The sequence below is a fragment of the Amblyomma americanum genome, chromosome 3 (genome assembly GCF_052857255.1).
Source record: "Amblyomma americanum isolate KBUSLIRL-KWMA chromosome 3, ASM5285725v1, whole genome shotgun sequence".
NCBI lineage: Eukaryota > Metazoa > Arthropoda > Arachnida > Ixodida > Ixodidae > Amblyomma > Amblyomma americanum.
In genome coordinates this window covers 176,737,283-177,005,106 of record NC_135499.1, presented here as the reverse complement: position 1 = coordinate 177,005,106, position 267,824 = coordinate 176,737,283, and the positions used below count along the sequence as shown (strand labels likewise).

The 267,824-nt window shown below is 45.9% G+C and overlaps 3 protein-coding genes and 1 long non-coding RNA gene across 14 annotated transcripts; 2 read left to right on the top strand and 2 right to left on the bottom strand.

The window, feature by feature from the left end:
* Positions 1–34,924: 34,924 nt before the first annotated feature.
* Positions 34,925–110,959, bottom strand: PolA1 (DNA polymerase alpha catalytic subunit). The gene is made up of 37 exons (XM_077658947.1): positions 110,809–110,959; positions 110,641–110,750; positions 110,440–110,536; positions 110,135–110,215; positions 109,940–110,052; positions 108,456–108,595; positions 107,772–108,010; positions 105,936–106,095; positions 103,407–103,558; positions 102,484–102,596; positions 100,033–100,131; positions 98,398–98,472; positions 98,171–98,309; positions 94,866–94,903; positions 92,034–92,150; positions 91,330–91,414; positions 89,283–89,437; positions 88,622–88,735; positions 87,912–88,081; positions 82,175–82,304; positions 81,255–81,368; positions 77,758–77,866; positions 75,148–75,263; positions 74,911–75,054; positions 73,583–73,705; positions 73,458–73,490; positions 71,498–71,590; positions 69,211–69,416; positions 67,914–68,046; positions 66,419–66,550; positions 65,426–65,501; positions 65,238–65,336; positions 64,345–64,523; positions 63,249–63,374; positions 61,577–61,693; positions 61,033–61,126; positions 34,925–36,079 (listed from the first exon to the last, which is right to left on the bottom strand). The coding sequence occupies exons 1-37, from the start codon at positions 110,822–110,824 to the stop codon at positions 35,898–35,900; spliced, it is 4,419 nt and encodes a 1,472-aa protein (XP_077515073.1). The 5' UTR covers positions 110,825–110,959; the 3' UTR covers positions 34,925–35,897.
* Positions 110,960–111,131: 172 nt separating this feature from the next.
* LOC144125504 (choline-phosphate cytidylyltransferase A-like) lies at positions 111,132–141,454 on the top strand. 11 transcript variants are annotated; one of them, XM_077658959.1, is made up of 9 exons: positions 111,169–111,294; positions 111,503–111,558; positions 112,627–112,727; positions 114,715–114,823; positions 116,940–117,056; positions 118,778–118,929; positions 122,481–122,702; positions 129,480–129,647; positions 140,057–141,454. In XM_077658959.1, the coding sequence occupies exons 3-9, from the start codon at positions 112,653–112,655 to the stop codon at positions 140,294–140,296; spliced, it is 1,083 nt and encodes a 360-aa protein (XP_077515085.1). In that variant the 5' UTR covers positions 111,169–111,294; positions 111,503–111,558; positions 112,627–112,652; the 3' UTR covers positions 140,297–141,454. The 11 variants fall into 11 exon arrangements, with proteins under 11 accessions (XP_077515084.1, XP_077515077.1, XP_077515085.1 ...); XM_077658952.1 differs by lacking the exon at positions 140,057–141,454 and adding an exon at positions 131,298–133,275; XM_077658958.1 differs by lacking the exon at positions 111,503–111,558 and having other exon boundaries at positions 111,132–111,294.
* Positions 141,455–145,690: 4,236 nt separating this feature from the next.
* tim (timeless) lies at positions 145,691–171,199 on the bottom strand. The gene is made up of 18 exons (XM_077656311.1): positions 171,023–171,199; positions 166,313–166,345; positions 164,653–164,819; positions 164,484–164,544; positions 163,719–163,772; positions 162,126–162,262; positions 161,831–162,080; positions 160,760–161,079; positions 156,696–156,765; positions 155,139–155,368; positions 154,459–154,559; positions 153,810–153,993; positions 153,268–153,330; positions 152,905–153,040; positions 149,843–150,142; positions 149,485–149,559; positions 149,244–149,412; positions 145,691–146,303 (listed from the first exon to the last, which is right to left on the bottom strand). The coding sequence occupies exons 1-18, from the start codon at positions 171,161–171,163 to the stop codon at positions 145,957–145,959; spliced, it is 2,838 nt and encodes a 945-aa protein (XP_077512437.1). The 5' UTR covers positions 171,164–171,199; the 3' UTR covers positions 145,691–145,956.
* Positions 150,079–245,283, top strand: LOC144123494 (uncharacterized). The gene is made up of 3 exons (XR_013313105.1): positions 150,079–150,103; positions 244,066–244,254; positions 245,158–245,283. It is a non-coding gene; the product is annotated as an uncharacterized LOC144123494 (long non-coding RNA).
* The last annotated feature ends 22,541 nt before the right edge of the window (positions 245,284–267,824 follow it).

Here is a 267,824-nt window from a genome sequence, read left to right as displayed (position 1 = left end):
GGGGGGGGGAGTGCACAAAATCCTTGCGTCGTTGGGCTTAAAAACTGGCCACCATTATATTTCCTGCGCCACAGCAGGATGTCAAGACAATTTCTCCAATAACGTAATAAAATAATTATATAGACGATCAGTGCGACTAATGGTGCAGAGTATGCGTTGGCATTAGAGTTAGCAGCAGCCGCCGCTGAGGGATTCAGACCAAGCGAGCGGGGCGTGATCCACTCCCTCAGTCACCATGTGACTAGCCTGCCCCGACTCCACTCTCCCGTTCCAATCCAGCAATCAAAGTGTGACACGCCACATCCACTCTCCACCCCCCGCCGCCTCCCACCCTTTCTTCCCCTTCCCTCTTTCTATGCTCACAAAATGAAGACGGGGATTTCCCTCCCGGATCAAACCTGATCGCGGCGGCTGCGTTTTTATGGAGGCAAAACGCTAAGGCGCCCGTGTGCTGTGCGATGTCAGTGCACGTTAAAGATCCCCAGGTGGTCGAAATTATTCCGGAGGCCTCCACTACGGCACCTCTTCTTCCTTTCTTCTTTCACTCCCTCCTTTATCCCTTCCCTTACGGCGCGGTTCAGGTGTCCAACGATATATGAGACAGATACTGCGCCATTTCCTTTCCCCCCAAAACCAATTATTATTTCCCTCTCTCCACCTCACCGCCTGCCAAACCTAGGCTTCGGACGGACAGATTTTCCCGAGAGGGGTTCTAATGCTACCACATTAAAATGCGATGTGATGTGACAGAGCTGCGTTAGCACTGTTACATATCCAAGAGGGGCCTGATAGGTCCAGACCACCACCACCCCCCAAAAACGGGCTCACCTCCCCCCCCCCCCCCCCCCCAGCACTGTTAGAAATTTCTTTTTGAACATGCCCCGCTAAGATCCCCCCCCCCCCCCCCCCCCTCCGTGCAAAAAAAATGTCTTGGGCCCCTCTCGAAAAAATTTCTGGCTACGTGCCTAGTTAGCAGTATTACATTTCGCTTTCACATTGATCGCCTTCCCATTGCGTCTTTGAATTTGATTTCGCCGTGGACTTCTAGTGGGTGGAGGATGGTGGTTGGAGCTCGTTGATCGGAGATGCATTTTAGTGCGCTAGCACTTATAGTGGCCGTTCCCCGCATTTAGCGGTTGTGTGTTTGTATGAGGCTTGTTTTGCGGCAGGCTGCCGACCAGGTTATGCGAAACCTGCCCAGGTGTGTGTGTGCGTGCGCGTGTGTGTGTGTGTGTGTGTGTGTGTGTGTGTGTGTGTGTGTGTGTGTGTGTGTGTGTGTGTGTGTGTGTGTGTGTGTGTGTGTGTGTGTGTGTGTGTGTGTGTGTGTGTGTGTGTGTGTGCGTGCGTGCGTGCGTGCGTGCGTGCTGGTAGGTTGTGATGATGTCACAAGGTCGCGTAACCTAGGTGGCAGGTGGACGACCAACAGCTCAAAACGATGGCCACACAGCGCTATAGCGTACCTAATTCGAATTTGGCCCAACTATGCAAATCGAACGTCATCTTTTCAACGATACTCTGGAGGGTGCCCAGAGGGAGCTCCCTCCGGGCCCGGAAGATGAAGAGAAGGGGAGGGTGCCCGGAAGGTACCCGCCTCTATCCTCTCCGATCCGCTGCGGGCGCTTTGGGGTATACAGGCTTCGGACACACACACAGACCATGGCTTTTTCGCCTAAGGAGCAGTACGCTGCTAACGCAGTAAAAAATTATCGCCACACCAAGAGATTAAAATTGAACACGCACCCTTGAAATGATCCATCGAAACCATCTGAGGCGAATATTGTGTATACTGAGAAAAATTTGAACTGGGAATGACATTAATGCAGCAAAATTAAAGGCGCGGCATCTAAGGCGATCGCGTGCTCGTTAAATAATTCCATTCCGAATGAATACGAAATTCTCTTGCGGTAAAGCATTCTAAATCCCCTTGTGCCAAGAGCACGAGGTTCCAAAAAACACGCGCTTTAATCTGGCCGAACCACCCAGCACAGATCGTGTGCCCTGGTTGTAAAAGGCCGTGTTCGTATATACTAACGAGGGTGCGCTCAGAATCATTATGGCGGATCATTAATCTCGATGCCTCTTAGAAGTTTCGGCGCCATGTGCGAACGGGCGTTCATATTCGGGCCCCCCTCCGCTTGACTTCACTTTTTCACGAAATTACCCCCCCGCTATAAAATCAACAACAACCACACGGAAGAGGCGGCTGCGGGACACGATTAATCTTCCGCCTAGTTAAAGGAACCTTAATACGCTTCCCTGCTCGATCGCATGCTTTTCCTAATTGCTTTAAAAAGTAGCAGCCAGCCAGGCTGAAAAAAAAAAAAAAATGAGACCGCCTCATTTTCTGACCGTCGTGTTTGCTTGAAAAAAAGAAAAAGAAGGAAAGCGCTTATCTCAGCCTCTAGGAATCCCTTAAAAAGTATATTTAATGCAATGACCTATGACGTCAAAGCACGCAATGATTTTAGTAGAAAGAGCGAATTCACGAGAATAATGTCGAATTTGCCGATAAAGATATGGGGTGGGTGGGGGTCCTTTGCTTTCCTCAATCAATCACGGCTTCGGTAAAAGACCTGATTCGTGCGGTCGTGTTCCCCGGCAGATCAGCCCTCCGTATATCCGCACTGCGGCTGCAACAGGTGCCAACTGCCGTCATCTTCGCGTGTAACAATGGAGATTGATTGATCAGCGACAGCTGCGCTTCGGGTAGCAAAATTGAGCGAAAAGTAGACTGCGGCGCGAACATTCAGGCTAGTGAACTCTGTGTATAGAGCTCCAGGGGCGTGCACTCAAGGCAAAATAACAGGAAGCTCGGGAGGCGCCCTGTGAGCGCGGGCAGCGTAAACGTATAGATTGAGTGCACGTAAGAATACATAACGAAGTTGTCATGAACTGATTGTGCATTGAGTTAGTTGTGTGGAATTCTTCAGTTATTTACGTGTATAACACTCAAAACAATTTTAATGGGAAAATGTTTTCTCCTGTGAAATTATCATAATGAGTCAGTGCATTCCGTTATCGTGTTTCGCTGGTCCCGTAAGTGCGTCGTCCGGCAAGAAGTAGTCTTTTTTGGCTTATGGGGGTTTAACGTCCCAAAGCAACTCAGGCTATGAGAGACGCCGCAGTGAAGGGCTCCGGAAATTTCGACCTCCTGGGGTTCTTCAACGTGCACTGTAATCGCACAGCACACGGGCCTCTAGAATTTCGCCTCCATCGAAATTCGACCGCTGCGGCCGGGATCGAACACGCGTCTTTCGGGCCAGCAGCCGAGCGCCATAACAACTCGGCCACCGCGGCGGCTACAGTAGTCTTTTTGAGGTAAGAATTAGACCAAGTTTTGAAAAATCATTGCAGTTGCACCGAAGCTCGCAAAATGCAACAAAGCTCTGCCTGGACGAACGTAATAACCATTCGAGGCACTTGGAGCAATGCTTCCTTTCACACGTACAATTGCTGCATTTTCAGCACCGATACCTGTCCAGTGTGTGAAAGAAAATTTTGTAGTTCACGCATATTACTTCCTAAACGCTTTGTCACGAAGAAATATTTCCTTGTTATCTCTACGATGCGGTCACTGTATAGTGCACCAGTACGCACCAAAACCAAGCGATCTTTGCTCAGCTCCGCTCGTATTATGCCATACTCCGCCAGCACGGCCATGCTGCACGTGTCAATAGACAGTTTTGGCGTAGCCGGACGTCAAATACGGTAACGCGTTGTCGTGGCTACCGTTGCCAGGCTTGCCCAAGCCACATTTGCCGTACGGTAGCAGTTATCGTAGTTACCGTGTTTACCCTGCGGTGGGGTTAGAACTTTCTAATATCTTCATGGTGGCATCTCGTAGAGCTCACTATATGTCTGGTTGTTTCGCTTCATTTGTTTGCGCAAGCCTTGCTTTACTTCTTTAACTTCTCTGTAACAGGAGAACCCGTTGCATGCATCTTGAAGGATGTGAATGTCTCAAGGCTTGGTTTTGATGTGCGTGCAAAATTAAGCGCCTTCTCCGAGGCCGCCGTCAGTGCAAACCGGACGGCACATCGCAACCGAGGCTCACATGTAAAAAAAATGACGTCACGAAAGACAAAACAGAAATTGGTCTGAAGCAGATTGATCTATCCTTGTAGTTTGTTTATATATACGCCGGGGTAGACCATAAGTGTAATTAGGCGGATCGAAATCGAGACGCAGCTTTGGTGTCTCCTTTACAAGCCTACTTTTCGGCACGCCATCACGTTTGCCGCACGAAGAGACATGAGCCAAGGGCACAAAGCGGCCGCACGGCGGTCGAAACCAACAGAGAGAGCCTAACCGTCGTGTGCACACATGCAGGCAGAGCTTCGAGCACGGCGCGCCGCGCTGCGGCCACAGACGGAAACACCTCGCGCACGAAACACCATCCTTGTTAATGAGTGATTAAAACCAAATGGCGTTGCCAGCGCCAGAGCCAAGCCGCTCTCACACATCCGGGACACGGCCTTCATCTCTTATTTTTAGCGCTAAACGGCCAGTGCTGGCTGGGGGCTGCGCGCGGCGCCGATGGGCGGGCGGTCGGCCCTGTTTGTAGATTAAACTTTTTCCCGTTCCCGTCAGAGGGCTCGCGCGCAGCCCTATGCGTACACGACGGAGGGGCAGGCAGCTTTCATGCTTGGCAGAGTTTAAACTTGCCAAAAGGGGGCCCGCCAATAGACACGCCTCCGCGGAAAGAAGCCAGCACGAAAACAATGCCACGCCGGCACGGAGACTGGCGGTGACTAGAAAAAGAGAAGAAAAAAGAATGGAACCACGATCTCGAGAGAAAAAAAAAAAGTAGCGAAGGAAAGGGGGCAGGAAGAGAAGAGGTGCCGCGCGGCATCGTCCAGGTGTCGATGCTATCTGTACGCCGAATCTGCAGCTCTTTCTCTCGCGAGCCATAGCTACATAGCTGCACTGCGTGAAAAAGGAGGCGAACTGACTTATCAGCGCATCATGCCGCCTCGCGCACACGCGGGCCTAGGCCGCCGCACCGCCCTCTCGTTACTGCATGAGAAGAAGGTGTTTTAATGCTTGATGCCTCGGCACGATCGCGAGCGGCGGCGCTTAGGCCTCTTAATGCGAGCCCCCTAATCAACTGCAAGCTGCCGCCGCCGCGCGCTCACTGCTCGCTCGCTGTAGCTGCCGCTTCCGGCGCCTTGGATATACCCACTGCCCCCTCCTCTCGCCCAGTGTGGGTATTGGGTGTATTCGGTGCCAGCAGGGGTTCAGCCGCCCGCGAGCGGGCGTGAAGCCTCGTTAATCGCACGGTTGCCGGTGACGGAGGTGTCCTCCGAAAATGGCGCGCGCCTCATGCGCGCGCATGCGTCATCATACGTCAGCTCCGAGTTTTATTGGGTTCGTCAGCCTTCGCGGCGCGCGTCCCGGCCCGTATTAGGCTGTCAGATATGCCTGCCCCGCGAGGTGTTGCTCTTCGTGTAGCGCTTCGCGTAGCTCATGCTGCAGGAGGTTAGTGCATTGTCGTGCGAACGGGCACGTCGCGTTAACATCTTGAAGGATCACGTGCAAAGAACTTCCCGCTAACCCCGATCGTTATAATATGCCGCGTCAAGTGCGTAGCAGTAACTCCCTTGCATCGCCTATAACTGCGCGCGTGCAACGCGCCCACGTATACCTCTCTGTCGACCTGGCCCAGGAAACAAGCAAGCACTGCAAGGACCTCTTCAGTCATGCCGGCTCCTTCGCATGGCGCGAGCGACTGCTGAGATTTCTTCAAAGGATTGACCAAGCCTCTCATTATCGCCGAGTGGAACGGACCGAAAAAAGGAGTCAAAGGCGAGAAAAGTAGTTGTGAGGCTCATTACGGAGAGAGCGCGCTCACAGAGGTGGTTATGGCGTCTAATTAAAACCGCACGTTCGAGGCTTCATCAAGCGCCGGCTTCCTCTTTGCTCCGCTGAGTTCACAGCCTGCAGGGTAAGGCAGCGATCGGTCAGGAATAATGACCCCGTTGGTGGAGACGAATGTGAGCGATGTGTGAGGAACGGCTGGTGCGGTTGCGGGCTTGGAATAATGACCCCGACGGAAGGGCGGAAATGTGACCGATGCGCGCGATGCACCGCAGCACAGGATATATGCGCGGGGTAGTGACACGCATAGCTCGGGCGGTGCTGCTTGTGTTGCTTACACCGGTCGACACGATAGACAGGCTCGCGGACACAACGTGGTGTCGGAAACGCGACGAAAAGTGCTGCACGTGAGCTCGGCAGTTGCTGTACACCCATGACGTGATGTCTGCACAAAGCTGCAGAAACGGCTCACTTGAGCGGCGTGATTCAGTTGTGATACAACACTGACAACCGCGTTTATTTATTCATTTAATTTTTTTTTTTGCTGTTGAAAGAACCTAGATCTCAATCTTTTGCAACTAGACGCAGTTGCCAGCAAAGCCACTCTGTAACGACACTATAGGAAAAATAACGTTTGCGATCATTATACAAAACAAAGACCACTCCCAATGATATCCAATTAGACCTTTCCTGCGTCACCCGTGCATGGGCAGACTGCGCCAGCGAATTCCCTTATTGCATTGGCGCACCTGACTTTGTGCCGGTGCTGGCTATGCTTCCCTTCTGTTGGAACCCCAATAGACCATCGGTTACATTCTTCTCATTAGATGTTCCGCTCAAGCATTTTCCCGGCTCTTAATTTCTGCTAACTTATCACTAGCACCAGTTTTTGATCTCTAATCCGCACTGCTCACTCCCTTTCCTTTCCTTAGCTAGCTGCTGCCTCCTGAGTTTAAGTTGAAGCCTTTATTTATCATCCAGGTTTCAGTCGCATATAGGTAAGTACTGGCAGGGCACAACTGCTATATGCTTTGTTCTTGAGGGATATCGGTAAATAACTGTTCATAACTTCCGTATGAGTTACAATCTGATCTTGATCCGCGCATAATTCCTTTTTCATTGACCGGATCTGCAGTCGCTACTTGGACGGGCGTTATTCCATCGTTCAACCGCACGATCTCGGCCTGCTGCCTTGCCGACTTGGCTGTTAGCTATTGATTGCTGTCATTCGCTCGGAAGAAATAGTTCTTTGCGCATCGTAAGGGAGATGAATTGTCAGACACTGCAGCGAGAAATACGACAATTGCAATGAGTGAAGAAGAAAAAATCTTGATTATGAACCAAGTTTTAGCGCAGGCTTTCAGTATAATATTTAAAATCACCGATTTGGGGCAGAAAGGTAGTTATAGTTATCCGTGATAAGAAAGGATTGAAGCCTCCACCCTACAAAGGATCCACCAACCACCCACCTCCCCGCGCCGCCTCCACCCTCCAGAAGCCATGAGAGGAGCCCACTATACCCATACAACCACCTCACCCTCAGAAGCCTCCACCCGCCAGAGAAGCCCACGCAGCAGCGGAACGGAGCAGTTACGGCGAAATCGAATTCAAAGGTGCGATGGGAAAGCGATAAATTAAACAAAAACAGAAGCCCCCCCCCCCCCCCCACACGCGCACACACACACACACACACACACACACACACACACACACACACACACACACACACACACACACACACACACACACACACACACACACACACACCACACACACACACACACACGCACACACACTTCTGTCGGAGCTTCGTCGCATCAGTTCTATGATCGTCCGACCCGTGTCGCAGAAATGCCGGCCTCGTCGTTGACCGTGAGTGAAAAATCGACGGAAAATCCAGAGAGGAGCAACGTATAGGAGGAAGGTAGGCCACTTAGATCACGTGACATTGTGGCGTCATAATAACCTGCCCACCGGAGTGTGAGCAAACTGGCCATCGCGGCAAGTGGCAGTTATAATAATGTGTGCTATAGTGCTTTTTCCAAACCGAATTAAATAAGAATAATGCAGCTTCGCTTCCGAATCGAATACGAATAGAATAGTGATGGGACCAAATCGAATACGAATCAAATATTAGTAATAATATTCGCAGCTTGGTGCGAATATTCGCGCAAAACGAGCAGTCGTACGAAACACTCAAGTGCCAGTGGTGGCACTGCCTCTACGTTCCTATAGGTTTAAAACTCACGAAGTGAATGCTAGCTATAGCTGCTAAAAGACGCAACACGAAGTCATCAGAATAATCCCAAGTTGTAGGTATAGAAAAATTATCCTTTGTCCCTTTGATCAAGCATTTCACGCCAAAGAAGCCGAGCACGAGGCTTGAGGAAACCTTGCAGCCATTAGGAAATCAGTGGTACCTGGCGGCACTACAGCCACATCGCAGGGAATCGGACTGGTGGCACCTATACGTGTGAGCCTTTGGGATCAAGCATCAAGGCAGTGTTTTGCTGAATTCGCCTTAGTCCTGCCGCATCATCCAGTACAAGCAATATGAACGCCGCCACACAAATGGACCACGTCGTGGCGCTGAACCATTCATCCGGGTCACACTTTTCGCGAAGGATCGTGCGCGTTATTGGTTTGTTCCGTTTTTGGAACAGTCGCCGAAGAACAGTAGACAGTAGACAGTTTTAGCTGTGCGTACGCAAGTGCTTGCGTACGCAAAGAGCTACGGCGCTGCGTGCGTTACGCTGTCCGCTCCGAAGTATAGTTTTAGCTGACCGTGCCGTAGCGTCCTCAGGCGCACGTGGCGCCATCTAGTGACAAGAAGTCAAACCACATCAACGCTCGGTTGAAGAAAATTTCATCCGTGATTACTGATAACTACTGTGAGTGCATTGGGAGCCTTTTTTGTTCCAAGAAGAAAAACTTTGCAAACCGAAGAATATGCAAGATCTGGCTAAAAGTTAGAAAACTGCTTCGCCAGGTGTCGTTGCTACGAGGAAAACACACTGAATATAGTTAGGCCTAGGAGCTTGAAAATCGCCAATTATCTGAAAAACAGGGGCTAGTTATCGCTTATACCGCTACGTGTGGGCAAGATTAGGCGAAATAAAGGCGAACCGCTACCATTTTAGCGAGCTATTGCGTCGGAGAATCCAGCGGCGACATGTATTTATTCCGAAGCGGGCGAGCAGGGCGCCGCCATCTTGTCAAAGTTAGCGTACGCAAGCCACGCAAGCGCCGCAACGCAAACTCCGCTGGCTAGCGTACGCAAGGCTAGCGTACGCAAGACGCAAAGCTTGCGCTTGCGTTCTGCGCATGCGCACTACCGTCCCCGCAAACTCCTCGCGTACGCTAACTCTTTGCGTACGCACAGCTAAAACTAGACAGCTAAAACTAGACAGTTTTAGCTGTGCGTACGCAAAGAGTTAGCGTACGCGAGGAGTTTGCGGGGACGGTAGTGCGCATGCGCAGAACGCAAGCGCAAGCTTTGCGTCTAGTTTTAGCTGTGCGTACGCAAAGAGTTAGCGTACGCGAGGAGTTTGCGGGGACGGTAGTGCGCATGCGCAGAACGCAAGCGCAAGCTTTGCGTCTTGCGTACGCTAGCCTTGCGTACGCTAGCCAGCGGAGTTTGCGTTGCGGCGCTTGCGTGGCTTGCGTACGCTAACTTTGACAAGATGGCGGCGCCCTGCTCGCCCGCTTCGGAATAAATACATGTCGCCGCTGGATTCTCCGACGCAATAGCTCGCTAAAATGGTAGCGGTTCGCCTTTATTTCGCCTAATCTTGCCCACACGTAGCGGTATAAGCGATAACTAGCCCCTGTTTTTCAGATAATTTGGCGATTTTCAAGCTCCTAGGCCTAACTATATTCAGTGTGTTTTCCTCGTAGCAACGACACCTGGCGAAGCAGTTTTCTAACTTTTAGCCAGATCTTGCATTTTCTTCGGTTTGCATAGTTTTTCTTCTTGGAACAAAAAAGGCTCCCAATGCACTCACAGTAGTTATCAGTAATCACGGATGAAATTTTCTTCAACCGAGCGTTGATGTGGTTTGACTTCTTGTCACTAGATGGCGCCACGTGCGCCTGAGGGACGCTACGGCACGGTCAGCTAAAACCATACTTCGGAGCGGACAGCGTAACGCACGCAGCGCCGTAGCTCTTTGCGTACGCGAGCACTTGCGTACGCACAGCCTAAACTGTCTAGTAAGGCGGCCTTATTCGAACCTCCTGCCGATCATTCGAAAACTATTAGAAAAGGTTAGAAGATGTTCGATTCGTTTGGAATAATTTTGAAAACACACTATATATTTGATTCGTTCGAATAATCGAATAGGAGGATATTAGTCAGGCAGGTTCCTTCCTCCCTCCTCTATTTTGTTTTCCTCTCCTCCCGATTCAGCCAGACCACACCGAACATTCAGGTTACACAGTGCCTAATTTATTCACATCTATTCACAACTGCGGTGACACGACTCTGCCGTCGGATGCGGCCTCTCCTCTCGGCATCCACCACCCGTCTGTCCCGTTCTTCTCGTTCCTCTCTCCCCGGTCCTTCTTTCCAGCTTGCCCTCTCTCGTCCTTGCTTCCCTGCTGCTCCCTTCGGTCGGCTCGCTGGGAAGGCGGCGCGCTGACCTTGGTCTTATCGGATGATGCCCCCGTAACTGCTGTCCGGTAGGGGGGGGGGTCTCTAGTCCGTCATAGAAACACAAAGCGCCGGCTGTTTCTTGGGTACGCCGAGTCGCCCGCGCGTACACGCACATAACCGCGGCGGCCGTTTCTTCCGGCTACGTTCGGATGCGATGAGGCCGCGCGCCTGACAATATTCGATTCGCTATTCGAAATTTTCGAACACCTAATAATTGGTTGCGAGTGGCTGCTTAGAAAGAGCAACTTGGGTCTCACAAACCTCACCGATGGCAGCACCTGCCATCGAAGCGAGTGGCGAATCACTTAACCGCTTAACTTAACACACACCGGAGGAAAACTTGCCAGTTTGAAGAAAGCATGCTTTCTCCAGTGAGAAAGTTGTTCCTTTACGCGATTTTGCTTCACGAGAGCTCTCGCTTGCTGCAAGATCATATATGTTATCATATATGTTGTGACCGTGACTGCCGCCTGATTATCTCTGCTCTGTGTGGGAAAAGGTTAATAATCTTGCTGCGAAAGACAGGCGTGGGGAGCGGGGAGAGAAGGTGCTGCGGTATCGTAAAACATTTGGGCGTTTTTTTTTCTGCGGCCCGTTTATGTACCTATAGGATCAGAGTCGAATTTCGACAGTTCGAATCACACTCGAGTTCGAATCAAAGGAACGCAAAAACCGCTCGTGCAATTTGCGACGTCAGTGCGCGTTAAAGAACGCTGCAGGTGATCGAAATTACTCCGGGGCTGTCCACCGCGCATGCCTCTTCCTCTCTTCCTTCTTTCACTCCCGCCTTCCTCCCATCCTACACGACAGAGTTGAGTCTGCCCTTGCCTATAAAGAGCATGAGTTTCTGCATCTTTCCTTTCCTCAAAACTGAAAAATTAATTTCTTATGTGCATGGTCACTATTGCAAGCAAAGTGCGTTTCACTCAGTGGTACCTTCCTGCCCGCATTTGAAAATAGTCCCGGAGAGGGAAGTCCCCTATAAGTACCGCGGACGTCCCGATGTTCGTTTTCGGATGTATTTCGTTTCTGCCACGGATATCCGGAATTCCGGATCCGGCTTAGGTCTTAATCGGACGTCCGCCAGACATTGCTGGCTGCGTGGGCCGCTACAGGTTATGCTAACACTCTGCAGTGCCATCCTGTGCTTCCAAGAATCACGTGATCCGGAAATATTGTTACCAGGTAGTACGCCCTGCATTTTGCCCGCAGAGTAATTAACGGCTGGCTGTCAACAGGCGCTACCATATAATGGCGGATCTAGAGCCAGTGTATTAAATATATGGCTGCCGCGGTCGTTTATCCACCATAGGGACACTCTTAATCTGGTTCGACAGAGGTTGCAGTTAGTAACTGGACATAGTACAAATTCAGATTAAAAGGCAGAAATCAGCAAAATATGTGGAACAACGTCCTAGTCAAAATCACAAGTTTTATGTGACATACGCATAACTGGAACATCGTTCCGGCTTTATTATGAATATTATTATTACTACACGGAAGCGGGCTCCAGGTAACGCCTGCTTGTAGGGGTTGACCCTGCTTGTATGGGTTTACCGCTTGTAGCGGGCCCTCACAAAAATAGCCTGGTACCGCAGCTCTGCAGACATTTTCAACTTCTCTTGCAGCTTACTGTTTTTGCGCCGTGTTTGGGAAGTTCTGGGCACTGACGATTCAGTAATATTGTGGGGGGCTCTGTCAGCGAGAGACGCTTTCCCATGTTCTGACATCGAATAGCAGCGCCTCTAAATGACAATACACATGGTTTCCATTCTTTACGGCAAAGTCATTATACATGTGATAACACCGGCAAGCTGCAAAATATAATTGTGCTGCCCTTGACCCAAGCGCTGGCGTCTACTGGCGTCGACTCTCGGCCCCGACAAGAGAGGGCGACAAAACAGATGAGCGCGTACGAGCTGCACCCTCTCCCGGCGCAGGCATGAGGACATCGTGGATTCTCGGAGGATTATCTCCTGGGCGTTGCTAAGCCATTTATTCAGCCGACGACGCGAACCATTGTATGTTGCGTGCGCAGTGGGGAAGGACGACTGGCGCGTGGAGAGCAGCGTCGCTTCTGATTTCACCGAAGTGGACCGTATTCCTCTGGGGAGCACAACAGAGCAGATTAATCCGCAAAAGTATCTTGAGATGCGCTACAGCTCGATAACGAAGGAGGATACACTTTCGACTCACATAAGCGGGAACTTTGAACTGGGCGTGCACTTGTGCGTGTCGTAAGTGTATTCTTCTTTGTCCTTTTCGCGCAGTAGAAACCTTACGCCAAAAGGAACCAACTATAGCCCGACAAGTTTCACTGATTTTAATCCGTAAGTCGCTGCCGATGCGTGGTTTTGTCATTGGCGGTTATTGGTCTCCATTTGCGAGACATAACCGGTGCCTACGCTGCGATTTGAAATCGCCATGTTTCTGCGTCCCCGAACGTCGTCTCGCTCCGAGCTTCGGAATTTTGCATCCGGCGACGTCGGTGGCCGAGGCGCTGTGGCGACGCCGGAGAAGCGCTGATTTGAGGTTAGACATTTAAGCGCATGCTCACGCGTTCTAATTTTCAGAATCTTCCTCAAATACAAGCGATATTGACGGAACCAAAACTTCACTTCGAGTAAACCGGAGGTTCGAATTGAGCGAGTTTGAAACAACGAGATTCAATTGCATTTGATTCGGCATGTGCCACGCACGCTTGTCCTCCTGGGGGAATTTTCTACATGGAGCATGCCCATTCAAATCCAGTCCTTGCCATCTATACTGTGTTGATTTCGTTATGATTCGGCATGTGCCACGCACGCTTGTCCTCCTGGGGGAATTTTCTACATGGAGCATGCCAATTCAAATCCAGTCCTTGCCATCTATACTGTGTTGATTTCGTTATGTCCCGTACAACGTGTATACGACTGGAATGCAAAGAAGGGATACCATTTTCAGTTGTCCCTCAAAAACCACGTCCGAGAGAAAAATGCTTTTCTTCGGTTCAGGGCGAGGTTTGTCTCAAGGCGACGCCTATACAAATAGTACACCGCTGAGCTTCTAGCCAGGATCAGCAGCGCAGCAGTATTCGCAGAGGCGAGGCGCACTGCTGTTAACCCTGGTGTAATCTCGGCAACGTATACGGTTCGCGTGAGGCTGGCGTGCCTCTATGCACTGCCACGGGACGAGTGCACTCAGATAAGCCGTACCCGAGAGCGGGAGCCGATGCGCGCCAGGCGTGTGATGGCCGATAATCCTCGCGGCGGCGGCAGCTCCTCCGATCTCTCCCCTTGATGCTCTCGTGTTGCGCCGCAGACGCTCGCCTTCCCCTGCCCCGTCCCAGCTTCCGCGAGACAATAAGGCACACAAGAGGCCGCCACTCGCCGTGGACCGAGACCGTGTGCGCGCGCAGGCGCGCACTGCAGCGCTGCTAACGCGAAACCTGTTGCGTTATATACACTCCCACACCGCGCGGCGCACGGCCCCCCGTGAGCGTCCGTGTTTGTCTGTGTGTGTGTGTTCGAGGCAGGAAATTGCGGCGCCATAACTCATTGCGTACTGATTGTACTCGCGGACACACTGAGAGAGGTACAGGATTGGAAGGAACGGGGCAAGTGGGAGAGGTGGGTTTGCGAGTAGTGGAGGGAGGGCGTGCGTATACGCGGCTAATTTGGGCTACTCTCGAGATATCTCAGGCTCTGCAGCGTCGTGGACCGAGGGAAGACAGACGGCGGTGCCGACAGCCTCTTGCCTTATTGCGTGGATGCAGTATATACACGTATGCCGCGCGAGAGCGTGCGTGTTTTGCTGTTTACGCGACGAGGGCGACTCCGTGGAGAAATTGGTCCGGCTCTTTGGGCGTGCCTCGGAGAGCCGAGCGATTAACGACATAATCTGCCTTCTCTCGCGCAACGCGCGCTGTGGTTGCGGAGATGCGTTCGTGTGTGCGCGCGTACGCGGTCGAGCTGCGTTCGTGTGTGCCCCCTGCGTGCAAGGGCGCTTCTTATCGATAGCGTGCCTTATTTTACGCGTTATCGTGCTGATGAACTCGCGTCTGTGCATAAGCGCGCCTTCGCGAAGCTTGGACCATTTTGTCCCGGTCGAAGGGCCCGACATTAAATCACGTTTAACCACCAACGATGCCGTGGATAAGGTTACAAAGTCAATAAACGCGGTTTGGCATCATCAGGTGCGCACATACGCTGTGCCGGATATATAAATACTACCAATCGGGGCTCGCCTTGAACTACAGAGGTTATATTATCAGGCACACGGCAGTTAATCAAGTTGTCTGCTCTGTGGGCTCTTCTGAATTGTCTTAACCTTTCATTTAGATTTTTCTTGTAGGGGTATAGTTAACTTGATCACCCAGCTTGCTTCAGTCGTCTGGCGTTTTTGCACAGCACTCATGCTTTAGTAAGCATAGTACAGGCAGTTTTTTATTTATTTATTTAGTCCTCAAATGCCGCTTGGACAGGGGTTTTACATGAGGGGTGAATGATAGTGCATGATAGGGCATGCATGATAGGGCGCAATTATCTGGAGCAAATATTATTATCTTTCTTCTTTGTTTCCACCCCGTTGAACTATTTCGTGTGTATACGCTTTTGCACCAATCATCCCATAAATTTCCTCTCCGTGATTATTTTAATGTATCGACCCTTCAGAAGCTTCACTGGAAATATTTGGTCACTGTCTGTATCGAAGTGTTCAGTCCCGCTTGACGCCGCATTCACAAAACTTTTTTTTTTTATGTGCGAGCTTTATTCTGCGTCTTGCCGGCGCGCGAGCATTATCCATACAGGACAGCCGGCTGACACGAACAGCCGAGATGCCGCCGAAACATAAGTCGTAATTTTAAATATATATAACGCGGTTTGTTGATTTTGCCCCTTATAAATTCTCATGGGTGGTGTATCGCCCTTCTCACGCTATCTGTGCTTCGCTGCGAAGCAAAGCCTTATGTGAGTGCACTCATATGTTTTTAACACTTCGCTTCCAGCTGCTACAGTATGATTTTGTATGCGCAGTATAGCGCGTAAACATTAGCTTAACAGCGAGAGCTGTTATAGTGCCTCAAGTCCCGACGTCGTATATTCTCGGCGTCGGCGTACACAGGGAGGAGGATTGCGGCTAGGAAGAGGGAGAAAGTGGTGAGGAGGGAGGGGGGAAGGCGCTTACCGTTGGTTGGCGCCAGTTACCTGCGAGCCCCATTGCTGGCTTACCCACGTATAGTAAAGATTAGTAGCGCCACTGGAGGGTCCGAAGCAGGGTGCCTCAGCCAGGCGTCAGTTGACACCCCGCTTCGCAACCAGTGTGGTAACAAGTAGCTTGGGACGGGTGATGAGTCAGTCATCATCGCTTTTCTGGTTGCCCTTCTATGAGGCAGCATACCCGGACACTGCCTTGTTGCCTGTACAAGGATGTCACAAAAAAGAGCCCGCCGAGTGACCTGTGCTAGCACAGGTGGTATGCTTCTTGGCTGCTCGGCTTCGGTTTGGAAAACCGAGCTGAATTACGCTTTTTTAGAATTAAAAATCGGACATGGCTATTACTAAAGGCCTTGTTGAAGGTGGGGACCCGGACACTGCCTTGTTGCCTGTACAAGGATGTCACAAAAAGGAGCCCGCCGAGTGACCTGTGCTAGCACAGGTGGTATGCTTCTTGGCTGCTTGGCTTCGGTTTGGAAAACCGAGCTGAATTACGCTTTTTTAGAATTAAAAATCGGACATGGCTATTACTAAAGGCCTTGTTGAAGCTGGGGATCGGGGTCGCTGCTCGGCGCGCTACCGCGGTCAAGACGACGCCCGCTCCGACCAGGACAGGAGTGCCGCTGAGTGAAGGGGTTCGTTAGTGGAGAAAGAAGACTTGATTTTAATTACATATTTCCAAGCGTCAGAGATCAAAAGTGAGCTGGTTCAACTGCACCCGCCGTCGAGTTTTATATCCTTCTTCTTCACTAAATTCCCCAGGTTGAGGACGCCCTCGCCTGGGTGGGAGTGGCCTGAAACATTCACTCGCTCGCACAAACTGACACCTCCGCACATATGGACACGCTCCGGTCACACGTTGAGCCCGAGAGAGAGGGTCATGCCGACCGCGGTAGGTGACGTCAGCTGGCCAGCCAAAGGTTCCCACGGGCTGCGACCTCTGTTCTTCATTAGAGGAAACGGACGCGCAAGGCCGGAACACAAGGTCGGGAAGAGAAGCCGAAAGTGGTCGTGTGTCTTTAGAGATGCCGGCGAAGGTTGGGGATGATAACGGCCGCTTGCTGGCTGCGGCGGCGTCGGAGACTTCAGAAAGGGGTTGTTCTCAAACTTCAGCTCTCCGCTCTTTCGGGTCCCGCACCACGACCGGGCGAAGCTCGGTAATTGCAACCAGCTGACCCCTGGGTCCTCTCGGTCGGGTCCTTGACGGCCGGCCTGGGAGCGGTCATCAAGTTTCTCGGAGCCGCAGAGTAGAAACAGATGTGCTTGCTTCCAACAGGCGAGGCTTGCTGTCTGCGTTGCTAATAGCGGGACCTGTTGTCGACGTTCCTAATAGCCTACTATGAGGTAAATGACTGCGTCTTATTGGCAGTGAGGACGTATACATATGAGCGACTTAATTTTCGCCAAGACCCAATTTTTCCTCATTTTGCGAATCGTATTGAACACGCGAAAAATTGGCCCCGCGAATAATTTATGCTGCATAATTTCTTCTGAGATTGGTGCGTTGTCGTGGTTTCCACGGGAGTGTTCGTTTTCTAAGCAGCATGCGCTGTCGCCTCTAGCTCTGATCGTTCATCATGGCTGGCTCGTTCGGTATAAATGCGCAATGGGAAGCGATACATCGTTCCACCGACCGCCAGAGTTGTATATTGTCGTTTTTTTTTCAGTTTATTTCCCTTGTTATAGTCGAGCTCCTCCTCGGGAAATGTCTGGAACCCAGCGAAGAGTACAAAAGCCGTCAGAACTTTTAACTCTGCAGTCTGATTGCGCATTGAGCGCGGTGAGTTTTCGAAGAACGGGGATATTTGGGTCCTGCGCGGCTGAAGCTGCGGAACTCAGATTACTTCCGAAAATGATCGTTTTTTTCTGGAACAGTTCTCATTATAGCGCGCGTTCCCTCCATCCTGCAGATGCCTTCATTCCACGGTCGTGGCTGCTGCAAAGTGGAGAAAAACATGCTGCTGAGCCATCCACAGCACTTGAAAGTTCGCCCAACAACGGGAAAGATTTATTTCTCGTTCGCGAAATTTAGTGCTCACGAAATATTTTGAAAAATCGACTTCAGTCGAATTCGCGACATACTGAGCTCGCGAAAAATACCTGGCCTACGTGTCTATGGCTCCTCTATACGCAGCCAGCGCCTTGTAATTGACGTAGTGATTTAGTGGCATCGCATTCCCTTTGCAGACGGAACTTTTGCTCCGACCGTGCTCGTTAATTCGATTTCCTTACTATTTTCTCGCATTTCGAGGTGTTTTCAGTAATCAAAGTGCTCATGTAGCAACGGTTGCGACACTTCAAAGCACTGCGCGTACTTTATCATGGTGTTGGTCGCGTTGTGAGACATTAAAGTCTATTTTATCGGCTCTACATTCGTTTTGATACGCTGGCAGCGCAGCTCTAGCTTACGCTTCAGTATCAACAAATTGCAAGACAATGCACTGCGATTTTTTAAGGTCCTGGTTCTCTCATATATTAATTAAATCTGGCAAAATGTTTAGGGGAATCTCCCAAGGCGGAGTAGATTTTTATAATAAGGGAGTAGTTACTCACTGGCATCCACTCAACCGCAGCCATACGGCTGCAGACGAAAGCTAAACAGCGTCCAAAGAAACTTCGTAGTTACAGAAAACGTTGTACGTCCTGGTCCGGGATTCGAACCCGGGACGACCGCTTCACCGGAGCAGTCGTTCTACCAACTGAGTTAACCGGGACCGTGGCTAGCTACAGAGCTTTCACTCTGTAACCGTAAGGCTATACGCTTGAGAGGATGCAATGAGTAATCACTCCCTTATTACAGTATTTAAAGCTATGCTACAGCTTCATTCGTCAAGAACGAATTGTGCACACATGTCGAAAAGAACTCTGATTCACGAGTTATCCTCATTCGGTGTAATAATGTGTCCAATGAAAATGGAAGCCTGATTTATAACGCCGCGTACACATCGTATGGCTGTCGCATTGTGTACGCAAGGAACAAAGAAGTGTTGCAGCAAACACCGATTAGCGGGCATCCATTATCCTGCCCCAGTGGAAACAGTTCCTTGGTGCGGAAGTTGTCCATGCTATGCAGCTGTGTGAACCAGAGTGCTTCTAATGCTCTTCTCGCTTGCCGCTTTAAAATTGCCAGGCAGTCCCTTCGATAAGCAGCAACAACAGTGTAGATGCATGCTACAGCAGTTGTTGGAGCCGCCTCCCTCCATGCATGCATGCACAGGAACTTCCGCGCCGCCGCAGCCCATACATCGCTGACCCACAGAGTGCTCATTATCTTCCCGGCAGTCACTGCGCGCCGCGGCAGAAGCCTTCAGCCGGGCATGCCCTATCGCGGCTCTTTAGCACGCCCGCTGTCCATCATCATTCGAGGGTGCGGCGAGCGAGTCAAGCGGTCTATCAAGGGCTCGCACCTGCATGGGGCGGCCGGCAAGGATTATTTTATGCTCGCTTTCGTCTCTCGCTGCAGAGTCGTTTCTCTCCTTCTGTATATATATTTTGTTTCTGCATTACGAAGGCTAACAGGTCTCACTTTTAATTAGGCTTGCCTTCGATATTTTTGCATATGCACCGCGGCGGCTAAATTGAGCAATTAAAAATCTAATTACCCCGTCTTTCGCTCTCTCGCGCGCTAATTGGAATTCCCCGGCTCTCCGATGATATTGATATTGGACGAAACCAGTACGCAACACAACCAAGCATGCAAAACTAATGAGGTTTCGCTTCTTTATCCTGCAAACTTGATGCAGTGGAAAATCTTGCCGCCTTTACGCCGTAAAGCTTTCCCAGGTATTTGCACAACAGGAAATGGTATTGGTTTTGATTGCTTGCCAGCAATCACGGGTCTAAACATAGTTTACGAGCCTCGTCGCGAACTGCTACCCTCGCGTTGTTCACCCATTCGTGTCGCACTGGTGGAAAGAAGTAGGTACGCGCGGCTCTCAAGACGACAAGAAACAAAAGCACGGCCGGGCCGCGGCCTCTTCGTACGCACTGATGCGGCTAAAACGCGCAACTCCGAGCGCATCCCGCTCGGAGGCGCCTCGGCAGCCGAACGAACCGTTTATGGAGACGCGTCGCTTATGGTCCCCGTCGTCGACAGCTCGCAAACGGTTTTTTTCCTCAAATTGCGGGTTCACTGGAGCCAGGCGAACGCCTGTCCCGCTTTGAGCAGTCAGGGCTGGCGCCATTAAGGCATAAGGGCAAACGACGTTCATTGGCGAACTGTGTAGACGGCTGCTGCACCTGCGCGCAGGGGGAGGACGGGTGCTCTGGAAGCAGCTCAAAGGCCGGAGCCATTTAAGCGAGACAAAAAGGCCATTTAAGGGGAGTAGGCATGCGCGCTCTCGGTTGATCTCTCGCGCGACGCAGCGTCCGCACGGTGAAGCCGGATCATTAGATTGAACCATTTGTTCCGAGCTCCTGAACCGCGCTTGCACCGAAGCGCGGCACAGCCAGTGCGGTACTCTCCAAGCTAGCTACAGAGCCTTCGCTGCGACGAGTACAGGAATAAAAAAAAGAAAAGAATCCCCCCTTCTGCTTGTCTTAGGTGCAGAGAAGTGTACTGTCCGAAAGGGCGGCACTGGCTGGCTCGTCGACACACTCTTCGATACGCAAGCTTGGAGACAAAGCAACCGAGACAGCGAACAATGATCTGTCGGGCAATTTGCCCATTTCGCGCGCGCCGTGCTCGTCCGACAATAGCCGCCGGTGCGGCGCTTTTGTTCGCGGCCCAACGAGCTCGCGCGGAGGAAAAGGAACGCCATTGGTCGACGGCCGCATGGCTGCCGCCACCGCCGCTGCCCATTCCCGATTTCCTGGCGCCGCGGGGCAGAGCGAACGGGCGAAGCGCCCCCCCCCCCCCCCCCCCCCCCTCCCCGCATTTCCTCAAGCCCCGCTTGCCGCTTCTCTGCGCGCTTCTGTTTCGTCAGCACGACGCTGTGCGACTCTCTCGAAAGCGATTTTCCCGCCCCCGACCGCACAGACGCACGCAGCGAGCGACGAGCTGCTGTGGATGGACCAAGAGTTGATTGTCGCTCGGCTACTGCGGGCGTTTGAGCTTGACGACGACCTCCCGCGTGACCTGCGGCCGCGCTGTGGACGAGGCCATTTAAGAAGCGGGACGTCTCTGCTTGACCAGCAGCAGGCTGTGCTGTGCGAACAAAAGGCTGCTGCGCTCTCTACGCGGGTTTGCTTCGTGAGCCGGAGACAAAACCAGGAGGCTGAGGAAGAAGTAAAGGTGACTCAGGAGCTGAATATATATACACTTGTGGCGTTCACGTAGATAGGATAGATTGGATGGCGAAGGCTAGCTGTGTTTTTTTTTAAATTTTTCTCCTCCCATCATTTTCTTCCTCATTCAAAGTTCAGGTTATGGTTCGTGGGTTTAACGTCCCAAAGCGACTAAGGCTATGAGGGATGCCATTGTAACGAAGCGTACGTCGGGACGGAACGGTCGCTCCGCCGCCTCGAAGAAGTTGACCAGCAGGTGCAGATGGGTAGCATGAATTAACTTTATTTATTTAAAATGGGTCCAAAACATTATTTAAACTGAACGAACTGATCCAAGAGGTCTAAGAGTAAATAATAACGCCGTCAGTCATACCAAGGGGCGCGCAACATCTTCCGAGCAGAGGTCCCGAGCAGCAGGACCGCAGCCGTTCCTCCCTCTTCTTCGCGCCAAAACCCCCTCTTAAATACGTTTGCCCGGGATCCTGGGGACACTTTTAGTAACCAATCGGAAATGCTGTTGTCGAAGCCAATGAGAACGATTTCTTTAAAACGAAAGCAGCCAATAGCACGCCGGTGCCCACGAGGTTGTTTACTCGAGAGCACCGCGTAAATTCCACGAAGACGCGCGCATTTCCGCTTGGCACACAGATACAAACACACAAAACAACACCCGAAACACAGGGAACGCAAACCTCCCAGTCGGTGCACCACGCGACCCGCCGTCCGCGCTCTCAGCCCTCGCGGCTCGTCTCCGACGCATCTGGTCGGCCGGGCAGTGTGCTGCCCGAAGCAATCACTTCGCGCGACTCTCCCGGAAACCACGGGGGGTCCGCGCGCCCGCTCTGGTGTCTCGGACACGGCCTTGGGAGACATTGTCCCCCTGCAGGCAGCTAACCGTGCTTCTCAGTGCGTTTTACTCTAACTAAGCATTCGAACAAAGCCGGGGAGGGGGCCGCACAACGCCTGCTCACAAAGAGAGAAAACGGCTCTGCCAAATGTCGGGGTGTGAGCCCCTCTAATGGCTCCCTGCATAGAAGCGAGCACAAAGACAGCAACAGTCGCACCGCGGGGAGAAGAACACATTCAGCTTGTTGGAAAAACTGGCGCACGAAACTTGCGGAGCTCGCTACGCGACACCATAGTGAAAGGCTCTGGAAATTTCGACCACCTGGGGTTCTTTAAGCTGCACTGACACCGCACAGCAAACGGACCTCCAGAATTTTGCCTCCATCGAAATTCGATCGCAGCAGCCGGGATCGAACCCGCGTCTTTCGGGTCAGCAGCCGAGCGCCTTATAACCAATGAGCCACCGCGGCGGTAAAGTTCAGGTTATGTTCTTTTTTTTTAACTAAGGAAATAGATGTTCCTTTTGTTATTGTTTTTTCTCTGCTTAAATTCTGCGTAGTAACATCAAACTTTGATTTCTTCTTTGTGTGGCTGGCCGATCCCTTTCGTGGGTATATATAGACATGCTAATCTTCAATGGCACAACAACAACATAGCTCAAGCTACTTCAAATGGCCTGCCCGATCTAAGCACGCTAGCTTGGCAATGTATGGGACTTGGAAAGCATATGCGTTTTTAATGAGGGCAACATAACAAATCTGAGGTAAGCAAACAAGCTTTCGGCGTGCTATTTCCTGGTATCGATGCTCACCGACGTGACATAGTACACACCGCGGTTTGGGAACAAATTGTGTTACTTTGCACAATTTCGAGCGTGTATTATCAGCAGTGCCGCGACAACCTAACCATCGCCCCACTCATGTATTGTCTACTGTATTAAAACATACCCAAAACAGCGGCCTGCCGCAGCGCAGTTTTAACAGGCTGTGAATTAGCTTAATAATGCTATAGCGCTCAGTGGACGATATCGGAGGTCGACCCAATCGGCTGAAAGCACCAGAATCGATGCTAAAATCAGTCCCGAATGAAAACGATGACTGCAAGAGCAACGAATTGCGCGTAAAGATCGTACGGGACAACAAATAACCCGACAGCGGCCAGAGCAGAGGCTCCAATGGTAAAGGTCTTGTGATGCCGCTCGTCAAAGACTCGCTGGCGGAAAATAGGAGTCTTGCTGTTCGAGCGCATATCTCCCTTGTTATACAAAAATTATGCTAAGATTGAACCAAGGAAAAGCAGACGGCTAAGATAAGACATAGAACTAAGGAGAGGCAGATGTTGAGAACCAGACTTTGCGCGACGCCAGAACGTTCCCGCGGCCGAAGTTTTTGCAAATATGACCTCTCAATGCTTATTTACCAGATAAGAGGAGCAGGCGGCTGCGCCGCGCACGGGCGCCAGCTGTAGTTATGCTACAGTCGGATACAATTCAAGAACGCAGCGGCTTTTCCCCGTCAAAGGACCCCCCTTCCAACCAATGGCGTCAGCCGATTCTCATGACCCTGCTAGCGTCACAATGCAAGTAAAATTGGCGTGACAGTGCAGGGAAGGGTCTGTCCTCTTTCACTGGCCGCTCCCTGCATTGTCGCGCTAGCAGACTTACGAGAATCGGCCGGCGCCGTTCTCCTTTGACTGGTAAAAGCTGCTTCGTTCTCGACTTGTATCCGACTGTAACGCTATTATGGCCGCAGAAGAATCTCTCGCTCAGCAGCGTGAAAGTCGTCGACCCAGAGAAGCTCCTGCCCTGCGCGAAAGCAATATTTTCTGCTAATTCCAAAAAGATAGTCAAAGCTTGTCTTGTGAATGTACGTTCTTAGTATTCTGTTTTGATGCTATGATTTTACATGTTCTTTGTTTTCTCTCCGTTTGTGTGTATTTTGCGTCCGCTCTTTTCCAATCCATTATACTTCTCTCTTCCCCCCCTTTTTTTGTTTGGCAACTTGTCTGCTCGGTGCATGAATTATATGCTGTCTGCTGCCGGGCACTGCCACTCAAGCCTTCTAAGGCTTTGGCAGGCCCGCATTTGTACTCGAATGAGGAAATAAAAGTTTTATTATTTATTTAATCAAGCAGAGGATGAAGTCCAAAAATATAATCTGTCTTTGCTGTACGTACACTTAGCGTGCATATGTTTACCATATATGGTAAAAGCTGCTATGCGCCACATGCGAGCGAAAAGGCAGTAAATCGCCTCTCGCCGGAAATTTATGCGCTAAGCAGCAAAGCTTAGCACTGCTGGTTTCGAGATATATATATATATATATATATATATATATATATATATATATATATATATATATATATATATCCCTGAAGAAGCCGGGCGCCGGGCCGGGGGTGGCTTGTACCTATCTTTACCGGTGTGGGTGTCCGGTGGTGGGTTTCGAACCAACCGCCTCCCGCAGCCGAAGCGGACGCATAGACCACTAAAACAGATTGCAAAAACAGACGGGACAGGGTGCTCTGTCGAATAACAGTCCACTGTATTTGACAAGTTATAAACGGGTCCAGGAAGAGCAACAGAAGGATTCCAACAGCACTTCCTAACTAAGGACTGTCGCCCGCAAACATCCGTAGAGGCGTAAAGTGGCAAAAAAAAGCAAACATGTAATGCAAGCATTAAGCAGCAAATTGGTAGGAAAAGCAGGTTGCTCGGCAACTCGTGCCGTTAATGAGCCGTAAACGAACTTAAACGAACGCGACGCGTGTGTGCACTTAAATGAAAAATAGCGGTGGCTGATCACGCAATCAGAACTTATGATTCGCTCTCTTTATTCGCACTCCATCTCTTAAATACCTGAGAGCACCCAAACTTGAGTCTGCGAAATAAGCTGGATCCAGTCGTCCGACCCAGCGCGATGCCTAAAGCAGCAGATTAAAACTTTAATGGGCAAACTGACGTTAATTGTAAGCGACGCCGGCATAGTTTGGATAGTTCTGAGTCATCTTGGATGCTAATAAACCGATAGCGGTAGTAAAAAACTAAAATTACCCATGCGCAAAAACACTTATAACTTTAATCTCGCCGAACGCGCCAATGTCAGCCTGAAAGACGCCGCAACCAGACGGAACTTCGTGGCGAGAGAGAAGGGGAGAGAAGAATCAGAAGCCTTTGCTACGCAAAAATAAAGGACCTAACGCCAAGCGCTTGCGAGGGACGAAATCTTTGTTATATATGCTACTGCACTTCGCGACGTGTTTTCAAAAAAAAAAAAAAATTGGCAGTGGCTTAACTTGGCTAACCCTGCAATACAGCGAAAAGCAAGTACGCTTGCTAAGCGTCTGAGGCTCTTCCATGGCAGCTTCGCTACACGCTCGCGACAGCCGTTCTATACACCCACACGACCACGTGGCTATGACGTGGTATTCCATGGGCTTACGACACCCCACCGGATGTTATCACGTGGCTCCACATCACCCCATTCGGATGTTCTTAAGGTCAGAGGTCAATCCACAGGTCACCCAATGTCAAAGGTCAAGTAAAGGTCATGGGTCAAGGTCAGGGGTCAAGGGTTCGACACCATAACTGTACCACATATGGTCATACAGGGCTAACGTGGTTGGTCGTTCAAGGTCATTCTCCGGCCTACGCGACGACTGCTTTACCTAGCGTAGTGAAGCTTTTCGCTTCAAAATAAAGCGACCGCTGCTATGCGCGCCATCTTGAGCAGGCACAATAAGAGCAAGGCTAACTTAGACAACTGCGCTTTATTTCTTGCATCGCGCACAACGGCGCCACAGGTGGTTGCAGGCTGTAAGCACACGTGAACGGTATATACGATCAATCGTTGAAAGACCGCATGAAGGCTGTCGTCCGCAAATGCAACGTACAGTAGCTGTCATTATAAGCTTGTACAAGTATAGTCAAGACTTACAAGCCAGCTTCTCTGAAATTTCCAGCTACGCTCTAAACACGATTACGCCCATATGGGAGTAAAAAGGTAGTAGAGTGTCCTCTATCACACCCCCTTTCATTAAAGAAAGGGCGCTAGAGGACAGCTTACTCACTTTTTACTCCTTTCGCGTTTAGAGTGTATAGCAGGCTTCGCAGGAGAGAGGTGCATTTGCTTTTCAGCCTATACAGTAGCGCAATACCGCCGAAGGGGGAAAAATTGCTTGTGATCTGCGTTCAGCAGCACTCTGTGAATGCCCAAACCAAGCGACAAAGGCGGGCGGGTATACGTAGAGAGAGGAGGAATGACACATGGAAAGCAACCGCCACACTATATGGGGACTTTTAGGCTATACCGACTTTGAACCCCAATCTTCAATCTTCTTTTAGAGGCCAACTGAAGAGATTTTAGAATTTGACGAGCTTCAATGCCTCGAATGTGTGAAACTTGCAGGTTAATCATGCCAAGTTTTTTTTGGGCTATATAATTAGAAATGACGACTTAATTGCCGATCAAACCGCGCCAGCGTTCAGGCTTCTCCGCAGCGCACAGCGCTATTTTGGGGCGCATGATGACGTCATCTACGGTGCCGGTACAGTTACAGCTCAGAAACGCTTTTTTTAAGACAGAAAACGAACGCCATCGCATGCAAAGCTCAAGGAGTGGCGTTTGGAGGCATCCGACGATACACGGCTATAAATGTAGGCGAATGCAGCGGAAATTTGAAACCTCCCTATCCCTGACGTCACCACAGAGCTTCTCCGCGCTCCTCCGCTGCTGTGAGGAGAAGCCCAAAATTTAATCATCAATTACATAACATTTTAAATGCTACCGTGAAAAGCATCCCATGCTTTACCCGTAGCCTATAAAGATTTAAATCCTTGAAAATTGTGTAATTGTAAGAAAACTTGAGGCCTTCTATACCCCCGTTACACTGGAAGCTGAATCGAGGGCCTCGGTTCTGGCACTCTTTATGTCATAGGTAGGACAAGACAGCCATAGCTCAGTTTCCGCCCTCACCTTTCCACCACTTTCCACGTGACACTCGCTGTAAGACGGTAAGTACTACGTCCGCTGCTATGGATGAGGGTGGCGCTGGCGAAATCTCTCAAGGTTAGGTCACACTACATACAAATATCCCCGAAAGCAGAAGATTGGACAGACGTCGCCGTAACTCAGTTGGTAGAGCACCGGACGTGAAATTCGGTGGTCGTAGATTCGAATCCCATCGATGGCATGTGGGTATTTTTTTACTCTGCTTTCTAATCAATTATCTTTAAAAAACAATACTTGCCCAGTTAATCTCTCATTGATGCACACCACAAATAAAAAAAAAACATCCCCTATGCTCCTTGGTTTCCGCGACTGTTGGCTTCCGTCATGTATGCCATAACGAATCCCCCTTTTCCCTTCCCTTGTCTGCTTATTGAGTGCGAGGGCATACCATGGCGCCATCTCTCGGCAACGACCGCGTGATGCTCGAAGTATTACGCGCGTCGCTCTGCAGCTTTGCGAAGCATCTCAGGTAGTTTAATTTCGGCGTTTATGGCGTTGTGGTGCGGCCCTGCATTTGAGGCCTTCAATCGGCTCCTGCTTAAAAGCGCCTCACCGAAACCGAGTGAGAATAACTCGGATAGTTTCACCCGCCGCTACAACGGTGCTGCGACCAACATTCCCCAGCCGTAATTAAGCGCATATGTTGCCGGCGTTATAGAAGCTTCTACGCTATACCATTCAGCGATACGTGGTCACTGAATGCAGGCGAAACGATAATTTCTACATGGCAGGCGCGGAGCTGTGCAGAACGTTAATACATATAAGAGAGTACAGAAATCTAATGCAGGACAATCTATTTTATTTCCATATCTTGTATTTGTACATAGTGTTTATTGCTGTTCTACCACTATCCTTTCTTACTATTGCTCCCGCTTTCTTTCTATCTACATGTCCTTTTATTCCCGCTAGCCGCAGCTCAGGTGCTTTAGCCTTCGATGGCAGATGCCGCGGCTAAAACTGTAAGCGCTTGTTGTGCGTGGAGGGAATCGCCGGAAATACCCTCCTCCTCACAAAAAAAATAGACACCGAGTACGCTAGCTCCTGGCGTCAGGTCCAAACAAACACTTTCCCGCATCTCCACAAACATCACCTCATACACCTAGCACTATGCCCTGACACATGCCCATGGTGCCAGCCCCGCCCAACACTCTTCCACATTTCGTGGGGATGCGGTGCGAAACCGAACCACCTGCAGACGCAGTGAACATCATTTGAGCTGTGGTTGTGGTGGCGAAAACATTTATTGGCTATATAAGGGACATATTCTAGAAAGGGCTTATAAAAAAAAAATAAAACTGCCACAGAAGGTATGCTCGAGACCTCAGTGGCTGCCGCCCAGGCGCGCCCAACTAGGGCTGGCTTGTTGGGCCTGTAAATCGTGGCACCCGAGCAGGATGGTCTCCGTGTCCTCCCAGGTTGTGTTGGGGATGAGGGGAATAGCCGGGTTGGAGGGGCAGGCCCACACCATGTGATAGGTGTCAGAAGACACCGCTCTGCAGTGCGGGCAGCTGCCGTTAAAGGAGGCGTCAAAACGTTTTAGGGCTGCCGGGCACAGCAATGTATTGGTGAGAAGGCGGCCTTCTTGAGGCCTTTACATGGGCGAGGGTAAAGGCGATAACTATCTTGATAGTAGTTTGTAACATCTTTGAAGGTGTAGACCGGATTAAAATCGTGTTCCTGATCGGGTGGGGAGGAGGCTAGGAGTCGCTCAAATCGCGTCACTCCGTAGCGCACGTGTCACGTGACTATCTCCTCCCCTATCCGCGCATTCACGTGTTACTGTTCCGCGGAATGTCGATATTTGAAGGACGTCGCTTTGGGCTCCCCGCAGGCGCACGGCTTTCGAATGGCGCGAGAAATGGCCTAAATTTGTTCAGCTACAGAGGCGAAGGTAATCGCGCTTTCGAAATTATAAAAACTGATATGGCTATTACTAACGGCCGGCTACAAATCTCTAATTGCAATCAGGCGCCTATCGGCAATAGCTAAAAAGTTGGTTATTATAATTTATTTCATCACTTTACTAATCAACATGATTCGCCTGTTTATTGACGCCCGCCAAAACAGGCATAACTGTGCCGAAAAAAGCGTCTCTTTGCCTCAAAACAGCAGCTTGAGCTTGCTGGTTTTCCGTCCTGAAGTTAACAGCGCAGAAAGTAGACGACACACAACGAACGAAGCACACACAACCTCAAAAACCCTATTTTTAAAAATTAGTGGCGGTCTTCCCGGAAACATATGGTATATTCACGCGAAGCGCATGTATGCAGCGTGGTACTAAAAAGCGCCTCACTATATAGTGTTACGAAAATACGAGATTCGATGTACCGTTCAAGACACGAGTGGTTTCTTGAATTGCTTACGAAATAACGTGCCCTGTTCAGGAAAGGATAAATGACATCCGACTTTTTTTTTTTTAATGCAAACGTCGGAGTAGTACACCAAGAAAACTTGGACATATCCGCGAGCATTAAAGCGTAGCGAATTCCGCCTCTTCTCTCGATCTTCCTTTACCAATCTTCTCACGTTTCATTAGTCTTCTTTTTTTTTTTTTCTAGGCCTCTGTAGCCGCTCTTAGATAACGCATTCAGCCGCTCACTGCTATAACCTTCTGGCCGAAACCTATTTCTACATTGTTCTCAATTTTGCCTAAATGACCTCATTTCGTACGCACGAGTGCCGCGACGTGGTTATAAAAAGATCGCAAAATAGGGCCAGACGCGGCATCCCTATTTTGTTTTTTCCTTCCTCCGCATATTCCGTATTCACGCGACTCTTTCTCGCCTCACCTTTCTATCTCTTTTTCTGGCTTTTTTTCTCAACGTGTAGCGCCGCCGTGGCTGCCTTGCAGATAACTTCTCGTGGATAAGACGAAGAAAACCACGGTGTGTCAGCCAGAGTACGAAAACAGATTAATGTCCTACTGTTGTCCCCTTGAGGCTTCGCTCTCCGAAACTTCTCTAACCGCCCCCTTATGCGCACAGTCAGCGCTAATTGGAAGCGAATTACTCTCCGCGAACGTATAGGAGGTGCCGCTTACAGCAAACTCGAAGAGATAGCATTTAGGTCACGAGACCACTCCCTCTATCTTGCCCCCCCCCCCCCTCCACCCAGGCCCAACGTTTCTTTTTTTTTTCTTTTCTATGCGCGCTCGCACGCGTTGTCGGGACACAGTGGAAGGCACAATCGGCCGCAATCTGCCCCGTTCATGCCTGGCTTGTTTCCAGTGAACGATTGGCCGATCGCGGACAGAATACCCGGATTTGCGATACACGTGTTCGTGAGCATTTTCTGCGCCGTGCAGGTATACGTATTGTAAGGGCTATAAAGGAACATGTGTCTGAATTAAACGTGGGTTTATCTGTTGAATACCGCGCGAACCTTTCGCCGGCCTGCAGCGCAAGAAAACGCACTAGACGTAATCGGTCCGCCTGTCACCTCATTTTGTTCGCCGAGACCTTTTTTTTTTATGTGATGTCATCGAGAACAAAGACAGTTAAGGTCACATACAGATGAAATCAATGTAGAAGTGAACACCTCATTCACATAAAATCCACGGTGCTTATTATCCAAACATATGTGGGAAGTATGTTTTTGTTAGTTGCTCTTTTTATAAGTTTGATTTGGCTTTATGGGGTTTAAAGTCCCAACACGACCAACGTGCGGTATGAGGGACGCCATAGTGGAGGACTCCAAATAATTCCGACCACCATACCCGGGCCTCTACCTTTTCGCCTCAATCGAAATGCGACCGCCACGGCCGGGATCGAACCCGCGTCTTTCGGGTGAGCAGTCGAGAACCATAACCGCCGAGCCGCCGCGGCGGCTCTTTTTACAAGCATGGGATTACTTTGATACATTTTCATGTTTTATACGCAAGTAAAAAAAAAATTGAATCTTGGTCACGGTGTGCTCGCGCAGTCGCTCACCGAGCCAGTGCCCCGTCTGACCGACATCCGTTCTTCCACACGGTGAGTGGTATCTCATACACCCGACCTAAATGCCATCCGACTTAGCGGTGCCATTTTTTCTCTCGTGACGGGCTCTTGGTTTTTTTTTTTTTGCAATTCACTCTTCGGCAAAGACCGCTGAGCTTGTTCGGCGCAGGCCTTATACGTTACGCTATTAGCCGGATACAACTCAAGAACGAAGCGTCTTTTCGCCGTCAGAGGTCCCCCTTCCAGCCAATGGCGTCGGCCGATTCTCATGACCTTGCTAGCGTGATATTGCAGGCAGTGGCAGATGAAAGGGTACAGTCCCCTCCGTGCATTGCTGCGCCGCTCCCTGCATTGTCATGCTATAGTAGGGTCACGAAAATCGGCCGACGCCATTGGCTGGAAGCGGGTCTTTCGACGGGGAAAAGACGCTTTGTACTTGAGTTGTACCCAACTGTAGTGTCTAGATAGCTACTTAGGACACACACGACACGAAGCGAGGAAACAGACGGGGACAGGGATAGTTGAAATAGAAGTCAGTCTGCCAGGCAGCCTAGTTGCCTGCTAGAGTCGCTTCTGCTAGAACTACGCCACGAGAATGCAAGGCATGAGAGTGAACAGCATTCGAAGGCGAAAATTTCTTGATTCCTCAGTGTCCATTCCGTGTCCCATCGGCTGAAGAAGGCTGCAATCCTCGCCGGCATCCGGGTTGTTTTCTTGAGACTGAACAGGCTGGCCAGTCTTTTCAAACAGTGAACAGCTAATAAATGCAGAAAGACAGTTACGGACTGGGTACAGTAATAAAAGTAGTCGCCCCAAAGGTAGCCATAAAAGCACTCGACGACACTGGTGTCAATGTTATATGACTTCAGCGTGTATAGATCATTTACAGAGGGCAGTTCATTGTAAGCATAACAGGCAGTAGTAGTAGTAGTGGCAGTAGCAGTGGTTTAATAATGAATACGGAAATGAAGGAAAAGACGTTGCCAGCCGCGCCAGTTGCTATCTAATATCTTAAGCACCCGAGCTGCGGCCACAGAAATGAAAGGGACAGGGAGAGGATAGCGAGAAGTACAGGGAGAAGCGATAGCGAGAAAGGACAGGAGAGAGCTGTGCACCCTATTTATTCAAAAACAAAAAGTAAACAAGTTTGCGCCGCTCGCACGCGAGTGTCCAGACACTGTCCAAGATATAACTGTGCGTCCATATTTGGCGCTACTAGGACTGCCATCATTTTAGGCCTTCTGAGCCGCCGTCCGCTGCTTGTGTCGCGTGCATGCGTTTTACATAGGTAGCTCTTAATGTAAGGTGTTCGGTGATCACGTTGTGCGTTGTTCACATTAGGGGTGCGGCGCAAGGTTGGGGTCTGGCTCGGCACGTGACAGAGGCTCATGGTCCTGGAATCGAATGAAGAATCGCTGGGGTTCAGCCCGGCTGAACCTAGTTATGCTGAGCGAAAGCTGGGTGGGTGTGGACCACAAGCTGGGTGCGGCAGCAGCGAGGCGATCGGCGAGTCACGTGGTACAGTCGTCCGGTGAGGCGAATGGTCGGCGCGGGGGGGGGGGGGGGGGGGGGGGCGAAGCGAGCAGCATGACGTCAGGCCGGCGAACTTCCAGTTTAGAGGTCCAATCTCGGAATCATTTGGCCTTCAGCTTTGGCATAGAAGTAGAGCTTTCGCTCTAAAAAACAAAAAAGAAGGCCTTGCTGGGGGCACGGCAGTGCGTGGCATAAAAAAAAAAGCCTAAAATTAAATATAACCTCTCGCTCGAAGCATAGCAGAAGCTCGTGCTCTTGTAGCGTCTCCAAAAAAGTTACTGTGTTAAATCTGGACTTGCAGACCATTAACGAGTTCTAGCGACGCTTTACAGCGTCGTCGTAAACGTAATCGAAAACATAAGCACAAACTTCGTCAAGGTCCTGAAGTATATGCACTCACGAAGCTCAACCAAGTAGCCTATAGACGAAACACGAACAGACCGCGGCGGCTGCGTTTTTATGGAGGAAAAACGCTAAGGTGCCCGTGTGCTGTGCGATGTCAGTGCACGTTAAAGATCCCCAGGTGGTCGAAATTATTCCGGAGCCCTCCACTACGGCACCTCTCTCTTCCTTTCTTCTTTCACTCCCTCCTTTATTCCTTCCCTTACGGCGCGGTTCAGGTGTCCAACGACATATGAGACAGATACTGCGCCATTTCCTTTCCCCAAAAACCAATTATTATTAAACACGAACAGCGACGCGATCCTGTGTTTCATTTTCGAGAAGCAGAAGCTTCCAGGCATAGATGACAAACGGCTCATGAAGACCGCGCATGCATTCGTGTCAGTACACAGACCTTTTGGCTTTCGCATGTGCCTTTTGGGACAGCCTTCGGGTTATGAAAGGCTGTTCCTTGTGTACTGTAAGAGAGATAACATGTCTATTATAATCATTAGCAAGGAATGGATAACTAACATATTCGCCGTTAAAGTTTGCAGCTTCAAGGAATTGTCGCGCGTGATCTTTTTTTTTACCTTTGCTTGCGTACGGATTCCAAGTCTCTTCTTAAAGCAATGCGCAGTGAAGCAGAGCTCACTGTTGCTGAGGTCGTATCGGCGGAAATTGTGACAAAGCTGCATACGGATGTGGACCTTCGATCTACAAGTGTCTGTACCAAAAAAATTCCAGAAATAAAATAAACCCCAAACGCCGATTGAATTCATTGATGGCAGTAGCTGCGAGGAGGAGGTCGTAATCTCCAGAGCGGCAATAAATTGCTAGTCGCGCCGAAGCATTGCTGCACTGTTAAAAAAAAATGGCTGGCGGTTTAGCATTGCTAAGCACGAAATATTGCGCGAAAGCGCAATATCTCACTTACGTGAAAGCGCGATTGAGGTGTCCGCTGGCTGAGGGAGGCAGTTACGCGCGTCTTCAACTTTTTCATTATCCATGCCAATTTCCCCAAAGTACGTCGGCGGCCTATGCTCCAGTGCCGCGTTTCTGCACCAGTGTTGTCAACGCCAACCCGTATGTCTCTAGTGGCGTGTTTATGGTATAACGTTGTTCACCCCAGCGCATGCAGCGCACATCTCCCTGTCACTACCGCCACATAGTTCAAAATGCAATTAGTTTAATAGTAGTATAAGTTAATCAGGAAGACGATGTGCAGTGAACAGCGCGAGATTGTGTTGCAGTTTAATAAGATACGCGATCGGCTGCGGCGACAGCCTGGTGCTCTCACGTAGTGGCCAGCGAAGCTGATCTGTTCGCGCTGCCGCGGGTTGGAATCGCAGTAGCGGATATTTATTTATTTATGGTTTGCCCAAGGTCACCCTCAAGGTCAAGCTTCACACAAACTGATGAGCCGGTTTGACGTCTTGAAGCAGTGCTTTCGCACGAAAGATATCTCTGTGAGACCAATGATGCGAAAGCCTTTATAACGAAGTGATCATATGGAGCAGGTTGGCCACAGTCGTCTTCCCCTAACCTTGGTTGCCGGCGCAATTTGAATGGCTCAGACCACATATAAAAAATGACGCCGTGAGAACGTCGCTTATGGAATTGTTCCCGCTTATGGACAGCTACGTAATTTCGCATGAGGGGATTTTGTACACTTCAGCTGATTGCGGACGATTACCTCTGCGGCACTTGTACTCCAGCGTAGTTTTATCTAACTTTGATCGGAGCCTACCCGGACGCCTGAGAACACCGGCTTCCGAGTAACTTGCATTCTCAACCTTTGGAAGCTCGAACGTTAACTGAAGATAAAATAATTTAAGGGCAGCAAGTGGGGGATCACACGCACATCAAGCTGTAAATTTTGCACAGCGGTAAGTGCGGAGAAAGTTCAAGGTCTGTTCACTTTTCGCCTTGCGACCGAAATACCGAGCGCAGGAAAGGAACCTCTCACACTATGCTGCACTTATAATTCACGCAGCTCGCAAAAATAATTCATTATTCTACCACGAGCGCCAGTTAAGGAACGAAAAAAAAGGGAAAGTAAAGTCAGTAGCGCTGTACTGCCTATAAGTACATTCAGGTCGATCCGGACAGTGTGAAGGAAATGAGTAAATTATGTGCCTAAATCAAACATTCCGTAGCACTAACACACATCCTGCGTCTCCGTGCCACCCGCCAGTTCGCTATAAACTACGGGAGCTGATGCAGCGCCCCGTCAGGCAGCCGCCGAAACCATCAGGATAATAACGTCACCAACTATGGCGGCACACATGCGCTCGCGCTGTAAATCATCTATAGGAACGCAGTTGGGAGAATAAAATTTCCTTTATTCGGACGACAAGAGTGACTGACGGCATGGGCAAAGAGCAGGTTACAAGACAATGACACCAACCAACATTCTATTGACATTTAAATTGTAAAAAAAATACAGTATAAAACACTCGTCAATAAAGTTATATAGTTTACAATACCTTAATGAAAATAAAGACTAAAACACATTAAAGAGAAAGAATACATTACAGCATGCACTTGCCAAACGAGCAAACGCAGCTACGCACAGGCATGGCGAATAACAGTCAGGTATAAAAAACGGCCACATCACATTATATAGACAACAAAGAGGTCAATGCAACACTACAACACTCCATGTGGGCCCAGAAAAAAACTGCGTTCTGTATAAGCTATAAGTGATTTTAACAGCAACCCGCAGGGCGCTGCCATCATAAAGATTTGTTGCCAGCACGGAAAACATCTGTCAGCGCACCGCGTGATGAGAGCTGCTTACAGTCAATCTCGGAGATAAAGAAATTAGACGGGAACACCACCTGTACGTCCAGCGAGCATCTGTTGAAGTCATCTATCTATACGGTAGGAAGTTTTAGCTCGAAGTCCAAACGTTACAGTCACCCTATTATACATCGTCATGCTAAAGTGTAACCAGCAACCTCAGTGATAGCGGTGACACCCAGTGAAGGTTTTCTCAAACCAAAACTTGCCCGAACAGATACGGCGCGGTGGAAATGTTCGCAAAAAGAAACCGGTGTGGATGGCCAAGTTTTTCACGCCAGGATGTGGACACGGAACAGCAGGCAATCCGCAACTACCGTTTGAACTTAGCTTGATTAAAAACAACTCAGTGAGAGTACCATTTGCGTTACGCCTTTTAGCTGCTGTTCGGCATGACGGTAATAATGTATATGTAAAGCTTGGGTTCCCATCTGGCAGCACCGTGAAGAGGCAGACGATGCCCCATAACCAGGACCGGCCACAGTCTGATAGGCTAGTCGAGGAGGGCGCTTTCCTGGGCAGCGCCGGGCCGCAGGTCGAACGGCCGGAAGGCATCCCGGAAGAAGTCCCGCATGCAGACGAGGCTGAAGGCGCTGCGCGACAGGTACCGCTTGGCCACCTGCTGCAGGTGCCGACAGGTCCGCTCCGTCTCGGCACACGTCACGCACGGCATCCCTGCAGGCACCACACACTAGAGATGACGTCACCGCGACGAAAAGAACAACTTTTCGCCGCAAAGAGCGTAGCGCACCACGACCACATCTGAGCCGGCATTGATTAGACGATGGCACGCGTGTCGAACGAAAATGTTTTTTTTTTTCGCTCGTTACCCAAGCTTGACAGCAAAACGCAGCTCATATTCTTGTGCGGTGAGACCTGCTAGAAGAAACACCGCGCAAACGGTGAAACGCAAAGTGACGTACGGTAATAAACACATAACAAACATTTTCCTGAAATGATTAACACCCAGCACCTTCGGTATATAGACAACCATAGACGGGAGACGTTATCGCACCTCCTCATTTAATCTATAATAAAAAAGCAATAATCAATCTAAAATCTGTGGGTAGGACTATGCACAGGATTAAATGGGTGGTAGCAGAAGCGGCTGCAAAAAGCCAAGCGCAACAGTTTTTCAAGCACGCTTATCATCGCTCCAGCATGAACACGGCTGCACCCTATTAAGAACCACACAGGCAAACGCCAACGCCCACACCATTAACAAAAAACAGGAAAGAAGCTCAGAGTAGGAAATGCTCAAGCTATCAGCCGCGCTCTCGCAAGGCAACTGCAACGCCGCAACGGCAGCCAAAGGCGATTACAGAGCACAAACAAAACGCCACAAGAGCGCGCACAGAGCCGGTAGGAGAAATCGGAGTCACTCTCGACACAAAGGGACCGAAGGAGACAACCCGCCGCGACGCTTGACGGCCAGTCGAACATTCGAAGGGCGAACAGGCACGCAACAAGAGCCAGCGCGTGGCGTGACGGAATTCAATTAACGGCCGAAAGGACTTAAGGAAAGTGTCATTAACGACAGCAGCCACAGCGCAGCCGCTGTTGGCAACTTGGGTGGAACAAAAGGGAACCGGAGAGCTTGCAAAACACACACACACACACACATATATAAAGTGAGAGAGAGATAGAGCGCAGGCGAGAGGTCGGCGAGAACCTTTACCCTCGTTCCTCGGCACATCTTTTTCCCTCTCCCTCGAGGCCCATCCGGCGCGGGATTATCCGAATCGGTCATCGGTCCCTAATAGAAACGAAGCGGGGATTCGTTCCGGCTCGGGAGCTAGTGACCAAACCCTAATTGCCGTGAGCGCGGCTTTCACAGCGACCGCCACACACAGCCGAACGAAAACAAAACGAAAAGAAAATGCCGCGCTAAGAAAGGGGGGAGGGGGAAGGGACGGACAGGCCCACAGCGTTCGTGGCCGAATCCATCACGCTAAGGACAACCGCCAACAAAGATCGCATTAAAAGGAAGCCGGAGATGGATTGTCCGCCGCGCGGCTGCCCGGGCGCTCCGATCGCGTCGAGGAAACGCACCAGGGCCGCCGCCAGCCAGTCTGCTCTTGCACGCAGCCTCGCCGCGTTGCGTGCGAACGCGCGTCGGCGTAGTACGTACACCAACCACTCGCTCGTTCGCTCCCTGGTCACCGGCGCGCGGCTCGGATAGATCAGAAGGCGCGATCGCTACACGCCCATGCGGCGGACAAAAGGGGGGCTCGTTCTCTCGAGGTCTTCTACTAAGTGACCGCGCGGCGTGCCAACTTCATCGCAGCCCCTCATTTGACGCCGCCTGTGTGCGTGCACGTAGGTATGAATATGCGCGCGCTAAACGACCGCGGCCGGGCCTCCTCACAGCCTTGTCCCGTGGCGTTAATTGCCTTTTGTTATTGAGCTTCTTCAATCACGCGTGTAAGTAATATGTCCCGCGCTAAATTATCGACATCTCTCTCTTTTCTCATGCGTGCGTGCATGCACACGCGTTGTGGGTGAACCTATATTATCCAGGCGTACTCGTTACTCTTAACGCGACCTAAGGTAAACATGAAGCTTGGAGAACCTGCAAGGTTCGGTTTCACCGTGGAACCGCGGAAACGACTGCTTGGAAGCAGAATATTCTCGACAACAGCTACGGTCCTTCCACGTGTTCTGTCAACGAGTGTAAACGCGAGAGGAGAGAGTGATTTCCCTCGCCCCAGTCTGCCACCAACGTGGCAGGTCGCAGCTGGCTTTTCCGTGTACCACCCGTGGCAGGTGGTACACCCGTTTTCCACCCCTCTAGGTGGCAAAGTGACACTGGCGGTGGGTGCAGGGAGGCGGGGTCTTATGCCACCGCATAAAACATGCGAACGAACTGACACTCTCTGCGTTTCCAGCGGCTTATATAGTTCGAGTGCCGCTAACACTGCCTACCTCGCGATGAAAGCTCAGTGATCCCTTTCTCTCAGAGCTTTAGACAGAACAGTTTGACGCAAAGACAGAGGTCGGGAAGAGCTACGGTGCTCTGGCCTGTTACTCTGCATTTGGGTACGCGGAAAAGGGGCACAAAGAGGCTATGATGGGTGACGTCGAATATACACAACACATAGCCAGAACGCCTGATCACAGCTGCCAGTCAAGACCCGTGTGACGAGCAGGAAACCAAGTAACACCCGTAATGCCCGGACTGTTTTTCATGCTTCCGTCAGAGGTCCTGCGACAATGGCCTGCTGTATACAACCACGCCAAAGAGGAGGCCGACGACAGCATTCCAAGGACAGAAAGGAAAACCGCTATTAATAGCTGTGGAGTCTGCACGTACACTGACATGTAGCGGTGCGCAGAAACCACGCCGACCTTCAGTGTACGCGCTGAATGATACGCGACTGTCGAATACATCATGGTAATCCTATATTGTCTCGCAGTCGCACAGCACAAACGCAAGGGGTGTTCCGTACGTCCCCGCTGATGGCATTCTTTGCAATTGCTGGTTTATGGGGGTTTAACGTCCCAAAGCGACTCAGGCTATGAGAGACGCCGTAGTGAAGGGCTCCGGAAATTTCGACCACCTGGGGTTCTTTAACGTTCACTGACATCGCATAGTACACGGGCCTCTAGAATTTCGCCTCCATCGAAATTCGACCGCCGCGGCGGGGATCGAACCCGCGTCTTTCGGGTCAGTTGCCGAGTGCCATAGTCACTGAGCCACCACGGCGGCTCTTTGCATTTGCATCACCACAGTCACTCCCATGCTGTCCGGCTATTGGCTATTGGCTAAGACGAGGGAGAAGCGTGGACAGCAGGGATTTATTGGAGCCTCAAAGAGGAGGAGGAGGAAGAAAAGAAACCCATGTATTTTAACCAATGGTAGAATGGCAGTTGGTCGCCATCCTCTTCGGACGGTGTCCTTAGTCCAGCACTCCATTGGCTGTCGCAATCCTGCGTGCCCGCTCGATCAGCCGTTGCTGGTCTTGTGGGTCCGTGCTGTACACAGTAGCCCCCCAAGAGGAGAAAGTGGGGTGGAGGATGGGTGGTTGGTGCGTCAGTGGGTTGAGGCGTTCCCATAAGGAATGGAAGAGTTGGGGAAGAAGAGGCGTATGAGGCAGAGGTTTGGGCAAGTGTGCACCAGAAGTTGACGTCAAGGTATGGTGTCCACTCAGTTGGGAGAGTTGTGTGTGTGTTTCTCCGGTGTCTATAGCCTTCAAAGATGTGTGTGTATGTTAAAGGTTCTGTGGGCGCCGATGGTGTTACGTTGTTCTCATCGTCTGCAATTCCCCAGCCAGATGTCCTGGCCCCTCCCACTGGTGACCGGCGGTTCAGGTCACGGGCAAGCGCGCGGGCGCGCTCGTTGCCAGGCAGGGATGCGTGGCCTATTGTCCAGACGATTCGAATGAGGAGAAATGTGTCCGTGGAACACTGCTAGAGCCCCGCCGCGGTGGCTCAGTGGTTAGGGCGCTCGACTACTGATCCGGAGTTCCCGGGTTCGAACCCGACCGCGGCGGCTGCGTTTTTATGCAGGAAAAACGCTAAGGCGCCCGCGTGCTGTGCGTTGTCAGTGCACGTTAGAGATCCCCAGATGGTCGAAATTATTCCGGAGCCCTCCACTACGGCACCTCTTTCTTCCTTTCTTCGTTCACTCCCTCCTTTATCCCTTCACTTACGACGCGGTTCAGGTGTCCAACGATATATGAGACAGATACTGCGCCATTTCCTTTCCCAAAAAAACCAATTATTATTATTAACACTGCTAGAGGATGTGTTATATCTATTTTGATAACGGGCCAGAGGCGCACGTCCGACATGCCGCTTGTGAGTCGGTTATGACAGTCCGGATTGAGGTCCTAGCTCATACTCGGGATAAGAGATGCAGCTGAATGCAAGGACAACAGTTGCCTCTTTTGTTGTTTTCCTCGAGCGTGTGCATATTGAACCTGAGATTTGTTTGACACCGGTCCGGTTCGTGGTTGCTATGCTCATGGCTTCTGGGTTGTCTGTGTAGCTTGCGGCATAAGTGTAAATGACATATGGATTTTCCCCGAATTGTCGCTCGAGCGCCCCACCTCGGGCTTTCCTCCTTCCCGCATAGTGTTCGGAGTGCATGTTTCTTGCTATTGGCACAACCTGGACTCTCGCTCGGATCGTAGGGTCCAGGGCTGCCAGTTCCGATGGTAAGCGTGTGTTTGTTGGCGGGTACTGCAGCTTTTCAAGGAGGGCTCTCTCGGTGCGCGTGTTTCGGAGCCTGACTAGTTGACCTGCTAGTTGGGCGTCGATAAGATCTTTCACGGTGTTGTGAACATCTATCTGAAGAAGGTGTTGTGTGAACACGTGTGGAGGGAGTCCCATCGCCCTCTTGACTGCCGCGCGTAATAAGATGTTCGCGTAGCAAGATGTACAGAAACGCAAAAGCCGCCCGTGTTCTGTGCGATGTCTGCGCACGGTAAAGATCCCAGTGTGATAGAATTATTCTGGAGACCTCCACTACGACACCGCTTTCTCTCTTCTTTCACTGCCACCTTTATCCCTTCCTTTGGCGCGGTTGAGGTATCCACCGAGAAGTGAGACAGCCAGTGCGCCATTTCCTTTCATAAAAAACCACTATAATGAGCGCACTATAAAAAAACTAATGTACTCCAGGCGTCCCCATTAAATATTTTAAGGGAAGCTAGTGCACGCTCTGGAAACACACAAATAGCAATTCGCATGACGACGTAGTAAGGGCACAGTATATATCCAGAAAGGCAAACTTACTTCAGTATAGCGGATGCACCACTAGTACAATCGGGGTCATTTTTCTTTGCGGAAACGCTTACATGAAAAGCAAAAGGGCAACGATAACAAACGTTCGGTAGAATACCGCCACCGGGGGACCGCGGCGGCTGCGTTTTTATGGAGGCAAAACGCCAAAACGTTTTTATGGAGGAGGCGCCCGTGTGCTGTGCGATGTCAGTGGACGTTAAAGATCCCCAGGTGGTCGAAATTATTCCGGAGCCCTCCACTACGGCACCTTTCTTCCTTTCTTTTTTCGCTCCCTCCTTTATTCCCTTACGGCGCGGTTCGGGTGTCCTACTATGTATGAGACAGATACCGCGCCATTTCCTTTCCCCAAAAATGAATTATTATTATTATTAGGTGGACAGAAGAGGTGCAGCTTTGTTGGTGCGGCTAATAATAATAATAATAATTGTTTTTTTTTGGGGAAAGGAAAATGGCGCAGTATCTGTCTCATATATCGTTGGACACCTGAACCGCGCCGTAAGGGAAGGGATAAGAGAGGGAGTGAAAGAAGAAAGGAAGAATTAGGTGCCGTAGTGGAGGGCTCCGGAATAATTTCGACCACCTGGGGATCTTTAACGTGCACTGACATCGCACAGCACACGGGCGCCTGAGCGTTTTTCCTCCATAAAAACGCAGCCGCCGCGGTCGGGTTCGAACCCGGGAACTCCGGATCAGTTGTTGGTGCGGCTACAATTCTGAATTCGCACAGTTTAATTTTATTTTTTTGGGTAGTTTGCATTCAGCGCAGCGGACAACATAATAGGCGACTGCACTCTTACTTGCCGTGGTGGACACGCCAGATTCTAAGGTAAATGTGGACAAATAAGACTATAACTGCACCACTCAGTCCACGTGAGGAACGGTTAGTGGGCGGGGAGACCACCTCCAGTTAATGTATCTCTCTGCAATTAGTCTCTAGGAAAGTCATAGTTGGTCATTAGGGGACTAATCGCTGCGGTAACACGGTTAGTACACAAAAGGGCTAACCTCTACTGCACTGTTAGTCCTATCTGGCTTGGAGCGTACAACACCCACAACTCAGGCGGTCAAGATTCAGTGCAAGCATTGGTCCACCTACTACTCACTACCTGGCGGCCTCAATCATAGCCAGGCCCACACAGGCGACGAGAGTTCGCGGCCATTAAACGAGGGGGCGCATATATACACCAAACAGTGTCTACTTTCGCTGCACAATGTTCACTATACGGTCAGAAGTACAACAGCAAAAGCATGCCAGGCATACAGTACCTCCGCCCAATGAGAGAAAGCTCTGCCTGCCGGCCCCCCATCCCCACTCACACACAGGAAAAATCTCCAAAGGCCCGCAGCAGCAGCAGGAGCAACAAAGCAGGAAGCGAGAAACAAAGGACGCCCACCCTCGAGAGCAATCTGCGTGCTTCGCGCTCGGCCAGGCATCGGCAGGAGTGGCCTCTGCGGTCCAAGGAAGACGCGCAGAGAAAGAGAGAAAGGGAGCACTGCAGTGCGGTCTGTTGGTGGCCTGCGCCGACTTGACACTCGCGCGGCGGCGGCACGCACGCCTCGCTAGGCCCGTGGCCGAGCGGGCGCCAGATCTACGGCGACTGGCGGCGGCCCACGGCGCTACAGCCGCCGAAGCCGCCGCCGCGGCGAAGGAGGTATGGCTATACGGGTCTACGCGGGGCCGGCTGGCCGCACGGTCGGACAAAGCTGGCACCACGCAGTCGCTCCTCCTATGTGTGCGCAGGCCGTGCCTTCCTTACCTGTGCAGCACCGTGTGCGTCCGCATCTAACCCTCGCCTGCCTTTTCTCGTGTTTTGTCTTTCACTCCCCCCTTCTTCCGGCGTAGATCCACGCGCACCGGAGAGCACTGCGATCCATCATGGGCGCCCCATAGAAATTAGACGGACCCGGTTTATTCATTAAAACGCGCCAACTTTCGGGCCGAGCGTTGCGCACACGCGGATGAAGTGGAGGCAGCATCGCGACGAAGGAACAACAACAGCAAGAAAGAAGATAGCAGAACGGAGGGACACGGAGGGCGGTGGGCGACCGCTCGAGTCAAGCTTTTAATTGCCCGCCTGACGGCACCCGTCGCAACGAGACGAGGAGGTTGGAGCGGAGCGCCCCTGGAGGCAAGCTGAAGCAGCAACGGCAGCAAGCAGCGCGGGAACGATGCGGCGGCAAACGCGCGCAGGACGGATGCGACGCCGGGCGTGAGAGCCCTGATCGCGCTTAATTCCTGCCACATTAGCGACGCCGCGAAACGAGAAGGCTCGACAGCGTCCCCACAGATCGCCGTGGCTGTCGTTGAGGTGTTTTAAAACAGAGTCAGACGTGGATGCGAATGCAAAAAAAAAAAAGAAAATCTGGACTAGCACGGCGCTAACTGAACTAAGTGGTTGAGCGGACTTGTCCTTCGCGCTCTTTTGAAACCATATGCAGATAGGAAAGAACCAACCGACTCACGTCTGTACACTTTTAAACGTCCAGGTGGTCGGAAAAAGCGCAGGTTTGCTTGTCGAAGCTTAATGAGCAAATTCGACGGGGAGAAAGCGTAAAGTTACCTGTGCGCGATTGTGCATACGCGAGTCCTAAAATAGTAGAGGGCGCAGCCCGCGCGCGCGAAAATACGTAAATTTATTCATTTTGGCGCTCGGTAATGTAAAAATATCCCCCAGCAGCCAGACTGGTGTCTGTGTCCCACTACCAAGCGGTACAAGTGAGGTGAGGATGTAAGAGAAGAGCGGGTATGCAGTCCCGTAACCGCCGCACAAACTGGAGGGAAGAGCGCGGGCGGAGGGAATGGCTAGGAAGAGTGTGTTGTTTAATACTGCGGGCATTTCTAAGTTGGACTAGATCAACATGATACCGCGCTCTAAAGACAATGAGCCTAGCTTTACTTTTTGAGAAACAGGTTTTGTAGCGATAGCTACATTACGGTAGCATTTCGAGCCTTCAGCGAGGCGGCGCCGCCATGCTGTCACGTGGTGCGGAGCAGCTGCCGGCGGTGCTGTGCCGTGGCTGATCACGTGACCGAGTTCCAGTCGGACAGCTGTAGCTATCGCGTCACTCCAGGTTTAACCAGAGCTAAACCACCGCCAATTTTGTTAGTAGAGAAGGCCAGAAAAAGGAATACAGGTATCGCCGCTACCGGCCGTTCTCGCAAACAAATGACGGCGACGTCGAGAGAGTCTTTAGAGCGGGGATTCCTGAGGCTATATAGTGAACACCACTATTCGCTTCTTAACGATGACCATGGAGTTCCTGCCGGGCTTGATGTGACGAAAAAAAAAAAACGTTTTTGCGTGTTTTTCTGGCTAACAAATATCAACATATCCAGGAAGATCCGTACAACGAATTTTTATCGCGAACTAAAATTGCGCAACGCAAGCTCTTAAGTTATATCCAAGAAAACAAAAGGAACTGCTTTTAGGCACTGTAAACTACTTTCCTCGTAATCACACACGTGGCAACGACATCGACGACATGCTTGGCACGCGGTGGTCCAATCCGGACGTCGCTGCAGGAACACGCGAAGCGCAGCCGGGAGTTTTGATTCCAAAGCCTAAACAATGCGCGGAGGAAAATGAGCGATTTTTCGTTATCCTTAGCTCTATATATATAAAATAAAAACGCGCATTATAGCATCTTGTCAACGCTGCACCTTGTAGGGTACCATGTATCCGGATATGCGGGGAGGGGGACCAAAGACCTGTAACTTCCGGTTTCACACAGACAAAAAAAAACCTTCAAGAGACAAAGAAAACGAAGAGCCTACTTATAAAAAATAAGGAGGTCACAATCTCGCTGTTTGTTCAAGCCTTGAACAAGCCACAGAGTACATGGAACCCTTCCTCCACGTTTAGTGTTTAGCCGAGAGCCCCCTGAATTTCCGGCCTAATCTCATCTCTTTTCTGAACAGATCTTCGCACTCAAGCAGCGGTCGCACCGAAAAGAAGCCCACGCATGGACACACACACAAAGAGAGCCAACCTTGTTAAAGCGTTTCCCGGAGGAGTAGGTAATGAACGAGACTTGCAGAACCGCAGACATAAGCGAGTGCCCACAGTATAATGCTCGTCCCCAATCTTGTCCAATCTCTGGGAGGCAAATAAGAAACGCGAAGCAGGAATGAATTGAAAAAGAAAAGCGGATCCGAAGAAGAAGGACGGAAAGGTAATCGCATGTTTTTCTATCCGGCCCAAAATGTACACACACACACACACACGCAGCCTTGGCGGTGGCTTAACGAGGTTTCGCCTCCCCTCTTCGTCCCCTATAGTGCGCAAAGTATTATAATGGCGCGCGCGCGCGCGAGTCGTCCCACGGCTGCTGCATGCAGCGCCTCCATACCAGCGACCGCCGAGTTCCATTAGGCGCACATTGTCCGCGTCGCATTAATTACGCTGTAAATTACGGCCGCCGAGGGGACACGTACGGCAGCGCCATAGCTCATGTCCCAGACGACCCGCTCGTTTAATTGGATTACGCTGCCCGCAGCCACGATGGGACGCGCGATGAAAAGCGCCAGCGCGACCCGCTGAGGACCTCCGCACCTCGCTGCGCTGCCGGCAGTGCGCGCTCTCTCCGCAGCTGTGCTCTGCAGTTGCGCACCAAGCGACCAGGACTCGAGATTCAGCAACGGTTTTGTCGCGCCGGCCGCGTTAAAAAAAAGTAAAGTGCAACGAATAGCACAAGGGAAGGCAGAGACATCACAAGCGTAGCCATTGTGGTGCGTCTTAGTTCGCCTTCTGTTGACCTGTCCTCTGCGCTTGGGCGCCTAGGCCTTCTGTTGTCCTGTCCTCTTTGGCGTATGTTCGTCCTGTTGTCCTGTACATCGAGCTGCTCTTCGCTCTCTCGGCCTTCTGTTGCCTTCTGCTGTCCTGCAAATCGCGCTGTGCTTTGCTGTCTGTCGCCCTGTCCAACGCGTTATGGCTTAGTGTTTATGCCTTACCTGTTGCCTTGTCCGTCGCGCTGCGTTTCGCTGTCCACTCCGCTTTGGCGTTTTGCCTTCTGTAGAGGCCTGTTTGTTGCGATGTAGTGTCTGTCCCTCCTGCTGTGCTTTGCTGTATTGGCATTCTGTCGCCCTGTACAACGCGTTGCGGCTTGGTGTGTCTGCCTTCTATCCTTCTGTCCACTGAGCTTTGGCGTTCAGCCTTCTGTTCTGCGCTGAGGTGCCCGTGCTTTCTCTTGTCCTTCATATATCGCGCTGCACGTCCTTTGCATTTTACTGCCCTGTCCAACGAGTTGCGGTTTGGTGTCTGCCCTGTCCATCACGCTGGGCTTTGGTGTCTCGGCCTTCTGTTTCGTCCACTGAACTTTGGCGTTCTGCCTTCTGCTGTCCTTCACGTTGCACTGTGCTGTGCTGTGTTTTCACTCTGTCGCCTTGGCCAAAGCGTTGCGACTTGGTGTCTTTGCCTCATCTGCTGCCTCGTCTATCGCGCTGCGGTTTGGTGTCTCGGCCTTCTATCCTTGCAGCTACTGCGCTTCGGTGTTCTGCCATCTGTTGTCCTGTCCGTTGCGCTAATGTCTGCGCATTCTGTTAACCTGTAAGTCAAGATTTAGATACTTTGCGACTTCTGTCGCCCTGAAGGTCGTGCCGATTAGGTGTGTTTTCCTTCCATTGTATGGCTAAGTTTAACGTCCCGAAGCGACACACGGGCTACGAGGGACGCGTTAGCGGACGGCTGCGGATGAATTTAGACCACCGAGGATCTTTAACGTGAGCTGAAATCACACAGCACACAGGCGCTTTTGCATTTCTCTTGCATCATCGACACATGCTCGCTGCGCCCTTGGGATCAGCAGCCGAACGCCAAATGCACTGCGCAGGTCCTACTGTTGCACCGTCCGTATATAGTGTTCTGTTGTAATGCATTTACATCCCAAGGCTACACTGGGCTATTAGGGACGCCGGAGTGGAAAGCTTCGGATTACTTGCAATTACCTGGGGCTTTTTACGCCGCAATACAACCTCTGCGAGCGATCGTACTGATCTCCCCCCTTCTAGTCACCTGTACGCCGCGGCCAGGTATCGAACTTGCGAGCTCGTCGTGACCAGCAGAAGTGCGCCGAGCCCACTGAGGAACCGCCGTTGTGACCCGAAGCCGTAACTCGACACACTCACCAACAGAAAGGACGCAAACGAAAACGACCAAAGGAACAAACAGCAAGAGGAGCATTGCTGACTAAGCACTAGAAAGAAAAGAAGAGCCACACATGCCCACCGTAAAAAAAAAAAAAAATAGTTCAAAGGGGCGAAGAATCATAAATTGTACTCGGTGTTCCGAACTGCCATAAATCACCCACGCACGAAAGACGCAGTTACGCTGTCGTACAGAACAGCAGCTGGGCCAATTACCCTGTTACATACAGCGCTCTCCGTGAAGCCGCTACGTGCCATCTGTAACAACGCGTTTTTAATACTACTGGCATACCTCCGGGCCTGGTCCGCGCAACGTTCGAGCAATATTAAAGAGAAAAACAGGACAGTGCATAACGGGGCCGTACGCGAGTTCAATTTCTCGGATCACACAGTGCCCGGGTGAAAAGGCGCTCAACTCTCAAGCACTGCCTTCTCAAACTACGAGACCGCGAGAAAAAAAAAAAAAAAACTTGACACGAACGAGTTGGGAGCGTTTGTATACGAACTCGGCCAATCATCGCGTCAAGCGAGCGACGCGACGAAACGCGCTGGACTATTGGCCCGAATCTGAGCCGGCCCTCCCCTGCAATTATACACGAGGGCAGAGGAACAATGGGCCGCGCACGGCGAGCCGGAGATCGCATCGACCACACAAGGTTCACACACCGCCGCCGAGCTGGTTGGTGTGTGTGGCAGTACACATACTGCCACACACACACGCATGTTCGTAAACCTCATCCGTGCGATGCGCGTAGCTGCGATGGGGTTTACGAACACGCGTGCATTTCCCGCGTGCAACCCGCGCACACAGGGCAACAAGCAGCAGCGAGAGGCAGTCTTCTCAATGGAAGTCCGCGCGCGCTTCATCACGAGGCCGCCGCAGACTGGCACGGAGGTCCGGAGAGAGACGCTGCTCAATAGGCAGAGAGGCCGCCGCGGATCGGCCCCCAGAAATCCCCATCGATCACGCGGCCGGGCTAATTAACCTCGCGGCCGGAAAGTGCGACTCTCCCCCCGGACCGGATTATATATCACCGCTCCCACTTCGGAGCCCTACGGCAGGCGCGCGCTTGTGAGTGTGCGCGCGCGAGTGCAGTACGTGCGTGCCCAATACACGAGACGGACCGAGCGTTATGCCTAACGAGTAGAATAAAACAACACCGCGGAGCACAGCTACCTCAGCTCACGCACACACCCTTCTCTCTCTCTATCGCTATCTCTGCGCACGCTAAGAAGCGTTTCTATTGTTTCAAGCATACGAGAAAGTACAGGTAGGAAGAAAAAACGCACCTATACGGTGGACTTCACGCGATAAGCAGTGAGACGTGTCGCTGGCGCGGCCCTGTCAATCAGCAGGCACATTAAATGGGCGCCAAATATAATGTACACGAATGGCGTGTACGTGCGCCGCCCGCTGATTAATCAAAACCAGGGGCACGCGGCAGCATACAAGTACGCCAGCCCTATTATGCGGCGCACGCATAAACACACAGCCCTCGCATGTATATACGTGTAAGCGCTGTACACACACAGCCCTGAAAGAACGCGGCAGCTGAGTCACGCGCTATCGGCAGAGCGACAATTGTATGTGCGCCACACTCTTTCTCTCAGCGCCTGGCGCAGCACAGACAGCTATAGGCAAGAGAACGCCGAGCTTAGCAAAATTTCTGTACGAGTGAAGGGTGCCGCAGTAGGCGATGCGGCGCCAGATACCCAACCGACGAAACTGCGTCACGCTGAGTAGCCTTACAGTAACTGGACAGCGTCAACTCCAAAGCAACGCCAAGAATTCGCGTTTACAGCGGGGAAATTTGCACGACCTGCCTCTGTATCGAAGACAGAATTAAGACATTGTATGATTAGGCACGTATACTCTTTTTCAAAAGTTTACAGCCCAGGGGGCTTTGCTTCTGGTCCATGCCGCGTGGCCCGTTTACGCATCCCTCTTATCTTACGTTGAAGATAAGAGGAACTCTGCCTCCGAAGGTTAGGACTTCCACGAAAGGTGAAAGAACCCCGCTAGACGGCCGGGAGGAAAATCCTCACGCGAGCTCGAAACGTCTGCCGAAGGCTGTGTATACTAGGGCACACACCGTGCAGCATTTAGCAACGGTACAGTGCGGCGTACAATGGAATCGTTTATGGCTCTACTTCCGCCTAACGTACGTGAGTGGTTCACAAGTCAGCAACGACGACTATGCCACATGTGGTCCTCACCATAACCATAATTTTGCCCTTCACTCTGCTGCTCAAGTTCGGGGATGAGTCCATCCTCTTTTGAGCACCCAGAAGCTCGGGTAAGCCCAGATGCTTTGAGCCACACTATACGACGGCAGCAGTATAGGCGCGCGGGAAACGTGCCTGTACTCAACCTAGTTTGATGGGCGTTGAGGCGGTTGTATACACAAGCAGCCGTATTCCGGAGCCCTCCACTACGGCACTTCTTTCTTCTTTCACTCCCTCCTTTATTCCTTTCCTTACGGCGCGGTTCAAGTGTCCAAAGATATACGAGACAGATACTGCGCCATTTCCTTTCCCCTAAGAACCAATTATCATTAACTTCCAAGCCAGCTTTTACAAAACCGGCGGCTGGTGCCATGAAAGTGTCCCATAAGTAAACAGCGTCAATTTCTCCGGCGATCGACCACAGGAGCATTGGCCCTACTTTCTTGTACGTTGCTTTAGAAATACTTTCCGTCCGTACCCAGCGGATGTCTAAGAGCTCACTCCACAGTGATCCGCTTCGGAGCGGATCGCACAGCACACTGATGCTGTTAACGGCGGTTCCGAAGGCCAGAAATGACGGCCATCCAAGTGCCGCCACCTGTTGCGCATGGTGCGAACTGCTCCATGTACGACAAAGTTTCTCCAATCCAATCTAGCACAGTGCTGCAAACTGTCTAAAGGCGGGCATACTTGTCGAGATCTCTTTGTAAGCGCCTAACTGAGAGACTAAAAGAACGAAAAGTCGTCATGCTTTCACGAAACGTTAACGTCCATAAGCTTACATGTGAAGCCATGGCACTACGACAAACAAAGAAAAAAAAAAGTGCGCGTTTCTTCGCGCCACTGCCGCATGACAATACACTCCCATAGCAAAGTTCTCAGTGCTGTGCCTCCTTTTCCACAACCAGAAAACCAGTGACTCGAACGTGTTGCTCCGCACGAAAAAAACAGCAGAAAAATGACCGGAATAAAACAACACGGCGTATAAGTGCTCAATTCGCGCAGCACGCTTGCCGACTTCAAGCTGAGCAATACTAGTTGGCGCACACGCCTGTGCACACGTTGCGTCAGACGCGGAGGACAAAAACCAGCACGTAACTCCGTGGGCGGGCAGAGCGCGAATTGGCCTCCCTCGGCTGTTATAACGTATTTCTTCTTTCTTTTTAGACTGCGCGAACGTAACCGAACGAGCGTTCCGCTGAGCCCCGTTTCATTAGGACCCCCTCTCGGTCCCCGTCGAGTAGGGTGGTCGCTCCGTTAATTACCGAAAAATTGAGGATGGGTGTGATCGACCGACCGCGTGGTCGTTGCGCAATTTCCCGCCGTCCCGCGAAAGAATCCGCACCACGTGACACCGCCGGTACGCACAGCAGCTCTCGCATAGAGAGAGAAAGAAGGCACTTAGTCCTGCCGTCAAATTAACCTGGTGCGCTGCTGCGGGCGCCACGCACGTATGAAAGGAAGCGGGAGAGGGGACGCACGCAGACGTGGTCGCAAGAGCAGGCATGCTGCTGCCTCCTCGCCGCGTTGCGTCTATACCGCTGCTTCTCCCACGGCAGCGCGGTAATTAAACGGGCGCCACAATTACCCATCGGGCACCGCTGCGAACCAGCCACAACGCTGGCGGGGGTTAAACGGAGCAACATAGCTGCGCGTGCGCAAGCTTTATGGCTTTTCCGGGCGGAAGCACCGCCCCCAAAATTGCATTACAGCTAATATGGCCGCTCTAACTCATTCGATTACGGGGATGACGTGTGGGCCCCGGAACGTGGAAGGTTGGGGAGGATTCGGGAGGAGGTGGGGGTGGAAGATGAGCATGGGTGTGGGTAAGTGTAAGCGCGCGCGTGCCTACGTCAGTCTGCTCCTCAGCGGAGATGGGAGCAGCCGAGAGCATACCCCCCCCCCCCCCCCCCCCTTTTTTTTTTCCAGCGGCTTGACCAGTTCCTTTACAACAGCCTTCGGCTTATAGTCTTGGCGGCGTGCCACTCTCAATACCTGCAACAACCATGCACTATTAAGCTGCAGCAGCTACGCGTTTTGCGTGATCATTAACCGGGACTGTAGGCCTAAGGCCAATGCTCGGTAAGGACATACTAGCGGCTAACGAACAGGGTCAGAAATGACGCTGTCGGTTCGAATCTTACCTGTGGTGGGAGAGGTATTCTTTTTTTTTTTTAAATGAAAACTAGATACGTTAGCCCGGTAATATATGCCTGGCAGGCTACTCCGATTCAGAATGACATGATCCCATTTGCGAGAACCCCAAGGAAACTAGCCGGTTGCAATCGAGGCACACGCATTCGGTATTCAAATGAAATTATTTAGGTACTTGAACGAACTGAGTACACCGCTTCTTTCTAGGTGCCGAAGAAGTCGTGGGCGTCGATGTGCGTTCCAGGGGCGGATTTAAGGTAGGAGGAAGGGGTATTGTGACCCCTGTTCTGTGCCCCCAACCACCCCCTCGAATAGTGGCCGATAATATGCGCCCCTGGTGTATTGTAAAGATTTTACGCGCAAATTTCCTGTATTATTTGCTAACGGCTAGCGAGCAGTCTCACGTAGCCAGTAGCCCGCCAGTAACGCGGTCCTTCTGTTATCTTGTCGAAGTTGAATTCAGTCAGAAACGCTATAGGTGTTCCTTGTTTATACGGGGTTCCGCTGGCGCGATTCCCCTCGCGTTGTGTGCGCGCACTGGCGTTCGTTTCTTTCACGACACGAATGTGCTTCCGCAGCTAAACGCCGCCTACCACCTTAGGCATGTTTCACATGCTGCCATTTGCGTCGGTCTGACACAAGAGATCGTCGGTCTATAGCCGCAGACGGCTTGCGACGGGTTTCCGCCCGGTTGGTAATACAGTCGGAGCGCCAGTGTGCTCGTTCCGCGACTGACCAACGGGGAGCGCCGTGGTATCGTGCAATGTGCGGCCACGTGGGAGGGGTTATACCACAACGAAGGAAAATCGTTTATTCTAATTAAAACATACGCAATATTGCCTTACATCTAAAATTACGTTGATTATAACAACGTCTCTGCAAACATAAAAGAATCCTGCGTGGCGCTAAAACCTTCGCGTCGCTCCGACCGAATTCGCTGGGTACGCGTTGCATGTGATAGCACTGAGCGAAAACTGTACTGTGACATCAGCGACTGCGCCGAATACTTCCGGTCTATAGCCGCAGCATGTGAAATGGGCCTCAGGGTTGGAATGGCGCTCAAATAGGGATGACCGATTATGACAGACTAAAGACGGAGGGGACGCGCACTTGCTGGCGTGCTCTGATGTGCGATAACTTTTTCTGCGAGAAACTCGTGAAAAACATCCTGCGCTAAAAGCGATGGCATGCACTACACGTCTCCGCCACGGAGATAGCGTTTAAGTATACCGTTCAAATGCTATGAAAACCGTATGGAAATCGACAGTTTCTGGCAAGTCTCACTTGATTTCTGGACGCCGCTCCTCACGCTTATTCTTTCAGTCCAGGTCACGCACTTGCAGAGGTGAGGGTGAGACGGCGGCTGACTAAGAAGCCACAGAAATAGTCAGCTTGCTCTTCATCGCAGCTCGATGGTGGTACGCTATTAGTACACGGGCTTTTAACACCCAGAATATGCTTGTGGGCTATGAGTGACGATGCAGTGGAAGGCTAATTAATTTCGACCACCTGGTGTTCATTAAAGCATACTGACATCGCACCGCGCACGGGAAGGTTTGGTGGTGGTTATGTTCAGTAAAGATCTTTGTGGCCTTCGAACTAGGAGGGGCCCTTACCCAGTGAACATTAAATCCCTCATATACGTCTTGCGGACATCCATGAGAGCTCCAGTACCCACGGGTAGTCCAGGGCTCCTGCGGCCTTAGCTGTTTGCTGTGCCCGCTGAACCATGTCTATGTTCCTCTAGGCTTGAGCTGTACAGCATGGCCTCCCACTGCTCAGGTTGTGGGTTTGGGATTTTAGGGGCAGCCTGCATGCTTTAGCAGGCCCATGTAGTGTGATACAGTGTGGGGTGCTCCCCACATAGCGGGCATGTGTTTGTGTATATAATGAGGGGTGTGTGTGTGATGTAAGAGGCTGATGTGTGGGTATGTGGTCGTCTGTATACCTGCCTCCAAGCTACGGCTCCTTCCCGCGCCAGCTTCTTGTGCGGTGGAGGGTAGATATGCCGATTTATCTTGCGGTCACCGCATCCCACAACCACAAAAATGCGGCCGCTGGAGCCAGGATTAATCCATCCTCACGACCACAGGCTCTGCAGCCGAACGCCATAGCCACAAGTCACCGATGTACGCACATTGATAGACGGTGAGCTAATGCACGGACGTACGCGAATCATTAAAACAGAACGAAAAAAAGGCAGAATGAAAGGACCACTTAAAAGTGCTTCCACTTGTACGCACCTCCGTGAGCACCGACAAACTGAGTCGGATCAGGGTGACCGGCGCGTCCGCGACCGAAATTCCACAGAAATATCACGCGAAAAAAAAAAAAAAACGCCGGCAAAAGCTTTGTGCTGCAAAGTAGGCAGCAGACAACTCGGCAAAGCCTCAGCGTGCGAAGATTTCAAGGTTCGGCGGCAGACGCATCAGCGAAGGCAATAATAAAGGGGTCCATTTTCCACTTTTCCTGTCGAACGCGGTGGCGACCGGCGGTGGTGCGCGGAAGGCGGAGGCACGGGAAAACGAGCCAACGGCATCGGAATTCGCGGCGGTCGCACCAGTGCGTGGTGTGTATACACTCCGCTCAGCGCAGCCAACCGCAACAAATCAAGGGCAAAGAAGAGGACAAACCCATTAGAAAAGAAAAAAAAAACTTGCCCGTCGCTTACGCTGTCTCACGCGCACTGGCACACTGCCTTGTCCGCTCTCTCGCCCGTCCCGCCGACCGCATACAGACGAACGCCTCGCAGAAGCTCTACACACGCTCGGCACGGACGGACCTCACATGGCGCTCGTCCTCTACGGGTAAGGCGGAGACGAGGGGACACTTCGCGCAAGGCGAAATGTTTAAACGAGTTCAAGGACAAGAAGGAGAAGAAAGCACGGCGGAAACGCCGCGACAAACTACTCGCTCAGCCTATTCACAGCACATAGAAGAACGCCCTTCCCTCCCTTCCGACCACCTCGTCTTCCCGGCCAAACGACATCTCGGCGTTGCCAGCGCAACATCAACGAAATAAACAAATAAACAAAACAGCGAAAACTTGCGCGTACACTCAAACGTATGCACACGCGAGACACTGCAAAGCTGCTTTGCGCGGCTGCCGCGGTCGCGCCAGCTGAAAAGACCTCCCCGTCATTTCTGTGCTTCTAGAGAAAAAAAAAAGCAACAGAAACAGCGAGAGCGCACGGCGCCGCCACAGCCCACCACCACCGAGAACTCACAGCCCCACTCAAAAGAGCCGGGGGGAGGGAGGGGTGAACGAGCCGACGCGACGGCGATATGTGCAAGGCTGTTATCATCGAACTCGGAGCAGTGCGCGACCGCTGCCGCTGTTGCTGCTAAATGCAGGCCACCAGAAGGGCAATAAGGAGGGCGGGTCGAGGCTAAGGTTGCAATCTTCGCTCCTGCAGCCACTCGGTCCTTATATATAACCCCCCTTTTCCCGTCCCTTTCGTACTCAAATTCGTGTTTTCTTTCTTTTTACTTCGCCGCTTCTTCGTTCCCTCGCTGTCACTCAAGCGCGACCGATATAATTAGGCCGGTTCAGAGCGAAATGCTCGGGTGCGACCGAGGAAGAAAACGAAACTAAAGAGAAACGAGCCAGGCCGGCAAGCCGCAAAAGCAGAGAGATCTCAAATGTCGCTCAAACGAGCGTCGGTTCGAACGAAATCTCTCGTCGAGCAAACGATCGCCCCCGGCTCCACATCCTCGACGCGCACAGACCGCGTGACAGTGAGCGGCCCTTCAACAACCTCAGTGCGTTGAGCCAGTCAGTCGCCCCAACTGTCCTTGCCACACACGACCGGCAGAGGTCGCGATCCAAGCGTAGCTTACTACACACTCTAAACAGGAAGGCGTAAAAAGAGATGCCGCCACCGTCTTCCAGACGTTGAAGTAACGAGTGTTAGCGGTTTGGTTTACTAGAATTGATATGAATGAGGTACACCAATGGAAATGCGAATCTGACATCTTTGATCTATTTGACATCTTGGATTTATAAGTGACGTCACCAATTGGATATATCAGTGACGTAACCAATCAATCACCAATTAGATATACTGATGACGTCACCAATCAATAACCAATTGGGTTGCTATATCGATTTACTATGGGGGCCGCCATCTTGAATTCCCCGGACTTAGAAAATTTCACGCTGAAGAGAGGTGGTAGCAGACCCCCAAGAAATCGAGAAACGTGATGAATAAGAGCTGTCCTCTAGCACACATGTTCAGCTTCTTTGCCGAAATGGAGGCACCCTACACTCTAAAGAGGAATACGCCTACATGGGAGTAAACTGCCCTCTAGCTCACTCACCCACAAAGGGAGGGCGCTAGAGGACAGTTTACTCCCTTTTTACACCCATACAAGCATATTCCTGCATAGAGTGTAGGGCGCCTCCATGCTCACCTTCTTTGTCTGCATGGAAGCACCCCATAGTGCCTACCACAGCAGGTAACAACGCACGCACAGGACTGCCGGAAGCGCCAGATCATTACACATACTGACGTTATTACCAAGTCTACACGTTGAGCCCCAAACTTTGGACGCAGAGGTAAAAGAAACAACAGCGAAAGTTATCAACAGTTCATTACCGGACGTTGTCTTAAAGCGACGTCCGGTGCTCTCATGGTTGGTAGAGTACCGGGCGCGAAATTCGGAGGTTGTGGGTTCAATCCCACCGGCGGCATGTGGTTTTTTATTCTGCTTTCTACTCAGTTGTATTTAATAATTATCCTATTGATCACCCACTGATGAACACTACAAAAAAATGGTAAGACGCTCTTTGTTTTCTTGGCGCCAACCGTGCGGCTGCTGTGCCTTTCTGCAACTCGGGCATCGAGCAGCTTCAACACAACAGCTGACACGTGAGGAGACTCTTCAGGACAGCGCAGGGAAGGAATCAGCCCAAGATCACAGAGGCGCGACAAGTCGAAGGGTCCCTGCAAAAGCGCGCAGCGACATTGCTCCGATTCTCTTCCTCCTCTTCTGGGCAGCGTCGACCCCTCGACGTCCCGTCTGCGGCGGCAGACCCCGTAATAACGGCCGAAGCGACTTTGACAGATGCGCGCGCGACAGATTACCGTCTCTCAACGTCACCGCTTTCTCAAGAGAGCTGCGGCGACGCTAAACGAGGGCCTGTTTCACGAGCGACGCTAATATGCGAATCTCGCCTCCTCCTCCTCCTCCGAGGGAAGGAGAGGTGGCGCAGGCTTCTCAGAGCAGCCGCGCGCTCGGACCGGGCGAAGAACTTGTCATTACGCAGCTATTCGTGCATCGGCGCCCCGCTACTGTTCACACCGCAGGCTTCGGGGAGGATGGCGCCAGAGATAGGGACGAGAGCCGTCTCGCTTGGCAAAAGAGCGCAGAAGGCGACAAGGAGGGAAGACCGCGCCCCCGCCGTCAAGTCTCCGAGACCTCCTCGTTGTTTACTCTAATTGCTGTGTTTGAAACGCGGAAAAGGGCGCCAACGAGGCCTAACCACTACATACAGGCGGCGGGCTGCCGCCGCACCTCGCACCTACTGTATCATTCCGGACGAAAGGTAACGCAGCAGCACAACATTGATTTCCCCGCGCTAAAACGTAACGAACCGTGGAAACTAGGCCTAGCGAATTCTTCACACGCACACTACGACGCGTGGCTAAAGGATTTTAGCGTGATAAGGCAACATGAAGCTGACAGTAGTGCGGGGTTCTGGATCAATTTCGACACCGTGGGGGTTCTTCAACCTGCGCCAAAATCTCAGCACAGTAAGCGAGCATATTTGCGAAACGCGGCCGGGTTCGGACACGTGACCTCGTGCCGTGCAACACGCGGAGGAAGGATGAGAGGCTGTTACGTCCCATTTTTTGAAGCCAGCTCCCGCATTCATGCCCCCCCCCCCCCCCACTTAGCCGCCGTCTCAGAGCTCTTGCGCACGCATGCGCAGCAGACAATGCAACAGACGACGCCGATGCGCCCGGCGTTACTATTCGCTGCGCCGGCGACCAGACTCCCAGTAGTCCTTGCGAAGGCGCGTGACTTCCGGCACACTTTCTGGCGTGCAGCTCGGATAGCGGCGGTATAGTGTACCAGACAGCGACGGCCTCTCCTCAGTTTTCCTTCCTCCGTGTATGCAACCGAACGTCGTAGACACTGAGCCTACATGGAGGATCACCACGACGTTGTAAAAAATTAAAAAAATTTTTTAATACGACAGCATTAGACGGTTCATCGACACGAAAACCCGGCACCGCCCAATAAGTGGCAGCGTCACAAAATTCGAGATTGGCCGGAGCGGTGTGACGTCATCAAAGACGGAAAAACTCGAAATGTTAACCAGTAAAAATCAGTGCTAGTACTTACAACTACACCAACTACAAAGGAACGGAATATAATTAGGAGTTTAGGATAGACTTAGAATGGAATTGGAATAGAATGCGTCATCGCACGGAAGTTCGTCAAGTGCCCCGGGTAGGTTTTTTTTTTGTTCGCTGTTTCTGGAAACAGCGCTGCGTCTGCTGGGCGAGCAACAAGGGCATGACCGCGAGTGCTGTATACACGCCTCAATAGCGACCCCCTCCGTCCGCGTTTCTCATAAACTTTGATACACCCCTAAGTACGGTGCAAGTCTTTCTGTTCCGGAAGCTAACGTTTACGTTAGCTGCAGGCAAGCTGTTGCAGAATGCTTTTTACCGGCAATTCTTTTTCAGATGCTTTCCCTTAGATGTTGCAGACAAAACCAGGAACCCAAAACAATGCATGCATTCTTAGTAGCGGTGGTCCGGTGAAATCGCGCTAATTCGAACTCGTTTAATTCGAATCCCCGGATAGTTGGAATAGACGCCTATAGGTACCGTAAAAATGCCACGTTATTTCCCAGTGAGAAAACACCTGACATTGCACAGCACACGAGACTCTATAGCGTTTCGCCTCCATTGAAATGCGACCGCCACGGCCGGGATCGCACCCGCGTCTTTTTGGTCATCAGTCGAGCACCACTACTGAGCCACCGCGGCGGCTCTAACTCCGACTTCATTGTTTTTCCTTTTGAAATGCATGGCTTTTTGCAACTATGTGAGCAGACCAGCGTTCGTGTACACTCTATTGTCTCCGTTTCACCGCACGCTTAATGGACGCATAAACACGTCTGTGTGCACAGTTCCGTTGTTGAGTTTAATGCGGTTTTCGCATATTTTGCAAAGACCTTTTACGTACTTGCTTCACACGTAATATCTCGTCATATCTGTTACATTAGCCGGCACTAGTGCTCCTTACATGTGTTCCAGCTTCTCATTATTTGCCTTAGACCACTACTGCCCCCATACAGCTAAATAGACTGTTTTAAGCTTAATTCACAAAGAGTTAAGTTGCCTTCCAGCGAGCCTTATATTAACCAAGACAAAAACACACGGTTACACTGCCTACGTTGCTCGCAGCGGCAGCAGAGCCGGCGCACGACGGACCATCAGATGCGCGAACGCCGTTTATCTTAAGTATCGATCACTTTCGCTTCGCGAATAATTCCCTCCCCAAATCAAAACGCGGGTACGATTGGCCACCGCGGACACCGCAGCGCCACCACCGTCGACGGGACCGGCCGGCCGCAGCGAATGTGGAAACCGGGGCACTGCCCCTCCACGCCAGGGCTAAGCGGCACGAGTCCAGCGGCTCCCGCCTCCGGGCCCGCCGCAGCTCCGCCCTCGGGCACGTCGGCGTCGTCGGCGCTAGCCGGCGCTGTCGGCGCACGCGCGCTCTTCGAGCTGTTTTCGGCCCTGGCCCCGCCCCGGAAGAGCGGTGAAAACGGCCGCAATTTGGGAAACGTACGATCACGGCAGTGACTTTGTAGGCGCTGACGCACCAGTGGTGAAGAGAGGTGTGTGCGCGCGAAACGGAGGGGGGGGAGGGGGGGTTCACTTTGCCGGTTTCCAACCTTATGATACTGTATTTGCTTTCCTTCCCGCGGCTTATTCACGGCTGTAGCTTATTTTTGTTCTTTATCCTCATCGGCCCCTCCACAAAGCGAACTCTAAGACAAATTTCGCCCATTAGATAAGAGAGAGAGAGAGAGAGGGCTTCTGGGTTGGTGGGCTAAATAATAAGTGGCTAGCAGCAAATAGACGCGTTTTCCTTTTTCTGCCGCGCCGGCTGAAACCGCTTTTGTGTGTGCTCGGGGCACTATAGAAAAGCCAGAAATCGTTGACTCGCTTGGTCCACAGCAATCATTGGGAAATTTTTCGGAGCAGCGAGAACTTGGGCAGGTGCTGAAGATTCAATGTGCGCTAGACAAAGAGAAGAAAACGCTTGTCCACGATGAGATAACTTCACTCCTCATTCGAAGGAAAACATGAACACTACTAAGCTGAAAAATATCAGCAGCATCCTAATAGCTTACTTTTTGTAACATACAAACAGCACATCTTATTGAAAAGCTACAAAATATGTGCACAACTGACAAAGCTTTAGGGTGCACTCAGACATGCAGAGATAGCATGCAGCCAGTATTACCCAGTGGAGAATGAATGATGAGCCACAAACATGATCTCCGAAATGTTGCAAATTTTGGGGAGAGATTCGCCAATAAATGATGTTTGGTTGATGCCTGAGACCTGAACAATGGTTGCGGTGATCCTCATCAGGGCAAATTAGGTAGTACATAATGTACATCACACAATGAGAAACAGCTGCAAACTTTATGTAGCAGTGAGATGCATGTGTGACAAACATCTATGCTTGCAGTACTTCACATGCATGCCTTGCACTAAGCAGCTCAACTGTATTTTGTTTGGGCTTTAGAGGCCCATACTATGACAATCTTATGAAGGCTTATGGCAATCTTAGCATTACTTTTTGCATCACAGCAATTTTAACCTCTGCAGGCAACTGGGAATTGCCGATTAAATTATGCAAATCATCAAAGGACCATCTAATGCCCCATTTTATCATGAGCAGCTGTCATTAAAAAGATTTCACATTCGTTTCTTTTGTGGACATTTAACTTGTTTTTAAGTGCTGTTTCCATCCTCCCATTACTGTACTTACCTGCACAGTGACACACTCGCATAATATAAATGCATCCGCCATGTTAGCTCTTAAAATCTGGAAACTTATAACTGACCAGGGGCAAATTTTACTTGTGTTGTGTAACAAGTGCAACTTCCCGGTAAGCCCCAATCTTTTTTTTTTTCAACAAGAAATGCATTCACTACGCAAGCAAATACGGTACTTACAGGGGCCTGACGTTTCTACAGCCGGTACAACCGTGATACTCCTACAACTAGAACAACAGGTTACTAGGAGATATATGCTCATCACACTTTCAGATGTTACTGAGCATATCAAAGCGTTGCGGCAGCTAAATCGCAGGACTTACTCTTCTCAATCTCTGACAACGTTGCCTGTGCCCTGGAGAAGTCAAACAGCTTGCTGAAGTAGGTCAGCTGCCTATACAGGTCGGACACTTTGTACTGGAAACAAACCCACAGACACAACAGACATACATATGTGCCCAATGAGAAAAAATGTGAAATGCCCTGCCCTCTTAAGCAATAAAGCAATATAACTTGATTTTTCTCTTAAGCACAGCACTAAAGACAAACAGCTCCAAAAAGCAATTGCAGTCAGTAATGGCTCACATTCATGAGCATTTTTGTAGTGCTACAGTCCCTAAAAACAAATTAAGTTACTAACAGCAATTAGTAACAGGGTATGGAAGTGATCAGCATTAGTGAAATGAATGCTGTACTCAGCAAGGATGATGACTAAGCAAGTTGGCACCAATTCATTTTAAAACCAGCCTCTGTCCTGTTTTCTTTTCTTTTCCTGTGTTGTGTGTTTTGGGTGGTTTTAATATGGATGGTGTACTGTTTGTAATAACATGCAAAAAGCCAAATGGAGTGAAAGCATGCACTGCTTACCTCTGGAAACATGGCAGATCGCCGACATGCTGCACAGATAGGGCCAGATTTTCCAAAGCGCAAAGACACTTGCCTTGTTCTGTGCCCACAGCCAGAGTCTTCACAGACAAGCCACCCCTGGCAGAAAATGAAAAAACAAAAGAATCAGTTACCAATTCTTGATAGCCCTACCAAGTACTCTGAAGCCCATTACTATATGACTGAACACTTCTTTGAAATGGTCAGACGTTTAGCGGAATCCCCCAAGGTGGAGTAGATTCGTAATAAGGGATTAATTACTGCCATCTACCGAAGCACAGCCATACAGCTATGAAGGAAAGCTACACAGCTTCCAAAGAAACTACAAAGTTTATGTGGAAGCTGTATAGCTTTCCTTTGTAGCCATAAGGCTGTGCTTGGGCGGACGCAAGTAGTAATTACTTCCTTACTACTTCTTTGAAATGACTCTAATCAAGTCACATCACAGTCTACACCAACATTATGGCAGTCATTCCAATGATTAAAAAAGTAACAAAGTGCTTTTAAAGAGACCGACAACTGAATTACAAGAATACAATTTTTTTTTGCAGCACCTGAAAATTTGTTTTCTAAAAGTCCTTTTTGGTTCAAAGCAAACCATATTTTTTGCAAATGATTTCGAAAACTTCTGACACATAAGAGAGGATGAACAGCACAACAGGCATCTTTAAAATCATGTATTTTTCGAACACACAAGGCCATTACATGAAAGATAGAGAGAGCACATTTAAGCGTTGTCAACTTTCAGCAAAAATGGCCATCGAAAATTGGGGGAGTAAACCTATATGTGCAGAGTCAATGTGTAGGTGGGGTGCGGGACCTATCTTTGGGATGCCAGACTGCTGGTCTTAATTAATTGCACTTGTGTCGTTGCACAGCTATTGCTTTTAAACGGCGACTCCATGGGAACCTGCTAGGCCTACGCACCGTGCACCTGTGCACCTGTGCACCCAGCACCAGCCAGCGTCAGGTGTGGAAAGGGGCACCATCTCCATGTGCCTCGTGCTAGCTCCCTTCTGTGCTCGCACAGTTGCACTAATTAGTAAATTTCAAGCGAAGAGCAGCTGCAGTTAGATAAGCCTTGTCTCGCGGAAGTCAAGGGAGCCGTGCGTCCTCTGGCTGATGCATGCTGCCGTGCCATTCCCAGCACCCGTGCACTGCGAGTTGTGCAGGTGCAGACACTTGGCTGGTCTGGGCGCAACGCTTGAGCCTGCTCGTGCATGCTGCTGCACATGTGTACAAACTTGCTCCAGCGCGCTGCGGTACCATTCCAAAGGAGGCTGCTGAACTGAAATCACACGCAGTAAGCATTCCGGAAGCGTTCTTAGCTCAAGACGATTACTTCCGAGATTTCGAATACGAAACATCCGGTGAATCGAATATCAAAAACTTTACTATTCGACCGGATATTTGAAATAACTGAACATTCGCACAGGTCCATTGTTGATAGCGTAATGATGACCAGCCTGTTTATTTCTTTCGCTACACTGATGTCCTACTCAAAACATTCTCTATATCAGAACTCCCAAACATGGTCTGCAGTAAAAAAGAGGCTTGGTGCAATGAAAGGCTGAAAGCTACGACAGATTTAACAGAACTGCAGGGCATTAAAAGAGTATACACAGACAAGCCTTCCACACTAGGTTGTACTCACCAAGTAAAACTTTTGGATGAACGATCGAATGACCAAAGTCATCTGATTGCAAAGAGCATTGAGATAACCAGACAGGTCTGCTTTACAACCAGGACATGATTCCAGACTAAATTTAAGATTCTTTCCCTGAAAAGAAAAAGACCATTTCTTAACCTTAGCTAATACACACACAAAAAAAAGCAATTTCTTTAAATTGTCAAGCAGCCAGTTAAAAAAATTAGACTGTTACAGTAAGTGATGGGGCTATTAATATAGACACACTTATTGAATGGTGGAACTGCGGGCAGAAGCTGCAAGAGGCCAGGCATATTTGAGTGACGTTGCCTATGAATCAAAGCTGCATGCAGTGAAACCCTGATAAGCATTAATACTTATTCAGTGAAAGCCTCAAATCCTACATTGAGCTAGTCTGTACCATTACTTAGTAAAATGAAACCTTCACCTCTAATTAAAACGTGTTCTTTGCTTCCTTATGCCTATTTTTTCACAAACAAGCAAACAAAAATAAATGTGAGTAAACCATTTCATATTGCTTCTTTCACTTACAAAACATTGCTAACTCGTGCCTTGCAAGACTTGCAAAACCACTTGTATTATACTAAAGTACAAACACTGCACGAAGAAACAACCTTTCTGTCACATACATACACTCATTTTGCAAACAAGTTATACTTGAACACCCATTACTTCATTAAAATCACATTCATTTGACATAGAAAACCATAACCTAAATTATTCATACCTCTCAAATTTATTCATGTCAGGTTGGTTATCAAAGCTAGTTAGCACAAAGTGGCAAGCACTTGAATGTCTTCCAGGGGATTGCCCAAAGCAGTTCATGAGATCCTAATTATCCTGAGTTGGGTCAACATACTGCACAGCTTCTCTGCAAAAACATTAGAGGTTTCACTATAGAAATTCGCTTTGGCTTCAGCAGTGAACACAAATGTACTGCGTCTATCATTAGTATTACAACAGCTTTCTGCAACATCTGTTCTTTTGTTTCTTTGCTGAAATGTGTCAAACTGCTTTCAGTGAAACAGTGTCCCACTAGGCAGACGTTTTTGAATTTACACAGGAACCAGTTGATGCTTACAGTTCCTTCAAAAAGATGTTCAACTTTGATTGTTGATGTGCAGTTGTCAGAAGGACAGTGAAAACTCATTCTTTCACAGTCCTTGTAGTCATTCAGGTTAAGTGTCTTGGCCATGCTCAGTTTGGCAGCAGCATCTTCATCTCTGTTGCTGTAATTTCGGTACTGGTGAGGGTCCAAGCCTTCATAGAAAACAAAAACAATATGATTTGTTGGTTAGTACCTTTGTCATTTCCTTAACTTTCCCCCTTTCCATTCTCATGATTGTTTGTCAAGCATGAAAGAGTACTGTGTTCCTAGATCCAACTGTCTGCAGTTTTGCCCGTGAACTTTACTGAAACTCATAGAACATTCCAGAGTTTTACCTATAGGTGTCCACAAAACACTTCACAATACTGTCTATAGATTAAGTGACTCAACCTTTTTGAACTTATTTTCACAAAAACTTTTCCATCATAAAATCAGATCTTAGTCATACTGATGTCAGGTTCATCACGAAGCCATATTTTTTGACACCCATTACTTAGATCTAAACGTAAAACTGCACTGGTTGCTTTAGCAATGAGAAATACAGGAAGCATGGTTGAGACTTTCAATGTGGATGAATAGCAAATTGTTTTGAAACATGCAATACTAACGACGTGCTTAAAAGGCTTATATATGCTTATTAGTTAGATATTAGTACTTTAGGATACTGCGTACGGCAAGCAAACCCTCACACACTAAGCTGACAAAAATATTCATTTAGTATTCCACATTGTAGTCAAAAAGGTATCTGACAACTGCGTCTCTCAAGAAAATACCTAGCAAATTTCATAAGCCAAATTTTTGCATTTTAATGAAGCAGCTCCTGCAGCTGTAAACCAGTCAGCACAAGACAGGATAGCAAGACTCACCAAGGACTTCAGCAATCATGGCAGCATCCGTTCCCTCGATTGGGGCACATATCCGAGCGACGACAGGGTGGACTTGTTGAGACAGGTAGTAGTGCTTGTCTGGAAACAGCGTTGATCATTTTTCACATTTTTAGTGCACACCCATCACACTTCAAGGGTGATTTAAAGAGAGGAGTTTTGAGACATACCAATGGAAAGGTTTTCGTTTGTCTTCATTTCGTCTGGGTGATAAGCCCTCTGTGAAGCAGGCAATTGGGTACCGTCCTGCATGTAAACAGCAGGTATGATCAATACACCTCAAACAAAGCTGTACTAATGTTTATCTCATCATCGCTATCTGCATTTGTGCAGATAGTGATCATGATAGTGACAAATGCACAGCAGCCCTTCCCTGCAAACTGTCAACCTCTGCTAAGTTAGTCTGCCCTTGAAATCCACTTTGTAACTCTGAATGACCGTTAGCTACCCACTCCCGGCACTACATGCCTTGTTTATGCCCTTTTCCTCTTCTGGATATTAGCTAGGATTTTTTAAACTCATGTTTGTTCTCTAAACTGTTCTGCTATCTTACCGTCCTTAATATCATCCCTATTATTTTCCTTTCCATTAGCTTACTCCACTGTTTTAATGCTATAGCATTTAAGCTGTCATCTCACAAAAAATTTACAGCTGCCATCGCAGGGTAGTGGTGCATCGCTTAACCACTGCGCCAGTAGCGGCATGAGCACTCTCCGTGATCCACAAATCAAGTGAAAACGCTCGCAATTTCTGTTGCTGCGGCGCAAGATACTGTGACGGCTCGAGTGGCCAGAGTGACGAGGTTCCACAAGTTGGAAATTCTTCGCTGCGCTGCTCAATCACTCAACTCGCTCAGTCGCTTACATGTGAATCAGCCTTTAGACACTCATTGTAGACACCATAGAAGGAAGCTTAAATGCTATCGTATTTTTTTTCTTTGAGAATGTGGTTAAGAAGGCCTCCTCCCAAGTTTTTGAACTTAATTCACGCGTTTTTAGCCTGCAAGTTACAGCCTCATTGGTGTGCACTGGCAAGATACAATTACTATTACATATTTTCCACTCAAAGGACACCAGAAAGCTGCTACTGATGACAAAAACCTGCATACCAAGCGCACTCCACCCAATTCTTATTCCTCTAGCTTGAAGGATGTGTATACGCACGTTGCATATGACGTAAGTGACAGTGTCACCATGGCGGAGCTTCTTGCCACCTTTGCTGTTTAGCCGCAAGGCAACTTGGACGTGGCACAGATTCTTTTTGTCTGGGTAGTCCTCGGGGTTTTTGGTGAGTTGCTAATGAAGAAAAGAAGAAAAGGTACAAGGTTAGTTTTCTCAGTAGTAGTAGTGGTTTATTAAACAATACAAAAAGGAAGAAAACGAGGTTGACGAGACAGGAAGAGGATAGCGAGGAGCGCAAAGAAGAGTGACAGCGGGGAAGGGCAGGAGGGAGCCATGTCCACTACTTACAAAGCATAAAAAGTAAATAAGTCTGCACCGCCCGCACAATCTTCAATTCTCACTTTTCATGTTCTCACTTCATGCAAAAAAATTTCTTGCTCCTTATGAACCATTTTGTAGAATGTTACAACTATAAAGTATGCACCTGTGTCTTCTCTTAAGCCAAATAGGCCAAAAGTAGTTAGTCATTAATAGCAACACTTAAAGTGCATCCCATGAAAGTGCTGAAAGAAACTTCAAATGAGTTATAAACTTATTATGAACAGAAAAAAAAAGAAGCTTGCATTCAGGCTGCAGTACTGTGTCCAATTCTTTAGTCTTTCGGCATAGAAGGAATAGAGAACTCGTAAGACTAACACAAAGATAAGAAAAAGACTAGATTTTTGCTTGGTCGAAATTTCCAATCCTCAGCAGTGATTGAATACCGCGCCGATAAGTCCGACTGCGGCAAAGCCACAATATCTGGGCAAATTATCTGAAGACCGAGTTTAAAATGTAAAAAAAAAAAAAAACAGCACCGATCACATTTAAACGCCAACAAGCATGAACCTTGTGCGAAATTCTCCATGCAGGCTTTTCCACATGTCGTATGTGATGAGAACAAGATGACACATCAGCTTCGAACAATCACAACACAAAAGCATGTGTTTTTTTGTTTGATCCTTCCATAATATGCTAAACAGCTAATGCACGCACATGGCACTTGTCTTGCTGCCTTCACAACTCCTCTAGTGCGAACTGTGACACACCGCATTGGTAAACTGTAAAATGTAGGAAAGCCCCTTGTGGAATTTCACATGGTGGTTGACTGGTGGTTTAAATGCCGACTTTTTATAGTTTTTTTGGGGTCGACACGTTGTCTTGGAAAAGGTGGCGGCCGTGTCATGAAATCTAGAAATCGCTCTTCGGTCTCTACACTGGTGGGAAGCGATCGTTTTTCGACTGCGGGCCCGAATTCCCGACGCCTCCTCGTTCGCTCTACGTTCGCTCTAACCGATTTGTGCAGTTAAGGTCGCTCGTTGTACCTGAGATGGAGCGCCATTGCTCTAATACGTATTTTGACAGTCACATATCACCAATGCTCGTAATCAGCGGGCGTTCGTTATACTAACTGCAGCCGTTATAAATGGGCTCGACTGTAATATGTGTGCATGAACGCCACCGGCAAACAGTTGCATGAAAGTTGAATAAAACCTGCCTTTGTAATGCAGTAATCGGAGAGTGGAAGCAAGTTGTCTTGAATCTTGACAGCAAGCTGCATTAAGAAGGTGTTGATCTTGTCCACTATTTCTTCTCGCAAGCTGTCTGATAATATTTGGTCAATGACAAACCTAGGAAAAACAACAAGCATTTCAAAGGGTTCAGCACGTGGTCAAAGAAGACTTTATAAGCCCATGCAAATGTCTAGTGACCATTACCAAACACTGCCTGTATAATCTTCATCACATGCAACAAAAGGCACCATGTGAGCAAATTAAGAAAGCAACCTTTTGCAAAGTACATACACACACCAAGACAGACTTAAGAAGTCTGCAACTTCTTTCCATTCAAATCTAGTGGATGTCCATGCATACTGCTCACTCCATAAGCCTAAAGCTGCTCTAGTTCATGAACAATTTGAGAACAAAGAGGACTGCATATCACATCAAAGGATTTCACATAGAAAGTGGAGAACAGTAGTATGAAAGAAACAACAGCATATAAACAGAACAGACATCCTAGAATGGAAGGAAGAATAAGGAAAAATCTAAGTGTGTACATTAAATTTAAGGATTTAGATAAAGGCATCAAGGGCTTGATCAGCTATATGTATAAGGGTTATGATACGCAAGCGTGACAGTAACACAGACAAAACACCACATGCAACTATGCTGAACCATTTCCTGACTGATCATACCACAAGCATCTGGATTAAGCCTGCGTAATTCTTAATGTCTTTTGATCAAGTCTGAAAACCATGTCTGGACTTAGGCCTGAATCACATGTGCACAAAATAAGGCACTAAGTTACAGATGGCCACTGCATATATGTAAATTGGTCACAATTGATTGTATGTTTGGTGGCGTTTTAGCTACTGCAGCCACTATTTTTCCCCCAGGAAGAGTGAGAAGTATCAGTTATTTCTTCCTATTTGTTTTGTTTTGTGACAGACAAGTAAGAAAACTCCTTCTTCAGCATAAGAATTCACATAGCTGGGCTTTATACATATAACAGGAAGGGCCCTATTTACATCTTTCAAGTTCTTCTCCAGTAAAGTAAAGCTGCATTTTTACTGGAACACACCACTGCAGCATTCTGCCTGTTTAGATTGACCGGTTTCATGCTTTTGATACATCTCCAACATTGGTAACTAAGCAGATTTCTGCATTTCGCTATCACACAGCCATCACACCTGAGAGTCGAAATACAGGTTGGAAAAAACGCTCTCCATTAATTGTAGCCACAATAATTGTAAATGGGAGTTACTATGTACAAAATCAGGAGGGTGCACTTACTGGCCAGTCTTCCTGGCAACCTCTGACCAATCCCGTCGAACGATGTCCAACCCCTTGAGCTGCCTGCTGAGATTCACTTGGTTGTTGGGGCCCATTGTGATGCAGACTGCCGCATACTTCTTCTTCTTCAAGAGCAACATGGACTTGAAGATGCCATCAATGTCAATCTCCAGTTGCTTGTAGAACCGGTTGATCTCTGCCTTGATCTGTTTTCCCAATGTGCAAGACAAATGAAGTTGTACAACTAGTATGTACATATAACATTTTGCAACAACGATAAGCTTCAGAGGGCCAAAGAATGACATACACCGAAGTGCACGGGCCAACACCTGCCGACACAGTGAGTAGCCTAGTAATTTTGTGCACATGGATACTAAAAGCTTTTCACTGATGCAAAATTACAGTCAATTACTTAGTTGATGGTTGTGAATGCCAATCTAGGAGTTCTTTCTTAAAGCAGTAAATGTTTTCTGCCCAAAACTCAAGGAATATGTCTTTACAATGAGTAAACTATGTCAGTACAGCAATCTTACAAATTGCAAAAAGAAAGCAGAATGATAGCATCATAAATTGTAATCAAGTATTAAATGTAATGGTTACAAAAAAATAACAAAGTTAATACTACTCTTTCAGAGAATCTGAGAAGCGGGATAAAAAAGGATGAAAATGGGTATGTGGGCACCCTGCAAGCACGAAAGGAATAGGCCTAGTGAGTGCTTCACCAAGATGCTAGGACTACAGAGTTCAGCAAATGATTCCGCTAGCCACTCGCAAAGAGCCATCTCCCACAGCTTTTGTATGCATAAGTAAAGAAATAAATAAGCAATAAAACTATCCTCAAACAATGTTTTATTATTCCCGAGCACCTTGTTGAGAATAACGACAACGCTATACAATGCAAATGTCACGCTGAACTGAAACTGCAATAAATCATTTGCCAAATCAGGGACAAAAAATGATGTGCAGCCATTATGTAATAAGCATTACTCAAAAATATGATAAAATTCTATTAAACTACAGCACAGCCCGGTAGATAATAGGTTCCCTTCTACATGATGCTTCCACTATGCAATATAATCTCGACATATTGAACTTGGATCATGAAATTCACTTCTTTTCCCAATGATTCAAACCTCAAACTGTATACTCGGCACGACTAAACAATAGACAGGTAACATATAAAATTTTAAAAACAAAGGCATGCCATTTGCTGGACCAGCTCTGCCTAATGCGATCAGCACCAAAAATGCTGGCCTTAGAAACAAAACAATTTTAAAGAAAAGAAGAGAGGTATCTGAAACTTTTGCTTTTTGCAAACAGCGCAAGGACACGGACAGAGTGGAAGAAAATACAGGACAAGCGCTGACTCACAACTGAAATTTATTTAAGGAAAGCAGTACATTTTATAGACAAAGTGGCCAACTTATCAGCTAGTATCTAGACAAAACCCAAGTTTCTACGTGGCATCGAGGTATGCAACCTCACTGTCATATAATGAAATAGATGGCTTACTGACACATAACCTTGTTTTTTCCTCATGTGATATGCTTCCATAATCTCTCGTGTTAATCGGGACGGGTGTTTGTAGAGGATATCACAGTAAGGCAATGAAGGAAAACAAAATTGGCAGTCTCGAACATGGTCAACTAGATGATTAGATTTGTTACCTTCCAGATTATTTGCATGCTCTTTCAAACGTGTATTGATGCAACGCCCCGTCTGCCCGATATATATTTGTCCGCAAAAAACAAGGTTATGTGTCAGTAAGCCATCTATTTCATTATATGACAGTGAGGTTGCATACCTTGATGCCATGTAGAAACTTGGGTTTTGTCTAGATACTAGCTGATACCAATATGTACCACCAACTCGCCCGTTTGGCTATTGTGCTGTTTTGCTTTTTGCCTGTTAGGAATTAGTGGAGTAAGTACTTTGATGTTACAGCTGTACCTTACAATGTAATCAGTTCATGCAATATGTTTCACCTGTGCCAGGAAATGCCTCTCATTTACGTGACGAAGCCTTCCTTCTCTCATCATTCAACAAAAGAGAAAAGCGAAAGGAAGCAAAAGAAAACTAATCTTTATTTTGAATCTTTTGACCCAAACACTAGCATGGACTGGAACTACTGTCCCACTTACGTCATGTCCATCACTGCACCCGAAGCCTTGAGGTCTGCTAAATCTGAGCACACACATATATAGTATTTAGTTTTTCACCCACTCCTCTCCGTAACACCAATTGGCCTAGAAGGTTCATTAATGAAATGAAATAAAATGAAATTCACCTTATTTCCCAGTTTTGAGACTTCTTTCAAGTCTCTAGAGTTGGTGTTGATCATGATAGAGTCAGTGTCTCCATAGATTACTTCAAAACCCATCTGTAACAAAGTTGTCATACATTTCAGATAGGTGCAGTAAGATTTCGCCATCAGTATGAGGAAATTGCAGGAAAAAAAAGGACCACTGGACGTACTGGCACGATACAGTTTAACAGTGTCAGGTGAAATATATAATGTACAGCAGGCCTGTGATGCAAGTTAAACTTGAATACTATTTCAAACACATGATTAGTTCTATGAAATGCTGAAGGTACTGATGACTAAGTTTTTAGTGCAATATCCTGAAGCCACATTTTGGGTCAGCTACCTCTTCATGTTTTATTTGATGTGATTTCTATGCATAGGTATCCATTCACTAAATAATAGCTATCCAATGCTACTCGAAGTATTCAAAATTATTTCCCCACAACAAAAAATGATGGCCTGCTGCGCCAAGAGTTCATAAAGTGACGCTACCATATGAGTCAATGCATGACTTCTAGCAAAGCAACTGTTTGCAAAAAAGCAAAAAGCCTAACAGAATATGCTATAAAACCCCATTGTTAAAAAACAATAAGGTAAAAAGCTCGCAAGCCTTTGCTTGCCGTCAGTTTGAAAAAAGGTGAAAATGAACTGTCAGATGTTATTGCAGCTGCACTCTAAATTTAGGGGTGTGCGAATATTCAATAGTTTTGAATATTTGGTCAAATATTAAAGTGTTCAATATTCGATCGATCTGAATGTCTGGTATTTGAAATCTTGAAGTATTCATTTCTAGTGAGTAACGTTTCCGGAATGCTTGCTTTGTGTGGCTTGTTCAACGTAAGTCCTCCAGGATGGCACTTCATCGTGCGTGCAGCCAATGCCATGATTCCATGGACACCTGCCAAGTGTACATGCCGAGCGCCCACGTGCGACTGAGCAAGTGTGTGATTGAGCAGGAGTGAGATGTGAGCAGGCGCAAGCGTAGCATCTAGATGTGCACCTCCCAGGTGTCTGCGTCCGCATTACCGACGGTTTGCACACACCGGAACCAACATGGCAGCATGCACCGTTTGGAGGAGGTGCAGTTCTGTTGACTTTCAGGGAACAAGCCTGCGCTGACTGCAGCTGCCGCAGCCACTCTTCTCCATGTGAAATTCGCTAATCAAGCGTGACGATGCGAGCACCAAAGAAAGCTAGTACGAGAAACACGAAGATGGGTGCCCCCTTTCCGATGCCTGACGCATGGTGGTGCTGGGTACTTGGCATGCATAAAGGCTTTAGGCACATGGTGCATGCACCTAGCAGACGTCCATAAAGTCGCTGTTGAAAAGCCACAGGTGCACAATGATGCAATCGCAATTACGTCGGCGCTGCATATAGGTGGGCCGATGGCCATTTCTGCAGGAAGTCAACACAGCTTCAATGAGTTTGACAGAGTTTCAATGCATTTTCTTTTTTCATGTAATGGCCTCGTGTGCTAGAAAAAAACATGCTCTTGAAAATGCTTATTGCGTCATTCAACCTTTTTTTTGTTTGTCAGAAGTATTCGAAATATTGGCTTCGAACCAAAAAGCAACTATTCACACACCCCTATCTTAATTAGTTGCCGACAACGGCCAGTGTCAATCACAGGCACTAAAATAATGAATGCCCACTGCTAACATATTGCATACAGCTACAAGTTCAAACCTGCAATAGATCACCAAGGCCAACTGGAAGATGAAGAAATGTGGTTATCGTCACTCCTCTTTATCTACTTCTAAATGTACATGTGTGACAAGTTATTGATTTCAGATTTGTCACTTACATAATACATCTGAAATACTGCACTAGTACTTACAAGAACCATGCAATGTTTATGTGCTGCAAAGTTCCTACACATGTGTGGTATGCACATGGCAGTAGATGGACTAAAATAAGGAAAGGTAAAAAAAAAAGAAACCTTTTCGACAAGCTCCTTGGATTGCATCAGAATCTGGAAAGGAACACATAACTTGTAATTAGCACTCTTCATAAACAGTCTGTATAATGCAGAAGAAAAATGTGCAATCCCTCAGCAGGACTAACCTCTCGGCCTCTGCTTGTGATAAGTGCTGCCAAGGGCTTTGCATAAAAGCGAGAACTTGCGAATCCCAAACAGCCATACATACTGTTGGCTGTCAGCTTCAATGCCTTTTGTCTGATATCATACTGCAAGAGAGTGAGTGAACTTGATTTAAACCCTCAGCAAAAGGATATCACAGCCCCTTGTGTTTTGGCACAACTAGTGCAAGAAAACTCGCGCAGTAGGAATGCGCAGATGTGTTCAGCAGCTCTTCCCCATGGGCCAGCAGTGTGCATACTTTACTAGTTAATTTAACATGGAACGAATCAAGCATGTTCTGCAGGCAGCCTTAACGATACACAGGACACTAATTTGCCGCAGCACATTTATCAGCAAGAAAAGGAGCGCAAAGAAAAAAAAAATAGCAAAACAATTCCCTTTTTTGTTACCACTGACCAAAGAAAAGAAGGGTAACTCATACAGAGTTGTGTGTACATTGCAAGTTAGGACAGAAGCGTGCAATAAAGTGCCATGGTATATATGATTAAATCTGATCATGTATTAATGAACCATAAGTAAGGGCTCTTGTTTTGCACGATTCTGCAAAAAATCACGGATCAGCGAATTTTTCATGGAATTGTGTGTTAGTGGCCACATTTTTTATGTATTGCTGCTCCAGATATATAAGTAGAAAGGACAGAATGATGAAAATGTGAATAATGTAATCATCTGAACTCCCTTTAAAATGTGGTAATGAACAAAGTTCTGCTGATGCCTTGACAAGTTTGCTTCCCGATCTGCTTGAGTAAGCTAGCTCATAAAATATGGCTGTTCAGGTGAATTTTTCACTCTTTTAAGGGGACAGTTATGATACTGGCATGTTTTGAAAGCAACATTAATAGAGTAGTGGCAAAAAATTTCTAATTTCAAGAGCACTTAGCATCCATCCTGGGGCCTTTATCTTGTTACAGCATTAGGCCATAAAAGTGAGCGACAAATGGGTGCCAGACTTTTGTAGGGCTGTGTATTGCTTGAAAGCACAATCACAACAGCTAATGCAGGATTGCACATCAAGGCATCATTGGAGATAATTCAGCCCCTGAGGGGCATTGCCAAACACGCATCACTCTTCAAATGAAGAAAATACTAAGCATTACCTGACATTGAATTGTAACCATCACATTCTATTTTAATGAAAATAGATATGAAATATGCGAAGCATGTTTTAAAAATAAAGTTATTTATTTTACTTGTGTTATGTTTCCCACAGAGTACTACAAATTTTTTGCTATGACTCTGCAGAATTCAAATTATCCGCTGCAGAAAATTAGAGGATTTAGCCATCACTCACCTGCTGGTATAACTCAGGGTCTCCCTCAGCACCTTTCATCAGAGACTTGACTTGTTTTCTCCTTTCAACAAGTTTTCGAATCTCAGAAGGAAGAACACCCTGTTCCAAGGTGGGACTGGGCAACTTGGGAATGTAGTCTTCGTCCTGTAATAATCATCAGTCAAGAACTTATAAGAGGTCATCAGATGCTTCGGTGTCTTCTTTTTTTTTCTTAAACAAACAGCCGATGCCACATACCTTTGCTTCATCGCTGCTGGAGAAGCTGACAGTAGTGAAGCAGATGTTGTACTCTTGAATGATGGAGGGGTACAAGCTGTTAAAGTCCATCAGCAGAATGTAGGAGTCATAAAAACCTGCACAGTGCACAACTGCTTGAAACAGTTCTGCTTGGCATGGCAATCACTCCACTGCATTGAAGAAACATAGCACAGCCCTGAAACACTTAAGCTCCTCCTTTGAATCCCTTGACACCTTTCATTACACCTATCACATTAGGAAGGCTTCTGTTGCACTAGCCACAACTAGCCAGTGTGTTTGCAAGACAAGCCAGGAGAGCATATTCGAAGGTATAGTGACAGAAAAGAAGTTAAAGGCAGCCAAGCATAATTTTCCATGCACCACACTGGGCTCCTTGGCTGCCCTTGTATGACTTAGCATGCAAGTAATGCCAACCACAGCTTTGATAAAAGGTGAAGATGATAAAAGGCTCCTCTGGCTCCTAGTTTTGGGAGTTCTTAGTCATTCGTGTTATTTGGTGCTCATGTTTGAAACAATCTGCACAGGCTGTTTGGCTTGCCAAAGACAAGTCATCATATGGTTCTTCTAAGCATAAGTTTCCATAAGCTGCCCTCAGAAAAAAAAATTGTAGTAAAAGACCCTTAATTTCGTAATGCATAAGGATTGCAATGCAGTTCAACTTAAATAAAGCTCAGTTCGTACTAATGAAAGCGAACAGAAAATGCAGTACACTGTGATCAGGAAACATCCAGGTAGTGTAGTTACCACATTCTTGTTCTAAAATGCTGTGTTACCCCCTCCGCTTTTTTTTTCTCCTGGAAGACAACAGCCAACATCTTCTGTTTTAAAGCCTGAACATAACGGAAGGCCTCCTCTTTGCCTTCAAAACTTAAGAAGAAGTGAGCAGTGTTCACGGTGTCCCAATTTGCGCAGCGGAGTGGGTAAGGGCATGCGACCGACAGTAAACATGGTCGCACGCTGGAAAGCTAGCTCTGTGCAACCGTCCCATGTCTGCCACTTTTTTCGACCAAAGCGGTCACTTAACTCCTGCAAATACAAAATTTTCACTTTGCAAGCCGCGGAGACTGTACCATCGTTTAGGTTGAAAAGCGAGTGTTGCCAGGACGAACACATGCTGCCCGATGTTTTAGAACTCCAACCCAGAGTCTCAAACTGCTTAATGAATGAGCTTGCTTTTTGCAATGTCTTGATAACGGACTGATGTCAACTTTATGCATGGCCTTAATCTTTAATTGAACCATTTTGCTATGGTAATTACTGCAAAAGGATGGCATTTCTTATTTGCTATACCATGGCACGCTCGTAGGCTTGAGATGATCGCTGCAACCAATTGCATGAAACGTGATGCAGAGGGCACCAGAAAACTGAGAAAAAGACGTGCAGTGAAAGCTCTGATTTGTTTATTTCGTGCGCATCGCGGTTTCGTGTACATCGTGGTTTCATGCACGATCGATCGTGGTTTCGGGGATGCCGGCAACAGTACGACACCTGATGCACTGTACCTTGGCGCTGGTCGTGTCATCCATCACTCAACAACAAATGCTAACACAGCAAGCTACCAAAGCCTTCACGATGAGTGGTGATAAGCAACAGTCTCGTATGAATCTCAGAGATCATACAGCTAGTTGCTGTCACTAACACAGAGAGAAGCTCTCCAGCCCAGCACACCGTTTTTACACTCTTCACATCTCCTCTGAAGAGGTGGCACAGCCTTGCGGGAGTGTTACTATTATTGGTCATGCAACTGATTCCCAATTGAATTAATGGGCTGTTTTATATGCAGACTTCAACAGAACGTGGACGGGCCAAGTTGTACAGTTCAAATTATCCAAAATTATCCACAAGTACAAAATAACAAGCTTTCTGCTACCTTTTTATTAGAACAGATAAATCTCCAAACACTGCGGAAATTATCGCATATAGCGTGTAAATTACAGCATAAGCAAGCTGTAACAATCTGTGTTATTTCCTACTCCGTCTTTTGCTCCCACAAACTTCCAGGCGTTTTTATCTGATAATCATATGAACTCTTCCAAATGTCGACTTTACACAGACTGAGTGCATTTTTTTTGTTTGTCTTCTGCTGACTGTTTTGTCATCAAATAGCTTTGAAAGCATATCATTAAACCTTGTTTCCACATCACAGATCTGCCTTTCTCAACTAATGGCCTTCAACTTTGGTGGTGGCAGCGTTACATAAGGCTCTTTTGTAACCGTAATCAGGAAATCACTCTGAATACAGTGCAGAGCCATCAAGTGCACAGCATGCAACACTGGCAGTACAAGATAAACACAGAAACGTACTGAACAATCTTTATACATACATAAAAAAATTCTGTCATGAGAAAAAACAGCAATGTGCATCTCATAGCAATTTCTGCTGAAAGGTGTCCCGTGCAGGTTACTAGTTTAGATTCTTGACTAGCGATCAAGTGGCAAAATTGTGAGCAAGCCTGTGAAGCCAAGCAAGTATGTTCAAAACTCAGATTGGCATTCATTAGAATCCCACAGACTGAACAGAATGTTTATGAGCGTGCTCACAATTAAGTCAATGTGTTCCAGCGGAGGCAACCAATGCACAAACAGTACCTTTCTTTGGTTCCAGGACCAGACCACCGGCATAGGAAGGACCCTTTTTTGTCTTTTTGTTGGTGGTTGATTGCTGGGCTTCATCGTCATCTTCTTCAACGGGTTGTGCCTTAAAGCGACATTCGTAGAGCATGAGTAAGTACCAGTACCAGCAGAAATGGTATTTACGGATGATGCCATCACGCCTCCGTAGTTTGCAAGCTGTAACACTTTAAATGACAGCACTAAACAACATGCATTATGCAAGCAATATTATGATGAAAGCAAGATACTTGGGCTAAGAGTAAACGTCAATGCAAATTCCTTATTTTGGAAACAACATAAAGAAGGCAAAGTCTAAAGAAAAAACAAATGCATGAGAAAATACGAAATATTTTTTTCTAAAGACCTGCTGCACAGCTTTGCCAACAATTAGAAGCAGTTATTGACTACCGTTGTAACTAAAGATATACAAATACTTCTTATGCTAACATCTGTTTACGGCTATAAAATTCTATGTAAAATTGCGCAAGGGCCACACTTAAACAAAAAACTTGGGCGTAAATTTTGAAGGTGTGGCCCACACACGAATTAAAAGAAGTATAACCGTATCTTTTCTTAATTATCTCAATTATCGCACCCTGGCATGGGATGCAGCCCATGCCCGCAGCCCATGCGGTGCGGCCCTTACACGAGAATTTACGATACAGTCAACAACCGATTTTTCGGACCCTCTAGGGACCGTGAAGACGACTGAAAAATCAGACAGTCTGGAAAATCAAATTTCACTGAAAAAATTACGAACTTATTTCATATATGCTGGAGGAAGGGGTCAGTTGTATTGTACACATCTAAAGCTCCTAATAACTAAATTTTGCCACGCAACACGTGCACAAATGACAGGCGACGACCGCTTTCACAAGCTCGGCCTGGCTGCGCTGCCCTCAATCGGCATGTCGCCGATGAACACAAGGATTGGGACACAGTGTAGACAAGAGAGTGAACACGCTGCTGCGGGAACTACGCTGCGCGCGCAGTACGATGGGCCCGGAACAAGAATGCGAAGATGGCGAAACAATAAGAACTGAGAAACAGCCGAAGCAAGCACTCTGTTGACGTCGGCCTTCATCATTAGGCCTAATGACTAGAGCCAAAATCGACATTGTATCCGGCGATATGCACTCTGCAGTGGCTTGCGTATAATGAGAGGCGTCTTGCCTGTCATCGAAACGCCAGTTGTTTACGGTTTTACAGTAGGAGAGCCAGGGTTGCGGTGTGTTTTTCCATGGTTACACTGACCTCTCGTTGAAGTGCACCACCATTTCCTCCCGCGCCGTCTCCGTGAGGCCGTACGCCTTCCACGCGCTTTGCTCGTCCCGTATTGGGGACGAAAGACTCGGCTCAGATGAGTTCCGCAAACTCTGACCACTGTTCAAGTTCGTACGTCGGAAGATATTCAAAAACAGTACGAATTCGAAACCCCGCATGTGCAATGTGCCGACTCAAGCAGAATTCCAGCATCGCTAGTTAAGAGGCTCCCTTCAAGCTTGAATTTAGTTTTGTTTGATCAAGTTTTCGATCTCTCCTGCAGTTCTAATGAAATGAATGAGGTTCCACTGTACACGTTGCATGGCGGCTTGAATACTGGTGGCCAGTGCGAACGAGGTCCGAAAAATCGAGCAGTCAGTTGCGGTGCGTCCGATATTTCAGGCGCTCTTATACATTGGCTCTATGGGCCACGTCGCGGTGCCGCGTAAAAGTCCGAATAATCAAGCATGTCCGGAAAATCAGCCGTCCGAATTTTCGGTCGTCGAATGTATATGTTGAGAGTAAAAAGAACACTGACCAAAGCTTGTTGTTAAAACTGCTAGATATTTCAGCTTCTGTACAGAAGCCTTGTTCACTGAACGGAAAGCCTGAAGCAAAGTATGTGAAGGAATAAAGTGCAAGGTGCTCATTACTACTAGAAAGTGCAGAAGTATTACTTTATGTGACTGTATAGCGTACCACTAATACAGGTAACATTGCAATAACCAACAAAAACAGCCAAGTGAAGCAAAGTTCCACTGCCATGTACTTATGTTAACACATTGTCACTTTAGGGTGCAGCCTTTCAAAACAGGTACCCTGGACAGGAATAATTATTCAACATGGTAACGTGTAGTAAGTGAGCACATTTTAAAAAGAGATGTGCCCTATATAAGTTGAGAAGCATGCCCAAATGCAGCTAATCTGCGTGGCCGTGTTGCCATGTGCCGCTGTGAATGGTGAGGGGACGAAGTGCAAGCCGTTTAACAGGCTCGCTCGAGCTGGACATTACTGTCCTAGATTAACAGTTGTGAAAAGAAACTTCCAGTGGCCTCCAGCACACGCCGGAGTCCAAAACTACCAAACCATTTACCGTTTGGTTTGCCACTATTCAAATGGGCCGCACAGGAGAGCATCGTTTTAGTGCATCTTATATCTCCATTTGCTTCTGAATGCTAGCTTTGCGATCATATCGTTCGATGCGCATTTATTGCTCTGAGCTGCGCATGCGCCATCATGCCATCCTGTGGGGAACTGCATAACATGGGGCAGGGTGGGAGGGGTCTTATATGAAGTCTTGTATTTTTTTTTTTTTTTGGCCAGCGAGGGGTTCGAGTCAAAGCATAAGCGGCAATATACAGTATATATTGTGTTATGACCTTTGCAGAGTTTTTTAGGAGATGTTCGTAAAATTTTCGTATAATGTGTGCACCCCCTTTTTGATGCCTTAATTTAATGAAAAAGAAAGTGCAAATTATGCACGTAACAATGGTATGTCGCTCACCTCTTGTTATTCGTCACGTTTATTTGCACTCAACTAGGAAGGTACATGTCGCAGACTCCCATTTCCAATGTTCATGGGCTCACTGTTAATTGGATGTTATCTTGTAACATTTCCTACTAAAATTTCCAACCTTTAGCTCGAAAATGTGTGGCATTCAAAATATTAGGTCAGTGATATTCATGACGTTAATACAACATGCTTTGGTGCCTGATGGCTGAACAAACATGCAAGTAGGTGAAAATTAAACTCTTTTGGGTAACTCCCACTACTGCTTAAAGTTTAAGTTTTAATGCGACAGCGTTAGAAGCCTCATCGGGAAAGAAGAGCAGTGTCACATAATTCCCAGGTGGCAGGTGGTGTATAGGAGGAGAAACTTGGGTCTCACAAGCCCCACCAGTCACATCTGACAAAGGTATCAAAAGCTTCAAATGTCACCACATTGCCAACACATAACGTAATTACTATTTATGCGTCCCTGTAAAATTTCTTATGTTTCTGCTGAACTGGCATCAAAGAGCTTCAACTACTACAGTTACCTTTAAAACTTGTTTTCCAAAATTATCACAACAGCACACATTAGCAAGACTCCATTTTACCTGCTATCATGCAAAGCTGACAGCTCAGGCTACAGGTAAAATTTAAAGGTATAAACAAAATTTGCTAGAAAGATCGAGAAGCAGGGGATGTTATGTTTCAAGTTACGTACCTTAGGACCATGTTTCTTGAAAACTTTATCAGGGCAGATGTAGTTGCGATCACTGAATGCATGCAGCAGGAGGTATTCGTTCCTCTGTGATCTGCCTCCCAGCAGTGTTTTGGACTGTGGGCAAGAATAAGTAAGACAGAGGTGGGGAAACTTATTCTGTCTTTTGTTTCTGCTAAAGACACTCAAGCTGCACACAAAAGTAAAACCACTAAATGCAGAAGGCAGGGCTTACGCATTGCCAAAAGCAACTCAAGCTGCAGTTTGCATACTGAAGATACACCATGTTTTTGCAAGCCGGTCACAAAACACACACCACAAGGTTCGTAGAGTCAACGCCAAAATTGATTTCCTTCTTAACTATAAAAGCCAACTTGTCGCCTGTACTCAGATGAGCAATGTATGCTTAGTCGAAAAAATTAAAAAGCTAAACAAATTTTCATCCCTGCTGAGGTGCTGACTGTGCACACCCACCACTGTGGTACTGCTACTATATGCTCTTTGGCTGAGTGTCCTGAGGACCACCAAACAGATAGCAAACAGCAAGTTACAATAAAAAGAAAGAGAAAGGAAGAGGACAGGGGAGGTGGCAGGCATGGCAGGGAGATAAGGAAATGTGGGCAGCTTCATAGTCAAATTTTCCACTTGCTCTCTAGCTGAAGCTACCTTGAATCATGTTCATAAATCAAGAAAGAATAAAACCTGAGGGTAGCCATGCATTTTTAATCAAGGTGTCTCAGCCATGGTAGCTGCATTTTGAAGGAGCAAATATGCCCATGCGATGTGCGATGGCAATCCACATAAATCAATCCAAGTGGTTGAAATATTACTGCAGCCTGCCACAATGACAACTTATTCTCTCCCTCCGTTCTTTGCCCTCAGAGACTTGCCTTATTAAAATAAAGAACAAGCTTTCTGCTTACCATTAGATTACCAGCAATATTTGTTATTTGCAGTGCCAACGGAAGTGCATTCAGCTCGCTAACGACACGTAGGCAGTATTCAGCATCCATCATGGTTAGCTCCACCAGCTGTAAGAGCTGGCGAGAATCTCTGCAGACAGAAAAAAACGACAACGAAAGTTTGAAACAGGACTGCACTTGTGCAGGCTATGCATAAGCATGACAGGCAGGTCGAACATGCGCTAACCCACCAAACAACAAATGATAATAGCAACATCACCACAAAGCGTAAGAAATAGAATAAAAAAAAAACATGTCTAATACCTGAGCCACACGGGCAAATTTAATGCCATTAAGTGCTTACTGCCTGAAGTTTTAATGGTATTCGTGCGGTGCCATATGCATAAATTAAATGGCATTAGCATTACTGCCATACGCGACCTACTAGTTTGTCACAACTCATTCGCCCGGGCAACGCATACTCGCGTCCCCATTCCACACAGAGAAAAGCACGCAACTTAGTAACAACTTCCTGACCAGTAGTAAATGGTTAATTCATAACAGTTCAATCAGATGAGGCATCTATACTGCATTTTTGATGCGAAGGGTGTCATTTTAACGTGCACTTCTGACAGATACTCTCGGCTTGTGTGCTGACACAACGGCTACTTTTTCGAACTGTCAAGCAAGAGCAGCGGTATTTTCTGTGAAATAATTTTTATATTGCATTTTAATAGCATTCCCAAGATACTGTGCTCATTAGCACCGTTTATATTTAGGTGAAATTTTTCACTGCCTTGAAAGCATTATCATCATCATGACTTTTGTATAATGAGATTAAATGTAGACGTGTAGCACTAACTCCGAAAATAATGGCATTTACAAACCCGAGGCCTTAACCATTTACTGCCATTTCTTGTGCACGTGTGGCATGGGTACAACGTCCATGTACGGGTGCCCATAAAAGTTTTCGGAACACTGAAACTATAAAATGACTTAACTGCTTGGCAGTTTAAGTATGCGCTTAAGAAATGAAGGGTGTGCACTGCACTTCCCTTCATAACCTACGCATGACAAGCCTCAATGCTTGGCTGTGCCTCCAGGGACTGAAATCCAGCTTTTATTGTGGCTTGCATGCTCCAAAAACATCTGCAGGAAACTGTACATGCTAGATGTTTAAGTTCACTCCTTACAATGATATAACAGTAATAGCTTAAACCAATCAGAAGGAAAGCATTTGAAAGGACAATCAGTAAGACTAAATGTCATATTGTAGCTTTAAGCTACCAGTAATAAGCCTAACAAGTGCAGAATGACATTTTAGCCATTGAATTACTAAAGCACAGAGTTCAAGCAAAGTAATGCCAAGACATACAAAGGATTTTAGTAGAAGTGTGTGAATATTCGGTCTTGATAGTATTGATATCGATTGATATTTGGTACTTGATATTGGATTCGCTCTGAATGCTTAGTAACTGAAATTTCGGGGTACAGATGAAGGGGCCCGACGATTACTTCGTTATAGCCTGAGTTGAACGAGTTTCCAAGGAGAATCATCTTTCCTTCGTTATATCCATTATTTTGTTATAAACCGCTGCATTATAACGAGGTTTAACTACATTCGTCTTGAGCGAATAATGTTTTTGAAATGCTTGCTTCGTGTTGTTTCGATTCAGCATACCTTCTCCAGCATGGAACTGCAGCGCGCGCACAGCCAAAGCCCAGGCTCTATGGACACTTCCTAGGCATGCGTGTCACATGCCTGCGCACCCGAACATATACCGGAGCCGGTATGTGCAGTCACGTGGCAGCAGACGTGAGCAGGCATAAGCGCTGTGCCCAGATTTGCACCTTCTGATGCTTGCACCCGTGCTCCCGTGGAATGAGTCTGAGCTTACTACAGCTACCACAGCCTCTCTTCTGCGTGTGAAATTCGCTAATCAAGCGTTATGGCACAAGCACCAAGGGAGCTTGTATGAGACACATAAAGATGGGTGCCGCTTTCCGAGTGGCTGCTGCAAGGTGGTGCTAGGTGCGTGGTGCATATGCCTAGCAGCTGTCATGGAGTGACTGTTTAAAAGCAAGAGCTATGCAACGATGCAATCGCATTTAAACAAATAATGCACTTGCGCAAAGAACACAGGACACAACAAAGTAACACATACGACAAGAACAGAGCGCATTCCAACTAGTTTATTAAGAGCAGGCAACTTGAATATATACCAGTGTTAACCAACAGAAAGATTACAAAACCAAAAGAAAGATAAACCACGTGCCCAGTTCATACCAGCAAGCCACCGCAAAGGGTACAACCAGATATCATTCTGTCAAACTGATATGATACTCCAAACATAACAATCAAAACATAAAACCAAGAAAGAGAAACTGAAGAATCATGAGGTGAACAATGAACGCGGGGAATATGACATATCTTAGCAAAGCAGTGTCAAAAAAGCCATAACAAAAGCAGTCAAACATAAAAGTGATACCTGTCAACGGGTAACTAGGTATCCTCGTTGCAAAAGCAGTGTCAATAAAGCGAGTGTGAAACGCTAAACACATTAAGCCACAGAGATAACAGCACAGAGTTTCACCGACGTAAAACAACCTAGAGGAGATCGAATTTACACATGTCCATCTAAGAATGTTATCTCTGTCGAGCAGAACAACTGAAGCAGTACTAACGCATTCGTCACCGGTGTTAGCAATATGAAAAGCCTCAATTATTTCTCTCCGAAGTTTGGTCTTAGCATGGGCCAGAATCGTGGTATTGGTAAAGATGGGCTTGCATCCATGATCCACAGTATGCTCTGGTAGGCGGCGGCTTTCACTGTTTTTTATTGTCCTCTCGTGTTCCCGCAGTCTCTCGTTGACGCACTCTCCCGTTTGATATATACGCAACCACAGGTTAACGGAATTCGATACACGACGCTGGTGGCGCACTGGACGTAATGATAATCGTGCTTCTTTTCACATGACTCTCGCTTCTTAGACAGGACAGTACAAATACTAGAAAGCTAGAAAGAACCTTTACGTCATATCTATGGCCTATCTTCTTCAAGTTGTGGGAAATTCTATGGATATATGGTATGACCTTCATGCTCTGTCTTGGGATTGGGGGGCTCGAAGTCTTCTTGTTGCCTTCTTTTACCTTCTGTAGAAGACTGACTGTGACACTGCTGATGACGTCAGTGAGGTACCCTGCTTTCTCGAGACGGGCAATTTGGTTTCCAAAACTGTCTTCCATAAAGTGTGGGCAGCTTTTGTTGAGCGCTGCTTGAAGAAGTGTTCCTACAATCCCACGTTTTATCAATTTAGAATGGGCGCTTTCATAAGGAAGCAGACTTTTTCTCGTACGTGGGTTGTACTTGTAACACAGATTGCAATCAGGTTGACCAAAGTTGATCTGCAGATCTAAAAACTGGATACAGTTGCCTTGAGGGAATTCCCAGGTGAACTTCAAGCCTCTAGACTCAGTGGTGAACAGCTTAACAATCTCTGGCACCAAACCTTCAATACTGCCTTCTGACGGAGCGTTCAGTATGACCAGGTAATCGTCCACATACATACCTCATAATTTTGAGTATGGCCGTCCCTGTCAGGTTTTTCTGGATACGGTTGTCCACGGCAGATAGGTATATGTCACAGAGCACCGGTGCGACTGCAGAGCCTATGCAAATGCCATCTTTCTGCACATAATATTTATCTTCGAAGGATATGGCGGTCGATTGCAGGTAGAATTGCGCTCTGTTCTTGTCGTATGTGTTACTTTGTTGTGTCCTGTGTTCTTTGTGCAAGTGCATTATTTGTTAGAAATGAACCAACTCGCCCAGACAAGAGTGTTAATTCAACATACTTCCGCATTGCATTTAAGAGCAGCAGTCAGAGGTCCCACAGATAGGTAGGCAGGTATTACACCCCACAAATACGTAAGCACCGTGTGTAGGTCAACTCCTCCTATTTCCGATGGCAATTTTTGCATGTCGACACAGATTTAGTACGTTTGACAAAGCTTCATATCCTTTTCATGTAATGGCCTTGTGTGTTGGAAAAACACATGATCCTGAAAATGATTATTGTCCGTTCTACCTTTTTGTATGCCAGAAATTTTCGAAATATTCGGTTTGAAATTGTTCGAAGAAAGTTGCTTTTCAAACCGAAAAAAATCGCTGTTCACACAGCCCTAGATTTTAGTTATTAATGGTATTTCAAAGCTCATAAAAAACATTTAATGTATTACTAGAGGAATGTCCAAGGATTTCAAAAGGATCAGAAGGCAAAGCTTAACAAAGATTAAATAAAGATTTAGAGGTCATTGACAGGACTATGAGCTCCTTTTTGGTGAGAATTTCTTGTTCAATAGCAGCTGTACTGCGTATCTGCTTCTTTTCTTCCTGCGGTTCAGCACGATGCTTTGACTAAAAGCATCAAATCATTCATTATCTCAGCTTCTCTTGAGAAGCAGCTCAAGAAGCAGAGATCTCTTTTTGAATTTTGCATCACAACTGTCAGTGGCTCAGTTCGCTGTAGTTCACCCAATGAGATAGCAAAACTTGGCCATTCGATGGCATTAAAACACCTTTCTTAATTGAACTGTATTTTGTGATTCAGATAAGCCCATGCACAGTAACAAGTGACAGTGCTCCCACGGAGCAAACACGCAGGCTTTCCACTATTCCACGGGGTGAAAAAAATGACTGCAATGGCTACGTGAAAAAATGATGGCAATGGCTGCGTTTAAGTCGAGCAGGCTAGAAGTTGCACCTTCCGCCTAACATTCAAAATTTCAGCCTCATATGAATCTGTCTTACGCGTGCTGACATTTGAGGCAAATGAACAAAGCAAGAAATTTGATGGAACCTGGTGTAGTAAAGGCTGCAATGCAACAAGACGTTATTAGAAGGGCACAGGATGGTTTGAAGCAAAAATAGAAGGATACAGTGCTAGCCCCTCACTAAATTTACCTATTACAACTGCCTCCTGAGTGTTGAACAAGCCCACTTAAAAAAATTACAAGAAACTCTTGACTTGAACTCAAAGAAGGGAAAAACTTGGAATTATGCAGAGTTCGAATTATAAGAAACCATTTTGACCTCTACAGGACCAAAGCATTAGTTTCAATGAACCAGAAGTTCAGCATGGGGCATACTGTATCAATGCAGAAAGAAACCAAGAGTGAACGACACAGAAATGAGACAGGTAACGGTGTGTACGAGAATGTGGCATACATCATTTCCTGTTTCATTATGTGCCATTCCCTGTTTGCCCACTTGTGCACCAGTGCAGCATGCCTCAAATCTTCTCAATGTACATAGACTTACTAATGCTGATGTTCAAATTAAGCTAGTTCAAAAACGTTCACTTCATGCCTTCTCCGGTGACCAGACAGTCACACACAGGCTAAAAGAATGCTACTGCCACTGCAGTATGCATCCCCTTCAGTGTGCATTTTATTTATGCTGCATTACCTAGTTGTCAACATGCAGCCATGACCTAAGCTCCTGCACAAAATTCCTGTGTGTGGCTTTTCCTAGTATCATGATTCACAGAAACATGTAATTTACTTCCAACTTTCAAGGAACACAAGTAGTGCTTCTGCTTTTGAGATGGTTTAAAGGTCCTTGTAGCACATTTACAGAAGTCCTGCATATTCGAGGTTTTTAAGAGGCTGCATGAAGACTGCTGCATTTACAAAAGTGTTTCCCAAGAAAAAGGAGGACACACTCTCACCTCTCTGTGTCACTAATAGCACACCCACCTGTACATATCCAGGACCTGTTCTGGTGTGATGGGTATGCGCTCTTTCTGCAGCAATGTCTTGACCAGCTCGGTCAAATCGTAACTCTTGCACTGCACCAACTCTCTTGCAGACACCTTTGCGTCACACACTAGTCGACCAGGCGTGATCTGCTTGTCTGCCGTTTTGCCCTGAACAAAATTGACAAACATGCTTGCCCTCCTGTTTCATCGCATAGTTCCTGCTACAGGTGCAAAGCCTACCTCTTAGGTAATGACAGAGCAGCAGGTCCAAAGGCAACAGAGCCATGCACTGCAGCATTGCATTATGGTGTGCCCTTCGCTACATGCTCGACCAGTATGCAGTGTAATGCTTTTTTTCCAATATGAACTAAGCAAGTAGGAGTTACCCCAACCACGCACCATTAAAGCTCAAGGATGCAATGCAAGATGGGTCTTGTGCAAAAATGTTAATCATTCACTAGCCAGTGAATAATGGCTTGCTGTGATCAACACGCTTTAAGGTAACACCACTTGTCTGCAAATAAAATGCTCCTCATCGTCCTTGATGCTCAGCTCTCAGAGCATCTTTCCACTTAACTGTTTTAGCAGTGTGGAGGTACTATGAGCTAAGTTGTACCACCAATGTCAAGGTTGAAGCTGTTATACCATCGAAGCAGTTTTCTGTGAAAAAAAAAAAAAAGGCAAACTAAAACCATCTCCAGAACTCACCAGAGCCCCTGCATTTCCACGTTTTAGCCGGCCCAGCCGGGACCAATTGGGAATTTTGTGCGTCACCATGCGGTGAAGCAGTACATCCAGGTCAAAGCTTTGGATGTCGTGACCCTACAATAATGGGAAAGAGAATAATAATAAAAAAAGAAGCCCCCTTAAAACAACAAAAGCGCTCACACAAAGGCGGGCTAGCAAAAATTCTAGTTTCAATGCAAGCAGCAACCTAAATTCACAACTCAGCAAAGGATCTCGATGCCACACATTCAACACCAAGTGCAAGATGATTAGCCTTACTCTGTTGTGAAACACAATAAGCACATGCGCTCTCAAATTCATAAAAACAGTTATTACTACCTTGTTACTGACTCGGTTAAATTATGACTTCATGCCAGTTTTTCAGTCTTCTTTATGATTTGACAAGAAAGCTGCCTTGAATGCTAGAATGCTAGACTTGAAATTGCCAGCGAGGACAGAAACTGAACAGTGCAAGCGTTGTCATATTAATTGGTTAGATCCTCTTGGCTTTTATTCCTGTTACAATAATAACTGACAATGCTGCATATACGCAAACTATGAAGTAAGGTCTGATAATTCTGATAGCAAGGCTCGGAAGCAAAACCAACTTCAGATGTAAGAGCTGTGAGATCCTGGTACATACAATAAGGATGTCGGGGTCCAACCTCTGAAGCTTTGCAATGAAAAAGGTCAGCAGAGAGCGCTCAGAGTCCATCACTTCCAATGAGGTGCTCTTGAAATGAGCCACATCATTCGTAAACCGGCATGGGAACAGTGTGCCAGATGGCTTGGTGAGTGCTGTAATGGAAGCAGAGCTGTGGGCTTAGCTCAGTCCTCCATACAACAAGAGAGCAAACAAATATGGAGAAACGTGCCAAGTTAGAAACTGGCGTACTGAACAACAGTCGGGTGGGCAAAGCTCATTCAAGGTGAGAATATATGTATGAGGTGTCCCAACTAAATGTAACCATGCTTTTAAAAAAGATGGAGTGTCCTAGCCCATGAAACCAACTGAGGATTTTTCAAAGTCCCATTGCCTAGCTTGCAGTATTTTTTCCATTCTGCAAAGTTAATTAGTAAAGACTAGTTAGCAAATTTTTTAAATACTGGCTAGAGGAACAAAGCATCAACAGAGAAGTTGTAGATTGCCCCAAAAAACAGCCAGCAGAGCTGTTTCCATCAAGGTGCGATTAACATAGCTTTGTCTATTGACCTTCAAAGAAAGCTATCACGTGACCAAACAACTGATGGCTCGCATATCTGCCCCAGTGCGCACGCAAGGCCCTGTCGGGGAGAGCACTCCAGTAAAATGTGGATTTTGTTCTCGGAGACAAATCTTGGTATGTTGAAGAGGCACTGTTGCCATGTGGATGCTTTTCTTTTATTGTGTTAGTTACAGTTTAATGCTGGTAAAAAACTACTTTACATAAAAAGTAGCTTGGTGCAAACATTCAACTGTTTTCCAAGATGATCTACAACTTCTGTACTGACCTTTTATCGGATGCCAATAATGAAAAAGTTAACTAATTGATCTTTAATAATTAATAAACTTTAGTGAACAAAAAAAAAAATACTGCAGACTAGGCGAGGTGGTTCTCAACAGATCTAAGTTGGTATCACTGGGCTAGGACAACTCCGTGTTTTTAAAAGTTTGGTTACATTGATTTGAGGCACCTGGTATACAAATATATTGAAGGTAATGATACCACTTGAAATGTTTCATACCAGTACGGTGGAAGAAAAAGTTCACTTTGCATAACCACTTAGGCCTTATTAATGCCATTTTGGCTTAAATTCTGCAATGTGCATATAATGAATGCTTGTCCCCAGATGTGATTGGCCTGCAAAATACAACATGCACAAAGAGTGCACTGGGAGGACTCGACCCATTGGATAAAAGAAGACATACCAAGAGAGTTAGCTGGGCAAGCTGGTCAAAGTTCATAATTTATGGCAGCATGAAAGGACAAGAACTCAAAACATACAAAACACAAGCAGTAGCTTTTTGATTAACTTTATTCACTCGCACAAGAAGTGTTTTATAATATTTTAAGAGGGGTGGGTAAAATTCAGTTGAAAGTTGGCCCTTCTGTTGTTCCTTTTATGTTTATACTTGTCTTTCCACAAACTCATAAATTACAGACATGCCAATTTCCATACATTCAGTCATTCAAGAGCTTTCATCATCTTCAGTTCTGTGCTTGTGCCTGCCTGATGCAAGTTTCATCTACTACAGCTCTGTATGACAAATTAAGGTTTGCAACAGTGCCAGTGACAAGTATCCAAGCAACAGCACTCTGCAAAGAATAAATGAGATTGTGTTGCCTCTGAGGCAGTGTTACTACTTGGCGACAAAGTTATTGGAGGAACTCTTACACGCAAAATACTAAAATGTTAATTTAGAAGTAGTGAGTTCAACAATACAGTAGCAGGAGCAAAATCTTAAGCAGTGATATGCTGGTCAAACAATACCTCAAGATTATTTCAAGGACTTGCGCATATCCCATGTAGTAGCGTAAGAACAATGTTTGTCAGAAAACAAACAAAAGAAAAACACATGCTGCTACTATCAATCTTTGGTACCACTACACCCAAGACAAGCTCAGTGTGCAATAGCACAGCTGCACAACTATAGGTTTGCTTTCATTAGAAAATGAAGGTAGCATTAAAATTTTAAGCTCAAAGCTTACCACAAAAATGGGTCTGATAAGGAGGCTGAGGTGCCCGCCTATCGATGGGAAAAGCATGGTGAGCCAAGACAGACACAGCAACAATCTGAAATAAGAAAATGCTCGGTTTCTAGAACACACTGAAATCTGAGCTATAGTACAGATGCCACTTCTACCTTTTATCATTGTCATCTTGCTTTTTACTTTTTATGCTGGATGAATGCTACACCTCACATGCAACATATGACATGGCATTTGGATCTGAGTGTTTATTTTCTCTACAGAGCTGTGAAGCTGACAACGACTCGAGTATGTGCATGCAACGCAGTATGAAAAGAAGAGCATAGCCTCAATTGCCAAGTGCTTAATGTCTACAATCAGTATTAGTGATATGGACTAACTGATCCTCGCAGGCAGACAAGTTGGTAATTTAGTTATGACTGAACACCCCATGACCGTTACCAATTCCCAAGCACAACAGTATAAAATGTAGAGGATCCATAGAGAGTAGTCAAGGTTTTCCCACAGCTACACACAGAAATATGCAAAGCAGCTGCATGGCTTGTACTATTCTATAGCTCTCCTGAGGATGTACACAAATGAACGCCCAACTTGTCCATCATAGTAGTTAATTCGATCAGCTCAAAAACTCAACATTTCAGCTGTCGTGCTTAAAAATTTTCAACTTCTGAGAAAAAGAAGTAAGAGATGTGCAAAGAACCAACCTCGTTTTGACTCGCAATAGGATTGTGGACAGTTCGCACACTCAGTGTTGCTACAACAAGGGGAGGTGGGGCCTCCGACTTTGCAACCACAACATCCTCAGGCCTGCTCAGCACAACCTGAAATAAAAGCAGGAAAGGGAAAACATAGGATTCTAAATCCTGCAATCTCAGCTAGGCAAAAGATGCCAAGACCGACTTGAACTGACACGACCAAAGTCAGTGTGACCACATATAAAAACAAAAAACAAAAAAAAAGAGAAGTGGAGACTAAAAGGGGCCAGTGGACTGGAAATATCGAATGACAAACCCACTAATGTGGAAGCCTTGCTGCTGGGCTGCAGACTTGGAACAAGAGATGGAAACACTGAACCAGTGTCTAGCGAGCTACTCTTCTCAATTTCCCCGACTTTTCCCATTTTCCCTGACAATCTCAGGCAAAATAGAGGAAGTAATTTAATGAAAGGAAAGGAGGAAAGGCAAAGTTCCCTTTCCACTGAAGACTTGGAGAAACAGTGGCTGATGGTAAAGCACAGTACACACAAACCATTCGAAGTAAAAAAAACTGCATTGAAACTGTAAAAATCGCACTGAAAATAAATTTGCTGCACCTCTTTAGCTGAGCTTATTTTTTCTCCTGAAGGAAGAATGGCTTCAAGCTGTGACTTATGAAGCAACCGCTGCATCTTTTCTTCCAGCTCTTTAATTAAGGGTCACTGAAGCCAAGCTGAAGTTTACTGTCTTTGAATGACAAAGAGGCTACTTACGCTGAAAATGAAACTTGTGTAAGGTAGTAAATGTCAAAAATGAAACACAGGTGATATGGCCACCAGCCACTTTCACAGGCAAGCTGTGATGGGTCAAGACAGTTTTTACCCTGAGGCTAGATAGGCTACACTGCCATTCACTTCCAGGTGGTTATCACGAGGTCCTTTTCAGCTTCGACGTTCGGAGCTTGAATAAAGTGGGAGAAAATAATGCTCAGTTTTTCAATCCAATTTTCTCAGTACCAAACAAGTCTGCTGCTGCCAAGAAAAACAAACAACTCCGTAGCAGAGCCAGAGAATCGATTTCCAAAGAGAGAAAAAATTAGATGAAGCTGTTCTCAGCATCCCTTTCATAAGGGTGGCTGCCTTTTATCACTTCTGAGCATCTGGTGTTTGCAGTAAAGATGTAAAACTGAAAGTTAATTCTGCTCCCTAGTGGTTTCGGCTTCTTCTGCAGACATTTTGATATATAAGCAGCCAACTGTGAGGAACTGAACAGTGACCAAGTAGGCATATACCTTACTGAAAAAAAAAACAAAAAAACATGCAAGCAGGACAGTGCACAGGTCCTTGTCCGTTTCTAGCATCCTGTTTCGCACGTTTTGTTTCAGGAACTTAGAAGTGCGACAACCAGCGCAGAAAAAACCAGCATACGCAGTGCTCGCTTAGTGGACGAGAAAAGGACAGATGAAATCAAACTAGGTAGACAAGACGTCATGCCTTATATGTGTGTGAGGCAAGATGTCATGCAAAAATGTGTGCGGACCCCATGCTGGGCACTCCCTGTACCGTTGAAAATCACTGCAGACCACCATGTTAATCTCAGTCCCTCCTTTTCCTGACTTGGCAAATTTTTTGATGCTATCCCTGACAATTCCTTTTTTTCTCTAAGTGCACAAAGTTTCCCTGAAAATTGCAGGTTTTTCCGGTTGCTAGACACCTTTTGAAGACAATTTCATGCATCAGTTACCATATTTACTGGTGTAATTTGCACACCCCTAATTTATTACTCGGGTTTATAAAAGATTGCACATGTTATGTTCCCAGCTGCGCCACATCATCAGCATGCATGCGGGTGTGTGCAAGGCAGGATTGGGAAGGAGTATTTGTCTCCAGCAAGAGAAGTTCACAGCCTCTACACCATTTTTAATACGCACATTTATGTCTAGACACACCGTTTAATGAAAAGCATGCCTTCAATACAGCTGTTGTAGTTCCCACACTAACATGCTGGCAACATCATCCCTGACATCATCCTTGACGGTCAAGTTATCTGTGCTTTTTAATCACAGCCATTCCTTTGGCTCAGCCTGGTAGTGCTGGTTTAGCGAACTCATGGGGCATTAATGACATGCTTAGCTAACACGATGTAATGACAAGTGATATATCATTACGCACGACGAGTTCTCAATATTTCTGATGAACCTGTCAGCTGTTTTCTCTGTGTGTTCTAAAAGCAATACAGAGCTCCAAAAAACAAGCATATGGTCAGGTAAATCACTTTACTGAAGAGCACTAGACTAGTTCATTATGTTTTTCCTCATTGTGTATGTGCATGTGTTGCCTGCATGTGCACAGTAAAACCAACTGTAACTGAACAAAATGTTTCAGTTTAGGCCCCATTCCTAAACAAGAAAACATGCCAAGTTTTTACACAAGTGTCACTTCTTAAAAACCAATAAATTAGCAGCACTGTGCATATGTAATCATTTATTGCGACTAGTATTAGTTGATTTAATGTAACCTGCAAGCATCCAGCGACATCAATGATGAATGACTTAAGTGTAAGCCACAAGAGAGAGGTGCCATTGCTTCAACCGACTGGGGATACAAATGGCTAGGTCAAACTGTTTCGTATTAGCAGCTGCAGTAAGTTACCCAGTTTTTAGTGATGCCATGTGCTTGCAATCGCTCAGTGAAGAGAATGCTGCACAGAAACTAATTATAAATTGATGACCAAAGCATCTGTAGCATTGTGGTTGCTTACATAATGTGCACATTGACTTAGCACTAAACAAGATGGAGTTTACCTATTAACGCTTGTTTAAGTACAATGTTTGTGACTCACCTCCACTTTGCACCAGCTGACTGGCACACTTGGAGAAGCTGAATGTTGCCAGAGAGAGAGAAAAAAAAAAAACAGCAGTAGCATCATGAGTAGCAGAAATAGTGGGAAATATGTAAACAAAACACTCTTAACATTGCCATGCTACAATAGAGATATGGTCTTCGTAATCAAATGACTGCTTTTGAAAAAAAAAAAAAACACGACAAGAAAATTGCTGCACCAACAGTTTGTCCAAAACATTGGCATTTTCAAATTTCCCTCTCTTCTTATCCTTGCTCTCTTGAATTTTCCAGATTTCTCAGGACTCTTTTGTAGGCATGTGTGAATGGTGGATTTTTGGTTTGAAGCAAATTCAAAGCGAATAGTAATTTTCTTTGAATAATTTCGAAGCGAATATTTCGAATACTTCTTTCACACAAAAAAGGTTTTGAAAAGCACAATAGGCATTTTCAAAATCAGGTATTTTTTGAACACGTAAGCCATTACACGAAAGAAAGTGAGAATGCATCGAAGCTTTGTTAACTTTCTGCAAAAATGGCCATAAAAAACTTGGTGAAGCCGACCTACATGCGGTGCTGACGTATCTGTCAGGTGTGAGACTGCTCTTCAATTGCGATTGCGTCGTCGTGCAGCTGCTGCTTTTAAGTGGCGACTCCATGACACCTGCTAGGTGTATGCGCTGTACGCCCAGCACCACCCCACTTCAGGTGTCGGAAAGGGGCATTATCTCCATGCGCCTCGTGCTCACACCGTCTAGCTTTGTTAGAGAATTTCATGCGGAGAAAAGTGGCTGCAGCACTCGCAGTCAGCTCAGACTCATTCCACGGAAGTCAAGGGAGCCACGCGTCCTCGGATTAGAGAGATTTAGCCCAGTGCAATCCACTTCCATGGGAAGCCACTGCACATGCGCAGATCGCCTCGAGGACGCCACAAGGCGCCAGGTGCTGGCTAGCTGTTTGCATGCCTGCCTTGTTGGGACCAATCTGTGTGTGCACGCTGCCGGACCGCGGAAGCAGATTGTGCTATGCTAAATCTCTCTACTGATGCGCAAGCACCGTATGCACATCATGGGTAGCACGGCCACAGACACCTGGCAGGTACAGGTCTGGGTACCGCACTTAAGCCAGCTCGTAGTTCTTGCCGCGAGCTTGCGCAGATCAGCTCTGGTGTACGTGCAGAAGCGTAGGCATGTGGCACTGAGTCGAGGCTTTGGTTGTGTGCGTGCCACGGTGCCATCCCTGAGGAAGTACGCTGAATCGCAACCACATGCAGCGAGAGTAACAGAAACATTATTTGCTTGAGACGAATACTTCAAAATTTTGAGTACCAAACATTCGGTATTGAATACTGAATACTTACTATTCGATTAATGTTCGAAATTATAGAATATTCGCACATGCCTATGCCTTTTGATCAAGATTTCATGCTGCATTTACAACATAAAGTACATGGCACAAGGCATATTATAGCAACTTAGTATGGTAGCAGTAAAGCTTAGTATGGCAACGAATGCCAGCTGTGTTATTCTTCGCTGACTTGAATTCAACCTGCATTGAATAGAAACATGTGACTTGCTTTGAGGTCAAGAAAATGTGCTCTTTACGCCCAAGGAAATTAAATTATTTACTCTGCCTGCCGTCCAACCTTACACCCTGGCGATGAATAATTCCTGCTGGCTTGCAGTGGTTGGCTGATGTAGCAGACTAGTGAGGTGCCAAGTCGAAATAATAAGTGACCAGTTCTCTTCAACAGCAGTGAGGAGAGCAATATGTGTATAGTATTACTACTAAGCTGGCTCAGTGCTTGCTTATGGCCTTCGATACCACATGAAAAGCAATAGCCATTTTCAACCTTGGATATTTTAACCCTGGCATTGCTAAAGGAAAAAATGCTGATTATTTTTGTGTATTAAAGCGAAAATGTATTGATGTATTCAATCAGAAGGTTTCACAGTGCATCATGCCTATAATTCGAAAGTGACTTGTACAGCTGCAACACACTCCAGCCCTCCAATGCAATGGGAGATGCACGAAAACTGTGTGGCTGTACCTTTCGATACAACTAAGTTGGCACAACCACTTCTGCTGCTTCAGCTAATAAGTGTGCGCTGCTGGAGGTTAATCCTTGCAGGAATTGAAGCCCGAATATGGGCCTTAGTGTTAGCTATACGAGGTAAAATAACCGCCTTATCCGCAGAGAATTGTAAGCAAATTCACACCTCGATGTAACAAACATGGATATTATGCATTACTGGCTATATGAAACTATACCAAACACATGCAATTTTTGCTTTATAATACTGTATACTGAACCCGGTTGGCCCCAGCCCCTAGCAGTGCCCACTTGTACGTCAGGAGGCAGACTTTGCCATACTGCACAAGTGACTGGTGGTGGTGCGGAAAGTGTTTGCGCCAAGGTTCGCACTTTTATCGTGTTATATCGCACTCTCTGACAGCGCCATGGAACACGCAGCGACGCGGAGGGTTGGAAGCCTGGTGGTCAGCATGCGTTCATGCCTATCGCACCTATCGAAAGCGCCCTGGAAGCATTGGTGTGAACAGTTGCAGCCTTGCAGCTTTCGCTCTGACATACCAACTTCCACGCGACACGGCTATAAGGCGGGGAAGCCACCATAACTGATGCTTGGCTTGCTGCAGTTGCGTGCTGGCGGTGCTGTGTGTGGAAAACAGCCTGACGCGCTTGGTTTTTTGTGGCCTCCAAAATTACTGCGAACACCTTCGAAATGGTGCTGAATCTTTGGAAAAGATCTCCCCGTTCTCCTAGCAAGAATCGCCTGAGTTGCCGTCCCTTCACTGGCTAAACTGTGCTGCTCTTGCATGGGTTGCTGATGAAATTTTCTATAACGAATTTCAGCTATACCAAACCATTTTTACGATTTTTTTACCTACTCACTATAACAAGGCTTCAGTTTAGTATTAAGCAAGTTTAATCTGTCCTATAGAAAAGTGCGCCAGTAACTGTGTAGCAGCTTCTTGCACTTTATAAATGCATTTTATAACACAAGAACAACTTTTGTTGCGTAGGCTGTAAGGTTAGACAATGTAGGGGATCAACATTTGATTTTGTAGTCTAGGTATTTTTTTTTTTAGCAGAGTGATTCCCATTACAGCAGTCTTTGTTTACTATCTTCGCGCCGCTACAACATGGACTTACAACTGAACTTTAAGTATGACTCCCAACGCTTACTCAGTATAAAAGTAATTCTAAGATGGAACGAAAACATTTTCCGTCATTAAAAAGCTTTAGAGCCACAGACGTACATAAATAACAAAAACACTGCTCACTTGGGTTCTTTAGCTCAAGCCAGCAGGGTCCCTTGAGCTTCTGGTTGATCAAAAGAGCTTCCAGACTTGATGTGTTCATCCCAAAGGCAGCACTGAAGGTTTTTCCACTGAGGTCGCTGGGCAGAGCAGGGAAGCGTGCCTTGACATGAAAGAGAGAGAGAGTGAGAGCAAGCAAAAACAAGATAACTCACGTCCAGGGTCCATTGCAGGTATAAATCAACACTTACAGGATAAAGGATCTCTAGGTATCTGGCTTCTGCTGGCACTCCTTCTTTACCAAAAGCATAGAGTTTTGTGGTAACCTGCAGAAAAGGAATTGTGAGGGGCGCAGAAAAATGAACACTCAAATTTGGGACAGAGGTTTTCTATAATTCAAAGATAAAAATGTCCACCAAACAGAGAATTCCTCGTTGGTTTACTTTAAAGCAACAGCGTTAAAACTCCCATTTTGAAAAAAATCTGGCGGCGGTGGCATCATCACCAGCGTTGCAAGCGAAAAATCTCCAGAAAAGCAACCTAGGTGGGCCACTTATGTCATATGACCTTGTGTTGTCATTACAGCATGTCCACCAGATTGTGAGCAAACTGACCACTGTGGCAGGTGGTAGTTAAACTAATGATTGGTTGCGAGAGATTGCTTAAAGAGAGCAACCCGGGTCGCACAAGCCCCACGGTGGCAGTACCTGCCATCGAAGGGCAGTGACGCATCATTTAACCGTTGCACCACTGCGCCACGTGTCGTACGAAGATTGACCTGCGAAGGTAAAGTCAAGAGTGACCGATTCCGCATGTGTGGAAATTACCGAATTAACACTATCGTGTTATGCCCTTAAGCAGACTTTAGTGTTCCCCTCAATTTTGCTTAGACACCAGCGCATGTGCAGAGGGCCTTCAAAGATGATACTTCCCTCGACGCACTCATTTTTTTTAATGAAAAAAAAAAAAAAAGCGGGAGACAAAAGTAAGCCCCTGTTAGAGCCCTCGATCATAATGCCTTATTCGCAGGTTTTCATGCCTTAAAATTAATGCAGTCAAAAAAGATGAATTATGAGCTATGAACAAGTCTACAAGCTTTGGAGCGTTATTTATGATGATAATGATCACCGCACAAAAACAAAAAGGAAGAAGGAGCATAAATGCATTAACGTCAAGGGTGTGTAAATATATTCGAAAAACCAAATAAAAATCAATTATATCTGTTACTAGGTTCATGTAAGAAAATTCTCGAACATTCATTGTCGACTTTCATTAATCCAACAGTGGCACAACCACAAAATCTGGACCAATTATCCAAAAATAAGTTTAAAGTGTCAATGTAACAGCACAAAAGATGCAGTATTTGCTTTCCTTTTTGTCGTTTATTGCGTGGCGCACTCACATTCAGATGCTGCTAGGCTTGGACCTCGTATGAAATTCCGCAGGTGGGCTTTCCCACATATTGAACGAGAAAACAAGGTGACGAACTACCCGCTTTGAACAATTGCAGTGCAAAAGTGCACAGTTTCTTGCTTTACCCTTCAATAATGGTTCTCATACTTCCATAATGCTTCTCATAATAATGTGCTTGTTTTTTTCCATCCATCCTAGTTTCCTGCATTCTAGTAATTACCACTGCCATGAAAAATGCCGTTATACATCTCTTTGAGGGTACTGCATGAGTTCACACCAGATGTTCTGTATCTATGCTCACTGCCACTCATATCAAAGGAAGAAAGCAACAGATGACCTTCAGTCTTGCAAGAAAAGGGCATTCAATAATAGCCTTGCGTGTCCAAATATGAAAGCTGAGGATTCCGGTAGTACCAGAAACATAGAGCAAACAATAAAAACAGCCTTCATTAACAAAAAGCATTCGCAAATACCTTTGTCTTGAACTCTTCAATTCGATGCTTCTCAGCAATTTGTGTGAATTCATTGTACACCGTCTTCATGATGGCCATTTCTTCTGCCTCATCAGAAGCCTTGAAACAAGAAACAGCAGCAAATATAAAGAACAAAAAAAAAAAACTCTGGCAAATTTGTGACGTGAGCTCAGAAAAATGAACAAGTATATGTAAAAAATTCTGCATGCTACACAAAATTGTAGCCTTAGTTTGCATACAGTTTGCATACAATTTTCCAATGTCCTATAAGAAATTGAGATGATGAACTATTTAAAGGCTACATCGTAATGATGAATTTTTACAAACAGAAAAGAGTGGGTGGGACGTGAAGTTGTAAACCATGCGTGTGCAGTGCTGTGATAAATATTGCTATGAGCCATAATGATGGCACTTTAAATAGTAATTACTCAGGACAGAACATGAAGGTAGGAAAAAAAATTACAGACGACCAACGCTATTGATGTGACAGAGTAAATGTTAGCATCAATTTTCCCCTCGGATGGAGCAGCCACTACCCCATCCATCAGACACCTTATGACATGCCGTACCCGTCTCCACTCTCTACCACCTGCCACCCTCTGTTTGTCTTTCCTCTTGCTTGAAAGTGTAGAGGTGATTTTTTACTCTCCACTTTGCTACTAGTCATCTTCCACCCTCCGTTCATCTTCCATCTCCCTTGCCTCTCCTCTAAAATTGGAGAGGGGGACTTCCCTCTCATTTTCCCCACCTCTGAGTTGAATGGAATCGAAGCTTCAGATGGATGGACAGATAGATTTTTCCAAAACGGGAGTTCTAATGTTAACACATTAAAAGGAAGTTTTGGGAAGGATGGCGGCAACAAGTAGAAAAAATTTGTTTACTCAACATGCTATTACTTTTTCAAAAATTATATAAAGCGCACTTATGACAACAGACAAGGGAGACCAAACAACACAAGCGCTACTCGCAACTGCGCGTTTATTCGAGAAACACACAAAAGGAAGAATAATCACAAACAAAACAAAATCCATCGCGCAGGCGTGACAGGAAAAGTGCTCATACAGGTGCGTCAAGATAAGAAAACTCTCTTTCATGCAAAACCACCATAGGGTCAGCAACACACGTGTGCTGATTCTTACGGATGTGATAGGCCTCTGAAATCTCTCTGGTTAGCTGATTAGGGTGTCGGAACAAGATTTTAGTTTGGTCAAGCAAAGGCTTGCAGCCCCTGCATTTTGAACAGTGCTTAGCGAGATTAGATGAAGGCGACTTATTCAATGACAAAAAATGCTCTTGCAAGCGCACATTAAGGCAGCGGCCCGTTTGACCGATATAGGTCCGGCCACAAGAAAAGGGAATGTGATACACCACTCCTTTTGAACATCTGACATAGCGGTTCTTGTGATTCACAGTGCAGCACCGCTTTCGTTTATCACATACACCGCTGCTAGAGCGCGCAGCAACCTTCGCACAAACACTACTAACTTTCTGAGGGGCAGAGAAGAGAACATGCTATTACTCCTGCAGCAAAGTAGGCCAAGAGGAACATAAAATTAGGTTCAGCTGAAAAACAAAGCCCATTCAAGAACCCTGATTCAAAAAGGATTAAATTTCTTGAAACATTCTGAAGTGGGATCAGCAAGGGGGAACAGGATTAGCTATCACATTTTGAAATTTGCACGTAGGTGCAAAAATTAGAGTGAACATGCGACATGATACGCCATGTAAGGTCACAAATTAAAATAAGAGTGGTCCTTTATCAAGAATGTTGGGGAGCTTCCAAAACACCAGTGAAGGTGATTGAGATCCATGGTGGAACAGAAGCACATTACTAATGAAAGATGTGTTTCTAATGACAAAAGTTGCTTACACAACTAACAACAAGGGGATTTGTTTTATGCGTGTGAATAAAATAACAAACTGATGAAATGGTTGCAGTAATTGTCAACTCCAGTGGAAGAAACCCGTGGCAGGTGTGCTTTCAATATTGTGAGATGCACAACAGCTTCTGTGTGCACTGCATGTGGTGTTTTATAACAAGCATGCAGCTGAATTCAGTTAAGTTCAATAAATTCAGTTGGATTTAGTTGAACAAAAATTTTTATGCATATAAACTAGGCCTGTGTGGATATTCAATAATTTCGAATGTTCGGTCGCATAGTAAAGTATTCGATATTCGATTCGATCCGAATGTTTGGTATTAGAAATCTCAATGTATTCAAGCTGAGCAAATAACATTTCTTTGCAGTTAAAGTTAACCATACCTCCGGGATGGCATCGCGGGAGGTGTGCAGCCAAAGCCCCTACTCTGCACTGTGTGCCTGCGCTCCTGCGCTTATGCCGGAGTATATGCACGGGAGCAACAATTCATATTCAGTAAAGTAACATTTTTCTGCTGTTTTAATTATTGGTACCCAACTCAGCCCTGTACATGAGAACAAGGGTACTTACAGACTCCCTAGGCAGCAAGAACAATCGTCTGGGAATGTTGCGAACCGTTACACAGCAACTAACATGAGCTTCAGAATTTGGAATCTTCACTTTTCCAAACATGTGAACTGTGCCTGCAAAAAGAAAGGGTTTTATTACGTAACATAACAAGAAAAGGAATGCAGGAATCCCATTACATGCCTACGCATGTGAAGGGTCTGTCATTAAAGTGCCTTCTATAGCAGCCAGACAATTCCTCCTGCCATAATGTAACATAGCAGTGTACACCCTCAGTGACTTCTCTTTGTCAAAAAAAAAAAAAAAAAAAAAAAAAACTAAATAAAAAATAAAAGCAATGGAAGAGAAAAAAGTGAAGGGCAGAATAAAATCTGTGCCACTGATTTGCTAGCCTTATCGTTCTTAAGCAATGACGTCCCTATTCCAGCACCTATTCCGACCGCAGAGAGAATGCAGGGAGCAGTTCTGATGCACAATGGGCAGCTGTAGCAAAATATTTGTAAACCGAGAGGGAAGCCCACGGAGGCTGTTTAAATACCCTAGTCATATTACTCACTAAATGTCTCCTCTATGAGGTTCAACAAATTCTATTCTAATCAGTGCAGCCATGCACCTGGACAACAGTAGCGAAGCTTAAGCTTGCTCATGGTACTTAATTAAAAAAAAAAGCGTGAATAAAGCTAAAGACAAAACAAAATACAATAAAAACAAAGTCGCAATCTTAGACCTATAAGCACGCAAAAACTAGGGCCATTAAAGCTTTATTATAGAAACTCTAAAAATAATATGACAGCACAGATTCAATGGAAGTGCACAATCAGTTTTAAAACCTGCAATCTGTAAAGCACCACAGTCTCAATACAAAGCTATGGCAACAATAACAGCGTGTGCCATGTGCCAATTGTAAATTGTTTTAATTGGCATACCCGGATTTTTGAAGTAGTCCTCGAAGGCATCCAGCCAGAAAAATTTGATCACACTTTCACCGTCTTCATTTTGCACTGTTGGTAGATCATCTAAGGAAATGTCAGCAGTTGGCACAGCTTCCTCCACACACACACCATTCCACTGAGGGAAGCTGAAAACAAGGTAGGCAGAATTAGCTTCACGCATTTTCAGTCGATCATCACATTTTGTTATACAAATCTCCCCCTCTCTCTTCTGGTACTTGTTTTTCTATATATGCTCAGTAAAACAGCAAAATACATACAGAGAATAAAAACTGCGCTGTGTGACAAAGGAAATGATTTGTGTGGCGTGGCAGTGACATCGCAACCACTACTACCAATACTTTAGCGTGCACCTTGAATGGCTAAACTACCAGTCATAGAGCAATGACTGAAAACAAGCCTGATATTTTTTTTCATACACCGAAAGCAGAGCAAGTAACAGTGGGTGGGGAATTTTTGTAACGTAGCAAACAGTGCCTAGTGAAATCATGCTAACTGTGGTTCCCAAATGGGCAACTTTGAAAGTGATGTGTGCGGAAATGAACTGCTGTATGGCTATGAAATTCAGCATAAATGACCAAGACAAAGGCAAGAAGCTAGAGTAAAGGTGTCGTGCACTTTGTACCATTATCCCTTGTATACTCAGTGCATTTAAAAAAGTTGCATAAAAATTGTAGGGCGGGGGCAGGTGTTGCAAATAATTATGGCATTAAGTATGATAAAAAATTTATACTCACACAAACAAAATTACATGTGTGCTCATTATAGTGGAAGTGTGTCCATCATGCTTTAGTAAGCACAGTACAGTAGAATCTCAATGATATTAATTTCACAGTCACGAATATTCCTGTCATCCGAAATTCTTATCATCCAAAACAAACAAAATCTGTACCCAGAAGCATGGGAAATGCATTTACTCAGAACTGTTTAGGGCTAACAAGATTTATTTACAGTCGCAGGTTGCCACTCACTGCTTGAGGGTGCGATCATGGCCCATGCGTCTGTATCATCTGCAGTGGTGCAGAAAAGTGTTCGCAATACCCGAAGTTCTGCCAATTGTACATATAGGGCCCTTGGTTTTTGGGTAAAAGTTGATTTTTCTTTAAAAATGAGTCTTTTAGAAGATGTTGATTTTCCAGTTCACAAAGCTGAAGACACCGGCAGAAAATCTGTGGACATCCGGTGCTTATTCCACAGGGGTGTACGCAGTCAACTAGGGATCTTAAACAGTTCTTAAAGCTCGTTTTAATGAGGCAGATCAAATTGAAGATAATGTCAAAAAGGGCGACTCAAGTGTGTGAGGCCAAAACATGGCTACTCATAAAATGTTTTATCGGAGTCACTGTGCCACCCATGCTGATGACACCCTGATCCTGGAACCTTGAGCATTTAATACCGTCGCTGTGATGTTGAATGTTTTTGTACTGTACAAATCAAGGCACGCAAATCTTGCTCAGATGTGGGACTGCTCCGCAGGAGATTGGTAACATATGCAATGAAATATTTTTAACAGATTAGAAAAAAAAAAAACTTAATTGGTTAAAAATCTTTTAGTGCAACTCGCAATTTCTATGTTGTTTGTGAAATAATAAGCAAAAATGGTGCATTTTATGTCTTGGCAGAAAACGAAACTAGTATAGTAAACTGCCTCGTGCTGCAAAAATGACCCCCCCCCCCCCCCCACCAAAAAAAAAAAAAAAACACACACCGAAACATGAGAATTTCACCCTGAATAACCCGATTCTCACCCGAATTTGAGCTCCAAAAATACTGTTCGATTTTTGCCCCCCCGAATTCCGGAAAAAATAAAACCTGAAAACAAAGGTCTCTATGTACACAGTGTACATCAGCCAGGGAAGTTTACGAGCCCGTATCATCTTGAAATTCTTTTCAATTGTGGTTGCTTCATTGAGAATCTGCTGAACTAGTTTTTCTGCTGTGCCATTTATTGCGATGCTTCATTTTAAAGGAGAGAAAGGCTGACACCATAAAAAATTGCATGAACAAAATTGCAATGTACCTAATTTGTTTTCTGAAATGCAAAGCAGTTTTGCAAGAGTGCCGCAGTTTAGGATACCTTTGCTGAAGGCCAGGACACTAAAGCCAGCATGAGTAAAAATCAACTAGCCAGTGAGAATTCATGCTTTCACATTCTTTTCTAGCATATAATAATGTGGCACATTAAACTTCACAAACTCTGCTGAAAGATATCAAAAGGTAAAAAAGCTAATTTACTTCGATGTTTTCAACTCTGTTTATGAAACAAAGACATTTTTTTTGCAGCTGATGCATTCAAGACTACACAGTGAAGCATGCACTTTGCAGTTTCTAGAGGGATTCTTAAAACGAAGACAGAGAGAGCAATAGGCAGCCCTTGCTGAAGGCATGAAACAAAGTCACCGTTCTTCTTAATACTATTAGAATTTCTTCTTAATACTATTAGAATCACTGGCATTAATAATGAAAAATGCAAGTGGCAATATAGATAAAAAAATTAATAGTCACCCATTCTCCTCTTTCTTCACATCGTGCTTGAGGTTAGCTTTTGAGTCTTCCTTGATGGTTACTTTGGACTCGGTCTTTACGGGTTCATTTTCAAACTCTGCCCTGAAGTCATCATCATCTTCATCAGCAAGGCATAACAAGTCTTCATCTGTTGGACAGCCTGGAGGAGAAGTTGCACAAAGCTAAGTGCAAGCAATAGTTTAGCACATAATTCACAAAGGCCTGGCAGTTTTTAGGATTCATAAGGGACTTATGAAGGACTCATTAAGAGGGGATTCGCTTCCCTTGACAAGCTTTCTTATTTTAAGGCAGATTTAGATGAATTTTTTATGGCATGTTTACAATGCTGCTAGGGGAAACAACAGAGGAGACCAATGGCGATACAGGACAGTCACGAGGTGAGACCTTTAAACTTGTGCTCAATGCATGTTTGCTTCTGTGCATAGAATAGAGCTGAGATGCCAGGCTTGAAGACAAAGAAACAAACTTTCCGCAGCACCCAAGATAGAGCCACTCGGTTGTGATGCCTCGGAGATACAGGGTGTTCAAAAAATGGTGATCCTTCTATTGTTTCAGCACTGCCGTCATTGATAAAACAATTTTCTTGGAGTACTTCCTAGTAGATCTCAGCAATGAAACTTAAAGACATCACAGAAACTAGTCATATGAGCAAATACGTTGATTTTTGGAAACCAAATTTTTTACCACTTACTTAAAGACATCACAGAAACTAGTCATATGAGCAAATACGTTGATTTTTGGAAACCAAATTTTTTACCACTTTTCGTGTTTTGAAATTTTAGTAGCAGTCAAAGCTCTATGCTCAAGTAAGCAAATTGTCTCAGTTCTGAGTAGTCCGCAGTAAGTCCGCTTTGTATTTAAACCACTGTACTAATTGGTTATGTACTATGCATAGTAACGGGGCACACTCAACAACAGAAACACGCGGTAGCAATGAAATTTTAACCATTCATATCTTATATGTAACTATGTGCCAGTGTATTTTAAATAAACTGGTCACTAAAAACTCAACACCCGAGTGCATTCACGACGAACTGCCCAACCCTGGAAAAACGTTAAAGGGACATTGAGCACAACTCCATCCCATTATTGATTTCAGAAAAAACTGACTCTCTGGCTCTTCCTGGCCATGCTGCTGCTTGTCTGGCAGCAAAAGATGCATTTATCGGCGAGAAAACTTGTATTTAAAAATCTTCCCTAAAGTCGATTCAATCATGATTCACTACTGCTCAGTGCTTACTGGCAGTACAGCATGACAGGTGATTGCGGAATTGGGGATTTGTGGGGTGTGCACCATCGCTCGGAGCTTGTGCTGAGCACTGCATGACTGGCAATCTCTGCATAAAACTGGCTGACGAGCGCAGCACAGCGCTTAATGAGCATGGGTGCGATCGCAGTCCCAGTCCCACAGTGGCGCACAAGAGTAGTCAGAACACCTGAGCAAAATGGACTTTAGCCAGAGAATTTTAAGAATTCGTATCATGCCAAAATTCGTACCATCCAAGATTGTGTTGTATTATCAAGATTCAACAGTATATCTATAATGTGCACCAAAAATGCCATTAAGCTTTTGTATCTTCTTTTTGTCTCTGTTTAACTTTTGCTGCAAAAATAAATGCTGGAAATCCAACAAGTCCAGCAAGCAACTATTACTGAATTGTGGTGGGTTTATAAAGAAAACTGCAAATTGCTGACAATGTTTTGAGGTCTTTTTAACATACTGAACAACATAACTGATCTTATGACTGAGCAGCTCTTATGTGAAAAATAATGCATTACGAAACAAAATGGCCCAACCTGGGACGACTCATTTACCTTCATGCTTAACTGCAGCATCAGCAGGGGAAGCCTCGTCAATGTCTGGGCTGTCGTGCATGATGTCTTCAGTACTGAACTCATCTATGTCCACCGGCTCTTCTTTGACCTGTGGTCGAGGCCTCAGTTCAGTGTAACTGGGGCCGTCTACACGATCGTAATTGATGGTACGAGGCTTCATGATTTCTCTCGCGGGCTGGCTCTTAAAGCTCTTCTTGGCAAATGGATTCAGCGGGGACCTGTGCAGTGGCACAGTTGTAGATAAAATGAGTGAAGGACGTTTGGTCACCATAATGAAATGCACACAAAGAGTAACTCATTCATCTTTGATTTGGCATAAAAACTAGTGCTCCTAGTGAAAAGATACAAGCATTAAGTTTACTGAGCAAAAAAAAAAACACTTGCCAAGAATGGTTATTTTTACCATCTGGCCAAACCAAATATGTGCATATTAAAACCCAATACCATTAGAGCTGACAATAAGTGCATTCTATGAAAATAAAATCTACTTGCTTTCTCTTCATTTCAAACCAAATATACTATTTATTGAGCTTCAATAATTGCCAGCAGAAAGAGGAAAAAAGTACGAGAAAACAGTGGCCTGCAGGGAGCAAATGGAAGCTCTGGCCCATCACCGATACAGCCTCATGATCTTATTTCTCAGTAAGGACAGCAAACTTTTACCTTGAAGACGACACTTCTTGAACAGCCCTGTCTATTGGCCTGAAGGAATGTGCTGCAAGTGAAGTTTCTGCTCTGCTTGTGCTTGTCACGGAGTTAAAAATGCTGTTGATCAGCTCATCATCATTCACGGTAACATCCTTCTGAAAATGAATGGCCAGTGAAAAAGTACGATGCCACAACGCTACAGCAACCAAATTAATTTTTGGGACACAACAAGCAGTTTTGCAAGCAGCTAACTTCATCTGTTGAAACGGATATCATGGTCACGGTTGTGGCCACGAACCCAATCCAGCATATATCCCACACCAACGGACAAAGAAGCAATATCCAAAAAATTTGTTTACCAACATGAAAGTTTTCTAGCTTATTCTTGAACTGATCAGTGCATGTGCTGTGCAGATTGTCCAATGTGCCAGAAACTATGATTCGACAATATGATTACCCATGCCATGTGCATAAGAAATTATGCTTCTTTCAATCCTCCTCATAGCAGCATTTACACGTACAGATCAAAATGGAGTAGTTGGACTTTGCTAGTGAACTCTACGATCAAGAGAGGTAGATGGAATTGGGGACTGAATATTGGAAGCTGGTTGTTCATGCCCAGCTACAAAGCAAGCACACAAGATGCACCAAAAGCTAATTAGTGCAGCTGTTGGTAAGTGCAGCAGCATTACATCTACCCACCGCTTAGTGCGTAATATTCTAATCAGGTGTACATGACGTGTTAAAATCCTGCAAGGCTTTTATAGCTTATATTAAAAAGTGGCAATAAGAAATAATGAAATTTAAGAAACAGTGGAAGAAATAGGACAACAAAGAAACACAGAGGCAACATGACTAGTGATGAACTGCCGGGGCTACTAATTTAACTATAGGCATGCATAGATCTTTACATAACGGAGAATCAAAGTCACCTATTCGTTTCTTCTGCGTAGTAGGGAACAATACAGGACAAAATATGCCCCCCTTTTCCCCATGCCTATTAGGGAAGGCCACTACTCTCCACCTTGTGTGCCACCTATGAGTTAAATGCAAGTCCTGTCGTCTCTGTACTTCCTTGTATTTCTTAGGCTGCTTAGATTTGACAATGATAAATCAGCTAGCCCACACTAAAAATTTAATTGACAATAAAAAAAAACACATTCACAAGCTACATTAGACTTCCTTGATGCAACATTACCTTAGATGCTGCAGAGATGCACAATTGCAACATTAAGTTGCATAATTAACTTCTTTGGATGCAGAACTTCATTTGGTCTTAATTCCAAAATATTATCAAAATATAGTAATTCGCCACAATTTGCACACTGGGGTTATCTCGAAGCCTAATAAATCCAGGTTGTAAGAATAAGGTTTCATTCATATTAGACAAATTATTTTGTCTCTGGAGTTTGATCCGTGCTATGCGGGACCTGTTACATGGTAAGCACCGCAACAAGTCATCAGTTTCTACTGAAAGAAGAAGAAAAAGCAATGAATACCTCTGATTTTTTCTTTGGCTGCTGCGCACTAAACATAGCCGCAATAGTGCCAGCTTTTTCCCCAGGCTTCTTTGCGTTGGGGGGCCTGAAAGGGTTCTTGGTGGCAGTTTTCGCTGCATGATTAAAAAGGAAAGCAGTAATTTTTCATCATTCTAATTCAGCAGCATAGTGAAGGAGCTTTGCAAGCAGTATTACCTTTCTTGGGTGCCTCGAATTCCTCTTCTCCAATGTCATCATCAAAAATTTCTCTTCCATCTTCCACATAACCAGTTCCATCTGTATAGGAAATCAAGACGAGTTCATGCCGGCTGACAGCTGACAATTGATCTTGTTTCCTGAGGTGCTATATTGCACTTCGCCCGATTCAATTACCGATCGCCGTTTTGGTGGTTGAATTCAATTAAATTGTGCGGTTATCACATATACACCCTTACAATGCGATTGTGAACGATATGCAGGGTGCTTTCGCAGCACGGAGAACAATGAGGAAAATAAGTTACCGTCATCAACGATCCAGTCTTTCTCTTGACGCTCCTGCACAAGACGCGAGTACTCGTTCTCGTCCACTTCTTCATACACTGAAGTTTCTTCTTTTAACTGCAACAGGAGGAAGAAAAAAAAGTTCGCGGTAGAAAGATGCCAGACTGAACACTGCTGAAAGATGAACAATTAACATTCTGATTACATAGCAAAGATCATACCTCGTATTTGCTGCGAGTTCCTTGCTTGACTTGCTTGAGCCTCTCGAGGGCAGCAAACCTACCGGCTTTATCGGGTCTATTCCGTTTAGCTCTATTTTTGACAAATGAGCCTGGAACAAGAGGATGCTTGTACTTCGCGCACATAATGTATGATAACTGGTTACTCACCCGAGTCATCGTCCATGGCTTCGGCAGAACTTGCGCAGATCAGTACGAAGTCCGCCCGCGTGAACGAGTAAAATTTGGCGCGAAACAATGTAAACAGGAACTCAGTACTCGTCGACCCTATGTCAGCTGCATGGTCAGCGGCATCAGCTTCAAGTGCACACACACACAGACACACTGTAGCCTTGTAACAATTCATTCCTTATTAAATAAAAAGTTTAAAACACACAAATAGTATCGTTTCCAAATAAAACTGTTTTGTTACTTTGAAGTACTTGTAGTTTTGGTGGCGCCATTATGCATAAAACATTTAGAAATAAAGGAGCATTTCTGTTCGACGACGAAGGGCGAAGACGGTCACGTGACAAATTTGTTTGGAACGTCTGCGCCAGCCGTTTTTTTTTCTGCTCCGGTATTTTTACTTGAGCGTAAAATAATCACGCGTTTGCGTCTTGGCGCACTCCCCATGTTGCTCGCGTAGCCAATTTCGTAAGTTTAATCACATTATCTTTATGAACCTCCTTTGCTGTTGCCTGTGTTACCGGTGATGCATTGGTAATCGCTCTGCTGCTTGCCAGCGTCCTGCACTCGGCTGTGCTTTATTTACTCAGTTTAGAGGCATCTATACAGTATCGGAGAGTTGGGAGAGGCCGCATATTTCAATTCACTAGAGCTCACGACGTTGACCTTGGTGTAGCGATGCATTCCTGGCGGTGAGTCACCGGCTTCTATCGGCGTCGAAAGAAGGACGAGGTCAGTACAAGTAGCCGTCTCTGAATGAATGAAAGGTTTCTGTGGAGTTCGGACATTGCTTCGTCGCACGTTACTTGATATCGCATTCGCGAGGTGTTGATGTGTGTGTGTCCCGTTCCACCGTCGCGGAGCAACCGGACCCTGCAATAAATCGCGACGCCCGGCGTGCCCTGCGTGCGGATTGCACAGCTTTTTCAGGGGCGCGATTCGTCAGACGGCTTAATGCGCGCCGTTGGCTGCTGCAGCTGACAGCCGTGGCTGAGGAACATCTGTCAATTGCCCGAATGCCCGTTCGCCGACTTTGCTCCTGCAGTGTGTGTGGTGGTTTTGTGCGGACGTGGGCCGTTGCGCAATCCCAAGGTCCGACACGTCGAGATCCACACGGGACTGGCAAGACGTTGAGTGAGCGAGAGAAAGCGCACGTATGCAAACCGAACGCGCCCGATCGAGAGAGTTGGCAGGCGGCAAGCTGCTGCTCAGACGCGCTTTTGCGCCGGCGCTGTGACGCGTCTGGGTCGTTCGAGTGTCTCGGCCTCGCACTATTGGTTGCAGCTTTCATGCGAGTTTCCTCTCGATTGTTGAACTTTGCTCGTCGTTTTCCACAGTTGGGGGTAAAGAGCTACTTGCGCCTGCCACCGGGCTGCGGGGGCAGAAACTGCCGTAGTGCCTGTGGCAGAGGGATAGCTTTTCCGCACCTTATCTGAGCTTTCAAATTGAGTATGAGACACGCAACTTCCTTGGAGAGATTAGATTAAGTCGAGGGTTCTTGTGGTGGTGTCCGCCGAGCTAGTTGCAGCTTGGTTCGGAACCTTGTCGGCGACGAATACACGTGGTGAAAAATGGGTATGCTGCACATGCTTTTCGAAAAAAGCATTTTCCTTGATAAATTGTCACAAAAACAAAACGAAAGGTTATTTTGGTTTCTCGTAGCATCCACATGGCTTTCTAATTGTCTTGTTGGAAACTTTCTATGGTCACAGTGTTCATGCATACCTCTTATAGCTGTGTATCAGGTGCATGCTACTTGTTTTTCAAGATGTTAAGCATACTTTTTCACCACCTTTCCAGACCTGAGAAAGCCTGTCCACACAAGCATGTCTGGATCCCAAAGGAAAAGGACGCGCATAGACAATGCTGTCACACAGGATGGTCCTGCGACTAAACGCATGGTAAGTTGTTTATCTTTGAACTTTTGCTGTTAATAGAAAAAAGTTTCATATAATGGTACAGTAGAAAAAGAATACCTCATGGGGACAGCATTTGTTGCAACCTGTGGTAGTCCACTGTGCTTGAAATGTTATGTGGATGTGTATGATTTATTCATCCGAAGTGGACTCATTCTTCTATTCTTGTATAGATATTGAAATAGGGGGACTGCATGTGTATTCAGTTTGAATGATGTTGATGTCCAGAAACTATAGAAGAATGCGGTGATAGCGCGCGCGTGCATATGAGTATGAGCACTGTCAGCAGCCTTGTCGGACACTATGTGGGTTATCATTTGACTGATGGAAGGGCATGTGGCGTGAGCTGAGGGTGACATGCATAGCCTCTCTCCACTATTATCTGGGAACTGCCGCTGCTAGCCCAGTACTGGCTTTTCCTTAGGAGCGAAAGCATTGCGTTTTTCAAAATCTGCAGGTCCGTGTGGGAGACAATGCGTCAGGTACTCGCTCCATGCAAATTGAACTAGCTCTTGTTGAATTCAAGTCCTTGTGGTCCAGAGGATGCCATGCTGTGCTCGTGTGTTTTGTGGCTGTACAAGCACCGATGCTGTTGCGACTAAGTTGGCTAACCGGCAGCTCGTTTTTCTGTGTAATTGCTGTGGATGAGTGGGTTGCTGTGCTTGCATTGTGCATTCTTAATGTTGTGCAAAACTTTTGTGTGGCAGATTCTGTTCTAGAAGGCAAATGGTCATGGCTCATACAGTAAGTAGCAAAATGAGACAACTGGTGAAGTTGTCGTGCTTTTTTAGTTGTTGTGGGGTGATTGTACAAACTTATTGCTAACAGCTTTCCACGGAAACTGCAAAGCATAAATGATGTATACCGCAGCAGTGGTTTTAGCACCAGCCTCGTACGCGGGAGGTGCGTGGTTTCAACCACCGGTAGTAATTGTGTGTTGATCTGGAGGTGCTATAAATGCTTTGCAGGCATTTATTTCCTTCTATAATCATGCAAGCGGTATACATGCAATTGGCATTTGTTGTCCACAACACACCTTCAGCATTTGTTGGTGTCGTACAAGCTTTCCCCTGGCCTGTTGCTTAGCTGCTCTGGCATGAAGTGCTTGGAAAATGTCTTTGACCCCACCTTGTGTAATGAAAAATACCAGGTTCCATGGTGCTTTTTGGCCAGAGCTGCCCTTGCAGCATTAAAATTCAGCATATCAGTGGCAAGAAACGTAAACTGTTTTCTTCTGTGTATAGTGCAGTGTAAACTTAATCACTTTAATCCGTTAGAATATGTGCAGTAATTGTGTGTTGATCTGGAGGTGTTATAAATGCTTTGCGTGCATTTATTTCCTTCTATAATCATGCAAGCAGTATACATGCAATTGGCCTTTGTTGTCCACAACACACCTTCAGCATTTGGTGGTGTCGTACAATGCTAAATGCACCAAACAAATAGCTAATGTAGTTTGGTGATGTAGCCTCTGTGTGTACTGCGCAGAAATGCCACAGTTTGGTAAGTTTAAATTTAAGCATGCTGAATGTATGCGCCTTGTCATGCACCTTTAAGTCAGTCACTTTGAGACACATTGGCATGTCGCGTCTTTACTAATTTGAGTTTCAAGTTAACTGTGTACATAACAACGTACTGTGTTCACACCTAAAAAAAAAAAGAAAGCAATACTGTCTTGTACATTTACTTGTGCAACAGTCCATTTTTGTATTTATTAGACAACATATAGATTTACTGCATTTTTTTCTTCTTTTGCAACATAGCACCTCCATATACACATATTTATATGTAGTGACCCATTCTAGGTTCTGCTGTGTGTTTTCACACAATTTGTTTGCTTTTCAGTGCACTGTTTTTGGAGTCGTCGTGTCTAAGGGCACCTCATCATGATGTAGTCATTCAGGCACATACTGCTTTCAAACAGTAGGGAAGTTAATTTTGAATTTGTTGGCACATGTTGCTTCCTCCACAGACACTGTGCTCACCTGCCCCGTTCCACGATGAACCTCTTGCTGTGGCAGAGCGAGACAGGTGTGACTACACCATCAAGATTACAAAAGAAATGGCAGCATCTGGGCAAGGTGTGTTTGGCGACATGTTTCAAGATTTCTCCTTTTTTATTCCCTCCTCTTCCTTAGCCATAAGCACATGCTTTTCAGAGTGTGCAAATTTAATTAAAATAGCACCACATAAGGAGTGTGATGTAAACCTCATGTGGTGATGATAGTGCAACAATAGCTATGTGTTGTGTGCAGGCATGTTTCTGCTGAAGTGCAAGGCACCTTTGTTGTAGTCAGGTGGTTTGTAATGCCATATAATTGAGGTATTATTACTTATGGCATTTTTTCAAACAGCCATAATAACCACTGTCGGGCTTGGATTTATGAGATGTTTATGAAAGGGTATTGGGCAATTTGACATTTCATGGCTGCGCTTGTTGACTTTTCTTATGCTAAGATTTTGTTTTATTTTGCATAGACAAACCTGCCCATTGAATAGTCTGTTGGAATATTGGTCAGGTGAAGCCAGCAGTGCAGTATGCTTCGAGACAGCTTGAAAGGAAATTTAAGGCGTATTCACCCGTACCAGTTTTGGAGGCCATGCTACCAACTCTGATTCACTACCTAGGAGGGCTTCACTGCTGATGGTGTTGAAACTGGCAAGTGCAACCGCTGAATCAGCATCCCGAAAAACTTTACTGTAGCGAGAATTATCTCCGTTTTGACGTTGCCAGCAATGAATGGCCAGATATATAGTACAGAAATGGTTTAATGGCTTTGTGACTCAAAAATGATCTAAATTTTAGGGAGATTGGGCAGTAGGTTGCCGTTAATTTTGACCAAAGCTATCGTTTGGGGTTGTCAGTTTCTGACCAGTACGGTTGTGTGACCTCCATGGCTTGCCAGTGTGGATGCATCTTTATTGTGTCCATGACCAGAATTAACTGTACCTTAACTTATTTATTGCTTCAAATAAACTTACCTGGGTTTGTAATTAGCTTCCTGGCTAAATTTTAGTGGAAGGAAATTCAGACTTGATGTTCATTCTTTTCCTTTTTTCCAAACTTGAAGCAAATAGGAGTCTTCTGTTCAGATCTACTGTGTGCATGAAAAGTTTATTAGTGCAGCAACTGAAAGAAAATATCAGTAACTGCATGGTTCCATGTACCGGCCTGGACACAAGTAAATGAAGCACGCTATTCTTTTCTTGGTGCAGTAACGTCACAGCAGAAATCACACAAATGTTGTGTGTGCAGGTCTATCTACATCAGCAGTTAATACCACCCTGCACTTGTCTAACATCCAAGTTTCCTGTAGGCAACACATAATTATGGGTGCAAGGCCATAGCACATTGTTTACTTCTCTCCGCACCTGTACCTATCATTGGCATGCAAGCTATAAGAAAGGTTTGACAGATCTTTTGTTCTGGTGTAAAATAAGCTCGCCATGGTGACTCAGCAGCTGTGGTGTTTGTCTGCTGAGCATGAGTTGGTAGGTTTGAACCTGGCTGTAGCAGGTGCTGTTTGATTCGTACGAAGTGCTGAAATGTTCTTGTTCAGATATTTTGGTGCTCGTTAGAGAACTTTATGGAACGTTAGGTGGTTGAAATTAATCTGGAGCTTTCAACCATTGACTGTTTGCCTGCAGATAAACTTTATTTCATTAGTATCGAAGGAAGTAAAAAATATCTCCTGACTTATTGCTATGCTTTACATGAAAAGTTGCTTAGAAATAGTATTACAAAATATATAAAGTTCCTTATTTTTGTTTGTTTGGGCCTTTTTCATAGGTAAGCAGTAATATTTAAATTTGCAAGAACTGGGCAGTGAAACCCATTTTCAGTATGTCACAGTAACTGGGCACCTAGAACTGTTAACCCTAAATGTGCACATAAGAGCTGATGCCTCCCTTCAATTGATTTACTTTTTGGCTTGTGGAAGCACTCTGCTTTGCTTGCAGCTGAGTGAGATGCCTAGCCTCATTGTTGAGTAATATATCAATCCAGATTAACTCTTTATTATGCTCACAGAGCTTTTAACTCATCGTGATTTATTTGTTTTGATGTAGTGCACCCTCAAGCTGCACTACACCCATTATATGCAAATGTGCGTGTGTATTTGAAACTTGACCAGGCAATGGAGCGCACTGTTTGGAGACATCCTACAAAACCTCTTTGTCTCCCTCTCTCTCTTTCAGCACCCCGGCCAATTAGGGTATATGCTGACGGTATTTACGACTTGTTCCACCAAGGCCATGCCAGGCAACTAATGCAGGCAAAGTCTGCCTTTCCAAACGTCTATCTCATTGTTGGTGGTATGTATACTTCGACTTCAGCTTATCTTGAAATACCTCAGATGGTCGAAATTAATCTGGAGCCCTCCACTGTGCTGTGCCCCATAGCCCACATTGTTTCTTTGGCCCATTGCAGTCTGTCAAGCAGGGTCACCTTTGCAAGCTGTATAGTCTTGCTACTTGGCCTCAGCAGTAGGACGTTGGTGTGCGTGCAGTTAAATGCGGCCTAGTGTTGTGTGCTAGTGAGGATGACTTAGGTCGTCCATATTTTGACCGTATTGTTCAGCGTAGCAACAGCTGTTTTGTTTGATGGCATTTTGGGGTTGGGGGGAACAATTACAAATTGGGGTGCTCTAAAAATTCAGCTGCTCTTTCATTTAACAAGTCTTAGCGTAGCTACTAAATTTCGGCAGTTAGCTGGAGAGAAGTGATGTCACCGGACCGGAAGTGACAACTTTTGTTTTTTAGAACGTATCTTCATTGCATCCGTGCCACCACCTCTAGACACCTTCAGGAAAACATCGAATCACCAGCTAGATGACCCGGAGAGATGACTTCTTGCGTGCAGACAGACAAGTAGGGTTCCGCAAACACAGCCATGAAAGATTGGCACAAAACGTGATGTAAGGGCATCAACAGCTTCTAATGTTATTGCACTGCCAACACATAGCTTTTAGGTGTCCCTGTGAATTTTTCTTATTCCTCACCAGTTCAGATGTAATCGTGTACTGTGGCATGAAGGGAAGCTGTAAGGAAAAGTGCAATGTGATCAGTATTGGGGCTTAAAACATTGTCACTTGGAAAATATAACTCTGTGTGGATATTGATCATGCTGTTATAAATGTTTGGAATGCAAATATTAAGGATTAGACATTGCGTCTCAGGCAGTGCATTGGTGGCTTCATTTCCAAATCTCATTGCCTCGTCACCACATCCTGTGCTACAGGGAATGGCCATTTGTTTGAATGTGACAAGCTTTGTGTTGGTATCTCCAATAAGAAAAGTGCTGCCTGTTTGCCACAGTAAAAAAAAAAGAAACGTAAGCTGCTTTGTGCGAGGAGCTTGTGAATATTTCTGCCGTCAAGTGTTTTTGTGCTGGATTCTAGATAGGCCATAAAATGGGGTCAATTTCCCAATTCCTCTTGGGATTGGTCAGAACTTTTCCTTTTGCATGATAGATTCTTACATGTGGCCTTGCTGCTGCTCCAAAAGTCATTTTATGACATCAAGACATCTTTCCTGCTGCATTCAGTCAACATGTTTGTTATGTTCAGCTGAGCAAGTTTCCATTTTGGCTGTACATGCGTTAGATAGGTTTAAAATAGTGTTTTAAAAATTTCAGGCATTGAAGGGGCCATCCAACATTGTTGTTTAGCAGAAAGGTCGCCATTTTACTCATTTGAAGCAGACTTGCAGATAGCTGTCCATCAATATTCATACCTTTGCATACTAGAATAGGAAGTGGGAATTCTTGCAGGTTTTTTTTTGTTTTTAGTCTGTTGAAATTTCTGAAAATGACATTTTCAGGTTACCGCCCCTAGATTTTCGGAAAGAAATAAGCCTGTTGTTGCTACGCACAAATTATTTAGTGATCATGGATTTCATATGGTGAAGGCACCAAGCACTATGTATTTTGCTTGAAGGGTTTTGCAACAGATTTAACTGTATCTTTGTGATGAGTTATTTTTCTGGGAGGGGCATTTCACACGATTAGATGTGCTTACTGTTTGTTTCATTTACAGTGAACAGTGATCAGCTCACTCATACAATGAAAGGAAGAACTGTGATGACTGACTTGGAGCGTTACGAAGCTGTCCGCCACTGCCGGTATGTGGACGAGGTTTTAAGGGATGCACCCTGGGTCATAGACGAAGCATTTTTGCAGAAAAACAAGGTCAGTTTGTTTTGTTGCTTTCAACCTCCTGAAGGAACTGAATTTGTTGTTTTTCAAAATATTTCCTTGCTTAGTGAAGTTGTGAAGTTGTGTTGAAGGTAAGGACTATAAAGATAGGTTTATCACCAGTGGTACATGCTTCAAATAGTTGGTACAGCATTCCGATGAAGTGTAATGATAAAAGGTGATGAAAGCCTTGCAAGTCATGTTTGCACTTCATTTTCTAGGTTTAATCACGAAAATTTTTGGACATTAGTTATTTGAAAATTATATTGAGTTAAACTTTCCAACTGATTTTCGGACTCAGTGAGACCTGAGAATTGGTATGAATGCTCAAATGTTTATGCTTTAGAATTGTGAACTTCAAAAAGTGACTAGTGCGGAAAGTCTCCTTGAAAATCTGCAAATTTCACCCTATATCATGTTCTCTTTGTGGGTGGCAGCATTGCCTCGTACTTGAGCCAAAGTTATGCTTTCTTCACGTCGGCATCGCATGTGTATGCCCCGCACTATACGTTGCCTGTACTGAAATGTATGGCGACATTACCGAAAAGCATGATACAGTAAAAGCTCGTTAATTCGAACTTCACGGGACCGGGAAAAAAGTTCGAATTATCCGATGTTCGAATTATCGATTGGCCTCGAAAAATCTGACAAGAACCATTTGCATTACGGTATATGTTCCGTATTTAGGGCGACCCACATGGAGTGAACTTGCGCTGCGGATTTTGAGCGGAGCGGCGGAACTCCGAAAACGGGCGGCTGCCCCAGACCGCTGCCGCCAGGATTTAGAAACGGCATGGTTTTATATGCTTAGTAAAATGTTGAAAAAGAACGGCTGTGCATTTACAATTAAGCTATTATTCAATGACGACAAAGAGGGCGAATTATTCTTTGTGGCCCCTTTCTGAACCAAAATATTATTTAACCTGTTTGAACCTCTCGCGTTTCCTGACGTCAACCGACGCGTAGTGGCTAAGCCTAACAGCTTTCAACATCCAGAAGCATTCTGAAAATCCGGCGCGTTTCATCACTAAAATTTTGTGCTGCGGGCATCTTCAGACAAAGCGATAGCTTTGTGCGACTTTTGTTTGCTGTGAACATGAGGCACAGTGTAGCGGCAACGACGAGTTTGTGGTGAAGCGAGAGGACGCTTCGGCAGGCGCGGCCATGTTGGAGAAGCGGGCAGAAGTCGGACGCTGTCGCGCCTTGATTGGTCCGCGCTGATAGCCCACGTTGGCCGCTTCCGACCAGCGGCTGACCGCCAGGTTACAGTGTTCTAGATGGTTCTAGAACACTGCAGCCGGGTCATGCTAAAAGCTGGCGTCATGATCGCGGCTGACCGCATGCTTCTGTTGGCGACTGTTGGGGGGGGGGGGGGGGGGGAGGAAGGATAGACTACACTCGCAAAGAAAAAAAAAGTTTTTTGCACGCAATTTGTAGTGCCCGTCCGAAGTCATAGCCTTTCATGGGTGTTGGCTGGGACCGCGCCGACAGTACTTATCCGTATTTCTGAATTAATAGGGCTCGAATTTACGAGTATTTAGTTGCGAGTTTCGGAGGCTGCGCGGAAATGAGGGTACACAGCCGCCAACGCGGCTACCAACCCGTACCCTCCGGCGCCGGTGATGCCGCCATTTAGGCTTTACCCACTCCTCCACGGTTTTATCTGGTTCCATCTTCTGTCCCCGTTTAGGACGTGCGCAGCCTCTAACTATGCGGAGGTGCTTTTATTTTTTTTTGCCACGTGCTGTGTGCCAAGCTGCTCAGATGCGGCCGCGCGTAGTTCGAATTATCGGTAGCGTAACCGACTCGCTTTCGAATTAATGGGATTTTTTATACGCAGATCTCTATGGAGCTTGGCCGGACCAAGTAGTGTAGTTTGAATTATCCGAAAATTCGAGTTATCGAGGTTCGAATTAACGAGCTTTCACTGTACTGTAAAGCCTTACTAGCCTGAACTCGCACATAGTAAAATATTAGTCAAGTCAAAGTGTTTCATATTGCACAGTGAACCCCTATAGATACCATGTATTTGTTGCTGCCTGTTGCAAAAAGGTTTTTATGATGAAATTCAGGTATCTCGAAATGTGGCCTTTGAAAGCTAATAATGGGGCCATCAGCCAGCGGTCTGTGAGCCTGCTGGTCAGGCTGTGAACCATGCCACGAACCAGTCCTGTGCTAGCACATTTCAGTGCCTCCCCCTCGTGCCCATTCTGTGCTTTGTGTGGTCCCGACTACCGCGTGTAATGAGAACGTACGGTCTCCCAGGGCAGTGACAGCCGGGCAGACCAAGAGAAGGAACAATGCAGAGGCACTGCCTTAGCCATGGCGGATGCTGTCATTGTCTCGTTATTAGAGACCTTTAGCAAATTGCATACCACAAGCTGCCACTGAGCAGTGAGCATGCGTAGATTGCCTTAAGGGCACCACATGGCACCAGGTGCTGGCCAGCTACGTTGCACTCCTGCTATGCTGGAACCAGTCAGCGCTTGCACGCTGGTGGCATGTGGTAAATGGTAGCGGTGGCAGTGGCAGTACGTAGTGTGGCAAAAATCTCTGTCGCGATTGCATGGTCAAAACTCGTGCACTTCTTGTAGGCGCATTGAAATAGATGAGCATGCTATTTTTTAAGTGGCAGCAATGAGGTGTAGAAAATGTCATGCCTGTCCTAGCAAATCCATCTGAATCTGTTTGAATCCAAGATAGCAGTTTGCACAATGGTGGAGAGTCACCTTGCTATGGCAGTGATGATCGCTTGCATGTAATTGAGTCTGAAATGTCGTACAGTTTTGAATTACCGAAGTCACTATCTGCACATTCCCTTTTTTTTCAGTTTTGTGGTTTTTTTTTTGTATGTATTGAACACTTCCTATGGGTTATGACAAGTGACGAAATTTCATTCATTGTAATATGCTCCAGTAAAATTAAGCCACAGAGCACCTCTACGTTGCTTGAATCTGACGTCACCAGTGTTGTGATGGTGGACGTCACATAGCTTCCATGGCACAAGCCAGGGTGGATGGCGCCATGCAAATTACTATAAAATTATAGAAGTGCACAAGCTTCTTCCATGAGCCTGGTTTGCCACCATGGCTGCCACTGTGACCTCAGTACAAGCCATCTGTACCGAGCTACCTTCTGTAGCTTTGAAGCTGTGTGAGGTGATAAGGAAGGTGTACTTGCAGCTCTGTGCACTTTTATGTAGTTCTGCTTGCATTGTTGATGCAAAAATTTGCAGTAATCATGGCATGGCATTTTTTATGGACATGTCAAGCCAGCAGAAAGGTAGAACAAGAAGAACATTGTTAAGAAAAAAATTAATCCAGGCAGTGCAACTTGCTATAAAGAGAAAGAAGTAGTGAGCTTGTTTGTACTGTTTGAAATATTGTGGCAGAGTGCTCAATCTTAAAGGTATTTTTTTTCTTTGTGTATGTGAATGATATTTCTTTAAGAGGTAAAAACGCTTGCTTGCACATAGAATTTCTGCTCTACACACATGATTTTTCCATCACGTATATCCTGTTGGATGTGTTTTGCTCCTCTTTCAGATTGACTTTGTGGCACACGATGAAATCCCATACTGCAGTGGCAACGAGGAGGATGTGTACAAGTTCATCAAAGATAAAGGCATGTTTCTTGCCACACAGAGGACCGATGGAATCTCCACGTCAGATCTAGTTGCAAGGATTGTCAAGGACTACGACGTGTATGTCAGGCGAAACCTAGCCAGGGGATACTCAGCGAGGGACATGAACGTCTCCTTCTTGAATGTAAGACCTGGTCTGCTGCTGTTCTTGCTTTGCCATAATATGTGCAAGTGCTGATATTGCGCCCTTACAGCTGCCGACGCACAGTAGAATGTAGATGATATGATCATGGTTGATACAAATTCGTAAAATGTCTTGGCCAGGGTGCATTGTGTGCAAGGGGTAGCAATTATGTTAGGAACAGCCCCCTCACCCCACTGTGGATGATATGAACGGAGCCCTGACCACGCCCTCGAGTACCAAGTACTTGCTGCTTGTGCATCGCCAACGCCGCGATTGCCAGCCACGTGGTGTGCGCCGATGTTGCGAGTCAGCGGTGGCGCATGGCTGAAAGTAAACCTCACAACGAAGCAAAAGCACATCAGACGCTTTCACTTTCGTGCGGTCCATGCTGGCGATAGCTTGCGACAGGTAAGGTTGACGTCACATCCCATATTGCTGTCACAGATAGCCGCTAGGTGCAGTGGTTCGAGATATATTCATTAAAATAATTACTTTCTGCTTCTTACTGTTTCAAAAGAATGTTGTTTTGGTCACTTGCATTGCCACAGCTACCACATGGGCCAGAAATCTCGGCGGCGATTTTTTGTTCACTCTCCCTCTAAGTAGCAGTGTGGGTCTTAAAACTGTTTTTTATTTGTGTTGAGATTCTTACTGAAATCACCATTTTCTTTAATGCAGAATCCAAGTATGCAATTCGAGTTTCAATAACACAATTAGAATTGGAGTTATAAGCAGGTTTGAGATCTTAATTGGGCTCCTTGTTACAGGCCCATATGCAAAAAATGTTTATCAATTATTTGAAATATATAGAACTGAATCATACAAGATGCGCTTTATGCATGGTGCAATTTTTACACTTGCCTCAGTGAATAAATATACTTTGGTAAAAAATCTATGAATAGAACATACAAAACAGGTTGGCCGGTAATTTAGGAAAGCTGGTAATAAAATTTTATCATCATGTAAAAGCCAGCAAATATAGCATACAGCTCTACTCTTTCCAAATAAATTGATACCTGGCTCATTTCAATTGTCCAAGACAAACCAGCGAAAACGCCCTTAAGGCAGAGACCGTATTTGAAAAACATGAACAGAGATAGAGGCCAGAAGTCTGTGTGCACTTATCTACAAGGTTGCAGGAAATCAAGTCGCGAGAAAATTCCTGTAGCTCTGGCTGCACTGATATGATGCAAGCTTGAGAGGTATCAAAGGAAAGGGCGCGAAACGAGAGCTTTCAAGCAGTAGCAAAACGATGGTGATGGAAGAGCAGATTCAGAATTGCAATTGCATGAACTGCAACGTGATTTTAGAATCTAGCACTTTGTTTTTCAGAAACGGGACTTCCTAAGTAAGCAATTTTTTTGTACTTTGAGATCGTTTTGAGCCTGTATATTTTGCAGAGATATAGTTTGAAGTATATTTAGTCCTAAAAATTGTTATTCCAAAAATCGACTTTTTCGCGATTTTTTTGGCAATCTCAAGATTTGCGTCTCCCTTCTAAAACTGTCGCTGTGAACAGGGCTATTTTTCCAGAACTAGCATGCCTTAGAGGCCCTTAGTTTCTGTGGCTATGCCCACAGTGCTGGAGGCTATACTGGAGGGGTGCTGGAGGCCATAGAGTTACTACCTAACAAAATGCATTTCCTTGGCAACATGTGACTGTCCTGAAGCTAGTCCAGCAATGCTTTGCATTGATGTTAAACTTCATTCAGGGTAACCTAACGCTAGACCTGCTTTTTCTGCTTCAGCACTTGGCGAGTGCTTCCAAGAATGAATCCTAGTGGGGATTTTATGGTTTACGGGGGTTTTAACATCCCGAAGCGACTCAGGCTATGAGGGACACCGTAGTGGACGACTCCGGAAATTTTGAACGTCTGGGGTTTTTAAACTTGCACTGACATCACACAGTACACGGGCCTCTAGAATTTCGCCTCTATCGAAATTTGACCGCCGTGGCTGGGATTGAACCCACGTCTTTCGGGTCAGCAGCTGAGCGCTACACTGAGCCACCGTTGTGGCCCCAAGCTCGGATTGGCATTAGAATATGGGCCTTACTCTTGGCATTTAAACATACCAGCACAATGGTAGCTTTTGGTCGCCGTAAAGTTTGCAGCGAGTTTTTGTCGTTACCAGTTGTACAATATTTGTGATGAGATTTTAGTTGCTCTCAGAACGAAGTGCAAGTGGATGAGTTGTTTTGCTGCTGACTGAAAACTCGCTTGATTTGTGTTATTCTTTGCTTGGACACATTGTTTTTTTTTGCATGCGGGATTTTTACTGTGGTCTAGATTGGCTGCATTCCTTGCTCACCTTAACTATGTTTCTAGCAATTACTGTATTAGGGACGCTTTGCAAGGGTTTGCATTATTATTAGCTGAGCGAAGCACAGATTACAGATTGCCCATCGGTCACTCTCGATCAGTGAAGGCAGCGCACATCTTCAGCCATGTAGGTTGTGGTGCTCTTTTTTTGGCAGTGGACAAAACGTCTGGGAAATTTTGTTCCGATATTCCCAATGCACCTTACACCTATTTTGTTTTTTCTTTGCATCTTAGACCTTGCATTTAAGTTTGCTAAGGCTGCACTATTATTGATGTGACATAGGTATGAAGCTATTGCTCTCAATATGTGAAACACACCACCATAACACCACCATCACACCATCAAGTCATTTGACACTTCCCATAAGCTCTCTGCTCTTCACCTTTTATTGTTTCGGAGGGCTTCTCGAAAGTCTCTTGACCCACTTTGCTACGAGAAAGCTGTCTTGCGACATTTATTGTTGATTGGAGAGTTTTGCTATGCATTTATTTTGCTCTGGAAAGCTGCCTTGGGCAGCTGAGGTCATTGCAGGTGCAGATATGGTATCTTGAATAGATTGGACGTGAGCACGCTTCAGGTGACAGATTTCTTCCTCTCTCGTTAGGCCAGTTCTGCTAGCAGTGTCCTTGCTGCTGCCTTGGCCAAGGTTGTGACCTTCAATTCAGCAGTTGTATAATTTGTCACTCAAACCGGAAATTAAAAAGTTGAGATTAATTAATCTTAGTTACTCATTCATATTGAATAGCCCTCAACCACAAAAATAATGCCTGCTTTGCCTTAAATCCACCTGCATAAAGCACACCAGTGTATCTTTCAGGAATTTTAAGAGAAAAATTTGTGTTGAATAATCTGAAACATCCAGTATAATAGATAAAAAAACTATAATAGATTAAATACTGCTACCTTGCTTTACTTGGGGTTTAGTTGTCGTTATTGCTAAACGTCTTCCATTTGCTTGCTGTCTTGGTGCTTGAAGCAGATGTACTCACAATGTTAGTTTTTTTATGATGTATGATGCTCGCAGCATTTCTTCATATTAGAGCGGTAACTAAGTCTAAGGTGTAGTATATAATGGTGCACATAGTTCGTGGCCCAGTCATGAGTTGCTGTGTTTCTGTGATCACAAGAAAAGCACAAAGCGAGCAAGTCGTCACCCAAGTCCATTGATTGACTGTTTTATGACTTCGGTCACTCGTGGACAGCAGTGCTTTTAAGTTAGCAGGCCAAGCAACTAGAAAAGCACCCCTGCTGTATTGCAACTCTGTTCAGGTGTGTTCAGAACATACCTAGTGCCAGGAAACATTTGTTGCATGGTAGTTTCTTGGTAGTTTCTTTTTATGTTCAGTAGGCATGTGCGAATAGCATTTTTTCGAAATTGCATCGATTACGAATAGTTTTGCTCCTGGTATCGAATCAGACACGAATAGTTTAGCTATAAACTGATTCGAATATGAATCGAATAATGAAAGAACCTAATCGAAAACAAATCAAATATTTTTAGATTACTACCTGCTTGTAAGAATATTCATACAAAAATAATATTTATGATAAAAAAAAGAGCGATGAGCTGGTGGCAGCACTGCAACTCGTGGAGTTTACGCCTTGCCTCATTCAAACTTGCCTGATTCAAACAAAACACTTGAAATCGCATTCTGTTTATTTTGGTGGCCGAATTTCGATGGAGGCGAAATTCTAGAGGTGCGTGTACTGTGCGATGTTAGTGCACATTAAAGAACCCCAGGTGGTCGAAATTTCCGTAGCACTTCATTACAGCATCCCTCATAGCCCGAGTCACTTTGGGACGTTAGAGCAGCTATAAACCATTTTGAATATTTTTTAGTATGCACTATTTGATTTGTCCAGCAAATTGAATAGGAGGATGTTCGATTCGATATTAGAAAATTTTGAATATTCGCACACCTGTAATGACCAGGCGTCAGCTGTTAATGTTTACTATGGAGTCTTTAAATTGTCACCTGCAGCTGCGACATTGAGGGATTGTGCCAGGTGTGGCAGGAAAGGGCAGCAGGCTGCAACAGCTTTTGTTTCACTATCACCTCCAGCCATGTGATCCTGCTTTGTTCGGAGGCATTGTGATGGCGCCTTTGATGGTGTCGGCTGTTTTTGTAGGAACTACATATCTTGTTTTCGGTGCATTCTGTTCAACTCAGTGCAAGTGAATGGAGGGTGCAATCATGTGCGTTCCATGTGCACTAACTTCCTCTCTCATTCTGTATAGTATGGGTGGAAGGGGAAGGGGGGGGGGGGTTCTGCTTTCCAGATAAAGCAAGCCTGTTACAAGTGCAGTGCTGCCTGTTGTGCTTGGCCTGTGGAAAATATTGGGACAAAATACTCTGCCACTTGTGTGCATATTTCCTGGTCACAGCTCAGGGCGCAGGTCGGGTGTGAGGGTGTTACTTTCTTAAAGCCCCTCTCCTGACTTTATTTAGGACCAGCTTCAAACACTTTACAGGCACTGTGACAAATGATATTCCCTTCTTATGCTTGTTAAAAGCGCTGGACCTTTCTGTTGCTGACATTGTTTTATTATTACTTTTTTGTCAGTGTTAAATTTTTTTGGAGTCTGAAAAGCGATATCAAACCATTTCTTCTGATAAGCTACTGATATTCTGGGGCCTTCGTAGGCTATCCTAATTTGTGAAGGGCTTTCTCTTCCTATTTTTTTTATTATATTAATGCATATCAATTTTTGGTGTGTAGTGCAAGTATAATGTAGTAAACCAACTTATCATTTGTTAAAGGGCTGCTGAAGATGTTTGTTGGCACAGGCTTATACTTTTGTCCATCTCTCGCCATCCTGTGCATCTTTTATTACCACACCTTCTAAAAGCTTACTTACGTAATTTTTCTTCCCATTGATGAAGTGACAACTTCAAAACCCTGTAACTCATTTTCTCTGATAGGCAGGATAACTTTACCCTTATCGCTTAACTTGTTGTCGAAATAACCAGTGGCATGCATTCTAGCAAATTCCCTGCAGCAAAATTTCTTGGAAGCTCTCGGCAAAAATTTGCACATCATATTGCATAAGTGCGCAAGGACGTGCTTTACATAAAATTCAATGACATACTTGGAATCAGCATGCAAAAATACATGTTCCTTGAAGATTTGATAAATGTGACTTCATTAATAAAAATTTTTTTTTCTGAGACCCTTTTTCCCCCAAGAACTGCAGTTCTTCAAATGCAAAGCAAACTTACACATAGTGCTGCACAAATGTTAACAGAAATGATAGTGGCCAGATTTTCTGCTCCCAGGGCAAAATCCTCTGTCACCAGAAGGATAAGAGGATCATGGTCAGACAGCATTGTGTAAAGATAAACAAAAAAATAACTGGGTAACAGTAGCATAAGATTGGCTGAGGGTTGCATGAGTTGCACATGGTGTGTGCATGCTGGAAATGCCTAGAAGATGAGGAAAGCCAAAGAAACGATCACTTGACCATCTTGAAGTGGTTTAGGATCTTTCTAAATGGGCAACTGTGGCGATTTTTGTTATGGTTTACGCATTTGAATGAAACGTTTACTGCGCATTCTCTTCCCTAGCTTGGTCATTTGTGCCAAATTATGCAATCCTGCAGGGTATTTGTGTGTACGCGTGCGTGCATGCGTGCAAATTTGTTCTACAGCTGCTGTTTTTGTGACTTCACTTCAGCCAGTTTCTGAGGGCAACAGTGCATTTGCTACATCATTGACCTACCTGAACGTTGATTTTCACTCCCCGCTTGCTGCACGAGAACTCAGATCTCTGTTACGTCATACTGAACATCTCATGAATGTAGTCATTGCTTGCAGTTGCATGTTTAGCCACTGGAAGTGTGTGTGGGAATTGTTACAGTAATGTTTTTGCCAGGTATTTGACATTTTATAAGTAAATCAGATATCTATTTATTACAAAATATTTGAACATAATATGGTTACTACACCTGAATCTTTTTTTTTTCTCTTGGTGGAGCTCTTGGTGTTTTCATCACCAGTGTTCTGTGGTGTTTTTGAACTTGCACCCAGTTCCATTTTTAAATTGTCATTTTTGTTGTTGTGAGTGCACTACATTTTTGCATAATCAGCTGAGTTTTCTGGATGTACATCCAGTCCAAATGTACACATCCATGCACATTCTTTGTTTTAGTTTTAATATGATGGCAAGAATTGTTCGCCCTTTCACTTGCTCCCGCTTCTCCTATTTGAAGGAACAGGAAATGTTTGGTGTTAAACCTAATTTTCAAGGCCAGCTTTGCAGAATATTCATGTTTGGTTAATATAAAAAACTTCACAGTTCACACTTTGTGGAGCAATAAAGGGTTTTGTAGTGGTACACTGCATCCAGTCTGAACCTTCTAGAGCAATGCCACATTTGTTCCCCTTTGTGTTAAGTATTTTACTAGGTGTTGCCTTCCCTATGCATAGCTTCTTTTTCCTTTTTTTTTACTTCCAGGAAAAAAAGTTCCTGTTACAAAACAAGATGGACGAGTTGAAAGACAAGAGCAAGCAGCTAGTGGAGAACTTCGAAGGAAAGAGGCATGAACTGATCCAAAAGTGGGAGGAGAAGTCAAGGGAATTCATCTTCAACTTCCTTGAGCTGTTTGGTCGGGAAGGAAGACTGGTAAGTTTGTGTCAAACCCTTTCCTTTGTATCATATGATGGTCTTGCATCCTTTGTGAGAGCAGCATTAAAACTTGGGAAACTCGGCCACATTGAATGAGATCCTTCTGTCATTTATGACATTCATTGCATTTTGAGACTGTCGGTGGCGTAGTGCAAATGGCTTGCACATTTAGGAGTACTGTCTGATTGTGTTGTTGATGAGCATAAACATGCTGCCCAGTGGCGCACAAAGTGCCTTCTCTAATGCTGTGCAACAGTCGTTTCTGGTCCTGCAATCAGATAAAGTGAGACTGCATTTTTGGTATTGAAATTGACTTGAGCCGTGCATTATCAGCCTGAAGAGGCTACATGTGCGATGTCATTATTGAGTCGGCAATTTTAGCCTGCCTTGGAAAAGCACGTAGTAGTTGCCAGGAACGTACAAGGATTGAGCAGCTTACTGGCAAGGACGAATTTGGGGAAAAAAAAAAGAGAAAAAATTCTCTGCAATGAGTTTTCAGCACAGGTTTTCAGCACTTGGCTACATTACTATACAAAAGCCTTTAAATACTATAGCCACAGAAAGAAGAATAATTGCAGTTGCTTGATTTCAGCATCTAAAGGTGCTAGTTGTTGTATGCCTCAATATACACATATTACATTATGCATGGAGCTTTCACTGTCTGTTGTTCGGATACGGCATTACTTTTCACTTTACAAGTTAAGCCGATTGGCCTAGTCGGTGCTTCTGGATTTTACAGCACCACAGATTATTCGAGATGGCACATATATTTGTTAGGGACTAGGTAATGTCTGCTGCTGTTGAATGCTTGGCATTAGATGCCAACTTAAAACATTTCATTGCTCTTGAGGCTTTAGTACACTCTGGATTTAGCCTTAGTTTACCTTCTTTGCAAGTGACTGTTAACTAGTATATAATTTCTAGTGGCACGTCAGCCCTTCATCAGTTTATCACAGATGGGGCTGCTTTGAGTCGAGGATATAAGGCACAGGATATAAATTTTTGTATGTGTAGTATGAACTCACTTGATCACAGAAACAAATATGAGATGGTTTTACGGCACTGGAAAGCATGGCGGTGCTCATGGTACCTCAGAAAGAAAAGAAAAGAAGACACCACTGTTTGCTAGAACCTGCGTATCACATTGCTTGGTTGCTGCAGTTTGAAACAGCCTGTTTTAATGGCCCACCAAGTTGCAAGTAGCTGTTGTAATCTTATGATATGTTTAATTTGCTTATTTGAATAACTTGATTTTTGGACATCCTCTTGAAATACTTGGTGAGCTCACTGACAGTTGTTCTGTGGGCATGGCCTTGTGTCCATCTCTTTTTGTTGAGTTCTTTGGTTTGGTTGCTGTTCGGCCACCGTTTGTGGTGACTAACGTGGACCTCTTTGTCTTTTTTAGTTTTTTTTTCTTGGCCTTTATCCCAAGAAGAAACTTCCTTTAGTACTTGCACCTGCTGGAATTCATTTGAAGTTGTACGCATTACATTTGGATTGACTCGAAATCGTTCTGAGAGGAAGCAGCATTGCTGCGCTCGTGTTTTCACTGACAACGCACAGCAGCAGCTGGAGAGGAGGAGCAGCGAACTGTGGGGGGCCGGTCAACTCGCTGAGAGGGCGCTGTCTCTGTTTTTGCCCTCGTAGGACACAGACCCCAGCGACATTCCCTTGTTGGACCCGGATGCCGAAGGTTTCCCTCCGGGTGCCTCTCTGCATTATATGGAAATTTCCAATTTGTTTCGGCCACCTGCCAAGATGAGAACCAGGCGGCCATTGTCTCGGGATGCTTCGCCTTACAGACCAAGCTCGCCCAATTACTGCGGAACGCCTCCCCGTTCCACCACACCGCCACCAGTGCTTGCTGAGCTGGAGTTGATCATGAGCAGCAGCAACCAGCACACCGACCGCACGAGTCCAACTGGCACATCTAGGGCCAAGAGCGACATGGACATCTTCTGTAAACACAAAACCCCAGATGGGGCCACTAAAGTGGGGAGCAGATCCTCGGAAAGCGTACATGCATCTAAGCTGCACATCCTGCCTCGTCCAGCTAAACTGGTGAGCGACCAAATACCAGAGGACACTACTGCAAGATCGGAAGAAAGCGCTGATGCTGTTGCTTGTCAGAAACGCACTCATCAGGAGCTGACTTCGCATTCATTACAGGACACTACTTTACTGGGCAGTATGTCCAAGACCTCACCTGAGTTTAATGTCAAGGCTCCCTCGCACAGCATTTCGGATGAAGAGGTTGGTGCCAGCACTGTTCCTCCTGTGAGTGACTCTCAAGGGGCCTCTTCTGCTGTGCCCATCCACAAAGCTGCCTCTGTGGGTACTCCTTGTTCAAGCCCCATGAAAGTGGTTGTAAAGGAGGAAGGTGCAGATGGCCTCATGCTTCCTGGCCATAATGTGAACGCTGAGCAAACAGGTGTCAGCAGCACAGAGCAAGCATTGCATGGGCTGCAGCAGAACACAACAGATTTTTACGTTTCATACAGTAACCCCGTGCCTGTAGTAACTGATGGTGGTAAATCGGAAGTGGTGGTGACCAAGCAGGTCCCAAACGGCTTGAATCACGAACACACTGAATCTTCTGGGATGCAGGCTTTTCCTGCTGAAGACAGCACAACAGTTGGCGTTCAGCTGCTTAGCACCTCCAACCTCACTGGTGCTGAACAGGGGTGTGCTGCTCCACGACAGGGCGTTACAGACTTCTACATATCTTACTCAAATCCCACAGAACTGGAAACTGACGGTAGCTCAGTGGTTCAAGAAGGGCCTGGCCATGCTGGATCTATTGATGCGGTAGAAAAACAGGAACCGCAAGCGCTGGTTGAGTGGAACTGTCAACCATCGGGGACACAGATTACTCCTGTACCAGACACGGAGTCTGACGGTGAAACTCAAGGAGCACAAACTTCATCATCAGTGCCCACTGAAATGAAAGAGAAGAATTGAGAAACAGCTTGGAGTGCAGTTTAGCCTAGGATTTTTGTACTGTACCTGATTTTTTACCGTACTTATTTCATTGCTTGATAGACAATACTCAAGAGTGCAATGCACTGTATGGAATAACTCCACAAATATTTCGTGTGGTGTGTTTGGAGCGCGTGTTAGCGGAACATTCTCGACGCTGAACATGATTTGCCAGAACATGCCTTGTCACTGTGATCCGTTCCCTTCATCGTTGCATTCCTGCATTTCTTTACATTCCTTCGAGTGCAATATTCAGGGCTTTTTCTTTTCTCACGTTTGGCTAGAAGCTACTTACTGTCACTGTTCTATTTATGGGTTATGCTATTGACATATTCTTTTTCACTGCAGTCTAGTTGCGAATTAGCTATGGCAGAATTGAAGGAATGAGACGTGCCCTCATGTGCTTCTTTGACTTTGGACAAGAATTTTGCGTTTGCATTCTGCGGCTCAAAATCTAAAATGTGACCTCCTCGAAAGTGTGCCCCCCTTTTGTTTCTTCAAATTCATTGCAGTTAGGTGGCAAGGATGAGCAGAGCAGTGGTCATGAAAAGGCACAGCCGTCCACCGTCTTACCGTGATCGAGCTATGCTCAAGTACTCTTTCTTGCGTTGTATGTGAAAATAAAGCCTGCAGTAGTGCATCCTTAGCTCTCTGTTATGGTCTTAATAATTATCTTGAAGACATGCTTCGCACAAGAAATTGCTTCCGGTTGTATGTGTAGCCTACAAAGCAAATTAACATGCACGGTTTTGTTTTTTCTCTAACTGTGCAAACAGTAATTCGTCTAACCTCGTGTTTGAGCAATAAATCATTGCTAGTCTGACTGTAGTGTCTGAGTGCAGTGACTTAACTTGCAGTTCCCGTATTTTCTTTTCCACGTCCTTGTATCATTATTACTGCTCTGAACCTCACTACATTTAGCATGATGATGATAATGAAATAGCTTTATTGGCACCCATCAAGGAGCATGCCACTCTGCCTTTGGCACTGGTACAGATGGAGCTCAGCTTTATCTTATGATGTTCAGCTGCTTTTGCATGCATTTTGGAAGGTTTTTATGCTGATGTGTTGCTTTGATCTTTCTCTAGTGCCTTGGTTTTAGGTTTCAATGATCATTTCTTTGTATTTTGTTTTTATGTTTTATTAACTAGTACTGTTATTCCAATATTTTGTGCTGATGTATTGTGTGATGAACGCACACTTGTCTTGTGCAAATGAATCTTGCGGCTCTGAAATTGACGTACTACTTTAGGTCACCTGTTAATCTGACAGTAATCAGGCTCACAAAACAGGTTTACCTAGTCCTTGAGACTGCTTTGTTATCAGGACTTCTCCTTTGCAGAGCATCTCATCCAGATTAAGCTAGCAAGCATTCGGTCTTTATGAATAAAATTTGAAATTAGTTATTGAATCAGTAACCTTGTGTGGGCAAGGTGGTGTCTGCTTGCATCTACAGAGGGCTTAGAAATATTCTAGTCTGTGGGTAATGTGCGGTTCAGCTCTGTGGTGATTCATAAGTCACAGAAAAATTAAAAATTGAATAACTTGAGTATAGAAGTAGCATGGTGCTGTTTTCACAGAGAAGCACGGACAAACGTTTTTTTTTAAATAGTTTTTGCTGCCAGCATATTTACATTTGTTATTGAAAGGTATTGAAAGGTGGCGCTGTAGCATGATAGATGTTATTAGCACCACATTTTTTTTTAAGCGAGATTTATTGCCTCAGGGCATCAGTGATGGGTGAAGGTGTGATGAAGGATGTAGTTGTGATTAAATTAATGGGAAAAGGTTAGCTGATTTGATGAAGTCCAGTAGAGAACGATGGTACAGTCCCTGCATCCAGGCAATATATGAAGCAGGGTTGCTTGGTGAAAGACCTGCTACCTTCAGGTGCCGGATCCTTGTAGGCTTGAGAGCTGGGCAGTCCCACAGTAAGTGATGAATGTCAGCTTCAATGTCCTCGTGTTTACATATCAGACACCCAGGCCGAGGAAATAAATCTCTGTACTGAGGTCACTTCTGAGTGATAGCAGGTGTGAGGGCAACCCCGACCCGGATCCTCCTAAGCGCGACCTCCTCTGCACGGGTAAGACTCCGAGGGAGGGTTACCGCACACGGAGGGATGTGAGAGCACGTGTGCGGCACTGGAGGAGTTTCTTTCTTGATGAAAGGAGGGTGACGTTGTCCAAATGAAGGAGTCAAGGCAATGATGAGCCTGGGGTCGTGAGGCGGGTCGCTGAATCTGCCTGGCTTTGAGAGGTCAGCATATCCTGTGGGACCCACTCAATGATTTGCTGCAGGATGCGTGCCGCTAGACGATGGATGTCTTGACAGATTTCTTTGGTGCGACTGACGCAACGTAGTAGGCGCATGACATGAAGGGCGTCCTTGCGAATGACAATGTGGGCCGTAGGTAGCATGGGAACGGTGACCACAGAGCAAAGTGCTTCTTGAATTGCAAGCATCTCTGCACAGAAGGAGGAAGGAGGTTCCGAGAGGCGAAACCTGGACGTTTTGTTCAGCGCAGGTTTGCAAGGACAGTAGACTGCCGTTGTAGTTTCGCAGGCCTGAATGCTTGCGTCAACGTACATAACGATGGAGCCGTGTGGCAGATTGGCATCTTGTTCTGTAATTCGGTCGAGAAATTACGATGCCGAGTGGATAGGTGATGGCCGACATAGATCAGTGTGTTTGTTGTCGCTTAGCTGTACAAAACGCCAGGGAGGGAGAACTGGCGGGGGCGGCTGCAGAATGGTGTGCAATGAAGCATATGCCCTGAGTGCACACGTTGTGTGTGTAAGGTTAGACTTAAGCCGGCGAGCATCGCGTCGTTGCTGCACCAGCTCATCTAGAGTATTCAGCTGCGCATGTTCTTGGAGCGCCACGATCGGGGTGATGCGGGGAAGGCAAGTGATAACCCTCATTGCCTAATGAATTAAAATGGCAGTTTTATTTTTTTTTCACACTTCTCTTTACTCTCATGAACTTTTAGTCCTGCTGACACAACTGAAGCGCCACGTTTCGGTAGCAATGTAACTGTTGTGTTGAGAAAGTTTTTTTGCTAGTAAAAGTAATTGTCATGTTTTCTGCTGCTGTCTGTACTTTTTGAATTTTTGCATTCTTATTTTCTGTAACTTTTGGATCACCTTGTATACGTTCCTCCGCGATTTGTTACTGATGCTGAATGTACTCCTTCACCCATCCTATATATTTTACATGGGAGTTGGAAAAGCGCAGGTTTCAATACTTAGGACACTTCGGCTCTCTGTCTATAGTATATATTTAATTTGGCATTTGAGAGTAGGCTAGTCATGGAATTTATTTATTCTATACATATTTATTTACTTCTGACTCGTAATAATGTTTTATTTTGATGCTGGCTAAATAAATAAACTGCAGGAATGAATTTTACACCGTGCAGAATGTTTTTATTTGGTTGCTTCTCAAAGTTTCAGTAATGAGTACTACAGACTTTGAGTGGTTGGCTTGGGATGAGAACTTCATTACATTATTAAAAAGAAAATGTTTTCTCTCTTAGTGATAATGGGAACTTTTCTTGACAACTTCAGTAGCTAATATTTTTTATAATTAAAGATTCATTTTTTAAGGACCTGACAGGCTTTGCTTTGAAGTCTTAAATTCAAAGCATGGTAGATTTTGTTGTGTGGTCGATCCCAGATATATCGAACCCGGATATATAGAATTATTGCATATATCAAACTGTCCTAATGTCCCCTTGAAAATCCTCTGCAAAAGTATAGCAGTGTTGTTTTGCCGTTCGATAAACACTCTTGTTTGACACTCAACATTTCGAACTGTGCACCGTGCACCTGCAAATGGGGCTTCTCCTAATAGCACTGCCGTGATCACTCTTCACATACAAAGCCTGTTTGGCTGCGCCTGCTAGTGGCGTCAGCGCTGCAAAACCGCTTGACGAAGTGAATGCGGGGTGTGCTTGAGGGTGGCCTTCGGTGTGGTGCGCTTATTTTTCACGCAATACGGCTGTCGTGTGGGGAAGCCAGTGTTGGGTGTTCCGGTTGTGATGCAGTGAAGCCAGCCTTGCTGACTAAAAGCTTGTGGTGGCTTTCGCTTGGTCTGCTTCACTGCTGAAGGCGACGCAAAATCAACTGTACCGTAACTTTTAATTGAGATGTTATTGCATTTATAGTGTACTGGTAACAGTCTTTTTTACATCTGATTTACGGTGGAACAGGCACGTTAACTATATTGGAAATAGGGCGGCATCAGTTTTGGGTTTCTTGAGGAGGAATTTCAGTCATCTTCCGAGTAACTTAAAAACCCAGCTCTACTTCAGTTATGTTCGACCAATACTTGAGTATGCATGTGTTTGTTGGGATCCTCACACAGCTGAGCTTATAGTCAAATTAGAAAAAATCCAGAACAGGGCAGTCAGATTTGTTCTTGGGAATTACAACTGGAAACTTAGCATGACAGAAAGTAAACATGAACTTCAATGGCAAGAGCTAAAGGATCATAAAAGAAATGCTAGATTAAAATTTTTCTATAACATTTATTACTCTAAAATGGGCATCAACTGCGAAAAGTATATCCAGGCACCAAATTATATATCGAAGCGACTGGACCATGATTTGAAGGTCAGGGAATTTTCTTGTAGGGGTGACGTCTTGCGTTACTCTTTTTTTGTTAGAACTGTGCGAGAATGGAACAGTTTGCCATCAAGCACTGTGTATATTTCGATGAACAATGCTTTTTACCATGCATTGAAATAATGTGTAAAGTGACAGTTAACGTTTGTAGCCCCCTGGTGTAATGCCCTACGGGCGATGCAAGTATCAAATAAATAAAATAAAAACAGACCCCTTGTGATGCGTGGTAGCTTCTCCCAAAGCATCATCTGCTGCAGCTGTGATGCAAAGTGAGCTAGTTGTTGCGACACCCACTGAGTGGTGTGCTTGCCAGTATGCTGATGGGTACTGCGTCCCTGCAGGAAGTATGCCGCTAGTGGTTGCACCATATTCACGCTGCTTCTCGGTTACAGATAAACTTATCTGTTTTATGTTTTTTATACGGAGTTGTCGATATGTATCAAACTGTTTCGCGATCCTTTTCGAGTTTGATATATCCGGGATCGACTGTATTACCAAAAGGCTTGATTTTACCTTCTGTACGTTGAGGCATTATTCAACTTTTGTAGCATAGCTGCCTCTGTTTAGCATTTTCCAGCTTTCAATGCAAATCGCAATTTTGAAGTAATTGTCACATCAGTGTCAGTTGCACAGTTGTGTACTGCTCATGTTTTGGGACAAGCCATTTCAATGCAGCAATAGTGAAGGGATTGATCGCTACTTTGAGCGAGCCTCTCGTGTTTTTTTGCTAGGAGTTAGTGTTTAATTGGCGTCTTTATTTATTTATTTATTTACCCATAGTAACAAGCGTCATTACAGTGAGGGGGGTGTACATAAAAGAAAACGTGACATAAGCAGGGTGAGCAATGAAAACAAGTCAAAATCACACAGCACCACAAAACTTAAAAGTTCATTATAACATAGAAAAGAAAACATCATCGGACATAATACAAGCAGTGTCTGAAGGCGATTTGTTCCAATCACGTATTGTTTTGGGAAAAAAAGACAATCGAAATACATCAGTTTTTGAGGCAATCTCCCGTACTCTGATACTGTGGTTCACGCGGTCAGAGATATAATGAGGTGCCAGTATATATTTCTCTCTTTTAATACCAACAGAACAATGATAAATCGCGTAAAAAAAACTTTGAGTCTCAACTTACGCAAGCAGATTTCCAAGTGCTCCCATTGCAGTCTTTCTTTGCCTTGCTTTGTCAAAGCAGCAGTGGTCAGATGAAAAACTCGTGCGAGTCTTTTCAGAGGCTTATTCATTGTATTGTACTTTGTCATCAGTAAACATATTCGTCTGCTTAGTTGGAGCTCGTCTTGATATTTACGAGAGCTCATCGGCACAGTGCAGAGTAAGTCCTGTTACTTCGTGTTAATTATTAAGGAGCACTTGTGTCATAAAGAAAATTTGGAAAAGGCCATGAACTAGAAACGTTGCTTTGTACTTGAATGTCTTTTTTGCCATGTAATTCTATTCAGAAATAGTGGTTAGACGATGTTCTACTATTTGCATGCTTGTCATTTTGTGTTTTTACATTACTTCTTGGAAAACAGGTTTCTAAGTAGTTTGAGTTCTTATATACATTTAATTTCCCTGTATTATCCAACAGTTTTCTTTGATGTTTACAACCCAGTTTGCTGTGTCTAATTCTGTCATAACTAATTTATTCATTTTAAACTGTGGAATTTGTGAACTTGCAGCATATCTACCTCTTACATTGTGCCTGAGCTCGACAATTCTTGTTGACATTTAAGCATTCAGATGCATGCTTTTTAAAGCTCTTTGAAATCTTTTAGCATCCTTCAACAGTAATGTATGACTATGTCTATACTTTGTCTATATTTGCCTCAACTTCATCTTAGCAGTTCTCTAATGCTTTCATAAACTACGAGGCTTACTGATATTGCATGCCATTGTATATTAGGTTATAGTTGACAGAACATGCACACGCAAGTTTCTGCAAGTACTATTGGAAACAACATAGGTATCGGTCCGAGTAGTGCGGACCCAAATCTGATAATACCAACGAATATGGCCATGCTCTTTATAATGGCAGCTGCTTGCTTTGCTAGGAATTCATTAGCATATTATGTTTGTGACAAATTAGTGGTGCCCTACCATTTGGCTTTGTCTTATCTGGGCTCGACCACTAAGTTCTGCCAGTTCACCTATCGATGCCACAAACTGGATGACAACGTTTGGATGAACACTTTACAGTGTTCTTTCTGCTGCTTTTGGCTGAAGGCATCTGTATCTTCCACAATACTGCAGAAAACTATTGAGATGGAGTATAGGCAAAGTTTTCATGCAGCTCTGGTGCTTTGAGAGGTTTGGCATGTGTGGTAGAGTAATGACCATTGCATATTTCTGCTGTTTTTGGTTTTTCCTGTTAGCTGTCACAGCTTGTGCACTCTAGCGTAAAAAGTGAGGTTTTTTACTGTCTCTGGTAGGCTTAGCCTCTCAAGCCCAGCAATTTAATTTGATTTTAATGTTGGCGGAAGAACTTTTGGGGGTTCAGTTTTGGTAAGGGCAGCTTCTGTGAACTATAAAAGCATGAGAATTTGAGGCTGTGTTTGCTGTTGTAAAAAAATATCAGGTATTGTTTACTGTATTGATTTTTATGATAGGCATGGGAATTGTCCTGGCCATTGACACCTTCGCAAAGCATCAGAGCCAAGATCCTTAACTTTTTGCTGGTGTTTACTCTTGAAACAACTACCAGTTTTCCCTCTGCCTACCAGATTCCATGACTAACCACCACTGCATGGCCTTCCCTATGCTTTCTTTTTTTCTTTGTGCCCGTGCTTCAGAACCACCTGTGGAATGAGGGCAAGGACAGGCTCAAGAATGCCCTGTCCCCTGGGAGCAGCCCGCCACGAAGCCCTTCTCCGTCCTATGTTCAGGAGGGCCCTGACTCCCCTCCTGCCAAGGCGGTGCGCCTTGGCAGAGGTGCCTCGGCCTTCTGTCATGATTTCTCCGAAGACGAGGATGATGAACCAGAGCTGCACAGCGATGGGCCGCGAGACCTGGCCACTCTGATTAGAGCTTAAAAAATTTTGGAGCAGCAATGAGATTTGAAAATCTCGGCTCTTCATAACTTCCTTGCACTGGCAATCTGTGCCTGCTGCCAGCAGGATGCATACGGCACATCAGCAACAGCTGCAGCAGCAGGCACTCTGACCTCTTTGTAGAAAAGAGCAGTGCACATAAAGCAGAGCCTGCAAAAGTGCACACTTTTGTGTCTTCCTGCTGGGTGCAGCCAAAGTGAGCTTTTACCACTGCCTCTGTCATTGTTCTGTGGCATGGGGGCAGCCACTCTTTGAATTGTATGTGCACGTCCAGTTTACGGCTCAGAAATGGTAGGTCAGAGCTTTGTTATCTCCCTTGTCAGGTGAGAAGCATGACGGCAGGTGGGAGGTTTCAAGAAGCTTCTAGGGTGTTATTTTTGGTAGTTAACAGGTGGCCTCAAAAGCAGAAGGAATGACGTGTTGCCAGGTAACTTTAACAGCCATGCAAAAACGGGAGCCCCCTCCCCCATATACCCTCTTTTTTTATTCAGCAAATGGACTAGTTATGTTGACGGCATGGATTGCATCAGCTGTTATTGACTATATTTATGCTTTTTGTGATGGAAGCAGCAGTTTCGTGGAGTCATTTCGGCCACGAGGACAGGCTACAAGGGAATGGTCCCACATTACATTGCCTCTGGTCTTTGAGCTGTGAATGGCCTGTGTGTTCGAGGATCGCATGCACTATTTATGTTTGCCTGGGTGTGAAGATATACCTGTTATCAGCAAGGGGTCTTGTTTCTTGCACCGTCTTAATAGCGTTACTTTTGAAAATATATTGAAAGTTTGCAGTGATGAGTGCTTTGTGATTGTGTGTGCATAACTGTGTAGGATGTGTTGGTTGTGTGTGTGTAAAGTGTACACCGCAGTTCTCGTGACATTTTTGCGTCTACAAAAACGAGTCAAAGAGAGTGGGAAGGAGCAGCACCGCAAGGGACGTCTTTCTCTACCGTGTATCTTAACATTAACCATTGCTCTAGCTTAGGCATTGAAGGCATTCCAATTTTGATAAAATCAAACTTGACAGTAGGGACACGCCTGCCTGCTGTGAGCAGGTTTCGATGGAGATAAGATGCTGCATAAGCACCAATGTGCTACCATTAGAAAGAGCCATAGGAAATCAAAATTACCCTAAACCTATTTTGTGCCTGATAGCCTGAGAATTAAGTGAAATTTAAAATTCCATGATTAAAAAGGAAAGAAAATGTACCTTGCGCTGACTTGAGTTGGAGATATTGTCCAGTGGGGTGCCTAAAGAAAGGTGTTTGTATTTCGAGCATTTATGTTGAAGTTAATGGGAATTTTCATCCATTCTCCGTGCTCTAATTCTAGTGACTCCCAAACTGCTCTGATGTGTTTTTCATACAATGAGGAGTTTTGAGAGCGAGATTTGAGAAAGGAAGAAAATTGGCACTGAGTGCAGTTTCTCATTGCTTGTAGCAAGTGAGCAAAATTAAACATTTACTTTGGTAGCTCCCACATGACTGCATTCATTGTTTGACCAAGGTAGTCAGGAGATACGTGCTACATCGTTCTTTTAGTAAGTATATGTGCTTGGCACTGCCCTTGTTCAAAGAGTTAAGGTGCAAATGACAGCGTGCGCGCTCTCGCTTTCATTTTGTGTTTGTTTGCTTAGAGAACATTTCTAGGTGCAGCCATTCTTTATTGACGCAGTAGAAAAACAGTGTGCCTTTGAAAACAATATGACTGCATATGTCACATTGTTTCTTGCTATAGTTGCAAAATAATATATTGACAAGTACAATGCGTGCATCCGTGTACATTCAGTCCGAGCAGCTTTTTTTTTTGTCTTTGTGTGAAGCTTAAGTTCTTGTGCAATAGCTTTATCTGTACAGTGGTGTAGATGCCCTGGAAATCTCTTTGCTGTTTGCTAATGCTATGCATGTATAAACTAGAAAAGGCATTTCTATGAAGTTATGATATGGCACGTTGGGTGACGTGGGCTTTTTGCGTGTGAAGCATTTCAGAGCGCTGAGCTCAACTGAGCATGCATGCGCACAGTGTTACTTAGTCACAACTGCTATTTATATTATAGGGGCATTGGATGTGGGTGAGATATTAGTTTTTTCTTTTTCAGAAAAAAAACGTGTCGTAGGTGTTTGTACAAAATTAAAATGTGTCATCTTTCATGCTTTTTATCTAAAAGTGCCAGAATGTTTTTCACAAGTCATTTTTTTGAGTGAAACATGAAATTAGAATCTTGCTTCTTTTTTTTTGTATTTTGCAAGCTATTGGAAATAAAGGTGTCACAGAAATGATCTTACACGTCACATGGGTTTTATTCTTGATCTTGCTTGGGACACTACACAACACCAAACTGTATCAGTATTCATCTGTGGTTCATGTCAACACATAAACTAAATGAATCATCTGCAATCTGTACCAGCACAGAACAAATCGAGCTGTCTGGCTACCCACAAAGATACACTATGCACTTATAGTGGTGTATGACAACCATCTAACTACACAGCTGTAATGATTATGAGGATACATCATGTTCTGGTTGCATGCAAACGGATGGACGCGACATTATCACCCTGGTCTGTGTATTACGCTTACTGTTCATTTCCCGAAACACAGGGTGTGTGTTTGTATTCACTTACTCTATGCGAGAAAAGTTCAGCCTCTGCCTGCTGGCTTCTCAAAGGAGGCGTCAGTGGTGCGTCTAGCTGATGAAAGATGGCATGCATACTACTCACATGTGATACAGAGCCACGTAAATTTGAAAGGACGGGGATACAAATATGCTTTTTTTTACAAGCAGGCTAGTGAGGCTTCACAGCTTGTACAACGTGTATTTTAGCGTGCTAGCATTGCTTGGGAACACACTTGGTTTGCATGGTTGCATATACTGTACACATACTTTGTATTTTTGTTGATGGGCCTAGTTTGCATCTTTTGTGTTTTTCTCTTTCATATAAATTTATGTAGCTCTATACACCCTGCGAATTTCCACTGTTACACATAATGCAAAACGGACACACACATGTACATATATGTATATAGCCATAAAAAAGTGTGAATAAAAATCGCTTGCTCACGACGAGCAGATTCATACTGCAGATAGAGATGCATGTGACATCGCTTTGCCTAAGGTCATGGGTAGCTTGAGTTGATAGCACGGGACAGATGTACATTAGCTAGTATGTACAAGCATCACGCTGCTCTTTGCACAAATATATCGGCTTGCTCATTTTGCACTGTCATGGGGCGCTGTTCATTCAAAGAAGATGGTCTGCTTGTGTGTCTATTTCATACCTTAGTGATTTTACTCTATGCAGGCAGCGGAGCACCCACAATTGTTGTGCCATTCCCGTGGCTACTGCAAAGTACGGACTTCATATTGTGCTTGTTATGTTCCAAGATGTGCTTTCTGCAGTCAGATGACTCTTTTTCACTTCGCAGTTGAAAACATCTCTGGGTGCAGAGAATGGACATCGAGATCAAAAGCAGTGCTAAAGTGTGTCATGCTTTGAAACACACTCGTTCAGTTGTTGGAAATTGATCATGCATGGTGGGTGTTGTTTATTGCCTGCAATGAAATAAGCTTTTCCAACTGGCCATTTGATGTGTGGGCTGTCAGTAGTGCTGCGCCAGTAACTGGGTGGCCCCAATTGAAGCCATGAATCTTGCGTGCACTTGGTGTGTTTTATGACCCATGTTTGGGCGGAGTGAGGATCTCCAGCTCTTGCGAGGTGCCATAAATTTTGCGAAACTGTTGGTGAACTGCGGAAACAGGTGAGAGATCTGTAGTGTACATAATAACTTGGAAAACTGATGATTTGAACAGTCAGCAGTATCAGTTGGTTCTGTTTTAATCGAAATGTTTAAGTTCCATAAGCTGCAGGAAGCATTTTTGTCAGCACGCAAACTCTGATGGCAAGTCACTCAAACTGTCTGTGCATGAGAGAGCAGTGTAGTAGCAAGCAAGTTTGATGTGTACAGAACTTTTGCTGACAGTGTCCGAAATTCAGCCGTTTTAAGTTATATGTTCTACATGGCCCCAAAAGGAGGACCAACCGCATTTGTACCTTTTGTAAATAGTTTAGCTTATCTGTGAGTAAAGTATGGAAGTACCAAGCACAGCAGAAAGCAAATTTGATGTTCAGGGCCACAAATTTTGCGTCTGATTTTGGTAAACGAGAATGTGACTTAAGCCAAACCACATATTTGACGGACACAGGCATTATAAAAAATGGGTGCACAAATGCAAGTTTGTACACTTTGTTTGCCCACATCACTTACAAAGTTTTTTTTTTACACAAACTGAGCTAATAATTTGTGCAAGCTTGACGTCTTCAAATTAGCAAAACATTTTTCACAAATTAATCATGCTGTCTAGACACCATTCACTAATGTCTTGACTGTTTGGTGGAAGTTTTGTGAGTACTGCCACTCTGTGGGCAATGTCTTTGGCTCTTTTAATTAGTTTTAGCACTGCCATTGTGAGTTTCAAGGGCTACTTATAAATGATCTCTTCAATGTATAGCCCTAGTCTTCAGGACTAAAGGGACCAACAACTGATCTAAATGTGTTGCAAGATTATGGTGGAAACAAGGATATCATGTCTTCTGTTGATAAAACTATGCATGATAATATCTGTTGCACTAAAAATAAAAATTGTATTTTACATTGATAAATGTGCAAAAGTTTGTGACAGAGTGTTCTGCATTGAAACTGGTATTTAGAGTGGATGCTCACCATGTGGCTAACATGGGCAAATCTATGCATATGGCTGCTCTTAACTATTCCACACCCCATTTTTGCACCCCATTTTTTCTTTCATTGTTGGCTATATTTTATTTGCTTTAGAGCTGATTTCGGCACATTTTTTGGTATCAACAAAACCTGTGTTTACAAGCAGCACTTACTGCCTTTGTATCAATGAATGGAAGGACAAAGCAATGGCAGCCCTCATAGCATGATGGTGTCTTTAGTAGTTCTGTACATGTGCATGTATTTATTTATTTATTATAGATATCTCAAGGGCCCTTGAGGGCTTTACATGAGGGGTATACATGTATACGGCTCATGCGGCCATGTGTATATTGTAATACATACATGCTCTAATATGTAATATGAGCAAAAAAAAATCAGTGTTTAAAGATTCCGTTTCACACCCTGCACTTCTCTAGCCTTAGAAAAATTAGCCCTTAAAGGTCAGTTGTCGGTGCCTTTAACTGAAGTGTGCTAAATGTGACTATCTTCGATAGCAAGATTTTAAGCCGGCGTTAGGTGAAATCTTGTTGCTTGCAGTATACCGACATAAATGCCACTTTTGTAGCATGAGTCTTTATTTATTTCAGTGGCTATATGTGCAATTTAACTTTTGCTTCTCTGCTGTGCGTGGTAAAACTTTTACAAGCCGATATTTCGATGGGTACAACCGCATCCCCAAGCTCTATGGGGAACACACGTTGCGCGCTACGTGTTTCCTCGGGATGTGCTTGGCCTTCGCCACGGTGGATGCGAGTGCAGCGATATGCAGTTTCGGTCGCTTGTCCGTTCCTGCAACAATCGACATAGAGCGTTTCGGATTCGGGCGGCGCACAGACAGAAGCAAGCTAGCAGATGTAGTCCTGTATTGCGGGGAGGCGGCGTCGTTTTCGAAGGGGGCGCCTTTACGTGACTTCGGCGTCGTCGTCGGTCGTCGAGCCGCGGGGAGTGGTGACTGCCGCCGCTGCGGCGTTGTTGTCCGTGCCGTGGCAGAGCTTGGCCAGCTTGCGCGACGAGAGCGGTCCCAGCTTTCGCGCCGTGGCGTACAGCTTGTCGGCGGCCCACGAGGCCGGGATGCAGGGGCAGTGCGCGGGGCCCGGCCAGTCGAGGCCGAGCTTGTGCAGCAGCTGCCGGAAGTCGGCGTTCTTGAGCGCGCTCGACTGCATCTCGCTGAAGGCCACGATGGGCACGCTCTGTCCCAGCAGCGTGTAGTGCAACGCCACGGGCTCGGCGTCCTCCAGCGGCCGGTTTTCTGCGACGGTCAAAGGAAAACGTCACGTGGGGGAGTTGTCTTTACAGCTGCCCGAATAATAAGCCCGAGTGGGGGTAAATGACCATCATTAGCGAACGCCCATATGAGGGTTTTATGTACTCCATCAATATGCAGCATCTCGATTATACGACCTACACCTGACCGAAATGTGTCGTGAGATTACGGTGGAAATAGAAAGATCTTTCCTCATATTGTAAGAATCGAGCACTGCAATGTCGAAGAAAAGAGGATTTATAATTTTTTGATGTGGCGTTGAAAATTGCGTACAACAAACAAGCGCCATTGTGCGGGGAAACGTTGCCGTGATCGGTGTGTCCCCAAACCTGACCACGTCATAAGACGTTAGGTATTTGTTGTTAACCCAAGATCCTTTTTTCCTGCAGGAGTGTTCGGCATATTTTATTATAGTTTACGCTATCCCCAGTGCGCCCTTCGATGAAAAGCAACCATTCATTAATTCATCAATCGCTCGCATCGCCGGTGAAGAGGTGGCGCCTCAGTGTTTTACATTTCTTAGTTGAAGCGGTAATAGACATTTAGCGCAGCGGAGATGTACCTAGCGTCGACGTATACCGCTTTACCGGACACCGTCTGTGCACGTGCAGTGGTAGAGGCGCAGCCCCAAGCGTCCAGTAAACTGGCGTACGTATAAGCTAGTACGTCTCCGCTACGCTAATAATAACAATAATAATAATTGGTTTTTGGTAAAAGGAAATGGCGCAGTATCTGTCTCATATATCGTTGGACACCTGAACCGCGCCGTAAGGGAAGAGACAAAGGAGGGAGTGAAAGGAAGAAAGGAAGAAATAGGTGCCGTAGTGGAGGGCTCCGGAATAATTTCGACCACCTGGGGATCTTTAACGTGCACTGACATCGCACAGCACACGGGCGCCTTAGCGTTTCTCCTCCATAAAAACGCAGCCGCCGCGGTCGGGTTCGAACCCGGGAACTCCGGATCAGTAGTGGAGCGCCCTAACCACTGAGCCACCGCGGCGGGTCTCTGCTACGCTAAAAGTGCGTTTTAGCATACCGGAGACGTATTAGCGAACACGTATGCCGGTTTGCCGGACGACTGTTGCGCACGCGCATTGACAGGGATGGGTCCAGCAGGGGCTGCAGCGTGCGCAGGAGGCGTACGGTAAACTGGTATACGTCTCCGGTATGCCAAGAACGTCGCCGTACGATAAACACGGTAACTATGGTAACTGCTGCCGTACTATGGTAGCTGCTGCTGCCGTACGGCTGTCCGGCTACGTTGAAACGTCACTGTGGCGTAACGTCTTTGGGTGTGGAAACGGAATTGAACTCTACGCTACAACTAAAACAGTCCACGGCCGGTCTTGACGCGCGCGCTCGGCATGTCGAGACCGGCCGTGGACTAAGTACCCCTAGCTACCGTGTTACCGTTAGCGTTACCGGAATACTGGGAGACCTCTTTGGGGTCTTCTCCGCGGATTTTACGCTCACAACGCTGTCGGCGCCGCTAGATATTCTGCATAACGAGGGCCCTAACGCTATCGCGTTAAAAGCTACGAGAACAAGACCTAAGCTCTTGCGATGGCGGCGCGTTCAAATGATCATATATTGTGGGCGCGCGCTGGAGGCTGAGCGGAACAGTTCAACGTAGGCTAGTGTTGCGTGAAACGGCGGCAATCCGACCTCTTGTATCAGGGCAGGCTCAGGCGCCTGTCAAGCAGCAGAAACGAGGGGCAAGCCAGCGGCGATGGTGATGATAGGAATGTCACCACCACTACCACGCGACTGAGCCGAGCCACATGAGACGCTATAGGTGGCGTTGTGGGTGGCGCAAAATGATGTTTTTTGCTACTCCATTTGGGGAGCATAAAGAAGAGATTCCTGATTCATGCTCCATCATTCGGCGAACGGAAGAAAACCGCACATTATTCTCAATTTTTGTTCCATATTGAATGAGTAATCCCATTGGGGTTGACTCTTGCTTACAGTGTGAAAACACTAACGCTACAGTTACGCTTTCATTCGGACTTAAGGAACACGCTTTTGAGCAATAATTCCGCGGCCAGTTGGGATAAGCTCGCAGGAATCTCGGAATCACTGCATCGCGATTTTAGGCTGCGCTTATAGGAAAACGTAGAACATTTTTCACAACACCATTTCCCAGCCTGCGTCCTCACCTGCTGGCGTACGCTAGCAGACTCCAGAGGAGTGCATCTTTACGCGAACGTGTTATCACGACATGGTAGGGGCCGCTAAAAGATGAAGGAACACATCATACGGATTCTCTCTTTCAATGCTTACAGCAGTGTAGACGCGGTTCTCAATGCGGCTGCCTACGCTGGCACGCCGGTGGGCGCGCTGCAAGCCCTGTTACTCAGGCATCGCACTGTGAAGACCAAAAGCCACTTCAAGCAAATAAAAGAAAAACCCTGTACGCAGAGTTGGACATCCGTTTTGCCTTATGTACGTTTAGCTCGTGTTCGTTTCGGAAACGCTTAATAAAGGGCACCCGCCGCGGTGGCTCAGTGGTTAGGGCGCTCGACTACTGATCCGGAGTTCCCGGGTTTGAAGCCGACCGCGGCGGCTCCGTTTTTATGGAGGAAAAACACTAAGGCGCCCGTGTGCTGTGCATGTAAGTGCACGTTAAAGATCCCCAGGTGGTCGAAACCACTACGGCACCTCTTTCTTCCTTTCTTCTTTCACTCCCTCCTTTATCCCTTCCCTTACGGCGCGGTTCAGGTGTCCAACGACATATGAGACAGATACTGCGTCATTTCTCTTCCCCAAATACCAATTATTATTATTATCATTAATAAAGGGCAGGCATGCCAAAGCGAAATATTGTAGAAAAGGGTCGTTGGCGAGCAGTCTCCCTTTTCGTTTCCACACGGTCATCGCTCAAGCCAAGGAAACAGCAGCGATGAGCTTCAGTATAGCACTTACTTAGCTTGACGTAGCAGACTTCCAAGAACTTCTTTTGAATCCACTGGAGCTGTGGCTCGTACCCCATGCCTTTCAGCTTCAGCACTAAGTCGGTGATCTCGGACCGCTCCTCGTTGTCGATGTCTTGGGTCTCTGGTTGCTCTTTGGGTTTGGAAGAATTTTCGAGGAACTAGCGAAAAACGAACGCTTTAAGTCTCTGGTTGTAAGGAATCAGTTGATGAGTGTTATGACGTTAGCTCACCTGTTTTTCTTTTTCTTCCAACTTTTCGCACTGAGTGTTTGAGATCACCCGCTTGAACTTGAGCTGGTCCAATATCTGGAAATAACGCAGGCATACCAGAAGCACATTTTTCACAATTACACTGACAACAACGGAAACAACGTCAGAACCGTATTTGATTTCGTTGCGGTTCCTGATGGTAGTAGTCTGCCAGGCAAATGCTATGGTTAACCTTGCACTAGGTAGTACAAAAACATACCATCTCACTGCAGGATTAGTGCGTGGTAGTGTACTTGCAATTTCCCGCCTGCTAAGTCGCGACCTTTGAACTGAAGCATTTCTCGCGGACTCTCGCGAGTCGAGAGGACGTGGCGCTGACCTCTCTGCGGGTGCGTCGCACGTCGTTGCGGCGCAGGTGCTCGACGATCTGGCCGACGGGGTCGCTGTCGTACTCGAACTGGAGGAAGCACCAGTAGAGCGCGTTGTCGTCGCCCTCGTCGCTGCAGTCGCTGCTGTCGCTGCTGTCGTCGTCGTAGAAAGGCGGCACCACAAGCGGCTGGGTGCTGGAGGCCGAGCCGCTGCGCCGCATGCCCGGGATGCGCTCCGAGTACAGCTCCGGGTTTCGCCCGGCGAGTTTCAGGTACCGGTTCATCACGTAGCCCACCAGGTCTTCGTACAGCTGCGGCGCGCACGTGCGATAAGGGCTCTGCGCGGACTGAAGCGAGCTCAGACAGACATCCTCACTCTGAGGAACACTTATCGGGCTTCACGGCCCTGCGAGGTGAGCGCGACACATGCCGTGCACTCCCCTGTTGTCGTCACTGACCACTGAACGCGGCTGAGGTCTGCAGTTCTGTTCTCAAACCTTTCAGAAGCTAGCTCGCGAGTTCGAAAATCTGAAAGCACCAAAACATGAGACGGCTTGCCGAGAAAGATCGCCCCATTTATCCAAGTTCTTTTTTCTTCCTGGCATCAGATTTTTACTATTATTCTCAGTGACAAGTTTTCTGTGTAACTAGCATTATGGTAAAAAAACACAAGTGGGCAACAATTTAAAGGCTGTGTGCCGTTTCTGAACCTGGGCGCTAAGCAGCAATTGCACAAAAAAGGGTTGTATACTTTATGCTGCCTGACATTAAAAAATGACAAGAAATTGAGAAAGAGAGAGCGAGAGAGAGAGAGAAATAGGAAAGCTGGAAAGAAAGGAATGGACAGCGCAATTTACGTTTAACGGTATGTTAAATTGTTATATCTCACGAGTTCTTCAAGGAAGATGAATGATCACATTTAGATCCTCTCATCTCTACATGCACCACCATCAGCACGCTTAACACGAACGCTCGATTGAGCGTCCTGCACTGATATTACAGCCCCTGAGCGCTAGGCGCCGAGTCCAAGATCATGCTGCGGCGACTAAAGCAAGCTTATGCCCTGCTTCCACCTTGGTATTGTCTCAGATCCAGCGGCCGACGCCCAGCGGCGCTAATGTCAGTGGAAGACACGTGCTCGGGCGTTCGGGTTAAGCGTGCTGACGATGGTACTACCTTTTCTATGGCAGAGGCACCACGCACAGGTTCGCGTTTAAACTTCTCAACTTTTGTACACCCTTCGTTTCATACCTCAGTATTTCTGTCTCCTGGTGTCCGCCCTGATTAAAATTATTACACCTCTGAAATGCGGTTGTTTCCTTGGAATTGTTGTACCTGTCGACGCGGTATTTCATTGCGTCAGTTCAATTCACTTTATTATCCTGAGCTTCAGGGTTACAAATCCTTCTGAAATTGTGGGACTTCGAAATTTTGCGCTTTTTACGAAAGCAAGCAAGCAAGCGAAAGAATGAAAGAGGGAAAGAAAAAAATGAAACAGAAAAGGAAGAGAGAGAAAGAAAAAGTAAAAAAGAAATGGAAGAAACAAAGAGAAAGAAAGGAAAATAATGAAAGAGAAAGAAAGAAACATGAGGAAACCGAGAAAGAAAGAAAAAGAATAAAAACCAAACAAAGAAAAAGAAAGAGAGAAAGAACTTAACTAGCTAACTAACTAAACTAAACTAAAACGTTGTATTTTCATGACCGGTGGGTATTCCTTCGTCGTGCGACCTTCCTGGAAAACCATACCAGTGCTTTTGAGTCGCCCGTAAAGGGTGCACCGCCGCATGCAGTCTCATCTTGCGGGGAAGCAACCACAGTGTCAAGTGGCGCACGTTTTGTAAAGGAAGAAATTCGATCGGCCACCCGGGGTACTGCATGCGCCGCTTTTTTTTAGTGTGTAGAACAAAGAGGAAACACTACTAAAATGAATTCGGGTTGCATGTCTGGTAAAGTAAACGTGCAGGCTAACGAAAAGTGTTCGAATTAAGCTAAGGACAACGCAGCGAGATATGGAAAGGAAAATGATAGATGTAACGATAAGAGCCAGGAAGAGGGCAGAGTGGATCAGATAACAAACGTGGGATAATAACATTCTAGCCGAAATCAAGAGTAAGCAATGGACTTTGGCAGGGCACATAATGTGAAGGCAACATAACTGACGGTACTTAAGGGTAACGGATTGTATTCCAAGAGTAGGCAAGCGTAGCAGGGAGCGACAGAAAGTTAGGTGGGTGGATGAGATTAAGAAGTTTGCGGAGATAGGATGGTCGCAGCTGTCACAAGACAGGGTTAATTGAAGAGCTATGAGAGAGGCCTTCGCCCTGCAGTAGGCGAAGTCAGTCTGCTGCTGCTGATGATATGTTGAATGCGTGTTGCATGAGTTCGCTTTGAGAGGAGGCGGAGGAGCACGCACTTTATTTCTTTGATAAAGTTCCAGCGTTCGTAGCTTTGCCTAATAATTCCACATAGCGTTCCGGCATGCTAGGTGGTGAGGAGCCATTCCGAATGTTCCAGATCTCAAAGAAAAGCGTACCATTGGGCACTGAGTTTAGAATGGCTGTGCCTACTAAGCTACAGCGCCTAATCAGGGTATGCGGGTTAGGTTTTTTTGGGAGCTACGCAAGTCCTCAAAGGCAGATGAGGCGTGCAGTTGAAACATCTGTCCACTGACTTGGTGCGGCGCTTCGACCCAACGCTTTTGATTCTCCACGCTTCGTGCTATAATCCGTAAACATGGCGTTTAAAGAACCTATACAACGATAAATGAGGTTCAGCGTAGTGTGTTACTTAGAATACTCAAACGTACCTTATGTACAGCATTTGTTACAGCGGACAGCAGTTCCTGATGCTCTTACATCACAAAACACAGTACGCTCTGATTACGGTAAATTAATAGTGTGTTGTTCCCTCACTTCTTTGCTTTTGCTAGAACACTCTGTAGGGCAAGTTGATAACTTGGAGTAACGGTGCAGCCCTAAATCAGGCCAAAGTGACTAGTTTTCCTGCAGCCAGCGCGCCAGCATTAGCTAGATAATGTGACTTTCGTGACTGCCGCGAGTGTTAAGAGACTTACCTCGGGGATTTCGGCGCCTTCATTCAAGATGTTGACGAAAGAGGAAAGAATATTCGGATGAAAAAGTGCTTCCGGGCGCTTGAGGTCGCCAGCAACGTGATGCATCATTGTGAAAACACAGTCGTTTACGAGGACGCTGTAAGAAGAAAGAAATCGCGCAAAAGTTATATGCCATATTCACTTTTATGGTCGAAGCTCAGCATAAAATTAACAGTGCAAGCAATTAATGTCGAACATTGCGATGTTGCGATGCAAATCGATGTAGCATGGTTTGAAAATGTGTTCGTTACCTTAGCAAATATTTCCACAATTGTACACAGGACATCAGAGAAAAATAGTCGTTGCTGAAAATTGCGCATTTACCTGTTTGTGCGGTAATCCTTCAGTACGACACCGTATCTTTCCATCACTTCGACTGTCGCAAACCTAGAAAAAGAAACACGAAAATGGCATCCCGTTTAAATCTGCCGTACATTTGCGCAGATTTCTGCGCCTGCGCATAAACGGAATCGTTTCTGCATTCACATCCGTTTTTTTGTTTTGCTAATTCACTCTTAACTTTAGCCTGAAATATATTTTTTAGATGCGAGAGAATGTTTCGAAAGGACCACGATAGAAACTTAAATAAAATGCTTTTTCATAGCTAAAGATACACTAAGGCTACCTTTGATAACCTGGACACTGTAACGCACATTCATCGAAAAGACTAAAAGTGTATTAATTTCTAGAACTGAAAGAGATGGGAAGTGAAATGAATGACACAGAGATTCTTTTTGTTCATTTCAGAATGACTTTTCTTCAGAGCGACATGTTATCACTCCTAGAATTTTGTTTCAAGACTGGGAAAAATTTTTCGGTCCTCACTAAGTTGCGCATGATTTAAATTCAGGGCAGCCCACACGCACTGAGAAAGGTGTCCGAGGATGTCGATGTCCAAGCCACCCTCGGTCTTCTGGGCATACTCCAGGATGAGCAGCAGCAGGTGGTTGGTGATTATCAGGTCCACCAGGACCTGACTTGGCATGGCGTTCCATTTGCGGATTAGCAGCAGAGGGATATTACGAAGGTCCTCCAGTCGTGCCAGGGAAACTGGAATGAGATGCGACCAGCTGACTAATATATCCAAGTTTAATTATTGTTAGCGAATTCAAAATCAGTGGTGCATGCACGGAGAGTGGAAAAGGTACGGGAAAGCGTCACGTGACCAGCTTTAAGCCTAACTTTATGAAGAGATTTAAATGAAATATTTGCCTCTCACGTGACCATGTTCTACATCAGCGCGTGCCACTTTACAGCACAGCGTTTGTACGGCAGTATACCAAATTTAACTAGACAAAAATGACGGGGTTTATTGAAGAACGAAAAGTGGTAATATATAGTGAACGTAAAATATAAACCCCTCTTTGTCGTTCTTTCTGTTTTTTATATTTTATTGTTTACGTTCACTAATAAATGACGGCCGCAAGCGCTGTGGGTAGCATTAATGCGCAAGAAAGGCGCCAGTGCAGCATCGCACTGCCAACGTCAGCATGACCAGCACACTGGACTGCTCACCGCAGAGGCGGCGCATGTCGTCGCCGACTCCCTTGCAGCGGCTGTTGTACGTCCCGATGGCGGCGATGAACTCGCGGAAAGCGCGCACCACCAGGTGGTACCTGAAACAGAGAACGCGTGGTGTCGAGGCGTCGCGCGCTACGCGTGCAGACGAGGAACGTGTCTAGAAAGGAAAATGCGTAGCATAAACAAGTATGTGTTAGCCAGTATTCTTATTTCAGCAGTATTGCTAAACGGAGGCCGGAAATAATACAAAAAATAGGTGAGGTAGTCGCACCTCCCACCCTTCGTTAGGAAACAAGCTACCAAAGAGCGTTTTTTCTTTCTCGCGAAAGTATGCTGATCTGGTTAAAGGCTACGTTGGAATAATGAGAACTGCTAAAATGTATAACAACGCAACCGCTGTCTGCGCTAAAGAAGATTATTATTAAGCTTTTTTTTCACGGATTCACAGATGAGTCTAAGCTTCGCTGAATAAGGCGCGCCAGAAGAAAGCGACTTGCAGGCGTAAGGAAGCCGAAAGTAGGAAAAATCGCAGAAGAAAACTAAAAGCGAACAACGTGGCTGGTTTAGCAAGGAAGACAATGATGCGTATGCTGCTTTTATCCGTCAATGGCTACATCATCATCAGCTCGCGAACTTCACTACGTATATATAGGCCGAGAGAACACGTGCAGTACCTCTTCTTCAGAAGCTTGGATCCTTCGGCTGACTGGTGCTGCGCGAGATCCAGCTCTTGGCAGACGGCGATGGCCTCGAAGATGAGCAGGCCCACGACCTCGACGGACAGGACGGGCCTCACGTGGTGCAGAGAGAGGCCGAGAGCTGTGGCCAGTCCCGTGAAGTAGCCGACCACCCACAGGAAGTGGCAGCGGTCGATCAGGCTCGAGCCTTGCTCGTGGTTCACCCTCTGCGCAGGCGTCAAAGGCGCATTGAGAGAAAATTTACAGTGCAGGTCTATATCGATTGATTTTCCGTGGTTTAATGACAGCGAGGCTACAAACAGGGCTATTATAAGCCGAAAAAAAAAAACAAAATAATGAACTGTAGTCATCGCCGCAGCAGGCCGTTTTCACAAACAAGCTGCGATGACGTCAAGTACGTTTTTTTCTCTGCAGGTCTCTGAGGCTAGACTCACTCGATAAGTTTTCAGAGTAAATGGTTCCTTTTCCCCCCGCCACAGGGCTTGGAATAAATATGGCTACTGCCGCCCATTGTTTGCCATAACGGCTAACACTGTTATTTGCAGGTACTTCACATAAAGCGCCAGGCTTCCAATGCCTCTGGGCTTTGCTTTCGTTCTAGGATCCGAATACATGCGCAAGATGTTGCATCAACGAGTCACAAAATTAATTGTTTCCCGTTTACTCCGAGTCTCTGTTCACGTTATCCCCGAAGTTAGCTGTGCCAGAAGTTTAATTTGTCACTCGTAATAACGCTGTTGCGGAGGCGGATGCACAGGGAATACAGGTGCAGTTGTAGTGCTGGGAACGTCAGTCAGGGGCCAGCCATTAAGCTTCCAAATCCGGTGGCGGGGAGAGGAGAATCGCGGCAATCTGAAAACCTTATCCAGTGACCCTATCTAAGGCTAAAACACACCGCCAGCTACTTTCAGCCAGTGTAAACGAATTCCGGTACTCTCGGCGTCATCAACAGTGTCATTATGTCAAATTGGGTAGCGGAAAAATGTATTTAATTTTCAGCTACAAATTAATAAATTTTTGAGGCGCAGGGGCATCTGTGGCCAAAGAGTTCCATGGCACAAAGTATTTTTACCTTACGCAAGGTGAGGCTGAAGGTCCGTTTCCCAACAATTTCACCCCTAAGGAGCTGAGTACCAGGCCAGGGATAAATTGTACCCATTGTATCAGGGATGAGTACTTATCGGCACTGGGGGTCAAACCCCTCCCCCCCCCCTCCCTCATCCCCCCACCTCCCGTATGTGAAAAGGATGCTCAAACCACTATGCCACCTCTGCGGTAATAAGTCCTCAAAGACAGTATTAGCGGTTGTAAAAGCCAGTATGCACTGCTGCTTTTCTCGACTCCAAACACACAGATTGCCATGTCGCAGATCAAAACAGGTTGGTGTGCAGAAAAAAAAAACTAGGAATTTTTTGCTTTGTTCAGAGAATTTCAACAACGACAAAAAAAACAACAGGAAGTAAATTTTGTTTTCTTTGTTTAAGGGAAGCAAACAAAAAAGAAAAAGAAATTAATACAAACGCGATTGCTCACCATAAGCTCTGTCACCAGCGATCCATACCCGCTGTGCAGAAAGCTGATTGTGAAGCTCTGGAGCATGTTGCTGTAGGAAGAAAAGGCGATAGGAAGGTTACGAAATGACACATGCTGCTCTGAAATGAAATGAAAGGCCACGTTACTCGACGACTATACGCATAAAGACAAGCAGACGTCAAGACAAAATACGAGCAACGTGACAACGACGGAAGATCCAAACAAAGGTTGTTTTCGGGTACAGCGGGTCCTGTTATAAGACTATGTTACGGAACGAATCAGCGGGGACACTTAAAGGCGCTGTGAGCACGGGCTACCCATCGCGACGCCTCAAACTTCCGAACAGGTTATCGTCGACTCAGTGGTGCGACTTAGCGAATTTTGTTATTCAAGAGTTCTTCCGAAAAGGTATCAAGACGCAAGATGTTGACAGGCACTTCATCACGTGGTTTCTTTTGCTTTAGTATTAGATGACCTGCCGGCATCTCGAGAGGAAAGTAGAAGGTGAAAGCGAGAAATTATATATGACACAAAGGAGATATTTTTCATCACCCCCCCCCCCCCCCCCGCTTCCCTCAGGAAAAACAACAGCTCTCAAATTGGTATTCCAAACCAGTTGTTTTGACGTGTCGTGGTGGTGCAGTTAAAACCACTTATGTCGTTCTCATGCCAACGTCTCTGGTGTCACGACGTAATGAGATACTCTTCAGTAAACTAAGCTCAAAACTGTTTACATGCTCGAGCCGCCATGCAAACAAACGTCCTAAAAACTTTCTATTTGTTTCGGCGAAATTATGTATGCGCAGAAGACGGTCCTGACTATGCTGCTCTGTGTGAGTCAAGGTCGATGAATTACGGCTTCACGATGAATAAGCGACTGAAGCAGCGAGGCTAAAAATTACAGCAGAAAATATGGGCTGTCTATATCTAGTCTGTCCGCTCGAAGATGGGTCGGCGTAATGGAGGGGGCCTGCTGTGGATTGCGCAAGGGCACAATGGACTCTTAAACAGATCTAAAGAAGAGCGCACAAAGCCGAACGTATGAGAGGCACTGTGCCTTGTCTAACGGCACACCGGCTTATTAAACGACAGTCTCGAGCTTTTGCTGTCGGGACGAACAACAATAAAAAAAAAACGGGGAAAACGGGAAGAAAGAAGAAAGGTAATACCAGGATCCTAACTGCGCAGCACAACAAGCAGCAGACTGCTGAGTTTTGCATAACCAACTAAACTGGGTGCTTTCAGGGTCATCATGGACCTTTCTAGATACGGAGGGGCACTTTGGGCGGTAATGGGGTTTCGGTTCGGCGAGAAGAGCTCGATGTTCACTTAACTGAGCAGGAGCGAGGCAAGAATTTTGCGCTTTGTGAGCTAAGCGCGGTATGCACGTTGTAAGTTTTTATTACAGAGGAAAGGTACGGATAGAATTACCATCCAATGAATGGACGGTTTATGTCCCTAATAATGCATACCTTTTGAGCCTTCTAAATGTAGCGCGTTCAGTGCGTTAAGCGAGTGTGATGTAGCTTTAGTTTGTGTTTGTTCCGGTCGCCTTGGTTTTTCTTGATTTAATTGCTCTTCACTGAGTGCCTTTGCGTCCTCAAATACTAACAACATCGTTCTCGCGGTACTTTCAAAATTTCTATTCATTCATTGCTGTACATCTTCTGTAAATGTACACCTAATTCCTACGCAAATTCCTAAACGCCCCCACCAAAGATTAACGGACTGTCCGAGCCCAGATGACAGGGGAATAAAAACGCTCGGTCGCAGGGTTCTATCGACGTAATAGGTATCGCACTGACCGAACCAGACACACAGAAGGCCATGCACTTCAACACCCGACAAGGACGAAAACAGACAATGACATGACGTGATTCACACGCAAACCGACACGGGACGCTCACGGACAACCAACCAAACGCAGACGTGGCCAAAAATACCCTTCCAAAGCAGAGCCCTTCTCCTCGCTCGACTGCTAAGTGAGATCTGTGATAGGCTGAAGCAATGTCATCTTTAACCGAAGTCGTTTCCACGTTAACTAGCTGAAGCAAGCGTATCGTTAAGACTCGACTCTTCGGCTGCGCAAGGAAACGTGAGAGTCTGAGATTACACTGCTTCAGCAGATCATAACTCTCACTCGGCAGTCTCGGCAACCGACGGGTGAGGAGACGACGGCCCGCTAAGGACGGGTAGTGGCGGCAACGGGACGTCCGGGGACTCCGTCGCCAACTGTGGCCGTGGTCGATCGACGCCCCGGGGCGCGTTAACCGACAGAAATTCAGCGACTCTGCGCTCCGCCACTTGCTAGTATCGCTGGGGACCGTACTCTGCGTACAACCTCACGGGCTGCAAGAGACCACAAACCAACCGCGGACCTGGCTCCTGAACGCTCGTCAGTGATGCTTTTCGCTCCATCCTGACTTTTTGCTCCTGACTAACCTTAACCAATGAGCAACAACAGGTAGAGGAACTCGAGTGGAGTGTTTATACCTCGTAGGTTGAGTAGTACCGTAATGCCGCAACAAAAGCCACATGCGAGGGTTTTACGCAACAAGTTGAAGTGTTTTGCTTCGCGGCAAAGCTAGCTGGCAAAAGAGCAGTGCCAATCGGCCTTAAAGCAGAAAAAGCCCCGATGAAGTACGCAGAAGTCACCAATGACCAAGCGACATCGCTGGATTTTTGTGTACTAACGCACCCCTGGACTGCCGTGGGAACTGTAGGAAACATTGGCAAAGATTCGCGTGCCATAATTGTAGAAGAATGCATGAGTGAGTATAGGTGCGGGAGTGAAAAAAAAATGGTTGAGGAAGGAGGAAGGGAGAGAAGCCTGAGCGTAGCAGACTAACGAGGGGCCCAGGGTAGAGAATTTCAGTTTGGGGAAGTAAGGTATGGTAAAAGAACAAAGTACAGCGGTTTAGGGATCTGCAAATTTTGTCGTCGAGGCCGAAAAAGTAGGTGCGAGCCGCGTAGGCCAGCGGCGAACACCCGGCCGGGGCCCAATGGTGGCTATGAGGCCCCCCGCGGATGCACTTTACCGTCCACGCCCATTGTAATCTTCCACAACTAGCTTCCACACGAGTCCGGCGCGGCGGTCCAAAGGCACGTCGGTTGCGGTCGTCCTCGATCTGGAAATCTCTTCAAGAGAAGAAGAAAACAGTCTGGAGATTATTAGGGCGCAAGTTGGCAACAGCGAGCGGGTGACCCAACCGACATGTGGTGAATGACGAGACACATGAGACATTTTGCATACAAAAAGCGCTGATTCTGGTGGGAACTGCAAAAAAGAAAGAAGATATGTCGTTGCGAAGGTTTGCTTGCGAATTAAAAGTACCGAAACGCTTGAAATGACCCTGTACAGTACAAGAAGCGATATGCGTAGAAGGCTAAAATATTGCAGTGCCATCGCTTTCTTCTGCAAGTCCAAACAAATCAACCTATTTTGCATTCTTATATCGTTCAGTCACTTGAACACCACTGCATTCAGAAGGTTTAAGTGCAATACCCTGTCGAGGTCATGGGGTACCTCTCCAAGATTTGAGAACCACGTTTCCCTTCGGTCTTGATTTCCAATTTTCCGAATTTTTTCACACACGAGAGAACCGTTGAGTGCAAAGAGTTTCTGACTGACAAAGTTGCGGGAACTTATAATACTGGGCCAGCTACGATAAGAGGTGCATGAGTATCGGACCTACCTTCTCCTGACTTTGGACGATTGTTGACTTGGCATGTATGTGCGCAAGAATAATTTAGCAACGCTCGTAAACGGTTGAACAGAGGGTCATCAAAAGATAATGATTAGAATGGAACGAAGCCAGAGATTATTCCAGCAATTCAGTGCACAAACGTTTCTCATGGCATCGGTTACTCTGTCTTCGAAGTTACGTTAGAATTCAAATTGAAGTTTAATGAAAAAAAAAGAGATTTGTCTCTATAATTAGAAAGCCGAGTTTTGAGTAAGTTCATTTGCATTCTTACTAGGCGAAAAAGCCTTTTAGAAAGGTGCAAGCGTGAATTCAAAAGCGAGGAAAATTGAATCAGCCCTTCAGGGCCAGACTGTTTACCTGATGTCATCGTTGGACGGGACATGCGCCGAGGCGTCCAAGAGTACCAACGTCTTCTTGCGGTCCCACACGGGATCCCGGAGCGTGGATCGTGACTCGAGCGAGGCCACGGCTGCCTCGAGGCACACCGAAGACGTGCACTTGCCGCCTTTGAGCTGGCTTTTGCTCTTGCGAGACATGGCCACCAGGTTGCGCTGTTTAGAGCGAGCCAGCAGCTCGTCCTCGTAAGAAGAGTCACTGCCAGAGGGACTGTCGGCAGAGTGCATGGCCCTGTGCTTGGCTGATGCTTTATGGTGCGGGTCTTTTATGTGCTCCTTCACCTGCCGCAGAGAAAGTTGTTCGCAGACGCGTGTTGACTCTCGCCTTGCGTTTGGCTGCGAAACGTTCTTCACTCATAGCACCTTTGCCCACTGATCGCTTTGCAACCTGATGCCGCCGGGCATTACTTCAGGATCTGATAGCTTTGGGTTACTTTCCTCTGAAGACTCGCGAGAAATCTAAGGACAGCTGAACTACCGATGCCCAAAAAGACTTCGAAGGGGTTTGGACGTGAGCTGTAGCACAAACTGGAGCCAGTGATAACACGGCGCTTAATCAGACTGCCGCTGTTGAACTTTGTTGTCATGTTCCGGCCACTTTTGATAAAAAAAAAAGAGTGCGCGAAGCGGGCACTTTTTAATTATTGAGTTTACAGTTGCCGTTGAGCAGCCTCAATGAGCGACAAATGTCACTCACTTAGCCAACGTGCCTACAGGAAAAAAATCACTTGCGAGAGTTCGCAGCAAACTGTAAGGGTAACATTGCGTTAATGGTCATCACGCATGTGCACCACTCCACTCTGTGAACTATCGCAAGCCGGTTTCCCTGTTTCTTTAACCGCGCTAGCGCAAAGTACACATAACAGTCCAGCGACCATAATGGCGATGCCCAGGTAACCCTCACTGGAAGGGTCTATACGCATCATTTAATTGAATCTAATCTAAATCTAGTCAACAATCTATCTAGTCAACAATGGGTGCAACTACTCGATGGCAGTGCTTGTAACCCACACGTGAAAAATGCTGCACTTGCCTGGTTGTCCTCGTCCGACGATGATGACTGGCCGTTAGAGGATGACGTCATGTTGTCCGCGCTGGCGCGACCACTGGATGACGACTGGTCCCGGCTCAGTTCTCCCTTGTCGCGGGGCGAGAACGACCGGCTGTTGTTGGAGGAACTGGTGAAGTCCGACTGGCAGTAACCGGAATCTCCTGCTGTGGAGGCTGGCCCGCCGGCAGTGGCTGGTAGGCCACCGGCGCCACCTCCACCCATCACGTTGGCGCTGCCGACGCCGCCACTGCCCTTGGTGGCGCCTGGCCCGCCGCACGGCTGCGCCGGCTGCATCGAGTCGTTGCTGCTGGCGTGGTGGACCGAGTGCTTGGACGTGTTGCTCTCGATGTCATCCTCCGAGCTCTCCGAGGTCGAGGTTGAGTTCGAGATCAGGTGCTGCAAGTTTCCCACGTCCTGCGGGCGAGGTTTTCGAGCCCCCATGGGTGCCGCGCTCTGCACCGCCAAACCGCACTACCATGGCGTAAACGGTAGGCTTAAACTCGTTGCACGCATCATGCACTTATCTTCCTTGTGTTTTATAAACGTCTGAAATCTAGCTGCACCGCAAATAAACAGAGAGTTATTGGGTGTCTACGGGACGAAACATGCTGCCTACTTCTTGGCATCGGTGCCATACTTCTGCCATAAACTTAAACCTGTGTTCAAGTTCCGTTGTCTGGGAAGTGATGAAAACATCACATTTTCAACGTCTCCCAACCTCCGCATACATACCAGCAGTGCCACTTAATGATGCAGCGAGAAAATAATAAAACGGCACTGCTTGGTTTCATTGGCGAAGCGGATGGACTGTAATGGTCGGGCACATACAGTAAAGGAACACTGAGGACAACTCCATCTTATTATTGTTCAGTAAAAATTGGTTCTTTAGCTCTTTCTTGGTGTGTTGACGTTTTCTCAGCATCAACATTTGCATGCAAATTGAATTAAATAAATTTGACTGGACGATCTTGAAACCTGATGCGAGAAGCTGATAGAAGTCGGATATACCCTATTGAATGCTTTAACCTTAAGCCGAGGCTTCACACACACAATACAATTTTTATGTAGGGCGAAGGTGGGAGGACTTGGGCGGAGGTGGTTCCAGGGTGGCTAGCCCCGTAGCAAGGGGAGGGGGCGTGGCTCGTGGGTGGCGCTTCTGGAGGGCAGCCGGCTTTCCTGTTGCTTCTTTGAATTCGATTTTGCCGTCGCATTTTTGTTCCGCTGCTTGCTGGGCGGCCTTCTGGTGGGTGGAGGCCCTGTGGAGGGTGGAGCTGGTGGGTGGCGCTTCTGGAGGGTGGATGCTTCATTCGAAGAGGCTTCACGCAGAAGACGTCGGCACTCTCATCAAGTGCCACTGGTACTGCTATCGCAGTAAAATATTCTCGCTACCCTGTTCAAGCAAGTGACATCTATACCGAAAAGGACAGGTTGCCACGGTTCTGAAGTACCGTATTTCTATTACTAAAGGCCAAGCGTAAACGACCTTCAAGTTTTTTTTTCTGAAATGTGATATGGGGTAGTCGACTTACATTCGAGTCGACTTACAATCGTGTAAATACGATAAATGGCGGTGCATGGGATTGTATGCCAAAAAATTGGTGTCAACGTATCTAAATTAGTTGCAAAATCGGCCGGTGATGGCGGCACCTGCATTGTGCTTTGAAGCCTTTTCTATCTTATAAAGGAACAGTTTTCGGTGAAGATGACCTTTTTTGCGATTGCAACCCGGCACACTTCCGATACAGGCCAACTTAAGTTCGTCCTCGGTGTAGCTTTAACGTTTATTCATGCCCATAGCACCGAAAGCGCCTTTCTTCTAGTCAAATCTTTTGACCATGGCTTACAAAATTACGTTGAAACTTTGGCTCACCTGGTCCTTGTACAGAAGTGCTATTATCTGGACCACGACAACAGCCCAGTTCACCTGCGGACAGTTGAAAACAGTACAGAATTGGTGATAAGGCTAGTGTGCTTCTTGGTTCATTATGATAAATCCAGGCGCTAACAAACAACGACACAGAGGGGACACAGCCCTGTGTCCCCTCTGTGTCGTTGTTTGTTAGCGCTGTCTCATGACTAACATTTCTCTTTGCAAATCACGGAATCTGGACACTAACTAGCCTAAGAATAAAAGTTAGTTAATAAAGGCCTAATAGTTATCATAAGCACTAATAATGCCGACGTCTGCTGCTAATAAGTTATGCAAGCACTGAGACAGACAATTATTATTTTAACTTTTTCTCTTCATTGTGGGCACCGTTGCAATCAAACTTTTGAGACTCATCTGCTCGGGATTCTTAGGAAATAACAGACTGTTTATTGCGCAGAGAAGAGAAGGGAAATGAGGGGCTTTTTATCACATATATATATGAACGAATCCAGCAATCACCGAAACCAAGTAGCATAAGACAATGTTTTCCCTTGTTTTATATTGTGTGGAATTAATAAGTGAAATAATAATTACAGTATAATTATTCCACTTATTAAGTCCACACATTATAAAACAAGAGAAAACATTCCCTCATGGTACTTGGTTTCGTTGACTGTTGGCTTCCTTCATATATATGACTGTTACTTGCTAACTCAGATCGGAAAAAAAGAGAACAGCATAAGAATGATGATAAGATAGCCGTACCTTGTAGACGCTGTTTAGCATTAGGATGAGAACTCCGTCGAGTCCATGCACGAACAGGTTCCTTTTTTGAAGGAAGGGCAGAGGAAAAAAGAGAGCAGCCAATGGACACACGCATTCTGTAACGGGGCGGCGGCTGCGAAAGCGGCTGGGGCTATTGGAATCATCTTACCAAATGAGCTTGTTGTGGACGCTCAACCAGTCCTCGTAGGTGTTCTCGGTGATGCCGAAGCGCGACGACTCGGTCTTGTCCGGCACGTGCAGCAGGTTCCTCATCAGAACTAACGAATTGCTCAGGCCTTCGAGGTCGTTTTCGGTCAGATCTTTTGGCTCCTGATCCTTTCCCGGAAGCGGGACAAAACACAGACGTTTCGCTTTCGCCTTCGCCCGCGGCACGAACCCCTCTACACTACCCGTCAGCATCTTTGTCACCCAGATAACACTGTTTCCGCCTGCTGTCACCGCTTTCTCTCTATATATACCTTTACAGTTTACATTGGCGGCATGCAGCACATTAACCGTAGCATGGTACATAAGGGAACACATGTGGATCTCGGCTTACTGCGCTCACAACTGTTCTCGCTGTTTCTTTGTCCAAAAGTAACTTTTCACTCGCTAAAGCTCCAGCGTTCTCTTTATCCTACTGAGCTAACCGTATGATATTGCAGGCATATGTCTAACTCGAACGGTACAGAGTCTGCAATGAGAGACTTGCAAGAGAAGGTAGGTGAAGCAAGGCGGAATACTTTTTGTTTTGTTCCCGTACTGTACTGATTACAACACAGGCCAAGGCGTCACGGTAGTTATAAATAATTTACTTTTCGTTGCCAGTTTTTTTTTTCTGGCTAACATAAAATGGTTTTCATTTGGGTTCGCCCACAATCCAGTGGACTTCGAAAAGGTGTTATACATTGACGTAGTTACAGCAGCGCTAATCTAGCGGCGACTGATTCACACGCTTTTTGTTCATAACTATTAATAGATACGATTTGCTTCATTCACGCGCTGCTGCCTTGAAGAATAGAAAGCACGGATCGCCGGAGTCATTTGTTGCATTTCGCCAGCGAAATGTGACCAGAAGCATGGCACGTGAATCATCTCGTTTTTATGAATTGCAATACTGTTGTTGCGCTAGCCGCCAAATTCAGCTCTAGTTGTGCTTATTTGTGGTCGTGTAATAGTATTAAAGGGCCTTTCGAAAGCTAGTGAGCTGTTATATTCTTTGGAGAAAACGACACTTTGCTGCTGCCAGGGCTGATTCGGTTTACTGTATGCGCCTTTACTAATAGCTGCACATGAGGCGCCTTTGTGGTAAATGTGCTAGTTAGTTTTCGGTGTCTGTTGACAACCGTACTTTAGGATAGGTTGCTTTTTTTGTTTAATTTCCGCGAATAGATCGAAGATAACGTGTTCATCTTGACCCGTCTTGGAACCTTAGATATCTCCGTGTCGCATAACGAAAAAAAAAACCTACGCAGAAACATGCTGTAGGTGAGGGCGAATAAAGTGATATAAGGGAATTGATGCAGACCAATACGCATAAGCTTTAATTCATGCATTTCATATAGAACACTACAGCTTTAGTCTGGCTGAGGTTAATAATAAGAAAGCTAAACGATGCGTTAGAGTTTTTAGCTAAAGACACCATGCATACGCACTCGTGCATTGACTTTCGCAGAACATTTAGCGTGTAACTATATGAGCACATGAACACTTTAACATTTATCGCCCGTGTTTTGCAATAAACAAAAAGGATGTTGAAGCGAAATTAAGACATCACAGCACAAAAATCGGGCATCACAATTTGAAATAAATGTTTTGCAGTTACTAACCCATAGGTTCCCAAGCTTTTCCACTAGACGAACCTAGGTAAAAATGAAAGGGAAGGAAAAATATGAAAAAAAATCTTCTGTGAATATTCAGTACTCTGGGACATGTATATCTATATCTAGTGCAAAACAAATGGTGGTAATCATATCAGTGCCATGATAAACCCGTAACAAAAAAAAAAAGGTTGACACTGGGTTACCGTATCTGCTCGTTTTTAGGAGTTCGGCGGCTTTTTGTTACTATGTTCAGGACCTGCAGGAAGAACTTTTTTAGAGCGCCAGAATTTCATAAGCAAGCAAAATTAATCAACGTATTTTTTGTTTGACTATTTTTTTTCAGCTGAATCTAAATGCCTGTATAAAGAAAGGAACGCCGACCAAAGGTAGTTGTTAAAAGCTTGGTGCTTTGGGCTTTCCGCCCAGTGATCAAGGCTTCCGTATGGAAGCCGAAACGTCTTCGTTTTAACAACAACCTTTGGTCGGCGTTCCTTTCTTTATACATGAATCTTCTACCCGACCAGACGAGTTTTCGTCAAACTTTAGATTTAATCTAAATGCCTGCAGTCCGACTCAAAACAGAGATTCACATATTTTCAAAAACAAAACTGCGCAGGGGACAACACACAGGAAAGAAGCAGATTGGACGAGCGCAGACTTACAAATCAGTCTTCTTTCCTGTATCTGGTCGCTTGCGCAGTTTTGTCTTAAAAACCATGTCATACCAACTAGCTCACAATTGTATACTCCTTGAAAAGATTCGCATTTTTCTCCGAAAAAAAATCAGCAGAGGTCTGTGACTCATCATGCATCGGTCACAGCTGAAATACTACCTCAAGAAAACAGGAGGAGCTGCACTTCAGCTCAGCCTTTATTTTCAACGACATAAAAAATCATGGTAGGATTACCTTCCAGCGCTCCGTTTATCAAAATTACAATAAAGTGGCATTGTAGTCCCGCCTGTTCCGCTGATGACCAATAAGAAATTTCCAGTTTTAGCGCCCAGTGTACTGCCACTTCAAAACCGCAACTTTACATGTACAGGCTTTGTCAAAAATACAGAGCCCAAAGAGGCTCAGTTCTGAGCCTTATTGTGATGCCCTCTAGCACACTTCGAACTTCTAGGCTTCGGATAGGTGAGGACGAGAGTTTCTCTCATGTTCGAGAAATTTGGAGAGTTGATGACGTAGAGCGGTTCAGGCCTAGTGGCCTCGTGTGAGGTGTATATTTTGACAATGGCTTTACTTCGCAAGGAAATGTGTAATTTTGAAAAATCGCTAAGTGAAGGCAGACTTTCGTTCAAAGGCAAATGCACCAAAATTAATAGCTCAGACAACGCTGCGCTATCTACAGGAACTAACGTGAGGCCACTTCACATCGATGCAAGCTCTGTGACGCTGAGACAGTAATTTTTTTTTTAATTTTTATGAAGATGTAAGTGGGGGTTGGAGTTTGACAGATGTGCCGGCTACTCTTTGTCGCATAGGTGAACAAAAACGCACAAGGACTGACGGCATAATACACAACACGATGAAGATACAATAAGCAGCACACAATACGATGCACAGAGAAACGTGTTTGTAATATCAACCACTCAGGTAACACAAAGAACCGAAAACAGCAGATGGGATAACAGCAAACAGAGAAAAAATAAAACATTGGGCAGAATCAGATATGCAGCGTAAATCTTAATAGGATATAGTGTACAACAAAAATGATAAGACAGTACAGCAGTTCAAACAGCCTCAGAGCACAAAGATAACGAAGTCGACATCTTGATTGCTGAGGCATTGCCTAGGTGCGAGGTGGAGTGAAATTAGCCCTCTCCGCAAATGTTGGTGCCCTAAAGAATCTCTATAATTGCAGTAAGTGTTCTTTGCTGAAGAACATACAATACAGTTGTATTAGCTGTTTATACTACATTACGGTCGTTATAGCTTTTGTAGTTGTTTGCAGTTGTGCCACTATATACACATATCTATAGTTTCATTCCATGCGTCACAACAGCCGTCACCATTCCTAAATGCTACCACTCTTTTCAATAACTCTGCGCGCAAGTTGTTTATTTGGACTTCCCTAAAGACCTGCAGAATTACTGAAAAGAAAGCAGCCTACGGGAAAGAAGAGAACATGACTGCGACAGTGACATTTCTGTTCAGCCTTCTACAAAACTGTTTGGGTTTGAGGCGCAAATTGCAGCGCTTGCGGTGCCAGTAAAGACCAAAAAGTTTTGAAAGATGGGGGCGACGATTCGCCTCATGTGGCAGATATTTAGAGCTTGATAGTTGTAGGTGCTCCACTGTACATCTGATAAGAGAACCGTGTGGTCTGAACACTTTTGACTGAATGTGTACATTCCGTACTAGAAATATGCCCGCTTCTTGAAGAAGAGTATATTCTTAAGAATTACTTTGGTTTGGGCTAGTTGGTTCATAGCTGAGGCTGTCTCGTTATTTTCTCGTGTCCTCCTTGCCCTTGTCCCTTTTGCGCCGTCTTCAGAAGCAACCTTGGTACATTCTTATTTATAGAAGTGAGGAGGCCGGGCATTCAGAGATGCTTGTTATTTTTAAGCCACAAATCTTCGAGCGCTCCGGTTACGAAACTCCCAATCAGAGCAGGGGTGTTTCGGCTACCACATTATGCAAGCTAGAGGATAGCATCCCCTCATTTCGCTATAGATGGTTCCTTGAAACTTTGCTTTTCCGCATTTTGAACAGCCTTCGCCAAAACTGATTTAACTGCCGCAAATAGCTTGAGAGATAGGTGGGGCGTTTCGTAGCTTGCGTGACTGAAGTCTTCATTTTCAGCTGCATCGCTGGAACCATGTGTACGATTTAAAAAAAAAAACATTTATTCAGCATAGAGTGCGTTTTCGATGTGCGCTGTCGACGGCTGGTTTTGCGCTGAAGCTGTCGCGAAGCCAAGCATTACTGCCGTCGTAGTGATCTCACAAGCGGTTTATCTCACTGACGAACAGGGGAAAAAATAAGCGGGAAGACTGCTTTCGTGGCAATTTGCTTGTTATGTTAGCGGCGCCGTGCAGCGCTACTATTAACCACTGGCAGTTTGATTAGCTCGCGTCTCTCATGCGTAGGGAAACAAGGCGGTATACGGTACCGCCTCTTTTACTACTAAAAAATCGCGCTCAGTTTCGCCGGCATGAAATGCCCTTTATTATTACTTGGCATTGCAAATCGCGAATCAAGAAATAGAAGCAACGCAGAAGAAAAAAAATGGACCGTCGGAAAAGGCAGCAAGTAACGGTTTGTGTTCTGCAGTTGCCTTTCTTGATGCTTGAGGAGCAAACAAAAGTATAAGTGAAGATACAAATTTTCCATTTCATTTTCGTCATATACTGCAACAAACAACGAGATGCTATCTCTTTTTGCTCGTGTGTGGCCGTTCCCCTATCATCGGCGTGGAAGCATATTTCTATTCTGCCCCCGTGCCCTCTTTTTCACTCTCCCACAAACCTTTTGCTCCCCGTATCGCCCACTACCGTGAACTTGCGTTATTAAGCACAGAAGCCAGCCAGGCCTCCCGGAAACAAAGTTATGATTCGAAAATGAAAAGCAGCAGTAGTAGTAAGTGTTTAATGTAAAAACAAAAACAAAAAAGAATGTAAAAGATTGTTACTAACTCCGGCATCTGCCATCACTACGGCGGCGGCGCCTGAGCTAGGGCAGCGGAAATAAAGGATATCAGGCAGTTTGAAGAAGTGAAATGAAAGAGGTTAGAGGACAGTAAGAAAGGATAGAGAAAGAGGTGATAAACACCAAATTGAAAAATGAAAATTGGTTTTTGGGGAAAGGAAATGGCGCAGTTTGTCTCACATCTCGGCGGACACGTGAACCGCGCCTTAAGAGAACGGATAAAGGAGGGAGTGAAAGAAGAAAGGAGTGCCGTACTGGAGGTCTCCGGTGTAATTTCGACCACATGGGGATATTTAACGTGCACTGCCATCGCACAGCACACGGGCGCTTTTGCGTTTCGCCTCCATTGAAACACTGCCGCCACGGTCGGGTTCGAACCCGGGTACTTAGGATCAGTAGCCGAGCGCCTTAACCACTGAGCCATCGCGGCGGGTAATGATTCGACCCACCGTGTATTTTTTTCCCATCGTGTAGTTTTTTTCCACTGGCGATGAGGTTTTACTCTGGACTCTCATGCGGACACCAGGGTTTCGTGAAAAATTTCTGAGCCGTTTTATTGGTCCGTATACAGTTGTCAAACAGACATCCCCCGAGAACTATCATGTCGAACCCGCCGCTCCTGTTACGTACCGTGGCTGTCGTGGCATCGAGGTTGTCTACGTGTCACGCTTAAAGCCACTAATTAAAGAACATGATGGCCGCTTTCGTCCGGGGAGAAATTAGTGTTAGCATGCGCGTCAACCTCATCTTCATACGTCGATATTCATCGCCATCTCCAATCTTTGTCTTCGCCGATAAAGGCATTGTTTCGGGTGGCAAAAAGCCTGCTCCGGGCGTTCTCAGTCTCACACTACTCTTGAATTCAGCCCCTTTTACTCGTGCTTTAGAGATGTTTTCGTGCTTCACGCATTTTAATACTATTCTTCTCCATTTAGTATTGGCGTGACATGCAACACGAACTTTCTGAACTACAATACCTTAGCAGTAATCAGCAAACAAGTTGAAGTAGAAAAAAAGTTGACAAAACGGGCGCATGCGACGCAAGGCCGTAGGGTGGGCTCACCGTTTTCATTTTGGCCTTAAGAACCCTCATGATGGTCTCCGTGGAGCGGACGTCCAGAAAAGAGCGCTTGGTCTCGAGGAGGAGCCTGTGCAGGTTCTGTATGGCCTCCTTGGCCGTCTTGCTCTGGAGCGCCAAGTCCATCGGTATGAGACATTCGACAGGCGTTGTCAACCGGAGCAGCACCCTGAAAAGAGGGAATAGGCGTACCGCCGGTCCAGTTCAATGCTCTGCAGTTTAACCCGTACACGTGGCAGTATCATCATGTATTCGTGATGCTTGAATCTCCACCATGTAAATGTTGGGAGTTTATTTTTTTATCGGTTCTTTATGCGTTGGAAAGAAGTCTTTTTTTGCCATTTAATGCAACGCAGTTAAATTGAAATTACTGCAACGCTTGAGCGGAAACCCGCATATATTTCTGGATATTATTCTTAGCACTATTCCGGTAGGTACGCCTGCAAAAAAAATTCCCGAATGAAATGAAAGACGATGTGCAAGTGACAGCACGACAACAAAAACAAACGCATGTATTCGTGCGAGTTCGCTTTGGCGGCAGACCGTGCAAAATTCATGCCGCAGCCTTCATAGACTACACGGTTACATTAATCACCGATGTATATCAACGCCCCACCACTCCCGAAAAACGAGGGAAATCTTTTTGTTTATCCTAACACTGTTTTAACGCAATAGCGTTAAGGCATCCGTTCTCCAGAAAATCCGGCGTCGGCGTAGTCGGCGTCGAGAGCGAAAAATGGGGTGGGATAGGCTGGCCTAGGTGACCAGCCTGTCCACCCGGGGTGGCCACCCTGTGGTCAAGCTGAGGTACAAAATTCTGCTCGGCCTCGCGTAACCTGCCACGGTTGAAAAATGATGAGGGAGCCAATAACGTTATCGTGTCCTACTCTTAGAGGCGAAGCTTAAGTGTCCCTCCAATTTTAACGCCATAGCGTTAATTGCCCCCCTTCTCTGGAAAAGTCGCTGTCGGCGTCGGCGTTGTGAGCCAGACATGACGAACATGACTCTGGCGGGTGGTCCCCAGAGGGCAACCTAGGAAGCAGGAGGGCACCTACGTCACGTGACCTTGCGGCGTCATCACAACCTTACCATCGAGTAGTGAGCAAATTGCCCACCTTGGGAAGTGGCAGTTAAATTAATGATTGGTCGCTCTTGAAGAACAACCTAGGCGCACAAGGCGCACCGCTCGGAGCACCTGCCATCGCAGGGAAGCAGTGCAACGCTTAACCGCTGCACCGCCGCGCCAGGGTGAGGACTCCCAGGGATCTATGAATGCAAAGTAGAGAATGACCTTCTGCATATATGGGAATTAATCCATTACGCTATCGCTTCATACCCTTAAGGCGGAGCTTAAGTGTCCCCTCTAATTTTTCCCCAGTTCAGTATAGATAATTAGCGCACGCCATATGACTGCCTGAGGTGGTCGAAATTATTCCGGAGCCCTCCACTACGGCACCTCTTCCTTCTTTCACTCCTTCCTTTATCCGGCGGCTGCGTTTTTATGGAGGAAAAACGCTAAGGCGCCCGTGTGCTGTGCGATGTCAGTGCACGTTAAAGATCCCCAGGTGGTCGAAATTATTCCGGAGCCCTCCACTACGGCACCTATTTCTTCCTTTCACTCCCTCCTTTATTCCTTCCCTTACGGCACGGTTCAGGTGTCCAAAGATATATGAGACAGATACTGCGCCATTTCCTTTCCCCAAAAACCAATTATTATTATTATTATTATTATTATTATTATTATTATTATTATTATTATTATTATTATTATTATTATTATTATTATTATTATTATTATTATTATTATTCCTTTATCCCTTCCCTTACGGCGCGGTTCAGGTGTCCAACGATATATGAGACAGATACTGCGCCATTTCCTTTCCCCAAAAACCAATTATTATTATTATTATATGAGTGCCTTGAAAAGTAGTTCTGCGCAGTTATCTTGAATTCGCGGATTAGTAAGTGGTTTTATTAAAGTAATAATAAAAAGGAAGGAAAATATTTTTGCTAACCTCGGCATCTGCCATCGGAACTGAAGCACCTGAGCTAGTGCAGCGGAAATAAAGGATTGCAGGCAGAATGGAGAAATTAAATGAAAGAGGTGAGGGGACAGCAAGAGAGGATAGGGGAGAGGTAATATACACAAACTATTTACACAATAAGAAATCGAGTTGATGCTTTTTTTATGAGACGTTGAAAAGGGGATGTGAACAGACAGCTGATCATTTGGCGTGAGTGTTTGAAAAAAATTAAGTCACAAAGCGTAGAAAGGTGATATCACCTCTACCATACAGGAAAAAGTATGGGTGGACAGAACAGTGTCACGGGTCAGTGCGCTTCACAGTAAGAAAAAAAAAGAAACTCGTCTTTAAGAGCTTAACACCGCTGTTAGCACCCTTTACACGCCATTTTTTTTTAACGAGGGTGCACTGGGGACACTGACGTCATCACTCTAACTCCATCAAGTTGCACAGGTGCAACAGTGCTGCAGCTTGACGGTGAGCAAGGGTGTGCATGGGTGCGTAAGGGTGTACGGGTGCTCTTATACCGTTTAGATGACATAATATTTGCGGCTTTACGCATACGGCTGTGTTCGCTATTTTTGCTGACATAATTTGGGAATTATGTGAATTACCTTACCTGGAGTATGACCTGTTTTGCTTTGCTTATATTTTCACAACTACCCCCCTCCCCCTTCCCCCGCCATCCTCTCCTTGTGGTATGCCCACCACGGGCTGGTTGTGTAGAAAGGATTACTTTGCACCACCACAGAGGGCGACAAAGCAAAAAAAAAAAGGAAAATATAAATGGATATAAAACGTTTTCTTAAAAAATCAATATTCTGTTTACTGAACGGAGTACTGGACCGGTTTATCGGCTCATTCATAACCATCGCGTGGACTCCGACGCGAAAGCACGCGCATACATTTCAGCGCCAGTATCTTGAAAGAAAAAAAGACAGAGAAAGAGGATGGAGAGAAAAACGGAGAAAGAAACTCGCGCCTGGGACAGACTCAGCGTATCGTTATTGCTACCAGGCTCATTCACTGCAATACTGGGAACGAAAGAGGAAAAGCACGGTACAAGGAAGTGGATGGTGCGCACGAGGGAACGCTGCGTTGCCGTTGTTCTCAACCCCAGCCGGCAGAGGCCCGTGTCTCGTTTCGCACGTGCTGTGCCTTACACGTGCTAACAGCTCACGTGCATGCGGGCCGCTGCTGGCACCGCCGCAGCCTCTTTGCATCGAGGTCGCGCATTCCGCACTGCTCCGAGCCCTTCGTGTCCAGGTCGATACCGGGCCTCCCTTTTTGTTTTTACTTCCCTAATGCAAGCTGCTTTCGTGTGGCTGCTTGAGACAGATGACGTCATCATCGCGCACTTTTCTTTTTATTGCATTGACTAAAAGGGACCTTCCTCACGGGCGGAAGTAAGAGTGACAAGTGACAAGCTTCCTGTAAAGTAAAGGCGGGAATTTGGACAGGATAATAATAATAATAATTGCTTTTGGAGAAAAGAAATGGCGCAGTATCTGTCTCATATATTGTTGGACACTTGAGCCGCGCCGTAAGGGAAGGGATAAAGGAGGGAGCGAAAGAAGAAAGGAAGAAGGAGGTGCCGTTCTGGAGGGCTCCAGAACAATTTCGGTCACCTGGGGATCTTTAACGTGCACTGACATCGCACAGCACACGGGCGCCTTAGCGTTTTGCCTCCATATAGCTTGCCTATAGCTTCAGTAACCGTTTTGGTGAATTGGACCTTCATTGCAGACAGACGCGTCCTTTACAAAAGTGAGTAGTAAGAGCTAACGTTCTTGAATATAATTTAAAGTACAATATTAAGCGCGATGGAAATTTTTGCTTGAACCTAAAAGGCGTGGGTTCGGATCCCACTCAAATCTGGTGAAAAATCGGAGTTAATATAGTTGTTAGTGGCTATTTATTAAAAAAATAACAATGGAAGGAAAAGATGTTGCTCGCCGCGGCATCTGTCATCGGAACCTGAAGCACCTGAGCTGCGACTAGCGGGAATAAAAGGACAAGGAGAGAACAGTTAATATAGACTGCAAGTTCACCCGGAAAGGGCAGAGAAGGTCGGAGGAGGCAGAGGGAACAGTTTGAAAAGAAAAAAATTAGGATAACGGTTAAGCTTCACCTTAAGAATAGCGTCTTATCCTCCTTTTAAATCGCTGTCTAGCTGAAACTGGACGACATACTACGCCAGTACATACTCATACACGTGCAGACCATTTGTTTCCGTACAATGAAGCGCCATAAAACCGCCTTTTCATTGCGTGCAATTTCTGACGCATAATGAAAATATTTATATTTGGTTTTATTTTTTAATTACTACCTCATCGGTACACATCCCAAACACACGTTACTGAGTAATGTGCACCACAAAGAGTTCGCTAGGTGGCCCTCTAGCACGCTAGAGAGAGAGAGAGAGAAACTTCGTTATTAGAAAGGAATTCGGGGCAGGCCCCTGGGTACCCGGTCCCACTGGACTCAAGTGTTTGTCCCTAAGGCCCACAACAGTGGCCGCCCGGCGGGTGCCGAAGATCTGCTTGACCGGGCCCTCCGAAACCACCACCGCCCTCAAGAAACTCATGCAGGTTGCAGGCGCGATATCGCACCTCATCCGCAGGGCTTCGAGCCACCATAGGGGCATCAAGGAGCACCACCTCTATCTTCTCATCCATGCCTCTGTCCTCAGCCGTGTTCTATGCACTGCCTCATACCTTATAACTATCGAAACCCGACATAAATGCTTTGACTGCCTTGGTCCGCAAGGCACTCAAAGTCGCACTTCACCTTCCCCGCAACACACCCAATGGCAGATTACTTGGCCTGGGCCTCCACAACACGTTCGGGGAACTAGTGGAGGCGCACCGACAGGCCCAATACATCTCTCTCACAAACCTACACTGGCCGGTATATCCTGCACTCAGTGGGGATCAGAATAGCTGCCATTTGGATCTCTCTACAGCTTTTTAGGTCATGACTTTTTAGATCAGGTGGTCATGGCTGCCCTAACCCCGTTGAGTGCGGGTGCGCGCGTACACGTACATTCAAGCATTCCTCACTGACCGCACGGCTGAAATGCACTTCGGCCCTCTCTCTTCCCCCTACTTCACGCTTCATAGTACCGGCATCCCTAAAGGGGCCGTCCTCTCCCCTTTCCTGTTTTATACGCTTGAACTGACGGCCTTTCTCGCTTGATTGTAAATGGCTGACTCTCACTACCAGTCTGCATTCAGACCTCTGTGAAACAAGGTTGTCCACTGTTCCTGCTCTGGTTCGCACTATACTTGGAACCACTTTGTATGAAAGTTATGAACAGTAGAGCCATCAGTGGGTTCCGTATAATGGGTCACGAACTCAATGTATTAGCTATGCAGATGATCTCGCGTTTTTCTGCGTTGATAAGTCAAGCATCGATGAAGTTATTTGTTTAACGTAGGACTTTGGTTCAGTGTCAGGAGTGGCGGTATCTAGTTCGGAATATTGGCACTGACACCTGCTCAATATGCTGGGGTGCAATGGACACGTAGGCCAACCAAGTACCTTGGCGTTCTTTTGAGGGCTATAAGCATAGTGCACATTCCTGGAAAGACCGCGTGGAAACTCTTCATCGCTATGCTCAGAGTTTTGTCCCTCATGGTCTCACGATTTTTGGCAGGGCAACCGCATGTAATCTGCTCATCGCCACTAAAATTTATTATGTATTCCAAATTATTCATTGCATAAGGCTCTATGTTCAGCGTTTTCACAGAGTTTTCGCCACTTTTATGTGGGACGCGTCTTTTGAATCTATGAGACGTGAAAACCTTTTTCGACCTGTAAGCGGCTTGCGGCCTTAGTTTAGTCCACCTGTATGCCCGGCAGACAGTTTCATGGTTCATGTTTTAATGCGAAAGCTTTACTGGCCGCGAACTTGCGATTTCGCCGTGGCGGTGCTCCGAGGAGGCACACGACGTCACAACGCGCGCCTCGCCTCTGATATTTCTCTCTCTCTCTCTCTCTCCCCCTAGTCACTACTGCGCATGCGCCACTAGTAGCACCTAGCAACGGATGTTACACCGCTGCGCAGCGCCACGCCTTTCCTCAAAATTCAACTTTCAATTTTCAGCGTTCTCTTTCTTCTTTCCCTCCCTCCTTTATCCCTTCCTTTACGGCGCGGTTCGGGTGTCCACCGAGATATATGAGGCGGTTACTGTGCCATTTCCTTTCCTCAAAAACCAAACAAAACTAGTGAGCCGACGGCGTTTATAGAGTTCATTGCCGTTGACAACTTTGCAAAGGCCGTTCATTTTTACGACTTTCACGAAAGAAAAGGCGCACAACCGGCTCCGTGGGTCAGTGGAGACCTCAATCTCACTTTCATGTACGTGGCGTTGGTGTCCAACTGCAAAAACCTGCTTTGATTGCGTTCCGCACACTGGATAGGCAGCGCGCCCTGCCTGCCACCCAGGGAGGTGGCATGCAGTTAATGATTGATCGCGAGAGATTGATCACCAAATGAACGCTGCGGCCTAGCTGTTGCTGCAGTGCCGCATGTCAACCACAACGCTGTCAGCGCTAATGCATTCAGGCCACATCTCTCTCTCTCTCTCACACCACCGCCACATGTATCAAAGCCCGAATGAGGCGTCCGCATATCCAGGGAGCCAGTTATGCGCCATTTCTTTGATCGAAGCCATCACCGTCTAGAACATTGTCAACGCCAACGCCAATAAGCACAGTGAACGCCGACATCTTTCGCTTTGTATGTCGTGGATTAGCTGAACGTTAGGGTAACGGAAAAAATTAATGTGGATTAGCTGAGCTAATCCACATTAATCTTTTCCGTTACCCTACACACTCAATAGTGCGTGCATTCGTGCAAGTCAATTTAGTTTACGCTTTACCGAACCTCGAATGTTTCTGATCGCCCGTGTCTGTGGGGCTTCATGCATAAGGTGTATTTGGCTATTCGTTTTATGCTTGTTCGTTTCTCCCCTGAGTTCCTGCTTTCAGTGTCGAGGAAACGGTTGTACAAGGATTTAATTTGTATGTTCTTCCCTCCTCACATGCATTGCCGGGACACGAAGTACTCAAAAAAGTACGCAAAATGCCCTTCTTGCTGTGTATTAAGACATTTTTATAAGCTACATAGCGAGACATTGCTCGTTAAAACAGGATTGGAAAAAAATGTATTGCGGTGTCTACGGTAAATTGCCGCCTTTGTGATGCTCCAACAACGGTCTAAACACTAGAAGGATAATGAATATTATTGCGCGCCTTAACCTTGGCCACTTGTACATGCCTTCACTCAAACATATTTGTGATACGGAGCCGACAATGTGAGGCAAAATGAATATAGTGTGCAGTCATGCTCAGTCATGTATTATATGCTAGCCTTGTCATCTGGTTGATTGCCTTGACAGGTAAAAGCCTCGGAAAGCTTGAATATTTATATACATTGTTTTCTGTCTTGAATACGTTCACAGCGCGTGTATTTGTCGTCTATTTTATGCTGTTATGGTAAACTATTGCTTATTACCGCTCTTCTGCTACTTCTACCCGTTTTCTCTTTATTAAGCAACGCTTGCTGTTGGACTAGTTCAGTATTTTCCATGCCTACAGGAACCAGTGCACGAAGAGAATGCTGTGTCCGTCTGCGCGCTGTTTCATAAAGGCGTTCTTTTTGTTGTTGCAGGTTCATTACCAGGAAGACCATCAGCGTCATACACGTTGAAAGTAAACTTTGAACTCTGCACGCTACAAGATGTGCCATCGCAATGGAGTTGAGGCTTGCATGGACATAATGGCACTCAAAAAGTGAACAAGGAAAGAGAAAGCTTCAGGGTGCTTGCCAATGTATCGACAGGTCAATGTTTCATTGGCAAAGCGTTCATCATTGGCAGTGGGCCAGATCTTTTGCTCATCACAGCGCAGTGAAATTTATCTGAGGTTTACATATGCTCAGCACTGCGTTGTTAAAATTTCCTTTCCTCAAAAACCCATTTACACAGCGCAGTGCTGAGCGTCTGTTAGCCCCAGATAAATTGCTTACTTCGTACCTGCGTGTACGTGTTACTTAACTACAGGGTTTCACCATTTAAATGCCATGATTCTGGAATACTTCACAAAATAAGTTATTGACTTCGAGGGTTTCATCGCTAAGTGAGGCAAACATTGAAATAGAGATTTTGAGAAACACGTGTATGCGCTATAAGCAATGAAAATAAGATGCTAGAAGTAACGTTAAAGGAAGGAAAGGGAAGAGCATGAGTAAGACAATAAGCACTAGTTGACGATATTTTAGCTGTAATTATGAGCAGGAAATAGAGTGACTTAGGCTTGGCATGCAATGTGCAGAACAGATGGTGGGTTGTGTGGGTTGTGTCTTACAGAGGAAGATTGGATGCCACGGCAAGGGGAACGAGTTGAGGGGGCCAGATAATCATATGCTCTGTGTTCTCGAGTTTATGGAGCATGTCTCTATTATGCAAGGCTACTAAACGTCAAAAATGCGGTTAAAGACCTGCGTCGTTTTTTAAAATCAGAAGTCGCTCTTAAAATTCTGGGTTTATTTAACTATGTTTCAATTTTAGAACAAAAAACATTAAACACTTGTGAGGAAATTACAAGTGCATCCTCTTAGAGGACTAATATTCGGAAGGTCGTTGAGGTAGGGTGGACGTGGACGGCTGACGCCTTATAATAGGAAGGGTGTCTTAATAATTGCTGGGAGATCACTTTGTACTGCAAGAATCGTGACACGATCGGGGATTACGATGATGATTCAGCATGTCAGCCGAGAAATATTAGCAGCCTTTTCAACTGCAAAAGCCTCCCAGCCACCGGCAGCCTCTTTCGTGCTTTCCGCACGCGCCGCATTCGCTCACGGTGTTAGCCTCCAAAATAACTTTTATTGATTGTTGTACACTTTGAAATCATGGGGGGTTTACACAAGATGCCTTCAAGACGCTATTTGCCTTCAAGACGCTATTCGTCCTTGCAACTGAGAAGTTCACGGAGCATACAAAAAATGATTTAGTTGCAGGCGACTCGATGACGTCTGTGGGCGCCCGGGCAACACATTTTTCAAGGTCGCCGCTCGCGTTTCGTAACAAGAATTCTATCAGTTCTCAGAAGCCGTTGCATAACGCTCCAACTGCGCGTCTTCGGTGCTGCGGTGAAGCGGTAGGAACCAGTAGAAGAAGGTAAATATTTCATAGCGCATAAACACATAGACTTTCGCGATACGGCTATGAGCCTCAATACTGGCTTAGCGCAAATCCATGATTCCAGATTGGTTGCCCCGCCGCGGTGCTGGTGTCAGCTCAGCTCTTTGCTTGCGGTCAAGTATTTACAAGCTTCCTACGAAACAACGCAAGCGCGCTGTGAACTTCAGAAACTCGTTTGACCTTTATGACCGAGAGACGCGAGAAGTGCAACACTGTCTTCAGCTAGTTGCATCGACGAAGTTTCATATGCCAAGGAATGGTTACGACCTCAACTGTTTGTTCGAGTGTTACTTGTGGAACATGCGAAGGAAATCTTTAATCTCAGGCCAAAACATGAGAAAGGCGATCAAGCTGCCAAGCCGCGTCGCTTTGAAGAGCAATTTGTTTTTGAAAATTTTCTTCTTGGCTACTTCGATCATCTAAGTCGATCTAGATGTTCAGCGCGCAATTTTAAATAATATGATGCGTCATAATGTTGTGATCACACTCGCGAGAATAACAAGTAAGGTTGACAGGTCATTACAACGTCATAAAATGATATATGTGCGTATTGTCGTGCGGAGAATATTAGTATCTTGCACAACAAGTATACTAATAGGACTAATGTTGCGGTATCGAATCCTGGCCTCGGAGACCGCATCTCGAAAGAGGTGGTACGTGGTGCGATGTCAGTGCAAGTTAACCCTTCACTGCCTAGGCATTGGAAACGGCGGATAAAAACTATGACCTTCCAGGATTTAGCCACTATTTGTCCCTTGAATTAATGGTTAAAAAAAGACAGATTTATTAATCAATGCAATGTTAGAGCATAATAAATTTTTTCTAATTATGATGATTTCTGAATGTCTAAGGACGATAAAACCACGGGCAAGTGCGCAAGCGCATGCAGCACCTAAGTCAATAACAAAATTCAAAACTGCTGCATAACCCGTAAATGAGGCCTTATGAACACATAGGTTTTGAATGGTCTCGCAGTTAGGGTTAGCTTTTGCATAAGCTTATCTTCCAGTAAGCCTCCTGCGTCTGTGGCGGCCGACACTTCGCCCATTCTTTAACAGAAGTATTGTAAACGACCGTTGCTGCGATTGTGTTAGCAATTCATTGCAGTTTTGCGAGCAAGAATGAAGACTATTCACATTTTTACACTCCTTGTCACCGTGATACACGGGGCATAACAGTATTAAAGAATAGCAGGTGGTCCGAACTAATCCCGAAGCTCCAGCCCGCAGAGTCTTTCATAGCCCATTTGCAGTTTTGGGACGTTCAGCACTTCTTACCATACCATACCGTACCATACCGTATCGTACCGTACCGTAACATACCATACCATACCATACCATACCATACCATACCATACCATACCATACCATACCATACCATACCATACCATACCATACCATACCATACCATACCGTACCGTACCGTACCAACCTTATTTTGTTTTCGCATGATGCGTGTGTTCGAGCCGATCAAGAGCATTACTTCTTCCTACGTACTGTTCTGATTGCACGCGGAAATCCTGAGCCGCATTCTTGAGGCTCGTTTCATGTGCAACATTTTGGTGAACTACCCTCTCCGTTCCCTCATCATGAAGGTCTCGTCACGCTGCTTGATGTAATGTGACGTAGCCAGCCATATCTTTAGCTATCTTGCGTGACCGCCGACTTTTGTCTACTCCAGCGCCTTATAACAGAACAGACTTGCGAGAAGGTCAAGGCATGCTTACAAAACGTGCGCTTATGGAAACATCGTCTGCTGTGCTGTAGTACCTTCTTCCGGACGCCGCCGCTTATTGGCACATTTCAGAAAAACCGGCAGCATGAACATGCGCATCGTAGCGGGCACGCGTCTCGAAGCAATCAATCTGCCTGGGTGGCAAGTGGGTGGAACATCTTTGTTTGTATGTTATGGCTCAGAGCTCACATTGGAGCGATCTGCCGAGAAATTAAAAATAAAAATAAATCAAGCGCGCTTAAACTTTAGATTGACCCAGACGTGCACCTTGCGTTTCTTACTTCCTGGCGTGAACGCATTTAGGAAGAGCTGTTATCAACGTTGTCCACTACGTCGAGAGGCGATCGTATTTCCTAGCTGCAGTGTCTCCGGAAGGCTGAAGGGCATGAAGGGGCTTTGCCGAACCTTGAATATATAACAGCAGCTATGCAGCACGCGTTCTTGCCTGCTTACAACACCCATGCAAATGCAGTCCCGTGTTTCTCAAGCAGCAAGACAAATTACATGAATAATTTATATTATGCAAATTGTAGTTGTTCTAGGCACATGAGACTTCTTGAATGGACTTCCGAGAAGGTCAAGGCTATGAACGCATGCTTACAAAACGTGCGCTTATGGGGACGTCGTCTGCTGTGCTGTACCTTCTTTCGGACGCCGCCGCTTATTGGAACATTTCAGAAAAACCGACAGCATGAACGTGCGCATCGTAGAGGGCACGTGTCTCAAAGCAGGGAAGCTAGTTAGCATGGTTCGCCTGTTTTTTGACGTCAACCAACACCGGCATTACTATGCCGTATAATTCATCTCTTTACCTCACAAAAACTGCATTTAAAATTTTTTTACCTTCTAAAAAAAAAAAGACACCCTGTATAATTTTTTTTAATTGGTTTTTTGGGGGAAAGGAAATGGCGCAGTATCTGTCTCATATATCGTTGGACACCTGAACCGCGCCGTAAGGGAAGGGATAAAGGAGGGAGTGAAAGAAGAAAGGAAGAAGAGGTGCCGTAGTGGAGGGCTCCGGAATAATTTCGACCACCTGGGGATTTTTAACGTGCACTGACATCGCACAGCACACGGGCTGTATAATTTCTGGACATTCCGGTTTTTGTTGAAAAAAAATGGAAGATCATTTGCGACGAATGAATTAGTGACTTTTTCGGCGATTTCATGTATACGCCGTCCTGTGCAGTCAAAATTCAATTAGAATCAGTCTCGGCGCTTTTGCTTGCACGAACAGTTTGCCAGTAATTAACGTGCGAATGGTAGTATTTGTAGCTGTGCTTGTAGAAAAAGTTGCTATCGTCATTAAAAAAGTGGCGCCAGTGTAGATGAGAGAGCCGGTCGACAAAAATGCAAGTGACTGTTTACTTCCAAGAAATGGGTTGACATATGTTGTCCTTGGGTTGTCCCGCTGAGTTCGACGAGTGGGCGGGGCATAATGTGGCGTCCGTGTTGATGGCAGCGATGGAACTGCGGCTCAATATCGCCGTGGTAGTCAAAACACCCATGCACGGTTTTTTGTCAGTGTCCTACAAGCTGTTCATAAACGTACTTAACCGAATAAGCGCTCCAAGCGGGTGACGACAGTGACCCAGCGGTGCTTAGCTGGCAGGCGCCGGGGAGGCGATTATTCCCGTACTGCAGAGCCGCCGTATAAGCTAGTGGAGCAATACCTTCAATTGCACAACTGTCCTGTTTATCGATCCATACCACTGTCGCGTATAGCACCCTTGGCTTCCTTACTTAGTTGATTTTCAACTCTGACCGAGCGTAGCTAGTACTCAACAGCCAGCTAGATATGCCTTGCGCGCCCATAATCTTTTGCCGTTAAAACCGAATATCGAAAGCTGAATTCGGCGTACTTTCATTGTCTTTTTTTTGCGGTTTAAATCGGGTAGTTCTATCCCTGGTTACTTTAAATCAATTGTACTCTTTACTAAATCATACGCACTTTATTCTAAGCTAATGCTATCGCAAAATATTTTGCTAAACATTTATGAAACGATCGGTAATAACCCTCGTCAGTCAACTCTTTTGCTATGGATACATGAACTAGTCTATCAAATTCTTATAAATAAATAAATACGAAACAAACGAACCTATTACTGTAATTTTTTAGCTTTTTACTGAGCTACTCTCAAGAGTCTTCAAAAAACGCTGCACCATGCACATCTTCAGTGAAACCAAATTGCGCCGCATTAAGGAAAGTTTTTAAAAAGTATGACTGCACGACAAATGCTGCATGTTTGTCGGCTGTGCCTTCTATTGCATAAAATATTGAAAATGCCTGGAACTATCAGAATTACTTTTCTTGCCGTTTCTGTAAATTGACCAAGAAATCAATGCTTTCACTTTTTTAGCGATTAATGAGTACCTAGATTTCTTTGCGTAGGGCACAGTGTGCATCCCTGTGCGCACACTTAGCGCCTGCGCTCACTAGTCGCCGGATCCATACCTGGTACAGCTGCAAAGGATGCTAGAGATACGCGGGACGTCCTGTAGAAACCTACACTGTAAACAAGAATCAACACAAATGGGAGTTTATATGGTTGGCGCCACCCTTTATACTCCATATGCGGAAACATTTACTCCATGAATATGGAGTAAAAATTTGCTAAATTACCTATTTTACTCCCTCCACTAAATAATGAGGTATAAAGGAGGATTATCCTCCTTATAACTCCCATTTTTATATGGAGTTTGTTGGTCTCAATGCGCCCCAGGTCCCCAATAGAGTAAAAAAAAGCACCATTTTGCGCCATCCGCCCCGCCACCTAGCGTATCGTCTGCTTCTGGTCAGTCGGCAGATAATGGCGGCGAGTGACGACCCCTTCGCTACCATCGTCGCTGGATCTCTCCTCACTTCTGCGTCTTCACGGGCACCTGCCGCGGTAAAAGATATCGGCTTGTCGGCGTTTTCCGCTACAGTAAGCTACATAATTGAACTGCTGTTGTGAAGCCTCCAGTGCTTTAACCATACCTGACCTTTTTTCTTAGTGTGGCCACTCCGTTACAGCCCCCGGTTAGGCCTAATTCTCACAGCTTTTTTTATTGCTGTTCTCGCGGTGCGCTGCATAACATGGAACTTTGATAGAACATAGTTTCAACGCTGAGCTCTCGAATGAGCTGACGAGGTCACATTTTTCCTCATTCCTATCGAAATGCCAAGCCTTAAAGAAGTGGATATGATAGCAAACGCTGCCATACCAAACTGCCTTCAGGGGTGTTTTCACTTTCAACTTATTCTGCTGTGATTTTCAGTCAGATATAGCGTGGTGCATGACCGTGAAAACTTCTCCACGACTCCTTCTCAGTTTTGAACTATTGGTTCTAATGCTGCATCCATTTATGTATCAACACAGCAAACCAAACAAGCTTGTACAGCAAAAGCAGACGACAAGCAGACGACTCCTGCCGCCTCCGCCTACGCCGCCGCTGGGCTTGCAGACGGCGAAAAGAACGCGTAGCGCTGGGTCACATTAGGGCAGCTCAATTTCCCAATTCGGTTTGCCGGCGACCCCCGCAGCTACTGCCCGTTCCGGCCCCTGGCACTGCTGTAAGAATGAGCCTGGATGAGGATGAATAAACACGACGCCATTTTGGGCGCCATTTCACTGGGTAGTAAAAAAATTACTCCATTGTACTCCTAAATAACTCCTTTGTATAAGAGTGTAAATAAGAAATATGGAGTAAATAAAACCTCCTTTTGTGTGTGCGCTAGAGGACAAGCCATTTACTCCCATTTGGGCGTTTTTTTGTTGAGAGTGTACATGTGCCGAGCCGCTGAGCGGAAAACATTCATGGCCAGCTGTTTTCCCCCACTGTTGTGGTTCTGAGCCGGCGCTTTCGTAACTCGCAGCCAAACGGCAACGGCCTTGAATGTGCCGATGCGATAGCAGCCAAATTCCCTTCTTCTCGCTGTGTGCCTTTACGAAATCGATGGGCCGAGCCGAGGTCCCATTGTGTGCACGTTCTATGCAGCGCGCTTGGACAGGCTCTTTGCTGGTGGTCCGGCGCCCGTACAGGAAGGAGTTTATCACGAACCTAACTTCATTTCGGTCAGTAAAACTCACGGGGAATGAATAAATGCGCCCGTTTCGAAACCGCTGCATATCTTTAGTTAAATTGGCTGCGTTTGAAAGGAAAAAAAAATTGAACCTTTCTGATCGAGGCATTTAGGTTTTAGTTGTACATAATAATAATAATAATAATAATAATAATTGGTTTTTTGGGGAAAGGAAATGGCGCAGTATCTGTCTCATATATCGTTGGACACCTGAACCGCGCCGTAAGGGAAGGGATAAGAGAGGGATTGAAAGAAGAAAGGAAGAATTAGGTACCGTAGTGGAGGGCTCCGGAATAATTTCGACCACCTGGGGATCTTTAACGTGCACTGACATCGCACAGCACACGGGCGCCTTAGCGTTTTTCCTCCATACAAACGCAGCCGCCGCGGTCGGGTTCGAACCCGGGAACTCCGGATCAGTAGTCGAGCGCCCTAACAACTGAGCCACCGCGGCGGGTTTGTACATTTCGCTTTTTTACAAAAAAAATTAAAGGCGACAGTTGGAAAGTATGAATAACTTTTTATTTTTTTTAAATTGGTTTTTGGGGAAAGGAAATGGCGCAGTATCTGTCACTCATCGTTGGACACCTGAACCGCGCCGTAAGGGAAGGGATAAAAGAGGGAGTTAAAGAAGAAAGGAAGAAAGAAGTGCTGTAGTGGAGGGCTCCGGAATAATTTCGACCACTTGGGGATCTTTAACGTGCACTGAAGCCGCCGTGCACTCCACGGCGACTGCGTTTTTCCTCCATGAAAACGCAGCCGCCGCTGTTGGGTTCGAACCCGGGAACTCCGGATCAGTAGTCGAGCGCCCTAACCACTGAGCCACCGTGGCGGGTAACTGCAAACTTTATTTCTGAATCTATGTGGCGTCAAAAAAAGAAAGAAAATGACAGACGACTACGATAGTCGGTAATGCAAGATTTGAGCGCAGATCTTCACACGCCACCTGCCACTGCTGGTAGGTGGCGTGTTGTGCTGCTAACCACCCTCTGAGATCTTCCAGCGGCAGCCACCTTCCAGTTGGCGCTTCGCTCTGCTACTTGGACAACCGGTCACGCCGACGATGCCGACAAAATTTCGCTATAAAAGATTTCCAAATGTTTTACTCAGAAAGTAGTTGCACAAAATTATGAAAAATCTCAAATTTCAATTATTCCTGTTCTAAGCGCTCTAACTAGTATAGTTTAGAGAGTTTCAATAGCTAGTTTTGTGGCACACATACTATGTTGTTCCAAAATTTTCAACCTAAGAGATTTATTCTTGCGAATTTTGAAAAAGGAACTGGGGCTATATGTTAAAAAAATTGTTTCCACTGATACTGCATGGGTAAAAGTTTTTTTTTATTTCGAATACTACGTATTTTGATCCAACTCGATTCCGTGGCTGTGAAGAATAATAATTTTTTTTCCCATTCCCTCTAGTCCAGAAAGCTTGCAGTAGAAGCTTCCTAACGCCTGGTATTTCCTTCAGTCAGGTGGGAAAGGGGGGGGGGGGTTGGTGAAGCGTCTACCTTCTCTTCATGAAGCGATAACGGCAGCGTGCTAAAATAAAAAAAATCTGACTCGTTATGCGGAGCCCGCCGCCCTTCCCTCTGCGACAGCTCGTGACATTGCCTATTTCATTCGAGACCACTTCATCAACCGTCACGGTGCCTCTAGGGAACTCCTGACCGACAGAGGCCATGACTTTCTGTCCGAAGTCGTTCAAGAGCTCCTCTCAGCTTGCAAATCCCTTCACTGAGTGGCTAATGGTTAAAGCGTACCATTAAAGGCCTCACGGAACGATTCAGCGGCACTCGGGCCACATGCTCGCTATGTACTTTACATGAGATCATTCCAAATGGGACCAGATTCTGCCATTTGTAAGTTTTGCGTGCAATACTGATCGAGCCACAACAGGTTTCTCCCTTTTCTTCCTCTTATACAGCGGTGAACCATCTTGTACCCTCGAGACGATTTTACCCTACCGTCCTGAAGCTTCTGAGTAGACTGATGTACCAGAAATCGACCAGAAGGCCAAGGAGTGCCGTCAGTTGAACCGCACCTTTATTAGAGCGGTGGCACAATACTCCAAACTCGCCTATTTCGCCTTTTTCGGTTTGTCTGTTCCATCCAAGCTGCCCACCGGGACAGATGGCGGTTAAGTTAACGATTGGTCGCGAAATGTTGCTCGGGAAAAACATGGGTCTCACAAGCCCTACCGGCGGCAGCAGCTGCCGCTGCAGGGCAGTTACGCTTCGTTTAACCGCTGAACCAGTGCGCCAAGAGTGGTATGAGTACTCCCTGGGATCTAGGAAAGTAAGGTCGAGAACTTGCATCATACGCTTAACGCGTAGATCAAGTCCGATATTGCTGGTATTTGTCTAAAGCCTGTTTGACCTTGAAAACCGAGCCTGGAACCAAAGCCGAGGTGAACATTACGAAAGCGCTTAAGCTCCGCCTTAAGGGTATGATGCAACTTATTAATTCCTCTTTCTAATTACACACACTTATTAGCATACATCTTTAGACACACCAGACCACGTGATACGCCACAAGGAATACGTCTTTGCTGTAATAACTGCTCTGCCAGCTTGATTGTGAGTGGTTCACTCCCACAACCCGTGTCCATCTTTTCGTCTTTCAAATAAGGGTGTTCATTGTCGCCACTTCTGTTCGCACTATACTTGGAGTCGCTGTGTATAAGCATTCTGCAGAGTAGTGTCATTCGAGATTTCCGTATCCTAGACAGTGAGGAGTGAGCCTTGTTGAACGAAAAAGCGGTCGGAAAGGCGCGAAATTCGGCTCGCCAGATTTTTCAAAACTGTGAAGATTAATCAACATGAATTATTAGATTAACCCAAGTGTTTATATTTTACAATTGGTTATTGATCTTAAATTATGCAAAATTTAAGAATTTTTGTGCCTCGGTGTAAGTACTTTCACAGGAGACTATATGTGGCCGAAATGCGACGTTGTGATGTTGTGGTGGAACTCAAGTGAATTCAATGGTTTTATTACTTGCTGTAAAGCTCTAGCCATGTTTTCCCTCGCTTTAACATATTCCGAACGTACAGAAGGAAAACAGTGCATGCCAACTAGCGTGCAAAAAACATGAAGCAAGCGGTAGAACTAAGGAAGCAGTGGTGCCGGTGCCATCAAACGTTTTGCTTTTCCCAAAAGCTCCCACCACAGAACAGTAAAGAAAATAAGAGAATCAGAAAAGCAGAAACTGTAAAAAAGTCTTGCGAACGTCAGCGTTTACAGTAGAGTTCAATTCAGTACAGTAGAGTACAGTACAGTATAGTACAGTACAGTACAGTACAGTGCAGTGCAGTACAGTACAGTACAGTACAGTGCAGTACAATGCAGTGCAGTACAGTGCAGTATTTACAGTACAACTTAATCTGACAATGGAGCACGCTCTGTTTGGTCTGGCCAACAACCACATTAAAAACCTGTTTTGTTGTAACAAATCGAACCAAATTTTGTCTTTTCAGCACTGCTGAGCGAAAGAGCAACAACTGTGGCATTAAAACAGAAAAAAAAGTTGCGATAAGGGCCGGAAATTTAAAAACATCGCGCTGCACGCAGAGCCTGCCAGTAGAACTGTTTAGACTGCAGTGGGCTATGGAGCAAAACTTTGCAAAGTTCGATCTCAGGCTTTAAAAGATTGTCTGAACGTCCACTGATACAGCTTCATGTGCATTCACTGTAAGAATCAGCAATACCGCAATTTGGTCTCATTCCACGGTGTGGAACAAAATGCTACATTTTAAAAATTTTAATTTTAATTAGATTTCACTGCGTTACTACAAAGCTTAACTTTTTATATTTGGTGAGCGCGATTCCATGACGGTACGGAATAATTCGCTAGTATTTGTTTTTTGATATCAGTGAAGAAAACATAACGGCGATGATTTGCATATTTGTCACATGTTATATCCCACTCTCTGCTATATCGTCGTACCTCAACACGGCATAGCCAGCACCTCACTGTTTCGCGCGATTATTTGTTTTGTACGAATATTCACACAAGTAGAGAATTTTAACGATATTCAATTGGGGTTTTAGCAAAACTGTTCGCATTAAATTCTGCAGCAAAGCTACACAATTCATATTCTATACATTTCATTTGCTAGTCCTAGTTTTGGGCTGTAATGAAAATAATGTCAATTATAAAGCCGCGAGGACATCAGGGTGCTAGGGTGAGCGATCTCATAGTTTTGACGAACATTGGACCATATTACTTTTCATTAAAGGTATCGTAATTTGACAAATCCGTATGTACATGGAAATGAGTGCCTAGGACCGTTACATAAAAACGGTCTAGGAAAATTTCGAACAATCACAGGCCAGACGCAATCTTATCTTCCATCGCTTGCAGCGTGAAGAAAACCGTGCACTCTGGCATGACGTCAGTTCTTTAAAAGTGCAATCTATGAATGCTGGCCAGTATAGTTTCTGCAGAAGCAAAAGTACTCTAAGCATTCTAGAGAATTTGCGTGACCTGACCTGCAAAGAAACGGATAAAAATAATATTATGATTGCTCATATTCACTTAGAAAAAGCTTCCTACACTATTATTCAGAGTTTATTATTAGAAAAACTGGTGATTTTTGGTTTTAGGGTTCTCTGCAGGTCGCTTCTTAAAGGCTATTTTTTTTTATTGTGCTCACTGTGTCCGAAGAGACGCATGCCTTAGTTCAAAGTTGAATATTCAAACAGGCCCTCCACAGGGATCAATTTTAGGACATTTGTTAATATCTACATCAATGATAAAAGCTGTAAACATCTAAACTCATTATTATTTTTAAATGCGACTGATGGGACTGATACTGTTCTAGCAGTACTATGTGAAACGTAAGAAGACACCAGCAGGCAGGAAAAGGATGTGCATTCCTAATAGAGTTGCTCAATACTAATCACACTATCATTGATTTTTCCAAAACTTGTCTTTTTGTTTCCTCATTCCGTACAAAGTGATTAGAACATCCTCGAAAACTTATCTTCGTGGCCGGAACTGCAAACGCTATTCATGTATACCTTCAAAATTTTAAAGTAATTTCAGATACCGCTGTATCACACTTGACGAAACATGTTGCGTTAAAATCTCATATTGAAGAAATATATAAACCTTCACGCCATGTACCGCACCCCTTTATAAAGGGAACAAATAAATCATGCCACGTACTTCGCAGTATCGCAACCGATCTCGCCTGCAGAACTCGCTATCGTGATGACCCAGGCATAGACACTATGAAACTTTATGATATGCTACACGTTCTCAAGCAACTCATTTTTGGCATATTGTATATGAATTTTTTTCCGCAGCTGCTTTAAAACCGAGAACAATAAAGTGCAGCCCCTCCGTCAGTCAGAAAGATATGTCGTCCCCCTCGCCTTTACTAACATGGCAAAAAAGTGCCGTGGCTCAACACAGCTGAGCCAGGATAGACAGAGCGAAAGCTTTGTTAATCATGGTTAGACACGGTTTAGCTTTGGTTCTTCTTCGTTTTTTCAAGACTTCAGAAAGAGAAAATCACGTGATGTATCACATGCCTAGAAGTGCAAGAACGAGTGTCCAGAGCGGTGGTCGACGCAGCGTCGGACGTGACTGCCCAGCGCAAGAACGAATCACGTGACACATCACATGCCACAACTGGCGAGAGGGAGGGGCCGAGCAGCAGCCACCGCAGCGGTGCAGCTATAGCGTCAATGAAGAAGATCGAGGCACCTGCCACGCACGATTTTGCACTTGCGGCACGCCTCCCGTTAGAGGTCAAATCCAAGAGCCACTTGACCTTCAGGCTCAGCATGAGAGGAGTAGAGCTTTTCGCCCTAAAGATTCATAGAGGACGGTTACCGCTCGTCAACGCGTGATTGAGCGACAGCTGGTAAGGTTTTTGTACTTTACTGTATCTTGTGGTAGAGAATGCAAGAGCAGCCTCACGTCTCTTTAGTTCTAGGGGGCTGTTTTTAGTTTTCCTTACATGGTCGTTTGCTCGTCTAGGTCTTCTCTCCAGTCAGCCGCTCTGGAAGCGTAGCGCCGTCGATGATCTTCTCCTCTGGCTTGGCGTTTCGCAGCAGCTGTCGCAGATGGACAGTGCTACACTCCTCACCTATCGCCATATCCTCCCTCCTCCTTCCACGGTAAGCCCGTTCCAGATGGTTACCGTGGTACGTCTTCCCACACTCTCGCCATAACCTCCTCCTCTCACCTTACCCTCCTTCCACGGCAACTGTCTTCCTCCTTCTAGGGTAACTACCGTCCGGCTGGTTCCCCATGGCAACCACATAACAGTTGCGCTTTGTTCCGCTCTCGCCGTGCCCCTCCACCATCCTCCGGTTGGGGATTCTTTTGCTCTCCCGATACCCTCCTCATTTTATGGTAACCGCCCTCTGGATGGTTCCTGTGGTAACCACCCCCAGTTACGTATTTCTCCGCTCGGTCATACCTTACCCCTAGCAGTGTAACCACCCTTCGACTGTTTACTACGGCAACGGACCCGCCAGCTACTCCGCCAACGACAGACAACGACGTACTATACTACGACGCGAAACCCAGGAACAGGCGCTTAACAGCTATCGCTGTAAAAAGTTTTTTTCCCCTTTTTGTTTCAACGAGCTACAAACAGTCCTAAGCATTTCTGGCTTAAAGCAACTCAAGAAGCTAGTTAAATCACGGGTTTAACTGTATTGCCGACTGAGTAAAATTACTATTTGTCGCGCTTATTTGGTGTTCTTTCGTTACCTCGTTACCTGTGCTCGGTAGAAAACATTCTTTAATACTATTATTTTTCTCATCATTTTGTGCCATTTTTGCATACAAACGATTCCTGCGTCTTCATACGTTTATTTTTTTCCCGCTATTGTTCAGATTTGAATCATCCACTTGAGTCCTTGGCTGCCCAGCCTTGCACACCATCAGTATCGCTTATGCGGGGTGAATATGTATACAGTATACAATATAGAGTTTAAGTCAATAAAACATATTATTAATATTATTATTATTATTATTATTATTATTATTATTATTATTATTATTATTATTATTATTATTATTATTATTATTATTATTATTATTATTATTATTATTATTATTATTATTATTATTATTATTATTATTATTATTATTATTATGAGCATTGGTGAAGGAATCATTTAATGGCCGGTAGGCCAAGCGTCAGGGCTTCGTCCCGCGCCACCGCTGGCCGCAGTCGTCGCTCACTAACAACATGTTTCCGTCCACACCGCGCCACGCGAAGAGACAAACGCAAACGTGTCGCGGCTGCCGGTGGCACTGGCTGGGGAGGACGGTATAGCCTTGTACAACGTGTCCGTTCCGACACGCTGCATCGTTCGTTCGGCTCACGTAACGAATTTAGATTTTCCCCGACAAGGAAAAAGAAAAACCCGACAGGAAGCCGGGAAAAGGGGGCGAACAAAGAACATTACACGAGGAAGGGGAAGAGGCGAACGGCGCGCACATCGCTTCTGAAAGCGAGCGAGCAACGGCACATGGCTGCACGAACATTACACAAGCCTCCTAATCTCCTGAGTATAGAAATAACCCCATCGCGACGGCGCCGTCCGAACAGCAGGAGACCCGCTTCGTAACAGCGCCGGGGGTTCCGCTGGCATTGACATTGCGGAGGCCTATGCCGTTCTCGCCACGGGAAGACACTGGCACAGTGAGATGGAGCATATGCGAGCCTGGGTTTCAAGGCTAGCGGCGACAATGATGTCGCAAGCAGCAGGTGGGGGAGCAACCGCTGCGCGCGGCGCAGGCTGCACGGACTATCGCGTATTTCTGCGCCACTCCACCCCGCCTCCTGTTGGGACTCCCTTGTTTACGACTAGGCCTGAAGCGCGTGAGCCTTGCCTCGTAAATGGAACGTGAACGCGCACGTTCCTTTAGCCTTTAGCGTATGTCATGCTTGGCGAATGTAGACCTTGGGCTACGGCGGAGCGTCTGGTATATTATTTCTTTTCTCCTCGCTTGAGTATTTGGAAAACCTGGAGTGCCTGGCTGGCGTTGGACAAACTTGAAAACCAGCGAGCGCTCCGTGGTGAACATGGCCAATGTTTTTTGAGCGCTTAATCCCTCGCACTTTAGTAAAGCAATTTTTCTTTCTCCTCACTGAACATCGGGAATGCAGGTGCCTGCAAGAGTTCTCGGAATGCGGAAGCCACGCAAAGAAGACGAGTTTTTCTTGCGTAGTGATCTTGCCGGGTAGTGCTGAGAGATTATTAACATGCAGGCTCAGCAGACTGCACTCCTGGTATCCTGGCCGCGCGTTGAGGCCGCAGTTATAATAATAATAATAATAATAATAATAATAATAATAATAATAATAATAATAATAATAATAATAATAATAATAATAATAATAATAATAATAATAATAATAATAATAACAACTTTTAAGGTGCAGCCGCGTCGTTAAGCGAAGAAAGGTGTTAACCGTTATCGCTCGCGTAGACGACATGCCATCCACACGTTGCCAGTTGGACCAAGCTCGATGCGTCGTGTCGGAACCTTAAACTCAACAGTTTACGGCATTTGCCGAGGATTTGAAACCCAAGGCAGTATGTGCTCCTGTACGGCCAGACTCTGTTTTAATCCGCCTCATATCGTGTACGACTGTGGCAACTAGTTACACGAAGAAAATTCCATCCAGCAAGACTGGGCTGGTGCGTCGTGCAACACAACGAATTGTGATCTTGGAGATATAGTGCATGTGGTTCGTGCAGTTTAACGTACCGAAGATCCACATTAATTTCGACAATCTGGGTTCTTTAAGGAGTGTTGACATCGCATAGCACATGACAGTTTTTGCATTTGGCCGATACATTGATATGCATGACGGCGTTAAATTTAAATGGCGCAAAGACAGCTTTCGCCAATGAGCGCCATGGGACAAGGTATTTTTCGTCTACGCAAAGTCCGGTTTCAAGCCCATTTTCCTAGCATTTCACCCCAGATAAGCCCCCGGGAGGATTAATGGGGGTGTCGCCATCCCCCCTCCCAGGCGGGATATTAGCGGTGTCTGAGCGGGTAGTGCGGCCGGTCAGGGTAGAAAACTGTCATACATACTACTGTCCAGTCAATCCAGACGTCAGTGCCAATTCTTTCCGTAGCGGTCGGAGGAACGCCAACTGGAGCAGCGTCGTATAATCGTCATGGCAACTGCATCCAGCTGAAAAAAACTGAATCCCTGAGCAGGATTAGAACTACCGTCGGCGATAACAAAGTAGCGTCGTTCCCCGTGCCTCAGACAATTCGGCCGTTGCTTCAGTCCGTCAGGCTGCGTGCATGTTCACGATTTATTAGTTTTTTAAATGTCAGGTTTCTTTAGTCACCAGGTGCGCTCAAGTAAAACCGAAACTAACCGGAATTTCCTAACCCTGGCTCGGCTACAGAGGCGGTGTGCCCGGGTTCGGACTCGACCGCGGCGGCCGCGTTTCGATGGAGGCGAAACGCAAAAGGCGCCCGTGTGCTGTGCGATGTCAGTGCACGTAAAAGATTTCCAAGAGGTCGAAATTATTCCGGAGACCCTCCACTACGGCTCATCTTTCTTCCTTTTTTCTTTCACTCCCACCTTCCTACTTCCCCTCTTTACGGCGTGGTCCGGGTGTCCAGCGGGAAGTGAGACCGTTACCGTGCCTTTCATTTCCTGACCAATAAATGCAGTCCATGAAATGCATGGTTCAGATAAGACGCCCCCCCCCCCCCCCCCCCCCCCAACCGCCCCCTCCAAGAGTGTCCCATAAGTCTCCTCCTGGAGAAGGTGAGCACAAGGCCGCGGAAAGCTTGTGTCCATTGTATTACCGTAATACCCGGCGGCACTAGGGATCGAACACCGCACTTGCGACATGGGCATGCGTGACTTTTTCGACATGTAGCCCGTGCCAGTCCAGTTTTACGAACAGTTAGCATGCGTGTTCTGTTTCAGAGTTCTTCGTCACGACATCGCTTCTAGCATTGTAATCAGAGTTACCATCAGTGCATTCCCCACGAACAATTCACGAGCGCTGAAACAAGTCTACAAACATGCATCAACCTGCTTGAGTTTCGGTGCCTATATTTTGACTCAGAACAGTTTTCTGCTTGTAGCAGAGCTTCATCTTTTGGCAGAGAAGTATTGATTAAAATAATTACGCTTCAGAAAACTAAGTCTCTGCACGAGCACGGTATACTGCAACGTCGGCCATCCGCCACAGGCGCAGCGGAGAAGAACGTCGTTTCCGTCTAGCTGCGCTCGTGACAACACCTCACGAGAGCAAACACGCATCGATTGAAATTCGGCACTCCACGTGCACCCGAACACCTGTACGCCTGGAGGCTGAGCAAAGGGAAAGAAGAAAAAGCAATAGCAAAAAGACAAATGTTCGCAGCCAGCGCGCGCAACAAGCGCATCCATCACGTGCCATGTAGCCGCGGATTGCGGCGACTATTTTTAGCCTCAGCCCGACAGGGGCCGAAAACGTGCCAATGGATCGCACGCGCGCGTCTGCGTCAGTCGCCGCTTGCGCCATTGTGCAAAAGATGGCGGCGCGATCGCTTCGTGGGCTGTCATTCTCCAATGAAGAGGTGTGCGACAGGCTTTTAGCCCGCCTCCTTTTCACCCTTCTTTATTTCCACGCTGGTCTTATAGAACAAGCATGCCGCACCGTGCCAAGCTGCCGTCGCTATATCTCCACACACATTCAGCGAAATGACTTAGGTTGTTTACTGACGCGGCAACAGCCGTTCACGCGGCAGCGTGAGCTTTGTTAATCGAGCAACCCGGCGGGGTATCGGAGGCGCTGTAATGCGCGACGGGTGGCAAGGTGTGACAATGGAGGTGAACTATGCGTTGCGGGTAATTGGAAGAATGGCCAAGGGCATTTATAGTATAGAGCAAGTGGGTGGCACGCGGCGTACTATGTGAAGGCACGTGCTTTCATTGATAAAGAGGCACGTTACAGGGCTGACGTGATGGAAAAAGCCTCCCAAGCCTCACTGTCGGTTCATAACCTTTTCTTCATTTACACCGCAGCGCGTGTTTTAGTGGCCTCATATTTATTCTTGTTTGCCGTTAATTAGTAATACGGTGCGCTGATGGGTGCTATGGTTAAGTGCATGTCGTCACTATGCCGTCACAAGCTCTTCGGTCACGCCACGTTTGGCGTGAATTAGTTCCATGGTACGTTGATGGGTGCTATAGTTAGGTGCATGTCGTCACTATGTCGTCACAAGCTCTACCTCTGTGCGCTGTTTTGCGCATTTTATTTTTTTTACTGCTTTTGCAGCGAACGTCATCAGCTCAAGCCAGTTATATTTTTTTCACAACCCTAAAGAAATTTGCAACATCCCGAATGTGTCTTGAAAATGATAAATTATTCTTAATATTACTACAAAGAGCAAACGGACAATTCATATGAAACGTACAGCTGAAAGAAAGTCAGCGCTTATACATGCAACAATAAAATGACCATTAGAAAACTAGTAAAGAAAGTCAGCGCCGGAACCAGAAACTCTTGGCTCGAGAGGGAACTATTCAGAGAAAATATGGAAAGGTGAACTCTAGAAAAGTAGCTGTATACTCCGAGGCCTTATTTCAAATCAATCACATCAAATCAATATTTATTCCCACTAAATTGCTCAGAAAAGTTTTCTGATGATTCTAAGCGCATTGTGCTTGTTAGCAGACCAAGCAGCATGTGAAACCTCTTTCGAAGGAGATTAAGAGCATTATACATTAATAATACTTTTTTTTGTTAAAACAACTTTAACATAAAATAAAAAATTAAGTTCTCTCTCAGGAAACAAATGAACTCATACATTCCACAATAAAGTTGAACACCACTTTCTTAATTTTTTCATCATCTTTTATCGGGGTTTTTTGTCAGTGTTTCACTAAGTTGATTAGAAGTGTCAGGTACATATAATAATTTTTTTTTCCAGTTTGTACAAATTCGCGGCTTAACATATGTTTATATTTTCTCTAATGCTACATCTTCTTTGCCAGTCTTTAAAAACGTATCAATAATAATAGCTTGTCAGCACTGTATAGTTTAAAAGCTCCTGCACTAGAAGTGTACCCCGAATACTATGCTTTTCTTGCCTGTCTGCTTGTTCCAGTTCTGTTTCATAGGTTATACTGTTGACAGTTCTTTTGACTACGCGATTAATAGCTTGCATTTATGGTCAGAACATGTGCCATGTAATGTGATCCTATATAAAATTACTGATCCCACTAATGCATTATGTATATAAATACTTAGGTTGATAAGAGCTTTCCATCGCAGGCTATACATCATGGACATGAGAGCCCTCAGCTTCCCGCAAATATACATGGCATTTATTTATTATGCATTGAAGGTTTCGATGTGGGACTTTAAATGATTATTTCAGGTAAGGTGCGGGTCTAGAAAGATTCCTATATGCTTACCCGCTGGCTCTAACTGTAATGGTTGCCAAGGCATGCATTAAAGTTACAATTACATTAGAAGTAATCAAAGGAGTCAAACTACTTTGCAAAAATAAAAAGAAAAGGATATGGAGGCTAACAAAATTATGAGCAGAAATTTATTTCGCCGGCAAATTTTTGTGTTGTTTAGGCGCATGTTGCCACTTTTACAAGTTTTTCTGAAAACTTTTCCATACCATTCTTTCGCCGACCACGTTCGGCTACTCGAACTTGCCTGCTTTTCCAATAATCACTTATATCAGTCGATCACAAATTAAACGACTCCAGATATTTGACTTCATACAAAAATCTTGGACACAATTAATATGTAATGCTCTCGAAACAAACGAGTAAAGGTCGCATAAGCCACATACATCTCTTTCTAGTACGCCGTAAATATTTAAAGCAAATGAGGGGAACTTTTTTTCCTGTATACTGGGTACCCGTATACAAACGTCAACGAAAGTAATTCCGCAGCCTCGCTCCACAGAAAGAGTACACGTCAAAAGCATCGTTTCGTTTCGTTTTTTGCGACCGAAACGAACGGTTTTGCAGCATATAATAAATGAAAGTTCCATGAAACTTCTAGGCTGCTTCGCGGTTTAGACTCTCTGCTTAATGTCCCATTTTTCACTCATGCTTGGTGAAAAAGACACATTGCTTTTGCATCACTGGTATCTAACTGCGATTGATTTCTGCTGAGTCTAGACAAAAATGGAAAAAATCTAGGGCAGAAGCTTCACAATAATGCCAAATCAGATATTACGGTAAATTGTGTTCTCAAAAGGGGGCGAACATGTCACCTATAGATGACTTGAGCACAGGATGAATTGGAGCGCAGCTCCAATTACCAAAATGTAAATTTTGAAATGAGCAACTCTGTTTCCCACATGCATCATGGGACTGTCCAGAGTACAAAAAGCTAGTTGCCAAAATCAGGAACACAATACCTCTCCCTACCTTCGGACCTGTGGCTAACCGTAGCGAGTACTTAAGCATAACAGATAATTTGAGGTAAAATCATAACGCATGCATTAAATGTACATTAAGCCTAAAAAAAGGTGGCCGACGATTACGCTTCTCGATAATGCGATTTTTGAGCGCAGCGGCTGAGGCATTTAAACCATAAGCGACCGCAGACGGTGCCGAAAGAAGGCGGACATGGGTTTAGGCTTCGACAGCGCGCACGGCGATCCGCCACCGCTGAGCTTACAGTTCAGCTTACAGAACAGCGCTGATCTTACAGCTGAGCTTCCCTCGGGAAATCCCCACCGGAAACATTTGTAAATGACATTACGGCTGTAGTCACGGGACAATGGAAGCAAGGATGTCAACTCAGGCTGATGTCATTCGTTGGAAATTAGAATAAATTCGCCGCCTGTTGCAGTTGCTTGGCGTTCAGTGGGTTCTGTAGCGCACTTCAGTGCTTTATTCGCCATCTCCCTTTTTCTACTCCAGATTCCTTAAATGTCGAGGGATTGACCATCAGTCACGCGCGTAGGTGCTCACGGAACAGCCGTACTACTCGTACACACTATTCGCTACACCATTTGACATAAAATGTCATACACCATTGTTTGAGTAAAAACGGTCGCAAACGGGGAAGGCCGATTCCACACATGCTAATTGTAGCGGCGCGGCAAAATTCCACGGAAAGCGTCCGGCATCACTGCCCTTTAACATTATAATTTCGATAAGGACAGCAATCATAAAGATTGGGAGAAAAGGGGGAAAGACGATCGCCGCACGCCGAAGGCGGTAGCACATTAATCAAGCTGTCGACGCGCGTATACGATGAGCATAGCGCTGTCGAAAAACCAAGCGCGAACTTTCTGGAAGCGAGCGGCGGCGCACAGAAAGGGAGTAGGCGCCGTAGCGCGCGTCAAGCTTCGTCTCCCTCCCCCTGACTACTCGAGAAGGCTCGAACCGTCTCGAACTGTACGTCCGCGCGCGCTGCTTCGCCGAGGTCGCGTGGAGAGAAGGACCAGCTGGCCGCGAGCTGAGACGCGTTAGCGGGAGCCCGAGCCTTACCCGCCGCGGTGGCTGAGTGGTTAGGGCGCTCAACTAGTGATCCGGAGTTCCCGGGTTCGAACCCGACCGCGGCGGCTGCGTTTTTATGGAGGAAAAACGCTAAGGCGCCCGTGTGCTGTGCGATGTCAGTGCACGTTAAAGATCGCCAGGTGGTCGAAATTATTCCGGAGCCCTCCACTACGGCACCTCCTTCTTCCTTTCCTCTTTCACTCCCTCCCATATTCCTTCCCTTACGGCGCGGTTCAGGTGTCCAACGATATATGAGACAGATACTGCGCCATTTCCTTTCCCCCAAAAACCAATTATTATTATTAGCCCGAGCCTTCGAGCGTGCTCCAGAACAATCTTTTCCTTCCTTCTTGTGCCCCGCCGCGGTGGCTCAGTGGTTAGGGCGCTCGACTACTGATCCGGAGTTCCCGGGTTCGAATCCGACCGCGGCGGCTGCGTTTTTATGGAGGAAAAACGCTAAGGCGCCCGTGTGCTGTGCGATGTCAGTGCACGTTAAAGATCCCCAGGTGGTCGAAATTATTCCGGAGCCCTCCACTACGGCACCTCCTTCTTCCTTTCTTCTTTCACTCCCTCCCTTATCCCTTCCCTAACGGCGCGGTTCAGGTGTCCAACGATATATGAGACAGATACTGCGCCATTTCGTTTCCCCAAAAAACCAATTATAATAATATACTTCCTTCTTGCCGCGGGTCGCCGCCACGTGACCTGCCTTCACGCTACTGCTTTCCTCCTCGCGCTCTCTTTGATGCAGCTGTCTGTCGTCCTCAGCTGCGCTCTGCGTTCGCTCTCTTTCATCCTCCGATGCGCTCGTTCGCTCGGTTACGCCGAGGCCGGCGCCGAAGCACTCCGTTCAACGCAGGAATGGACGCCTTAGAGCGGCGCTCTGAAACAACGAGACAAGGATGCTGGACAAACGGTCTCTCACAACGCCTACTATTAAAGCTTTCCTCTTCTCCAGCCAGGCTGCCCAGTACCTCCGAGTGCATTTCAGCAAATCGTTCTTGTAACTTGTATCATGCCCTTGGATATTTTTCCAATGACCGCGATAGGGTCGGATGCACACATTAATGCGTCACTTAGGCACTGACGTTATTGCATCGCTCATGCCCGTGTGGCACTCATTATAAGAGTTATGTGCAAAGAATAAGGGCCTCACCAGACACCGGAAACTAGAAACTGCAAGCCCCAAACGCGCTGACGGTCACACCACCGCGCAGTTTAACGAAATCTAACGAATTTAAAGCGGAATTATGTAAAATGATGCGTCTTTGAAGATTGCAAAAACGTTTCATATCAGTGCATACGGAGTCAAAGGCAACTGCCGTTAGTTAAAAAAGGCGAAAATCATTGCAGAGCCTGACTTCATGTTTATAATGAGGTGGGATGTCACAAGGCGCCATCACTCGGAACCATTCGGATCACACTCGAAGCCACTCGGGGCCACTCAGAGCCACTCGGAACCGCTGGGAACCGGGCTGGGCCATTCGGAGCGCGCTCTCTTGCCAGTCCCCTGCGATGTGCGGTGCGTCCGGACGCTTCACAAAACCAGAGCCAACTACGTCACGAGTTCTGACACTAGCGAAGAAGAAGCGTGCAGCGGCTGCTGAACGGAAGCGGCGGTCTCGTCAGAACCCTGCGGTTCATGAAAGTGACCGAGCAGCAATCTGCCGATATCGACAGTGTGGTCCCGCAGCGAAAGCGATCTGCGCTGAGCGTACGCAACAAGTTCATTTCACATAGGTCGCGAAGGCGGAGTCGAAGCGGTCTAGAATCACGCGCCAGCGACATCAGTAACGATGAATAGGATGACAGGTGACCAGTGTGCGTGGGAAAGACGAGACGCCTCAAGCGTGGCTGCGGAACTGAAGCGCCAAAATGAAGTATGCGGATCAACACAAATAAGCGAAAAATAACTGGTTACATATTTGTAATTTATGACGATTTAGAACACAGTTTTAATTACTCGTTTAAAAATATTTTAATTGCGTGCATTTTATTGGAAAGTACAACGCTTTTTTAATAAAATAGTATGTATGCTCGCGTTCTCTCACATTAGCGGCCAGTGGCTCTTATGCTATCTACTGTGACTATTCCTGCGGCTTGCTTGCTCCTATATAGCTGCCGGCCGGCGTATCTCGGGCGTGCGGCTGCTCGCATTTTACCGGAGTTGATTTCAAGCGCTTGGCTACTTTTCATCCTCGTGCTACGTTCTCGTCGGCTGTGTGTGCGCCCTTGCCCTACCAGCTACAGTGCTAGTCGCCCCGTTTGGACGCTGCTGCCTACGGAAAGACGGCGTGGATCGAGACGAAGAGCGCACAGCACGTGCCACGTAGGAAAGGGTGAACGTGAGAAGTGCTCTGCTTGGCATCACAACGCATGGGTGAGGCTTTACAGCCGGTTTGGTACTGTGGTGTGCCGTTTCGTTTCGTTCCTTACATGTGTTTTAAGAAGCAGCCCTAGTTTTACCGGCACAGTGCAGCGCAATTTAGAGCACTGTTATGCCATTTATGTGCTGGAGACAACTTGGTCGTTCGCTGCTCGTGCAAAGTTTAAACTTGTCCCGTGAGTTAGTTGAGCGACCTCTTATTATGCCCCTATATTCCGAGTTGTGTGCGTTATGGTTTTTAACTGATATATTAACTTGGCTAAAAATTTGCGCTCTTCTCGGTCTTTTCACTGTTCATGTGAGCTAAACTCAATCGGCAGGAATCTGTCACAACCCATTGCTCGAGAACTCGGGAGCTCAAGAACGGCTCTCAAATGAGGAGCTATAACTACAGCCAAAACTGTACCTCTCGGGCATAAAGACAAAGACTTGGGACTATTGGTGCTGAGCATTTTCAAGTTCAACGCGACATGCGAGGCAAAGACGAAGGAAGAAGACGGAGCGAACTAGAGACACATACTCTAAATAGCGTTGCTAGTCTGCGCTCGTCCTCTCTTCTTCTTCGTCTCTGTCTCTACCCTCCACCCATCTCCACCCACCATAATACTCCACCCATCACCAAACACCCACCATCATCACTCGGCGCGCTGGAGGAGGAGGATGTAAATTTTATTGAGGAGGTTTTAGGCGCGGGTTGGGGTGGTGTTCCCCTCCCCGCGGTGGGCTGTTCTAGGCCGGACGCGAGGTGGCCGACCGACGATGTCGTTCGGCGACCTCTTTGGCCCGCTCCGTGACTCGGAGTTTAACCTCCGATTCCGAGCTGAGCAGCGCGGCCTCCCACTGCGATTGAGTAGAGAGCTGCAGACTGTTCGATGACTTGTCTTGATTACACGAGTATAGGATGTGTGGTGTGTCTGCCTTTTGGTGCCCACAGAGAGAACAGACGGGGCTGAACTGCTATGCATGGGAACCACTTGGAGTACATGTATGGATTAAAGAAAGTCTCCGTTTGGAACTGCAGCCAACTGATTTGCTGTTTTACTTAGAGATCTATGTGGTTATGGGAGATTTGTGTTTATTTCTTGGATTGGGTTGTAATTTTTTCTGGGATGCTCTAAAACCACGAAGCATTCGAGTATTTACTTCTCCAGCCAAAAATCACGTGGCTTTGAAGTCACGTTTTTAAAAATTATGACGTTATAATTTAGTTGTCCGCATACTTCGGAGAGGGCGCTGGTTCCGCAACATAAGCCGCCATGGTTTGAGCGTACGGGCTGCTGTGCAAGTAGCACTGCCACTCTACCTCAGTGCGACGGAAGCACCAAGTGGACCCCGAGATGCGACCGCTCAAGGCTGAAGCCAAACGCGCGACTGAACTGCCGTAACGTTCCTTACGCTAACGCTAAATATACGCCGGGGGGGTTTCCTGGGCGTTGCTGTAAGATTTTAAGTCCTCCCCACGTAATATGCGTCTCGCATAACAAATGACGCTTATGTCGTCAAAGTTAGTGGGAAAAAAATCTGTTTCTCTTTTTCTTTTTCTAATGCTCTGTGTTTAGGACGATGCCTGTACGACCACGCTAAAGTTTGCGCCGACGCACACGTCGCCTAACAACGTGCTCTCCTGAATTACCTTCTATGAACATGTCCCTTTGTCATGTTGCGGTGCGCGGGACCAACAATACCGATTCATCGAAAGCGAATGCTAACGCCGTGCCCTTTCTTACAAAAGTGACGCACAGCATGAGACCACGCGCTATTTATACATGCGGGCGCTCGATTTCAATGCCCTTGTGCGAGCGACCCGCTGAGATCCATTTACTGGCTGCCCCAGTCACGTCGATCGCGCGGACGTCATAAGTAAGAGCCTTCCAGGAGCGTTTGCCTTCCGCTCAATGGGCGGGCGCGGCGACAATGCGAACAGCGCGTGGGCAGCTATTGTAATGCGCTGCGTCGCTGCAGCGTCGACATTTCTTTACTTAACCACCACCGACTCGAAAACCGCTAAGGCGGCGCCAAGCTTGAGATCTCGCGCGATCAGGCCCAGGGAGGCATGATAAATAAGCTTGCCGAGGCTTTTCCCGTCGAAGTGCGTCATTGATACTCAGTGACGAGCACGTGACCATGCATGCGAGGTTTCTGGGCGCCGATTTTTCTAGTAGCAACGGCCGCAAACCAGCGTGGTCTAAAAATAAACGGCTTTCTTTCCGAAACACGCTGTCTTTGCTCGGCGGTGTCAGAAAAAAAGAAATAACAATGTGAGGCGAAGGCTTTTGCCTACGTCCGCTGTCGTCAGCTTTTTAAAAGAAACGATGACAGCTTTCTGCGGCTCGGCGGTTATTCGTGGCGCGTCGTTACGTAACGACGCTTCGGAGACAGTTTGCGAAAGGATGTCTTCGGCGTCTCCTCTCCGCGAGGTAGCGGCAAAATCTGCATAGAGAAGGGCGCCGAGACAGGCTTACCTGCGTTGAAATGAAAAGCGAAAACCGCGAATGCCTTGCAACTTAAACAGGGCGGCGCTTTTTTTTTTGTAACTGATGGGAAGTTTAAAACACAACGCAACAAAATAAACGGCAACCAAGATTTCGTGAAAGACATGCCCTTCGAGAACGCGTCCTTCTGATATGTATTCGCTTCTTTCGCGCTATTTTATAAGGCGCAAATTTGCGACATCAGTGGAGGCGAAATAGTCTTTTTTCTTTTTTTAGATAAATTTGCAGCCGCCGCGGTGGCTGAGTGGTTATGGCGCTCGGCTGCTGGCCCGAAAGACGCGGGTTCGATCCCGGCCGCGGCGGTCGAATTTCGATGGAGGCGAAATTCTAGAGGCCCGTGTGCTGTGCGATGTCCGTGCACGTTAAAGAACCCCAGGTGGTCGAAATTCCCGGAGCCTTTCACTACGGCGTCTCTCATAGCCTGAGTCGCTTTGGGACGTTAAGCCCCCATAAACCCATAAACCAAACCAGATAAATTTGCGCCAGTAGCTCTAGTTTGTAAGAAACAAAATTGCGGCGTCAGGGCGGCGTGTTTACCTGACACGAGACGCAAAGCTTTTGTAGCATGCTGAATTGATACAAAAGCGGTAACGTACCAGTATACGTAAACGAGCTGTGTGTAGACGTCCGAATGGGACGCAGAATATACGTGCAGTGAAACGGAACGTTAGCGATGCAGAAAACCCAAGCCGCATTCATCTTACTGGCACCTGAACAACCGACGTTTAGTTTTCCCGCCTTCATCAACGCCATGGCTTCGTGTATTATTTGTTGTGATCTGACACATTTAAATTATCGCCATGTGATTTGGAGGCGCGTTTAAGTACTTTTATATATCTCTGCTGGGTGAAAAGTGTTACAGTCTAGCCCGAATATATTTCGAATTATTGCTCATGTGGAACACGCAGGTTGCCCCTTTAAACGTGTACTATAAAGGTATAGGAAACTCGCGCAGTATAACGAAATTAAATTATGCCAGTCGTTCTATATATCGAACAGCATGCCGCGGCCTCTCAAATGACACTTTTTTCTAATGCAGTTCTCACAGTCATTTTTCGTGCTCGAATACGGGTCCGTTTCGCGACCTTAGGCACCTGCCGCCTGCTATGGCGCTCTAAATCCTTGCGAGGGGCGAGCATTGAGTGTTCTTGATGGTGGCCTTAGGCCCCTTGTACTCATTTTTCCGCGCCACATCGCTGTCATGCAGGGAAGCTAGCACAACTAACTAAAGCCGTTCTGCATCCCTCGTCCGGCGTGCTTTGTTCGCTTTGCTACCGAAAGCGTTACGGAAACCTACAGGACTTTGGTTTTAAAATAAGCGATTATTCTATTTATTTCGTACTGGTAACAGGATTACACGTCTTGCGAAAGGCAGTGGCTGCTTCCAAAGGACCGTCCGCTGCGGCTTCGATGCGAATCAGGTTCAACGCCCAGCGAGCAGAGCGCTGTCAGCACGCCGGCGCGCGGCACGTCGCTCCAGAAAGCACGCCACTAGCGTGGGCGCAATATTATCTTGCTACCAGGCTACAGATAACCTTATTAATCCTCATTTTTATATATCGAATTATCGATATATCGAACTATTACGTGATCCCTTTAGAGTTCGATAAATCCGGGTTCGACTGCATTGCTGCCCCTAAAACAACCTCTATTTTCTTCAGGTACCCTATAGAAAACCTACATTTTCGAACATTTCCTAAAGGAGTTCTAAATTTATATTAATGAAACCCAGGAAGAAAGTTTAAATGGGTGGTTAACAAAATATATTCGCGGTAAAAATTTTCAATACTCTTATTTGTCGTAAAGATGGGATGCCTGGTAACAGAGAAAACCTTCGCTGTAATGAAAACCAAAGCCCTCTTGAAGAAAATGCATTGTATAAGCGCTAAATGTAATAGCTGGCTCATTTCGTTTTCAGACTCTCATATAATTTAACGGCAGTCAGTCGGCTTCGGTACTTTATTGAATTTTTGTTGTGAAAAAAAAAAAGCCGAGTGCGTAGCGACAAAATTGTTTTCCGCGCTTTTTTTTTTGTTGCAAAGTTGGAGAAATGCAGACTAAATGCAAAAGTTCAGCGGATGCATATGCGCGTTCATAAATATCTCCACTTGACAACAGGTAATGTGGAGATCAATAGACGGTCGTCACAGAGCTTAGTGCAGCGGAAAGCGCATTTCGACGCGCGATGAGAACGTGGCAACAAGAAAAACCAACTCGGTTCTGCGCGGTGTGTGGGCGCCAAAGTAAATCAATGCGCCACTTTGGCATGGTGCATTAGTTTACCTTTCTTGTTATCCCAAGGCAAGGAGGGAGCCCTTGTAATGCTCTGTTGAGACAGACGTCTTCTAGAATTTAAGTCTACTGATGCTGCGTTGATCGGCCTTAAGCGCAGTCGTTGCTAGGCACAGTTGCGTAAAATGCACTTGTCACATGAAAAATTATTTGCTCCTTGTATTTCATCGAAAGAAGAAAAGGTCACGATGGCTTCTTAATTTCAAAGAAGGGAATCAGCAGGATAGTCCTGCGATGAAGTACGCGTCTAAAAATTGTAGCTACATTTCCTCGCAGCGAAGTGACCACATTTGCGTGAAATGTTTATTGACGTCATTTTTGTGCTTTCGAAAGGGACACCGAAACATGTTTCGAATTGTGCAGGGTTGTAGCCAGAACTATAGCAGACCACCTTATTGTACTCAAGCATATAAAACAAAAACTGCAGTTAAACCACGGATAGAAACTTCTGAACAGAACCTTGGACTAAGAGTCTCGTAACACCTTAAGTACCTGATAAACCTTTCTTCGTTCCTTCTGCATATTCTGCACACAAATCAGCTCACCTGGAAACCAGTCTATTTAACAGCCGCCTCCTAAACAGACCTGTGAATGGTAGCAGTAACCCCAGCTTTGGCTACTTTTCGGCAACTAAGCGACAACACAAACCGTGTGCGCACTTTATTCAGCTTAATTTTGCAGTGCATTTTTGACGTTGTTCTGTGAGGGTGAATATAAATAAAACATCAAGAGTTTTCATCTCTCTGTTCTGAAACCTTTCGAGGCAGGAGCTCGAGAGCGTAAGCAGAACGTGTGCAGAGCAATGCAGTGCAGTCACGTGCAGAATGCATGCACGGGTTTAGTCCATCTGAAATGGCAGGAACTGGCCACGCGCAGCAACAGTGAAACACACGCGTATGGTAGTAGCGTGTTCTATATAGCTTCATTAAGCATCCGCTAACACTCAGCACTGCCCGTGGACGGAGTGTTTTGTGCTGTATTCGCTGTAAAAAGATGACTCGAAATCAGCTCCTTACTACGCCGCTTTTATTATTGCTTTGGACAGTTACAGTTACGCGTGAAATTCGTTCTGGTAATAAAGTATGTTCTAGTAGTTAGCTAAACGAGTCCAAGTTATAAGTCCTTAATGCTTTTAAGCTTGCGCATCTACTACTACTAGGCATCTACAGTTCTTTAAAGCCTATTTCAAGGGGCCAGGTTGAAGTGCCGTTTTTTCTTACTTGCAAGCCAAGACGCATTCTGCGTGCCTCGCGTTCAGAAGATATGCCAAAGGCAGCGATACTCAAGAATAGCTTGAACGTGTGAGCTGCAAAAACCTGTTAATATTTAACTTTCCTTTCGCATTCACTCTTCACTGCCTCTCCAAACGCACCCCGATTGCCTTAATTTTTTTTGGTCGTGCTTCTGTTCATATCTGCAACGTGTTGAGCAAAAGCTGCTAGACACACGCAGTACTAAGTCGTCAACCACATACGAGTCGGTATAAGGCTTAACCGCACTTCAACGAATAAACAGATATAGAGTTTTAGAGGAGAAAAACATTTGTGGTGAGGGTGACTAGTTGCATCCACTTTTTGTTGCTAGCGCAACTCAGCTCAGAGCAGCGTGCAATGCCATGAGCATGAAGGTTGCGTTCACGGAAGCTCTTACTGCTACAGGCGCTCCCATCAAACCATTTATTTTACAATCGCGGTTTGTTTCTCCTAATATATTGACTCAGAAAAGATGCCCTTGATTACGGCGCTTTCACCGCAGAGGTGGCCTGCTGGCTTGAACATCCACTTCGCATGCGGGAGGTGCGGAGTTCGATCCCCAGTGCCACCGCTTGCCGGTAACAGAATGGCTGCAAGCTTTCCCCTAGCCTGCTGCTCGGATTCTCTCGGTTGAAATGCCTGGAAATTTGTCTTAGACCTCACCTTGTGTGCAGAAAAATACTTTGTTCCATGACGCTCTTTGGCTAAACCTGCCTTTTCGTCACCAAAATTCAACATTATCATCACTGAATTTGCGTCCTTCGACTTGTGCCATGCGGCATGCTTACGACTGTTGCATTGGCTCTTTTTTTTCGCTTCAAAAATTTTATTTCAGCCTCTAACTTGTACACTTGTACAGTGTATGTATTGGCGTAACACTGCGGCCAAGGAGAGGAATTTTTACGCAGTTCTTTACCCACTTAACCAAGTGCGCTGTGTAGTTTCAAAACACGTACAGTACTCACGGATTGAAATAGGACATTCGGAGCGCTAACCTTGCAGTGCCACGCGGCATGTGGTAAACCACAGGCCGGCTCATTGGCTATTGGAAGGAACAATTCTGCTTTGTAGATGTTCTCCCTCTCGCGCCATACCACAATGCACCACCTTGGTTTCATGAGCGTCTACGGGCGGCACTCCATGAAGCGACGGCCACGCGCTCCGTATGTCCTATTTCAATCCGTGAGTACTGTACGTGGCTCATGAAGGTGATTCTTCGCTAAGATGCCTCAATCCTAGGAAAAGGAAATGTTCTTTTTACCACTAGCGGGTGGTCGCAGATTTAAATTTTACTTCCAGATCTGTAGTTAGTCTACTATGAAATGACCGCGACCTCATTGCGTGGGGTTGAAAATTCCGTATGTCACCAACACTCTTCCTGATACTTCTGAAGCGTCCCAATATTTGCTCTTCAGCTCTTCAAATACAGCTGAATCAGTGCATACGATTCAAGACACATTCTTTGTCAAGGGCTATCGGAGTTGAGCAAATAAAACAAATAACTCCGTGCGCAGCACAGTCGGAAGGGACATTGCCGAAGTCGGAAGTGATATGCGTTCGGTGACAAAGCGGATTGCACAAAGTGAGGTAGAGCATCATCAGACTTACTTTTTTTTACGACTGAGCAAAAAACTAGTTCTCTCACCCTACCTGCACCACTGTCCAGGAGACGACGCAACAACGCAACTACTGAGATGCACACTTGTAAGAATTACAGTTTCTAACTAAAGTTTCACTCGTATTTAGCGCCCAGCATAAACAATTAGCGTGTTTACGGGGCAGATGTTATCTGTGTCACTCTAGGATGCCAATTACATACTTTAAAATGAATTTGGGTACCTAAATGACTTCTGTATGAGTGAATGGACGTCCATCATAAATAGATTTAATGGGTGAAAATTGGCTGTACTTTATAGGCATTTTCTTCTAAGTACCGGAATACGTGTGCATAAAATTACTCAAGAAGGGCGTTCTAGTCAGTACCATCAAATTACTAAATGGGCTTCAAAGGACGAAGCACGGTAAGATGAGAGCAGCATTTTCGCTCACAGCGGAGGTCGAGCTTAGAAACTGAACAGAACTTGCCTGAGAACGGCCCGGAAGATGCAGGGATTTTCTTGAGAATGAATGAGAACCGGCAAGATGTCCTGAAATGTAGTACACATGCAAGAGACATTGAATAGGAAATCACGAAAGGGGATATGCTACAAACATATATGAATGCTATACATAAACGCTTTAGTGATAAGTTCTGCTTTATCAACAAAGTATGTCGTAAATAAGTTCACATTAAGGTAATTCAGTACAGTGTTTACTTAGCGTTTCATGTTATCTAGCCCATTCTTTTAGAAAAGGTGAGGTACGCGTGTCTCGTCTCTCTAAATTACTCGTATTCAGAAACCACTAACCTCCGTCTATTTGTAGAAGTACCTAAGCGCCAATGGGGGAAGTAATTTGGTAGCATCACTATTTATTGAATGCACTGGAGAATAGCTTAGATTGCACACTATTGCATATAGTGTGCTTATAACAATATCGAGCTAGCGTAGTCGCTAAGACACGCTTATCATGCTAACCTGTGATTGAAAATCTGGTAGTTAATAAGCAAAACACAGCCTTCGTTCTGTTTTTGTTGAATAGAAGTTCAATTCCTTTGATCATGAACGAGTTACTTACATTTTGAATTGCTTTTGAGGATGTTATAAGCTTTCTTGTAGTATGAAGAATTGGATCTTCGCATCCCAGCTCCTCCTCTATGGCCTTTAGGAGGTCTGAAACCAGCAATAAAGGGGAAAAATTAAAGCAAAGTATTGAGATAACCACTCGGCAAAAAATACGATCGAAAGCGTCATTGCAGAAAACAAAAATAATGGCACAGACAGTACATAAATGCAAAGTGCTGCAGTGTAGTGAACTTTGCTGTTTTATTTTACGCTCGTGTTAGTGCCGAACAGATGCCCGCTTGCTTGCTCGTCTTCACAAGCTGGCATGCATTCTTTCCGCACAATGCGATTATGAGTTACCGAGACGAGTGCACGCACAAACACATTTTCCTACTGCCACACGAAGAGGAAAAAAAGTCGTTGTTACATGGGCCTTCTTCTGTCGCCCAAGCATCATTAATAAATTCGTCAGCGCGTTCTCCTTTCCATACATAAGTGTGCACGGTGACTGCACTGGTTCCGCACGCATGGCGAGCATGACGAACGCTGACAGAAGTTGTATGATGCAATAACCTCATACAAGCTTCATCATACAAATCTCATACCATTTGTATCATATTATATGACATCTGTATGACAAAGGTATTATTTTGCAGAAATGATGACATTTGTTTGATAATTTTCGACTTGTATAATAATTATATGATTTTGTATGACAAACTGTATGAGTTTATTGCATCATACAACTTTTTTCAGCCGTTTAAAGCCTTGCATGCGATAAATTGAGCAAGAGCACTCCAGGATTATGAATATTCAGAAATGCCCAAGGCAGTTTTCCTAGTTGCGATGAGCTAGGTTACCAAAAAGCTGGCAAAAACAGCCAAGAAAAGAGGAACCAGAATGCTTCCTTTGCGTCAGGCACACGTACACAAAAATAAACCTTTATTTTCTGAAGAACTGAACTCACCCAGACAATGGTTCTTGATGTGAAATTTCTCGCCTTCCCACCAGCCGAGTTCGAGGCACAAGTCCTCCTTTGTCCGGCGCTTCATCTCTGCGACAAAAGAAGGCGTCAAAAACTTGGCGCACAACGCACTTTGACACCGAAAAACTACAAAGCGTGGCCAATGTACCCCCTTCGCCAAAAGTAACCGAGCAACACGTTTTTGCTTTTCAACTGTACAACCCTGAACACCGAAATGTGTCAGAGGGTGATGTCAAGGGTTCACCTTACACTACACAGATTCATGGCTTAAGGGCTGCCATACAGAGCTTCGCTACGCGCCTGAAAAACAAGCTACCGTTGCCCGGTTACTTTTGGCTAAGATGGTGCGAACGCTAATGCGCGTATTTTTGAGACATTTTTTCAGCTTTCACAGGTTTTTTACATTTAAAGAGAATTGCATTGGTCTCGAGAGATAGGAAGTCCTTCAAAACAGCAAGCCATGGCTGTTCCAACATTATGACTCTAATACCATTTAGGATGTCAAGAAAAAAAAATGGGGGAGAGGGGGGTAGACTGTAGCAATGCGCAGCACCACACAGGCAAGGCAAAAACGCATATGCAGCACACCACGCAAACAGTACCCCGTGCCAAGACGACCGACTTGCTGCTTTGTGCCATCGGTCTCATCGAGGTGACAACGTACTCACAAAATACTGACAACGTTCTGCGTGAGCTTTACTTTCCTTTGTCTTTATTGCTGTAATTCCGCGAGTCAAAACGAAGCTCACTGCTTATTTCGTGAGACGAGATTTATTGGTTTACAGTGAACCCCGTGCTTTCAAGACAAATCGTTCTCGCCGCATTCATAGAAGTCTGCTTCTAATTTTAGCCCGGTATATAGTTGTTCTCAAAATCTCAACGATATGCACGACCATTGAGGAGTGTTCTCGATAAAACGCCGAAAATTGACCTGCGCAGCTCCAGCCTATGTTTTTTTTTTGTGGAAATAGACGCTGGAACAAGAATAAAATTTTGGTGCTTTCCTATGTGATTGAAATCGATCTGGCTCGTATATTCGCAGCTTAACCTCTAGCCTGGTCTACGAAGGGGTTTGTCATTAATACTAGCCAAGCGAAAATAAAATAAAATAAAAATAACATGTTTATATCTCACTTATGCACTCCGCGGCAGCGCAACGCGGTGCATCCGGGAAAGACCGCATGACACGACCGGGGACCTTATTGATGGCTTCGCTTACGTAAAGAGGCGATCCGCTCCATTATACTATCACCCACGTCAGTGTCTTTCCACGAATCCCTGTTCGATCAACCCCGGCAGACATGCCATGTCGGCGGAGTCATTTTCTGTCCGACGACCTGACCCCGTTTTGATGCGCACCCACGTGCGTAACCTTTGATTTTGCGCAATTTTTTATCGAATGCAGCCATACTCGACGCCTACGTTTCGCACTGCAAAGTCCATAGCATCTTGTGTATTAGTTTTTTCTTCTTTATTTTGTGCCGCGGCGGTCGAATTTCGATGGAGGCGAAATTCTTGAAGCCCGTGTACTGTGCGATGTTAGTGCACGCTAAAGAACCCCAGGTGGTCAAAATTTCTGGATCCCTTCACTACGGCGTCTCTCATAGCCTGAGCCGCTTTGGGACGTTAAACCCATATAAACCATTTTAAACCATTTCTTTATTTTGTGTGGAAGAGCCTTATAGACTTCGCAACACGAGGGCGTGCAGGATAATATTGACGAGTTTTCGAAAAGAAATGATTATTTATGAGAGAGATTCATCAAATCTTATCGTGTTCTCCTGTTTACATTATTGAATATGGTGATTGATAATTGAGGAAGTCGAACTGTGCCTATAAGCAAAAATTAAATATATTTCTTTCAAGAACATGATCCGTTTTCTTCAACAGTTCCGCAAGATGTCGTCGACAATAACATGTCAAGCAGCGCTTCTGCAAAACCTTCAACTCAAGCACACCTTTGTAATAGACAGAACTATTTCAGCTCGCCGCCGGGCATTTGCTGCCGCCCGAGATACCTGCTCTTTCAAACAACTCTGTGGAGGCTGAGTAACTATAGAGTACGTGGGGAGTTCACAAACACAGGATTAAATATACGTGTCATCGCTTAGGGAGTTATCGGATATATGAAATGAGGCCTCAGTATTTTCGTCAACCACGTGCCTATTGTAACACATGTGTTGGTGTCTAATACCATGAGTCAGCAGCGGTTACATTGTAGTTAAACCTCACAGCTTAACATTACTTCCGATAGCACTGGCCGTGGTTCATGGAACACTTTCCGCCTCTGTGCACTTGGTATCGCTTCTTCTGAGTTAAAATGAAAATGCTGCACAAATGGACATTTCTAACCTTGATAGTTGTCTTGGAAATGAAGCGCTAATATTCACACTAGGAATACCCTTTTCAGACTGCCAGCAGGATATCCTTGTGAATGAACAGAACGTAGCACGTGATTTGAGGCTTTGCCCGGAGCGACTTAATCTGTAATTTTTTAATATGTATTGGTTAATTGTCACCAGTCTCTTCTCAATGCCGAAAAAAAACGAGAAGTGAAAAAAAATTAACCATGCTAGCAGAGTCGGCTATTTCAATATCTGAGCTATTGAACAGATGACAAAACAGCACTCAGTTTCACTAATTGTCTTTGTGAACATATTTGTGCCTGCCAGTGGTCGTGGTTCACAGCAGAAATGTGAAATGTGTGAATTATTGGTTTCCAGAAAAAACTTATTTTGAAAATCAAAGCGTTTATTGTAAAGGTTATTCCGAAAACTGCATGGTCTTTGCGGAAGGTTATCCTCATAAAAGTAAACATCTAAGAGCAAGAAGAGGTGCATATCTCAACACTCAGCAGGTGCAAAAGAGATTCCCTGAGCTTAAAGCCCGGCTTTTCGCACCGAAGAGGCCCCCAGTGGATGCTACTGACAAGGTCTTCTCCAAGAGAGACACCTGTCATTTGACCGGCCCTTTTACCCTTTCTCGCGAAATCATTGATTCTTGTCGCATCCCGGAGATTACCTTAATGGTGTGCCGACCAATTCCCCAGACACCTACTCAAGGGCTGCTTTTGTAACACCTTGCTCTGGTACAGAGCAGAAAATAAGCACGAAAGAAGCGTTTTCAACATCGCACGAAAGAAATTCCTGGCCAAGCCGTTACGAAAGCGTTCGCGAAGAGGACTGCATCGAGCGGGAAGCTGTTGGGGCTGACAATAAGGTCGGTTACCTGACACGTTTAGTGCCACCCCCGCCTGGTAAGAAACGACGGCGTCCGGTGTCGCCTTAGGTGTGAAGACGTTTCGAAGCGTTGCTTGTGCTTATCGAAAGGATATACATATCGATCTACATTTGAAGCAGTTTTGATTCCGAATAATCGTTGTTCTGAGATTAGGTATGTGCTATGTATTTCCTTATTTGCATTCCCGTTTAGGCTTATAGATGTGAAGAGGGAGAAAACTGGTAGGGTTCTAACGCAGTTAAACTGAGTAGGACGTGTGAAAGTACTTGGAGGCAACACCGCCTCAAAGGCAGTCGCATGCAACATCTTATCGTCAGCCGCTATCGGAAACAGCGCGTGGAGAGTGGGAGGGTGCTGGTTCCACGCGTTGACTGAGCTGCTGCGCGAGGCCTCCGCAACTGGCGCTTTGTCAAAGGTAAGAGGTTGAGGCTTCACACATACCTCGGGTTTTGCAGATCGCTCACAATTACTGTGAGCGAGCGAGCGCGTTTCTACCCCTTGGTTGGACTGGACGCCGCTACGTTAATCTTCTCTGCTTATTCTTATCATGAAAGTGTCACCAAACTGGAATGCAATGCTCACCTCACAAATTTAACTTGCCGACGTCGCATCGCAAGACTATGTCTAGGTCATAAATTATATTATCATGTTCCGCACGAGTCTATTATCATCTCTGCCTACCGCACCTCCAGCCACACGAACAATGAAAAGACCACTTATCCTCCGCCTGCCTGCACATCTGCCCATCTGTCTTCATTTTTTGGGCACAGTGCGAAGGAATGGAATGACTTGCCCGGCCACGTCGTGCTCCGTACTGATCCATCACTATTCGAATAATCAATTGAAGCAATGTTATGCGCTGTAACCCACCCCCTTATGAATACCCCTTCAATGAGGAATTTGAGGCAGTAATAAATAATAAATAGTGCTTTTGCAATAAAATCAATCACCGACACGATATTTATTCGCAGAGGAGAAAATGGTTCAATATTTATACGTTGTTATTTACTGAGGGAAGGTAAGGTAATCATTATGGTTCCGATATTCGTGGTAAAGTGTAGTTGCAATTTAAAGGTGTACGAGGCAAAGAATTGTGTGTCATTTGTTAACATTTTTGAATACTCCCTCCAATGGACATACTGCAAAATCTAGACTTTGGGTAGTGTTCTAAGTTAGGAACAAGCGGTGAGAAGAGTCTGCCTCTACCTTTGCACCATTCCTGTAGGCCATACAGCGAGTTGTGTAACGATAATCGGACAACAAATTCACGCTAATATTCATTTATGCGGTAAGATTTGTTCTCGGGGTTCGATCCCCAGCGCCGCCGGGCACCCACCAGTTTTCCAATGTGCACAAGTTTTCCCCTGACCCGCTGCTCGGCATCTCGGGTGAACTACTTGGAAAAATTGGCCTCTGGGTATAAGCTAAGCGTGTTAGCCATGACGCTCTTTGACTAAAATGCTCTTGCACCATTGAAATGAAATCATCATAATCAGTTAGTGAAGGCAAACTATGTTAGAACTTCTGGCGCTCAGCTCGAGCAGAAAACTAGAAGAACTGAAAGAAATCTTTGCCCAGATCAAGGCTACATTTGTTACCTCAAAATTGGCCGGATTGAAAGTCCCAATCCACTGAGTGTAGTGCTCAAGCGCAAGCGGCCATTTACATAACAGTTGTCGAACGCGAGCCTTTCATGTTGCACAACGCACTCCGCAATGGGTCATTTGACACGTGAGGACAAAAATCTAGGCCTTCAAAAGAGCAAGGGGCGGATGTACTTGAACGCCATTTCCTGTCCTTCAGTAATAACCACACTGCTCACCATTCCACTCGCTTTTGTACTCTGTGCATCCCACACCAGTTGTCAATCAAGGCGCATTTTCAGGAAATCGGCCGCTTTTTTTCAGCCACGAAGCGCCGGTAAGTTGTGCTTTTTGTTCAGTTGGTTCAGGCTCAAGCTTAAAATAAAAATTAATGGATAGGCAATTGTATTTTTGTGCAATACCACTGAAAATAATTGGAACACCAGCTCTGCCTTAAGGATACGACGCGATAGCTTAATGATGTGTTAATGCCCGTATGTGCAGAACTGGTTATTCTTTACTTAACATTCATAGACCCCTGGGAGTCCTCATACCACTCCTGGCGCAGTGGTGCAGCGGTTAAGCGGTGGCCCTGCGATGGCAGGTGCTGTCACCGGTGGGCCTTGTGTAAGGCAGGTTGCTTCTCTGGGTATTTTTAGTAGATTTTTCTCTCACAATCAACGACGCCGACGACGACGACGCTGGATCTTCCGCGACACGAGCTCCTTAAATGATATCTCGTTAACTGTGCACTAGGCGCATAGCCTGACATGGGCAGATGTCCGAGGGAACTTTGTGTATTGAAGAGGGGGGAGATGGATGTATCAATTCGTTGACTGGAGTCTAAAGCTGCTCGTACTATTAGCGATTACCCTTAATTAAGGCATCTGGTTTCCCGCAATTCCTAAAAAAACGCGGATTTAAGCTCTTTTGGCGAAATTTTGTGCTGGCAGCCAAATTCCCAATTTTTTATGCTATTCCTTTTACAGACATCAGTCGAAACGATAGGACCATGAGAAAACGACTAATTTACCTTATTTGCACAAATATAACGCGAGGGAAGGTTTGAGGCCTCAAAAAGTTTTTTTAAAGAAATATTATTACGACTATAACGAAATCACAAACTGTTCAAGCCAACCGTAGACGAAGGAGGATCGGCTGCAGGTGAGGTTTCTTTCAAGAAAAAAGGTTACAGTTTGCAAGCGTACCTCGACTTCGTCGAGGATCGCCAGTCCTAGCTGCTGAGAGGCAGTTGTACCTAAAAACTGCTCGAGAACTGAAACAGAGTGAGAGACCTCACACATTTTCTTACTATGCAAGACGAACTAGTTGGAGACTTCGACGTCTTGCCTTTCACGACTGGAAGGGTAGAAAGGACCCCGATACTCTCTTTTATTTATCTCAAATATTTGTCTGTCACCATCAACTCTGTGGACGCAGAGGGTGATTCAATCGTTAAAAGAGATCTAGCATCAAACAAACACCATTATTTTAGTGAAGATAACAGTAAAACATTACTTGATGCTGAGTTACAACACAGCAACTACTTTAAATTTCAAAAGAGAGATGTCTGCAGCATGGAAGGCATGTGCTCAAAAAATAAACTTACATGCTTCTTTCAAGTGTCTTATGTTCCCCGCGTTATTTCGTGGATTCTAAATTCTGCATCCACGCTATTTAGAATTTTACACCGCAGAAAGTTAAGGACCTTAACCGTACTAAATATATTACAAGTAATAGACAGTACGCTGATCGATCTTTAATTTTGGAAGTCAACACCATCCCTTTTCTAGTGGATCAATACGTATAATGCTAGCATTTTTCCGTACCTCATGTATATATAGTTCAGACCATTAGGTGTCGCACATACAGGGTGAGAAGTTTTTATGCCAAAATATCTCGGCCGTCCCTCGACCGATCCCTAGTTACTTGATGTTTAGCTGCACCTTTTATCATTTCCAGTGCTTGTAAGTCTTTCTCTGCTTCCTCTTTCTTTACCTCCGGAATATCCATTTGCTTGGCACCACTATACTCCTTTCATATGATTCATGATCAAGTCGGCTACTGTATACGCGTATGAGTAACACCAAATTGGTCGCCTATTTTTTTCGTTCACTAGTTTCACGAGGACACGTCACGCTACATAGCGCGCTCGCATCACTGTAATGGAGACATACCGTTCGATCGACTACGACTCAAATCATTAGTTTCCGGATGGCTCCAAGAATCAATGTATTTTGATGTGCGAAAGCACCGACTTACACGCAAGGACGTCTTAGCTTTTGTCTAGGGATCACTAATGGGCACCGCGGATATGACCACACATAGCTTTTGCGGATTCGTTCCCGTCTAAGAGCAGCTACGGCCGCGATAAGACGAGATGGTGACGCCGTGCTCAGAATACGTCCATGCACCGAGAACGGGCGGCGGCTTTCACTATACTTTGCTACAGTACGTGGTACCGTAGATAATGCCCTAGCGCGTTGTGGCCTAGCTTGGTGACTGTTTGAGATATTGTTGCCAACAGGGGAGATTTATAGACACCTCAGTCGTGTAAGCTTACAATGCAGAAGCGAAGCGCCGCCGTCGACCATATCGACTAGGTCTTCAACAACTCAACCACACGCCTTCGAATTACCGTGTGTTAAGGCGGTTTTGCTGGAATTGAAAACTCGGAGTCGTCTAGGACTTTCGCTGATTCTTCTAACAGTTCTAGATACACAGGAGGCTTTTCAAGACGCTCGGCCGGCCGCGTTCTGCTTATTTCAGTAATTACGCTAACGGGTATGAGACGGTTACCGGTCGATGGATGAACAGCACTGTTTGCTGTCTTAAGAAAATAAAGAAAACCATGTGGTCTTAAAGGTTCTCCAAACTATATTGGACTAAACTCAACGTTGACTGGAGTTACTGCACACGTACACCTGTCCGGTGCCGCAGCAGAGTTTCTGCATCCAGACATATTTGAATGAAACCTTTCGACGAGAACAAAAAGAAAAACAACCAGCCACTTCGAACATAACATTTTACGATGCAGATATGCCCTTGTGCATGCACATATATTAGTTTGAGCCCGCCGCGGTGGCTCAGTGGTTATGGCGCTCGGATGCTGACCCGAAAGACGCGGGTTTGATCCCGGCCACAGCGGTTGAATTTCGATGAAGGCAAAATTCTGGAGGCCCGTGTACTGTGCGATGTCACTGTACGTTAAAGAACCCCAGGTGGTCGAAATCTCCGGAGCCCTTCACTACGGCGTCCCTCATAGCCTGAGTCGCTTTGGGACACTAAACCCAATAAACCAATATATTAGCTTGAGAAGTTGTCGAACCATTCACGAAAAAGAAAATAAGACAAAATTAAAACTCTTCTAAGAAAGCAGTTGTGCGTGTTTCAACGTGATTTGAACGCTACTCAGACTATGTGTGACGAGGGCGGTGTTTGTCAAAGTGCAGTATAAAAAACGTGTTTATCGCGTGTATTAACAAAATGAATACGCTAGTGAGAGACTAGAGATGAACAGTTGGTGACTAGAAGTCGAAAACGCAGTGTTGCTCGGATCTCTAGCGTGAGAAGACTCAGCGTACGGCCAATTGCTCCGCTTGAGTCGCATACATCTTATTACTTGTACTTTTATTTTTTGTATTGTACTACATTAGCCTTAGAGCTGGCATGCATTTTTAAAACGAAATGAAATAAATAAGAAGCGGAAATTTTGCAGCGCACCCGCCGCCGTGGCTCAGTGGTTAGGGCGCTCGACTACTGATCCGGAGTTTCCGGGTTCGAACCCGACCGCGGCGGCTGCGTTTTTATGGAGGAAAAACGCTAGGGCCCCGTGTGCTGTGCGATGTCCGTGCACGTTAAAGATCCCCAGGTGGTCGAAATTATTCCGGAGCCCTCCACTACGGCCCCTCTTTCTTCCCTTTTCTTTCACTCCCTCCTTTATCCCTTCCCTTACGGCGCGGTTCAGGTGTCCAACGATATATGAGACAGATACTGCGCCATTTCCTTTCCCCCAAAAACCAATTATTATTATTATTATTTCTTTCCCGGCGCGGTTCGGCTGTCCACTTCTCACAGATCATTTGGGAGGAAAAAAGTACCTTTTTTGTTATAGTGGACGTTATGTTGCATAGTGGTTTAAAGCATCGGTATAAAGCAAGATTAGTAGTATGTTGAATCCTCGTCAAAAATTGTGCTAATGGCTCCGATCTTTTCGTCTTCGTTGCCAGGCTTTTTGATGAATGCTTCCGTTGCCGTTCCTAGATCGTACTTAATAAAAAAGGCTGCTTTCATCTCTGGCCAACGACGCTCGACAAGCCTCAAAACAAGCCTGGGAAAGTGACCGGGAGAATTGAAAAATTTGGACAGAGCAGCTGAGAAAGGTTAGATTAGCACGAGGATACCTTTTTCACTATCTAGGAAAGCCCCGATTTTGTTCAGCAGTGTTGGTCTTCTCTAAGCAAGAAATAAGACTGTTATCCTTTGAGATCCAACGGACACCATGCGGAAAACAAGTGCATTAGCCTTGGGTGAAGGCAGGGAATAAAATGTGCGGAATGAGGAAAAAAAATTACAAATAGCAAGCAGCAATAGTGATTTAGCTTGCACAAAGTACTTTTTAACGCGTCTCAAATATAACGCAAATATCAGTGTGCGCCATAGATAAATTCGATATTAAGTTACATGATGTGGAACATGCTGATATTAAAAACAAAAAAAAATCTTACCGAAAGACATTGATGAGTTTTCTTCTGAAGATAAATAGAGAGAAGCCACTTTACTTCAGTTGCATATCAAAACCTATAAAAAATTATTCCGGCCGAAAGCTCCAAAAACTTCATTTGCAAGCATTCAATAACCCGCCGCGGTGGCTCAGTGGTTAGGACTCTCGACTACTAATCCGGAGTTCCCGGGTTCGAACCCGACCGCGGCGGCTGCGTTTTTATGGGGGAAAAACGCCAAGGCCCGTGTGCTGTGCGATGTCAGTGCACGTTAAAGAACCCCAGGTGGTCGAAATTATTCCGGAGCCCTCCACTACGGCACCTCCTTCTTCGTTTCTTCTTTCACTCCCTCCCTTACACCTTCCCTTACGGCGCGGTTCATGTGTCCAATGATATATGAGACAGATACTGCGCCATTTCCTTTCCCCAACAACCAATTATTATTATTATTATTCAATATAAAAAAAATGCGCGTAATTTTCGGAAAATACGAGTAAGCACCAGAAACCAGAACCCAATCTATCTAGTAAAAAAAGTTGGGGGGGGGGGGGGTCACTTACACTCCGCCTTAAGGGTAGAACGCGACAGTGTAATGACTTAATTCCAATATATGCAAAAGGTCATTTCCTATATGACATTCATAGATGCCTGGGACTGCGCATACCCCTATTGCCACAGTGGTGCAACAGTTAAGCGATGCGCCACTGCCCTGTGATGGCAGGTGTTCCCAGCGGTGAGCCTTGTATAGCCCAGGTTGCCCTTCCCGAGCGACCAATAATTGATTTAACCGCCACCTGCCACAATGGGCAGGTTGTGGATGACGCCGCAAGGTCACGTGACCTCGGTGGCCCACCTGCCTCCTAGATTTCTCTCTGGGCCAGTGCCGTGCCCATGACTTTTCCAACGCCGACGCCGGATTTTCTGGTGAACGGGGCCTTCAGCGCTGTAGCGTTAATATTCTAATCTTCCGCGTGCCCCAGAAAAGGACTATCCAAAGGAAAAATAGCCCTGTGTAAAATGACCCAAGTAAAGTAACAGGTGCCCGTAGACAGCGCTCAAGGAGCTGCGCGGAAAAACCGTCGCGTGAGAGCAGGCCCTCGTGTTCTGTAGCCACTTGAGCATCAGGCCATGGTCATGTTCGTCGCTAGTAAGATTAAGCGATAACTCTACTGCCAGTGCTAACACTGGAGATAATCCCTTCTTGTGAAACCTTTGGTCAGGAGAATTCCGTCTGCCGAAAGTCAGTTTGGATAAGCGATGAAGCAAGCGCTTTGGGTTTTACGTCGAAAAGTGTTATCGCTCTTCGGTGGTATTCCTTCCGAGTGATCGCGCTATAAAGGGCTGCCTGTTGTCGATTCGCTGCTCGGCGAGTTCTTGTTGCGAAACAGCGCCATTTGGTTCAGCGCTCGTTTGCTACGCGTAGTGCTGTTGTCTAGGGCCACTGCTGCGAAGTTAGCGCCCTCTCATTGTTGTTTTGTAACCGCTAAGAAACCGTACACGAGGCGGGGGACCGAGAGCAAGACAGCGTTTACTAAGCTACTAAACACAAAAAGAGCAAATAGCATTGACTGGCTGACCGGTAGGTATCGATCTATTCTCTCTCGCTTAGCAACCAATCTGGCAGGTGCGCTGTACCCAGGGGCGAACCCATTGACAATGAACTACAACGTTAGCAATAATAAGCAAAACAAGGAAAAAGCCTTGCGTTAAGGATGTGGGAAACAGTGGCTCGAAATTGCGCTGCTATATATCGTTTTCTTCACCTGCAGCGTCCTTGCTACGAACTGCACCCGTGTGGACCCTTCGCGAACAAACGTATTCTATGAAAGCGATGACGTATTGTTTCCCCGCTGCATTAGTCAGGGTGTGCTCTGGTTAAACCTGGAGTGACGCGATAGCTACAGCTGGCCTAGTGAAACTTGGTCACGTGACCAACCACGTGATCAGCCACGGCGCCGCGCCGCTGGCAGTTGCTCCGCACCACGTGACCAACCACGTGACAGCGTGGCGGCGCCGCCACGCTGAAGGCTCGAAATGCTACCGTAATGTAGCTATCGCTAAAAAAAAAAACGACGCTGTATTTTCCTCCTTTGTTTCTGTACGCATCCTCAAAAGTTTGATGTCGGAACACTCTGCTCTTGGACATTCTGAGCCTGTGCGTTTCAATCCTTTTCATCTTCACTCCGTCGACTTTTCCTGACTTCAGTTAGATTATTATTTCGTGCTTAGTCTATAATCTACGTTATTCTGTTCCAACATTACAACGCTACCCCTATCCCTTCGTTTGCAAAGCATGCTGTTCTTCTCAAATATAACTTTAAGCTTTTACAGCGCAAGCTGTATAAGAAACATGCAACTCTTTCGCGACGCTTGGCATTCAGGTTTATTCCAACGCCAAAGGGCCATGGCTTCTCAGCGAAAACTGTAGTAACACCATTGATAAATCGAGCAGGCTCTGTTTTGAGGTGACTCGTGTGTTGCGGTGTCACGCTGATACCAGCGGAATGCATTTCATAAAGAGCTTTCGTTTTAAAACATGACGTGGTACTGATATAATTTATTTAGCGCTTAAAGGCGTGTTTTAAAACCAGCTGGAAAGATACGGTTATTCAAAGTAACCAATGTGCTTGGGACGCCGTTCCACTTATTGTGGGCGAGGATAAATAATAGTATCATAAATATTTCAGGCGGGAAATTTTCCTATTTGGTGGTAGTGGTCTTTTTGAAAATCGACTGCAGTCGGTTTCAGGTAAAGGTGACGGACATTGCCAAATTGTTCACAGATAATGTCTTCAAAAAGGTTAACATAAAAGAATCGTGACGCAATTCAAGGGATTACCAGACCATCTTCTTTCTATGCACGCTGACGCTGACGTCGTGGCCAGGAGAGTTCGAAACAAAAGGCTCTGTCTCGTTTTCGATATGTTCAAATTTCTGAAGAAGAGTTTCGGATGCGTTGCATATATTCAAATTGGGGTGCACATTTGAAACGTGCGGTACGTTTTTGAGTTTCGAGGTAACTCAAATTTCTTTTGTTTAAGTTGAACACGTGACCATCATGAATCGCTATGCAATCAGGATGCTTAGTACTGAAATAGATAAAAATAAAAACCTCCAAATATTTTCGTCTTCAAAGTTGGCTACTTGGTTAGTTTCTAAGAAGTAGTCAAGAAAGATATGCTCCAGTGTCCTTTAATAGCAGAAGTATATAAGGACTCTGTATTCACGTTTATCGCGATAAAACTAACCTAGCTGCACTTCTTAAGGTTGACAAACATGCTCCTTGCTTTGCACCATGTTAACATACGGTTTATATCCATTTACAAAACTCTTTAAACTACCTTAGTAAATAAAAATTATTAATTTTTCGACGTCGCGCCAAAACGGTTATAATCTAAACACAGAAACTGCCCCAGGCGTATCCACGTGAAACGCCGTATGTGCCAGAAAATGAATTTGCTTTGTCTTTCTTCTACGACCGTGAATTAGCCAGCGCACAGCAGATGTATGCTTCGTCTCTTTGACGCAACCAATGAGCGTGGAGATAATTTTAGTTCATCATCATCATCATCATCATCATCATCATCATCATCATCATCATCATCACCACCAGCCTGACTACACCCACTGCAGGGTAAATGCCTTTCCCATGTCTCTCTAATTAACCCTGTGCTTTGCCAGCTGCACCCACCCTATTCCTGTAAATTTCTTAATCTCATCTGCCAACCTAACCTTCTGCCGCCCCTGTTACGCTTACCTTCAAGCGTAGCATGGTTTTAGTTAGCAGCCCACAATATAAGTCCAGTGCGTTTCTGACAGGCTGCTATTTGATTACTTCCTTCGGCCGTGCTTTCCTTGTCGAGTCAGCAACCACTCATATATGGGAGGAATACCGGAGGCTCTTCGTGCCCCAACTACGTTTCCAGAAAGAAGCTATGTTTAGCCTTAACTGTATTTTCTTGAGCGATGTGATAACTTAAAGCGGATCTCAGCAGTATAGCTAGAAACAAGTCAATGAACTGAATTATAATCAAGAAACCTGCGTTCCTAGTAAGACAATCGTGTTACTCCTGCAGTGGCTGCTATGCGAGTGCGGTTACGCAAGCAGCAACCTTAATAATGGGCACCTTTAGCATACCGTGTACCGTGTTACCGTTACCGTTACGTGAGTACCGGTGGCCCACCCACCGCCGCTGAGCACGCGCTGGTTGGTCCCGATGCTGGAGGCGCATGCGCAGCTGCCGGGTACCTGGCACCATCTGGCGCCACCGAGGCGATTTGCGCATGCGCGCGGGCTCCCGGTACTGTGGTACCGGCAACGATAACACTGTAAACGGTATGCTAAGGATGTCTAATCACAGCGCATGCGAGTGTTCACGCTATGTTTTCATTCCTCTATCTCCTTCTTTCTATTACTAGTAACAAACAAACAAACAAAAACAATTAAAAAAAACCCGTAAACATCTCTCAGTTTCCTTCATTTCTAGCTACTCTGACGAAAGAGGCCTTAAAAGGGCAGTTTGCTCTCATAACTAACATATTAGCAGAGCATTGTTAGGGCCCTTTTGCACCGAAATAGGTGTTATGTCGACATACAAGGACACCACTCGTGTGACATAAGGGTCTCCGGAAGGAACGCAAGCCTTCGCCTTGTCTGTTGTTGTGCGGCGTAGGCGCTGTTTCATGCGGGTGGGATGATATGTAATTCGACATGGCGCTATTGCATGTGTTTGTAATCTGCCAGTGCCGTTCTCGTCCCCTTCGACCACAGCAGAATGACCGCAGCCGGCAAACAAGCACTCAGAACCGCTTACTGCGGGCGGCTGCTTTTGTGCGGGAATTCATCTGCGGAAACAGACTTCAGTCATTGCCTACCTTTTCAGAATCTACTGAATGGCGTTTTTGGATTTCATTCATAATGCCCCGCCGCGGTGGCTCAGTGGTTAGGGCGCTCGACTACTGATCCGGAGTTCCCGGGTTCGAACCCGACCGCGGCGGCTGCGTTTTTATGGAGGAAAAACGCTAAGGCGCCCGTGTGCTGTGCGATGTCAGTGCACGTTAAAGATCCCCATGTGGTCGAAATTATTCCGGAGCTCTCCACTACGGCACCTCTCTCTTCCTTTCATTCCCTCCTTTATCCCTTCCCTTACGGCGCGGTTCAGGTGTCCAACGATATATGAGACAGATACTGCGCCATTTCCTTTCCCCCCCCAAAAACCAATTAAAATTAAATTTCATTCATAATAGAGTGTAAGAGTTCCCAATATTTGGAGTCTACGAGCGTTATTTTCTTTTAAAATTGAAGTTTAGGAGTTCTATTAAATGACAGAGTGAATGCTCGAAGATTTCTGAATTTATAATTCTCTCATTCTCACGTTTCCAGGGAAACCGACTTGAAGCCGACTTCATTCATTGTATCTCTTTGAGAATCTACTGAACGTAGTTTTGGAATTTCATTTATGAAAGTGTGTAAGAGTTCTAAAAATGTGGAGGTTGAGTTTTATTTGTTTCAAGCTGAAACATAAGAGTTGTCTTAAATGACAAAGGCAATGTTCGAAGGGTTCCTAATACATAATTCTCTCAGAATAAAGTTGTCAAGTACTATACTTTAAAATTTTGAAGTTTCTCAAACGGAAATTTAGAAGTAATGCTAAATTTTGAGTTTTTAAATGAGCTGAAATGAGAATATTGGCCTTGTTTTATGTTTATCGCTCCATGTTTTCCTGCCATAAATAGAATGCAAATTGTAGATAGCCTTATTACTGGTGCGATCGCGCGTGCGCCCAATGTGTGTGACTTCACTTTTCATCGCTGTCATTATGGTGACCATGCAGGTAGGTGTGTGGCCAGGCAAACAACCTTTCTTCATTAGTGTTCTTCGCTCCTTTGACTGTGCGCCTCCAAGATATTTTCAACTTAGCAACTGTAATTTTGAACACGAAAGAGAATTGCAGCCAGCGATACGAAGTAAACTAGTGCATGAAATTTGTTGTTCTTCCGACCCAGCCAGCAAGCTTGCAATTAGCGCGCAGTTTGTGGGTTACCAATGACGTAATACTCAGGCATTAAGTAGCAGTTTTGGGTTTGTAAACAGTTCCTTGTTCCAGCAGATCGGAGTCATTCAGAAGCCTGACCGAATACATGAGATATTCCTGATAACGGCCCTGTGGAAACACAGCCTAGATTGAACGCTGCCAAAGCATATATGACGCGCGTTCGGTTGAAAGTTAACTTCTACAGTGTAAATTATTAGAACACATCATCTCACATTTTCTCACAGATTTTCTGGAAAGTAATAAATTATTGTCGCCTTTCCAGCATGGATTTCGTGAGGGATTATCAACATGTACTTAGCTTGTCACAGCAGTTCATGATACAGATAAAATTCTTGATTCATGTGGTAAGGAAGATCTTACGTTTATCGTCTTTAGCAAAGCCTTTGATCGCGTCCCTCAAAGCAAACATCTGAAAAAACTTAAAATTTCGGTGTTCCTCCATTCAAAATAAAATGTATAAACGCGTAACTTTCACATCGCACCTAGTTTGTTGACATAAGAGGGTATTCATCTAATACGCTACGAGTTTAATCGAAAGTTACCCAAGGAAACGTTTTGGGGCCTATCCTCTTTCTAATCTACGTTAATGACATAACCACTGAAACTCATTCTGATGTCGATATCCGCCTGTCTGCAGATGATTGCCTTCTCTATAAACTGATAAATGAGAAAATCGTCATAGGAAATTAATGGCCTGTTTAGCGAAAATTAGTGAATGATGCGGGACGTCGGGTATAACGCGGAATTCTGATAAAAATAAATAAACAGTGCTACTTCTTCTCGCAAATAAAAAAAAATCCCTTTTTTTTTCGTATCATAATAATGGAAGTCCCGTAAAGGAAGTTTATGAATACATATAGTTAGGAGTTACAGTTACTATCACCTTTTCTTGGTCTACACGTATTAAAAACATTTGAGCATCTCCTACACGCAAACTTGGCTTTTTACAACACAAATTGAAACAGGCATCCTCGGAATTAAAATTGCAAGCCTAAAAAGCATTGATCTTACCAAAACTTGAGTACGCTTCAATGGTATGGGATTATTTCTGCGTAAAAGGCAAGCAAAAGCTGGAGATGGTACAGAGACGTTCAGTTCGTTTTATATTTAATAAATGTAGGGCTCCACATTCTATTTCGAAGATCTTCTTCGACAATAACATCCAAACATTCGAAAAGAGAGGATAAATTGTGCAACTAATTATTTTTTTTGCATATTACGAAAAGCAACAACATCGTAACTAAGCATTTATGTCAGAACATTTTTGGCGCCTCCATCCAGGCACCGTCATGTCCATAATATGCTTTCATATGCCGCGCGCACAAACTTGTTTAAGTAATCATTCTTTCCACGCGCCAAAATCAAGTGGAATGACCTACCCCTAGCAGTTTTTTCGGCGGAAAATTTTGAGTATGCTTTGACTAGTGTATTACAACCCTCATACTAGCTTGACATTCTATTGCGACACTTTTCTAATCTTTTTGTGCAAGCGCACTTCCGTATTTGATGCTCTTACTGTTTATCGTTTATTTTTATGAGGAAATATGATCTCCCAATGTACAATATCATAACAATTTTTGTCTTGTTGGACGTATTCCTTCTCTGCGTTTGGTAAGTCGTTGTGCCATGTCATTGTTAATGTCTGCTTTTCTGTAGCCAAGCACACGTTTCAAGCATGTTTCCGAAAGCATTGATAACTCATTGTAATCTGTGTCTTCCCATCTGCTTGGTCTTAGACCGCAGTATGTTACGAATAAAAAATATCTTATGGGTGTTTTATAATTTCATTACAATAATGTGCAGAAAACAGTAATAACATTTTAAAAAGCTCACACGTTTCAAACAGTCGGACAGATTCTTGTGTGTTCCTTAATTTTACCTCTGCGCGTCTCCGCCTACGTTTACCGCATGGGCGTAGTTAAATATTTCGTCAAATTGTTCTGAACCCTGTGTTTCGTTATCCGCAGAACACTGCTCAGAAAGTTTGGACGATATACATTATGAGACGACAGAAAATTGCATTAACCAGCAGGGCTGTAGCGGAGCAGTATAACGTTAATGAAATTTTTACATCAAGGTAAATAATACCGTGCGCAATCTGAAATTTCAGCAAACTGTACGTCGGCTTTCGCCCCTTCTCTCCTTCCTTTCTCAGTTCCTTCACCCCACCCCCCCAGAGTACGGTAGCCAACCGGAACACCTTTCTGGTTAACATCCCTGCCTTCCCTATTTCTCTTCATCTGTCTCTGTCAGAAAGCCAAGAAAAAAAAACGGCATTTTGTTGATGCGACGAATACATGGATGGTTCATTCGCAGTTAATTCTCCTAATTTGCACTCTTTTTTCTTGTTCACTTTTGTTTTCTCAAAGTCTGGTTGGCAGTGTAAGACTTTGAATTATTTCCTGCATGGCCAATCACCGTCGTGGGCACGTTTTTTGAAGCCATAACATCAATAACAACTCCTTTTTTTTTTACGAGACGCTTGATGCTTTGGCCGGGATAGATGCTCATATTTCACCCCAAACTACAATGATTTAGCGTGTCCGCATTGCAGAGACCACGCCACCTGTCACGGTATGCCATATGTACAGAAAGCGTTGCCCATATGCGTAGAATTCTAGAGAGGTACTACAGAAACAATAAAAAGCGAAGCTTCACCATAACCAGTAGGCTGGAGATAAGGTGTTCTTTTGCATCTAGTTTATGGGCTCATGCAGACGGACTTCCAACCAAACTTTTTCTTTACAATCGAGTAGCTGCGGCCAGACGTCTTTTTCTTTGCTGCTCAGTGCGCCTCTCGAGAGCTGTGGACTGGACTGACGCGCGCTGTACGTTGAAAAAAACTTCTTGCTTTAGAAGACAGCTCACCCACCTGTAGCTTACGTGGCCAAATTGCGATGTTTAGATCCAAACTTGGGTGTAAAGCCAGAAAAACTCGATCAAATTGTACTAAAATGTCCAAGCCATTATGATATGGTATTGTATGCATGTTCTTTTTTCCGGCAGGCGTTTCTTTTTCTCACAAATATGCATACTAAATTTCTTTTTGACATGTACTTCCGTCATTTCATTTTGTGCAAACGAAAGAAACATTCGCATTTATACATATAGTATCATACGTAGTCGGCGCGATCCCTATTGCAAAAACTGGTTTTTAAAGTTGTCGGTGACTGCTACTTGAGGAGAACGGCCTGCCGGTAAGATTCTGTGGAAACATTAAAAACTGACCTGCAGTTCCAGCCTTAAGAGTTCGGGATGAAGTACGGGACTGTTGATGTTGGTTCAATCTCAGCAGCCATTGCCTCACATCTCCGTTTACAAATATGTAAGGTCATTAATCAGAGCGTCGTGATAGCCATACAGATAATTAGTGCTCCCACGTGAAAAATTCCCCACTTCATTCGATAATGTGAATTCGATTAGCGGTAGGAGATAGTTGGACAGCACAACTGATTCGTGAGTGACTTAAAACTCAACTTTGCCTGGAAGCAGGATGAAAGTACACAATACTGCTCTGTGGTTTGTATCAAGAGCCACGGTGATGGTGTTATAAAATGTATGTTATTATCGCGCCTTTTGAGCGAAGTAAGAAATTATATTCGAGTTACGACACCCACACAAAAACTAAATATAGTGTGTTAAAATGGTCGAGCAGTTTCTTAAAATGACCTAAAAGTTTCTTATGGACATTTTGCCGATACCATGCCCTAAAGCCATCAAATCAGTCTTGCCGCGTCGGAGTCTTGCTGATTTAACGTTGTATAAGAGTAATCTGCGAGCTAAGCTGTAAACCTGACATCCCCCTTCCGAATCTTAACACTGTCACCAAATGAAGGAAATAAAGCTCAGTTTGCGTTTTCCTGCAATCATTGTTCACAACGTAATGAGATGGATCTAATTTAACTCTTCCTCGCGACTTCTCCGCCCATTCATTCAGTATAGAATACAATACCTAAACTTAATTTAAATGGTGAAGTACTGTTTGGGTATTCCTCAAACAGCAGTTATTGTCGTAGTGCTGAAGCTACCAGATAGGCGCGTGAAGCGAAAGGGAAACTCACCTGAGTGTAGATTCCAAGAGAAGTCCACGGCGTTTTGGCTGGTGCTTTGTTGACGTTGAGCCGCAGTTGTTCCATGAACTGGTGAGGGACTTCCTCCACGAGCAAATTCGGCCTCGCTGATTTCTCGCGTGTCTCAGCTAACTGGCTTGTCTACCAATGGTTTGCGAAAAAGAACGACAAACAGAAAACTCCCCGAAAACTAAAATACGTAAACGGGCCAATACCGTATCCACGAGTGCGGACGCACGTTTGCTCCTTCAGTGACCCCCCTGTGGGCTTTTTAGCCAGTGCACGCCGAGGGCCAGATGACTTGCACAAAACACAGCCCGGTGTCGAGGTGCTGAGGCGAGAGGCGCGCCTGTCCCTGTCTCATGTCGATCAGCAACTGGCCGCACCTGGGCCCGAGGGACGAGCGATAGAACCCTTTCTCCCTCTTTCGCTCACGCGCGCTCACCCTCTCCTAATCTCCCGCGTCTCGGCGTGCTCCCCGCGTTTCACGTGGAAGCTTCGGGAGCGGAACCCACGTGACGCTACGCGTCTCCACGGCAACCGCCGAGTGCGGAGGAGGATGCTCCTGCAGGTGTCGCTTTCTGCGTAGAACGTTCTAGGGAATTAGGTCTAATAGAGGGACGAAGCGAGAGCAAGCTGCGGGATGCCAATCTCGGGGAGAGGGCGGCACAGTTGTGGCCGCGACTGATTGAGAAAAGCTCGCTCGGCGCTGGTGTTCCGGCCGGCGGACGTTGCGTAAGGGGCACGCCGAAAGGGAAATATGATGCACGCGCTGAGAACGCTTACCCTGTGTTGTTGACTCTCGTAGACGGCTAAATCGCTGGCGCTAGTGTATTGCCGCGACGGCCGGGGTTGAGTTTGAAGCAAAATACAAATCAGCTCTGTTTACTTGTGCTAGGCATTGTGTGCAACAACTCGATACTGAATCGTTTTTTTTTTTGGTCACTAAGCGAAACAGCCGCTACTGGTCATCTGCTAGGTTCACTCGAGAATAGGTTTACTGTGTTTGTAACTTTGAATGTTGTGGCCGAAATGCATACGCGTCGAACTCTCTCTGCTTAACCCTATGCTGCAAATGAAGGCTCTCAAGAATTCTTGTCGACCATTAAACTTCGTTAGTGTATGTTATCTCAGCAGGCACGCACACACGCAGACACGCACCGCACAAACACGCACACAATTGCGCATGCACGCAGGCAGAAACGTCTGCACCCATGGCGCTGCTTGAAAAGGTCATTCGGTGCGGCAACACGGACGAGACAACAGAAGAAAAATACATCGCAGCGCACCTGATGTGTTTTTCTTCCGTGTCCTCGTCCCTGTTGCCATGTCGAAGCACCTTTTCAAATGTATCACCAACCGGCCTACAACACAACCCTGCTAGGCATGGCGCTACGTTACCATAAACAGGCGCCTTAAGTTAATAAACATGACTTTAGACATGCACCCTGAACTATATCGCTGAGTGAAAATTACCAGCAAGCAGGAGTATTATCGGTTTCTTATGGAGCGCAGAGAAGCTTTATTATTAAATGAATAGTACGTCATAAATTGTCTTGTTGTGTGAGACGTATAAGGCATCAGTAGGAAATGGCAAAAGGGGTGTTACGTTTCAGTGGGCTATCTTAGAAGATAGTCATCACAAGCATTGGCGCTAACATTCAGGGATTCGTTGTTTCGGCGACATTTGCACGTGTTTTGTTATGTTTTAGCGAGCCGTCAGCAACGCCGCACAAAGAGTCGGAGTGTTTAATCATCATCATCATCATCAACCGTAGAGGTCGTTGCAAAACAAATGTTACTACAAGTGACATCCAATGACTTCTCGGGGGCTCTTTGCTGCTATAATAATAATAATTGGTTTTGGGGGAAAGGAAATGGCGCAGTATCTGTCTCATATATCTTTGGACACCTGAACTGCGCCGTAAGGAAAGGGATAAAGGAGGGAGTGCTATCCAATTGAACTTTGACCTGGGCCGAGGTGAGGCTGTGCAGGCGGACGTAGAAGTGAATGAAATTGGGATGTTCGTCGCCGCAGGGGTGCTGTGACATCTTTCTGCCGGGGCCAAAAATTGTCAATTCGGCATGCCCCCAAACATAGTGCTACCATTGTACACCTGACGGAACACTCAGCTCGAAGAAAGACAACTTCATTGTCGCTCGCTGTTTGCCCCGTAAGAAATATCAAACTCATTTAACTCCTTTTGCTCAAAGTGAGAGAAGTGAGGCTACTTTTTTTCTGGAAACTTTGTTGGGCACCTGTCACGCCGCTAGATTTATAATCGCTAAATAGCGATCCTCAGTGGAGAGGTCTGCCAACGCTGGGGAAGGCCGAACCAGAAACCCTGGGGAGGAAACTAAAAATGGACACCGCACTGTGCGCACACTTATAGCCACTCTCAAGCCTGTTGTTAAACAGTTATTACGAAAAGTAACAAAGCGCCCTGCTGCTATTTCGTGCCCCCCAACCGAAATTCGCCTACAATCTATTGCATAATTGTCATCATCATCCGCCTGAATACGCCAACTGCAGGACAAGGGCCTCTGGGAGAGGCCGTCTGTTTGTTACCAACTAAAGCCGGTGTTATTAACCAGGGAGACGGCTCCGCCTAAAATGCGGGCCGTTTTTTCTGAGAGCTCGAAAATAGAGAGGTTTTGCTCGTGAATGCTTTGAGGCATTAAATTTTTTTCACGCTGTCCACCTTCAGAGTGTTAGCAAGATCTGAGCAGCGCGCAAAAAATGCAGCTATCACAAAATGAGCATTTATAAATTTCAGGGACGCAACATTGATGCTTAAAACGTTTGGTAGCAATATCTTGTATCATTTTATAATCGCATGGCAACAAACGGATCTAAGTTGCGCTCCATTCCTTTTTAAAAGCACGTGGTTTCCACGAACAGTTGCCAGCTGATTAGTAGAATGGAAAGCTTCACCAGACAAAAGTCACTCAGCTAAGCTGCTGTCATGTAAGCAGGCCTCTTACATAAATGTCAGTTGCGGTTTCGAGTGTACAACGTTTGGTTACGAATACAGCCTCCGAGGCAAAGTCTTTTCTTGGCGCGCGCACAGCTCGAGTACTCGGATGTGCGATTTCCGGTTGCGCAGCCCTGCTTCTGACAAGCGGCCCTGGTCGAGCGGCCATGATTCTCACTGCATTCGGAAAATCCCTTTCTTTGCACGCTTTCTAAGTTCCATAGCATATTCGAAAACAATATATAATGCTACAGTGTGGTAGCACATTCCGAGTCTCTGGGCTTACATTGTAGTCGTATTATGATTAAAACATAGATTAGTAATTTTTGCCTTGCAGAAGCTGATGTAAGTGGATTAGTTAATGAATGTCGTGCGCTAATGCGGTCTAGTTTTTGTTCTAGTTTTCTAGCCTAATGAGGTCTAGCTTTCTTTTTGTCTCTTAATGTTAACACCTTAGTTTCCTTTTCGTACCTCGCGGAGCTGTTATAAATTTAATCCTCAGCCTATTCGTCGGCCCCATAAGTTTCAACCTCATAGGTGAGTATACTGGTACAGTACGATACGATACGATACGATACGATAAGGTAAGGCAAGGTAAGGTAAGGTACAGTATGGTATGATATGTTATGGTATGGTATAGTATGGTATGGTATGGTATGGTATGGTATGGTACCTTACGGTACGTGCAGTTTAACGTCCCAGAGCTACACATGGACTGTGAGAGACGCCGTAGTGGAAGGCTTCTGATAAATTAACACAGGTGCTTTTGCATTCCGTCTCAATCGAAACGTGGCTCCGGCGCTGCTGGTATTAAGTCCAACTATCTTGAGCTCAACAGCTGAACGCCACGACCTCTAAGCCACAGCGGCGTGTCGGAAGGACAGAATAAGAGAAAAGCGCACAGTATACGTACCGAAGAGTATTTGCATGGCTTTCTGTTGTATGCTGAGAATAGACGTTTGAAACATTACGAAGCTATGTTCTATTTTCTCCGCGCATGCGCCTGTGCTTTCTCTTCTTGTCTAGTTTTTACTTGCCTGACTTGGAAGTCCGACTATAACCAGGGAGAAGAAGACAAATGCGAATACTGTCGAGCACCTTTATAACGAAGCGCTCGAGTCCTCCCAAATCCTTCATTATACAGGTCACTTCGTTGTAAAGGCCAAGTTTCGTATCACACGCAATAGAGCAACCTAAACACGTTCAGCAGCCATCGCGATGGCTCAGTGGTTATACTGCTGAGCTGCTGACCCGAACGACGCGGGTTTGATGCCTGCCGCGGCGGTCTTATTTCGCTGGAGGCGAAATGCTGGAGACCCACCGCGGTGGCTCAGTGGTTAGGGCGCTCGGCTACTGATCCAGAGTACCTGGGTTCGAACCCGACCCCGGAGTCTGCATTTGGATGGAGGCGAAAGGCTAAGGCACCCGTGTGCTGTGCGAGGTCGGTGCACGTTAAAAATCCCCAGGTGGCCGAAATTATTCCGGAGCCCTCCACTACGGCACCTCTTTCTTCCTTTCTTCTTTCACTCCCTCCTTTATCCCTTCCCTTACGGAGTGTTTCAGGTGTCCTCCGAGACGTGAGACCGACACTGCGCCATTTCCTTTCCCCAACAACCAACTAATTTTTATGCCCGAGGTTTGTGTACTGTGCCATGTCAGTGCACGTTAAAGAATCCCAGGTGGTTATTTAACCGTCTCTTGCTTGCCCGCGAATGTCTTATACAGGGCGTTAAAAAATCAGGCTTTACAGATTTCTTAAAATTAGGCACTGTGCTGGGCATGAAATACACTTCTGAACATAAATTATGCGGCCGCGAGGACACAAAGTGAGATAATAAATTTCATTGTCAAGTATCTAATTAACCAATATTGATTACTGAACTTTTGGTGAATCCAGTAAGTGGGAGTGTTTATATTAGCAATTAAAAAGCAGTCGTGTTCCTACACACTTCTATTTTGCAGAACTAACTTGTGTGTTCCGAGATATCTGCGTCCAAATTTTAAGTTTGATTAACGTAGTTTTGCATGCAAAGCAGTGAGGATCAATGCGAAACGCCTACCGGCGTGGCGCGGTATTTTGTCTTCCAACGGCGTTGATCGGCCGGTGAAGCTGATTACTGTTCCCTTATCACTTTCACCTATCAAAATTGAAGAAAAGCCTTCCGCACTAGCTTCGTTACACTAACGAGGAGTTCCGTGTCGAATGACATCGCCTTGCATTACGCAGTGCAAACTTCAGGGGTGATAATCCCTGAACACGCGTGTTCTAGAATTTTACCAACTGGAGTAGTCTAGAAATGCGACCACCTCTGCGCTTTTACTATGTACACTCACGCTAACCGTGGCGGCTACAAAGCTTATGAACACATTTTAGTTAAATAAGGGCCTGACGGTGACAATCCCCATCTCACTTCATGTCCACATGGCCGCATGACTTACGCCCATCGACGGATTTCACGCACCACTCATACAGTGGCGAATTTCAAGGAATCTCTAAAGCTTAATTTTGTAACCCTTCTAACCTTAATTTTCTAACCCGCCGCGGTGGCTCAGTGGTTAGAGCGCTCGGCTACTGGTCCGGAGTTCCCGGGTTCGAACCCGACCGCGGCGGCTGCGTTTTTATGGAGAAAAAACGTTAAGGCGCCCGTGTGCTGCGTGATGTCAGTGCACGTTAAAGATCCCCAGGTGGTCGAAATTATTCCGGAGCCCTCCACTGCGGCACCCCTTTCTTCTTTCACTTCCTCCTTTACCCCTACCCTTACGGCGCGGTTCAGGTGTCCAACGATATCTAAGACAGATACTGCGTAATTTCCTTTCCCCAAAAACAATTATTATTATTATTATTATTATTATTATTATTATTATTATTATTATTATTATTATTATTATTATTATTATTATTATTATGCGACCCCTGTATTCGAAAGAAGCGAGTTCTGTGCAGTGTGAATTTGCTTCCTTGCACATTTAGTTTTGTGGGGTGGAGAACCGTGAAAAAGGGGACAGCATTGAATCACGTCGGACTTGTCGGCATACACGCAGAGTGAATTCGCATCGTTGTAGGTGGAAATAGATTCCATTTTGCGGTGAATTCTTGAATTCTTGAGTGTTAGAACTTATTTTTTGATTAGACGTATGTACCGATTATTTCGTTATTCATTTATTGACTTGCTTATTTTTCCTGCGGTTCTCGTGGCACCCACGGGTTACGACCATCGTTAGTTTATAAAACTGCAGGAAGCTAGCCAAGTGATCCGTGCTGTTCAATCAAGCACAGAGACGCACTACGACTGGGAAACCCACGCAACCGCACGCAACGAACTAGATGTTAGAGGCTGGCATCGTGCGGCTGCCTAGAGCAATTTTGATCCCCCACGCCAGGAACGCCCGATAGCAATAAGACGGCGCAGTGAGGAGCCCTTTACATAACGGAAGTAGGCGGTGAAGCAGTGACCTATGCTTCTACAATACATTGGCCGTTTCATCAGAGAAGCCTGTCACGGTCGAAGCCAAGCCGTTACGTTCACAGAACCCGACTCCACTAAGGTGCTAAGGGACAACGACTGCATGCTTAGAGATAACTCCTGTGTGAACCTTCGACGCGAAATAAGATAGAACTTCAACTCCTCAGACAAGTTGCTTCGACCATGCGGCTCTTATAGTTGACAGCCCTGAACTGTACAGAACTAAAATTGGATACTGATCCGGAAAATGTATTTTGTTGTGCACAGGCGCAAAAGAGACGACAAGCGACAGCAAGAAACAATGGGCTAATGCTGACTAGCAACTGAGTTTTATGGTGAGGAAGCGATTGGATTGGATTAAAAAAAAAACATTTTATTTCGTCAAGAGCTCGGTCATCGGCGGGCCGTGTTAGGTGGCCGTTAGTCAGTGACTGTTGGCGACCTGGTTGGCCCACTCGACAGTCCGGACTTGCGTCCTCGGGTCTTAGCTGGTCAGCACAGCCCCCCCCCACCGCTCGAGAAAAGGGATTGGTACTAGCTCCGCCGGAGGCGGTTCTTCCTTAAAATCTTGTAAGATGTGGTCGTAAGTGGCGCGTTCGCCACAGCGGAAACATTGGGGTTCGAGGGGCACATACATGAGTGACAGTTGCGGGGGTGCGTGAGGGAGCGCGTTTGAAGCCGTCTCCACGTGGTTTCTTGTGCTTTGGACAGCGTTTTTGCCGGAGGGGGATAAACTCGCCTCACCAAGGTGTAATGGTGAATAATGTCATGAAAAGAGGTCATGCCGTCTCTCGTAAACCCCGGATGAGGAGGCGAGATCCCTGCCCGGTTGACGAAACCTCGGGCTTTATTGTGAGCCTCCTCGTTCCCCGGATTGTCCGATTGGGACGGCACCCAAATCAGGTCGACCTGTCCGGTAGGTTGGGCTGGTTTTTAAAGAATACTAAGGGTGATGGGTGCTGTTCGGCCTCCCGCGAAATTGCGAACTGCGAATTTTTAGTCGCTGAAAATAATATCAGCAGTGGTATCAGCTATAGTTAAAGCTATTGCCGCCTCCTCCACGATCTCGGAGGAGCGATCTCGGAGGAGGAGGAAACAGAGGGAAGCGTACAAACTGACGTCACGAGACAGAAGGTGTCCTGTGAGGAAAAACAAGGAAATCAACGAAACTATAAAAAGAGGAGGTGGAGCTCGACAACAGAATCAAATTAAGAAGAAGGAATAAGTGTGCAGTACTGAGGCATGCGCGCGATCAGTATGCAATCTGCAAACAAGGTCAGTAGGGGTGAACAGACTACAGTGCAGAAGTAAAAAGGAACAGAGAATAATTAACAGCACCCAGCAACGTCACCATCCAGATAATAGGAAAATAATGGATTGATGAGCCCAGTATGAGTAGCACGAGGGGTGGCACTGAAATAAACACTAAAATCAGCCAGGAATAGCTAAGGATAGATATTTATAATAAAGAACGAGCGCTGCAACAAACATCGAAAGGAAAGGAAAAGTTATGGAAACTAAAACTGCCAACAAATAATATTACAGCTACTGCTAAAAGAGACAAAACAAAAACAAAGAGAACTGGACGCAGAAAACCAATGGAAGAAGTGCAAAATGAACGAGGAGGAAGAAAATTAATGTGCACAGAAGATCACTGAAAACATTCTTGAAAAGAAACGGATAATTTTCTAGATTTCATTGTGCGCAAGGTTCTTCATATATCCGTGTTTTTTCATTTCTTTTTCAATTTGCCCCTGTTGGTCCGCTTTTAGTTTTTTCTTTTAAGTTGAGGGATGCCGTTGCATGCGAACAGTTTTTCTTTCCATCCTTTTACTGTTTCGTTCTTTTTAGTCGAAGCATCATTTCTTGGTTATAACTTATTAGTATTGTCAATCTCCTATTGTAAATACCACCTGCATATCTACCCTCATGCATAGTTTATCACCCCATCCTTTCATTCCATTTCTGGTGTTGTTCTTTTCGAGTACTTATTGCGTCAGTTTTGTTATATTTATGTTTCTGGTGGTTTATCCTGGTCTCTCTTGTACTCAGATCCTTTTATGATTAGGCGCACCTCTCAATTCTGCATATTAGTATGTTCTCCTCAGTTCAATTCATTTGTCGAGTTTATGTTTAATCGCTTCATTACTTCGTTTCTCTTTACCTGACAGCAGTTCACTTGTGGCGCTGTCATCGCCGTCCCGTTTCCTTTGAGTTAGAATTCGACTACCAGTCAGGGCTTGTCCTGCGTTTCTATAAGTTGCGGCCCGTCGTCTCTATCACTGTTCACAACATGGTGTGTCGCCAACTAGTCCAAGCTGTTACTCTAGCGAACGAGCGAAAACAGTTGGAAGTGCACGCCGAACAGTGCGTGCGTCTTTCGGAAGTAGAGCGCCACGAGCGTTTATATCGTGTTTATTTTCTCGTCGGGCACTCGCGTTTCACCGTCCGTGCATGGCAGCATTATTTTCAGCTTCGTTTGTAAAGGCGAATCATCTATCCTTACCCAGTTTTTTCTCCCTCCAGCCTTATGTTCGCACCACGCAACGAGTCTTTCAGCGAACGATCGCCAGTATACGCACATGGCCGCAGTTATTCTCGACTGTTCTTACGGTGCACGCTTGTTATCGATAGAGCTCTCCGTCACGTTTAGGCAGAGCGCAGCAGGAGGCCATGGACGACTGGCAAGAGCACGTGTCACGTTCGCCGCATCGGAGCCCTTCTTTCACTGCCGGGACCAGAGTGCCCTGTGAATAGCATGCCTCGCAAGTCTTCGCCCATCCTTTCTGCAGGTTCACCGTCACCACTATACGTGAGCGAACAAAGAAATGCCAGGCGATGCCATTCAAGTACTGTGTTCCCCAGCTGCTGATCTGAAACGGAAGAATGAGAAAATGGCCTCGATCGAAAACAGGCTATTGCATTCATGTGACGTGGCGTCGACGCAGGGCCGAGAGACGCGCGTGGGTGCGGCGGCAGCGGAAGTGCCCTGCCGGCAAACGTTGGCATCTTGCGGAAGAAAGCGACAATCAATTTACAATCTGTACAATGGATTGTTGTTGCTCCCACTGGAAATTGACCTACAAATAGTTTTCGCACCCGTCACCGATGACCTACAGCTTCTTTGTTTTGACTAACCGTTCTGCTGTATCCTTTTGAGAGTCTTCGAAAGTTCACACGACTGCGTTTGGGTGTCTCCTTGCGGGAACTGCCTCCTGGCTAATTTGTGTTACTGCAGATTAAACAAAGCTCTGCGCTGTCTGCGCTCGTCTCAATCCTACGGTGTTAGTAATGCCGCATCCTGTCACAGTAACTTCTACTGAAAATGACGACTTTAAGCATGCAGGTAAAGCACGCGACAGCAGAAAAAAAAAAAACACGAGACAGCGCAGGCGTAGTGGTGAGGTGCGCAGGTAATGGCTGGTGAGAAGATAATAATAGAAGTGTAATAAACAACAGCCTCCTGAGGAAACGCTTGGTGGGTAGTAGAGATTATTGTCAGGCGCCTGTTTCCGGAAACAGGTAAAATGTATCTGACTGAGTACTCCGGCTATTTTACAGGAAACACTTGGCCGAGAAACGGAGCAGCTGGTAGCATAGGGTGTTGTTTAATTTCTGATCGACTGTTGCATATCAACCCAGTTAGCCTTGTTGTACACTTGAAAGCATGGCCACATAATACTTTTTGTGCAATTTTCACAGCAACGCCCACTTACACACGCAGTCTGATCATGATGCCATCATGGAAAGAAATGACGGTTATTGAAAGAGCTTAAGATTGCATTTCAGACACTAATTAATGCTATACCTTCAGTTGATGCAAGAACAGAGATTATTTTAGAGTCTTACGGTTAAATAGCCGGCAGCCATACTCCGGCCCTATTTTTTATTTTATTTAACGCTGCATGCATTGTTCTTAGAACATTATTCGATCGAGAGACGAAACAAACAGATGTAACGCAATTACTACACTTTTATAATTTTGTTTTCGACTTAGTATTTCTAACATATTCATTTCGTGACCTTGGAATGTACGATAAATTTCAGTACATTTTTCAAGCAAACAGAAAGAGGCTGTCTTATCAGCGCTCTGTCTGGCTTGGAATCTTTCATAGCTTACTAAGTTAAAGTTGTGTAATAACACTTCTTTCAAGCGTAGCAAATGCTACAGGTGGCGCAAAAAACAATTTTGACTAAGGAATATTTCCCAGTCGCTCCGCAAAAGAAAGAGGCGTGCACGGTTTTCTGCAGTTTTCGCAAAACAAGATTGAGCTTTCTATGCGAGGCGGAGTAGTGGATGCGGTGCAGTAGAGGTATCTGCGGCCAGAATGGGTTTCTGTGGGGATTTGCAGTACTGTCGCGTCACTGAAACTTAATTTCTTCAGCCATGCCAACGAGCGGTGGTAGCGTTGTATACGCAAAGCTTTCACGGGCAAGAAAGGAAAGCTTTCACATCAATGAAAACTTGCCTGCGCTTTCACCTATTTGTTGCTCAGTGATCAGAATCGGCTGCCGCGGAGTTACTCCGCGTTTCACGTGTGTTTCTCAATGCCGGTAACTTCCGCTTGCTCAGCAGGGTATGGATTAGCGCACCAACACGTTAACAACCGTATTAAGCCTAGTGAATGCGACAACGCATGGCAAAACAAGGCCAACAAGAAACAATAATAAAAATAATAGAATATTACTAACGGTATACTTTGTCAAAAATAAAATACAGGTGCGTCACTATCCATTTAACGAACACAATTAATATCTACCACAATTGTGTCGTGCATACTGCGTGGTACCCCCAAAAGGCGCCCATGGTAACGGTTGTTTTGAGCATTCGTCATTTCCTGTTACTGTACAAAGCAGGAGCGTTAAAGACAAATGGCGGTAATTCGTGAAAGGGAGCTGTGTGACGGAAACGCAAGAAAGTTAAAAACGCCTTTCTATCCACTCATTATGCAGGAACATAAAAGCTTCCATCACGCCGCCAGTTTCGTGTTTTACACGCTGCGAAGTATCCTTTTTTTTTAAATTACCGCCCCCTTCTCAACGAAACACAACGATAACTCTCATCACACAAAAAGAAAGTCTGTCGTAGAACATATGGTTGTTTTCTCACTGTTAACCACGGTCAGTGTTACTAGCTGGCCCAATCTGATACCAGACGAAGGCATACGTGAGCATGCAGCTGAAGACGGAAAAAGCCGCCTTGAGCGTCAGCTTGTAGAACCCCGCGATGGTAAAGGCCAGCGATATCTCTTTGACGTCTTCCTTCAGCAGCGTCAATTCCCCGGTGCCGTCGGCCACGTGTTCCAGCGGCGGGAGCCTAAGACTCGCCTCCTGCAGGATGGCCCACGTCTTGCGCGCCTCGGCGTACACGAAGCTTGCTGTCAGCGAGACGCCCCAGAAGGTGACCCAGCTGTGGGCGCAGCTGAGGATCTTGTAGTAGCGTTGCACCCACGAGTCGGCCTGACGGGTGAAGGCGCTCAGCTCGGCGCAGAAGCCCAAGAAGGTCAAGCCGTACCAAAGGAACAGGTAGGGCGCGTACAGGCTGCGGCACTCGCGAAATATCTTGTGGATTCTGTCTCGCCGGAGCCTGGCGGCTCTGAGCTGATGGGATAGCGGGGGAACCGAAGAGGCTGTGCCGAGAGGCCGAGTGAACAGCTTGGGCAGCGAGTCGTTGAACGCGGACAGGAGCTCGCAGATGGTGTGACTGATCAGGGCGAAAAGCGAAGGCAGGAAACAGAGCTGGTACCATATCGACACAACAAACAGCAGGTCTTCGGTGTAGATGACGCAACGCCTCAAAAAGGGCGCCTTGGTTCTGTCGTTGCTGAAGAACGTGATGTAAGTCGGTGGTGTGAAGAAACCCAAGACGGTGGTAACGGAAACTCCAGTCAACACGCGCGACAGTCTTCGAATTCTCGACACGCGTCTTTGGGGCAGACAGCTCAGGGCTTCGTCTGTCAGGACTTTGATGACTTTCCTGTGCCTTTCGTTCCCGAAAGCCGTGACAATGCAGCTTGCACTCGCGACCACTATACGGATGCCGTAGAGAACGAAATCGAGCGTTTCGTAGCCGACAGCACACTTCAGCAAATACACGTGTGAAGTCATTAAAGATGCCATAACGAAAACATTGAGACACCACTTGAGGCGTCCGTTGTTCTCCCAAAGAAATCCGCTCATTTTCAGCGCTGTTTCCACTTCGAAAAATATTCCCTTTTGGTTCGTGACCTTCGCCGAGAAGGACTTGATATGTGTTCGTCTGGGCATGTTAGCGGCGAGCAGGCCGTCTTTCGAGGCGTTCAGCGGCAAATCCGGCCATAATAGTGGCGAGGGAATGACGGCGTTGTGACGCCGAGAGGACATGGTCTTGATGATGCAGTCATTCAAAGTGTTTGCGCACTGACGCGCGATTACCGTTTGTTTTTACAGGCATTGCCATGGAAACGCGTTTGGACGTTCCCGTCAACTTTCCTGACCGGATGTGGGAGTTTCATTGCAGCCGACGGCGAGGTATAGGTTCTGCGTGCAAGAAAAGAAGAAGAGAGTGCGAATGGCCGCGGCAAAACTTTGGCAATTAAACTTTTAAGGCTCCCAAGTTCGACCGATGTGTGATCTGCGGCGGGACTCACATTTTTGTTTTTATTTCAAGTGTTCTTGAGCATTGAGGAGCCTGCTGAGTGCAGAAACTTTCCATACAAAAAAAATATAAAGAGATTTAGGTTTTTTCCTCCTTTTTCACTGCACTGTATTTATTCGCAGTAGAAAAATTAGTGTTTTGCGCAGTCATCCAGGGCAAGTTTTTTCGTGGTCAACATCAAACGGTGGTCAAAATAGGACAGTGACGATAAGAAAAGACGGACACACCGGGCTGTTGGTGTTTGTGCCATTTTTCCTGTTCTTGCATGTTCTTAAACGCTATTTCGTGTCGACGATATGCAAGCAACTAGCCCGCACATTATCGCTCCTCCATTGTAGCCGTTCCAGCCATTGTTCGCAGCGAAGCCAACTGATTTACAGCAATAATTGTTACAAAATGATTTGCGTGGGAGCCTTCGTAAATAAAAATAAGTCAGAGCTCGCGTCTTTACAAAAAAGAAGGAAAAAAAATGTGTGTGACATTGTGCACTAGAACTAAAATATCGCCACACAAGCACTAAACTTTGCTCTCGATTTTAATATATTTTCTCTACGACTGACCATTTTTTGTTCTGCCGTTGCATATTTCTGTCAATCAATATCACGTTCGTTACCTCCTCGCGAACTATCGCAGAGCTGTTGTTGCTGTTGTGCCTTTCGGGGCGTTGCTGAATGAACTACTTTATTTGTCTCTGCGATAAAACATCTTCATTTCATCATGCCTCTTTCCCAATTTTGACTGAGTGAAACCTTCAAAGAGGTGGCACATATCTTCGCCTGTCACTGCAGGGCTCTCAACTCGCCCACACAGCAGCAACAACAGCTTCCTAACAATTCAACAAAAGCCGCTCCTACAACCAGGAATGTGCGAAAAGACCACAATGTGGGCGCGGCCGTATGTATATATGGAAACACATCTTCGACCTTGTTCGTAGACGCTGTATGTCTACGACTTTTTTCTTGCGATGCCTTACACCCAGACGCGGATGCTAAACCTGGAAAATACGTCATAGGCCCACCGAGAATTCGAGACCGATCGCGGCGCGCGGAAAGACCCGCGCTTTTGCGCCTGCATTTAAAAGGCGACCAACTTGTGTAACGTTTTCTTTTTTTCGCACGATATCGTTGATGTGCTTCTGCTGGGCTGTGGCCTATTCCCAGCGTGACGCCGAAGAGAATACGCGCAGGCCTAGGTCGCGAGATAATCGTTTTAGTATCTCGTATTAGATTTCGTCTCGTTCGGGAGAGCGCTCGCTGAGAACCAATAAAGGGAGCTGCAAGTATCGAACCAGGCGCATGTGCTCTGCGTTCTCTTTAACGGGGAAACACCTCTGACGCAGAGGAACTAATCAGATTATAGCTTCTGACGTTAGGTCAACACTACGGGGACAGGTGCGGCTCTAGAAAATTCATGCGACACTAGCGGTTAATCTTCTTCAGCTAGCCTGTTATTTTTTTAGCTGCATGAGTATTAGAAGGAACTTCTTTCATTACGTATGAGCGCTCATTATAATAATACTACACTGTCGCCATTCTAGTACCTTCGAATCATTTTGTCAAAGTCAATTATAAGAGCTGTCAGGGAAGAAAAATTGTCTTAGGCACTAGCTCTTTCATTCTTAGTCAGATTATTTCTTTTCCTTATTTCGAAGCTGGAGTTTTATCAGCGGTGACATATTTTTAAATTAGTCAGATTTTTCGCTGTTGAAACTTGAATATTTATTTTCCTAAATAAAAAGAAAACGTTGAGATGACGAAGTATCGGGCACATTGGTGAGACGCGCAGCAGTAGTAAGGGTCGTAACCAGCGCCTCAGATGTGCTATTGGAGAACTATCTCCTTGATGCATTGTTATCTGATGAGTGCCGATAACTCTATCTAGAGGCTGAACTTTCAGATATGCTTTTATTTGCTCATATCATTTTTATTTTATTTACGAGCCTCTACAATGCACTGGTAATGTCCTTTCTTATTTCGATCTATAAGATTTTGGAGAAAATTCTCCATATTTTAACAGGGGTTAACAAGGTCGAACTTCAAAAACAAAAACTTCTGAAGAAGGGAAGCACGGCTTTGCATGCGGTTTTAAAGGCCTCTGAGAATATTAATGATTTTTTTGTTAACAAAAACTTTGACATCAGCTTCCCATTTTAATGCCTCCTGCTGAAATATGTCTTCGGTGATTGCAGCGCTGTGTATTTTGCCCTTCGATTCTTGCATCTTGTATAAGAGTTTAGCGACCTCTTGATCGTTGCGTAGCTGCGGTGCCTATAGCTTGGCAGCGCTATAAAACTGGGCTCCCATTTTTTGCTAACCGAATTCACATTTTGTATTTCACTTGCGCTTCATAAACTGCGTTTCAGAGTAATGCACTTTTATGTCAGCGTTCAATAAAAAGGTATAGCGAGAAAACCAGGAAAATGAATGGGATGAAACTTTGCATTGTTTTCATAATAATGCTCTTCAAGGAAGAAAGGCGCCAGTCGCCAGATGTGTTAACTGAATGGAGGTTATTTTTATATAAGGACACAGATAAAAAAGTTGACCATTTCCCTCACACTTAACACATCCTATAGATAGCAGCTGTTATGTAGTGGAGAGTCAGGCCGTAGCGTAAAGTAGCTTGAGTGCAGAATTTAGTTCGGCACAACCCTGATCAAAGTTCATTGCAAATGATGATCCCAATGGTTACGAAATTTGCGCCATGAAGAGATTAAACTGGCAGCTGGGGCTAGTTAGTACAACATTTTTGAAATGCAAGCGCTATGACTTTGAAAGAAAGACCTGTGACAGATAGCTCGTTCTATTCGCCATTTCTCTGTCCCAGGTCGTTCTGTCAAAGTTAGCGCTTCTGTGGCAAAAATCCTACGAAGACGACACCTGTCAAATGGAGAACAGAAAATCGTGGTGATAGCTGTTATGAGGTTATAAAATTCACGCAATGCAAAATACGTGCGTTGTTTATAAACCTTTGCAGCCTTATTTTTTGCTTAAGTGTTTTCTCACTATGGCTTTTAGCTCACAAGTCGTTCAATGAAATGGAGCTTGGTAGTCATCGTTGATGACAATAAGACTGATAGACGGGAGTGAGCATATCCGCCGATGGAAAGGGCGCGATCAAGGGGATGTGCTATCTGTAACAGAAAAGAAAAAGCTCTCAAGCGCTCTAACGCAATAAGCAGCTACGGTCGCAGGAAAGTCAATTGATTCAGGCTAGCCGCTACTACAATAAGCAATTGCGTTGACGTTTGGTTAATTATCGTTGTAGAATGATCTTGGTATTAAATATCTCCAAATAGCTGCAGGCAATTTGGTTCATTGGCGCTGCACAGGCGCAGGTATTTTCACAACAGAGTGTTATGAACATGTGGTTATTTCTTATGTTATACTCTGACGTGCTTTATTGCTCAGTAAAACAAATATAGTCGAAGTTCGAATGGGCTCAGTGGTGAACAACGTTGTTGTGAAAAACCGTCTCTGTAGCAGGGAAAAAAAGCCAAATGTTAAGGAATGCTATTGAAAGAAAAATATCTACTTTGTATACGCACGCTGTATGCATTTTTAAAATTTCTAACAGATTTTTTTCTGTCTGTCTGCCTGCGGAACTTGAAAGATTATTTAGTGCCTTAAATGGCAGTAACACACACTTCAAAGTTGTGGCCAGCTGCAGGGAATGTGGGTTAAATTTTATACGGCTTTTTTACGCATGTTTAACAAATTGTTATTCTGACTCTGCTCCTTAAACCCGCACCAGAGAAGAGGTGGAAGCTGTTATAGATGGGAAAACTTATATCAAGGACTTAAAACGTAAAGAGATGAGTTCAGTATAATGAGAAAACATTCGCTGAATTCCTCAATGTTTCCGCAAGTGGCCAATTGCCGACAAAACTTGTGAAGCAGTAAAACCCCAAAACTTATTTCAGTCCTTCTTCTTGCCTCCTGACGATGGTTAGACAGTGTAGAGCTCTTTTTTCGGGAAACCTGAGATGGACGTTTGCGTGGCAGGTATCTATTGAAAGAACTGCCAGCAGCTGCACGACATATGTAATGGGATATTACGATTCAACTTACGTTTCCTGAAGCTATAGAGGAGTAAACCGAGTGAACGCCATGATAACTTTGTGGCGACCCCCGCCCACCTACCCTCCTACGATGTGGAATCTCCATCAGGTAAAGGCACAGCGCGACTTAGACAGGACGAAAGAAGTAGACAGACACAACGCTGTGGCACTACTTTCGTCCTGTCTCAGTCGTGATGTGGCTTATAGGATGTTTCCTCCGACAGCTTTCTTTCCGGGGCCACTTTTGCAGGAGACATTACTTCCGGGGTCATTTTATCCCTTCGCCCACGTATGCATACATGTGTGTGTGGGGGGGGGGGGGGAGGGGTTATTGGGGGTTTAACGTCCCAAAGCAGCTCAGGCTATGAGGGACGCCGTAGTGAAGGGCTCCGAAAATTTCGACCACCTGGGGCTCTTTAACGTGCACTGACATCGCACGGTACACGGGCCTCTAGAATTTCGCCTCCGTAGAAATTCGACCGCCGCGGACGGGGTCGAACCCACGTCATTCGGGTGAGCAGCCGAGCGCTGTCGTTCTGTTTGTCTTATTTTTCAATCTTCTTTCCTGCCCTACCAAAATTTTTGTCTGTCTGTCTGTCTGTCTGTCTGTCTGTCTGTCTGTCTGTCTGTCTGTCTGTCTGTCTGTCTGTCTGTCTGTCTGTCTGTCTGTCTGTCTGTCTGTCTGTCTGTCTGTCTGTCTGTCTGTCTGTCTGTCTGTCTGTCTGTCTGTCTGTCTGTCTGTCCTTCCTTCCTTCCTTCCTTCCTTCCTTCCTTCCTTCCTTCCTTCCTTCCTTCCTTCCTTCCTTCCTTCCTTCCTTCCTTCCTTCCTTCCTTCCTTCCTTCCTTCCTTCCTCAGAGAGCTAATTGCATTCTCTAAAAGAGGGGCCATCGCAATTGATTTTTATAACGTTCCGTAGGATCTCGTAGAGCTTTCGACCCACGCGTGAGCATCCCACGGCATCACAACGTTGCGCAATAAGCTTTTCCCGGCCAACGTCACTGGCGCACGTGCGACCATTCGCTTTGGTGGCGCTAAGCGTCCGGCTGTCACAGCGTGGCGCAGCAGGCACTGCACGTGCGAAGGCTGCTCTGATCGCGGGAGGCGAAGCGCCGGAGAAACGCGTGAGGACACGAACGAGGCAACGTGGGCGAGCAAATACGGCTCCTCTATCTTAGGAAGACAGCGATATCTTTTTTTCCTGCCAGCTTCCGCCCAAAATCTCCTTGCCCATCACCTCATGAGAGCGCCTCCAAAAGGGTCGATGCTTGTCAACGCATATAATAAAAGCGAGAAGCTGTTCCGTTATTCTGTGGCTTTTCTATAATAAGTGTTTTATATAAATGCTTATTTTTCCCATTGTGTAATATTTTGCGCACTTCGTCGTGCGATCGAATACAACGCAGCCATGTCATGCACATGAGCTGCATTTCTAACCCTTCCCCGAAGCAATATGAAAACAATGGCGACCTGCGTGATGCATCGCATGCACATCGGGAAATTACAGAAGCCAGCGAGAGAGAAAAAACTTAGAGCACGCTTAGGGTTTGCCTTTATGAATAGAACGCGATAAAGTAATCGGGTCGCCGTTGCTTATCGGCAGCCGCTTATCGGCAGCCACTTATTGACAGCCGCTTATCGGCAGCCGCTTATCGGCAACCGCTTATCAGCAACCGCTTATCGGCAACCGCTTATCGGCAGCTGCGCAAGGCCTTCGCCGCTGGTGCGCCTGGGATTTTTCAGGCAAGAACGACGGGACAGAGCCGCAGCAGCCGCGGCATACTTTACTCTGGCGACAACAGCCGCCGCGGTGGCTGAGTGGTTATGGCGCTCGGCTGCTGGCGTGGGTTCGATCCCGGCCGCGGCGGTCGAATTTCGATGGAGGCGAAATTATAGGAGCCCGTGTACTCTGTGATGTCAGTGCACGTTAATGAACCCCAGGTGGTCGAAATTTCCGGCCCTTCACTACGGCGTCTCTCATAGCCTGAGTCGCTTTGGGACGTTAAACCCCCATAAACCATACTCTGGCGACGCCGACGACGCCGCGGCTTTTCTTCCTCACGAGCTCCTTAACGCTCTTAATAGAAACTGAGTGTAGCAGGAAACCCAACAAAAAGTTCAGCTGCAGGACGACAGCACCGTGCTCCTCCCGTAGCGGTGGAATTCGGAGGCGTTGGTTGGGCATGACGCCGGCGCGGCGCGTGGCCCGCATGGAGCGTTTTTTGACCCGCGAAATCGCGTCGCGCGTCCGACGCCCGCGCCGGCGTCGACGAATTCATTCCCGCATGGTCAGCAGCCGAGTGGCTTTTTTTTTTTTGCCGCCCAGTTGTGCGATGCGCGCACCCCCATCCATACTGAAATCAGACGGATGCGCAGGAAGCGAAGTCAAGCCGCTGGCTCGCGAGCGCGCATCCTCCATGCGAGCGCGTCTCCCTCGGCCGGGTAACTGTAGCCGGGTGCACCGGCACGCCTCCGTCCAGAATGACGTGACGCCCGCTCCGGCTCTCATTGGCCCTCTGTCGCTGCCCTCTCCCGGCGTTGGCACGGCGTCGGCGTTTTTTTTTGTTCCGCTAGAACCCGACGATTTGGCAAAAACGTCCTCTCCGGCGGCGAAAAAACGCTCCGCTGTCGTCGACGCCGACGAATCGCCCGGAAGAACGCTCCATGCGGGCCCCGCTGAGTTCACGTGCTGCGCGCTCGTGCCCTCTGCGCGCGCTGCTCGCGCTGCTCGCGCCCGCTGCGGCCGTCTCCTAGCGGGCGCGGCTGGAGCACGCAAACGCCGAAGCTGCAGCGAGCGCCGATGATATTCATCGAAAGGAAGTTTTAGCGATGGCCCAAGCGGAACTGTGTTTGCATTAAGGTCCTGGAGAAGCGCCTTGCTTGTCTCGTAAGCTTCCCTCAAATGACGCATTCACTTGCAAGCGTATATGTTGTCAGAAATCTGCGCAGGTGGTAATAATTGTGAAGGATAGGTGCATCATTGGGCACTACAGTAGTGATTAGGGAATAACACCTAGGACACACCGCATGCGGCAGCATAAGAGGGTACGCTGGTTGGCCCTCAGTGTGTGTGCAATTACTGTACCGGCTCCCTATAATCTTGCAGCGCGTACCACTGCGATGGCGAAGGTGGCACACGCCATTCCGCATATGAACTAGCCTTGTGTCGTACACACGCGGTAGCAGTGCAGCTTTGCTGATTGCAGACCATGGACTGTAGACCCCGGCGCTGCCGCGCAATAGCGGTACGTGCCCCATCGAATCACATCAGATCTGTGGCTTGGTAGTGGCTTGTGAGTTGAACGCCTCAAGGTTGTACGTAGAGTGTGGAAACGCCGTACTGGAGGCTCCTGATTGATAGAGATTATTTAGATATATGTACGAAAAATACCCTGTCTTCGGTAACTACGAGCATACATTTTTTCTTTATTCCATGGAGTCAATTTTGTGTTAAAGTGGCTGGTTCTGCCATGTAAATTTGGCCATCGAAATTGTGACGCTTAACTAATGGCTGTGGAGGGACCTCTCCGTCGTTTAATACATATATACAAAATGCATATAAAATGGTAGCATGATATAGTCTACAACACATCTTAAGAGCTCAAGAAACCGTTTTCCGTTCTATTGAAAGAATTCATTTAACGGCTACATTTTCACCTGTCTTTGCCCGCAGATTTCTGTCCGCCCATCCACGACGCGAGACAATTACTATCATCCACCCCCACGAGAAAATGACGTTCTCATGCTTATGTAACATAGCTTGCAAGTGGCGCGACTCTAGCAATAATAGCGTTGCTTAATACTGGCGCTAATTTCGTACGCAGCGAATCACAAGGAAGAAAGCGAAGATTTATATATAGGACGCTGTACTAGACGTAAGTTTTATCCGCTTGTGAATGCGCAAAATCCTCACGAGATAAAAAAAAGAGACTTAATGAGAATGTTGAAGGGAATTGCGCCTTTGCAAAGCGCAAAGTGTCTTCCTTTGTGACGAGTTCTCAGTTGCATTCCATAAGTTCGTAGCCTCCTTCGCATGTGCTCTTTTCCGCGCCCGCGCGGGCTCGTAGTGTTCGCGTTTTTCTCTTCGAGTGTGGTAGATTGTATGTCTGGTTGGCTCGTCGCGTGCGTAAAATGTCTATAAATATGCTTGTGCCAACGCTAGCGCCTTTCTTGCTTGTATCCTCCATACCGACACCACCTTTAACGCAAGGCATAATTGGAAAGTAACTGAAATTAAAAGACACATTTTTGCACCGAGACGCCGACAACAGGCGATGGTTCTAACCAGATAGGCTGTATACGCTACGTCATCGCTGGGTGCCTACAAGTGACGTAACCAAACAAGCGCATAAAGGTTTCTTTAGCACCAACATTCCTTGTGTTGCTGCCTGTGCATGCCTGACATCGAAACATGGAACAGCAAGCATGCATTCCTGCAGTGAGATAATATAGGTGTAGCATGAATTTTCTAATGTTTCTAATGGTGTAAAGAGCTTTGCGTTTGGGCGTAGTCTTCGCGTATGATATTTATAATTTTCTCTTTTCGTGAGAAAAACTTTAGCTACAACGTGATCATGCATGAAAGCGGAAAGATGAATGGATTTCTTAAAAAGCTTCTTGACACATTTGAACAGTATATGTTCATGACATTTTATAATTGTAATCCATATACTGCGCTGATGTACATAAACCAGAGTGAAATACCAAGCCTTGTTATTTATTGCTACATACTGCAGCCCTGTTGGGCTATTGCAGGAGTGGGTGCAAAAAGCATGATGCCTAAAGACATGGAACAGAACAACGTCAAATAGTAGAGACGATATGAACACTACAACCCAAGTGCAAAAAAAAAAAAATGCTAGGCGGATTCAATAGGCGCTAAAACAATTTTAAAGGAAGAGAACGAGTATGACTAAGAAAATAATTCCAATATTCGATTGCATCCTGAAAGAAACTGTGTTTAAAAATATCCGTACGGGAAAAATAAGGAGTGATGTTGAAGTGATGATGACTTCTAATTTCAGATGGTTTAGCAGGATTTGTATGCCTAATTGTGCTCAATTTACTCGTAATAGGGTAGTGAAAAAACGCACAAATAATTCACGATGGGAATTTCCGAGAGAGATTCATTAACGGCGTTCGTTTCAAAATATCCATGGACGCAACAAAAATGTGCGAACGTCCTACGGACGTCGACAGTATGTTCGTCGATATTTTGTGGGGGCCCGAAAAATCCCGAACAGGAATTCGTCACCGGTACGATAGTTATCTGGGGTTGGTTTGGGATATCTGACGTCGTCAGTGGCACTAGGAGCTATGACGACCAGAAAAGTAAGAAAAGAGAAAAGCCTGACGCTTGCATTTCTATTAGAGCAAAATGCCTCAACGCTGGTGGCGCCATGAAGCGTCGGCAAGGAGAACTACGGTAGTCGTTTTGTCGGCGTAAAGGTGGCGCCCCAGCGCAATGCCCCACGGCATTTTTCTCCAAGCTTCATCGTCCATTACGCGGTGCCCTCTGCTCGCTGCTCGTTTAATGCGCCAGCAGAGGGCTCGAGCTCCGACCTGCCTTGGGCGGTCCTATTAACTTTCGATAATAAACGACCTGTCACTTGCCGGCGTATTGATAGCCCCTAGACGAAAGGCACAACCTTGTATGCAGCCTCTCGCTTTGACGTCGCGGGTAACTCCAGGGCTCTTCAACAAAGTCAGACACGCATATCTCACCCTTGCTCTTTTTCTTTCTTCTTCATCAACGAGAAGGTGCTCATGTTGCGTAAGAGGTTCTCTCAAGGCCGCGGCTGCGTAAGCTGATAATTGAGATGACAAACCTGAGAAGAAATGACGCAGAAGCCACAGTGTGCTATGCATGCTGGCTTTACTGGGGTCATTGTTTCCTTCTCTCTGTCGCAAGTCTGAATGCTTCTAGAGGTTCAGTGTACTGGACTAAGTTTCGCGTAGCACTTTCTTTTCAGTCACCATGACGTAATCGCTCGAAGGTGCTTATAATTTATATATAGTACTAATAAGTTGCTACAGGTGTCTGCATTGCTGGAGCAATAAACATTTATTACATTTACGAGCGGAAAGGCTGTAAAAAAACAAGCAAAAAGGGGCCAGTTTAAGTTGCATACCAGATATATGAGTATTGCTCCAGTGTGGTGGGACCAGGCAACTCCTCTGTGACATTCTTTGCAAATATGTGCACTAATTGTCTTCGCAAAAGGTAACTGGAATTGTCCTGAATGGTTAATGTAAAATTGGGCGATTTATAAGAGGTGTGCGTATCTAATTTTTTTTAAAAATAATACTTACTGAATACGGACAGTTCATTTCGCATATAAAATACAGATACGCAAATGCATTTACCCAGAGCAGCACTTTCACTTTCTCACTCTGGAGGGTAACTTTGTTGAGCAATGAACTAGTAGGCTTTAAAGAGACAATGAAGACAAATGGAAGTTGGCCCATGTATCGATAGGGTACCGCATTCGAATTACAAACAGACCACTCTCGCTAAAAGTGATGCTTTTATAAGTTATAAAATTATGAGAAAAAAGTTGGAGCGGATTAAGCTCCGCCTTAAGGGTATGACGCGATAGCTTTAGTGGGTTATAATAATATAATAATAATAGTTTATTTCCATCACCATGCAGTGCTGGAGGGGTTGGGGATAAAAGCGGTTAACGCTTGACAAGGTCCCCACCCATCCATATGGTTAATGCCCATATGTGAAGAATTGGCAATTCTCTACTTGATATTCATAGATTCTAGGGGAGCCCTCATACCATACCCGGCGCAGTGGTGCCCTGCGATGCCAGGCGCACTGCCACCGGTGAGGTTTGCGCGTCCCACGTTGTTCTTCCCGAGGTTGTGGTGACGCCACAGGGTCACGTGATCAAGGTGGCTAACCTGCCTCCTAAGTTGGTCTCCTGGGGTTTTTCGTGGATTTTTCGCTTTCTGCGACGCGAGCTCCTTAAAGCTATCGTGCTGACACGGGTGTGGCCGTCACCGACGACTGCCAGTCCTTTACGGTAGGCACGTCGCGAGTTTGAATCGAATCGAAGTTTTTTAAACGCGATAAATGCCATAAATGTGTCTTTTGCTGCCACACAAACATCAACATAGCCAAAAGAAAGCCAGATAATTTATTCCTGAGAACAATATTTAGACGGAGTTGCCCTCAGTGCACCCTCTAAGGCTTAAACCATGGATCAGTCAGATGAGCAGGGGTAAACTCAGTCCTTGCTTACAAGAGCAAAACGACTCGCATATATATATATATATATATATATATATATATATATATATATATATATATATATATATATATATATATATATATATATATATATATATATATATATATATATATATATATATATATATATATATATATATATATATATATGTCAAACCATGAAACATTTTACGCCTTTGTAGTCCTACATGCAGTCGCAATGTTCATACGACGCTTTCGTTACAATCGCCTTGTCTGACCCGCGAAGAAAAGAAAATAGATGCTTATGAATGCATGATGGACGTGAATGCTTTTACGAATGAATTTCCAGCTTGATTTGTCTAGAAAATTTGTATTCTTCGAAATTTGAATATACATTGCAGACTATGAAACAAAATTGAATAGAAATAGTCAATGTATAATACTAAATTTGTATTCATAATTGTGGAGTATTTGCGTACCTCATGAATTTTCATAGGAGTATAACTAAAGATATATTACTTATACTTTGATTGATACATAAATTACAAGTATTTCTCCTTGTGCCAGGCGATGTGCGGCAATATTATGTTAACGCCTGCGCTATTTCTTTATTTATACATATTTGGTCATCATATCCGCATGCGACTGCCTGCATTATTTATTGTTTGCTGATGCTTCTAATCTTTGAAGATGCTGTGGCAGTTCTGGGGGATTCAGACATACACTAACAAAATGCATGTTCAGAAGAAGCAGGAAAACAACAACGCACTTTGACACATCCGGGACATAAACTGATGGATAAATAATTTCGACTGGATAAATACATGATCACAAGAACCAGAAATCAATTGAGCAAATCTGACACAACCGAAAAAACGCATAGCCACACTGGCGTTTTTGTGAAAAGGAATTTACTCGAAATACAACAGACGTCAAAGGCGTTTTCCGAAACGATATACTCCTCCAGTAGAAGGGCTGTATTAGAAATTGCGCCCTTTTGGTATGTTTTAAGGCGGCTTAATTTATTACCCACTGCACGTAACAGTATGACACCTCGCATGGTACAAGGAGACACTAAATGGACACTTCACTTATGCCTTGGTTACATTACAGTTGTCCCGAATGGAATATCGTCTACGGAGGACCGATGTTTCAAAACAGTAGTTTTCCGCAGTGTTTTTTCTTTGAATAGCCGGTCACAAAGTAGACTTCATGAAAACCAAGAAGTGGAGAGGGAAAGTTCTCGCTTCGCATAAAATAACAGAAGGAAGAAAAAAGACGGCAACTATGTTCTGAACGCAGCTCTTATGGATCATCTAGGTTTACACCGCAATGACAAGATAACTGCGAAGACGTCATTTCAGGTAAAAAATACAGGAAAAAGCAAACGTGCTTAAAGTCAAGATGGCGTGATAAAATCGATATTCAAAGTAAGTAAAGGTACTTATTCTAAACATAGAAAAAAAAGAATAATAAATCACAGGAGAGGAAATTAAATCGCCATCATCGCCAGCAGTAATGTGCGTTCCGCGCAGCATCTTCACTAAATCATCACATCCTCCCTACATCTATATACTCTCTATGCCAGCCAAACTCATCCTCGGTTGCTTATTTTAAGGCCTCGACAGGAGGAGTCTGTCCTGTTGAGCCGCCCCCCATCCAACAACAATCAAACTAAGTCTTCTTTCTGTTAAAAAAAAGAAAATGTATATTCGGAAACCAGCTTTGCTTGCTTACACTTTTAGGGCTTTTCATGTGGCTTGAGCATGGAACGCGCTTGCAGTACAAAGCGTATGGATTACTTCTTTTCGTCCCCCTCTCCCTTAAGATTTACAAACGAACAGTCGACCTTACTGAGCCTACATTGAGACAAAGCGTGCTGACAGTCGAATCCCTTGCTCTGGCCAGTCGTCCGCCACCCCTACCCCACCGCGCCCCTTGCTTCCCTTCCGTCCTTTTTTCTGCCTGTTCATGCCATCTAATTGAACCAAATCGCGTTGCACGTCAAATCCCGAGAAGAATTGAAGTCCGCTTGCTTTTATTTCCTTTTCGCCTCAAAGCAGCGGCACGGAGTCTGCAGCAACAGAGCTTCTTATACGGGTCGCTAGGCGAAGGGACTAAAAACAAAGAACAAATCGGCAACAAGCTTATAGAGCCGCGTGGCGCCAGCAATTCCCATCGGCTACGCACTAACGAAAACACGCCGGGCAAAGCTGCTTTTCCAAGCGAGCCTCTGTACAGCTTTGCTTGGAGGCGGCGGCGAAAGCAGCACAACCATCGGGCTGAGGGGGCGAGGGCCCGAAAATCCGTGCCTCCCGAGCTGAGTCTTCTTTGTGTCTCTGGCCGAGCGCTTTCGATAATTGGAGGCGGCCAAATTCGGCTTAGGAGCCGGGAAAAGATCATCCCACGTTGGAAATCGAAGACAGGCTCTGCGTCGTGGGAAGGGAAGCTATAGCGAAGAGTCCCTGCTGTGAGAGGGAGGCTAGCGGGGATGGAGGATGGGGAGCTGGGGTCAGGCAGGGGTCCCATTCTGAACGGCTTGCCAGAAGGGCCGCCGAGAGATAAATCGACATCGATTCCTCAGCTCGCCTCCGGCCTTTCGGACGGCCGTGCGCTGTATACTGTGCGCTGATTAAGCGCACGGCTCGTCATAATCCTTGGGATGCGATACCTTGCGTCGCTGGGGTGGCTACGTGCGGCGTGGCGGTGAAACGGGCGCCCCTAGTACGGTTCTGTGTGGTACAGAAGAGCACAAGGCAGAGGCGGTAAGGATGACGAAAGCCAAACACCTGGTGCCTAGAAACAGAGCCAAGGAAGCAGCTTAGCTGTGCCACCGTGGCTGGACGAATACTGAGAACCAGTGAGAGTGAAACAGCGGTCAGTATGTGGCGTGGTCGTGGCAGCCAAGTTCAGAGGACGGAGGTATACGAACGACACGCGAGTCCGCTGTGCCACGGCGTCTGCCCTAACAGCAAGAAGCCTAAAGCTACAACGGATCTTTGCGTTGCAATGGTCCACGCTTATGGAAAAAAGAGAACGATGCAAGGGAGTTGATTGATTGGATGGCCGGGAGTAGAGCCAAGTGTATGCCCTCGTGCCCGGACATCGGTTTGAGCTGGCGCCGTCCTCCACGCACCAAGCTGCGGAGATTTAAGACGTACGTGGAAGTCCCTAGGATCTTTTGAGGCTGTGCTGACAGCTCTGAATCGAAAGAAGCAAGAGGCGGAGCAAGTAATAAATGAATCTCTTCAACTCGCTTCTCAGCAAGCAAGAGGCTGAGGCACATTCTGGGAAGAAAAAGAAAGACTGATAGAGCTGGGCACGATCTTCTTTCCCCTCTTTCACCAATTTTATGCCACTTTACTCACCACCTTAATTCACCTAGGACTTCAATTCGAACCAACTCTCGTCATCATAGGGACACATTCAAATCGTGCGACTTGATTTCTTTCATAGAAATCTTTCACATTCTGACTTCTTCCTTAGAAATCCTCAGGCAAGCTCAGCTTGTTCATACTGCGTATAAACACGTCTGTTCCCGAAACGCTGCTAATCTATGCAACGCACGTTAGGCTTTCGAACTTCTCTGACCGTGATTACGGTGGCCCAGATGCGCGGGCTCTGTTTGTTTAATCTCCTAATGGATTGAGTCGGAACAGGAACGCAAAAAAAAAGAAAGTTAGGCGTCCATCTTTCCATCTCTTTATTTTCAGCGTTGTCGTCTACAACGAGACTTTGCGGAACGTGCGCGTCCTCCGTTCCTTCCTGATGTCCTCGCAGCTGTAAAAAGACGTAAAGTGTTTTCGCGTCACGTTCCACGTTATCTCGCATGCCTGGGCCGAATTTGCACACCTCTTACTACTATACTAGCTTGTTGACGGCACGAACAAACGAGGTCCTATTTACGGCCTTCCTTTCTCTCTTACACCCGGTTGGAGCCGGAATAAGTTATCGAGAAGCAAATGACTAATACGTGAAGGAAGCTAAAAGCAAAGGAAAAAGGATACGTAGGCAATGCGCAAATGCAGCTGCTATAGCTGCCGTAAATTGTCCCTCGCGCTGCCCGCTTCATACAATTATTTTATTTTGTTTATGTTTTTCGACTGAATCCAGCCATTGGACACGGCTCTTTGATGAAACAACAAACATATAGGCTGGGATATGTGGAGCTAACATAAAAAGAAGCTTGCCGGTCATTCTCAAGACGTGAGGTCGTTGGTGCCGGACGTGCGGGGGACAGAGTTGGCTGTCGTACTGAGTACGGCGCCGCCTGGTCTTTTATTTTCCCTTTTGCTTCTCTTGTCTCGACACATCTAGCGAGGACAACTGGCTAAACAGTTGTGACACAGTGATACAACTTTTGGATTGCATCAGGTAGGTCTACAGGAGTTCGAGTTGGAGATGAAATGTACCTTCAGCTTTGCTGTCTATAAAGAAACTTAATTTAGTCTTTCAACCCACAAAAAAAAAAATTTTGCAGTGGCTTAACTTGCTAACCCTGGAATTCAGCGAAAAGCAAGCACGCTTGCTAAGTGTCTGAGGCTCGTCCATGGAAGCTCCGCTACACGCTCGCGAAAGCCGTTCTACATATACCCACACGACCACGTGGATATGACGTGGTATCACACGGTCTTACGACAACCCCATCGGATGTCATCACGTGGCTTCACAGGACCCCATTGGATGTTCTTAGGGTCAAAGGCCAACCCAAAGGCCACTGAATGTCAAAGGTCAACGAAAGGCCATGAGTAAAGGGTAATGGTTTGACACCATAACTGTACCACATATGGTCATACACGGCTATCCTTTGTTGGGATTAAGGCTGTTCAAGGTCGTAGTGCTGCCTACCCGATGACTGCTTTACCTAGCGTAGTGAAGCTTTTCGCTTCAATGAATAAAGGGATGAGCTTCTGTATCATCATCGTTTGGCATAAAACTTGAAATAGTGTGTATCCTCCAGCTAGAACACTTTACAGGGCAGTTTTAATAAGGGAACGCAGGTTTACTATACAGTGACAGTGGTCGCACACAAGTGCCGTGTTTACAACTCCATTGCTTCGTGAAAGTGGTATCTAACGCATGGACAAATGTCATGAATATATTGTTAATTAGCTAAAAACCGTTAGAACAAGCTTTAAAACTCATTGGAAGATGGTGGAGGGCAAGTATCGAAGAGCGACATGTTGTAGCAGAATCTTTTGATGACAGCAGGCTTTAAAAATGCCTGTCGCCAAAGTTCTGCCTGAGCAGACGTTAGAGCAAGTTGAAAAGATTAAAGCTCCCTATCTTTTCAGTTTCGCGGAGGGGTGGGTCAGGCGAGGGGATCCGCTCCCTTTAGTCCTCCCTGCCTGAGTCTGTGGGCAGATAAACCATTTCCAGTTCCAGCGGGTCGCAATGCGTCATCGTGGCCCGACATTAGCATACCGCCGCATCGCATCAGCGCGGGAGCTTGTCTAGCGAGCCTGCTTGCGTAATGAGCCAGGATCATGGCCAGTTTGGACTCTGGACGTTTCGGAGCATTTGTCTGGCTGCGAGAGTTTTGCTCAGTAGGGCAATCAAGATAATTATTGCCGTCCATATTGCAGATTAAAACTTAGGTGTTCAAGTAGGCCTATATATCAAAGCGGGATTATAGTGCCCGTTATCTAGTCGATAACACCTCAGTGGCATTGTTAACTCGGGTGAGCGACAGGGAAGTAACCTGTGGACGAGACATATAGAGGTTGCCAACCTGGTTGAGCTGGTATCTTGATTCGCATATCTTAAGGCCACTACAACACGAGACTTCGTGATTAAAGAAATATGTTGCCACACTGCTTTTAATCCACAATGCTAGCTAAGAAGAAGAAACCCCATTTAAATTCGTTAGCGTATCATTTTGTATACCAAGACACGATGAAAATGAGCGAACTTGGGCGTAGGTATAATTTGATTGGAGAAAATATGCGATGTTGTCTTCCAATAACTTGATTCTTTCATTGCGGCATTCGGCCTGTCTGCACAAAGCCGCATTCGCTTCAAGTAGCGGCGGTCTTGAATAAATTACTGCGTTTCGCCTTAATAGCAGCTGTGGTTCCTGATAAGGACACCGTAGTCGCCGAGGAAACTGGTCACTGCTAATGTCGCATTCAGAATGAGAAATGAATGAAAATTATCACGATTCAAACGGACAACTGATGTACATTTACGTATTGTTTACTCCTAAACTTTTTTTTTTACATTGACAATGAACCGGGAACATCAGCTGCTGCACAGTCAGACAGCCATCATCACTGCCGTAAGAACAGAAAAACGATATCCTATTATAAAACGAGTAATGCCAGCTATCTTATTAATCCGAAAGCATTATATTTCGAATCAACAACGAAACACGCCGTTGTCGCCGTTGACCGCCAAAAATCCCAGATGACGTCACTGTAGAGTCAAAGAAAAATATATTTTCCTAAGAGGCGGGTAATTTAACCCAGGACACTCCGATTGCGAGGTGAACACGCATATAGTCCACAAAGTCGCGTTGCTTTATAGCGACAGAAGGCGAATCTAGTGTATGCGTTGCCATACGACTGCATGCTAATGAGTAGGTGTGTCATTAGAAAGGAAGAGAAAAAATTAAAAATAAATAAAATAAATAAATATACAAAGGCAGTAAAAAACAATGCTTTCGTATTCAATGCACGCAAGCGGTCGTAAGTGCCTTCCGTAATTTTCATGGAAGCCTGACCACATCGTTGGAATCGGGGGAGCCCAGCACCGGGTTTAACCGACAGAGTAATATATGCGCAATGAGCAAAATTTGCGTACGTGCAACCAGAAGAGTGGGTGTACACTTCCACGAGAGAACACTGGTATGCTAGCAAGGCTATGGTCTTATACCTTCCATCGACTACTCGGCTGCATACATTATTCTTTCACAGCCGAGTTTTGATTCATTGAACATGCAAACAGGACGTAACATTTCTCTCTTTCTCTCGGTTTTTCGTGTCAGTACCAGACGAATCGGTCGAAGAATAATTGGTGAACTCGTCCCGAGAAAAGTAGTCAGAGCTGAGTTTCAGAAGACGTTCATGAACACGCAACGAATTCCTGTCTCCAAGAACAGGTCGGCAAAGAGAGAACTTTCCGATTCATTTGTTTTACGTGCGCATGCGCCGTTGCTTGCGTGAGCGGAGTTTTCAGAGCCTGGTACGGTTCACGCGGTTGGTATCAAGGCTGCCTTTTATTCATCGACCAGCGATGAAAGAGCAGGTAAGAAAGAAAGAAAAGAAAGAAAAGGAAAGGAGGTGAGAAGAAAGGAAGTAAGAAAAGAAAGAAAAAAGAAGAAAAAGAAGGCAAGGAAGAAAGAACGAAAGAAAGAAATAAAGAAAAGAATAAAGGAAGAGAGAAAGAAGGAAAGAAAGACAGAGAAAGAAAGGAAAAGAGAGAAAGAGAAAAAGAAAGAAAGAAGGAAAGAGAGCAAGAAAGAAAGAACGAAAGAAAGAAGGAAAGAAAGAACGGAAGAAATAAAGAAAGGAATAAAGGAAAGAAAGAAAGAGAGAAAGAGAAAGAAAGAAAGCCTTATCAAGTACTGTAAAAGTAAGTGAAAGACAAGAGCACAAGTAATGCCGACTATAGAAAGGATCGTAGCACTGGGTTCAGAGATGCCGAGCCGTGTCCTGCATTTACTTGTCCGGCCAGCAGGACGCCGAGACTTCTTTGATGCGGTCTCCTCTGCGAAGTTTGGTTCCTCATTGTGCGCGTTCCTTGGTCCGACCAGATATCTGGCGACCCTGGAATTTTGAGTGGGCGCGCATTAAAAGAGTGCTTAAGATTAGGCGACGACGGAATGAAAGAAAAGCTGTTATCGAGTGCGCCTGTCAAAAAAAAAAAAAATGTCCGCATACGCTCTGACTAATGGATGTGGGCTTTGCTTGTGGATTGGAGAAAACACATCAAAATGCTGCACCCGGATCAGAAGACGTTATTTAAGTTGGAGGGGTGTGGGGGGGGGGGGGGGGGATAGTAGTCTGTCCTGCATTTCCCAATAAAGTTGTTCAAGGTCTAAGAACTACGTGGAAGTGACGCAATCCAGATTGCTTAGGACGAGCGCTTTTCTAAAAAAATGGGAAACTAAAGCCAGAATGTAGTCGACTGCAAGACACGCAGTCTAGAGAGCAGAGAAAAGTAATAAGAAATTATTGTGGATTGCAAGAACAGACGTAGCCTCCATGGAAGGCAAGCTGTTGGCTCTATAGTACAGAAAGCTGTAGTTAACATCGTATTAACTTCGCTTCCTTGTTCAAGGCATTTTTCTTAACTGAAATCAACTAAAGAGTTCAATTAAACCTAAAATATTTAGCCAGTTTACAACCTAGCGGCTTCCCAATACAAATCTTCGCAATTTGCCGTATATTATCTTTTTTTTCTAGAATATTGCATGCTGGTGGCATGTTAGGATCACGCTGAATAGATGCACTCTTTTGAATATTGCTCTACCCTGCGCTGATTTCAAAGAACGCACTGGTTTGGTTCAAGGCGAACAACAATGAAAAATATTTTACAGATGCCTTTTCTCGCTATTCTACAGCAAAGACATGGATCGTAGGGCCTGAGTTTTTAAATGTTTCGTCTCATTTGCTATTTCGTTTAATCGTGACGCCAGTCGTCACGAAGGATACAGGAGGTGGGGGAATTGCAAATTCTAGGCTCAAATTATTTTTTGGACGCATGTGACGTGTCATTTTACTTCCTCTCTTCACCCGTAGTTATATATATTTAGTAATAGTAATGACTGTGTTGCTGGTGAACTAATGTTACCAATAAGAATTATAACATATATTGTCCTTAGCGAAATGAAGGAGGTCGCGCGTTTCCAACCGGAAAACCCCGTGTTATCAAAACAATGTCTTCTGAAATCGTGGTGCGGGTGTGTTTAGGCAGATATGAAGATGACGTCGTCCGCCGCTGTCTACGTCACCGAGAAGCCGTGACCAACAGCAGAGGACGAACGAAATGAAAATGAAGAGCAATATTACTAAGTACAGTCTGTCTTTTGCGTCCCTGTTGGGTGACTGACAGTCCTTAATGTAGTAATACGGTTCGAGCACAGCTAATCAGGTCCCTAATACACAAAATAATGCGAAATATACTGCCGTTAGGAACGATGGACAATAGGAACAATAAAGAAAAGGCCATAACAATTGCGTCCCGCCAGATGTGAGGGGCCGGATTTTAAGATTTAGCGCTTCCTACCTTAGGTGCCAATGCTGAATGTGAATTTTTGAAACGGTATTGTATCCAGTGTGACAAAGGTTTATTTGACGACGCTTAGGTCAAAGTTATTCCCTGCAGGGATATTATAACGTCCGGGGTAAACATGACCGGGCACAAGTCTAGCTTTCTAGGACATCACTATTATTTGCGACGGAACTGCATAATATTGGGATAGTGCACTGAGCATACTTGTGGGAATGGTGCAATCTTCCGGTGCCTAGCAAAACCTTGCTAGCAAAGCACCATAGAAAACCAGTAGGGTACGTTTTTGACAATAAATAGCATCGAACTGTAAAGCTACCGAGGAGAAATCTGCGGATATATTGATTCTTAAGGTGCATTCTTATGATATGTGCAAAAATTGCGTTCGTAAACATCTCTCCGTTGAATGATGCGCTTGTCCAGTATTGCTGGGTATGATTGAGAAAGTTGGTTTGGTGTCACTTAATGTTAGGTTCTCATTTCTGAATGTCATTTTTTTAGACGTTTCTGAAACATTACATGGAGATGTTAATTACTCGTTTTTTTTAACTTTAAATAAGTATCATCAGACAATTAAACAGCATGTATGAAACTTTCACTGGAACACTAAAGCAACCATAAATGACTAGACTCCCTATTGTGAGAGCACACAGCTTCGGTCAGCTCACTGCGAGGAGAAAGGGACAACGAAGGAGACTGAGGTGAATTACGATACATCACAATTAAGACATGCAACTCACGCACTCACTTTCGAACTGAAACCATGGGGTCATGCTGGTATATTCAACCACGAAGGGAGTCCCATAAGTGCTGAGGGAGAATGCGTAATAAAAATTTAGTGGCATGTGTGCGATCTATGGCACAGAGAATCCAAGAGATGGAACTGTAAAATTCTCTTAATTGAAGATATTGTAGAACATATGTTGTCAGTGCACGTTAAAAATCCCCAGGTGGTCGAAATTATTCCGGAGCCCTCCACTACGGCACCTCTTTCTTCCTTTCTTCTTTCACTACCTTCTTTATCCCTTCCCTTACGGCGCGGTTCAGGTGTCCAACGATATATGAGACAGATACTGCGCCATTTCCTTTCCCATTCCTTTTCCATTTCCATTTTCTTTCACTCTATGCTCTCCTATCCTTTATCCCTCCTACTTTCAGCACGCGGCAGCGAGCGTGGCTTGGCTTGAGCCAGTAGGCAGGCCCGTGTACTTTCATTTTCCTTCTTCCTCTCAGCTACATCAGTCAGTCAGTCAGTCAGTCCTTTCCGCAAAAACCAATTATTATTATTATTATTATTATTATTATTATTATTATTATTATTATTATTATTATTATTATTATTATTATTATTATTATTATTATTATTATTATTATTATTATTATTATTATTATTATTATTACTACTACTACTACTGCACGACCATTGCAAAGAGGTCAGGGACACACCGCTTGAAGTCTATTCGCTTCTTATTTTACACTTATAGTCTGCTCATTATCTTATCATTTAGAACACAACTTTATATCCTTGGTTTGAATGCCGAAATAACGTGTACGGTATAATATTAGCATTACATAATAACTGATAAACACTATTAGAACAACGTTACTGCAACTTGCACAGAATCTGTATAAGATTATTTTAATGTGGGCTGTATACAGGCGCTTAAATCTTTATGACTGAAAAAAATTCACTTTTAAACGTGATGATGATGCTACGTTTTTATGGCTCAAGGGCAACTAAGGCCAAAGAGCGCCAACGCTTTTAAACGTCTACACTACACAATGTCAACTCCACAGACCACTGCGCTTGTACATTCTTATCCTTGAAGTCGTGCTGTTTGGCAAGCACGGTTTTTGCCTCACTGGTTTTGAGAAAACTGCAAGGGGAGCTGCACCCTTGAGAGCCCCTGCACATCATTCAGAGGCGCACGTGAAGCCACGTGCACACGGA

What these genes read in the sequence shown, in the direction of transcription:
- tim (XM_077656311.1), bottom strand. Translation starts at nt 171,163, where the DNA reads ATGGACTTGGCGCTCCAGAGCAAGACGGCCAAGGAGGCCATACAGAAC. An exon ending in CCGTCCAACGATGACATCAG is followed by an intron (nt 156,766 to 160,759) that starts GTAAACAGTCTG and finishes TTCTTCCTACAG; the next exon opens with CAACATGCTCCAGAGCTTCA. An exon ending in ATCCTCGGACACCTTTCTCA is followed by an intron (nt 153,331 to 153,809) that starts GTGCGTGTGGGC and finishes TTCTTTTTCTAG; the next exon opens with GTTTGCGACAGTCGAAGTGA.
- PolA1 (XM_077658947.1), bottom strand. An exon ending in TGCTGCAGTTAAGCATGAAG is followed by an intron (nt 106,096 to 107,771) that starts GTAAATGAGTCG and finishes CTTCTCCTCCAG; the next exon opens with GCTGTCCAACAGATGAAGAC. An exon ending in TCAGCTGGTGCAAAGTGGAG is followed by an intron (nt 92,151 to 94,865) that starts GTGAGTCACAAA and finishes CTTTTATTTCAG; the next exon opens with GTTGTGCTGAGCAGGCCTGA.
- LOC144125504 (XM_077658948.1), top strand. Translation starts at nt 111,843, where the DNA reads ATGCCCGTTCGCCGACTTTGCTCCTGCAGTGTGTGTGGTGGTTTTGTG. An exon ending in GTCCTGCGACTAAACGCATG is followed by an intron (nt 112,728 to 114,714) that starts GTAAGTTGTTTA and finishes CTTCCTCCACAG; the next exon opens with ACACTGTGCTCACCTGCCCC. An exon ending in CATTTTTGCAGAAAAACAAG is followed by an intron (nt 118,930 to 122,480) that starts GTCAGTTTGTTT and finishes CTCCTCTTTCAG; the next exon opens with ATTGACTTTGTGGCACACGA.